This window comes from Taudactylus pleione, unplaced genomic scaffold, assembly GCF_031769625.1.
Source record: "Taudactylus pleione unplaced genomic scaffold, aTauple2 ptg000652l, whole genome shotgun sequence".
NCBI classification, from domain to species: Eukaryota; Metazoa; Chordata; class Amphibia; order Anura; family Myobatrachidae; genus Taudactylus; species Taudactylus pleione.
The window spans coordinates 809,881-1,053,673 of NW_028285054.1; the positions used below are offsets into that span (position 1 = coordinate 809,881).

Here is a 243,793-nt window from a genome sequence, read left to right on the forward strand (position 1 = left end):
TGAGATAGATAGATATGAGATAGATAGATATGAGAGATAGATAGATAGATAGATATGAGTAGGATAGTTATTAGATAGATAGATAGATAGATAGATATGAGAGATAGATAGATAGATATGAGATAGATAGATAGATAGATAGATATGAGATAGAGAGAAAGATAGATATGAGATAGAGAGAGAGATATGAGATAGATAGATATGAGATAGATAGATATGAGATAGATAGATAGATAGATAGATAGATATGAGATAGATAGATAGATAGATAGATAGATATGAGATAGATGGATGGATAGATAGATAGATAGATATGAGATAGATAGATATGAGATAGATAGATATGAGATAGAGAGAGAGATATGAGATAGATAGATATGAGAAAGATAGATAGATAGATATGAGATAGATAGATAGATATGAGATAGATAGATAGATAGATAGATATTGTAGATAGATGTGAGATAGATAGATAGATAGATAGATACTGTAGATAGATGTGAGATAGATAGATATGAGATAGATAGATAAATACATACTGTAGATAGATGTGAGATAGATATGAGATAGATAGATACATACGTTAGATAGATAGATAGATAGATAGATAGATAGATATGAGATAGATAGATAGATAGATAGATATGAGATAGATAGATAGATAGATATGAGATAGAGAGATAGATAGATATGAGATAGAGAGATAGATAGATAGATATGAGATAGATAGATAGATAGATATGAGATAGATAGATAGATAGATAGATAGATATGAGATAGATAGATAGATATAAGATAGATGGATGGATAGATAGATAGATAGATATGAGATAGATAGATAGATATGAGATAGATAGATAGATAGATAGATATGAGATAGAGAGATAGATAGATATGAGATAGAGAGATAGATAGATAGATAGATAGATATGAGATAGATAGATAGATAGATAGATATGAGATAGATAGATAGATATAAGATAGATGGATGGATAGATAGATATGAGATAGATAGATAGATAGATAGATATGAGATAGATAGATAGATAAATATGAGATAGATAGATATGAGATAGATAGATAGATAGATAGATATGAGATAGATAGATAAATACATACTGTAGATAGATGTGAGATAGATATGAGATAGATAGATAGATAGATATGAGATAGATAGATACATACGATAGATAAATATGAGATAGATAGATAGATATGAGATAGATAGATAGATATGAGATAGATAGATATGAGATAGAGATAGATAGATATGAGATAGAGAGAGAGATATGAGATAGATAGATAGATATGAGATAGATATGAGATAGATAGATATGAGAGATAGATAGATAGATAGATAGATATGAGTAGGATAGTTATTAGATAGATAGATATGAGATAGATATGAGAGATAGATAGATAGATAGATATGATATAGATAGATAGATATGAGATAGAGAGAAAGATAGATATGAGATAGAGAGATAGATATGAGATAGATAGATATGAGATAGATAGATAGATAGATATGAGATAGATAGATAGATAGATATGAGATAGATAGATGGATGGATAGATAGATAGATAGATAGATAGATATGAGATAGATAGATATGAGATAGATAGATATGAGAAAGATAGATAGATAGATAGATATGAGATAGATAGATATGAGATAGATAGATAGATATGAGATAGATAGATAGATAGATAGATAGATAGATATTGTAGATAGATGTGAGATAGATAGATAGATAGATAGATACTGTAGATAGATGTGAGATAGATAGATATGAGATAGATAGATAAATACATACTGTAGATAGATGTGAGATAGATATGAGATAGATAGATACATACGTTAGATAGATAGATAGATAGATAGATAGATAGATAGATAGATATGAGATAGATAGATAGATATGAGATAGATAGATAGATATGAGATAGAGAGATAGAGAGATATGAGATAGATAGATAGATATGAGATAGATAGATAGATAGATAGATATGAGATAGATAGATAGATAGATAGATAGATATGAGATAGATAGATAGATAGATATGAGATAGATAGATAGATATAAGATAGATGGATGGATAGATAGATAGATAGATAGATATGAGATAGATAGATAGATAGATATGAGATAGATAGATAGATATGAGATAGATAGATAGATAGATATGAGATAGATAGATAGATAGATAGATAGATATGAGATAGATAGATAGATAGATATGAGATAGATAGATAGATATAAGATAGATGGATGGATAGATAGATAGATAGATATGAGATAGATAGATAGATAGATATGAGATAGATAGATAGATAGATATGAGATAGATAGATAGATAGATAGATAGATAAATATGAGATAGATAGATATGAGATAGATAGATAGATAGATATGAGATAGATAGATAGATATGAGATAGAGAGATAGATAGATAGATATGAGATAGATAGATAGATAGATAGATGGATAGATAGATATGAGATAGATAGATGGATAGATAGATATGAGATAGATAGATAGATAGATATGAGATAGATAGATAGATAGATATAAGATAGATGGATGGATAGATAGATAGATAGATATGAGATAGATAGATATGAGATAGATAGATAGATAGATAGATAGATAGATAAATATGAGATAGATAGATATGAGATAGATAGATAGATAGATAGATATGAGATAGATAGATAGATAAATATGAGATAGATAGATATGAGATAGAGATAGATAGATATGAGATAGAGAGAGAGATATGAGATAGATAGATATGAGATAGATAGATATGAGAGATAGATAGATAGATAGATAGATAGATAGATAGATATGAGTAGGATAGTTATTAGATAGATAGATAGATAGATATGAGAGATAGATAGATAGATATGAGATAGATAGATAGATAGATATGAGATAGAGAGAAAGATAGATATGAGATAGAGAGAGAGATATGAGATAGATAGATATGAGATAGATAGATATGAGATAGATAGATAGATAGATAGATAGATATGAGATAGATAGATAGATAGATAGATATGAGATAGATAGATGGATGGATAGATAGATAGATAGATAGATATGAGATAGATAGATATGAGATAGAGAGAGAGATATGAGATAGAGAGAGAGATATGAGATAGATAGATATGAGAAAGATAGATAGATAGATATGAGATAGATAGATAGATATGAGATAGATAGATAGATAGATATTGTAGATAGATGTGAGATAGATAGATAGATAGATAGATACTGTAGATAGATGTGAGATAGATAGATATGAGATAGATAGATAAATACATACTGTAGATAGATGTGAGATAGATATGAGATAGATAGATACATACGTTAGATAGATAGATAGATAGATAGATAGATAGATAGATAGATAGATATGAGATAGATAGATAGATAGATATGAGATAGATAGATAGATATGAGATAGAGAGATAGATAGATATGAGATAGAGAGATAGATAGATAGATATGAGATAGATAGATAGATATGAGATAGATAGATAGATAGATAGATAGATAGATAGATATGAGATAGATAGATAGATAGATATAAGATAGATGGATGGATAGATAGATAGATAGATAGATAGATAGATATGAGATAGATAGATAGATAGATATGAGATAGATAGATAGATATGAGATAGATAGATAGATAGATAGATATGAGATAGATAGATAGATAGATAAATATGAGATAGATAGATATGAGATAGATAGATAGATATGAGATAGAGAGATAGATAGATAGATATGAGATAGATAGATAGATAGATATGAGATAGATAGATAGATAGATAGATATGAGATAGATAGATAGATAGATAGATATGAGATAGATAGATAGATAGATATAAGATAGATGGATGGATAGATATGAGATAGATAGATAGATAGATAGATAGATATGAGATAGATAGATAGATAAATATGAGATAGATAGATATGAGATAGATAGATAGATAGATATGAGATAGATAGATAGATAAATAAATATGAGATAGATAGATATGAGATAGATAGATAGATAGATAGATAGATAGATAGATAGATAGATAGATAGATATGAGATAGATAGATAGATAAATATGAGATAGATAGATAGATAGATATGAGATAGATAGATAGATAGATAGATAGATAGATAGATAGATAGATAGATAGATAGATAGATAGATACAGTCAGGTGCATAAATATTGGGACATTGACAGAATTTTCATATTTTGGCCTCTATTTACCACCACAATGGCTTTGAAATGAAACAAACAAGATGTGCTTTAACTGCAGACTTTCAGATTTAATTTGAGGGTAATTACATCCAAATCAGATGAACGGTGTAGGAATTACAACGGTTTCTATATGTGCCTCCCACTTTTTAGGGGCCAAAGTAATGGGACAAACTAAACAATCCTAAATCTAACTTTCACTTTTTAATACTTTGTTGCAAATTCTTTGCAGGCAATTACAGCCTGAAGTCTGGAACGCATAGACATCACCAGACGCTGGGTTTCATCCCTGGTGATGCTCTGCCAGGCCTCTACTGCAAATGTCTTCAGTTCCTGCTTGTTCTTGGGGCATTTTGCCTTCAGTTTTGTCTTCATCAAGTGAAATGCATGCTCAATCGGATTCAGGTCAGGGGATTGACTTGGCCATTGCATAACATTCCACTTTTTAGCCTTAAAAAACTCTTTGGTTGCTTTTGCAGTATGCTTCGGGTCATTGTTCATCTGCACTGTGAAGCGCCGTCCAATGAGTTCTGAAGCATTTGACTGAATATGAGCATATAATATTGCCCGAAATACTTCAGAATTCATTCTGCTGCTTTTGTCAGCAGTCACATCATCAATAAATACAAGGGAACCAGTTCCATTGGCAGCCATACATGCCCACGCCATGACACTACCACCACCATGCTTCACTGATGAGGTGGTATGTATTGGATCATGAGCAGTTCCTTTCCTTCTCCATACTCTTCTCTACCCATCACTCTGGTACAAGTTGATCTTTGTCTCATCTGTCCATAGAATGTTGTTCCAGGACTGTAATGGCTTTTTTAGATGTTGTTAGGCAAACTCTAATCTGGTCTTCCTGTTTTTGTGGCTCACCAATGGTTTGCATCTTCTGGTGAACCCTCTATATTCACTCTTGTGAAGTCTTCTCTTGATTGTTGACTTTGACACATATACATCTACCTCCTGGAGAGTGTTCTTGATTTGGCCAACTGTATGTGAAGGGGTTTTTCTTCACCAGGGAAATAATTCTTCTGTCATCCACCACAGTTGTTTTCCATGGTCTTCCGGGTCTTTTGGTGTTGCTGAGCTCTCCGATGCGTTCTTTCTTTTTAAGAATGTTCCAAACAGTTGATTTGGCCACACCTAATGTTTTTTCTATCTCTGATGGGTTTGTTTTGATTTTTCAGCCTAATGATGGCTTGCTTCACTGATCGTATTGCGTATAAGAAAATGAGGTTGTGGTTACTAGAATGTTCTCTGAGTTGTATATATGACACTATAGTTCCCTATGTATGACTGTAAGATTCTATGGGCAGGGACTGATGTGAATGACAAATATTCTATCTGTACAGAACTGCATAATTGGTGGTGCTATCGAAATAAATGGTAATAGGAATAAATTATATATGAATGATCATTGTATTGTATAGTGGACTCTGGAACTCTCTCTGTATTGTATAGAGATCACCAGAATGTTGCCTGTCACTATAATGCCCTCTGTATTGTATAAATATCACTAGACTACTTTCTGTAATATAAATCGGGCACAGAACTCTCTATGTATTGTAGGGAGACCACTGGAATAGACTGTGCACTGAATGCTGGTGAGATGGGACTGTGATGTGTCTGATTATAGCCCTTCAAAAATAATATATGATAATAAATGTAATTGGCATTTGTTGTTGCAGCACTCAGCTAGAAGATCCTTTGCCACTTATTTGTGTTTGCACCCCAGGCTAATGCAAGTTTGCCAACCTTCCTCTGACACACGTTTTGTAGGTGACACCAATTATCATACATAAGCCAACAAGAGCATTGTGTAAACTGGACATGGGGGGGTGGTCATGTCACAGAGGAGGGCATATTCGCATCACAGAGTGGGTGTGGCCATATCCCCATGAGTGTGCCTAGTGCTGAAAAGTACTAGGTTGCCCCTCCACCTCCTCTGTCCCTTGCAATCATCTCTATACTGATGCAGTGGCAGGAGCATGTGGCACCCATATACTACTGCCAGGGCCGTTGACAGCGCTGCCGGGCCCCGGTAAAGAGGGGGCGTGGCCTAACCGTGGGAGGCGTGGCCACGCCCCCTCGAATAAAAAAGTACAAAAAAGTATACATTTGCGGCGCTGCACGCCGGGGAGGGGGGCGCTGCGAGCCCCTCAGCCCGGCGCAAAGCCAGGGGGGGCGTGATCAGTGTGATCGCTCCCCCCCTCAGGCATAGGAGATTGCTCGCGGCTGCTAAGCAGCAGCCACAGCAATCTCCCACTGCATCTCAGCACACACTGTGTGCTGGGAGATAGTAAGTTACATATGCAGACACTGACGCATGCACATACTACAAAAGAATAGCTGTGCAATCAACATTACACATGCCCATGTATAAAAACATCACATTTATTAAAAATACACATGGACTGTCCAGGGACAGGGGTGTAGCGAGGGCAGGGCTGTCTTAACAGCAGTGTGGGCCCTGGGCAAAGCAATGCACTGGGGCCCCTACGCACCCATGATATGCTATGTCCACAGCAACCAATCACTGCCGGCATCGTCTCCCAAACCAATCGCTGCTGCGGACACAGAACCAGGGCTGCCATCAGAAATGGAGGGGCCCGGGACTGACAAAATAGGCAGGGCCCCTGGGCCTCCCTCTCCCTGCTACCACTAAGTCTCAGGAGTCATGACTTACCTTATCGCCTTGAAGAGTGCTCCTTTCTTCTGGCATCTTCTCCTCCAGGTCTGGCTGGCGCTGCTCCTCACGCGTCACGGCTCCTCTGACCTCTTCCTTCCAGCAGCTTTGTGTGACGTCATGAAGTCCCGCGTGCTGACTCCAAAGAGAAAAAAAAAGAATTATTGAACAGGGGCAAACACAGGATTTTCTGGGAGGAAAACACACATACACACATATATATTATATACAGTATATAACATGTATATAATATATATAACACACATATATACACATTACCCCATACACATATATACACGCTATATAACACATATACAGTATACACACACTATACACACTAACATACATACACAGGTTCGGTATGAATAGTCAGCGGCTGAATAGCCTCCGATTCAAATACCGACACCAGAAGCCCAATTGTCTACAATCCCGACAGGGACAGTAAGTACCCTAACCATCCCCCTCTCTCCCCTAGCCCTCCCCTCGTGGTGCCTAACCCTAACCCCCCCCCCTTCCCGCACCCTAAACCTAACCCGCCCCGGGGGGTGCCTAACCCTAATCTCCCCCCAGGGGTATCTAAACTAAACCCCCCATCCCAGGCTAAGTATCATACTTACCCGTATACTTACCTTCAGGATGGCGGGGTCGAGATGCCGACGTCAGTATCCTGATCTCTTCGGGATATCATCGTCGGCATTATGCCGGGCGTTGGGAATCCGACGTCGGTATATTAAAAGTATACCACATACACATATATACACACTAACATAATAAATATACATACATACACATATATACACACTAATACATACATACATACTACATACACACTAACACATACATACAGATATATACACATATATACACTAACACATACATACACATATATACACACTACATACACACTAACACATACATACACATATACACACTAACACATACAGATATATACACACATTAACACACACATACAGATATATACACACTACATACACATATATACACATTAACACATACATACACATATATACACAATCACATACATACAGATATATACACACTAACACATACGCACTAACACATACATACACATATATACACACTAACACATACATACAGATATATACACACTACATACACATATATACACATTAACACATACATACACATATATACACACTACATACACATATATACACACTACATAAACATATATACACAGACTTATGCTGGGCATACACTACCAGATAAAATGTCTGTCAGACCGACAGACATTTTATCTGGCCGGCTGCCAGCCGCAGAAGTCGCCGGCATACACTGTGAGATATCTCTCACAGTGTATTCGGCAGACATCTGCGCTCCGCCTCCGGGGGAGGAGACATTTCCCTGTTCCTTCCGTAGGAAGGAACACAGGAAATGTCTGTCTGTCGGCTGCGCCGGGCATACACTGCCCGATGCGGCCGACAGTTTACCGGGAAATATTGCATCGGATGGGCATGCTGGACAATCCAGCATGCCCAACCGAGCAATATTTAACCCTCGGTTGCCCCCCCACACGCTACAATTATTGCGGCGATCCACCGATATTGGGCAGATCGTCCCGATAATTATAGCGTGTATGGCCAGCATAACACATACATACAGATATATACACACTACATACACATATATACACATTAACACATACATACAGATATATACACACTACATACACATATATACACACTACATACACATATATACACATTAACACATACATACAGTTATATACAAACTGCATACACATATATACACATTAACACATACATACATACATACTCATATATACACACTAACACTAGACACACATACACACTAACACTAGACACATACATACACATGCTAAAACACATAAAATACATAATTATTACTTACACTTAACAACAGCAGGATCAGAATGCAACTCCCATGATTAGGCTCCGTCCCCTCCATAATGCCACAATTCGCCGGTGTATGGGGGCGGGGCTTGTCACATTGACTCTGCCCTCATTGTGGTCAGCATCAGCGACTGAAGAGGAAAACTGGCCAATCGGTTCCCAGGTTGGAGCAGGCACATTCCTCCTCCTGTTAGTGCGGGCCGGCAGGCAGCAGTGGCAGGAGCGGCCACCTCTGATTCTGCCTGTGTCAGGGTCCCCGCACAGAACACACACAGTGCGTCTTCAAGCCTTGAGGCTCAAGGACCCACTCTTTAAAAAAAGGCTGCAGGGGGTCGGGTTGGCGGGCCCCTAGAACCTTCGGGCCCTTGGGCAGCTGCCCAAAAAGCCCAATGGAAGAGACGGCCCTGAGCGAGGGTGGTTCCAGTAGAGCATGAGCTCCGGGCGCCAAAATGGACAGAGGACACCATCCAGGGTTCCGGAATTCATGGGCACTACTCAGTATGATGGCCACCTGTTAGTTTTATCTCGGTTTGTTTGTTCTATATCCTAAATAAAGTTATGGATCTGAGATCCGTTTGTACATTTCATGCTCCCTCAAGCTGCCCAGATTGTCTCCCCTCCGGCCCTCCCTACTCTGTGATCATCTTCTGTCACCTCCCCTTTCCTGTCAGAGTCATTACATTCACTTCTCACCTCTTTAATCCTCTCCCCTCTCTAACCCTGTGATCGTCTCTTTGCCCCTCCCCTCTCCTTTCTTATTGGCTTCTGTCACCTCTCCTCTCCTTTTCTTATTGGCTTCTGTCACTGCCCCACTCTGATTGGCTTTGCCCTTCCCCTCTCCTTTCTTATTGGCCTCTGTCACCTCCCCTCTCTGATCAGCAGTTTCCTCTCCCCTCTCCTCTTTGATCCCCTCCCTCCTTCTCTCCTTATTCATTTATTGTGCTTCAATGGACTTAGAAGTGACACATCTGAGGTAAAGTCCTAAACTTCAATTATAAGGTATGAGATTAAACAAAGTCACTGCTTTGCTATTTAAAGTAATGAGTTGTTCCCAGGCATGACAAAGTGTTATTTGAAAGGTCTTTTAAAAAATAATAGGAGACCTGAAATAATAATAATGGAGGTAGACAGAACATGGTTAGTAGTACTCACATTAATATAGGTGCAATGTATATATGCGATGTAGGAGCATAGCTGAGAAGGGAGCTTCCCATAGGTGTCCCCACTCCAGTGCTTGGGGCAGTAATTGCAGTAATAAGCTGTGCACCCTGTGGTATCTCACTCTAGCACATGTATTCTGTCAGTTTAAGTTAAATGATCAGAGTATATAATATAATCTCCTCTACTGACTAATAACAATGATTCAAAGGAGATAAAAGTCAGATCCTAGGTGCTATGCATAAATAAAGCAGTGCCAAAGGAGCTACCCAGATAGTGCATCACAGAAGCATTCTATACCCCCAATGGTACCTCAGTGCCCAGCGTGATACTGCAGAAGCATTCTATACCCCCAATGGTACCTCAGTGCCCAGCGTGATACTGCCACTGTTTGCTGTTTTTCTCTTCACTTCAGTATTCCCCCGCAGGCTGGCCATACCCCACTGGCACATTTCAGTACAGGGAGGTGGGCGTTATGACATGCACTTTCTCTGGGTGCCATGGTTCCACGCTACTCCTCTATATGGACATAAAAAGTTGAAGGAAATAAAAATAGTAAATTCTAAAATAAATGCGCAGAGTCGCAGGTGCGATTGAGACACATGGTGTTAGAAATGTATTGGGCATTCCTGGGCGGTGATGCAGATGAGGCTATGTGGATGCACTGAGGGCCTGATTCTGCAAGGATGGCAATTGCAAAGCTGCATGCAGGCATATACTGTAGTGTGCAGGACACGCAGGGATATACTGTAGTGTGTAGTGCACGCAGGCATATACTGTAGTGTGTAGTGCACGCAGGCATATACTGTAGTGTGCAGTGCACGCAGGCATGTACTGTAGTGTGCAGTGCACGCAGGCATGTACTGTAGTGTGCAGTGCACGCAGGCATGTACTGTAGCGTGCAGGGCACGCAGGCATGTACTGTAGCGTGCAGGGCACGCTGGCATGTACTGTAGCGTGCAGGGCACGCAGGCATGTACTGTAGCGTGCAGGGCACGCAGGCATGTACTGTAGTGTGCAGGGCACGCAGGCATGTACTGTAGTGTGCAGGGCACTCAGGCATGTACTGTAGTGTGCAGCGCACGCAGGCATGTACTGTAGTGTGCAGCGCACGCAGGCATGTACAGTAGTGTGCAGCGCACGCAGGCATGTACTGTAGTGTGCAGCGCACGCAGGCATGTACTGTATGGTGCAGCGCACGCAGGCATGTACTGTATGGTGCAGCGCACGCAGGCATGTACTGTATGGTGCAGCGCACGCAGGCATGTACTGTAGTGTGCAGCGCACCCAGGCATGTACTGTAGTGTGCAGCGCACCCAGGCATGTACTGTAGTGTGCAGCGCACTCAGGCATGTACTGTAGTGTGCAGCGCACTCAGGCATGTACTGTAGTGTGCAGCGCACTCAGGCATGTACTGCAGTGTGCAGCGCACGCAGGCATGTACTGTAGTGTGCAGCGCACTCAGGCATGTACTGTAGTGTGCAGCGCACTCAGGCATGTACTGTAGTGTGTAGCGCACTCAGGCATGTACTGTAGTGTGTAGCGCACTCAGGCATGTACTGTAGTGTGTAGCGCACTCAGGCATGTACTGTAGTGTGTAGGGCACGCAGGCATATACTGTAGTGGGTAGGGCACGCAGGCATATACTGTAGTGTGTATTGCACGCAGGCAGCTTTGCGATACGATCCTTGCAATAATGCAAATGCAGCAGGAGGAGTATGACACCCCCTGCTGCATTTGCGATCCCAGCACTGCGACGGAGGTCACAATGCTGGGATCACAATCGCGACCATCGGTGGTCGATGGTCACGATGTTGGATGGCGCCGGGCGGATGGCTAACTGAGTAAGCCTCAGCTTACTCAGGCTGGCCGGCTTGCGAGCCCAGCACACTGCGTACATCCACGCTATCTCTGGGCTGGCCACTCCCGGAAAACGGGGCGGACACGCACAATTTCCGGGAACACCGGCCGCCCCCGCACCACCTCTTAAATGCCTCTGCCTGTCAATCAAGCAGAAGCATTCAAGGGCTACCATGCGTGTTAGCAGGGCCCATTCTGCACACTCACAGAATGGGTCCTGCGCATGCTGATTGCTGAATTAGCCCCTGAGATGCTCCATCCTATGGACACTTTACCAAATTTGTGTGTTTTGCACTGTGATAAAAGCAGAAAGTATGAGCACCCTGAACACCACAGACAGTAATCTTAGGCAAAGACAAGAGACCAGGCACCAATATGACTGACCTGCCATGCAACATCGTGCACAATGTGCGAATTTACACTGCAACAATTACAACAAAAGTACAAATCCTACACACCCAGTGCACTACAAATATTGTTGTTTTCAGCTGCGGTGGGAAAAAGGTGCTATGTGGTGCCAGATTCAGCTAAAAAGTCTGAAAATTGCTACCCGTGGCGCAGAGTCTAAGTCGCACCATGCGTTTCGTGACTTATGATGAAAAAACAATGGATAAATAAGGACACACCACATCTGTAGGTCATACATCACTCTGCGAACACAGCACAGTCCTGTTGTGAAGGTCACCAGAGGAATGGATGACACCTATTGATAGAAGACAGTCTTGGCCAATACTTTGCTCAGTTGCCTGTGTCTGCGAGGCGTGGGGAGCACTTAGTTCAAGTCTTTTAATTCTCACTCTAATTTGCAGGCCATAAAAAGAGACAGTTTGTAATCCATGATGTTCCATTTGGTTTCATGTCATCCTAATCAGACCACCTTAACCCTCCCATCCTTGACCACAGGCGGTATAACAATTAATTGGCACCAGACATCAATAAATCATGGAGGATGAACCCACACATTATACTCTGTCTTTCACTGTTCCAGAAAATTAATTACATCTTAAGTCCAGCATGACCGCTCTCACTTCAAGAACGTTGGAGAACTTTTTTTTGATTATTCAGAATTTTCCATGTAAAGTAAACTTTTTATATTTATATAGCTAAGATACGTGCCCCTTTATGGTGCATATTATCACTTTCTCTGGTGATGCGAGTTGCTACAGATACTGGGCGCTTCATTCAGAGATCACCGCTAATGTGATCGCAGCGACAACTTCGAATGAAACGCAGCTGCGAAAATATGCTAAGAGTTCCAAAGCTTACCCGAGCCTAGGGACGCCCACTGCTGCCTTCTCATCTGCGTCTGATGTCGCGCACCTGCGTAAATATTGGTAACATCGATGCACATTGACCAGCCAGACAGTCCTTGCGGAAGGTCTGACCTGTCTCAAATACAGCGGCTCTCCTGACACGCAGAGGGCTCTCATGCTGCGTAGGAGATTGCAATGGTTAATTTATGCACGCCCCGTTTTTAAACGGTCAGACACGCCTACGTTTTTCTAACCAACCCCGTTTCCTCCCCCCAACACTGACTACCTGTCACTCACTTTGCAAATAAATCCTCTGTGCAGGCGTAATCGCAAAACAATCGCTGACATGCACATGCAATGGCTAACAATCGCTCGATCTGCGTACAAATTGGCATTGCGCACATCTCTGAATCAGCCCCACTGTTTGGTTGATGTAACTATAACAATGTTTACGAAGTTACAAGCGATTCTAAGTCAGCATCTCTGCTGCTTCTCCCATAGGGGCCCATTTATCATTGAATATTTGAGGTATAATCCCCGAAAACACCCGTTTTCGGGGGATTACGTCAAATATTACCTTTCCCCAGGATGTATTAAGGAGGAAATACCTGCTGTGAACCCTCCATTACCGATGGCAGCCGCATTCCCCATAGGTTTCTATGGGGGATGCAATGCTGTCAGATTTACCAACATCAGGAATGCGATGCATTCCAGATATTGTCCCCCGCAGTTAACGCCATCTGAAGATGGCGTTAGCCGCTGTAGCCTATGGGCATAACTAGCCGGCAAAGGGATCCTCCAGAACCCTCCCCGGCTATGGCGGCTGTGCATGTGTAATCAGCGTGACTGCGCCTGCACAGGAGACACGGCACAGGCCGGCAGCTCTCTGGGAACATCGCAGGGACGGGCTCCTTTCGGAGCCCATGTCCCTGCATGTCCCGGATGACACAATCGACCGCTATGATCGCATTTTGCAGTGCGATCATGGGCGATACTGACATGTCCTGATCATATAGCAAATGCAATCATTAATAAATGGGGACCCTTGGGATGAATGACAGGTACTGGGCAGCAGAGCCGGCCCTAGGCATAGGCATTGTAAGCAAATGCCTAGGGGCAACTCAGAATGCTAGGGGCATTCCAGGGCTCCGCCGGTCTGCCCCCCCACCCCCTCCACCGCTGCTCCCACCTCCCGCATGTCAGCCAAAACCCCAGAGCCGGCGCTGCTACCCACTCTCTCCCTCAGCGTGCTGCCGCAATCGGAGCTCTCCAATTGGGCAGCGCAGCGGACGGCCAGGCCGGTCATGTGACCGGGATCCGCATCCGCCCGGTCCTTAGTCAGAATGAGCTTCTGCATAGAAGCTCATTCTGTCTACAGGAGGAGCCAAGATGGCCTGCCGCTGCCACACCTCCAGGGCCAGACTGGCCATCTGGAGGTCCGCCTGGCAGCAGGGCCAGCCCATAGTGCCTGTGCGCGGTCGCCACTGTCTGGACTGGAACCATAGGTGGAGGGGGGCATCTATTGCAGCTGCACGGCTGTACCAGGATGTGGCTGCTTGTGTCAGCCATCCCTCGGCAGTGCAGGTACTACAATTGATTTGCGCTGTGCGCCCGCCAATGCATGCAATAAAGTTAATTAAAAAAAGACAAAAGACCCGACGCGCGTGACATCGCACCGCGGCGCTCGATCGAGGAGCCGCTTCGCGTGAGCAGCAACAAGGTAAGTGTGGGGACAGTAGCTGGGTACAATGAGTGGGGGCTGCTGGGTACATAGGAGTGGGGGGGGGGCTACTGGGTACACAGGATGAGGGCTGCTGGGTACATAGGAGGGGAGGGCTAATGTGCACACAGAGAGGGGCTGCTGGGTACAAAGGGGGAGACTGCTGGATACATAGGAGTGGAGGGATGCTGGGTAGATAGGAGGAGGGCTGCTGGGCACACAGATAGGGGGCTAATGGGCACACAGAGAGGGGATGCTGGATACATGGGTGCAGTTGGGTACATTGGAGGGGGGGCTGCTTGGTACATAGGAAGGCGGGTGCTGGGTACATAGGAGGGGGCTGCTGGGCACACAGAGCGGGCTGCTGGGTACACAGGAGAAAGGCTGCTGCTGGGCACACCGGGTCTGCTGGGTACATAGGGGGCTGCTGGGCACACAGAGAGGGGCTACTGGGTACATAGGAGGGGGTCAGCTGGGTACATAGGAAGGTGTCTCCTGGGCACACAGAGGGGCTGCTGGGTACATAGGAGAGGGGGGCTGCTGGGCACACCGGGGCTGCTGGGTACATAGGGGGGCTGATGGGTACATAGGAGAGGGGGGGCTGCTGGGCACATAGTAGGGGCTGCTGGGTACATAGGAGGGGGGCTGCTGGACACACAGAGGGGCTGCTGGGTACATAGGAGAGGGGCTGTTGGGCACAGAGGGGATGAATACATAGAAGAGGGACTACTGGGGCTGAGTACATAAAAAAGGGGGTCGGCTGAGGACACACGGGCTGGCTGGGCTGAGTACATAGAAGTAGGGCTGCTGGGGCTGAGCACATAGAAAAGGAGGGACACAGAAGGGCGGCTGGGGCTGAATACTTAGAAGGGGGGCTGCTAGGGCTGAGTACATAGAAAAGAGGGGCTGTTGGGGCTGAATCCATAGAAGTAGGGCTGCTGGGGCTGAGTACATAGAAAAGGGGGGACAGAGAGGGGCTGCTGGGGCTGAGTACATAGAAAAGGGGGGACTGAGAGGGGCTGCTGGGGCTGAGTACATAAAAAAGGGGGGACAGAGAGGGGCTGCTGGGGCTGAGTACATAGAAAAAAGGAGCTGCTGGGGCTGAGTACGTAGAAGGGGGGCTGCTGGGTACACAGATGAGCTGCTGGGGCTGGGTACATAGAAGGGGGGGTTGATGCTAGATCCAAGTTGGCAGAAGAACCTCTGTTGTCACAACCATGTTACCACTATTACAGGGCTGGTCAGCTACAAATTACTATACACGTGGGCATAGAGGGGAAATAAAAACCTGTGAATATTGAAGGAAGGTGGGGGTGTTGTGATATGATGAAGGGGGGAGAGTGCCATGAAGTTCTGTGAGAGGAGGCCATTGAAGGGAGGAAGGGGTGCTGTGCCTAGACCAGCCTACAGACACTCATCCTGTCACATCTGCCCCACAGACACTCATCCTGTCAACTACCAGACCACTCCACGCATACTCACCCTGTCGCCTACCATCATCCACCAGACCTGTACCCAAAGACTTTCTCGTCCTGCCAATCACCAGACCTGTGCTGCCCACAGCTTCTGCTACTGACAGGTTAGTCTTCTGTGAGGGGGCTGGAGCATATTATCTTTTTTCCTGTGGGGTGTAATATTATGTGATATATATATATATATATATATATATATATACATACATACAGTCAGGTGCATAAATATTGGGACATTGACAGAATTTTTATATTTTGGCCTCTATTTACCACCACAATGGCTTTGAAATGAAACAAACAAGATGTGCTTTATCTGCAGACTTTCAGATTTAATTTGAGGGTAATTACATCCAAATCAGCTGAACGGTGTAGGAATTACAACGGTTTCTATATGTGCCTCCCACTTTTTAAGGGGTCAAAAGTAATGGGACAAACTAAACAATCCTAAATCTAACTTTCACTTTTTAATACTTTGTTGCAAATCCATTGAAGGCAATTACAGCCTGAAGTCTGGAACGCATAGACATCACCAGACGCTGGGTTTCATCCCTGGTGATGCTCTGCCAGGCCTCTACTGCAAATGTCTTCAGTTCCTGCTTGTTCTTGGGGCATTTTCCCTTCAGTTTTGTCTTCATCAAGTGAAATGCATGCTCAATCGGATTCAGGTCAGGGGATTGACTTGGCCATTGCATAACATTTCACTTTTTAGCCTTAAAAAACTCTTTGGTTGCTTCTGCAGTATGCTTCGGGTCATTGTTCATCTGCACTGTGAAGCGCCGTCCAATGAGTTCTGAAGCATTTGACTGAATATGAGCATATAATATTGCCCGAAACACTTCAGAATTCATTCTGCTGCTTTTGTCAGCAGTCACATCATCAATAAATACAAGGGAACCAGTTCCATTGGCAGCCATACATGCCCACGCCATGACACTACACCACCATGCTTCACTGATGAGGTGGTATGTTTTGGATCATGAGCAGTTCCTTTCCTTCTCTTCTCTTCCCATCACTCTGGTACAAGTTGATCTTTATCTCATCTGTCCTTAGGATGTTGTTCCAGAACTGTAATGGCTTTTTTAGATGTTGTTTGGCAAACTCTAATCTGGTCTTCCTGTTTTTGTGGCTCACCAATGGTTTGCATCTTGTGGTGAACCCTCTATATTCACTCTTGTGAAGTCTTCTCTTGATTGTTGACTTTGACACATATACATCTACCTCCTGGAGAGTGTTCTTGATTTGGCCAACTGTTGTGAAGGGGTTTTTCTGATTCCAAATGCAAATGTCACACCTAGAATCAATTCCAGACCTTTTACCTGCTTAATTGATAATGAAATAACGAGGGAATAGCCCACACCTGTCCATGAAATAGCTTTTGAGTTGATAGTCCCATTACTTTTGGCCCCTTAAAAAGTGGGAGGCACATATAGAAACCGTTGTAATTCCTACACTGTTCACCTGATTTGGATGTAATTACCCTCAAATTAAATCTGAAAGTCTGCAGTTGAAGCATATCTTGTTTGTTTCATTTCAAAGCCATTGTGGTGGTGAATAGAGGCCAAAATCTGAAAATTCTGTCAATGTCCCAATATTTATGGACCTGACTGTATATATATATATATATATACTGTATATATATATATGTGTGTGTGTGCGTATCGGTGTCCCAAACGCTGAGATGCCGAAAATATCCCATACACACAATATGACTGTGAACAACATTGTTTACAGACATATTGCGTCAGCTGTGCAGCACAGCCGTCGCTGTGTGTACGGGCGTTCAGCCGATCGCCGTTACACTTGCTACAGTGGCTGGCAGGGAAGGGTTCGCTATGTGTTGCCTGGCTTGCGGGGCTGCAGATGATGGTTGTTAAGTGTGTATGAACAACCATAATCTGCAGATATATCCGTCAGCTGTGTACCCACTTTAAGATTCGTGGTGGATTATTTTATAGGGGGCACCAGCCAAAATCTTGCCTAGGGCACCAAATTGGCTAGGGCCGGCCCTGCTGGGCAGTAATGAGCTGTTTGCAGATAGAAGGAGTGACTGCTGATGGTAGCTATGACAGCTGCTCTCACAAGCGGAGGGCTGCGGGTAGGGGCAGCTCGACCCGATTCCAACAGATATACAGCACATCTCTGAAGCTTGAGGCAAGAAGCACGGTGGGTGGTGCTGCTGGCTGGATGCAGGTTGGTGCTTTCTGGGCTGCTAGGTGCAGGGAGCACGGTGGAGTTGCTAAAGGCAGGGAACATGGTGGGTGGTGCTGCTGGCCAGAGGCAGATTGGTGCTGGGCTGCTAGGCAGGGTGCACTGACCAGGCGGCACCATGCAGGGAACATGGCGCCCTCTTCTGGCTGGTGCCCTACTCGCCTTTGTAATCTGAGAAATGGTCAGGCCGGCCCTAGCTGTGGGCGGTGGCATAGATGCTTCTGCCTCAAAATACAGACAGATGTTTGCATGGGATTTCTGATAGCAGGAAGCGACCCCAATAAAACCCCTATTTACTATAATCCACATTTAAAATGCACTTGCAGTGTGATATTGTTTCCTAAATTCCCCTTCCCCCACAACCGACCACCGTCCCCCGTGACCCCCCCCCCCCCCCCCCCCCCCACACACACACACACACCTTGATTTTCATCCCTGTGATCCGGAACTCAGCGATTAGCTTGTGAGGGAAATATACCATCTTCAATTGGGCGTTAGCAGCTGCTAATTGCATAATGATTATTGTACCCTGCTGTACCTCAGAGAAATATCATCACATCATCATCATTATTACACACAATCAATTACTCCATCAATTTAGCTAAATAGACACTTTTATAGCAATGACTGCATTCTGCCTCCATATCAGGATTATATAGCATATCATTGTATGCAGCGCTGATGATAAATGAATTTCTACCTTATTTTATACCACACTCATCTACTTTCAGCATTTTTGCTCCAAATCCTAAATTACAAAGTTAACATAATACATTTAATTGTTATTTAATTGTGCAAATATTTGTAAAATAATATAAAAAAAAAAGAATGTACTATTTTCCATATATAAGTCTTACATTAAGCAAAATAAGAATGAAAGTTCTCATGATTTAATACAAGAGTTTAATTGAAGGGGCGCTGTAACATTAGTGTGATTTCTAGGTGTATTCAGTGTGACAATTTGCCCTGGACATTTATGACACAATGGCATTTGAGAATACAGGGGAGATTAAATATTACCCCACCCAAGTGTAATAGATAGGACTGTATGAAAAAAGTCCTTTGAATCCTATTTCTGATGATACCATCCATTCAGCCCCCTGTGACAGGGAGATTGCGATGCTGAGAAACGGATTTGCTGTAAGGTGACCTGAGGTCAGTAGTGTCTATTATGATAGAATTACAGGACATTATATGTGGCCCTTGGTCCTTAAAAGGGTTCTCAGTTTATATGGGTAGGAAACTGTCACATTATAAACACTAAATTGAATGGATTAATTAAATTAACTAGATCAAATTAATGAGATAATGATAGATAAGCCACTGCATTGACTGCAGATCTTGCTGATGTGATTGTGTACCTGGGTCCTGCTGCTGCTGCTTTGCACTAAGGCGGTCTTGCTGGTCTAGGCGGTAGGTGGAGCTGGAGCCACTGCAGCTGCTGTGACATGGTAAGACACCGCTAGACCACCATGGACTGTCTGTCGACAGTTCATAATGTCGAAATATCTCTGTAGAGATGATGAATGTCGACATGTTCACTGTCAACCAATCATACCTATAAAAAAAACAAAAGACAAAGAAAACAGAGTTTTAAGTCCTAGAAAGGAACGCTGTCTGCATTGCAGGTTAGAACAATCAGGTGGGATTAATAATGAACATTGAGAAGACTTCTATAGCTCTAAAGGGGCACATCCACTAGGCGACAATGAAAAGACTGAACGATAATGATATCAGTCAGTTGTTCATTGCACTGTGCAGTGCCTACATTGAACATTATATCGTTCAGTGTAGGCACCCTCCATCATCCCCAAACATGGCCAATCTGTCATTATCGGCAGATTGACCGGCATGTTTGGGCGATGATTGATGTTGGAAACGACCTGCCGGAGAGCGCATCGCTGGTCGTTTCCGACATTTTAGTGCACGATTAATGAGCGATTGAACGATAGGGATATCGTTATCGTTCAATCGCTCATTAATATCGCCAAGTGGATGTGCGCCTTTAGAAAAAGAATGATAAAGGAAATTGATGCTTGCAAAAACTTATGTAGCAGTCAAGGTCACAGACCCAATGGAGTGGGCGAGTTTAATGGCAATGGTGGGAAAGAAACCAAACAATATGTTGAGAATCTGCATACAGTAGAACCAGAAGACCTAGATCAGGTAATAACATAATATTCACATGCGATAACATCTCTTGAAAACAGACAGGAGCAAGCTTCTTGGGGATAGATTTACTAAAGCTTCTAAAACTAAAAAAGTGGTGGTGTTCCCATAGCAACTAAACACACTTTCGCTATTATTTCTCTATTGTATCCTAGAAAATGATATACAGCATCCGATTGGCTGCTGTGGAAAACACCTCCAGAAACTTTAGCAAATCTACCCCTTGATGTCTAGACTGGATACTGGACACACACTCAGACAGGGAATATTCTAAATATACATAAATGATAGGTTAGAAGTAGAGATGAGTGGTTCAGTTTAGCTGAAAACCGAGCACACCTGAACTTTGGGGTTCCGAGTAGAACAATGTCCCAGCTCGGGCCAAGTTCAGGATTTGGATCTAAAAACCAGGTCTTGCATATTTTGGATTGCATTTAAGTCCCTCCCTGTGTGAGGTGGTCAAAATTGATTGGAAATGATTGTTACTGATGTTAATAATACCATAGGACAGTGGTTCCCAAACTGTGCGCCGTAGCACCCTGGGGTGCCTCGGGAGTCGGGACACTTTCAGTGGTGCCTCGAGTTGGTGGTGCGTTTATTATCTTCCCTCCTCCCAGAGTCATCACTTTCCCTCTAATCTCTCTTTGGGCCTGATTCAGCAAGGATCGCAGTTGCCTATGCGCACGCAATCGGGTGATTGTTGAGTTCTGCGCATGCATCGCAGTGCACGAGCCAGTCACTGTGATCGGGACAGCGATTGCCGCGGCTACACAGACCCATCGCGGAATGATTGACTGGAAGTGCCATTTGTGGGTGGTGACGGGGGATGGTCGGGGAAACGCAGGCGTGCCGGTGCGTTTCAGCGTGTGTTCAGCGTGAGCTGAAGTTAGCAATTCCTAAATAAGGTCTGACCTGACCTTACTCGATTGTACCGATGTTTTCGCAGTCTTGCTATTCATTAGGGATGTGCATGTAGGTGAAGTGGGAGTCCTTATGTAGTGCAGGGCGACATTGTGATCGCTATGGATTAGCATACTGTCGCAGTTGAACTGCGTGCATACGCTATATTGCATACCGAAATGAATTAAGCCCTTTGACAGTCACACCACAATTACCTTAGTTTTCCAAATCCGCTGCTTTGGTGCTAAACTTGATCCCACTCCTGTCCCCTCCACCATTACAATAATATGACATTTTCTTACCAAATATGCTACTAATGCTCACCTCTACTCTCTCATCATCTCCCACCCTGACTACTGCAACCTCCTCCTATCTTTTAGTCTACTCATCAGTCGCTGTTCCACATATGCGGCACCATTTTGCAAATCCTTTCATTGGCTCCCAGAGTCCACCAGAATCCAATTAAAAAATAATCACCTACAGCCCGATTCTCCTTTCTACCAACTCTGATCTGATGATCGGTGATCGAAAACGCAGATCGGCAGACATCGATTATCAGTGATCCATTGGGGAATTTGGGACAATTCACCATGTTAAAAATCCCAGATGTGCTAGGATTCGCCTGTATACTATCCACACTAATGCGCCTTCACATCATACTGGCATACTCTCCCGGAAGGTCCCCCACACACCTGGAAGAGTGGTCGGATCTATCACATCCCGCCCACATCTTAATGAAGTGGGTAAGATGGGGAGGCCATACCCGTAATTGCCGGTCCGTAGTGGGGGGCGTGGTTAAAATGATGTGTATCGCGGAATTGTGCCGTACCAGGGTGGGGCCTAATGATTTGAGACTGGCCCCGCCCTCTAAAGTAGTATTCTGCATTCTCCTCTCCTGGCTTCTCCTAGAGAGGAAACTTTAAAAGCAGACATGTATGCTTCACATCTATCCTCTTCTCCATCCTGAGCCTCACTTGTCCCAGCTCTTCCCTCTTCCTATTAGCTCTTTTTTCAATACTTTATATGTATCCCCAGCTGCCTGTAATGCTGAACAGTATCTTAGCCTGACATAAGATGTCTGTCACTGATGAGGAAGCTTATCCTATAGAACACTCTGCCGCAGTGTAATCACCATGTAATGAGTGATTATATGGTAAACAGGTTTCTGAACCTATCTGAGACTTCATTGAACCCTTAAGTGTTCTTCAATTTCACAGTAAAATGCTACATTTCTGGAGTTTGTCATTCTTGGAAGGCCCTTATAAGAACTGTTAGCTCTTATGTGTGTTTATATATATATAGTGGCTGCTTCACCATGATATATAAGCTATATATTGAAGAGATATACAGCTATTAATCTGCATAGCCTTTTTAGTTTTCATTATTGTTATGTTATATGTGAATAGTCAGTGGCGTCATGCAGAGGGTGCGGGCCACACCTGGGTGTCACCTGCCGAGAGGTGACACCAAAGTGCCAACTCCTCAGTGACAGGAGCTGGGTGCAGCACTGTAACATTACGTGCAGCACTTGGCTCCTGACACAGTAAGGGAGCCGGCACTGCACATAGAGTGGCCTTCGGGGGCAGTCCGCACTGCTGGGATCCCCCCCCTGGAATGACTAAAACGGGGGTTGGGTCACAAGGCCATTCCCCCTACACGCGAGACCACGCCCCTGACACACGATGCCATGCCCCATTTTTGTCGGACACGCGCACCCCACTATCTTCTGCCAGGATTCTGCAATGGGTGTCAGCTAGGTGAGTGGCGCCACTGTGCTATGTTTTTAATCATATATGGTCCATTTTTATTTACATTTTGCCAGAACAAGGGTGGTGCGACATGGGCCTGGGCGAAAGACTGAGGGCGTGTCGTGCTGGCTCAGATGTCAGTGAGGAGCAACTCAGGTCCACCTGGCTTAGATCATCACTCCCAAGGTAGTCAGCGCTTGGGAGTATTAATGGGGGTGGTAAGAAAAACACAGGCGTGTCGGACCATTTAAACACTGTTTCTACTTCAGGGTCCATAGGGTATCCACAGGATACCTTGGGGTATAGGTGTGACGTCAGTCGCAGGGCACCAAAGAGTTAAGCTTTCAGCCTCCCAGGATGCACTAGGTCCCCCTCCTATACCCCGCCCCCGGGCCAAGGCACCTCAGTTTAGTTTGGTGCCCGGCCGGAGTCGGGTGCACCTGTTGGAGTGGGGGCTAGAAGAGCCCCTGAAGCTTATTCTTCATGCAGCTGTGGCTGCACATCTGGATGTACAGCATGGACAGTCAGTCCTGACGTCCATGCTGTCTTCCCTACACCCCGCCGGTACCAGAACGCCGGTACTGATCCGGGGATGCTGGTGGGCGTCTGGGGTCACAGCTAGCGGTGACCCCAGATGCTCCGGACCATGGCCGGATTCAAGGGGGACAGAGGTAAGCAGCGGGGTCCCGCGGTGGGTCCCCGCTGATCACATGGTCCTAAGTCCCCAGGCAGGGGGCTCCCTGGGGACTGGCTGCAGCGTGGAGCCAGGCGACCAACCTGCGCTTCCACTACCCCCTGGGACAGCGGACCGCAGCAGAGCGGTAGCGCTGCGGCGTCCCAGGGGTTAAATGCATGCCAGGGGAGCGCGCCTTCCCTGTCTCACAGCCGGCGCCTCCCCCGCTGCACACAGCCCTCTCTGCATGCTGCCGACTGGTCCTGTGGCAGCGCTCCTCCCCCAGGCCAGCCTCCTCTCTGCTCCTCGGCGGCCATCTTCTCCAGAACGCATGGTGAACGCTGCTGGAAGCGCTGGACGGAAGCATCGTGGTCTGGGTCCCCCCGCATACCTCTCCTCCGCTGTGGTCAGGTCTGTGTATGCAGCGCTGTGTCCTACCAGGCCCTGTGTCTGTGTAGTTGAGTGATCAGCGCTGTTAGTGCAGGAATTGTTATTTTTCTGCATTGTATGTGACTGTGCTAGCGCTGCTGCCTGTAATCTTTTCTTCTCTAAACTGTCAGCTTTATTACTGTCCCTGTTCTTTCTGCTAAAGCCCTTGCGGTGCGGTGCTGCAGGGTGGTCTCTCGCCTATTTAATACTTAATTGGTGAGAGAGGTCACATACGTGGTGCCATCATGTCTGAAAGTGATTTTCCCCTCCGGCTACAGTGTACCACGTGCAAAGTACCGTTAGCGGAGGGGGAGGGTAGCGCGGAGGGCCTTTGCCGGCAGTGTTTGTCCATGGCGCGGCCTATTACGGTTACAGCACCGGTACAGGAGCCGCCCTGGGCTTGTTTCGCTCAGGCGTTAACAGCTTTAGTGGGCCAGTTAGCTCCGCAGCCCGCGTTTACTCCGATGGGTTTGTCCCAGCAGTCTGTGGTGTCGTCACCCATGCAGGGGTTCCCACGACAATTGGTGGTACCCCACAGTCTCCCTATTTCCCCGCTCCCGGGTTCTCAGGAGCCAGCGTGGGTTAACTCCCTGACGAGTTCTGTACAGCACTTGTCGGATGTGTTGCAAGGGGAGTCTGTGATGCGGTCTCATAAAAGGCCGGTGGCGTCTCTGTCCGCTCCTTATGAGGATGACGAAGGGACGTCTGATGATGGGGAGATTCTAGATCCTTACGATCAGGAACCTCTCCATACTAAGGACGCTGATGCTAAGTCCAAAGTATATATTCCTGGACTTATTCGGGCGGTCCGCACAGCCTTGGTGATTGAGGACGAAGTTCCCCCAGCGGCTAAATCTAAGTATGCCTTTTTCAAAGATGTGAAGGGCGATGCCACAGTCTTTCCTCTTTCGGGTCAGTTGGTGGACCATTTAGAGGAGGCGTGGAAACAACCTGGCAAAAGATACCAGCCGCAGAGACGCCTGGCGGTGGCTTATCCGTTCGCGGATAATTATTTTGCGAAGTGGGAATCCCCTCCACAGGTGGATTCTCACGTGACCCGTCTTGTCCGTAGTGCCACATTGCCGATGCCATCCATGTCCTCCCTTAAGGATGCTACGGACCGCAAGGTAGAAATCTGCCTGAAGTCCGCTTATTCCCTTGCTGGGGGGGCAGCACGGCCGGCTATGGCCATTTGCTGGGTTGCCAGAGCGATGGAGCGCTGGGCGGATTCATTAGAGGCTTCTTTTGAATCCGACTGTCCGGCCGATCAGGCGGAGTTGATTGGCAATCTCCGTGATTCGGCCACCTACATCAACGAGGCGGCTCTAGACATTAGTACTCTGGTGTCTAGAATTTCTTCAGCAGCGGTAGCTGCTCGTCGCACCTTGTGGCTGCGATCCTGGAAGGCGGACGCAGATTCCAAGAAAGGTCTGGAAGCGTTGCCGTTTACCGGAGAAGTTCTCTTCGGTCCGGATCTGGATAAGATTGTGGCCACGCTGGCGGCAGCCAAATCTGCCTGTCTCCCGTCGGCCGCTGCTCCTTCTGGTTCGGGACCATCGTCCTTTCGGTCATCTAGGGCCCAGGGCAGGCCCAAACCACAGTCGTTTACTCGACAGGCTGGCCCTAAGAAATCGGTCAAGCCCCGGAAGCAGGCATGGAGTACCAGACGTCCGGCCCCCAAGCCAGATGGCAAGCCTGCGGCCTGACGGTCCGGGCCTCCCTTTGGGGGATCCCAGGGTGGGAGGCCGCCTGCTACAGTTCGCCCAGTGTTGGTCGACCACTACGACAGACACTTGGGTTCTGGAGGTGGTTTCCCACGGATACGCCCTCTCCTTCCGGCACAGACCCCCGGCTCGCTTCTTCACCACGGGTCTCCCATCAGACCGGAACAAGGCTACGGAGCTGCGGAAGGTATTGCACACTATGCTCCAGGCTGGAGTTATAGTGGCGGTTCCATTCTCCCAGAGGGGCCAGGGTTTCTATTCAAATCTATTTTTGGTACAGAAACCCAATGGGTCATATCGTCCGATTCTCAACCTCAAAGCACTCAACAAGTCTTTGCGGGTCCCGAAGTTTCGGATGGAGACCCTACGGTCCATCATTCTGGCGCTGGAACCTGGGGACTACTTGGTGTCATTGGACATACAGGACGCTTACCTGCATGTCCCTATTCTTTGGCGCCATCAACAGTTCCTCAGGTTTGCAATCAGCAGCGACCACTTCCAGTTTCGGGCGTTACCTTTTGGCCTGGCAACAGCACCACGTGTTTTCACCAAGGTGATGGCGGTCATGGCGGCTTCTCTGCGGCTGCAGGGAGTCCGCATGTTGCCGTATTTGGACGACCTGTTATTGGTGGCAGGATCTCCAGAGCTCCTGTTACGCCACTTGGACCTGACCATTGCACTGCTGCAACGGCACGGCTGGCTAATCAACTGGCAGAAGTCCACTCTAATCCCGTCTCGGAGGATTCTGCATCTTGGAGCCTTATTGGACTCGGGACAGCAAAGGATCTTCGTGACGGAGGACAAGATCTCTGCTTTACAGTCAAGGGTGCGCGGTTGTCTGCACAGCCGCCGGGTGTCCTTACACTCGGCGATGAGGTTACTGGGCTCCATGGTGTCGGTGTTCGACATGGTGGAATACGCCCAGTTTCACTCCAGACCTCTGCAGCACCTGATCCTGTCCAAGTGGAACGGGCTGACTCAGTCTCTGAAGTCCCAGACGATTGTGCTCACCCAGGAGGTTCGCCTGTCCCTTACGTGGTGGTTACAGACGACCCACCTCAACAAGGGACGTCCGTTCTGGGTTCCAAATTGGGTCCTGTTGACAACGGACGCCAGTCTTCGGGGCTGGGGAGCAGTTTCGGGTCCACACTTGTTCCAGGGCAGGTGGACGCCGACAGAAGCGGAGCTTCCAATAAATATCTTGGAACTCCGTGCGGTCTTCAATGCTCTCCAGCAGGCACAGCGGTTTCTCCAGGGTCGCCCGGTGCAGGTCCAGTCGGACAACGCTACCACCGTGGCCTACATAAACAGGCAAGGAGGAACTCGCAGTCGGGCGGCTCTCGTAGAGGTCTCTCGGATCCTGGTTTGGGCGGAGCGCAATCTTCCGGCCATATCAGCGGTCTTCATCCCGGGAGTGCTCAATTGGGAGGCGGACTTTCTAAGTCGCCAGGACGTTCATCCGGGGGAATGGTCCCTGCACCCGGACGTTTTTCAACTACTGGTGGACAGGTGGGGTCTTCCAGAAATCGACCTCATGGCGTCCCGGCACAACAACAAGTTGCCGGTGTACGGGTCTCGCACAAGAGACGAAGGGGCGTCTCTGGTGGATGCTCTGTCCGTCCGGTGGACGTTCCGGTTCGCATACCTGTTCCCTCCGGTCTCCCTTCTTCCACGGGTAATCCGGAAATTCAAACAGGAAGGAGGGACGCTCCTGTTGATAGCTCCCGCGTGGCCCAGACGGCACTGGTTCTCAGACCTTCAGGGTCTGTCCGTGGACATTCCTCTGCGGTTGCCGCTACGACCGGACCTTCTGTCTCAGGGTCCTTGCCTTCACCCGGACCTGACTCGGCTGTCTTTGACGGCGTGGCTGTTGAGACGGCCATGCTGAGGTCCCGGGGGTTTTCCAGCTCTGTGGTGCGTACCATGTTACGAGCTCGGAAACCGTCTTCCGCGAGGATATACCATCGCGTGTGGCATACGTTCTTCCAGTAGGTGTCGACCGAGAGGTTATGCACCGCGGGAGTTTCGTCTGTCTCGGATTCTCGCCTTCCTGCAAGCGGGACTAGATCATGGGCTTCGCCTTGCTTCTTTGAAGGTACAGGTTTCGGCCCTATCTGTCTGGTTTCACCGTAGGATTGCTACAATCCCGGATGTGCGCACCTTTATGCAGGGTGTTCTCCGCATTCAGCCGCCCTTTGTTCCACCTGTGGCGCCTTGGGATTTGGCTGTGGTCCTGAGGGCTCTCCAAGGACCGCCGTTTGAACCACTGGGCTCAGTGGATCTTAAATGGCTAACAGCTAAGACTGTTTTCCTTCTGGCCATTGCTTCGGCCAGACGTGTTTCTGAGTTAGGGGCTCTTTCTTGTAGACCCCCTTTCTTGGTTTTTTATGGGAACAGGGCAGTGCTCCGCACTCGGCCCGAGTTTCTTCCCAAAGTTATTTCCCAGTTTCATATTAACGAGGAAATAGTTGTTCCGGCCTTTAACTCACCGGGTCTTTCCGTGGGTGAGGCCTCTTTGGATGTTGTGCGGGCCTTAAGGACTTATGTTGACCGCACTTCTTCGTTTAGGAAGTCGGACGCTTTGTTTGTCCTCTTTGGCTTCCGTAAAAAGGGTTGGCCTGCTTCAAAGCAAACTTTGGCAGCCTGGATCCGTATGGCTATTTCTGAAGCTTATCTTCATGAAGGCCTACCGGTCCCTCCTTCTCTGAAGGCTCATTCCACTAGGTCTGTGGGTCCTTCGTGGGCAGCTCGACGTGGTGCCTCGGCAGTTCAGATCTGCAAGGCTGCTACGTGGTCTTCTGTCCATACCTTCGTGAGGTATTACAGGTTTGACACCTTCGCCTCTCAGGATGCTTCCTTCGGGCGGCGGATTCTCCTTTCTGCACAGGAGCGTCCCCACCCTTAAAGGATACTGCTTTGGGACATCCCCAAGGTATCCTGTGGATACCCTATGGACCCTGAAGTAGAAAATATGAGATATGGTAAGAACTTACCCTTGTTATCTCTATTTCTACGAAGTCCATAGGGTTCCACAGGACTCCCGCCCTGTCGCACCTGTGCTGCAGATGGGCTTTGCTCTGGTCACCGGTTTTCCGTCTCCCTCTGGTGAGAATGTGATTCTTGTATGTGTCCAGATCTTTGTTCTCTCTCTTCCTTCTCCTCCTCCGGCCTATGGCTTGGTAACTAACTGAGGTGCCTTGGCCCGGGGGCGGGGTATAGGAGGGGGACCTAGTGCATCCTGGGAGGCTGAAAGCTTAACTCTTTGGTGCCCTGCGACTGACGTCACACCTATACCCCAAGGTATCCTGTGGAACCCTATGGACTTCGTAGAAATAGAGATAACAAGGGTAAGTTCTTACCATATCTCATATTTTCTAGGCCGTTGTGTCCTTGCTGGCAGCAGGAGAGCCCTCTGTGTATCTGGAGACTGCAACAACTTAGACTTACTCAGAAGACTAGCACCTACTAGAAGACAATAGCTAGAATCTGATTGGTTGCTAAAGGCATCATCTACACTTCTTCAAAACTCTCACTTTAGTAAATATACCCAGTGGTGGTTCTAGGGGTGGGCTAACAGGGCCGTCACCCGGGACGCTGGCCCCTAGAGGGCGCCACTGAGTCCCCAGAAGGCAAAAAAAAAATTCCCATAATAAAAAAAACACACAGCGCCGGTCCCCCCCGCGTTGCCAGGCGCCCACTGATATTTGTTATCAGCTGGCACCCGGCTCCCTCCCTGCAGCGGCGGCTCCCGCATAGAGCACTATGGGAGGGACATCATGACTACTACTATAGGGGGCATTATTACCGGGGCACTACTAATGTGGGCACTACTATAGGGGGCACTACTACTGTGGGCATTGCATTAGGGGCACTACTAAGTACTGTGGACCTTGTGTATAAGAGGCACTAATTTGGGCATTGTGTAAAAGGGGCACCACTGTGTGTCATAACATGAATAAGGGACTAATGTGTGGCGCAATTTGAATTGGGGATACTGTATTATAAAGGGAATTACTGTGTGTGGCACAATGTATTATACAGGACATTACTGCATGTGGCATAATGTGTTATACAGGGCATTACTGCATGTGGCATAATGTGTTATACAGAACATTACTGCGTGTGGCATAATGTGTTTATAAAGGGCATTACTGCGTGTGGCATAATGTGTTTATAAAGGGCATTACTGCGTGTGGCATAATGTGTTTATAAAGGCCATTACTGCATGTGGCATAATGTATTTATAAAGGGCATTACTGTGTAAGGTGCATTACTGCACATGGCAATTATTCGCCTCGAGGGGAGAGCTTGGGGGAAGCCCAGCACCTTCATAAGTGCTGGGCACGCCCCACAGTGTGATGAATTGGGGGTGTTCTGCAAGGACACGCTCCCTTTATGGAAGCGCATGTGCTTTCAGCGTGCGCAGAAGAACATCATCTACAAAAAGTTGTTGTTGTTTGTTTTTTTTGGGGGGGGGACGCAACTGTGAACTTTCGCCCTGAGCTCCACAATGTCTAGATCCGGCCCTGAATATACCCACCAGACTTTGGGGTCTAACTATTATTATTCACTCATTGGCAGCGGTACTTAACACATACTGACCCACTTTTTGTTTCTTCTCTCTGGCAGAAGGAGATGTACAGTAGCTGGCCACTTTGGGGGCGGGTCCTGGCTCTTACATCGTTAGGCCCCGCCCCAACATGGCAAAATGATTTGAGAGCCAATTTGCATAATTTTAGCCTCACCCCATCTGTACAGGCCTACGATTCCCGGTATTATCTCCCCATCCTAGGAAGTGGGCGGGATGCAGAAGATCCACCCAGACTTCCGAGGATGTGGGGGACTACCAGAAAAATCGGGAGTGTCCCACACCTTCCGAGAGAGTATGTAAGTATGGCTTAACATCAGTGGTGTCACTGGGGTCGGTGACACCCAGTGCGACAAACAGCTCCCCTGTGACGCCACTGCTTAACATAATGCATTGCATCATAGCACAGTTATACTGTACAGCTGCAATGTATTATCACTCCCCTGAGTCACCTTGTGATGTGGTAGGAAATCCAGCCCACCTGCAGTCTACTGATAAGCCTTCGCTGGATGCGTAATGCTCCGGGGAAAGGCACTATCACTACATGCATGATAAATAGACCCCATATGTCCCTGTGGACAAGAAATTCAATTTATTGGGGGGCTCTATGAGGAGAATTTAAAGGGAAACTACACCCTCTAGTGTTCACTATTCTATAAATGTAATTTATACAGTACAACAATAATTATTATATATTTAGTAAATAGTGACATAGGGACTGATGCAGTGTAAGACACAGGTCAGGTAACAATTACATTCTCACTGCGTGCATGGAAATAAATGCAGATATTCGCCGGTTTGCCAAGTTGCACATATCAGTGTGGAAGTAGCCATTTCTATCTGCATACTTGTGCCAGCTTTATGCCTGGTGCAACATATGCCCCCATGTTGGAGAGGAGTGTCTCCTTCTCCTTTGTGCTGTGGCCTCAATGGGATGACGTCACAGTTCCTTGTTGAGTGACGGAAGTCATCCTGATGTCACTGCTGGAGCCGCCGTACCTGCTGGGTAGAGCTTATTTCCCCTTCATACTAGGGACCTGGTAGTGACGTGAGTGAGGGCGGAAGTGCAGTTCCTGCCCATGACAGCCAGCTACACAAGTACTTTGTCCCCACTTAAACAACTTTGTTGTCCCCTCGCGGGCTTGCTGCGCTCACCACATGGTTATATTCCCCCTCTATGCCCACTTGGCTGGTAGGGTATGACGCTGGATACTGGCTGATGACGTCAGGGTCCCCTCTGTGAAGGGGATTTAGACATTACCGTACCTGCTGTACCAGGTGAGTCACAGCTAGATTATCAGGGACATTTTGTCAACCTACTAATCATGTCAGCATTTCCTCAGTGTTGACTTGATGAATGTCAACAAAACATACCACACCTGTGTCTGCAGATCTGCATCATGTACAACCTCACTGTACTTAACCTACGTTAACATTACTATAATGTTGATCTTTACTGTTCATTTTATACATTTAATGGATGTGTTTCTATACCATACAAAATGTGCAAGGGAATGGGTCAATATTGCGCTTAGTATAAAAACACCGGTAAGGTGCTATGTTATAATTGTGGCAAAATTCACATTCAAGTCTGGTGCATCCACTGTGACAACTGTGAGTTTGATTTTGATGTGACACTTATCGCATTACAAGGTGTGTGCCATCTTGCATTGTATTCCATGGGCTATTGACTACACTTAGCATGCAACCTCATGCCTCACAGCACAGCTATTACATCCATAAGACAGAGTAAAAGACATATTCCTACTAGCAGGCTCCCTGATACAAATGTATGCAATAGAAACAGCAGGTTGCCTTGATGGAGATGGCAATATACAATGTGTATGTTCTTAAACATGGAGCAATATTGCTAAGTGCAATCATTTTTCCCTCTAATTAAACATGCCTGAAAAGTTCTATTGCCCCCAAAGCATGCTTAGAATTTAGTGACCAGTATTTTCTAAGGAAATAACTGCAAACCATTGCTGTGTGCGTTATTACTAAGGATTTGCCAATACTAAGCTCTTACAGAGCTCAACAGAGCCATCTAGTGTTCCATTAAAAAAATACACGATTATTTTTCCTGTCTCGTAATACAAGACCCATTGTATTTAATATTTACTTTTATTTATCATATTAATATTATTATAAATTTGACTTGCTTATTTGAAAATGATTATAGGTTTTGTCAGGAAAACCTAAATATAGCTAAATCATTCATATGTGTTTAATCAGATGTATTGTTTAGTAATTACGCAATAGTTTGCACTATATTAATGGACCATCAAAAATGGCATGGCCTGCCAAAAATATGGACCAAAAATTGGCATTAATGTGGGTGGTACTGGTTTTGTCCTAAATTTCCATTTGCAGTGTTGGTACCATACCTGCCAAAAGTGTAACAGGGCTGCACAACGCCTTGTGTCGACCCCACCCTCCATCACAGCGAAGTGCGTCCTCAGGATGCTCGGGGCATCCTGAGGACGCACAGACTGCAGGGTGTATGCCTGGAGCATCCAAAGGACACTCCAGGCGACACTGATGTAGTGATGTTACAGTTAATATGACAATTACACAAGGGCTATGTGCAGGGGCATATTTATAATGGGTGCAGGGTGTGCACGGGGAGTGAACAAGGGCCCCCTCCTCTTTTAATACGCCCCTGGCTATGTACACTGGTTGACCATTGCAAAAGTTATTATAACATTTACAAGTATAATGTTCGTACATTTTACCAACTAACAATAGACTATAATGCTTCCTAGATACATTAAAGCACCTAACTGTAAGCTAGTATAAGGTAATGATAACACTACTGTTTACAACCTTACTCTCTATCTAGTAGTTTAATTTCATACTATAATTATCTTCTATAAAATGTCTTGGACCTTAAATGATACTTCACTGTCTAAAGATTCTCAATATATTTTCTAATAACTTCAGTCCTGTTACTGGGAGCACCTGTTGAGATAAAGAAGTAGAAGAGCCTTCTAGGGGTCCCACTTTGAGTACACGGTAGATGTGCACCTCCCGAAATATAGGGCCGTAGGGTTAATTTATTGAGAATGTACCATCCAATGGTGAAAATTGTATATAACACATGTAGCTTTTACAAGGAAGATGTGACCCCCTAAGCTCTGGGCCCCATAGCATCTGAACCCCTTTACCCTATGGTAGTTACGACCATGGGTATAGCATATAAAGGATAATGGGACAGATGCAGGGGTAGAACTATGGGAGACAATGGAGGCGCCTGCCACAGGGGCACCTCCTCCATCGCCCACAATATATTCACCCCACTTAGGGCTGTAACTATGTACCCAGAGTGTACCATCACGGCCGCCCAATACATGGCACCTCTTCCCGGCACCTGAGAAGCCACCATACACTAGTGGAGAGCTCCATGTTAGACCATCAGCTGCTGTCTGTCTGCATGAGAATTGCTACAATATAGTATCAGCGGCTCTGGTTGGGGGAGGGCACCTAATTATAACTTGCCTCCTTGCGTCTAGGATGAACTTACACCAGTGGACAGATGTATTAACCATTGAAGCGGCATCAGCGCATGTTATGTGCGCCGATACTGCTTCTTCCCCATGTATGATTAGGGGGCTGGGCGCCCTGTCATTATCGACGCTGCTATCTCCAAGATAGCAGCGCCGATGTGCTGGGCTATGTATGAATGGTCAGTTCGCCTGATATCGACAGCTGCAGTTTGGTGATGCCCTATCCCTACAGTAGGGACAGCGGCCAATGAGATTATCATACATCTCATCTTTGGTGCTTCCTGCTTCGCGATGCAGGAAGCGTTATAGCGGCACGATAAGTGCCGCTATAATGCATCTCCCCCAATGTCATGTGCAGTGGTGCAGATACATATATATATAAACATGCTTTATCTCACTTAGTCTACTGGACGTTGCTGAGGCAGTGTCCCCTCAGATGTAGGCAGATCAGCATAGATATAAAGTCTCAAAGCTCTCCTGTCTCAGATACGTGCTATGCTCTCTATTGGCTGAGGGTGTCAGCAGAGTCACGATTTAACACCATACAGTTTTGACTCTGTGTTACCTCTGTTGCTCTCCTACTGCTGACTCCTCAAAACTGCTGGTTTTTTTTTGTTTGGTTTCTTTAAATGAACTTTATTCAAAATGGCACTGGCCGCTATGCCCTTTTCCAGAATGGCCTTATTTTAACGGCTACATACCTCCCAACATGACCCCCTCCAGGAGGGACACAATGCTCTGGTCCTGGACTTCCCTAGTAATTTATGATTGGTGGAGGCTCCAGAGGTGGGGCTGCAGCACAGTCCAAAATTCAAATAGGGGAGTCACACCAACTGCCAGTGAGTCCCAGCCAGTGATGTTTGGCAGAGTGTGAAATGACAGTTGGTGTGACTCCCCTATTTGAATTTTGAACTGTGCTGCAGCCCCACCTCTTACCAGGGAAGTCCAGGACCAGAGCATTGTGTCCCTCCTGGAGAGGGTCATGTTGGGAGGTATGTAGCTATCACATATTCTTTAAATAGATCATGACAGGGGGCTTCTATGTGTAGGATTAAGAAAAAAAACTTCCCTATAAACACTAATATATGTTACTGTAGCTGACTATCATTATATTTTGGAGCTAAATTGTTTTCCCTCCCAGCTTGTGTACCTGCAGGACAGATGGAAAATGGCAGTAGGTGGCAGCATTGGTTGGGTGTCTTTAGGGGAGGGGTACGTGACTGAGGGCAGCAAAGCGCATAGGTTATTCATGAAAGCTTGGAGAGAGATAACATTGAGAGATAAGGTACCAACCAATCTGCTCCTGTCATTTTACAAGTTGTGTTTGAAAAATTACAGTTACAGTAGGAGCTGATTGGTTGGGACTACGGGGTCTATTTACTAAGCAGTGTTAGGAGACAGAGTGAAAAGTGATAAGGTGCCAGCCAATCAGCTCCCAACTGCCATCTCACAGGCTGTGTTTGAAAAATGACAGTTGGGAGCTGATTGGCTGGCACCTTATCACTGACATCACTTTTCACTCTGTCTCCTAACACTGCTTAGTAACTAGTCCCCTATATCTCCGTTCACTTTATCTCTGTCCATGGCTAAGTAAATATATCTTTCACAATGTTATCTCTCCAAGCTTTCATGAATGCCTCCCTATGTCAGCACTGGGCACACCCTGGGGGGACATGCAGAGCCAACCCTGGGCATAGGCCGTGTAGACGAATGTCTAGAGTGCACTGTCCAAGGGGGATCCCAGCAGATCATGTGATCTGGGGTCACCAATTCGGTCAGGGAAGGCTCAGGAGACAGGACACGCCTAAAACATGACTACTTGTTCATGTGGCAATCTGGGACACCCAAGTGTTGGAAGGTGTGGTGTGTAGCCATTTGTTTTCCAATAGATGCTGTATCATTGGGTGCCTTATGTAACACAGAGTACAGTCGTTCAGTGCAGAGAGACAAGCTGCAGTCTATGAATGTTCTCAAAACAATCCCAACTCATCAAAACAAACACATCTCAAAACTATTCTATGTCTGGGACTTCTATGGGGTTGGGTATGAAATGCCGACAGCTGGAAAGCCGTCTGACTGAGGGGTCTATTTACTAAGCAGTGTTAGGAGACAGAGTGAAAAATTATAAGAAAGTGATAAGGTGCCAGCCAATCAGCTCCCAACTGTCATCTCACAGGCTGTGTTTGAAAAATGACAGTTGGGAGCTGATTGGCTGGCACCTTATCACAGACTTATCACTTTCACTCTGTCTCCTAACACTGCTTAGTAACTAGACCCCTAAATCCCAACGCCGCAAGCCCGAACGCTGAAGATCCCAACTGGGGCTGATAAGTACACTAACCCTCCCCCCCTAACCCTCAAATAGTGGTGCCTAACCCTAACCCCCACCCCACCCCGGTGGTGCCTAACCCTAACCTTCCCCCGGGGATGCCTAAACCTAACCCCCCCTCCCCGCACCCTAAACCTAATCCTCCCGAGGTGGTGCCTAAACCTAACCTCCCCCCCAGGGATGCCTAAACCTAACCCCCCCTCCCCGCACCCTAAACCTAACCCTCCTGGGGTGGTTCCTAACCCTAAGTTCACCCAGTAGTCCCTAAACCTAACCCTCCCCCGCAGCTAAGCACTAACACTGCCCGGCTTACCTTCGTTCGGGAAGCTGTCTGTCTAGATTCCGGCGTCGGGATATAGATGAGCGTTGGAATTTTGACGCCTGTCTTTAGTCCCGCGTTAGTATTTAGATGCCGGGATTTAGTCAGACGGCTTCCTGGCCATCGGCATTTTGGCTGGATCCCCTTCTATGTATATATGTGTGAATGTTATTAGTGGTCTCTTTGATAAGCTCAGATGTGCACTGTGATACTCACACCCCCTCCACCAACATTTCTGATTCGTGAATCGGAACGTAGCACGCCTACATCACGATACGTCGCATCGGTGGCGTGATCATAACTATAGGGGTTCGTCTGGCACTGAGAAGTGTTAGACTGCCCCATACTCCACTGCAAAACACTGTAGGTACCTTCGCAGAACAGCGGAGAACAGTACATACCACTTATGTTTCCCAACACAGGTCGTGGCTGTCCCGAGGCACAGGGCCTGGTTAAGAGGTGAACGCAATGCCGTTGTTGGCGCAGTTATCGATGTGTTTTGTACTGCACATGAGTCAGAGTCGCACTGCGCACGCGTTCCAATGATTACCACCGGGGGACGCAGTGAGAATTTGGATGCAGAGGAGTGGTGTTTGATAGGGCATTTCTGCTGGCTAAAAAGGGGGTGGCCATTCAGGCGCTTCACTTTTTTCGCCATTGCAGTGATTTCAGCGGCCATGTTCAGACAGACATTCTGAGCATCCAAATGGTTGCTGTAATGTCCGCTGGTGCCACCAATGCAGAGCCGTAACTAGGCTCTTTGGTGCCCTGTGCCAGAGAGAGCATTGGCGCCCCCCCTCCCCCATTTTTGAAATAGGGACATAATATAGTGTATCTGAAAAGGGCCATGGCCTCATTGGGAAGGGCCAGGGAAGAGATAGGGGAGGGCAGGAGATGCTGGGAATAAAAGAAGAGGAAGCTACAAGTGAGAATGATAGTAAACACGAATATTGACAGGCCCAAACAGCGCCCCCTGCCCTGCTGGGCCCTGTGCCATGGCACTGGTTGCACTACCCTAGTTATGGCCCTGCACCAATGTGTGTCTGATGGTGCGACTATTTTTATGCAAAGCGACAGATTAGAGACGCAGCCGGTGGCCGTCTCTGTACAGATTCCATCGGCTGCAAAAGTAGCATAAATTCACAGTTGTACTGCGTAAAAAGTAGCTGTCGCACCGGGATTAGCGTCTAAGAGGTCTATTTACTAAACAGTGTTAGGAGCAGTGGCGTAACTAGGATATGTGGAGCCCAAGGCATATTTGATAATGGAGCACACCCTCCCCTTGTGCGCGCGCCTTAGGCGCGTGCGGCAGGAAAATGGGCGTGGTCACTTAAAAATGGGGCGTGTCAACATGACACACCCCCCTTTATCGTCACTCAGAGCATTCCTATCCATATGCACCTTAACCCCAGTAGTGCCCCTTATACAGTACCCCCAGTATGCAATGTCCTCAGTAGTGGTCCCCCTTATACAGCCCCCCATTAGTTCCCCTTATTCAGTGCCCCCAGTAGCAGTCCCCACAATGCAGTGCCCCCAGTAGTGGTACCCCCCTTATGCAGTGCCCTTTATATAGTGCCCCCAGTAGTAGTCCCCCCATATGCAGTGTCCCCTGTAGTGGTTCCCCTTATGCAGGCCCCCATTAGTTATCCCCCCTATCCAGTGCCCCCTGGAGTGGTCCTCCCTATTTGGAGTCCCCCAGCAGTGGTCCCCCCAGTGCAGTGCCCCTAGCAGTAAGCCTCCCCCACATGCAGTGCCCCCAGTAGTGATCCCCCCTATCCAGTGCCCCCTGTAGTGGTGCTCCCTATTAAGTGTCCCCTTGTAGAGGTTCCCCCTATGAAGTGCCCCCAGTAGTGTTCCCCCTTATGTAGTGCCCCCTGTAGTGGTCCCCCTTATGCAAACCCCCAGTAGTGGTCCCCCTATCCAGTGCCCCTTATACAGTGCCCCCTGTAGTGGTCCTTCCTATTATTGCCCCCAGTAGAGGTCCCCCCAGTGCAGTGCCCCTAGTAGTAAGCACCTTATATAGTGCCCCCAGTAGTAGTCCCCAGTAGAAGTGCGCCCAGTAGTAGCCCCAACCAGTAGTAGACACCAGAAGTGCCCCACCCCCAGTAGAGGTCCCCCCCCAGTAATGGTGCTGCCAGTAGTAGTCACCCCCTCCCCCGTTGTGCCCCCAGTAGTGCAGACACGTTAAAAAAATATATATACTCACCTGAATCCACGCTCCGGACACCGCTCCCGGGGGTCCTCCCGGGCTGGCGCGCTCAGCATTATGGGAGAGACGTCATGACATCTCTCCCATTACCCACTGCATAAGCCGGAAGGCGGAGCTCTTGAGTGAGCTCCAACCCGGCTCTTGCAGTGGACGCTGCAGCCAATGAGAGTCTGTCGGACTCTCATTGGCTGCTGATTCACACACACATCGCTGCCGCTCGGGGTGATGATGTGTGTGTAGTAGCAGCAGCAGCCAATGAGAGTCGGCTGACTCTCATTGGCTGCTGATTAACACACAAATGTGTGTGTTATGCACAGCATGAGCCCGTCTGCCACCCTCCTCCTGGCGCTATTGGGCAAGCGCTCAGGGGGAGGGATGGGGCTTGGCTGTGCAGCACAGGACCAGCGCTGGGAAGCCTAGCGCCGGTCCTGTGTAAATGTGTAGCGCTGACCGCACACACTGCGGTCGGCGCTACACTGCCTAACTAGGGCGGGCCGGTATCGTGGGTGGCGGCGCCCCCCGTGCCACCAGTACTACTGCGCCCAGGGCACACGCCCTGCTCGACCCCCCTTAGTTATGCCACTGGTTAGGAGACAGAGTGAAAAGTGATAAGGTGCCAGGAATACAGCTCCTAACTGCCATCTCACAGTCCCGGGTGGCGGAGGGATTCTTTCATATCCCTTCGCCCTGTCTGGCTCCTTCCGCCAGACGCCAGGGCTTTGTGCTCCAGTGTGAGGCCCAGTTCATGCACTGGCACTGCCGAGATCTCTTTCACTGCTACGGAAGTAATGGTGAAGCAGATGCAGAGAAAGCAGATTATTGGGTCAGCTGTCTCTGCACCAGAGCAATGTTGAATTGCTCCATTGAATATGTATTCACCACTGCTACTCGCAGCGAGTTGGATACTTAATTATGGAGGGCCGATTGTCAGCCAATACACCTAGCAGTGCAATATCATTAAAGTCTTGTATGTTCTTCTGTCCCATATGAAACTTGCAGATCTATTAATTATATAATTGTAGGGCTATGCAAGAAGCGCCCATCTTCTCGTTGACACCTACATTTCTGAGAAGTTGTCATTTTTAGGACTAGGCCCTAATAAATTGCAGTTTCTTGATACAACCAGACAACACAATGGAAATGTCTGGTTTGATGGACAGGACCGCTCACTAATGTATCCAAAAATCATTACTTATATCTATAGCTACCTATTGTCCCTCATTTCTATAAACAATAAGAGTATGAACGTTTGCGTCCTTCGTTTTTTTTTTTTTGTCCCTAACAAGGTTACACAGTGCTGTTCAATACCCCCAAACCGTAGCACCACAACCTGGCAGGGGCAAGTGTGACATCATAACGACACACCACACTGCCAGTCCAATAGTGGCACAGAGGAGCAGCACCCAGCAGCTTCACAGGTGAGAAGTCACCGGCAGTTGACCCTTCATGACAAACGCTCAACGTGGGGAAGCTAAGGTGATTAATGTCACTCATTCAGTCTGGTACCACCTAACTGTCCAGGTAAGATACAGGCTGCTTCTCCTCCATGTCAGCGGCCGGCAGTCCATGTGAGGGTATTATTATGTCAATAGTTCAGTGTTGAAGGCACCACCTAGCCACAGACATCCAAGGCAAACGGTTGCTCTGACCCTGCCTACAATCCATCCCACAAGTTGATATGACATAGAACAAAAACCTTTAATTGCAAAGCACAGCATGCCAGTTATGCTTGGTGAGACATGGAGGGACCCCCAAGTGTATGAATTCAGCAGGTACAGACCATCGTGTACCTTGGACATCAAACACATTATACTATAAAACAGAACTTCATACTACCATTGTTTCTTTTGCATTATATAAAGTTGTTTTGATTTTGTTTTTTTACATCATAACAATTAGTATAAGGTAGAAAAGTTACTGCTTGGTCTTACCATGCCTTCAAGCTGGGTGTTTCTGTGGCAAATATTGCACTAAAACCCCCTGACAGCATGAAAAGTAAAGTAATCATGGTGCATGTGGTCCCCTCATTAGTGAAGTGATTCACTGCAGATCTGTGTTATTAAATGTTCAGTCTCTTTAGTGTCTCCTCCGTCCTATAAACACAGAATGGTATTTTCTTTATTACTCCTCAGAGTCCCATCCATCGGATCAGATTTGTACCTCAAAGAATACAATTTATTGAGTGCTGGAGTTTTCAGCATCACCGATGACAATTACGTGTCAGTGGCTGAAGATCGCGCCGCGGCTGAGGTGAGGAAAACACTTTATGTTTATGGTGTAAAAGAACGCAATAATATATGAGTGTGTCAGTAACCGTGACACGCACTGATGTATGCGCTGGCTGTATGTGTGAGAAATGACCGGACAAAGTTGTCCACTGGGGACGTCACAAATTATCAGTCGTCCAGATGAAATTTAATTTAACCCCTTTGACTACACTGATCAATAGCTTGATATACTGTATAATAATCTTGAAGCTTGCGCTTCTATCACTAAGTTACAAACAAACGTCTGTGAATTTGATAATAGTAAAATCTATTGTTCAAAATTTGGTGGTAACCATGTAAAGGCTGATCTATTTCAGACTGTATTCACAAATCTTCACATTAGGGGCTTATTTAAATGTATCGACAATATAAACCCGGGAATTATCATCCGTTATCACCACTAGTTGCAGCGATGATTTACAGGATTCATTTACCAAAATATTCCTGCCAGGGCAGCACTTACGAAAGGCGGCTGTTCCAACGAAGAGCTTATAGTATAGTGGGTTCTGTCCCGGCAACACCTGTTGCACATATGTGGTCATGTAGCCTAAAGGCAGAAAAATTATTGCAGGCCACCATCCCCCCATAGAAACTATGGGAACGTCCACTACTGAGCAGTAGTTTGGTTAAAGCAGGAGACACACTTCATAAAATATACTGGTAGGTTAATTGGCTCCCAACAAAAATTAACCCTAGTGTGTAAGTGTGTGAACATGTGATAGGGAATGTACAGTGCATCTGGAAAGTATTCACAACGCTTCAATTTTTCCACATTTTGTTATGTTACAGCCTTATTCCAAAATGGAATAAATTAATTTTTGTCCTCAAAATTCCCCATAATGACAACGTGTAAAAAGTTTTTTTGAGATTTTTGCAAATTTAATTAAAAAAAAACACTAAGAAATCACATATACATAAAAATTCACGGTCCTTGCCATGAAGCTCAAAATTGACCTCAGGTACATCCTGTTTCCACTGATCATCCTTGAGATGTTCCTACAGCTTAATTGGAGTCCACCTGTGGTAAATTCAGTTGATTGAACATGATTTTGAAAGGCATACACCTGTCTATATAAGGATATAAGGTCCCACACTTGACAGTGCATGTCAGAGCACAAACCAAGCATGAAGTCCAAGGAATTGTCTGTAGACCTCCGAGACAGGATTGTCTTGAGGCACAAATCTGGGGAAGGGTACAGAAAAATTTCTGCTGCTTTGAAGGTCCCAATGAGCACAGTGGCCTCCATCATCCATAAATGGAAGAAGTTCGGAACCACCAGGACTCTTCCTAGAGTTGGCCGGCCGTCTAAACTGAGCGATTGGGGGAGAAGGGCCCTAGTCAGGGAGGTGACCAAGAACCCGATGGTCACTCTGTCAGAGCTACAGCATTCTTCTGTGGAGAGAGGAGAACCTTCCAGAAGGACAACCATCTCTGCAGCAATCCACCAATCAGGCCTGTATATTAGAGTGGCCAGACAGAAGCCACTCCTTAGTAAAAAGCACATGGCAGCCCACCTGGAGTTTGCCAAAATGCACCTAAAGGACTCTCTGGTCTGATGAGACTGCAGAATGTTTGTGTGTGCACTATATTAATAACTGGTTATAATAAATAATAATAATGCTGGTAATAGCTTTAATGACTTCCAGCTATAAGATCACTTTGCTGCTTTGTCAATAAAATTATGTTAGACGTTTGTATATAAAAACTTATGTTAAATGGTTTATATTTATAGTAAGAAGTGACATAGCTTCCTATGGTTTCTGACCTTACCAATAGCCAGTAAAGACCGCAATGATCCTATCTGTTATGCACATCTGCCATCTTTATGACACAGTACCACCTTGGACCAAGGTGGTACATGTACCACCTTGGGACATGAGGTCTGTAGGAGGGTGTGAAGGAAGCCCCGGCATGGCGGCCAGCCTGGATCCCAGGGATTCAGTTCCTGCCAGCCAGCACTGCATGGCATAGGGATGGCCATCAACCATCGATGATTCATAATAATCGATTGTTTATTGCCAATGTCAAATGTTTTTCACATCGAAGGGGGAGAACATAGGGCCTGATTCAGACCCACTCGCGAGCGGCTGTCCGCTCGCAAGTGGGTCGATGTTATGGACTGAGCATGCGCACGACGGAGGGAGCTCCGTCGTGCGCATGCGCCAGACGCGACGAGCGAAGGAAAGTCCTTCGCTCGTTGTGTCCGATCAAAGGGGGCGTGCTGTCAATGTTGATTGACAGCACGCCCCCTTTGGTGGGCGTGCCGGGGGCGTGCCTCCCTGACGGGGGCGTTCCCACGGGAATGCCTCCCGTCAGAAGCCGGCCCACTGACATCACTAGTGATGTCAGTGGGAGTGATTTTGGCTCTGATAGAGCCAAAATCACTCCGGAGCTTGCGGTTGAAAACCTCAACCGCAGGCTCCGGCTCGCAATTTCGATGGTCGCGATGGTCACGACCATCGCGACCATCACAATGCACGCTCGTATAGCCTGTGGGTGGTGACCCACAGCTATACGAGCGTCCAGGAGGATGCTCCATGAAAATGGAGGCCGGCCCTCATTCAGAGCGTGCGCTCTGCTCAGAGCGTACGGCTCTGAATGAGGGCCATAGATGGCAAAGCATAACCGAATAGTTTTAGGTTTTTTTTACATGGTGCCGAGACATGGAGTATAACACCATCCCCCGACACCCTCAAAGCCACGCCCCCCGGTTCTGATTGGCCCATGGGCCAGTCAGACATAGAACAGGGATGACCATCGGTTGGTGAAACTATCGATGGTCATCCATTGCATAGTTGGTTACCATCAATGGCCACTTGCTATTTTTTCCAATCGATGGTTACCATACCAATGGCCATCCCTAGTCCGGCAGCGTCCATGAGTTCCCACCTCCTCTCCCCACGAACTCAATGGTGGGCCTGAACCAGCAGGCCCAACCAATCATAGCAGCACATTTTGGAAATGGCTCTGGGAGCGAGCCAATCCTGGCTCTCCATGGTGCAGATCCAAGATGCCCATGGCATGCCAAACGCTGATCTCTGCATCCATGTCCCGCCTCTGGAAACCCTGGTAAGAGCCTAAACAGGCCGACCAACCCACAAGGTGAAGATTGAATAGCAGATGCCCAACAGAAGAGGAGTCGGTGAAGACACCAGAAGACTTGGTGGAACAGTGGACTATGCAAAAGAGCTTAAGAAGGCCACTGCTGCCCAGGTAAAGACCAGCACCAAGGACGCTGTAAGCTCTGAAGCAGTGAGGGCTGGCCCATCTCGGTTGAACATGGCCGGAAACCCTGAGGCAGCTGGGATTGGCCCTTGTGAAAGATCCTGGCTGAACCAGGATTGGCTTGTGAACTTTGCAATAGTTATGGTTGCTGGGTGGATTTATAGTGGGACAATCATAGTGCACCCCACCACCACCTAAAAGCAGGGGCAAGGGTGCTGGAAGGCAGAGTGGCATTCATACCTCCGAACATTTAAAAGTGCAAAACAGGGACAAAATAAACTTTGCCTCCAATCCACTCCCACTTTCCGATTATGGGGTCCATGAATCAGGATTAACGGCAAGTGTAATTTATCTGAGGCAGGACTATAAGGAGGCAACAGAGCTGAGAAAGCTAGCTCAGATAGTAGATTGCAGTGGAATGGGGGGCAGCAGAAGTCTACATTTCTGGTTTCTATCTTGATGCTGGGGGTGTCTCTAGCTCTTCTGGAGCTGCCCCCATCCTCTCTCTACATTGTTTAGAGAGTGTTTAAAGCAGCAGTGAGCGTGACCTCCCATTCTTTCCCCTCCTGTGAGGCAATGCCACCCACGGGTAGGATGGCAGGACGTTGCCTGAAAAGCGGGACTGTACCACCAAAATTGGGATGTTGGAAGGTATGCAAATGATGATGTGTGTGAGGCAGCAGATGGGTGCCATTTTATTTGCAGCCCTGGCACTCAGAATAGGCCCCCCAGTGTGCCTGCAGCTCCCCCACCCCTAAACTGTCAGCAGTGCCAACTTCCGGGTAATATCTTCAGAAAGATGGCAACAAATAAATTGATATCAGTCAGTAACAGCGCTACTTAGCTTCTTTTTTTATAAAATAGATCCCGAACAGACTGTCATGATGCATGCAAGTTAGTGACACTGCAAATGTTACATATTATACTGCTAGCAGCGCGTTCACATAACGTTATTGGTTGGCGTAAATATAAACCCACATGGGTGATATATTTTTCAATAAGTGGTTCCTGCAGCTGGTGATTATGATTACACTGTGAAAAGTTACAATATAAAGTTCCGTTTGTGCCATCCCCCTGAGATGCTCACAGTAGTCTCTTCACGTCTTATGTATCAGTGTCACGTATTAGGCCCTGACCTTCATCAGGCCCTGCCCTGACCTTCATCTTAGCAGACACTTTTCTGTACAATAATATTTTGATTCTGTGAAGTGTTAACTCCTTCAACAGCGTACAGTGTGTTTACCCCATGCTTACACTACAAAGCAGGCAATAAGCCATATGTGACTATTGATGCTGGGGACCTGTAGTGGTACATGATTCCAACCAGGGAGATTCTGAAGGGAAGGTCCAAGGGGCTAGTGCTGGAGTAAGCACGATCTGCCCCCAATGGCTCCGCCTTCTGCTTCTCAAAGCCGCAATTCATGCCATCGTTCAGCAGGGGGCATGGCTATGATGATATAAGGGAAGATTTGTCAGACCTTTTAAAGATGACAAGTGTCCATAGCTAATCAATCAGCTTCTAGGAATCATTTTATAGAATGTGCTAGGTAATTAATAGCCAGAATCCACTTGTCCTCTTTAGAAAGTTTGACACATCCCATAATTTTATATGAATCATGTCTTCAGTCCTGTTATATTTATTAGTATGTCTCTAAACATCTACTAAAATCCATATTTGAAATTTGCTGATAGGAATAGTTAAGCTAAAATTAATTGATCAGTGATAACCTGACAGTCCATTAAACTCTGTTAAAAAGTACTAGCTCCCAACTCCACTACAGGACAAAAAGCTAATACTACAGTCATTTAAGCTGTTGTGACATCACTGATCAGTTCAGTGCAGTACATTTCTGCAGAGCAAGTCTGCAAATCTGCTTGCCTGCTCAGCAATACATATACAGCATATTATACACTAGCAGAAGTACACGGCGTTGCCCGGTTTTAAATCTTCAAGTTATTAAGTTTTATTATATGATGTCATCCAAATCCATCCAGTGGAAGGCCCAGAACAGGCTCCATGGGTCAAATTTCTGACTCCGCTTTGAGGTCCGACCGGGACCCCAACCACTCATTAAGCATCCCAGACCGATTACCACCCCACTGTGAAGTATTCATCCAAATCCAACCAGTGGAAGGCTCAGAACAGGCTCCCCGGTCAATGTTCTGCCCAGCCTATACCAACAGGAGGTCCGACCGGGACCCTAATCCCCCTAAAACCTGGTCAGGATCCAATTGGACCAGCTTGCGATGGTTTCATCCCAATTGTTGGAGGGGTGTCTGAATGCATAACTGGACAGACAGACAAATAAACAAACAGACCAATGAATTTTATATCTAAAATACATTTATGTCAAATGGTGGCTACTTAATCTTCAAATGTTATCAAAGGAGGATTTAAGTTTCAGGCCACCCCTAGGTACAATATTAATGGCTGACCCACCTCCAATTTAGCTAACTGTCATCTCACAGGCTGGGTTTGAAAAATGACAGTTGGGAGCTGATTGGCTGGTACCTTATCACTTTTCTCTCTGTCTCCTAACACTGCTTAGTAAATAGACCCCAAAATGCCTGTCAGACAGGCATTTTATCTGACAGCCTGATATCGTGGCCCATTGGTGAAACTACCATAGGTGCAAGGGGTGCAGCTGCTATGGGGCCCAGAGCTATGGGGGGCCCATCTTCTTTTTGTCAAAGTTACATGTGTTATGTATATTTTTCACCATTGGGTGGTACATTGGGGCCCTTACAAACTTTTGCTATGGAGCCTGTTTAAATATCTAGTTACGCCCCTGCCATGGCCATATACTGTAAGATATCTAACAGTGTATGAGCCACGATATCTACTCTCCTCCCCAGGGGAAGAGACATTTCCCCGTTCCTTCCCTGCCCTATGCGGCTGACTTTTACTTAGAAAATATTGCATTGAATGGGCGACCGATCTATATTTTCAGAGTGGTCGCTCGCATACACTGTACAATTATCTGACCGATCCGCCGATGTCTGACCAATCGGCCAGATAATTGTATAGTGTATGTCCAGTATTACTAATAATTTGTCCACTAGATGGGTCGATTTTGTCACGATCCATAGGTAAAATTAAGTGTTTGCCTGTACAGGCTTAGCAGATTATTGCAGCTACTGTACCTGATAAAATGAATAGAATGCAGATATACAAAAGAATTATGTTCTCTGTGGAAACTAATTTATGCCAAGAATTGTATGAAACATTTATAGAAAAAGCAGAATAACAAAATATCACTTATAAATAGGTATATTTTATGTTATAAATAGTGTATTATCAAAGTCCATTGGTCTACTGTACTAATTAGTACCTTTTTAACACACGCTACTATAACGCAAAGTGAAATACATTACTATTGTCACTGTTACTGAAGAGAAATATGCAAGCATGCAATCTAACTGACACTGAGTCTCATTCAGACCCGGTCACAAGCGCTGAGTGTTCGCAACCGGGTCGATGCTAAGGCCTTGGCCGCTGCGCGTGCGCAAGCCCCGGAGCGAGAGAGAAATTCTCTCGCTCTGGAGCTCACTGCAAAAGGGGCAGCTGTCAATGTTGATCGACAGCTCGCCCCGTTTTGTAGGCAGGGTGGGGGAGGTGGCTACACAAACGGAGGCGTTCTTGACGGAACGCCTGCCGTTTTGTGGGCGGCCGCACTGACATCAGCAGTGATGTCAGTGGGGAGTTTCCTGCTCGATCAGAACAGAAAGCTCCCTGGGGCTTGCAGTTGCCGAGACCTAACCTTAGGGTCTTGTCGCAAGCCCCGATGGTCGCGATGGTCTTGACCATCGCGACCATCACCCTGGTCGGTCGCTAAAGCTGTGGGTGGTAACCCACAGCTTAGCTAGCGACCAGGAGGCCGCATTTGAAAACTGAAGCGACCGCTCTCATTCAGATCAGGGGGAGAAAAATTCAGCTATTCATTCCAAAAGTTTTATACTAAAAAAAAAAAAGAAAGAAAGAAAATAAATAATGTAAGCAGAGTATTTAAATGAACGTTTATTTGCAAAATAAAAATGATAGGCGAACAAGTAATGCTGATTTGAGGTATGGTTAATGAAAAATAAAATAAAATACTTCATAGCTGCAGGTCAAGCTGCAAGATGGAATTATACACTGATATTATAGTATAAGTTGGCTGAGCTTTCCTGGAAATTGCTGACACTAGAGTCTAATATTGTATTTACATACATGTGGAGAATTTTTACCTCAAATCTCATCAAATATACTTCCTGTTTGACTACACATGCGCGGCAGCCATTGACGGAGAAGGTTCCTATGGAAACCTCTAGCGGCTAGCTATGCGATATGTAGCCCGTAGGATACAGCGGCTTACGCCATCTTCAGCTTCGCACTCCAGAACTGGCAGCATCAAATCCTTCATAGAAGCCTATGGGGCTTGCGGCTGCTGGCATAAATGGATGGACAGGTGCACATATTGGAGATATTTGCTGCAATCCCTCCCTTATACATTCAGGGGATACAAAATATTTGTGGGTATCCCCCAAAAACATGTGTTTTCGGGGAATAAGCCACAAATATTTAATAATAATTAGCCACATAATGCTAATATAGCAACGCTATTATGTTGGAAGCTTGGCAGTGTCTCACAAATTGAAGAATGGGCAAGCTCACCATCTGCTGACCACATGTGGTACTGCAGCAGCTGTGCATATAGCTTACCAGAATTGGTGGTGATAGCTCCACAACAAAGTTGTTTTGCAATATCTGTCAAAGAAAAGGAACAATAGGATGCCATTTATGGAAAGAGGGAATATCAGATCATAGGTGTCCTGATTTTCTGCTCCATAATCATAGGACAACATATTCAGCCACCACTAGCTGAATCTAGACTGTTTCTTAGGACACCTGGGTATAGTGGGTGCTTGAAGCAGAGGGGGAAGGTGATGCCCAAATGGTATTGACCTAGGGTTGCAGGAACTTCCGTAACAGTCCTGCCTACATTTATTACATCATAGAAATGAAAAGAATGCAAATATCTCATTGTAATTACCCATTTTTTTATTATTACAATTGTTTTGCAATGGAGTGTAATTTGATCTGGGAGTATCAACATTCATTTCAAAATGCTGTTTATTTTTAATTTACAGCATGACATTAGCTATAGAGTACCTTTTTTGTTTAACATTTAATATTCATGTACAAACTGGTGTGTGTCTATATATATATATATATATATATAGTAATGTATCACTAAAGGACAATCACTATTTTTAAGTCCACTCCATTCAGGGACTTAGAGCTCCACAAAAGATAGGGGGAGATGTAGTAAGCCTGGGAATGAGATAAAGTTGAGACAGATAAAGTACCAACCAATCAGCTCCTGTCAGTTTACAGGCTATGTTTGAAAAATGACAGTTAGCAGCTGATTGGTTAGTACTTTATCTCTCTCCAAGGCTTAGTACTGTACATCTCCCCCAGAGAGACATACGTTGCATAACTCTGATCTAAAGCATTTCATGATCTGAGCCCAGTTATACCATAAATAAAATTATATAAAACCTACAATTTGATGGCAGTAAAGAAGTATAGGGATGGCCATCGGTTTGGTAAACAACAATGGCGATTTAGCAAGGGCCATCGATGGATGACCATCAATGGTTTCACCAATCAATGCTCATCCCTGTTCTCTGACTGCCTGTCCCGTTATCAATCAGAACCTGGGGGCGGTGCTTCGCTACTGTCTGAGGCGGAGCTAAGCTCTGTGTCCCAGGTGCTTACAAAAAAAAAAATCTATTCGGTTATGCTTTACCATTGATGGAGGGAAACCATCTGGTTCTCCCCCATCAATGCTAAAAGCATTCAACATCGGCCATAAACCATCAATGTTTATGGATCATCGATGGTCGATGGCCATCCCTATAAAGAAGCTACATATAATTTGCTATTTATTTGTGTTTGTTTGTTTAATGTAATTTTTTTATTTGTTTTGTGATTTTGGGACCACTGTTCTCCTATTCTTCCATTATTTGACACCACTTCTGTGGTATAAATAGCGCTTTAAAAACAGTTGTTTAGATTAGTAGCGGAGGCAGCCATTTTGTTGGCCGAGCTAACACTCATGAGCAAATAGACTATCAATGCACCAGGAACCAGCAGCTCATGAACGTTAATCTGGCAGTGCCTCAGACTCAGAGATGTCACATTGCTAGCAAATTTGTAGGTTGCCTTTTGGCTCAGGTGACACAGGTTCACTTTAAATGAAAACATTTTTTAAAAAAGAATGTTACACAGAGAAAATATAGTTACTAAATGCCAACCCTTTGGCTGTCAGACTACATTCCTGAGTTCTGGCAAGAAACAGCTCGAAACTATTCACATTTGCAAAAACACCCATGTCCTTCAGACAAATAGAGAAGGGCTGCTCGTGCCCCACAGAGAGAAGCCATTATTCTTTCCCGGAAGAGGTGGTGGGACGCTCTCCCTAGTGTCCATGGACTGAAGAGATTGTCCTCCTGGCCAAGTGGTCCTAAACATTTCACAATTTCGATAGAGAACTGTTGAACTGTTAAGAACCACTGAGCCAGGTAGACGCTGAGGCAGGAGTGCAGCTTCCAGGAAATGCAGGGGAGGAGACCTTCTCCACCCTCTGTGTGTAATGCGGGCCAGCAGCATTCACATGGGTGACACACCTAGGACAGAATAGATCATGTCAGTAATAAACACTGATTTAATTACACCTTGGGAAACATGGAGATACAAGTCACATCAACCCTCTAATCAATCACTCTGGACTTAAGTCCCTAGTGAGGAAACATAATAAAACAAAGTGATTATTCACATGCAGCTGTATTGTATAGTTATGTATGAATATCAAACATTAAATGGATGCACGCCTTATTAATGTATGTACGCTCTTCAGACATACAGAGGCTACAAGGAAGTCTGCAGGTTTTAGGAAATCCCTGTGTGATACGCTAAAAGCGGAAGCACACGTAAACCCAGACAGGGCTACAGACGTTAGTTATTTGCCCCCACAGACATTGCCAGACCCTGTGTCGCTGGGAGGGGGCTTTTGTGTACAATCGCCATATATTTATTAAAATATATATATATATATATATATATAGCGCCAGTATATTCTGTAGCGTATTAAACTTGAGGATCAAACTCAGCAATAGAACAAGACTGGGTAATAAATAACAGACAGACAGACAGAAGGGGTTATAACTATAAGTAACTTAGTTCTACACATTCAAGTATTATTATTGTATTATTATATGTCCCAATGCAGGTAATTGGAATGAACAGTCAGAATTAAATCCAGAATATAAAGCCAGAAACCCAGTACTATCATTAATTAGTATTATAGTTATAGTTGGTCAATATGAGAAAAAAAAACAGAGGCAGAAAAAAACATCTAGGGATTAATGTTTAAACCAATGGATCTGTCACAGAAATGAGTTACAGGTGGATACAGGACAGATGGAGCGTCTCCCACCGGATAATGGGCCCGATTCTGATTTTCCTATTTAGTTTCTAGCTGCTACATCCCAGCCTCCGTTAATTAGCTAGTGACAAAGGCCTGCTTCAAAAAATATGCCATTGGCAGCTCTTATACGAATGCTAAGAGACGTCACATCTGCGCTACACACATAGAAATCTGTCAGCTGTCTTGTGCAATGCCGGATATATCAGCTGTATATAGGTAACAGTCTGCAGAATTGCCCACATTGTCATGCAGATATGTCCCTTATGCTGGAGCATCTCCTGCTATAAGATCCACCTGTTACATGATGCAAAGGCCAGGGCCCTTTCTGATATGAGAACAAGGGTGTATTAAGAGCTCTCAATTCCCATCACTAGTGTCAGTAAAACACCCCATGTCAGTAATGGTGTACCCCTCATCCTCTACTATCCAATACCACTTCCTCCATTAATTCCCTAAGAAGAAAGACCTGGATAGTAAAGGCCTAGTGTCTGCAGAAGTAGTAGAAGCCACCGTAGATCATTTCTCTGTGCCCTAGGCATGTGCCTAGATTGCCTACTTAGAATCCACAGCCCTGCATGTGCAGTAAGCTGAGGCATTGTCTGACAACCGCTGCCATTAGCTGTCAGCCAGAAAGTCTGGCATCAGACACAAATCCATAGCGGGCAAAATAATACATAACAGAAGGCGACATCGGAATCAAGGTGCAATGGTCACGGCAAATCCTTAGGAATTGAAGTAGAGGTTAATGGTCATACACATGTTACAGTTTGCGGTTTCTATCTGCCGAATGAGCAGGTGCCTGCCAAAGCCCCCTAGCTATTTTAACAGCTTCACTGGGACAATGTATTGCTCCAACCAGTAGGTGACATAGGCTGTTTCTATAACATGTCAAGGTCATAAGAAGACAATTCCTGGCCGCAGAGCCTCCCTACTCACCTGAGTGCACTCTTCTCGGCTGTACAATGAGATCTTCTGAGCTCCACAACAACAAGGGCACTCCTTATATATGCAACTATCTCCTACCCAGTCATACCTATACAATCACAGAGGAATGCAAACCTTGTCTGACACGACCAGTTTTTCCAGGCAACTTTTTTTTTTTTTGGGTGTTTAACAACCATCTGAAGACTGAGCCAAACGTCAGCAGGCACAGTCAAACCTGTTCCATGTACTTTCTTCCCTTTAGAAAAATAATTGCCTAGCAGGTTTTTTTTTTTTTTTTTTTAAAGAATCTGGAGGTGGCTTAAAATGGGAGTGAGAGACTCCACCCAGGTGTAACTCTCGCAGTAGCTATTAACGCCACACTAAAGGACCTGTGATTTTATTATGCAAGTTTGCTGGATGTGCCCGGGTGCTGTAGGCAGGGCTGGTTTATCAATGAATCACAGCATTAGAGACACCCTGGCAGAATTGCAGTAAACGCCTCATTAGGTATAGTGTGACTTCTTCATTCAGCCAGTGTGTTATCCTAGGAATGGGATTGCTATTGTGTTAGGTGATTGTGGGTTCAGACGTCTTTCTGCAGAATAAAGTATTCTTGTATCGCGGGGTATCTGAAACCTGGGTCGCAATTTATGACCTCCAATTTATTATTATTATTATTATTGTCATTATTATTATTATATTTTTTATTATCATTATTATTATAATAATTATTATCATTATTATTACTATTTTTATTATTATCATTATTATTATTTTTATTATATTTATTATTATTATAAATAATAATAATAATTTCACGGATATAGCACTTTTCTCCCAATAGAACTCAAAGCACGTTGCAGACCTTCCAACCATCTCAATTTTGGCGAGGCATTTCCACTTTTCGGGCACTGTCCTGCCGTTCCACTGTGGCCCACGGTGAGGGTAAGGTCGGGACTTCTCCCTCATTCACTTGCTGCTCTGCCCAGCAGAACAGCAGTAAATGGATGCTGTGCGCCCCCATACCCAGAGGCCACATCCCAATGTCCTGCTCCCCTCCTCCCTAATATTGGGAGGAACTCATTACATTTCAGAATAAAAACACAAGATAAAAAAATATATATATTACGGATTAACAGAAAGCAGAGAGCTAAGCTATGGGTATTATGGGCAGGATGTATCATGGACCGCATATTGCATGCAATATATCCCGCCACTTATCACATGCATGGTGGCGTTTGTAAATGCTGTATGCATGAATAAAATTGCCATTATAAATGCAAATAACAGCTTTTCTGATAAGAGCCCTCCTTTGCGTTGTGAGAACTTCCGGGACTCAGGAATCCTACTGTGCATGCAAATGTGTAAGAGGGATATCCTTCCAATCCCACTCAGGAGAATGCTGCAGAAAGAAGCCCACAGGCATCTATAGGCAACACCATCTATAGACGTTTTTGCATTCTGCAGCTTGATACATATGGGGAATGCAGCAATCCTCTGAAAACGGCAGTTTTCAAAGTTTTGATCGCATTTTCCCCTTAGTTCATACGGCCCTATGAATGGAGAGGGCAGACCCACATTAAGTGGCATTTTATGTTTATTATCACAGTGATACTAACGAATATGCCACTAGTAATCAACATTACTTTCCTCTCTGGCGAGGTCCAGCGACAATCCCCCTCCTCAGCGGCGTCCGCCGCTCTGTTGCTGGTGGCCTATCAGTGCCAGCAATAGGTTGCTGTGTCATGCACATTACTCTTTCACCCAGCGGGGACCCAGCAGTGCCTGGAAGGCTTGACTCATCTATAGATGGCGTAAGCCAGTGGTCGCCAACTTTAATTGGGATGTGAGCTACTCGAGAAAAATTAAACCTCCTGAAGAGCTACTAACATTTTTGAAAAAGAATAAATAAAATCTGGCTGATAACCGAAAAGTAAAAATCATTTAATGAAAATGGGTTGGAGACCACTGACGTAAGTGATGCAGTGACATACAGCTGTAATCTTATATTACCGCTGTTTGTTAAATACTGAAGGGTGGACATGACCTATTTAGCGAGTGCTAAAGCGGTTATGTCCCATTGATAAATGGGGCCCTTTGTCCCATGGGGCTCTGGGCAACATAATGACTTGTGCCCCTTCCAACCTCCGTTTGCACCCCTCAAGAAACTGGGTAAAAACAATCATATAAAATAAACAATAATACATATTATAATTCAGATGTTCCTCAAAAATTTTAGTAGCAATTGCTTACCATTTATAGAACAGACATTGGCCCTCATTCAGAGCCGTTCGCTATTTGCGGTCGTTCGTTTAAAAACAAGGGGTGGCTATTCAAATGATCCGTACGCACATTGTAGTCTGTTCACACCTCTAAGTCTGAACGAGCGAGCAAAACATACGCTCGTTTATTTGTTAAAAACGCCCCCTGGCCGCTCGCATCCTACGTCATGTCCGCTATTTATTAGATTAATCGAGTACATCGACCAGCGTATGAACTGCTCGCTATTCTTGTGGTTGGTGTTTGCTACCACAAATTTGCGAGCAGTTCTGGCTATAAAATAACCCAGTGACGTGAACAATGACGCTGCTGTTTTAAATATACACACCCATAAAACGCCCGTTTTGACCTTTAAGCACGCCTGCGTTCGGATCTCCACTCCCCATTTTCAAGCACCTTCCCCTGTTACCACCCACATACGCCTCATTCTGTCATTCAAAATAGCAGGCACTCGCTATATTGCGTACCAACGATTTTTGGCCGCACTGACTGGTTCGCGCATGCGTACTAAAAACCGTACGCATGCGCAGATGTGCAAACATCGCTCGGAACGAGCGTACTGCCGCTAACGAGCGGCTCTGAATGAGGGCCATTATTCCTACAAGACACCTTGACAAAGACGCCAGAACAGCGTTGAAACGCGTAGGTGATTCCCCTGCCAAGATTTCCTGATTGCTGCAGAGATCTACTAAAGGACACATTGCCATTTACAGCCACTTTTAAGCATGGATGCTTTCAGGCTATTACCCCTTGATTAAACCTACAGGTTTATTTCCACCTGTCGCTTCACTGAAAAGCCGGTTACACCATCTGCTGACTAGCCCACGTGACTTTTTCTCCTGCATTTGGACATTCTTACCAGCGTTTTATTACTCCTCTACTTCGGGATCTCTGCTGGGTGAATTCATCTTTAACCTCACAGAGACCCGTCATTCCTGCAGAAACTACACGGAGATCCAGGCTCCCGCAATAAGGTTGAGCCCTAGTAGTGACACCGTGAACCCCGCTGCTCCAACAGAGGACATTTACAAACTACGGCACATCTACGTATCCCCCCCTGCTATCAACGGGGGTGGCTACGAGGATTTCAGTGTCCCCAATCAGGACAAATTCTGCTGGTTCAGGAGATTCACGGAGATCCAGGCTCCCTTCAATTAGGTTTGAGCCTTCAGTGACATCGGGATTAATACTCATTTTGCTCCTAAGGATTCTGGCTGTCAGTGCTATCCAAATCCTTTTCCTAGAAGTATACTTCTTCAATTTTCCGATTGGCTGGCAAGTATATCTATATACCTTTTGAACTTGTTTTTAAATACACCAGAAACCACACAGACTCTAAGTGAGCCGCAAGACTGTATACTCTGCAACAATTTGTGTTTTTAATGTTTATTTTAAAACATGTACTAATAGAAGCATAATATATGTTTTGATACATTTTTGACAATAAATATTATATAAAACTAACGAACCTGTTACATTGTTTACACAACCTGATTTTTCCAGCTGCTTCTTCTATTTCATTATTCCTACAAGAGTCTTGTTTTATTTTTTAGAATAGTGTATTTTTTCTTTTCAAAAACATATGGACAAAAATAATTGCCACCCCTAAAAAAATATTTTAAATAAAAGCAAAAGAAATTTGCATATTAGTGCAATAACTGTTTTTATTGCTCTAAGGGCCTGATTTCGAGATTTACGCAATGCAAATATTTACACAGACCATGTTATTGTTTGCCATTGCATACGCACGAATGCCGCACTGCGCATGCTGAGTGATTGTACGCTTGTACACAGGATTCACTTGCAAAGTGAGTAACAGGAAGTTAATGTTTGGGGGAGGTAGTGGTAGGTGGCTATGCAAATGCAGGTATGTCGGGACCGTTTCATGGGCGTGCATAAATTAGCCATTGCGATCTGCTTTGCAGCATGAGAGCTCTCTGCGTGTCAGGAGAACCGCAGTGTATGAGGCAGTTCGGTCATGACTTAGAAGCTGCGTGGCTGCCCGATCTGCATCGACAGTACCGACGTTTACACTGTTGTCCGTCGTTGGACGGATATGATAAGGCAGCAGTGGGCATCCCTAAGCTCAGGTACGCTTTGTAAGGCTTTAGCATATTTTTAATTTATAAATAGACCTCTGCGCTTGATAATATATATAGAGAGAGGAGCTGCATGAAATGATTCATACACTTCACAAATTGGCTATAAACAATTTTAATAACTAATAAAATAAATTATAATTCATTGACCGGTCAAATAAAATCACAATAACAACTTATAATACATACACAAATATATAGAGAGAAAGCAACGTTGCAAATTTTATATTAATAAAAACATTTAGCTTAAATAACAGCATTATGTTTAACTAGGATTGGTTCAAGGAGGTAGATCATAAACCATCCAAAAAGATTTTTCAAAGTCCAAAAAATGTAAGAAATAAAAAAAGGGGGGATAGTTTCAAATCATCCACATCTGCAGTAGTTGTGATAATAAGCAATATCCAAAGTGTATCCAAGTTACAGCTCACAGTCACACTTTTAATTAATAAACATTGTAACAAGCTCCATAGAACTCCATACCGGCACTTGAATGTTACCGATTCCTTGTAGAGTCCCCCGCAAAGATTCCACGGTGGGTCTATGTAGCTGAGACGGAGTGGCGGGGGGGTGGGGGGGAGGCGGTAAGAGACACAACCTCCTTAGGAGAGATATAGTGTACGGTGGCTAACCTTGCATGGGTATAATTCCTTCCAGCTGTATCTCAATCCCAGTCTCAACTCCTGCGCTTCAAATGTCCAGAAAATGTCCGTCTAACATCTCTCAAGTCTTCCAAATACTGCAGGTAGGTGTTAGAAGTATCCCAAGTGGGTCCAATGTTGTCCTCTAACCGGTTTCGCTCCACACCATGGTGGCTGTAGCAAAAAAAATTTTTATCCTATTTTAGTAACTGCGATCCGTAAGAGATTGCAGTTGCAATTGCATTAGCATAAATTTCGGAATCAGGCCCCTAGTCTCCAGGATCTCTATTGCTGGCTATGACCATTTCCTGTTTCCTTGGGGTAGAAATATGAGGGTACAGGTACACAAATGTCAAACCCTTTATCATCCATCAACATGGCTAAAACCAAAGAGCTGGCAACTCTAATGAGACAGAAGCTTGTGGACTTGCACAGGAAATTGAACATTTTGGCCATGCACTGAATACAAAGAAAAGTACCTGGTACCCAATGATCCTTTTGGGCTGTTTTGCTGTTGGTGACCCAGGGGCTCTTGTGAAAATCAATGGCATAATGAGCTCCATACCATTCTAGGCAATCTGTCTCTGCTAGAGGGCTGAAACGGTATGTAGTCAGGAAGCCGGCGGTTAAAATTCCGACCGCCGGCTTCCCGACAGTGAAATTCCGGCAAGGGACTAATGATAGGCGTCTAAATACCGACGCCTATCATTAGCCCCACGCCGAAATCTCGACGCCCAGCACACCGATTGTAGGTAAGCCAGGCATCGGGAGCGGACAACCGCGTGGGGAAGGGTTAGGGTCTCCCGGGGGGACGACTTAGAGTTAGCCACCCCCCCGGGAGGGTTAGGGTTAGGCTACGGGAAGGGGGTTTAAGGTCAGGCACCCACGGGGGGAGGTTAGGGCTAGGCACCCCCCTGGGAGGTTTAAGTTTAGGGTGTGGGGAGGGGGGGTTAGGTTTAGGCACCCCTGGAGGGAGGTTAGGGTTAGGCACTATGGGGGAGGGAGTCTGGCGGTAATACATACCGATTCCGCTGAAACTTGGCCATTGGACCTTTCAGCAAGATAATGACAATGTATTTGGGCCGATCAGATAAGGTATCATTGTTTAATATAATGTACTGGCATTTTATAGTGTATGTGTGGTGTATTAATTAAAATCTCTGTAATACTACCCCATAGGTGGTACCAGTCATTTATTATGTGTGAAATTTGACTCAAAATGTGCTAATATTGAGCATCTAATATACAATAGAACTATGTTCTGATGGCATTAGTTGGACTACACAAGAATTTTCTCATGCTCAGTATTAGAAATGTACTGAAATAATTAATATTGATTACAATACAACTATTATTAATTGTAGGAGTTTATTAGAGGGGGGGTGGTGGTAAAGGTTGCATTAATACCTGACACCTGACTACATGTACCTTCCTAGGAGCTGTGAGTTTATAAGAAAAACAATGGGTGAGATTTACTATCACCAAAACGTGCTCAGACAGACAGATAGATCCTGACCATAGATCTGCTTCCACAGACTGGGCAGGATGATAAAACAGATTATGTGGGGGCTATCAGTTCAGTTGACCGATCCTGTGTATGTATATATATATATATATATGTATATAGCCATCATCTACTGGCCAATGGCAATGATTTGATTAGATGTTGACTGAAACTATTCTTTAGGATTCCCATTAGTTTGATCAGTATAGTTCTCTATAGTGTAGTGTTGAGTATAGTACTCTATAGTGTAATGCTGGGTACACACTGGCCGACATATCGGCTTTTCCACTGAATGGCCGATGTATATCGTGTGTGTTTCGGCCAGTGTGTACCAGTGATATGTCTGTGAATGATGTCGTTCACACATATCACGTTGGCTGTGCTGCACAGCTGATACCCAGTGTATCTGCAGATATATTGGGTCATCATGCTGTGTCTATGGGTGTCCAGCTGACCGCCCGTACACTTACAGCTCAACTGGGCAGGAGCATGTAAATACCCGCCCAGTTGTGACATCAGCCACGATGAATCGGGCAGTCTGTATGCATACTGTATGTTATGATATATCAGTGTGGTGTGTACCCACCTTTAGCTAGATAGCAAAATCATTCAGTTTATATTACATTTTGTTGAGTTTGTTGAGATATTCCAGTTTAGCCCAGTGGCAAATGCCCACAGGCTGCCCTGTAATAACAGTAATGGAGTAATCATCCATGGTCAGTTACCAGAATTTAGCCTCTGAGCTAAAATATGTCCATCCTCAGAATATAGCCACATTTCTGTTTACTTGGGAGTAGATATTAGGTTTTTTTTTAAATAAACATCCATTATAAGCATTCCAACCTTATCATTAGCACATTAACTACTCTTTACTAACAATATTCCCTCATATAACACATCTAATGCTGTAGTTGCTTGTTCAGAAGGCACTGATACGTGGATTAGATTAGTCATTTAGGACAATTTATGCTGTTCTGAGTTTTTGGAACCTATATTAGCACAGGTCACAAATCATCCTGGGAGATGCCTGAATGTAAAATGTTTATGTATATGAAACTCAGGATGCCTTAGTGGGTGTATTGCAAACACACCCTAGGTTAATGCTCACACGCCTAGGTTATATGATGAAACAGTCTAAGCATTCAGAAGCCTTAACCACGAGGATATGTGGTTATCTCTGCGTATCCCCACCCAGAGCGAAGCCTCATCTCAAACTGGAGAGAACTACATTTGAAATAGGCTTCTGTAAGTTTATCCGAATGGAGTTTTCTGGGTTTTAGTAGAAGATATTTGACACCTTTTTGACAACATTTGCCCCATGCGCGAAAATATTTTCCGTCACAATTGCATGAAAACTTTACATCAATGTGTTACACACTTTTACACAAGGACCTATTAATCATTTAACTAACAACCAGCACCCAACGTCGTAGACGAGCATTTATTCCTGGCACAGCCCCCTGCATCTCATACCACCTTACTCTATGTCACCACATTCCCCTGCATCACAACACAACCCCCTGCTTCTCACTCCTGCCCCCTGCATCTCACCAGTGTCACCACTACTACAGATGGCTGTGGCCAGGCCCGCCAAGAGCCGCGGCGGGCCCGGGTAACAGAGGGCATGGCCTAGTCGTGGGAGGCTGGGCCACGCCCCCTTCCCAGGAAAAAAAAAGTTGCGCTGGGGAGGGGGGGGCGCACTGAGCCCCCTCAGTCCGACTCAAAGCCAGGGGGGGGGCGCGATCAGTGTGATCGCTCCCCCCCACAGGCATCAGAGACTGCTGTGGCTGTTGCTCAGCAGCCACAAGCAGTCTCCCACTGCAGCTCAGCACACGCTGTGTGCTGGACTGCTGTGAGGGAGGGGGGCGGCGCCTGACCCAGGCCCCTACCAGGCCCCTCAGGAAGCCCAGGCCCGGGTAATCTGTACCTGCTCCCCTCCCCCTCTCGGCTCCCCTGGCTGTGGTACGGCTACTGGGATGTGCTGGGAAGGGCAGGAGAATCATGGATGAGAGATATGTATTGCAGCTACCGTAAGCATTATCAGCAGCATGTCATCGGGGCTGGGGCACCTGTGCATATTTCCGCCGCCTCCATGCACACACCTCCTCGGCTGCCAAACATTAAGCAATTTCCTCTTTGCACAATGTACCCTGTATTTCCTGGGCTTCCTGTTGAGCTTCCTCATCGTGGTGCCCCTGTCCGAAACAGCACTGATTTCCATGGGAGGTGCCTCCTGTTCAGCGAGGGCGTGTGGCTGATCGTGAACATAATGCTGGAGAGAGAGCACTTCACAGTGCAGGTTCAGCATACGGATGAACATCGGAATCCGGCGGTTACTAACCATCAATATTTTTGTTCCGATGCTAGCGGTCCGATGTTTGCCATCATTGAATAGAAATCATTTGATGGTGTTCCGATGGTTGGTTGTTTTGTTTTTAATTCCTGATAGCTATGCCTCCCCTGGCTCCTTCCTGGCTACGGTGTCTGCATCAGGGCATCTTCATGGGTTTGTTGGAGGCTGTCTCTCATTCTCTGTCTGCCTCAGACGTGACCCTGCTCAGTCCCTGACTCCGTCCCCCTTCTAGGCTGCTGCTAAGCAACAGGGCACATTGCTATCTCCGATTGATTGTTTCTTCTGGCGTCGGTATTTCATCCGGCGGCAGTATATACAGATTCCTGCAGACAGAGGGCCTGATTCACTACGGATCGCTATTCTGCTTATATGCACGCAATGCAGTTGCTAATATCAGCAGTGACATGTAAATGTGTGCATTTGCATTGCGATCGCAGCCTGACATAAGGGCGCCCACTTCCCCTTACTCACATCCGTATACTTGGCCAACATAGAGAAACAATCGGTAACATTGAGTAACATCGGACAGTTAATGAAGCCCAGACCTTAATCAGGAATTGCTTACTTCAGGGCATGCTATGAGGCCTCAGGCTGCGTCTGGTATGGCAGTGGATAATTTATGTACGCCATGTAATGGTGTTGAAAAGCACTGGCACACCCTCCGTCACCACCCACAAACGGCACTTCCTGCCAATCACTCTGCCATGGGTCTGCGTATCCTCTATGATTGCTGTCCCGATCGCAGTGGCTAGTTTGCGCACTGTAATGCATAGGAATGCAGAGTTCGCAACAATCAACTGAGTGCATGCATATAAGCATCTGCGTTCCTTGCTGAATCAGGCCCAGAGTCCACTCCACTGCCCAGTCCAGAAGGCAGCACTAGTCAGCAGCACACTCCAGGCAACAGGACAGCCTCTGCCCTCACTACAGTGACAGTCCTCCTCACCCAGCCTTGCAGCTTGCAGCCAGGGTTTATCACACCACACAGCAGGCAGCGCAGCACTGGTACCTGGCAATGGCACCAGCGACAGGGGCGTATCTACCGATTGGCCAGGATGGCACTCGCAAGGGGTGCTGACCAAAGGGGAGGCGCCGTCTGGCAGTGTCACCAGCAGCCAAGGGGTGGACTACCCCCGCTAGTCCCCCGGCCCCACAAGTGTAGGGCAGACCGCAGTGAGAGCGATCTGCTCTACATCGTTTACAAATGCACAGCCACCAGCACTGTATAGGGGGGACTATTACTGGGGGCACTGTATAGGGGGGACTACTACTGGGGACACTGTATAGGGGGGATTACTACTGGGCAGGGTTGCCTACCCTCCCGATGTGGACAGGAGCCTCCCGATAAACGGGTGCAGCTCCCGGCCCCCAGGAAAGGCAGACAAGCCTCCCGACTGCCGCCGATCCCCCTCGTGAATACCTGTTAAACCCCCGCAGCGTGGGGGGCTCTGATGCGATTCACACTGAATCGCCTCATTTTGGCCCTGCCCCTTGCTTCACAATGCCTGTTTTATTGGCATTGTGTAGCGGGAGCGGGGCCAAAATGACGCGATCATGTGGCCCCGCAAGAATCACACCCGCAAATGACATCTGCCCACCCAGCCTCGCCCCCTTTTGCCTGCCATGCCCCCTGCTCTGCCGGTCTGTCTGCTCCCTCCCGGAAGCAGCAGCCAGATAGTCGGCAAGTATGCTACTGGGGGCACTGCAGCATAGGGGGGATTACTACTGGGGGCACTGCATAGGGAGGGGGAGGGGGGCACCAGTCCATTATATTGCCTGGGGTGCTTGGATCCCTAGATACACCCCTGGCCGGCGACAGTCCACCCAGTCTTCCAGAGCCCAGACTCAGTGACAGTGTCACTCACCTCACCACCACTGGTTCACAGCAGGCACTGGCTGGCACACACATGGTCATGGCGCAGGCCTGGCACTCTCTCCGTCTCCTCTCCACTGTCAATCGCCACAAGCAGCGTCTCACAGTGAGTCAGTACTCACTGCCTAGTTGCTCACCTCACATCTGCGGGTGGGCAGACGAGGCTGTTGAGGGGGCGGGCTGGTGTGGGGCTGCGCAGCATTGGCCTTTGGCATCACGCCAGCTCAGCCACACAGCCTGTTTTCCGCACTGCCTGCCCGCCGGGCCGGGCAGCGCGCTCTGGCTCAGCACTGCCCGGCTAATCTCATCATGCACAGCCAATCCCAGGATTCAAATCCCAAAAGTTTTGGCCTCAAATCATGGGACCCCGTCGATCCCAATCCAGGGATTGGCCTCCCTAATAATTTCTTATTGCCATGAATAGCGGCAATAAGAGATTACAATTATTGGGTCTAAAACCCAATTATTTATACACATGCCCATTAGTACAGTTCCATTGAGCTACCTCCTGAGCATAATTGTATAAAATTTGTAGTTTATTAAAATTTTACCTGGTGGGCCTTTACAGTTAGTATATGGAATTGTTTTTATTATGAGGTTTTTCTTGTGATTTATTTTTTTTCTTCAAAATTTTTATATGCCTTTTTTGTTTTCATTATTATTTGCGATGTCTCTTGTATGTTTGTTTTGGTCATCCAAATGATAATTGTAAACTGGATCTGAGCTGCTACCAGTAGATTTAGTTTACATATACCCAGTTATGGAAATGAGCTGAAGATAAGCCTGTCCTGTCACTGTACTACCCTTTGAGCAACTTTTGCTGGGAAATCCTGGGAAACAAAGAAGCAGTATACATACATAGTATACACTTTAAACGTGATCTGTGTGCCAGGAACTGAATTTATGGTGTCTAGTAATTAACCATAATAAAACCCATTTGAAACTAAAACTAAATTGAATAACAACACAGACAACAACTACTTAGATTAAAGGTCTCAGCATTTATTAATTGATAACCAAATTAGAATCTATAAAGCGGAGGCCAAGAAGTCACTACAAAAATCAGCTCTAGCCAATAAACTTCAACACAAATGAGGGACGACTAACAGCGCCCCTCCTAAGACACAACCTGCGAGGTTAAGAACTTCCACTTCTCAGGCACAGACCAAACGTGTCCCCAAAGAAGCCGCATAGGTAGGACAACTCGCCTTCCTTCAAAGGGGTAAATGCCCCATAATAACCACTTGCATCACATGTGGCCGCTGATTTGTAGCGCCCTCACGCCACAGGTAGGTTTAACAAATCGCAGCCCGCCACCCCAACATGACCTAATCACAATTTAATCTAAAAAGAAAAACAGCCCCTTAAGAAAAAATTCCAAACCTTTATTATGCAAATGGTCCCCATCAGGCCTGTAAAACTGATGGGAGTCCAAATTATTCATGCCTAATCACAGTCCACCACAACCCAAAACAAAATGGAACATTGCAACATTTATCTTCCTACTGACCTTGTCCAGAGCTGAATTATCCCTATATCCTCTCCTAAGCACACAGGTCACTATCTCCGACCAAACCATAGGGCCTTTTCCGGTGCTGCTCAGAAGAACATATAACTCCAGCAAAGCCAATCAGCAGACCCCTAACGCCCATCCACTTAACCCTATGCCCTCCAAGCAACAGAACTGCCTTTTTGACCAGGGCATGCTTCTCCGCTCAATAAATATAGGAGTGGTCTACAATCCACACTATCCTGGAGGAAACATCTTGAGCTGCAAACAATAAAATAAGAGTTATGGTATAACATACCTTTGTTAACTTTTTCTTCGAGGTACATAGGGTCCACAGGAATTACTTTGGGGTATGTGGTTGGAGTGATCCAGGCACCAAACAGTTACAAGCTTTAGCTACCAGGATAGACTGGGCGCTCCTCGATATATACCCTGCCCCTGGCTACAGGCACTTAGGACCTGATTCAGACCTGCTCGTAAGCGGCCGCTCGCTCGTACGCAGAGCAAGCTAGAAATGTTAATGAATGCCTTTGCACTCCCAATATTCTACAATGCTCCTCCTATAGCTAGCGAGTGATACAAGCTAGCAACCGAGCCACTCGTTGTGGTTTTTGTTATTGGTGATGGTTGCGCTCGCAGGTTATTTTGGTGCTGCAAACATGTCATGTTTCGATTGTCTACCTGTTTAACACAGCATGTGTTAATCGCTTGATGTAAATTATTTAATTAACTTAAGTGTTGGGGAACTCTTGGCAAATAACAAGATAAGGCAGAACTACAAATTAATGAAAAAAACATTTGTTAATATAAAAAAAAATAATGGAAAACATGTCAGGATAAGGCAACCTCAATAGTAGAGCTACATGCAGTACTCATATGTACTTACCTAGGACAAAAGCCAACGAGATATTGTGCAAACACCAGCCAACAACCATCAATAAAGCACAACTAATGGGCCAAACACCTCAACCTTAAATAGGATGAAAACTCCTGCCCAAAATTAAAAAAAAAAAATGTGTGCGCACAGGCCACGGCGCACAAACAATGATGCGTACAAGCAATTATGTGTAAGCATCTATAAATAAAGCTTCAAACAACACTATTACTCATGCTTTCTACAGAATTCTGACCATGGGGAGCATGAAAGCCAGACACCTGCTGAATTAAGTAAGTTTCCATCTCAATGTTTGCACTTGACACAAAAACGAAAGACAGTATGATGTATGCATGCTTCACAAAGTAAACTACAAATGTACATTTTCTTTGTGTAGACCCTCAAGATGCACAAGGGACTGAGGAGGAGGCTGGCCCAAGCCAAGAAAGGTGGAGGCTGAGGCAGCCACCATTCACGAGGAAGGAGTTGGAGGTTTTGTCCATGCACCCAGAAATATGGGGGCTGCACAGAAAGAACGGATTTGGGACAAGATAGGCAGGGCTGTGAATATGGAGGGGAGTACCCACCGAACCACTGGGGATGTTAAAAGACGGTACGTTATTGATAATTTAAATGTTTGTTGCTATTTGAAGTGAAAAAATTGCCTTTTAAGAAAAATAACTACTTTTTCTAAATACATTGACAGATGGACGGACTTCAAGTATCGGCTGAAGAAGAAGCTCGCAAATAGGGCTCAGCATGCCATGGGGACAGGTGGTGGTTCCACCCCTGAGTCCCTCAATTTAACACCTTTGGAAGAGATGGCTCAGGGGTGTGCAGGAAGAGGAAGTAGTTGGTATGTCCAATATGGGCACAGACATGTCAGACTTTGCAGCTCTACATGGTCTAGAAGGTAATTGTTTAATTTTAACCCCCCATCCCAAAAAAAAAACAATACACAATCAGAATTTTTGTTATTTGATTCTTTACAGAACCAGAGAAAGAACAGCCTGTTCCTAAGATGAGGGCTGGGCCCAGCAGATATGGAGGCTCTGCAGGGGATGACCCAATCTCTCCATCTGGGGACCTTGTGGAGCCCACTCCTGGGGCACCACCCGGCCAGGCCTTGTCCCTCCTCACCGAGTTGGTCAACCAGACTCAGCAGAATACAAATGTTCTGCTGAGGATGGAGGCCACTCTGGTGAGGATGGCGGAGGCCATGGAGGCATCTGTTGTGGCCCAGAATCGGATGGCTGATGCCCAGGAGCAGGCAAACCGAATTGCCATGTTGGAGCGAGCCTCCCTTCCTGCAATTCCATCAAGGACCACCACCTCTGGCAGCCCATCAGCCAGCCCCAACCTATGGCAAGCCCTGTGCCTAGGCCAGAGCCATTACCATCCAGCTCTGGCCAGGCCAGTCGGCGTGTTACATACCAGTCAACTGTTGCAGAGCTTCAACTTCAGCCGAGGCGTAAAAACGCCGCAAATAGCACTGCCTATCTCATCCTTCATCCATTACTGTGCAGTCCGCATATTTCTTGTAACCCAAACCTCCATCTCCTTTCTCGTGAATTTTTTATGTTTTTTCATTTCAAGTTAGTTTTTTTATTTTTTTTCAAAAAAATGATTGAAGCCATGAATTAAAATGGCACATAAGTCTTTTAAAAACAATAAAAAAAACAAGGAAAAAAAAGTGTGCCTACATTTCATTGTTTACATTTGTATTATACTTCAAAAATATACAGGGTTAATAAACACAGGTAAAAGGTAATTGCTTACAAAAAACAGTAGGTTAAATAATTAACCAAAAAGTAGCTTAGGTACTTTTTAAAAAACACGTTTGGAAATCCAGCATTAGTAATTTGGTTAATTAAGCTATTTCGCATATGCAAACTCCCCTGAGCAATTGGTCAGCCAATTATTCCTGTTATTACCAACAACTTAGACGATTATTAGGTGCTTGCATTGTGTGGTTCGAAATAGCAACATCAATCGTAACATCAGTTACATTAGATAGTATCGAATCTACTATGGGGCTTGCGGGAGCCCATACCCTACCACAAGCTGGACGATCATCCCGACCTGAAACCTGCTCGCAAAGTGACGCATTGCTACTTCCGCTCTTCTATCTCTCTCACAGCAGGTAATGTATGTACACCCCCTAAAACGCTGTGCGAACACTTTGGCACGCCTGCATTGGTAGACCCCCCCCCCCCGTCAACACCCACAAACGGCCCTTCCTGTCAATCAACTAACGGGAGTCAAGTGAAGGAATATGTCATCACAAGGACTCGTCCGCACATGCGCACAATGCAGCGTACGCATGCGCGGACTGACAACATCGGCCGTGTACGAGCGAGCGGCCGCTTGCGAGCAGGTCTGAATCAGGTCCTTTGTTTGTTACCAAGCCCAAGGCAGGAGAAGGAAAGAGGAGAAGGAAGGACATTTGTACATCAGAAACACACTCTCTAAGAAGAGGGAATCATTGAAATACAAAAGAAAAATATTACCCAGTAAAACCAGGTGCGTTAGGGGGGGTGCCCTGTGGACCCTATGGACCTCGAAGAAAAAGAGTTAACAAAAGGTATGTTATACCATAACTCTTATTTTCTTCTTTGGGTTCCATAGGGCCCACATGAATTACCTTGGGGATGTCCCAAAGCAGTTCCCTTAAGGGTGGGGACACTCCTGTTTAGCAGAAAGGAGAATCTGACGCCCAAAGGTAGCATCCCGAGAGGCAAATGTATCAAATGCGCACAATTTGAAAAAAGTGTGGATGGTGAGCACGTGGCTACCTTGCACAATTGTTCAGCAGAGGCACCACGACGAAACGTCCACGATGGTCCCACAGATCGAGTAGAATGGGCTGTCACTGTGTTTGGAACAGATAGATCAGATTGTGTGTAAGCCTGAGAAATCGTCATACGAAGCTATCTAGCCAGAGTCTGTTTGTTAGCTGGCCAGCCTCGCTTATGACAGCCATACAACACAAAAAGAGAACCAATTTCCTAATAGAGTTGGTGCGATCCACATAGATACGTAGGGTGCGTACAACATCCAGAGAAGCTTAACCTACAGAGAGGTCTGAAGACTAAAAGGCTGGAACCACAATTTCTTCATTTCCATGAAAGCGGGATATTACCTTAGGAAATTTAACCCGCTCTATCCTGATGAAAAATCAAAAAGGGAGAGTGACAAGAAAGGGCTGCCAAATCAGAGACCCTGCGGGCAGAGGAGACAGCAAGAAGAAAAACTGTGCTGTCAACCACTTAAGGTCTACTGATTTCAGGGGTTCAAATGGGGGAGCCTGTAGAGCCCTGGCAACCAAAGACAAATCCCATGGAGCTGCCAGAGGGACAAAGGGAGGCAAAACCTTCAGAACACCCTGAAAAAATGTCCTAACATCAGGCAGCGGGGCAATCCTACGCTGAAACCAACCTGAGAGTGCAGATGCCTGAATCCTCAGGGTGGCCAGTCGGAGACCCCGGTCTAACCCAGCCTGTAGAAAAGCAAGCACTCGAAAAACCCTAAAAACTTCCGGATCATATTTTCTATGTTTACTCCATTGAAAATATGAGTGCCAAATCCTGCAATAGATGCGGGTAGAGGAAGGCTTCCGTGCCCTGAGCATCGTCTGAATTAAAGAAGTAGTAAAACCCTTGGCTCTTAAGATGGAAGATTCAAGAGCCATGCCGTCAAAGACAGACGGGGAGGGTCCCGATGTAGGCAGGGACCCTCTGTTAACAGGTCCGGCCTTAGAGAAAGAGGCCTTGGAGTGTCTGAACCAATGGCGTGTGGGCCAAGCAGGGGTTATCAGTGTTACTGTTCCGCCCTCCTGCTTGAATTTGCTGATGACCCTTGGAAGGAGGGATAACGAAGGAAAAAGGTACGCTAGCTTGAAGTCCTACTTCACTGCTAGAGCATCCACAAAATCAGCTGAGGGATCCCTGGTTCTGGAACCGTACCTGGGGACCTTGTGGTTGTGGCTTAGGAAGTCCGCTTCCCATTTGAGGACTCCTGGTATGAATACTGCCGAGATTGCTGGAAGATGACATTCTGCCCAGACCAGAATGTTTGTCACTTCTGCCATGGCTGCCCGACTTCGTGTACTACATTATTGGACTGTACCTGGACAGGCCTGCCCTTCAGTATACCCTGTGCCTGAACAACTGCTCAGAATACTGCCCACAGTTCCAGTATGTGTATAGATAGGAGACCCTCCTTGGTCGTCCATCCTCTCTGAAAGGTGTAACGACCCGTCACTGCACCCCATCCGCGGAGGCTGGCATCAGTAGTGAGGAGCACCCCATCTGGAATCCAGAAGGGGAGACCCCTGTTTCCATGAGCTGTCTGCAGCCACCATGAGAGGGAGAGCCGAACTTCTGGAAAGATGAGAATCGTTCGAGACCTTACCAGATGATACTGACCATCCCATCGCTGGATGGAGGGGCCTGGAATGGAACTGGGCATATGCTAGAATGTTTGAAGTTGGATACCATGGACCTCAGGACCTGCATTGCTGAGTCAAGTGACACTCCTCAATTGCAGAGCTATTTGCGCCCCCGCAGTTGTAATGCAGCAATCTTGTCCCCCAGTAGAAAGATCCTTTGTGCCAGGGAATCTAGCGCAAATGTACCATCTGTTGTGTTAGAGAAAGACTGACTATCCAGCCGTGTAGGCAGACAATGGTCAGCTGGAGATGAGGTTGTAAAATCTCCGGAGACTGCACCAATATCCAGAGGTCATCCAAGTATGGCAGTATCCCTGACTCCTACTGAGAAGAGCAGCCATGACTGCCACTATCTTGGTAAACACCCAAGGTGCTGTGGACAAACCAAAGGGTAATGGAAATGTTGCTGACTAACAGCAAAAGTCAGAAACCCCTGGTGGAATAGTGCAATAGGTACATGCAGATATGCATTCTATATGTCCAGGGAACCATGAAATCCCCAGTTTCCATTGCCAGCATAATTGACCGTAGGGTCTCCATACAGAACTTGGGCACATGGAGAAACCTGTTGAGAGATTTCCGATTCAGAATAGAACGATGAGACTCATCTAGCTTCTGAATCAAAAACAAATCTGAGTAACAACTCCTTCCTTGTTAACCAAAGGAACCAGGATTATCACCGCTGAATTTAGAAGCCTGAATGGTCTACTAGAGAGCATGGGGCCAAGATAGAATCCGATGGGGGAGTTGTGCAAACAGCCTTCTGGGAAGTAACCAGTGGCGGGCTGGGCCGGGGGCAGGGTGCCATGTGCCCCCCGGGCCTTGACACAGGCTGCACCGCGCGTGTAGCGCTGACCGGACGGAGTTCGGTCAGCGTTACACTGACTAACACACAGCTGCCGGCAGGAGCCGCTCCATCTTCTGGCTCCCGCAGTAGGTAATGGGAGAGGCGTCATGACGTCTCTCCCATAAAGCACAGCAGCCCAGCCTGGGAGGACAGACGGAGGAGCAGATGGTGGCGGCGGGAGCGGGGATTCAGGTAAGTGGTTTTTTTTTTATTGCATGTGTACTGCGGGGGGGGCTGGCACTACAAGGGGGAGACCACTACTGGGGGCACTACAAAGGGGGGGACTACTACTACTGGGGGCACTACAAGGGGGGCACACTACTACTGGGGACTACTACTACTGGGTGCACTATGAGGAGGGGACTACTGCAACTGGGGGCACTACAAGGGGGGGACTACTACTACTGGGGGCACTACAAGGGGGGGACACTACTACTACTGGAGACTACTACTACTGGGGGCACTACGAGGGGGGGACTACTGCAACTGGGGGCACTACAAGGGTGGACTACTACTACTGGGGGCACTACAAGGGGGGGGGCTACTACTGGGGGCACTACAAGGGGGGACTACTACTCGGGGCACTACAAGGGGAGGGGACTACTACTAGGGGCACTTCATAGGGGAGAGGGCACTGCATAGGGGGGAGGGGACTACCACTGGGGGCACTGCATCGAGGGACCACTGCTGGGGGCAGCCTCTATATAAAGGGCAATACTGGGGGTACTGCATAGGGGGAGACTACAACTGTGCCACTATTTAAGGGGCACTGCATAAGGGTTACCACTACTGAGGGCACTGCATGGGGGTTGGACTGCTACTGGGGGCACTATATAAGGGGCACTGCATAGGGGGTACTATATAAGGGGCTTACTACTGGGGGCACAAGGGGCACTGCATAGGGGGGATCACTACTGGGGGCACAGGGGGGCACTGCATATGGGCACTATGACAGGGGGCTGCCCCTAATCTTTATTTATACTTTACATTAATCCCATATGGACCCACCTCCTCCCTGGGAGGGGGCACCGTAGCACGCACGTTCTTCGGGCACCCTGGCTACATGCTACTCCTCTGCCAGGGCCGCCTGCATGCATTTGCCCCCAGGCTAAAAGTTGCCAGCCAGCCCCTGGAAGTAGCCCTTTAGGAAGGTGTGACATAAAAATCCCCAGTAGGGAGGGGGATTTCCCACCTAATGCATTCTCCCTGTGGGAGAGGGTAAAAAAACACTAGTCTTTTTGGAATCTGGAACAGTCTATCTGGAGTGTTCCAGCTTCCCACATAAACTCAGTGAGCTGTACAGATTGAGGTAATCCAGCCTAAATCCACTTCTGGTGTCTGAACACCAGATTTATTAGGTTTTTAGGAGCCGGTACTTCATCTGCTATAATGAGGATTGAATCAACCGCCCCTGCTAGAGAGGAACATCCACTGAGGAATGACGCTCCTCTCGGAGATAGACCCAGAGGGAGAAACTTGTGTATCCACCTCCTCTGATTATATATATATATCAGAATCTGAAAACAGGGTGGACTGAGAGGATGGTGCAGTCCATTTATATGCTTAAATGGCTGATTCCTTATTCGCCTGTAACATGTGCAGATAGGTACATGCTAAAAGCCAGTTTCTGAACTGAGTGGACAAAACCCTCAATCCAGGAGGGATGCATGAGAAGAGGAAACATAGCAGGCTGTAATCACTGTCGGAATCCCAAGTGGGCAGCATTGTGGGGGCTGATAAGCGTTCCACTAACTCAGGGGTGGGGAACCTTTTTTCTGCCGAGAGCCATTTTGATATATATAACATTCTGCATGGGCCCAGTGCAGGCCACGCCCCTCCATGTGACATCACATGGGGCAAGGGCCACAATCGCCAGTGATTACAGCAATGTCCGGAGCATCCTGAGGATGCACTGGAGAGCTGTAAGGACAGCGGTGTGACCATCTGAAGCATCCTAAGGATACTCCAGGCGGCACTGCTGCATAGATTCTGGCTGCAGCATGCCATTCTAGGCACCCTACTAGCCAGATGAGGCTAGCAGAAAAAGCTCCAAGGGCCAGAACAAATGATTCCGAGGGCCTTATACGGCCCCCGGGCCTGAGGTTCCCCATCCCTGCACTAACTGCATCACAACTTGAGACCAGGGGAGCATTCAAGGTGACCCCTGAACAGGTGCTGGCGAGGTGGACTGTTATGATGTATAACAATCAACACATAGTCCATCATGTATGAAAACCTGAGAGGCCTACTGCACAGGGTTTGCATGAAACCAGCCCAGGGACAACAGTATCCTAATTCCCTTGTCCTGAGACCTGGGAAATATTTTTGCAAGTAACCTACAATAATTGTAGGGTTAACAATGCCAAGTGACCCCCTTCACAAAAAAAAAAATATGTGAAGCACTCTAACCCCCTACACCGGCAGTTTGGGGGTTAGGAAGAGCAAAAAAGAAAAAAACATTTTCAACAGTAGCATAAGTCACATAAAATGCATATAATATATTTGCAAAATGGCATTAAAATCAACTACCTAAGCACATCAGTTTGGTAGGATCTACTTGCATATAAACATATTTGCAAATGGGCACTAAATCACAGTCATATTGATAGGATATAAGTGCAATACATACAAATATACAGTCAGGTCCATAAATATTGGGACATTGACAGAATTTTCAGATTTTGGCCTCTATTCACCACCACAATGGTTTTGAAATGAAACAAACAAGATGTGCTTTAACTGCAGACTTTCAGATTTAATTTGAGGGTAATTACATCCAAATCGGGTGAACGGTTTAGGAATTACAACAGTTTCAATATGTGCCTCCCACTTTTTAAGGGGCCAAAAATAATGGGACTATCAACTCAAAAGCTATTTCATGGACAGGTATGGGCTATTCCCTCAATATTTCATTATCAATTAAGCAGGTAAAAGGTCTGGAGTTGATTCTAGGTGTGACATTTGCATTTGGAATCAGTTGCTGTAGACTCTCAATATGAGATCCAAAGAGCTGTCACTATCAGTGAAGCAAGCCATCATTAGGCTGAAAAATCAAAACAAACCCATCAGAGAGATAGCAAAAACATTAGGTGTGGCCAAATCAACTGTTTGGAACATTCTTAAAAAGAAAGAACGCACCGGAGAACTCAGCAACACCAAAAGACCCGGAAGACCATGGAAAACAACTGTGGTGGATGACAGAAGAATTATTTCCCTGGTGAAGAAAAACCCCTTCACAACAGTTGGCCAAATCAACAACACTCTCCAGGAGGTAGATGTATATGTGTCAAAGTCAACAATCAAGAGACGACTTCACAAGAGTGAATATAGAGGGTTCACCACAAGATGCAAACCATTGGTGAGCCACAAAAACAGGAAGACCAGATTAGAGTTTGCCAAACAACATCTAAAAAAGCCATTACAGTTCTGGAACAACATCCTATTGACAGATGAGACAAAGATCAACTTGTACCAGAGTGATGGGAAGAGAAGGAAAGGAACTGCTCATGATCCAAAACATACCACCTCATCAGTAAATCATGGTGGTGGTAGTGTCATGGCGTGGGCATGTATGGCTGCCAATGGAACTGGTTCCCTTGTATTTATTGATGATGTGACTGCTGACAAAAGCAGCAGAATGAATTCTGAAGTGTTTCGGGCAATATTATATGCTCATATTCAGTCAAATGCTTCAGAACTCATTGGACAGCTCTTCACAGTGCAGATGGACAATGACCCGAAGCATACTGCAAAAGCAACCAAAGAGTTTTGTAAGGCTAAAAAGTGGAATGTTATGCAATGGCCAAGTCAATCCCCTGACCTGAATCCAATTGAGCATGCATTTCACTTGATGAAAACAAAACTGAAGGAAAAATGCCCCAAGATCAAGCAGGAACTGAAGACATTTGCAGTAGAGGCCTGGCAGAGGATCACCAGGGATGAAACCCAGCGTTTGGTGATGTCTATGCATTCCAGACTTCAGGCTGTAATTGCCTGCAAAGGATTTGCAACAAAGTATTAAAAAGTGAAAGTTAGATTTAGGATTGTTTAGTTTGTCCCATTACTTTTGGCCCCTTAAAAAGTGGGAGGCACATATAGAAACCGTTGTAATTCCTACACCGTTCACCTGATTTGGATGTAATTATCCTCAAATTAAATCTGAAAGTCTGCAGTTAAATCACATCTTGTTTGTTTCATTTCAAAGCCATTGTGGTGGTGAATAAAGGCCAAAATATGAAAATTCTGTCAATATCCCAATATTTATGGACCTGACTGTACCTTCCTAGGAAGAATGTATACTCAGAGAGAGCCCAAATCTCCCCTCAGCCAGCACTCAACTGCAGCTGAGCATCTCTAATTAATTAGCAGAGAGGGGGATGGGCAGCTCAGTCTTCACAGTTACACGTGAAGTACAATTTAACCCCTACACCTGGCAGCTGGGGGTTAGATGTAGCAATAGCAGCGATAGTTATAACGACAGTCATAAATAAAACTTGCACGAAAGCTTGCTTCCTTTAGTCATATAACGGTAACAATGTAATGTGACCACTTTCACAAATATCCAGTAAATGTGAAGTACAGTTATAACGGACATTTTTTTCACAAAAATAAAGGCAGTATAACACACAGCAAAACTCAATGCATTGAAGCAATATATTTGCAATAGGCTCTTAGTCAACTACGAACAGCACAAAGGCCTAGTAGGATATTGAGCTCTGTAAAACCTGGCCACCTAAGGAGAGGTATACAGGGAGACGGACCAAACCTCCTGAGATTCGCAGCTACTGAGAGCACCTGAAAGTGGTCTCTGGGCGTCTCATTTAACAGGGAAGCAGGAGAAGCAACCCAGACTTAGGAAACCTCGTCTCTGGACCAGCGTCTTGGCTGGGGGAGGGGCCGCCATGGAAAGCCTACCTCCCCTAGGCTGTATGGATCCACGGGGCACACTGACTTTACATGGCCGCCACCTTTTACTATTCCCGGCGCCAGAATTTTATGCCCCGGTGGTCTAGTGGGGAAGCAGTCGTCCCTGGTTCCTCACAACAGCAGCCTCTGGCAGGCCTCCACTGCCAGAGGTGTGGACTGCCACATGGTTCCCCACCAGAGTGGAACCACCTTACCTGCATCCTCGATGTCTCCGGCTGCAGTCTTGGGCCCAGCAATATTAACTCCGCTGACACCCACCGAAATCACCAGTTCCCTCACTGGTGTTGCTGCGCCAGTTGGGGTAGACGGAGCAGCAGCACGGGCGTCCATCCAGACACCTAGTGCTGCTCAGTCATAGGCAAAAAAAAACTTGCTTGGGATTGCCAAAGCAGTCCCCTATTCATAAGGTGCGCTCCACACAAAAAAACTGAGTGCCTATAGTCAGAGGCGGGGTATATATGGAGGAGGACCCAGTGCATCCTGGGAGCTAAAGCTTGTAACTGTTTGGTGCCTGGATCACTCTAACCACATACCCCAAGGTAATTCCTGTGGACCCTATGGAACCCAAAGATGAAAGAATACCTAAAGTCAGTATCTGCTCTCATAACGAAGTAACAAACAAGAGAAAGACCTAACAAAGCATACAGAATAAAAACACAAACTCATGTGAATGTGAAAACTTAAAAACCATCCTGTCATCAACAGGATGAAAGTCAGTTGTAATGAATTGGGGTCAAATGCAAAAATTAAGTAAACTTTTCAAACTAAGCACAGGAAACAGAGTATCCCGTGGACAAACATTTATCTACATAAAGTTGCCCATTCCATTTAAAACACATTGGTTCGGGGTGCAAAGACAGGAGTCAAAAAGTTGGTTTGATATCCAACTTTTCCATTAAAGCCCCCGCACCAAAACTATGAATCAACTCAAGGGCATCGTCAAGCGACTGATAATGAACACTAAAGAATTGATCTGGAATTGCATCATTAACCGAACCCCCATGTGGGGAAGAAAGATGTTGTATTAGCCTGTATTTAGTACCAGGTCCTTTCTTGGACACCACACCTAAGGGAGAAACGCACAACCCCGATATAGGAGCTGATGCAAAGGGACCACACAATAAATATTCTACAGACTATCTTAAATCCATTTCCTACCCCTAACTCTCCCCCTAATGCCTAATGCCCCCTCGCCCACAGCCTAAACCCCAACTTCCCCTCGCAGCCCAACCCTAACCCTCCAAACGGCGCCTAACCCTAACCGTCAGAATTCTGAGAATGTCAACATTTCACATGACGATATTTCTGGTATCGACATTGCGGACATGTCAACATTTTGAGGCTGTCGACATGTCGAACTATGTTGACAATTTAATGTTAATATTGTGGTGCCGACATTATGAATCTTGACATGGTTACCGTCAACCATGTGACCGGATACCCATATCTCCAATTCCCACAAAACAATGGGGGAACCTGCTTTTAGAAGCCTCCCCTCATGCACCCCTTCTAAGTGCTGACTCTGCACTTGCTTCACCCTTACAATACTTTGCTGGGCGTCCACCCCCACAGATCCTGCAAGAGTGTCGAAAATGACACCTCGTGCCTCTCAAACACCTTAAACGCAAAGCACTTACCATGACCCCACAAACGTAACGTACCCCTTAACTGAGGAGAAACAGAAGAAATAAAAGAAGGGGTTATAAACTACAGGAGCCAGTAGGGAAATGGAAAACCAGAAGGAAGGAAAAACACATGGGTATGAAGCAGGGGCAGAAAAAGTGGTGGAATGACTAACTTCATGATACCCACCAGAGAACCACCTGGGCTGCATGCTAGAAACCATTGTAGACATGACCATGGAGGGATAGGATGAAAAAAACGGCTGCACACTTTAAGTTTACTTCTAAATGCCCAGGTGCAGACGAGTAACCTGCAGAAATGACTGGCCCTGTGACAGCCTGAGTCACCAAGGTAGCAGGGGCAAAGTGGGAGAATCAGTGTTGACACCCGGGGGACTAAACTGTGCATTGGCAAGCGAGGGTTTTCCACTTCCATAGGTGCGGACACCTGAAGGATGCCTGCAGCAGCATCATCAGCCCCATCTAAAATGTCCGCCGGCTCCAAAATGGCAGCCAGGTTGGCTCAGCGGAGGGGGGGGGGGGGTTGTCACAGCAAAGTGGTTTGACTGGTGGGTGTGATGACTCGATTGCTTAATCGTGACCACACCCCACTGCACAATAATGCAATTATGAAGTGGGGCGGGCCACGATGACGCAAATTGGCAGAGTAGGCATGGGCCTATGGGCCAGCGCCTTTTAGGGGTCCCGCGACAAGGGATCAAAATAATATTGATTTGATCTTGAAAGAAAATTACCATCAAGCTTTCTTAAACTGTTTCCAAAAGATAGAAAAAATTAATCAACTCAAAGAAACAAAACTTTACATTACAGACTCTATAGAGAAAATACTGTATTAATGTAACAACTTAAAGTACATAAACCATAGACATCACATTCACATTACAGATTGTCTCTTAAAAGCTCATTTTCTGTCAGCTGTCAGTTTGTAAAAAATTTTTGCACGTACGGTTTATTAAAATTGTTGGTTGGTAAAATGAAAAACGTATTAGGAGATAATTTGCGAGGGGGCCTCCAAGATTTTGACTGCCTAGGGATTTCCACAGGATTTAATCCGGCACTGGCTGTGGGAGACTTGCCCACTCTTACAGGCATGCAGGAGCGCCACCCAATTTTTGGGAGTCTTCTGTCTGTACCGGTAGAGTAAGCAAATTTGAAACTCAGGCAGAAGGAGCACAGAAAATAACCAATAAAAGAAAGGAAGACAAAAAACTTATACCACAAACAATATAATTGCTGAGATCAGGGCCAGATTAGGAGCCACATAGGCCTGGGGCAGAAAATGATCCAGCGCCTATTGGGAGACATGTAGGAGGTGTTATCAATGTGGTGTGGGTGTGGCCAGTGTGGTGTGGGTGTGGCCACTGCCATGTGGGCTTGTACAACTCTTATACTATCAGTATCTTGCTAAATGGAATGCAGTTGAAATATCGGCATGCGCTCAGAATGCTGAAGCCGGAATCCTGACACCAGTCAGTAACCCGGCAGCACCATCTTGATGGTAAGTAGTGGGGTTAGGGAGAGGGTTAGGGGTTAGGCACTACCAGGAGGGTTAGAGCTAGGCACTAGAGGGGGAGGGTTAGGCACTTGGGGGAAGGGGTAGGTTTAGGCACTAGGGGCACGGTTAGGAATGGTGCTGGAAGGTAGGGGTAAGGGTGGGGGTAGAATAATTACCTGACGGTATCCTAAATCTGCCGGCTTTGGGATTCTGACCGCCAGGAAACCGAGCGCCGGCATCCCGTACCCAACCCCAGTAAATATGTAAAAGAGAAAAGTTATATAATTTTGTAAGGAAAATAGTAATGCAATTTTAATACCTTGATTTATGACTGACTGTGTGGTCAACTGGGGGAGTGGTTATCATTACTAGAGATGAGCGGTTCAGTTTTTCACTCACTTGTGTATGAGGGCAGAGACACTGATTTCAACTTCAAGCTTATTTGTCCAAAAATGACTACGCTGTGTCACCCCAAAGAAAGAAGACCTCTTTTCCTTTTATCAAAGAAATAGTAATTGCAAATATATATATATATATATATATGGGGTATGGTTCGGCACTCAATATTCTTCAAAAAGAGATATGTAACCTGGGTGCTCGCACAAAGAAGGGTATAAGTGTCCAGGGTGTGCTGTCATGTAACAAGACAGACCACAGCGCGTCACTCCAGGATTTAGAAGATGAAACTGTTTAATCAACGTTTCAAGGCTCTACCGGCCCCGTCGTCAGGAATACAAACACAGAAATATACAAACCAGACACTTACCTAAATACCCCACCCAATCAGGAAGAAAGAGTGACGAGCTTCTCCACAGTCGCGTTCACGTGTCCGGAGGGCGCGGGTCGCCCGGTGATGACATCACCCGACTCACCTCGGGCGGTTGTCAAGGCAACCTAAGACGCTACTGCGGCCGGGCGCTGACATAATGTACGGCAGTACCCGGAGCCGCGATCACGTGACCAGAGGGCACGGGTACTCCTGGGGATGACATATCCCAGCTCACCTCCGAAGGTTGAAGTGCCAACCTAAAACGTTCCAGCGGCTGTGGAGAGTCTATAGAGAAGAAAGATAGAGTGAAATAAAGAGACCCCAAGTCCCTGTATATAATAACATGAACCCACAAATCTATAGTCAAATGCAAAAACAAAAAGAGTAACTAAAACTGAAGAATGAAAACAATACAGTGATAAAAGTATCTAAACATGCAAATAATGCCTAATCATGAAATAGATGAAGAGCAAGTACAAAACGATTAGTCAAAAGGGAAAAGTGACTCAACAGTCACACTCTGAGCCAATATTGTATGATATCTAGAGTAAATTAGAGGTATTCTAATGGTAAATAAATATGCAAAATCAGAAACACATATGGAAAGAACATGAAATGAGGCATAGACAATGATACAGAATTAGATGAATGAATTCCAGGCAATCCGTTCGTTTAGTCCCCTGGGTTGTGTTGTGTTCATCCGTAGTATCCATCTCGCCTCCAATCTCGTAAGCGCACCCACACGATCACCACCCCTCGATAATGCAGGGACGTGGTCGATAATTTTGTAACGCAGAGTAGATAATTGATGTCCTGCAGTTTTAAAATGCTTTGCCACCGGCTGATCCACATCTCTTCCATTTAACGCCAGTCGTATGGCAGATCGATGTAAAGCCATCCGCTCTTTGAAGGTTCTGGAGGTCATACCGATGTAGCATAAGGCACACGGGCACGTAATCAAATATATTACAAACTTAGACGTGCACGTCAATATATGTCTGATTTTAAAAGTTTTGCCCGTGTGTGGGTGCTGGAAGGTGTTTCCAGTTTGTAAATAACTGCAAGTGACACAAGATGGACATTTGTAACATCCAGGTTTCTTATATGACGTGTTTTCAATGTCTGGATGATGCCCAGTAATATCCGTATGGACCAATAGGTCTCTAAGGTTTTTTCCCCGCCTGTAGCACATCATTGGATGTTTGTTGTGTAAACTTGTGAGATCTTGGTCACTGGCAACAATTGGCCATAATGCTCTTGCAGCCTTGGGAAGTACCCCATTGGCAGTAGAAAACGTGGTTACCCAGGGAAAACGATCTTGCTTTAATTTTTTAGGTTTGGTTGATAGAAGATCTACCCTATTAAGAGAAAGTACCCGTTGCTTCGCTGATAGCAACTGCTTTAAAGGATAACCCCGTGTACGAAATTTATGTATCACGTCATCCAAGCTGGCTGGTAGTTCATCCCAGTTACTGGTGATGCGTGCAGTTCTTAACATCTGGGAAAATGGTAATCCCCTCTTAAGGGATGGTGGATGATGGCTACCTGCAGTGAGGAGTGTATTCCTGTCTGTATCCTTATGAAAAACGGCAGTGGAGATGTAACCATTGGAGACATTGATTTTCACATCCAAAAAGTCAATTTCTGTGCCACTCAGCCTATACGTAAATTTAATGGGAGACGCCGAATCATTAATAGCACTCATTAGAGTATCAAATAGCTCTTTGCCGCCAGCCCACAGCATAAAGATGTCATCTATATAACGTGTGTACAGTTTGATGTGTTGGCTAAACATCACAGACTGAAGGAATAACTCCCGTTCTTGTTGGAACATGTAGATATTCGCATAAGATGGGGCCACATTGGACCCCATCGCACATCCAGACTGTTGTAAGTAGTACTCCCCATCAAATAGAAAATAGTTGCGGGATAAGGTTAAAGCCAACAGTTGTAGAAATAACTCTTTGTCCAGTCCCAATGGTGAATTCAGAGAGTCCAGAAACTGACGCATAGCCATCAGGCCTGCTGCATGGGGAATGGAAGTATATAGGCTCTGCACATCTAGTACACATAATAAAATGTCCTGATCAATTTTTTGGACATTGTTTAATAGGTTTAGAAACATAGTTGTATCTTTCAGACATGTAGGTTGTTGTATAACATGTGGCTGTATTAGGGAGTCCAGCAATGACGATACAGGTTGGTACATGGAACCACGGGCTGAAATGATTGGGCGCCCTGGTGGGTGCTGTGGATTTTTGTGGATCTTGGGAACAGTATAAATGATTGGAGTGATGGGATTGGTACTTTGGATAGCGTGAAAAGTCTTGGAATTTATCAACTTATCGTCCAATGCCTTTTGTAAGATATTTTGTAGTTCCTTGTGAAATTCGCTTGTAGGATCCTTAGGTAATTTAATATACGTAGTTTGATCTGCCAATTGATGGCTAAGCTCTTCCTTATATGGTTGTAGATCCTGTAATACAATGCCGCCGCCCTTGTCTGCCGGCCTTATGACGATAGAGCGATCTTGACTTAAGGCCCGTAGGGCCTGCATTTCAGTTTTCGTTAAATTAGTGTGACTGGATCTATTAGCTTGTATATATTTTTGAACCGAGTCATTCATAAGTTTGGAGAAGGTTTTGATCGAGGGGTTAACGGAAGGAGGATCAAATTTAGACCTGGAACATGCTGATAAAAAAGGTTCCAGAGGATCAGAATTGTTGACTGGTGCTTGATCTTTAAAAAATTCCTTAAGACGCAAGTTACGTCCCATACGATGTAAGTCAACCTGCCAATCAAATTCGTCATGAACGTGGGTAGGAATGAAGGATAATCCTTTGTTTAGTACCCGTTGTTCCACTTTGGACAGGGGTCTTGATGAGAGGTTAAAGATTAATTTTTCTTCTTCAATGTGTTTTTTGAAGATCCTCTCATTTTGACCACTTCTTCTGGTACTATTACGTTTTTTGATCCTTTTGCTCGTGTGTGAACCCCTAAAGGGGCCCTCTGTGATTGTGATATTTCATCGGAGTCTTCAATAGCGAAGTCACTATCGCTGCGTGAGGATAGCTGATCTCCTGTGGTGCGGTCATGTTTAGTTCGCCATGATTGGCGATACTGAGGACGTCTTGGTCTCAGTGGGGCACTGGGACCTGTTAACCAGCGGTAAACCCTCTTGTCCTCATAGTCCTGCTGTACAGTTTGCAGCTTGTTTTTTTTGAATTTCAATAACTCTTTTTTATACACATCACATTGGGCATTTAGCTTATTCCACCACGAACTGTGCGCTTGATCTGCTAGAGCAGTAGTGTGAGATGTTGTAAAACTTTCGATTTTGTTCCTTACATGAACCAACTCCTTCCCCGCCTCCTCAATCACAAGTAGCATGAGATCTAAGCTACATTTGTTCAGCACTGCCACCCATCTCCTACAAAATTCAGGGCTCATGCGGCCGATGGTAGGGGTATTGCGGACTCTGAAACCCCGGGGAATTAATTTTTGACGATAGTAGTCCGACAGTGTGGTCCCGTGCAGTAAGTAGTCTGTTTCACGCTTTTTTAGTTTTAACAATTGATGGTAAATGTCTTCAATCTGTATTACAGACTCGTCCTCTGTGAGGTCTGCCGAAAAAAGGATCCTGTCAGCTTCCACGTCCGTGAAACATAGTGTCTCTCCCACTGGCAAATTAAGATTAATGAAATCCATAGGGGCAGAGCATGGTTGTTGAGATGAATCCATATTGATCAAATAGATTAATGATTGATCAGCTCTCACTTCCGCTGATACCAGGTGGAGATGTGCCAGTAAATGTCAATAAACGGACGAATGGTGCCTTAACCCTATAGAGACCGGCAGGTCTCATGCAATATATGGGGTATGGTTCGGCACTCAATATTCTTCAAAAAGAGATATGTAACCTGGGTGCTCGCACAAAGAAGGGTATAAGTGTCCAGGGTGTGCTGTCATGTAACAAGACAGACCACAGCGCGTCACTCCAGGATTTAGAAGATGAAACTGTTTAATCAACGTTTCAAGGCTCTACCGGCCCCGTCGTCAGGAATACAAACACAGAAATATACAAACCAGACACTTACCTAAATACCCCACCCGATTAGGAAGAAAGAGTGACGAGCTTCTCCACAGTCGCGTTCACGTGTCCGGAGGGCGCGGGTCGCCCGGTGATGACATCACCCGTCTCACCTCGGGCGGTTGTCAAGGCAACCTAAGACGCTACTGCGGCCGGGCGCTGACATAATGTACGGCAGTGCCCGGAGCCGCGATCACGTGACCAGAGGGCACGGGTACTCCTGGGGATGACATATCCCAGCTCACCTCCGGAGGTTGAAGTGCCAACCTAAAACGTTCCAGCGGCTGTGGAGAGTCTATAGAGAAGAAAGATAGAGTGAAATAAAGAGACCCCAAGTCCCTGTATATAATAACTATAATTACATGAACCCACAAATCTATAGTCAAATGCAAAAACAAAAAGAGTAACTAAAACTGAAGAATGAAAACAATACAGTGATAAAAGTATCTAAACATGCAAATAATGCCTAATGATGAAATAGATGAAGAGCAAGTACAAAACGATTAGTCAAAAGGGAAAAGTGACTCAACAGTCACACTCTGAGCCAATATTGTATGATATCTAGAGTAAATTAGAGGTATTCTAATGGTAAATAAATATGCAAAATCAGAAACACATATGGAAAGAACATGAAATGAGGCATAGACAATGATACAGAATATGATGTGTTTGTATTCCTGACGACGGGGCCGGTAGAGCCTTGAAACGTTGATTAAACAGTTTAATCTTCTAAATCCTGGAGTGACGCGCTGTGGTCTGTCTTGTTACATGACAGCACACCCTGGACACTTATACCCTTCTTTGTGCGAGCACCCAGGTTACATATCTCTTTTTGAAGAATATTGAGTGCCGAACCATACCCCATATATTGCATGAGACCTGCCGGTCTCTATAGGGTTAAGGCACCATTCGTCCGTTTATTGACATTTACTGGCACATCTCCACCTGGTATCAGCGGAAGTGAGAGTTGATCAATCATTAATCTATTTGATCAATATGGATTCATCTCAACAACCATGCTCTGCCCCTATGGATTTCATTAATCTTAATTTGCCAGTGGGAGAGACACTATGTTTCACGGACGTGGAAGCTGACAGGATCCTTTTTTCGGCAGACCTCACAGAGGACGAGTCTGTAATACAGATTGAAGACATTTACCATCAATTGTTAAAACTAAAAAAGCGTGAAACAGACTACTTACTGCACGGGACCACACTGTCGGACTACTATCGTCAAAAATTAATTCCCCGGGGTTTCAGAGTCCGCAATACCCCTACCATCGGCCGCATGAGCCCTGAATTTTGTAGGAGATGGGTGGCAGTGCTGAACAAATGTAGCTTAGATCTCATGCTACTTGTGATTGAGGAGGCGGGGAAGGAGTTGGTTCATGTAAGGAACAAAATCGAAAGTTTTACAACATCTCACACTACTGCTCTAGCAGATCAAGCGCACAGTTCGTGGTGGAATAAGCTAAATGCCCAATGTGATGTGTATAAAAAAGAGTTATTGAAATTCAAAAAAAACAAGCTGCAAACTGTACAGCAGGACTATGAGGACAAGAGGGTTTACCGCTGGTTAACAGGTCCCAGTGCCCCACTGAGACCAAGACGTCCTCAGTATCGCCAATCATGGCGAACTAAACATGACCGCACCACAGGAGATCAGCTATCCTCACGCAGCGATAGTGACTTCGCTATTGAAGACTCCGATGAAATATCACAATCACAGAGGGCCCCTTTAGGGGTTCACACACGAGCAAAAGGATCAAAAAACGTAATAGTACCAGAAGAAGTGGTCAAAATGAGAGGATCTTCAAAAAACACATTGAAGAAGAAAAATTAATCTTTAACCTCTCATCAAGACCCCTGTCCAAAGTGGAACAACGGGTACTAAACAAAGGATTATCCTTCATTCCTACCCACGTTCATGACGAATTTGATTGGCAGGTTGACTTACATCGTATGGGACGTAACTTGCGTCTTAAGGAATTTTTTAAAGATCAAGCACCAGTCAACAATTCTGATCCTCTGGAACCTTTTTTATCAGCATGTTCCAGGTCTAAATTTGATCCTCCTTCCGTTAACCCCTCGATCAAAACCTTCTCCAAACTTATGAATGACTCGGTTCAAAAATATATACAAGCTAATAGATCCAGTCACACTAATTTAACGAAAACTGAAATGCAGGCCCTACGGGCCTTAAGTCAAGATCGCTCTATCGTCATAAGGCCGGCAGACAAGGGCGGCGGCATTGTATTACAGGATCTACAACCATATAAGGAAGAGCTTAGCCATCAATTGGCAGATCAAACTACGTATATTAAATTACCTAAGGATCCTACAAGCGAATTTCACAAGGAACTACAAAATATCTTACAAAAGGCATTGGACGATAAGTTGATAAATTCCAAGACTTTTCACGCTATCCAAAGTACCAATCCCATCACTCCAATCATTTATACTGTTCCCAAGATCCACAAAAATCCACAGCACCCACCAGGGCGCCCAATCATTTCAGCCCGTGGTTCCATGTACCAACCTGTATCGTCATTGCTGGACTCCCTAATACAGCCACATGTTATACAACAACCTACATGTCTGAAAGATACAACTATGTTTCTAAACCTATTAAACAATGTCCAAAAAATTGATCAGGACATTTTATTATGTGTACTAGATGTGCAGAGCCTATATACTTCCATTCCCCATGCAGCAGGCCTGATGGCTATGCGTCAGTTTCTGGACTCTCTGAATTCACCATTGGGACTGGACAAAGAGTTATTTCTACAACTGTTGGCTTTAACCTTATCCCGCAACTATTTTCTATTTGATGGGGAGTACTACTTACAACAGTCTGGATGTGCGATGGGGTCCAATGTGGCCCCATCTTATGCGAATATCTACATGTTCCAACAAGAACGGGAGTTATTCCTTCAGTCTGTGATGTTTAGCCAACACATCAAACTGTACACACGTTATATAGATGACATCTTTATGCTGTGGGCTGGCGGCAAAGAGCTATTTGATACTCTAATGAGTGCTATTAATGATTCGGCGTCTCCCATTAAATTTACGTATAGGCTGAGTGGCACAGAAATTGACTTTTTGGATGTGAAAATCAATGTCTCCAATGGTTACATCTCCACTGCCGTTTTTCATAAGGATACAGACAGGAATACACTCCTCACTGCAGGTAGCCATCATCCACCATCCCTTAAGAGGGGATTACCATTTTCCCAGATGTTAAGAACTGCACGCATCACCAGTAACTGGGATGAACTACCAGCCAGCTTGGATGACGTGATACATAAATTTCGTACACGGGGTTATCCTTTAAAGCAGTTGCTATCAGCGAAGCAACGGGTACTTTCTCTTAATAGGGTAGATCTTCTATCAACCAAACCTAAAAAATTAAAGCAAGATCGTTTTCCCTGGGTAACCACGTTTTCTACTGCCAGTGGGGTACTTCCCAAGGCTGCAAGAGCATTATGGCCAATTGTTGCCAGTGACCAAGATCTCACAAGTTTACACAACAAACATCCAATGATGTGCTACAGGCGGGAAAAAACCTTAGAGACCTATTGGTCCATACGGATATTACTGGGCATCATCCAGACATTGAAAACACGTCATATAAGAAACCTGGATGTTACAAATGCCCATCTTGTGTCACTTGCAGTTATTTACAAACTGGAAACACCTTCCAGCACCCACACACGGGCAAAACTTTTAAAATCAGACATATATTGACGTGCACGTCTAAGTTTGTAATATATTTGATTACGTGCCCGTGTGCCTTATGCTACATCGGTATGACCTCCAGAACCTTCAAAGAGCGGATGGCTTTACATCGATCTGCCATACGACTGGCGTTAAATGGAAGAGATGTGGATCAGCCGGTGGCAAAGCATTTTAAAACTGCAGGACATCAATTATCTACTCTGCGTTACAAAATTATCGACCACGTCCCTGCATTATCGAGGGGTGGTGATCGTGTGGGTGCGCTTACGAGATTGGAGGCGAGATGGATACTACGGATGAACACAACACAACCCAGGGGACTAAACGAACGGATTGCCTGGAATTCATTCATCTAATTCTGTATCATTGTCTATGCCTCATTTCATGTTCTTTCCATATGTGTTTCTGATTTTGCATATTTATTTACCATTAGAATACCTCTAATTTACTCTAGATATCATACAATATTGGCTCAGAGTGTGACTGTTGAGTCACTTTTCCCTTTTGACTAATCGTTTTGTACTTGCTCTTCATCTATTTCATCATTAGGCATTATTTGCATGTTTAGATACTTTTATCACTGTATTGTTTTCATTCTTCAGTTTTAGTTACTCTTTTTGTTTTTGCATTTGACTATAGATTTGTGGGTTCATGTAATTATAGTTATTATATACAGGGACTTGGGGTCTCTTTATTTCACTCTATCTTTCTTCTCTATAGACTCTCCACAGCCGCTGGAACATTTTAGGTTGGCACTTCAACCTCCGGAGGTGAGCTGGGATATGTCATCCCCAGGAGTACCCGTGCCCTCTGGTCACGTGATCGCGGCTCCGGGTACTGCCGTACATTATGTCAGCGCCCGGCCGCAGTAGCGTCTTAGGTTGCCTTGACAACCGCCCGAGGTGAGACGGGTGATGTCATCACCGGGCGACCCGCGCCCTCCGGACACGTGAACGCGACTGTGGAGAAGCTCGTCACTCTTTCTTCCTGATCGGGTGGGGTATTTAGGTAAGTGTCTGGTTTGTATATTTCTGTGTTTGTATTCCTGACGACGGGGCCGGTAGAGCCTTGAAACGTTGATTAAACAGTTTCATCTTCTAAATCCTGGAGTGACGCGCTGCGGTCTGTCTTGTTACATGACAGCACACCCTGGACACTTATATATATATATATATATAATTATATATACCTTTTTTTGTTTGTGTTTAATAAAAAAACAATTCAAGGCTTTTATAATAAGGGCAGCATATATTACTGTGCTTAGTGCTGGTGTTTAAAAAACATTTCAATACTGATTATATTTCATTTAAAATTGTATTTATTCAAAAGTGTGTGTTTCCTAAAGGCAGCATATATTACTGTGCATAGTTTGTGTAAGCTGCACCCCAATAAAATAAAAAAAAACACATTTTATTTTTATTTATTGGTGAGAACAGAAATCTCCAGTCTTCTAATATAACTGCATGGTAAATGTAACAGTCCCTCATTTCCCTATCTCATGGCATGTTCACTTGGAATGCTCCAGCATGGGGTTAAGATGATCATAGGGTACCATTTAAGCAGCCTTGCCAATCTAAGGAATGATTGCACCCAAACTAATGCTGAAAAATGCACCCCACAGTATTACAGAACCCCTAGCTGTTGGACACAAGCATTGACACCTCACCTGAAATCATCTACTTTTCGAGTACATAGTGAAGAATGACTCATCTGACCATACCACCTTCATCCACATTGCTTTTCCTCTTTGCACCACAGAACTCACAATATTGCCCTTTGCTGATGAATCTTCCTAAGAATTCTGAGCTGACATCACCTGCTGCACCATTCCTTGTAAAACATTAGTTGGTTGAGTTGTCTTGATGATTGAAGCTCCTGCCAAATAAGACTCAATTAAGTGTAATTTATGTTACAACCAGTGTATTATAATGGTGCTTTAAAAGGGAGGTAGATGAAACCCTAGCTGTCGGCGCCGGAATCTCGACACCAGTCAGAATACCAGCGCCGGTATCATGATGGTAATTAGTGGGGTTAGGGGGACAGTTAGGGTTTGGGGATAGGCACTAGGGGGATGGTTAGAGTTAGGCACTATGGGGGGAGGTTTAGGGACTATGGGGGAGGGTTAGGGTCTGGCACTGGGAAGAGGTTAAATTTAGGGTGCGGGGAGGGTTAGGGGTAGGGTTAGGATACTTACGACAGGTGTCAGTATTCTAACCCTATCGAGCTGCCGGCGTGACCCCTGATCACCAGCATCCCTTACCCAACCCCTTTCAAAATTAGTACAATTTCCATAATAATGTGTATAGGAAGGAACACTCAACCTGTTGCCTTGTGCCTTTTATATGTATATCTTCTGACATTGCCATTTTTGGAATCGGTGGGGGACTGGCTATCTCACGGTGAGGGCATAACAGTATGATGGGCCTAGCATCTCTAAAGAGCTGGTCCACTGCCAACTTCCTTCCTTCCCTCAAAAACAAACACACACTCCAGCGGCAGGAATTTGCAGAATACCACAGAGCAGCGGGGAGGAGGACATACCGTACCTCTCCGCATTACTAGCAGTTGAAACAAACGTTCTGGCCTTATTACATACTTACGTATTCTCCTTGAATATATGGAGAGTCCCACTCCTGAAAGACTCCTGAAAGAGTACAGTAGGCCTCTTACCTGCATCCCAGCCACTTCCTAGTGAAATGGTCAGGCAGGAGAGGGTGCGCAATTCTCAAAGAATTTCATCAACTTGCCCTCTCTTCACAGACCTGCAATTCGTGGCATTATTTAGTGAGTAGGTGGAGTCTAATGAGGAAAAGCACCGCCCTCTCAGTATTTAGCTGCGTTTCATCTGCAGGACTTCCCCGGGAGGGTAAATTGTAAAAATTGGCAATAATGCCTTATAATATATAGTAAGGGGTACATTATATTCTTTCTATTTTAACTATTCTGATTAGCTCTATATACTGTGTTAAATATTCAATCATTTTATGTTAATGTTGCAGTTATGATCAAGGGCAGGATGCATCAACATATAAAATGCGGTCAAACCTCCGAAAACAGCGTGTGTACCAAGCTCCCAATAGGCAATGCTCTATATAGATGACGTTTGCCTAATAGAAGCCTATAGGCTTTTTTTTCGGGCTTTCCCCAAAAGGGATCCAGTAGGATCAATCCCAGGGTCCCCCTGCTGCTCACGCATGCACTGGCCGACAGCCGCGCACAGCTCTTATCCTTTGCTTAAAAGGACATGCATTTGGCGTTACTATACGCCGCTATGAATACGATGATTGCCAGGATGCATCACATCCAGCATGCAATGGTTAATGCATCCCGCCCTTATACTTAAAGGGTAACGATTTCCTGGCAGATGAACATGGAGACATATAAATGGTTAAACAGAACGCGGTTTTAGTTGTAGACATGAAATCTTGCTTTGATTTGCTCTGTTTGCATCCAGCCTGGTTTACAGAGTTTCTAATCTTAATAGACTGTAAATGCACAAACATTACAAATCTCAAGTCCATTCATAAATCTAATTAACTCCATTGCTTAGCCAAGTTCCACAGCCTAGTTGTTTAAATGGCCATATGGAATTTGCTTTTTAATTATCTGCTATTCATTAACCATGGTGTAAAACAATTTCAGTTCTGCTGCTTAATCACCTTGTTAACACGGCTGGGTAAGGGAATGATTTACAGGTTCATCGTCTATAACAAACAGCATTATCACACAGAACCAGAGCAATAATGATGTCATTTGTTTGTACACTTTGCAAACAAGTTCCTTTGATTGCGACTGGGTCTATATATGACAGCAGTTTAAATCTTTTTATTAAAGGCTGCTGCTGCTAATGGCTATCACCAGCATCATCGATGGTAACTATCGCTGGGGCTTTCCCATACACGTGTCGCTGCTGTCCTCCGATAATTATTACTATCTCAAGGTGGTGATAGCCAGAGTAAGTAAAGAAAAATAAAGCTATTAAAAAATATTTATATATATATATTTTTTTTACTATTTTTTTATTATTATTTTCTTTCTTATTTATTTAATTTCCAGGAAAAGCTTCCAGCTCCACTGCACATGCACAGAAGACCCCAAGAACTGCCGGTGAGGAGACAAGAGTCCTCTTACCACTACCGGCCAGTATCATCGGGAAGTTGAACATGGCCCAGCTGCCCTGGCTAAACTGTGATAATTGATTACAGCGATATCAGCTTGTTCACTGATCTTGTGGGATAATGACTGTTATTAGCTAAAAACATGTAAATACCTTTCGTTGAGACCAGTTACACACTGGTATTAAAAACTGTGCTATTAATGCCATAAAACATATAAACTTTAAGGGGATGGAATTGGTTTAGTGACCTACACATTATACATATACATTTCTGCTGATGTTTGCAGTCAGGAGCAGACACAGGGTCTCAATTCAGACCAGCTCGCAAGCGCCGATGTGCTCGCAAGCGGGTCGATGTAGAGGCCCTGCGCACGTGCAGCGGCCGCACTGTGCATGCGCAAGCCCCGGAGCGAGAGAGAAATTATCTCGCTCCGGGGCTTACTACAAAAGGGGCGGCTGTCGATGGTGATGGACAGCTCGCACCGTTTTGTAGGCGGGGCGGGGGGTGGCTTGCCAAACGGAGGCGTTCCCGACGGAACGCCTGCCGTTTGGGGGTGGCCCCGCTGACATCACTCGTGATGTCAGTGGTGAGCTTACGGCTCTAGTAGAGCCGAAAGCTCACTGGGGCTTGCGCCAGACAAGACCGTACAGCAAGGGTCTCGTCGCAACCCCCGATGGTCGCGATGGTCTTGACCATCAACCTGGCTGCTCGCTAAAGCTGTGGGTGGTCACCCACAGCCTAGCAAGCGGCCAGGAGGCCGGCTCAGAAAATAGATGCGGCCGCCCTCATTCAGAGCGAGCGCTTGGATTTTGCGAGCGCCTCTGAATGAGGTCCGCAGTGTTATCTTTGGTCTATTTGACATGTTCACTGGGGAGTCCTCTATTGATCCCACCTCCACACTACAAATGCATCACATTTGATATGCTGTCCCACTTATGTGAAAAACATCCTGCGACTCATAAATAGATCATTAATAATGGGATACACAAAGTAAAACACAGTCACCAAAACATTAATTATCTGGGGTCAAGTTCTCGGGCAGTGTAAGTGGCATATCTATAATGGATGCAGATTGTGCAGTGCACACGGGCCTCTGGGTCCAGGGGGTCCTATACCACACACCCTGCACTGGGTTCTGCATCGGCCTGTACAAATCACCAGGAAAATGGCATAATTTTGCTGGAGATTTGTGAATGCACGGTAGACTCTGGGCCTAATTCATTACCGATCGCAACTGCGATTACACATGCAATCGGCCGATTGTTGCATTCTGCCCGTGAGTATGTTTCGCAGTGCGCGAACTGGCCATTGTGATCGGGATTGCGATCGCAGTGACTACGCAGATCCAACGCAGAGTGAGTGACAGAAAATGCCATTTGTGGGTGGTGACAGGGGGTGGTCAGAGAAACGCAGGTGTGCCAGTGCCTTTGAACGCCGTTGCATAGGCGTGCATAAATTATCCACTGCGATGCCATAGGCAGCCTGAGGACTCATAGCGTGCGATGAAGTTAGCAATTCCTGAGTAAGGTCAGAGCTTGAACAAAGAAGAAAAGAAAACCAGACGCTAATGTATACACCAGGGGCTCCCAAACTCCTCCATTACATTCTAGGTTTTAAGGAAATCCATGCTTGAGTCCAGATGCTTAAATTAAATTGACTGAGGTACTAATTAAGTCACCTGTGCTCAAGCATGGATATCCTTAAAACGTAGACTGTAATGGCGGAGTTTGGGAGCCTCTGGTATATACAATGTCACAGTTATATTACTTACACACATCTGCTGCTCACGTAAAGCCGGGTGCTGATCCCCAGAAACAGAAAGAAACCAATAAAGACAACTGGATAGCAATGCGCGTACACAAAAAGCACAAAAAAGTCCAGTAAATCATAAATAAGCGCCTTGTAGGCCGGTATTAGTATGTAAAAAGTTAGAACAACCAGTTCATTAAACAGGCAGCCAACTACAATGGGCAGATTCTTAGTTACTGGTTAGGTATATGTTATGGTATATGAAGATAAACACAAAGGGTTTGATTCGGTACTGAATGGCATTGCAGGGCTGCACCTAAGCAGCTTTGTATTTCCACCCTTGCAGATATGGCAATGATGCAGTGGGCATGATGCCTCCTGCACGCATTACTTATCCGAGCTACGTTGTACAATGCAGCATCAGATAATCTGCGGGAACATCAGCCGGCTAAGTGACCCATGGTGTCACGAAAGCTGGCCACCGCAGACGAGAGAAAGAGGCCAGGAAATCTCCATCAGCCGACGGAGATTCTGTCCTCTTCCTTCCCCCTAAACGGCAGTGGCATGCCTGCGTTTCAGGAAACGGAAGCCAGCGCCGCCCCCACCCACCCACAAACGGCAGCAGACTGTCAATCACTGACAGTCTGCCGGTGATCTGCGTGTGATCACGCACATGTGCAGTACGGGTCAGGTGCCAGCGTAGATTCCCGACGATCGGGAATCTGCATTCAGCAATGCACTAGCATGCACTGCTGAATAAGGGCCACAGTCTCAAAGAGCTTTATATGTTGGCCACAGCTAGTTAAACTCTACATGTGTCTGACTTCTAGAATGTTGGTAAATAAAGAATAGATACAGGTTGTCACAACCAGGGTTTCCCGGCATAGGGGATGACAGGTATTACCTGTGAGGGCGCTGTGGCATGGTCCTTCTGGTGGAGGAGCTGGTGTCTGGTGGCAGGCATTGGCTGTGCGAGGTGTTCCGCAGGCACTGTGTCATTCTGGCTGGGGTAAGCCTGGTGTTCCATTCTGTTCTGCTATGGGCGCCGCCATCTTGCTTCTGGTCATGTGACTTAGTTGCTCCAATCCTGGCATGTCACATGCTCTCTCCGACCATTCACGATCCTGCACTGAGTACTTAAAGGAGTTCAGAGCTCCCCATAGTTTCCAGTGCAACGTGTTTCACAGCGTATGCTGTGAGAGAGTTCCTGTGCTCCTGAGACCTGTCTGTTCCATGCTCACCTGTGCTCTTGCTGGATCCCAGCTTCCAAACAGCCTGCATTGCTCTGCCTGCTCCCAGTCTCCTGCTGGAACCACCCTGCACCTTCCATTAAACCTCTCCCTGCCTAAAGATCTGAGTGTGCAGTTAACCCTGTCCCTACACTGCCTCCAGTTACCTAGCTCTCTGCAGCTATCCTGTTCCTACACTGAGCCATCTCAGTGCTACTCATCAGTTATTCAACTACTCCATAACCTCTCTGGATTTCATCTCACCAGTTTCAATTTGTAACCTGATATCCTGTCTGCAGCCTCACAGTAACCATTTGGATTACAAATACTTTTTATTATTTCTGTCACTACCTGAACATTACCCACTCTTGCTTCTCTTCAGTTTCAAGTCATCACCTCCCCATCTATATTCAGAACCTTATATTATCCGTGTACATGTCTTCAAGTTCACCCATTAAAAAACCCACTTTTCAGTGTGTCTGTTCAGGTGTCTGCTCCTGTTACCGTGTTTCCCCGATAATAAGACCTACCCCGAAAATAAGCCCATACGTCAATTGTTCTTAATGTCACTTGTATCCGACACCAATAGCCAGTCATTAGTTCTGTATCAGCCAACAGGTGTGGGTGTTATTCCAATGATTCCAAATAAACCTCCAAAACTGCACCACGTTCCTCTTTTGCCACCATTCATTTATGAAATCCACATAAAATTATAAGAGAAGCTTCTCATAGTGTAAACATTTCAAAGCAATTTATTTATATAATAATAAAACAACACAGATGAAATATATCCTTGTACCGAAATTGACCTTTTAAGAAAGGCACATGTAGAAGCATAAGGGGTGACTGAAGGCCAGGTACCCTTCACCTTCTCCTGCCTGTCCAGTGCTCCCTCTCAAGATTCCTGCAGTAAACAGCCGTCTTTCCAAACCACCAAAGTGTTTCAACCATTACGTCTTCTTCAAGGTGTAAATCCTCCTGTGGGCCCGGGTGGAGGGTTATGAGCGCGCTGTTGGTAATAAGACACTGGAGATCCAAGTGGCATCTTAACCTAGCATCAACTTGCGCCAAGCCAAGTGACGCGTTTCTCTACCAACAGCAAATTGTAATTTCATCAGAGGAGGAAACTCACCCCCACACACAAATTCTGTGTTTGCCATGAGGTGATCAATTCATTATTAAGATGGCCCTGGTGCAAATGATAGCAAAGACTCTATTGCACGGCTCTTGCTATCTTCTGCACATTCAAAAGATGACGCTACGGCAAGGAAGGTGGGTCCAACTGCACACGGACCACTACAGGCATTAATACGACACTGCTTCTGAGAATTCTTATGTGCAGATTGTTTTTGGGTATATAAAGTGACAGGTTAGGAGCAGTCCAATCAAAGTTTTCTTGTATGTTCTTCCATTTCCGAAAGATGTTTCTGTATATCCAACCCAATTGTGAATTCTGATTTGCAAGCATTTAGATATTTATTCAAATCTTCCAACTGCTTTGTAAAAGTTAATTATCTTTATTTTTAAATCTTTAGCCATCTAGTTAAAACAGGTCATAATTGTTGAGAGTAGGACAACTTCCTAAGAGGTTAGAGGGGTCAAGGTATTTCTTTAATGATGAAAATACTATAATTACTAATTTCATAAGTGCTGCGGCATACGGATATTATATAAAGACCAACCTCTGCTGACTTTTTAAGAGGGGAGGGGGTTCAAACTAAGCAAAATAGACTCATACACTGGTCTTATATCTAATGGGTACCATTTGGACATGATTCTCCATCTTTTGGGGAAATTGCAATCCAGCTCACACCATGAGGCTGCAATGCGTTATATTTGTCAGTGATCACCCCTAGTAAGCTGACTAGAACTTCAGGCCACGAGGTCTTCCGCCAATAACAACCACCTGTTGTTCCCTTAGAGATAAGTAACTCACCGGTATTTAGGTGGCCGCCTGGACTTACTGCATGGAGTAGTAGCAGCTTACAGGAGTGTCAACTGGAATCCTGAGGTGAGAAGAAGGAGTTTATAAATAGGATAGATACGGCTTCGAAAGACGATGATGTGGTGAGTCGATAGTGCGGCAAGTGTGCCAATAAATCGGCAAAGGTGCCAATGGTGCAGCAACAGCTGTTAACAAACAGTCAAATGGTATGTTTTATAGCTTTGAGAGCTGATGGTGTGGCAAATGTGCTGATGATGCAGCAAATGTGCCGATGATGCGGCAAATGTGCCGATGGGGCCGCAAATGTGCCGATGGTGCAGTTTGTGTGCCAATGGTGCGGCAACAGCCATAAGTATATTGACAGGTAGTATGTTGTGGCTTTGAGAGCTGATGGTGCGGCAAATGTGCAGATGATGTAACAAATGTGCAGATGATGCGGCTTGTGTGCCGATGGTGTGGCAATAGCCGTTAGTAGATGAACAGGTGGTATATTGTGGCTTTGAGAGCCGATGGTGTGGCAAATGTGCCGATGGTGCGGATTGTGTGCCGATGATGCGGCAATAGCCGTTAGTAGACAGTCAGGTAGTTTGAAGTAGATGCTGCGGCTTGGAGAGCCAATGGCAGCAACGAGATATGGGAGCCGTAGAAGAAGCTGGTGAGCTGGTGACAGCATGGAAGCTGTTGATGCGGCAAATGTGCCGAAGGTGCGGCAAGAGCCAATGGTGGAGGGGTGAATAGTTGGTGCTGCAGCTTGGAGAGTCAACGGCAGCACAGCGGTGTAGGTGCAGCTTGGAAGCTGTAGAGGAAGCTGGAGAGCTGGTAACAGCACGAAGGCTGTTGGTGCGGCAAATGTGCCGAAGGTGCGGCAAGAGCCGGTGACAGCAAAGTTAGTAGTTGGTGCTGTGGCTTGGAGAGCCAATTGGCAGCACGGCGGTGGCGGTGCGGCTTGGAAGCCATGGAAGAAGCTGGAGAGCCGGAGGTAGCACGGAAGCCACTTCGGGAAAATCCAGTTCTGCACCACGAGGACAAGAATGCTGATAATGCAGCCAAGCCGATGGGACTCATAGATACACTATAGTCGGCGAAGCGGCAAAAGTCTGAGTACAAATAGGAGGCAGCACCAATCACGGAGAACTGTGGACGACACGTCATTTCCTGAGGCGTGCTGATCGCCTAGTGACAGGAGTAACCCCGTCCTGACCGGGTAATCTGCTTGAAGGATACAAGTCATGACCGTGACTTGTAACACAATGGTTTGTATTGAATACCATAAAGATCAATTCTGGGGCCAAGCGTAGACAGCCAATTCGGAGGATGCAGCCCATCAGTTTAGTGGGAGCCAGTGCTGTCATTGCTCTCTAGAAAAAAAATCGTCTGCATTCTCATGAATGGTTCTGTACATTAAATGCTGTATACAGTTGACCTTTAAGTTATTAGGGAGCCATTCAAAACAGAAACGGTAACATAACAAGTGTACGATCTTATGTTTGGCTGAGTAATGTTGGTAGGCTGTTACATTTTAGGAGATGATCACAATGAATGAACATACCATGTTTGTTTCAGCAATGACTAGGACTGAAAGACCGATCACAGCGCTAGTTATTAGGATTTAAACTTGAATTCAAATAACCCCTAAAACCCTATATTTATTTTACATTAGCCACGGGCTTTGGTCTTATTATTTGATAACATTTTCAAGACGGCTATACAGTATAAGGATATTTATGTAGTGACTCTGTATTGTTATATTCCAATATAAAATGTAACAAAACAAAATCTTAGATTTCATCAGTCATGTACACGTAGATCAACTGATGATGAAACTGCCATTTAGGAGGCGATCAGGCTTTTAATTTACTGCCACATAATAAAATAAATCAAGCTATCTTGATAGGAGGGATGACAGGGCTACAATTAATCAAATATATTACTGCGCTTTGTACAGAAGTGACAGAGCAAATTCAGCAGCAGAAAGTAACCACAGCCGTGTTCTGCTCAAATTATCTGCTATCATTTATGCAAATATATATTATTACACCTTACTTTGTTTATGGACCCACGGGTAGAGTGACAGGCAATATCCTGGGTTCAGGAGCATGCCAAGGCTGAGTGTATAGCCAGTGTAATAGAATGATACAGATAAAGGAAAGCCTGAACCACAAAACCACATTGTACACAGCGCTGTATAACATGAAAAACATCTTCAGATGCTGAATCTAGAGAACCAGTATTAGATGGAAAAGCTGTGTTGTAGTGATTTACCCTCATCTCAGATCCTTTGTCCGATATATCATGCTTAAGATTTATCATACTTTATCATACGGTTCTTTCTGCTTTCAATAGATATTTTATTATGCAATAAATCAACTTACTTTAAAAGTTTAATTGTATTCACTTGAAAGTTGAAGACAAAAGAAAATAGACAGGGAAGGATAACACAACAAAGCATATATACCACTTTTTTTTTTTAAAGTATACAATTAATAATGACAAATTTACAGTGCATCCAGAAAGTATTCACAGCGCTTCACTTTTTCCACATTTTGTTATGTTACAGCCTTATTCCAAAATTTAATAAATTCATTTTTGTCCTCAAAACACAATACCCCATAATGGCAACGTGTAAAAAGTTTGACATTTTTGCAAATTTAATACAAAAAAAACAAACTAAGAAATCACATGTACATAAGTATTCACAACCTTTGCCATGAAGCTCAAAATTGAGCTCAGGTGCATCCTGTTTCCACTGATCATCCTTGAGATGTTCCAACAGCTTCATTGGAGTCTACTTGTGGTAAATTCAGTTGTTTGGACATGATTTTGAAAGGCATACACCTGTCTATATAGGGTCCCACACTTGACAGTGCATGTCAGAGCACAAACCAAGCATACAGTCCAAGGAATTGTCTGTAGACCTCCGAGACAGGATTGTCTCGAGGCACAAATCTGGGGAAGGGTACAGAAAAATATCTGCTGCTTTGAAGGTCCCAATGAGCTCAGTGGCCTCCAACATCCATAAATGGAAGTTCGGAACCACCAGGACACTTCCTAGAGTTGGCCGGCCGTCTAAACTGAGCAATCGTGGGAAAAGGGCCCTAGTCAGGGAGGTGACCAAGAACCCGATGGTCACTCTGTCAGAGCTACAGCATTCCTCTGTGGAGAGAGGAGAACCTTCCAGAAGGACAACCATCTCTGCAGCAATCCACCAATCAGGCCTGTATGGTAGAGTGGCCAGACGGAAGCCACTCCTTAGTAAAAAGCACATGGCAGCCCTCCTGGAGTTTGCCAAAATGCACTTGATTGACTCTCAGACCATGAGAAACAAAATTCTCTGGTCTGATTAGACAAATATTGAACTCTTTGGCGTGAATGCCAGGCGTTCTGTTTGGAGGAAATCAGGCACCGCTCATCACCAGGCCATTACCATCCCTACAGTGAAGCATGGTGGTGGCAGCATCATGCTGTGGGGATGTTTTTCAGCGGCAGGAACTGGGAGACTAGTCAGGATAGAAGGAACGATGAATGCAGCAGTGTACAGAGACATCCTGGATGAAAACCTGTTTCAGAGCGCTCTTGACCTCAGACTGGGGTGACGGTTCATCTTTCAGCAGGACAACGACCCTAAGCACACAGCCAAGATATCAAAGGAGTGGCTTCAGGACAACTCTGTGAATGTCCTTGAGTGGCCCAGCCAGAGCCCAGACTTGAATCCAATTGAACATCTCTGGAGAGATCTGAAAATGGCTGTGCACCGACGCTTCCCATCCAACCTGATGGAGCTTGAAAGGTGCTGCAAAGAGGAATGGGCAAAACTGCCTAAAGATAGGTGTGCCAAGCTTGTGGCATCATATTCAAAAAGACTTGAGGCTGCAATTGCTGCCAAAGGTGTATCAACAACGTATTGAGCAAAGGCTGTGAATACTTATGTACTGTACATGTGATTTCTGAGGTTTTTTTTTAATTAGATTTGCAAAAATCTCAAAAAAAACTCTTTACACATTGTCATTATGGGGTATTGTGTGTAGAATTTTGAGGACAAAAATTAATTTATTCCATTTTGGAATAAGGCTGTAACATAACAAAATGTGGAAAAAGTGTAGCGCTGTGAATACTTAATTTAATTAATTGAGCTAAAAAATGTAGAGTTTAATGGGATCTTCCATGTTTTTAAGTAAAGGGGATTACTCAGGTACACTCAGTACAGACAACCAGTTTGTAGACTAGACTGATAATTATGTGAATTCCGCTTATTCCCAAAATGTAATTTTAGGGATTCAGGACACAGCCATGACCCCTACCCCAATCATATTGTGTGCTTGCTACTTCCCCGGGTGGGGGTACACATGGCACTGCTGAGGTGTAACCTCTCCCCATCTCCTAAATACACTCCAGCGGGAAGGGAGGGAGGTGCAGATTATCTGTGGGGCCTGGAAGTACAGGGGAGTCATAACCACGCCCCCTTACTTGCTGGTGGCCACGTCCCGACATTTGTGCGCAAAATCCACCAGTACACCGCTGGGTAGGACATACTTCGTAACATTTAGTCAGTCAGGATGAAAGTACAGAGTGGTGGGACTGTCTATTAGAAGTTGGACAGTTTGGAGGTATGCATTGGGCTCAGTGAGTAATTGATTAATTGTATTCTTATACATTTTGGTTCATCTCACAAAATGGCTGCTTCAACTGTCTATAGGCAGCAGGTACACTGTATCTATCATGGAAATACTTTATTTTTATTTTGTTTATTTTAATTTTGGGCACTGTTATATTGTATGCATGTAGATTTTGATGTAACTCATTTGAAAGAAATTGAGCATGTGGTACCCTGGGTGTTGTAGTGGGCACAGATAAGTTAGGTGTAGATGGTACCTTATAACTGAGATGGCAGCTCCAGTCAATCTTCCTTCTTCTCTGGCAGCGACTCCATGCATTTTATCTATCTTAGACTGTAGTAGGGAGGCTAGTCCCATACACACAGTAACAAGTCATAACATGACAGCCTTGATAAATAGAATAATCAAATAGATTTATTAAGAGGGTAAAAGGACGTGAATCCAGGGAGGGCCACCGTATGATGAAAATAATAATCTTCATACATATGACATTAAATTACCGCATAAAAGGGATATACTGTAGCAAATTTAACAGAGTAGTTTGCAATATGGTCAGAATTAGACAATAACTCACTTGGACAGTGAATTAGACTTATTTATTTTAATTGCTGCAGCACCTCTCTGGCTAGGACTAGGAAAAATGCAGTTTCTCAATGGTTTGACTATACTATAATCTAAAACACACTATACTATTTACAAAACACAGATATAAAGGTAATAGCAAAACAGATTATTACTCACCAGCATTAGCAAAAGCTTCAAAACTGATCAGTCATTTACATTAAACCAAGCAAAAAGTTCTGTCATTGGAATACTCTGTTGCTGGATGACCCCTGTCCTATAATATTGCATGTATTTGTAGTCCACAATAGGCAAAAGAAGAGGGATTAGCCCCTAATGCTGGTCTTTTCTGATTCCAGAGAAACAATAGCTTTGGTTTTCCAATGACAAGGCACAATAAACACAGCTCCACTTTCAATAGCATAATTATCTTCAGCACTTCACAGTATTAATAGCTCATTCCCAAAGTGCTCTTTAATCAGTTTAAGATGCTCTAACAAAATGGCTTCCTCTCTTTACACTGCTACACTCATTCACTGATTCAGTAGCAGCTCAAACAAGGTATATATCATACTTTCAGCACAGCTCAGTTTCTTGAATAAGTTAGAATTACACAGTACTTTCAATATGCTTAATATACTTTCAATATTTCCTAACATATTACCAATAGCTCTCAATAGTTTCCAATGGTTTTTAGTATATATAAATTGGGCTTAGTATCACTCAGTAGAACTTAATAGTTATCAGTATCTCAGTAAGGCCATCTTCCTTTCACAACTTTTACTCACACAAAGCCTTCACGGATCTTAGCTGCAGCTTCCAGTGTTGACACGCTGTCTCTGGATCTCAGCCTCACTATGCCGGCGGGTCAGCGGGTATTTAGTGGTACTAGTCACTTTATATCACTTTAGCGATGTTACTTGCCCAGTCTCTCTCTTCAGACCTGCGGCCCCTCACCTTGCTCTGCTACACTGCTCCTTGGCATCTCTCCAACTCTACTGTGCATCTGCAACCATTAACTCTCTGTTCTGTTGCTGGCTTGTCTTTTTTTAGAGTGTTGAGGCTCTACCTAGTGGTAGCCTCCTAAACTACAATGTCCATTGCTTTCTATGGAGTCAGGGGTATCACAAACACAATGTCCCTGACAAACAGCCAAATCTAGGATATTTATTTTATAACCTGCAAGTGTCAGCTGTTTGATTTCATATATAACCCAAATCACTTGAAATGGCCTCATATTGTCAAAGAAATCTTGCTACAACCACTTCTGCTGCTTTGAGCTTTGTACTTCAAACATGATCGAAACTGTGGTCATCATACAAGAGTACAGTAGCAAGAAGGAAAACGGGCAGGGAAGAGGTTGCAACAAAACATCGACTATGATGGGCGATGGGGTCTGTATTCAGCACAGCCCTTATTTCCTACTGGAAGTTTTTACATTTAAAATGCTTAATCTAACATGTAACTCTGGTATATGATGGGGAGTGAAAAATTGGGTGGGCCTCCTGACTGCCCGGAAAGGCGGGCAAGTTCCCAGAGGCTGGGGCCACCTGGGCAGGGTCGCCCACTTCCCAGGTGAAGAGGAGGGTGGTACAGGCCGCTGATTACGTAATTCGTGTTGAATTGCTTCATAGTGGCTCCACCACTCACTTTAGGATGCCGGTAATCTCTGCATTGCAAAGCAGGGTTTGGGGCTACGATGAAGCAATTGCATCGTCATGGCCACAGACCCACCCACCTTTGGTTGGTACTTTATTTCTCTCCACTTATCTCTCTCCAAGGCTTGATACATCTCCCCTGCTGTAACAGTCTCACCACTTGTTTGTGACTGGTAATTGGATCAGCACTGCAGCCTGATTGCCTTCTGCCACACCAAGTACAGAGACTGAATTTGTAGCAAAGTGCAGCTTGGGAGGGTTTGTCCTCTTCAACCTCAATTTGCAGTAGATGCTGCATCGGAAAGTAGCGTCATTTTCACGGTAGGATGAGGAACTTGAGCAACTTTGAAGCCCGACATGTAAATGTATTATGTGCAGGATTCTTTGTTACTCATGCATATGCACTAACAACTATATGCTTCTGGCTGCATGTGGCTTTTTTAAAATACGAGATGCTTTTTGCTATTCTAACATTGACTAACACTTACTGCTTCTCATATATGCGAGCAGATCTGCACCTATGAATTAACCATCTGTGACCATTTAAAGTGCCGTTTGAATGAGCATTTCATTATATACTGATTAATTTGATTCTGGATTGTATTAATATTTTTATTATTATACTCCTTTGCTTATATTTGTGTATTATATGTGATATATTTACATTATATATATTTTTAGAAGGGATATTAAATATTATACCTCTGTCCAGCGCTCTCCTTATATTTCTTTTTTTAAATGTATTATGCACTGCAGTTGTTAATTGCACCTGATGCAATGATGCCATTTGACATATTAATCCCAGTACGTGAGGCAGGGAGTGGTTGTGTCAGCATGAAACAGGACAGGAGGCTGCTCTAGTATTTCAGTACAGTTGGGGCCTGTAGTTAAAGGCTTGCCTTGATAATCCTGTCCCAACACATAGAGGACAGTGTAGTAGGCAATCATCAGACATCACCTTCTTTGTAGAGGAGTTCTTTAAATGACTACGTGACAGGACAGTATGTGACTTTGAGGTGGTTACTTTCCTAATCTGCCTCGTAGAGTCTCTACAGATGATGCAACCCCTTGGCCCTGGCACTTTCAGATACCGCAGCCTTGAGAGAAGGACCCAGAGTCATCCTGAAGCGTTGACTTCATAGGGAGCTACCATAGGAACGCTAGTTTGATAGTATTGCACTTGACACTGTTTTTGTGCATGCATTTGGAATCTATGAGCGGCTCAGACTTACCTTGTTGTATTATATAAGCAAGTTGTTTGCCCCTTCTTGCGCTACCTCCCCCTTCTCATCATCTTGCATCAGATCTACAGAGTTGCAATTATTAACAAGTGCAATGTGTCTATACCAGTATCACCCATAGCTAAAGAACGGCGTGTTTACCAAATGCTTAGTGTTTTGAGTGGAGATTGCGCCTTAGTCATTTAAGACCAATGATCCAAAAAGCAGATTGTTCCATGGAATGTGTTTAATTTCGGCACTGGCTAATCTCCTCATCATCATGGATAGATGGAGTCGTGCTGTGAAGGCTCAAAGTGTCAGTACAGCAGTTACCTCCTTTAGAGGTTGCTTGCTTCCATTATAGTCTAATAGCAAAGGGACCCAGGGCCAGTGGCGTCACAATGGGGGGTGTGGCCTTACCCGCTGAGGAGTGACACCAAGGTGCAGACTCCCCCTCAGTGACAGGAGCCGGGTGCTGCACTGTATAATTAAGTGGAGCACTTGGCTCCTAACACTGTGAGGGAGCCGGAGCTGCACACAGGGCAGTCGACACCTCCAGCAACCCCCCTCCCCCCCGTAATAACAGGACCACGGGGGTTCGGACATGTGGCCACGCCCCTGCATGCAAGGCCACGCCCTTTTACCGGCGGCCAGGGCCGAATTATAGGGGGGACGAAGGGGGGCGGTCGTCTCGGGGCCCCCACACACAGTACTCAGCCTCCGGCGACTAGTAATAACTAAAACAACGGAGCACAGCATTTAGCTGTCTCCGTCCTCGGCAGCTCAGCTGTTCACTTACAGCAGCCACCGAGGAGCTTCCCTGCAGTTACAGTCTCATGAGATTATGATGCCAAATCTCGCGAGACTGTGACTGGAGCCCAGGCTGCCTGCAGTGCGCATCTGATCGAAATGGTGTGAGGCAGAGCAGCTGGCTCGGATGCAGATTGTTAACTCAGCCTCAGCGTTTCACCGGGCTTGGAGTAGAGCGCAGTGAGTCTGTGTGCATGTATAGAAGTGTGTGTGTGTGTGTATATATATATATAATTATATATATATATATATATATATACACACACTGTATATATAAATATATGTACTGCATGTGTGTATATATATATACTGCATGTACTGTATGTGTGTGTATATATATATATATATATATATATATATATGCACATATACTGCATATATATATATATATATATATATATATATATATATATATACACATATGCATTTGAAACCAGTTTGTTACATACAGTGTGTGTATATATATATATATATATATATATATACACACACACACACATACTTCATGTGTGTCTGCGTGTATATATATATATATATATATGTATATATACATACATACACACACTTCCTTACTGTGTGTATATTACATCTGCATTTAAAACTCCAGTTTATTATATATATATATTTATATATTTATAGTATACACATATATACTTCATGTGTGTGTGTATAATATATATATATATATATTGTGATAGGATCACTGGTAAAGTGGTCTGTGGCAGGTACATTTGTCCCAGATTCCTGTCTTTTGTGTTTTAAACCCCCAGGAGAAAGTCTGCAGTGTAGCAGGCTTGAGTTTCGGCTTTTTGAAAAGCCGGTTTGGGACCTGGGGGTTGTGGGTGAGAGGAGAGGGAGGGCTCCACCCACGGCCACTCCAGGTTTTGGTTCTCGCAACCTGGTAACAGGATTGTTAGTTTTCCACCTGAGAGTGGCCAATATAAGCCTAGTTTGTTTAGGGCTGATTGTCTCACCTGGGAGAGCAGGCAGGGAGTTTGCTCAGAGACACTTGAAAAACCTATTTGTGAGTACTGTGCTGTGCTGTGCTTTGTTGCTGGTGAGGGCATTAGGCCCTGCCAGGTTCTGGTAGTGAGGGAACTACCTGTGAAGTTAGTGCCCCGACAGGGCTAGGATTTATATTTATGTTTTCTTTATATTTTCTGTCATTGTACAATAAAGACTGGCGCCGACCAGCTTGTACTTGCATCCAGACTGGTGTGCTGCTTCCCTGTTGCTGTGTGTGTGTGTAAGGAAGGAGTCCTCTACCCAGGAGAGGGACCCCCTAACCTAACTGTGTCACAATATGGTGGAGAATGCGGGCACCCACACACACTGAAGTTGCAGCAAGAGGAAAACTTTCTGTTTAAAAATTAAAGGGACAGACACCCAATTTGTGAGTGTGGAAATAACGCTGTGTCCTTGGAGTCCCATAGAGGAGGCGTCAGCCAATGCTCAGAGAGGCAAGGTTCAGCTTCCAACCTACACCCCAGGACAAAATGGAGGACGTTATTAAGGCCTTGCTCCAAGCTACAGCAGCTCAGCAGGAATCTACCAGAGCTCAGCAGGAGACGAACAAACTTCAGCAGGAATCTACCTGGGCTCAGCAGGAATCCACCAGGGTGCAACTGTTGGCCTTGGAGACAGCCCAGAGGCAACAACAGGTCGCCATCGAGGAAACTCGCCAGGCTTTAGCGGAAAACAGCCAGGCCATAAAAGAGGTGGTACAGCACCTGGTCGCCCGGCCCAGAGATGTTAATATGGGTCCTCCCACCACCACTCACTCCGTACGAGCCAGTCACTTCCTCCAAAAGATGACTTCGGGCGATGATGTGGAGGCCTATCTCACCGCATTTGAAAGAACGGCCGAAAGGGAGAGTTGGCCCAAGGAGCAGTGGGCAAGTCTGGTGGCACCTTTTTTGTCTGGGGAGCCACAAAAGGCCTATTTCGACTTATGCCTGGCTGATGCCAAGGACTATAAAAAACTAAAACAGGAGATCCTAACTCGCTTGGGAGTCACCACCTTTGTTCGTGCCCAACGGGTCCACCGCTGGGAGTTCCATAAGGACAAGCCTCCACGTTCACAGATGCATGACCTCGTCCATCTGTCCTCAAAATGGCTACAGCCCGAGACGCTGACGGGACCACAGATCGTGGAAAGGGTCGTGATGGACCGGTACCTGCGATCATTACCTGTGACTCTGCGCAAGTGGGTGAGCCATGCAGACCCTAAGTCCATGGACCAGTTGGTCGAGCTGGTGGAGAAGTACGTGGCGGCTGAGGAGCTGATGAGTATGCCCCACCGAGCCCTGATGGCGCACCGGCGAACTCCCAGAGACACTGGTAAGACTGTTCCAGGGGAGAAGGGTGCTGGGTGGTGGAATGTACCTAAGACTGAGGGTGTAGAACCTGGAGACAGGCCTGCCAGGCCGGGAAGGTTCTTGCCCCGTAAACGACTAGACATTAATATGACTCAGTGTTTCCGATGTGGTGGCTTCGGCCATATTGCCGCTAATTGTGCACTTACAACTGAACCTATGCAATGTGATACTGCTCATATCTACCGCAGGGGGTCTTTCTTTGCACAGATAGCCTGTACGGCTGACCGGCAGGCTGAGACTGATAAGCACATGTGTGTACTCACTGTAGATGGCAACCGAGTAGAGGCACTGTTAGACTCTGGTAGCTTGGTGACACTTATAAAAGCTGAGCTGGTGAACCCCTTGAGGCATACAGGGAAAACTGTTGGTGTGACCTGCATACATGGGGATACTCGATATTATGTTACGGCCGAGGTGAACATCGAGACACCATGTGGCTCTGCTATAGTTTCTGTGGGTTTGGTGCATGGTCTGGTGTACGATGCAATATTGGGGAGAGACTTTGCTCACTTCTGGAAGTTGTGGGAAAGCCGTTTTGTTCCAGAGGTAAACAACCCCGATCCATTTGAGAAGGTTGTCGATGTAGTGGAGGAGGGAGTTTCTTCTGAGTCAGAGTTATTCCCTTTTTCTACTATGGTTGGCGAACTAGAGAATGCGGAACGTGACAGTGGCCCGCCAACTGATGTGCCTCCCATTGAGGTGGGAAGTGTTGTTGGGCCAGGTGATCGTCTGCCTGATTTAGAGGTCAGAAGAGAGGTCTTTGCCGTGGAGCAGTTGAATGACCCTACTTTGGTAAAAGCCAGGGAGAATGTAAAAGTAGTTGATGGTAAACCCGTAGACCCTGATAGTCCTTTGTCCTATCCCCACATGGCAATGTGTCAGGATTTGTTATATCAGGTGACTAAGAAGGGGGAAGATGTTGTGGAACAACTAATAGTTCCCAAAGCCTACAGAAGAACAGTGTTGGATCTAGCCCATGGTCATATAACGGCAGGCCATCTAGGGGTAGATAAAACCACTGAGCGAATAATGCAGAGGTTTTTCTGGCCCGGGCTTCATAAAGAGGTATATGACTTTTGCGCATCCTGCCCTGAGTGTCAGTATCATGCTCCCAGGCCACATTTTAAGGGTCCACTAGTTCCATTGCCTATCATAGAGGTGCCGTTTGAAAGAATAGCGATGGATTTGGTTGGACCCTTAATGAAGTCTGCCAGGGGACACCAGTATATTCTGGTCATAATGGTTTACGCTACCAGGTACCCGGAAGCGATCCCGTTGCGCAATACGTCAACCAAGACCATTGCCAGAGAGCTAGTTCATGTCTTTAGCAGGCTGGGTATACCTAAGGAGATACCCACTGACCAGGGTACACCGTTTATGTCCAAAGTCATGAAAGAGTTATGCCGCCTTAATCGAACAGTTAAGAACTTCGGTTTATCACCCCCAAACCGATGGGCTGGTCGAGAAGTTTAACAAGACGTTAAAACACATGCTTAGGAAAGTGGTCGACAAGGATGGTAGGGATTGGGACTACTTATTGCCGTATTTATTGTTGGCCATAAGAGAAGTTCCCCAGTCCTCCACCGGGTTTTCACCCTTCGACTTGTTGTATGGGAGACACCCAAGGGGGTTACTAGACATTGCCAAAGAAACATGGGAGGGGCAGTCTAGTCCTTACAAAACGGTGATTGAGTATGTTTCTCAAATGCAGGAGAGAATTGATGCGGTAGTGCCGATAGTGAGAGAGTACCTGGAACAGGCTCAACAGGCACAGCAGAGGGTATACAACCGCAATGCTCGGTTACGCAGCTTTGCTCCTGGGGACAGAGTGTTAGTATTGGTTCCCACTGTGGAAAATAAACTTTTGGCTAAATGGCAAGGGCCCTTTGAAATCTTAGAAAGAGTGGGGCAGGTCAATTACAAAGTTTACCAGCCGGGGAAAAGAAAGCCGGAACAGATATACCATATAAATCTGTTAAAGCCCTGGAAAGATAGAACGGTACTGTCGGCCGTCCGAGACCCTCCAGTAAGTCCAGGGCCCTTAGTTCCCGAAGTGACAGTGGCAAAAACCCTGTCGGCAATTCAACAACAAGAGGTCAAGGAGTTTCTGATTAGAAATAGGGTGCTGTTCTCTGACGTACCTGGGAAAACCTCGGTCATTAAACATGACATCATCACTGACCCAGGGGTTAAAGTTAATCTAAAGCCCTATAGGTTACCAGAAGCACAAAGAGAATCGGTGTCGAAAGAAATTAAAAATATGCTAGAGTTAGGGGTTATTGAAGAATCACATAGTGAATGGTCAAGTCCCATTGTGTTGATTCCAAAGCCCGACGGGAGTGTGCGTTTCTGCAATGACTTCCGAAAGTAGAACAGCGTTTCAAAATTCGATGCCTACCCGATGCCAAGAGTGGATGAACTGATTGAGAGACTAGGGACGGCAAGGTATTTAACCACTCTTGACCTAACCAAAGGGTATTGGCAAGTACCGTTAACCGAAAAAGACAGCTTTTTCAGCGCCAGAGGGCTTGTTTCAGTACAAGATGTTGCCCTTTGGGCTACATGGGGCACCGGCTATCTTCCAAAGAATGATGGACAGGATTCTAAGGCCCCATAGACGGTATGCGGCTGCTTATCTGGATGACGTGGTCGTTCATAGTCCTGATTGGCAGTCTCACTTACCCAGGGTACAAGCAGTGTTGGACTCCATCTATAAGGCAGGTTTGACAGCCAACCCAAAAAAGTGTTGTCTAGGCATGGAGGAAGTAAAATATCTGGGATACACCATTGGCAGAGGCCTGATAAAGCCTCAGCTCAATAAAGTTGATGCCATACAAAACTGGCCATGGCCTCTGAATAAGAAGCAGGTGAGAGCCTTCTTGGGAATTACAGGGTACTACAGGAGGTTTATACCCAACTTTGCCACCATGGCAGTCCCACTGACTGACCTGACCAAAGGCAAACAAAAAGTCATGGTAGAATGGAGTCCTGAGGCAGAGAAAGCTTTTCAGGAGTTGAAAGTAGCGTTGTGTTCCCAACCAGTCCTGATGACTCCTAATTTTGAAAGGGAATTCATAGTACAAACCAATGCATCAGAAGTAGGTATAGGAGCGGTCCTGTCCCAGAACAAGGAGGGTGAGGAACACCCTATTTTCTATCTTAGCAGAAAGTTGAATGTACATGAGAGAAACTATGCCACAGTGAAGGAGGCGTTGGCCATAAAGTGGGCGTTAGAGGCTCTCAGGTACTACTTGGTCGGAAGAAAGTTCAAATTGATCACTGACCATGCCCCTCTGAAGTGGATGTCTGAAAATAAGGACAGTAATGCGAGAATTACAAGATGGTTCTTGGCGTTACAAATTTTTAAATTTTCAGTGGAACACAGGCCAGGAAGCCAGCTGGCCAATGCTGACGCATTGTCACGCGTTCATTGTTTGGGGGCTTCAGTTGTTCCGCCCCACAGGTCAAAACAAAGGGGGGGGGATATGTGATAGGATCACTGGTAAAGTGGTCTGTGGCAGGTACATTTGTCCCAGATTCCTGTCTTTTGTGTTTTAAACTCCCAGGAGAAAGTCTGCATTGTAGCAGGCTTGAGTTTCGGCTTTTTGAAAAGCCGGTTTGGGACCTTGGGGTTGTGGGTGAGAGGAGAGGGAGGGCTCCACCCACGGCCACTCCAGGTTTTGGTTCTCGCAGCCTGGTAACAGGATTGTTAGTTTTCCACCTGAGAGTGGCCAATATAAGCCTAGTTTGTTTAGGGCTGATTGTCTCACCTGGGAGAGCAGGCAGGGAGTTTTCTCAGAGACACTTGAAAAACCTATTTGTGAGTACTGTGCTGTGCTTTGTTGCTGGCGAGGGCATTAGGCCCTGCCAGGTTCTGGTAGTGAGGGAACTACCTGTGAAGTTAGTGCCCCGACAGGGCTAGGATTTATATTTATGTTTTCTTTATATTTTCTGTCATTGAACAATGAAGACTGGCGCCGACCAGCTTGTACTTGCATCCAGACTGGTGTGCTGCTTCCCTGCTGCTGTGTGTGTGTGTGTGTGTGTAAGGAAGGAGTCCTCTACCCAGGAGAGGGACCCCCTAACCTAACTGTGTCACAATATATATATATATTTGCACTTGAAACTCCAGTCTATTACATTTGCTTTAAAATGCAGTACTGTATACTGGGATTTTACATAATATATATATGGAAAAGTGGGGTGAAAAGGGCATGCACCAAATAGTGTAATACATTTTAAACAAATGTGCCCGTGCTCAAGTGAAAATGTGCGTACCAGAGGTATAGTCTTTAATGCTTATGTGAGAAAACTTGTCAGCGGGATGTGAATACTGCTGGACCCGGATTTCTGGTGCTACACAAGGGACCTTAATGAAGAAGGCTCATACCGGAGCCAGACAGGGGAGAGAGAATATAGTGTAGTATTTAGAGTACACAGTAATGTTACTATTTATCAGTGTGCGTACCAGATAAATTCTTGTATAAAGGTATAGAGGTATGTTCTCTTGTTGATCGTCCGCACTCCCTTTTCCTCTTGCCCCAGAGTTTTCCACATATTAGGATGGTGGTCTTTAGATCTCCGGTATGAGCCTTCTTCATTAAGGTCCCTTGTGTGGCACCAGAAATCCCGGGTCCAGCAGTATTCACATCTCGCTGACAAGTTTTCTCAGATAAGCATTAAAGACTATACCTCTGGTACGCACATTTTCACTTGAGCACGGGCACGTTTGGTTAAAATTTATTACACTATTTGGCGCATGCCCTTTTCACCCCACTTTTCCAGATCACATTTCATTTCATCTGACTGCCTCCTTTTATTAGAAGGATTAAAGTGTTTGAACGTCCACTCTACTATAAGACACCTGCACCGCAAGAAACTTTCAGGGTATTACACTGTGCGCCATCCAGGAACTACTACATATATATTATATATACATACATATACACATACACACACACACAAAGACATTATACTTTTTTTTATAACATTGCCAATATATTACTTTGATCATTTTATTGATAGGGGCCCCCACAGACCTTAATCCGGGCCTGCCGGCAGCACCTTGCAAACAGCAGCATCCCTCCCCACACTGGGTGACACCGTGGGGAGGGACGCCACTGCACACAAACCCAGGTCACCACAGTCCACCCCCTCCCTCACCATTCCTCCACCCATCCCCCACCCACCCAATATCTCTGTCTCTAATTGACCTGGCCCTATGACATTATCACTGGAGTATCTATTCTAGGGTGCAGGTTGTGCAGTGCACATGGGCCCCTGGGTCCAGGGGTGCCCCACACCGCACACCCTGTACCCATAGTATATTATACTTACCTTCCTGGAGTCTTCCCAAATATTTGCGCATGCGCAATAGAAAAGTTTCCGGGAACATAGGTTGGGCACCAAGTTCCTGGAGACCTGCTCATGGACAGTTGACTCAAAGCCCGCTCGGAGGATGCACACGGGCCGCCTCCTCTTTTAAACCGTTCCTAGATGTTATGCTCAAAGATCTCAGTAAGATCCTCTAATGCCTATTTAGGTTGCATTACCTTAAAAGATTCAAGAATATGAGGATTCTAATGCTATACAAATATAAGTGCTAGCACATTAGTAGCTAGATATTCTCCAAATCTTAATGCAAGGTTAAAAACGGAAGTAGCACCTAGGCCTGTTATTATAACTGATATGAGGCCTCATGTACTGTGCAGTGCTTTTTAAATTAACTTCACACTCAAAACTGCATTCAGTAATCTAATCCTATTGACCCGGGTTGCAGCTAGGGGTGGGGGCAGTGGCGTTACAAGGGGGGTGCAGTCCGCCCACCGAGGGGCGACACCAAGGTGCAGATGCCCCTTCCCTGACAGGAGCCGGGCTCTGCACTGAAGCATTAAGTGCAGCACTTGGCTCCTGACACTGAGGGGGCCGGCCAGCACTGCACACAGGGACCTCCTGCACCCCTCCCCCCCCCCAAGTAATAGGCACGGTGGTTTGGGCCACATGGCCACACCCCCTTTTCGGTGGCACGAGGCTGCCCCGTGTACACAGCATCCCTCCCCGCATCAGGTGACACCACAGGGACGGACGCCACTTTGGGAGTCAGGCAGGGCAAGTGTCTTGGGTTAGAGAAGGAGAGGGCCACCCGCTGGGGATCTGAAGTGCAGCTGCCCTTGCTGTGCTGCCAAAGAGCAGGGAGGGAAGTAACCCGACAGTTATCCCCTACCAGGGGCTGTGCTCTGCAGCAATAGGCTGCACTGCGCATCTCCCCTGCCTATCTAATCATGTGTGTAATATGTGGCAGTCACTGATTACCTCTGTAATATGTGGCAGTCACTAATTACCTCTGTAATATGTGGCAGTCACTAATTACCTCTGTAATATGTGGCAGTCACTGATGCGGTCAGTAATATACGACTGTTACTAATGCTATCTGTAGTATATGGCGGTCACTAATGGTGTCCTGTCTTATATGGTGGTTATATAGAGAGTGACTACTAACTAATGAGAAGGAAAGCCAGAGGCCACCTGCGCTAAAGTCCACAGGAAATTTGAGGGCCAGATGTGTCCACCGTGTCATGAGGGTTATTTGTAGGCCCGGTGGAAAACAGGGATTGTTCCATATGGGTGTAAGGGGAGATATAGGAGAGGTGATGGAGAACAGAACGGAGTACAGATTTCACTTCTCACATCAATGGCACATGGTGCTCCGCAGTTTCTACGTTGATTATTCGCAATGGTGCCATTTGTTCAGTCACCAAACACCTTCACCACAGCAGCACGTGAACAGTTCACAAACTGCGCTGTTTCAGAAATACTGCCATCCTCTGGCCAAAAGCCAATAATCATCCCTTTTTGCAACTCAGATAAAAATCGCCCCTTTTACCCATGACAGCAACGAGTGATATGTGTGCAGACGGCATATCGCACACCTTATATACCCACGAAGCGAGCACACGGCATGTGACGTACTTCATGGGCTACGTGCTGCCGACGTCAAATGCAGGGGGTGGTACTCGACTGTACACATATACATACACACACACAATGTATATATATATATATATATATACACACACACACACACACACACACACACACATACATACATACAGTTTAATCTGTTTAGAGCAGTGATTCCCAACCTCAGTCCTCAAGGCACACTAACAGTCCTGGTTTTAGTGATATCCATGCTTAAGCAGAGATAGTTAAATAAAAAAAACTGAGGTACTAATTAAGTCACCTGTGCTCAACTATGGCTATCCTTAAAACCTGGACTGTCAGTGTGGATTGAGGACCGTGGTTGGGAACCCCTGGTTTAGAGGAACCCTCTCCTGATGCAGGTGATTTCCCTGGTCAAGTTACCTTTTGGGTGCCAAATCAATAAATGTAAACATATGAATATAAGCTGATCAGTCATATAATTAAAATCACCTCTTTAATATTGTGTAGGTCCCCCCCACACCGCCAAAACAGCTTTGACCCATCGAAGCATGGCCTGCACTAGACCTCTGAAGGTGTCCTGTGGTATCTTTCACCAAGACATTAGCAGCAGATCCTTTATTACCTGTAAGTTACGAGGTGGTGACTCCATGGCTCAGACTTGTTTTCCCAGCACATCCAACAGACGCTCGATCGAGTTGAGATCTGGGGAATTTGGAGGACAAGTCAACACCTTGTACTCTTTGTCATGTTCCTCAAACCATTCCTGGTCAAGGTTTGCAGTGTGGCACGGGCACATTACCCTGCTGAAAGAGGCCACTGCCATCAGGGAATACCATTTGCCATGAAGGTTTGTACTTGGTCTGCAACAATGGTTAGGTAGGTGGTACGTGTCAGTGGTTTTAATGTTATGGCGGATCGGAGTATATATACACATAAACTAGTTATTCATCAGGAGACTTAATTTTTTATTTTTTTTTATTAAATCTATTCAGGATTTTCCAGCAGCAAAATTAGGACAGTTCTGGGAATATTGTAAACACAAGGGGCCAAATGTAATAGGGTGAGAGTTTAGAAAATATGAGAGTTTACCAGTAAACTCTCACACTTCTAAAACTCGCCCAATGTAATAGAGACCAAGAACAGGCAAACTCGCATTTTTTTAGACTAAAAAAACTCTAAAAATGTAAACTCTCATCCAGATGTTTTACCATTTTGAAGATAAAATTCGACCAATGTGAGAGTTTACTGCTAAACTCTCACCCTATTGCATTTGGCCCAATAAGTCCAAAAATGTAATTCACACTCACAAAAGATTGTAGAATTCAAAATAAAAAATAAACTTTTTAAAAAGTTAGACTGCATTCATCAACACTACTGCGCATCTAGGAAACATTGTGAAATGCAGAGTCATTATGATTAATGAGATTGATAACACTTTATTGCTAATATCTGTTGATACAATACAAATTGAATCCACATTTTTATAGAGTTTCATGAAATTCACAATTCTCTCAACTAAAAAAAATGTTTTTAATACTGTGCTTTTTAGATGTGCTGGGTTTTCAATGAGGTGCGCAAAAACAGTTCTGCAATTTACAGAAGTGTCCAATTTGTGCACCTCCGTGCCCTGAGACAAACCAATAAACATTTACTTCAACTGTGCAAAGGAATCTGAAACAGCCATTGTGTGCAGAATCCACAAATTAATAAAACACCATTTAATTTACATATTAAAATGTGAAGACAAAATAAAACAGGAGAACTCACCACTGTCAAGTGTATTGCTCACAATCAGAAAACACACATTAAAATATCATACATTGTTGTCCACATATTTTGTTTTTGCACTCACAAATGCTAGAGTTTAAAAAAAAATACATTCTCTTAAATTAGTCAGTTTTTGTACCTTAAACACTCAAAAACATCACAAATATAAAAAAAAAGTTAGAGCACATAGAAAAACACAAGATGTCTGGGAAGGAGACCACAGACAGTCTGGTCCTTGCAAGAAGACAACAGATGTTTATCACTAAAAGATACCACAAGTTATAAAGTTTGTGCTTGAGAACAATATGATCTAGCATCCTTATAGAGGACACATACAGGATTTATTCAACTACTTAAATAGCTGTCTTTGTCGCTCGAGTTCCCATTGAAGAAAACCTGAAACAAAAAAAAAAAAGGCAGTAAGTGACTAGATCAGTCTCTGAATTGTGGCAGAAATAAAGGTGGGTTCACAGGTAATAGAAACTATATAACCCTTGGTGCAGTTCATATAAATGTGAGGCTTGCAAATTCCCAATTTGGTTCTACATTTACTATCATAAGTGAACCCTGCTAATAACAGGATTTTGGTACTTACCGATAAATCCCTTTCTCCGATTCCACAGGGGACACTGGAGTTCAAGACAGTGGGGTATAGACGGTGGTAGAGCAGAGCCTGGCACTTTAAATAATTCTGAAGTGTGACTGGCTCCTCCCCCTCTATGCCCCATCAGCCCCAGTTTTAAGAACTGAGCCCGAGAGGAGACGGTAGACAACAGGAAAATGAGGAGAAGGAGAAGACCATAGAACGGAACAATACCGACTGAAGGAGAACAGAGGAACCCACTGCAGGGAACACATGCAGTCACACAACTAGATAAGGACCCAACAAAACGGCAGGAACGCAGTGCTGGGCGGGCGTCCAGTGTCCCCTGTGGAATCGGAGAAAGGGATTTATCGGTAAGTACCAAAATCCTGTTTTCTCCTTCATCCACTAGGGGACACTGGAGTTCAAGACAGTGGGGACGTCCCAAAGCCAACCTCCTGGGTGGGAAGCGCGGAGAACCTGCCGACCTTTCGGCCAACCAAAACAGGGACAGCCCAAGACTGGAGGCATGTCGTAGAGCCAGGAGACAATCAGAGCTCCTTGCTGAACAGTCACAGATATTCCACAACTTACAGCGTAAATTCAATGGAATACGGCTAGAGAATAGCCGCAGATGAGAAGCATCAGAACACCGTAAGCTCAGCCAAAAACAGACCAAGCAAGACCGCTGGGAGCAGAAAACCCCAACTAGAATCCATAGAATGGCAGTAACATGAGAACAAAACTCGAGAAAACCGTACCAGCGACAACTACAGGAAGCTGCAACAGTCTCAGACAGCAGAATCCCAGCACTGCGGGACATCAATCATATAGATAAAAGTATAATGATACCAATATACAGAGACGGAGCTGAACCCGTCCACAGACTCTTAACCAAGCAAACAAGGAGGCAAGAGTCACGACCTAACAGTCGCCCTGAACCATTCTCGAGGTCCAACTATAACTACTAAAGGGTTGGTAACCAGTGGAAGGTTTAGACCATAGAAGTTGTCAACGAGTGGCGATCCCACTGGGCATGAGACGGATACGAGAGGATTGAGACTACAATTCCTTCCAGTGGGTCAGACGGCAGTATCACCCCTCCTGTCAAACAGCAGACAACTTCCTACATGATGGTAGAGTGTAATCAGTACCAACTACTGGCCTGAACATAGTATGAAAACACCCAGGATACCCTTAGCAGAAAAAGAGCACGGATGCCACCTCCACCCAGGGAGAGTTACCAATATAGGGAAGTATCCCATCCGCAAGGCTAAAGCACTAGGACAACTATGAAGGTACCATTCAGGTACCTGTCAGTGTGCTGAATTTATCAACAGATACTGAACAGGAAACTAACCAGGCCCTCTGTATGGAACATAGAGACTGTCACACTTTATAGTAAAGATGTGCATTAGCCCATAGATGCGCTTCAGTCCATAAACCCAACAGATTCCAGTAGAATAGGGTCACAAATCTCAATGTTACAACTATGCACCTACACACCAGGAAAGCTCTAAAGTGTACAGCCAACTGATTTAAAAGAACTGAAGGCTGCTAGGACAGCAGCTAGGGTGCGCAAGAGAGAATAACAGCTATGTCAGGATGCATGAAAAGGAAGCATCTTCCGAGGCATTAGTGGGGTAAGCCCGCTTACCTGTGAGCGACCAGAAGCCCTCTGGACGCTATGTAGAATGTCACTGACCTTATTCATCTCACAGCAACCCACCACGACAGGTACAGAGAGTAGCCTCAGTGGGCAAAGATCAATGCTCTACAGCACTGACTTCAGTCTGGAGATGCTGCAGAAGAAAATACTGTAGAAACTAGCAAATTGTTAGTGGAGACAAGAAGGCCGTACAACAGGACGCTATACCTGAGCCTGTTCCATTAGGGATATGTATCCATATAGAGATTACACATACCCCAAAAACGGTCTGCTAGTGTATCCTTACATTAACACTTATAATGGTGAAGTGTGTATTACGCCCACGATCTGATACAACCCAGGCCAGACCCTGCCTATATCGGCGGGTGGCCCTAGGCCTCATGTAAATTAACTAAATAAGCCATGAGGATGGAATAGATCCAGGATTCTCTATGTACTGATAGGAAATGTACCCAAGGGACCATCAGATACCCATTTTATTGAGATATGCGACAAGACAATAATATAAAGTACCAGAATCGATGCTGGGAAAGGTACCTGTACATAGACATAGAATGCGTTAATTATCCCAAGTAAGAAGAGATATATATATATGTAGTGATAACGCCAGTCAGGGCCAAAAACAGATTTCTCCAATTATTAGGAAAATTCATACAAGGAACGGGAATATATCAGTATATATACACATACACACACATATAAACATAGCTGCATGAAAAGACAAACGCTTTGAAAGGAAGAGTTAGTACCGACATAGTAAGTCACTTGTCAAACTCCTGCACCAGGAGATCAGCACGCTACATACATATACATATATACACACACACACATATATCCCACAATAGGAGATCAGCATGCTATATCTATATATACACACACTGCATTCCTAGTGTCTTACAAGTTGGTTACTAAGTGCGCCCTAGAGTGTAGTTGTAATTAATAGGTCCCCCGAAGTGGACGCCGTAGATATAGACTGATGGAAACAGGACTATAACCCGAGGCGGGTGTAAGTACATATCCTTATATACATGTGTGGACATACAGGAAGGCCCCAGGACATGTATAGAGTCCATACTAGAAGCAATGCCGTAGGAGCCTCTGACTATCCTATGTAAGCTGCAGAACATGACTCTAGTCTATAGAGCCACCATATAATATGTATGTATATAACAGACAGCTTCTGGTAAACCCTGGCAGCTTTCCAGACGTGGAATAATATGTACCTTAATGATTGTGGAAGTATAGGCATACCTACACATATCCATAATTATATACATATACACACACACCACCCAATCCCTAGGGAGAGATGGTGTAAGCGGAGTTATAGAACAAACTACCGGATCAGGAGAGTCCAGCCTCTCATCGCAGCATCCTCTTTAAATATGCTAGGTATCAGACATAAAACTGAGAAGAACATATCCTACCCCTGCTTTAATGGTAAGGATAAGAAGCAATATATATATATATATATTATATACACATACATATATATATATATATAATATACATACACACATATACATACACATATACACACACAAATCCCCACATGCCTACGCGTACCTACATACAAGATTAGTAGGTGACGATATAATTTGAAAAATATAACAAGGGCAATAGTTAGAGCCATGGAAGCAACTGAGCCCCAGGTCTTAACGCCGGGTTTAGTATAAAATACAAGTATATACATACATGTGGCTTACCTCCACGCAGGGAGACTGCTCATGTGCCGCGTGTGGCCGTCATTCTGCACGGCGTTGGGGCAGGAAATGTTAGCAACGTACTATCCCAGACTGATTGCGATCCTGGGACCCTTCCGTTACCGGTGTACTCGCCTAATCAGGTGTGCCCCAGATGATGGAAATCAAAAGATGACCTCAGTGATGCGAGACAGCAATGCCAACCACCACAACGGCCATATGTTACTACTTCGTGTTGTGTGTGCTGCCGAAGGGAATAAATAAGATATAAATCCATATAGATGCATACCTTCTAAGGTAAGCACCGAAGGCTGTTGAGATTTAACATATGTGCAGCCACATATATGCATGAGAAGAGTACGGCTCATTCTTAAGGTGAGCCAATGTGAGGCATAAGCCTGGGGATGGGATGCACCCTTTTTGTAACCTTGAGTTAAAGATATTCAATAACCGTAATTTCTGGCAGCAGCCAGAACAGTGGCCCGACTATGCATACCATACACATTTAGGCAGAGTGATCTCTGGCAGCTATAGATGCAAGAAACACACTGCATTATTCTGTTACACATCAAGCATATTTGCCCCAGATGTTCAATGTAATAAGCCTGCCGCACCTGGTATACCCAGGCGGTCTCCCATCCAAGTACTACCGAGGCCTGGCGCTGCTTAGCGTCCAAGATCAGACGAGATCGGGCGTGTGGCCATAGGCGCTGATAGATATGTGGTGGGCAAAGTGGCATGGACACAACCTCTATATTAGGCTGTGGCATGTTCCTCCCTGTGCTTCATTTTTTATTTTTATTTTTTTTTAAATATAATATTAAACCAGTACACTGCCCAGTTCCGTAGGGGAACTACCGACGTGCAATACAACAGAGATGAGGCAGAGCCAGATCTATATAAAGACTGCAGGTTAAATTACAAACTCCACAGTTGTGTCGTTAAACCTAATAAGACCAGTGCTGTAGGTTTAAGTAAAGAAAAATAACGGGAGAGGCCATATGCAAGCACAGGGAGAACATACAAACTCCCAACAGCTAGGGCCGTTCTGGGAATAAAACCCACAACCCTTTTAAGGGTTGCACCCCCCACAGAACTCCAGAGTCAGGATGCAGGAGATGCTGGCAATAAGCCCCAGCTCCTTTTAAGGCAGGTGCATATGCTGTTTTAAAATACTCGCTGGAGGTAATGGCGGCATCTGTGCACGCCAGCATGGACTAGACTCCGCCCCTTATCAATAAGCGCGCGGGGCGCAAACAATGGCTGGTATAGCAGCGCGAGTGGGGGAGCGGGAACGTAATAGCCAGCGCCGGTGCATCTTCATACAAGCACCGGCGCAGCAAACAGCAGCCGAGAGCGCTGTGAATAACAGCATCGCTCTCCGGCGGCTGTGCTCCTCCCCCTGCAGAAGCCAGCGCCAGTGCTTCTTCAAGCGCCAGCGCGGCAGGGAACAGCCGCGCTGCTGCGCAATGTAGACTCCCTTATGGGAGTAGCGGGTCGCGGCAGGCTCCCTCCCCGTGGGGATAGAGAAGAGGGAGGATTCGGCTCTCGTGAGAGCTGACAAACAGAGCGCTGTCAGCTCTATTAAGTCAGACAGCGCTCAGTAGCAGGATATCAGGGCTCGCTGCTAGGCAGCAACATTACAGACTGTCTGAACAGTCTCCCTGTACATGAATCCGCGCTCTATGCGCGGTAGCTCTGCCCCTTGTAATAACGCTAGCGGCGTTTTAACAGGATTCCAGGAGGGGTTATACTACAGTGTAAACCACCTGAGCCTGGGAGGGGGCAGAGGGGCCGCAGATTAAACTCCGTTCCCCATAAGGGAAACAGAGCTATACTTACCAGCTGCTGGCATCAGGGCTGCGGCTAGGCATTCGGAAGCACGGACACAGCCTCTATATTAAGCTGTGGCGTGTCCTCCCTGAGCTACTGCCAGGGTGCCTTGGACTCCGACACACTCTTATTTAGTGGTGGCGGGTCTCCTGATGCCTCCATGTAGCAGGCTGACAGACGCAGCACTCTGTCAGCCTGTCCTCAATGCTTTGTGAAAGCTAGAAATTAAAATAAAGTTGAAATAAAAGAAAAAATACTAAGTGTGGGCTGGAGCTCAGCCCTATGTGACCGGCTCTCTCGGGCACATTCTAAAAACTGGGGCTGATGGGGCATAGAGGGGGAGGAGCCAGTCACACTTCAGAATTATTTAAAGTGCCAGGCTCTGCTCTACCACTGTCTATACCCCACTGTCTTGAACTCCAGTGTCCCCTAGTGGATGAAGGAGAAATTTAGGTTTTTTTTCTGGGTACCCAGGTAAGTGCAGCACACACTGAAGTTGTGCAGACTGACCACTCTTATGTTGTCCAATTGCAAAAACAGCCTTTTAATTTGTGGGCAGAATATTTAATAAAAATGCAGATTGGGCTTTCAGTTCCATTAAAATAATATATATACATATCACGTAGGTCGAATAGGCGGCACTCAGACTTCACAATTTAGGCAAAGAACCCCATGGCAGGGGAATTTATTTGCGTGGTCAACGTTTCGGGGATCGGATCCCCTTCCTCAGGACAAACACACCGTTCTGGAGTAAGATTCCATATTTGAGCACTGCCGTGCCGGGGTGTACATTAATATATATATACATATAATAATATAAATATAAAAATAATCTCCCATATCCCCTTCTGGACACATTTTGTCTGCAATGATCTCTGTATGAGAGAAACCTTGGAAGTGTTGTCGTTTTGGGTTAATCTGACCATTGAAAGTGCCACCTGGACATCAGATAAGCTTTTAATTGTTTAATTTTTGGTACGCACATTACCTATTTTGAGCACAAGTTTATTCTATCTTAAAATACTACACTATTAGGCGCACGTCTCATTATTTTTCAGCACCTTGTTCTCCGATTGCCACACAGATTATTGAGAAACTGCAGCCATCTGTTATTTCCAGGAAGTGTTCTTCACGACGTATCATCACTATTATATTTTATGACTCTATCTAGACAAGGAATCCGAAATTTGTGCGCTAGTATTCACTTTTTGTTTAATATTATATTATAATATATATATTTATAAAAAAAAAAAAAAAAATATATATATATATATATATATATATATATATATAGATTTATTAGCGGCACTCATCCCTCCATCAGGAAATAATATGATCAAGCTGTCATATTGAGCAATATGACAGCTTGATCATATTATTTCCTGATGGAGGGATGAGTGCCGCTATTCTCTATAGCTAAAGGATCCAGAGTTTTAGTCTTCTCTGGTAATTCAGCAGGCACCCCCAATTACTTACTTTGCCCCAAGTGGTGGAGAGTGTGAGTGTGTGCCGGTATTGTGACATATAATATATATATATATATATATATATATATATATATACACACACACGTTAGTAATGGCAGCACTCTGTGCACTTTGAAATAAACCAACGTTTCAGATGTTTACTACATCTTTTTTCAAGGTCCTTGAAAAATGATGTAGTAAACATCCGAAACGTTGGTGATACCAGGCAGAGTATTGTATTTATTTCAAAGTCCACGGAGTGCTGCCATTACTAATGTATGTATATATATATATATATATATATATATATATATATATATATAAATAAATAATGAGGGGCACTCACCAGCTTTCCGCACGTAGAAGTATCAAATTTTGATCCTCACAAATACCAATATCGTCTCAATGTTTCGGTCCTACATGGACCATCTTCAGGAGATATAGCAGTACAAGTGCATCAGTGATCAACCAATCCTTTAGAGATCCTATATTACTAATATGATACTTCTATGTGCAGAAAGCTGGTCAGTGCCCCTCATTTTTTCTATATTATGGACTTTCCATGTGTATGTCATCGGTGACACCTCAGTACATTGTACATTATATATACATATATTTGTTATTAAAATAATAAATACAACAGACAAAATGTTTTAATAAAATAATAAAGCGATATTTCCTTTAGTTATCACCTAGAAGAAATGTGTTGGGGAATTCCTATCTCTGGTGGTAATCCTTTGATAGATCGGGAGAATCCCTATCACCAGCGAAAACACTTTTTTGTTTTTTTGCGGGAGGTAAGGCCATTCTCCATCTGCTAAACAGAATGGCAATATACAAAAAGAAAAAGAATATATTAAAAGAAAAAAAGAAAAAACTCCTTGCAGCAGAGCTTTTTATGAGGGCAAACAAAACCAGTCACAAGGGTGGAGGCTGCTGATAAGCCCTCTGGAAAGAGAGCTCGATAGAAAATGAATTAAATCTTAATTAACAATAGGCGTATAAAAAAAAAAAAAGATAGTGTTGAACTCGTCTCTTGATGAGACATGCCCTGACAAAGCAGGGGGTGAGACAGTATGATGTACAGAACAGTTTCACCTCTCAGAAAGTACTACTCCAGAAGTCACAATGTATGAATATTTTGGGGCGTCAGTGGGCAAATGGGACCCAAGCGAGGACGGGAAAGTGTATTAGTCTAGTTAAAGCTTTTCTGCCAGATTTATTTTTGTATCCCCGGCATCATTAAAGCTCATCTCATTTTAGAACAGCGTAAAGACCATTTTGCATTTATCCTGACAAAAAAAAAACACAACACACAAGGCCGGCACGTATATACGTCATTTAAGATGCAGGTGATGAGTAACAGAGAAGTAAGACTTACTATAACTTTTCATGGCACATAAAAAACCAAAACAAAAGTGATATGAAGTAGGAAAGTGAAACTAGACAACGGCACTGAGGGGAAAGGTAATGGGCACTGAAATTATAGTCCCTTTAATTACACGATGCAAGTGGGAAGACATGGAAGACGATCACCTTAACTTGCACTAATTAGAGGGCTGCTAGGGTTACGGCTCATTTGTTGTGTCTACATCATCACGTTGTTAAAGCAGGAATCCCACTTTTGTTTTCCCGCTCTTTAAATAGCAACTTAAGTACCTTTTTTCAAGCATGAATGGGTACATGATTTATAGCAGTGGTTCTTACCCAGGAGTACCTGTACCCTCCTCTGGGTGTACAAAATCCTCAAACTGGGAGTATGAGACATCATGCACCACACCGTTTTATATACCGTTTTATTTACTTGTACAGTGCGTGTTCAATACGTATTCCGTTGCAACAGCAGCAAAAAGAGCCAGTAGCAATGTATCTGGGTGTAGTGAGATGAAGTTGGTTGAAGTGCATCTTTCTGCATTTTTGTGATATTGATAAAAGGATTAACTTATTATTGATATGCTATAATCCCTGCCATTAGGAATGTGGAGCAAGGTGGCCTAGTTTCCTAGATTCTGTAGGAGACTCATGGTCACAGATCAATGCAAAGTCACCCGCTGCCCCAAGATGGTAGATGGAAAATCGGGCAATCCATTGCCACATCACAAGTCTGGATATGACAGGGGGGGGGGATCGTGAGAATCAGGAGAAGAGGGGGAAGCAGAAGGGGAGAAGTCATGAGGAAGGTAAGAGTGTAAAACTGGAGGGCAGGGAGGGGTAGTAGCAAGAGGCAAGGGGAGAGTAGGAAATGATGGAAGATGGCAGCTTGGGGCAAAACAGGAGGAGAGGGTAGGCGGATGCAAGGGGTGATCCAGCCAGATATTAAGGAGGATGAACAGATCAGCCCCCTGCCCTGTCTGGCTGTGAACATTATGCCTATATATCCTGCCCTGGGCTGACAGAAAACGCCTTCAGCCATTTCAGGCAAGGAGCTAAACTCTGCTGACAGCAGCAAGTACATTTAATATCTGGCTAATTGATGGAGACAGACCAGCCACCACAAAACCCCAAATGCTGGAGACAGACCCAATAAGCTTGAGCCTGACAGACAATAGACCCTTGTCTCCCACTTCCCCGTGCCAGCTAACAAGTTACCCACAGTGCCCCAGCAGCTCATTGTACACCCGGGAACCTGTCAGGTGTTACACAACCAGCCAGGTGCATTGTATTTTAAACACACTTCATAAAGCATGTGTGTGTCATATACTGACTTTATAACGACTTCTTCGATAAGAATAAATAAATAGATAAGCCTCTTGGGTGGTGCATAGAACAACCCTTGGTGGCACTATGCATTCTTTGATCTACTGTAATCTTCCTGAAATAAGTTTTCAAAAGTAGGCAAGTAAGGAATGGGAATGGATAGGCGATTATTTTGTAAATTGTTCACGGAGGCTGGGATGGCAGCCTTTTAATATTCCCAATATTGCATTTTAGGATGGAAGGTGTAACTTCATATGAGGCTTACATCCTATGGACCTGTGTACTTAGTTTTGCTACAAGATCATACATCATAACTAGAGATGAGCGGTTCGGATTCTGTGGAATCCCAAACGCTCCGAACATAGGGGATCAGAGTCCACCCGAACCCTGTTCGGGTGTTCCCCGCCTGACTCAGATCCCCGTTCGGGGCCCGAAAGGCGGCCTCCTGATGTCGGATTCTCTTGAGAGATTCCAACGTCAGGGCTCCTCTAGTGTAGGGCAGAACGCTGTGATAGCGGTCTGCCCTACACAGATCAAACACACAGCCGCCAGCAGCAGCTGTGTGTTTGTAATAGCAGCCAATGAGAGTCAGGCAGACTCTCATTGGCTGCTGCACGGAGGGAGCCGGTTGGAGCTCACTCATGAGCTCCGTCTTCCGGCTCCCTCCGCACGTAATAGAGCAGCATAGCGGGATGGATGGCGGCAGAAGCGGGCATTCAGGCAAGTTTTTTTTTTTTTTTTCTTTATGTGTGTGTTTTTAAGGGGATACTTCTGGGGACATACTACTGGGTGCACTGCTACTGGGGGGCATGTTAATGGCGGCACTACTACTGGGGGGCATGCTAATTGGGGCATACTACTACTGGGGGCCTGCTAATGGGGGCACTACTACTGGGGGCCTGCTAATGGGGGCATACTACTACTGGGGGCACTGCATAGGGGGCCCTACTACTAAGGGGACTGCATAGGGGGCACCACTACTGGGGGCATTGTGTAAGGGACACCACTGCTGGTGGCATTGTATAAGTGGCACTACTATTGTGGGCATTGTATAAGGGGCATTACTACTGTGGGCTTTGTGTATAAGGGTCACTAATGTGGGCATTGTATAAAAGGGGCACTACTGTGGGCATTGTGTAAAAGGGTCACTACTGCGTGTCGTAGCATAAATAATAGACACTACTTTATGGTGTAATGTGAATCAGGCCCTATGTACGGTGTAATGTGAATAAGATTGTGCACTGTGACTCCTAGGGCCGTAGCCCACTTTGTAAACAAGTACTGTGATTCTGCTGGCCGTACCCCACTGGGTGGGTGCACTACTTTTCATTTCTGCCACTGCTGTGTGGCAATGGTTCATAGATGTGCTTTAAACTGTGGTGTCTGTGCCGCTGCTTTGTTGCTTAGTAACCAGTCAGCTCACTGCAACCTTTGGCCAATAATAGTGAAAACTATAATTTAAACTGTGAGGTGGTCTAAATTGACTGTAAATGCCTGGAAATTAAGGTTATTGAGGTTAATAATACTCTAGGAAGAAAAAAAGCCCAATTTATGTGATTTTAGCTTTTTTTTGTCAATTTTTGAAAAAAAATCCAAAGCCAGTCACCGCAGTTTGGCAAATCCAAATCCAAAGCCGGATGACGAATTACAACCAAATCCAAATCCGGCAAGAATAGGAATGGTCCGGCGCACATCCCTAATCATTATTGACAAGGACTAGGGGTAAAAAATGTTAAAAACCACGGATTTACAGGATAGTAAAGAAAAATCTCTTTTTCAAAATCTGTCTGTGGAGTGGAGACAAGTATGGCTGCTAATCACACACTCTAAACTGCAACACATTTGTGACTTTTCAGTGTTGTGTACTCATGAAAGCCTTTGAGGACAGGTGATGGCAGAGGAGGGAGAAGAATGGGGAGTGCACAAGCAGATTGAGCTCAGACGGGCACCCAAAAGCATCTCTGCTCACTACATCATGTGCCATGTGTTTGTGGTTGCGCTAGTAGTCACATGACACTGTCCAATAATCAGAAATAGCTTGAAGAAACTAACAAGGAAAAACATGTTTACTGCCAAGCTTGTTCACATAATCCCCCAAAGTGATATATGGTAAAAAGAGAAAAGGGAGGGGGGGGGGGTGAGAAAAGGAAAATACCTCAGTTTTTATTGCATTGAAAATCCTATTGAAACGCAGCAATCCTCAGGCTGAAAGGCTTCCGCATAGTAAGGACCCAACAAAAACACACACATAACGTAATGCATTCCATAGCAATACCGACCAACTCACCTGTGATCTTTTTTGATTAAAAAACTCCAAGACCTCCTCACTGCCAACAGCTTCCGCCTATGAGCAAATACATACATGAGAAAATCTCACCACAGACAAACAATCAGGACTAGAGATCAATAAGAACAGAGTAGTAAGCTATACATGTGAAGCCAAAGTACAAAGAACATAATATCCTTTATATCCTTTTAGCATTTGAAAATGTAATTTACCGCAAAGTCCTAACAAGACTTCTGCAAATCCTCCCTGGCTGGGTTATTATTGCTCAGTGTACAGCGGGCGCCGCGTTGAACACAGATCCATTTGCAGAGACTATAGTGCGTGTTTTTGCTTTGTGCATGCTGCAGAACTAACCAACTACGGGCAGGGCAGCGGCCATTGAAATGCGTACAACTAAAGGGGCACAACTAGGGCGTTCTCACATAAGCATTTTTCAGACAGGGCATGTAGACGGCATTTAGTTCTGTGCACACAAGGTTTGGGCAATTAGAGGTGACTTGCATCAACCCTGCATCGTCCCCAATACTATTGTAAAAGTAGCCATGCATGGAGGTGGGAAGTGGAACGTAAGCACATAGGGCACTAAACTAATAAATCAGGGATGGTTTTTTAACAATTCATCAAATATAAATATGACCTTTGTGCAGACGTTGCAAATAACTACTGTACAAGATATGGAGTCACTTACTACTTGGTAAGGAGTCTGCCCGTCATAACCAGCTTTGTCCATGTCAACTCCTGCCATTCCCCAGGCCGTCAGTCCATCCACATCTCCAGTGGCAGCCAAGCTGCAAGACAGAACATAGAAAAAGGTGCCACAAATGTCAGTTACTGGGATTTGGCTGGAGAAAGGGAATCTTATCAAATGTAAGTACAATGTTACCTCCCCCAGTCCCCCTATATCGCAAACCAAAGCCAATGAGTAAAGCTGGGTACACGCTGGGTCGATGGGTACGTTTATACACACTTACCAATCGTCTGACTGATGTGCCAGGCCTGACAGCAATTAAATTGCCCACCCAGTTGAGCTGTCAATCGCTGCTGGGTCCCTGCAGAATGTGTACGGGTGATCAGTGGGTCAGCCATACACACCAGGAGGTGACCGATATATCGGCCATCTGCTGTGCTGCACAACAGATCGGATATGTATGTGAACGATGTTGTTCACAGACATATCTGATGTACACACCTGGCGATGCACTATAGATCTATCCAGGGTTGGACTGGTCCACAGGAGTACAGGGAAAATCCCCGGTGGGCCCCATTCTGAGGGTCCCAGCCCCTAATCTAGGAGTCAGGTTCCAGCCTGTGCATAAAGTCAGGTGCATAAATATTGGGACATTGACAGAATTTTCATATTTTGGCCTCTATTTACCACCACAATGGCTTTGAAATGAAGCAAACAAGATGTGCTTTAACTGCAGACTTTCAGATTTAATTTGAGGGTAATTACATCCAAATCTGGTGAACGGTGTAATAATTAGAATGGTTTCTATATGTGCCTCCCACTTTCTAAGGGGCCAAAAGTAATGGGACAAACTAAACAATCCTAAATCTGTCACTTTTTAATACTTTGTTGCAAATCCTTTGCAAGCAATTACAGCCTGAAGTCTAGACATCACCAGATTCTGGGTTGCATCCCTGGTGATACTCTGCCAGGCCTCTGCTGCAAATGTCTTCAGTTCCTGCTTGTTCTTGGGGCATTTTCCCCTTCAGTTTTGTCTTCATCAAGTGAAATGCATGCTCAATCGGATTCAGGTCAGGGGATTGACTTGGCCATTGCATAACATTCCACTTTTTAGCCTTAAAAAACTCTTTGGTTGCTTTTGCAGTAGGCTTCGGGTCATTGTCCATCTGCACTGTGAAGCGCCGTCCAATGAGTTCTGAAGCATTTGACTGAATATGAGTATATAATATTGCCCAAAACACTTCAGAATTCATTCTGCTGCTTTTGTCAGCAGTCACATCATCAATAAATACAAGGGAACCAGTTCCATTGGCAGCCATACATGCCCACGCCATGACACTACCACCACCATGCTTCATTGATGAGGTGGTATGTTTTGGATCATGAGCAGTTCCTTTCCTTCTCCATACTCTTCTCTTCCCATCACTCTGGTACAAGGTGATCTTTGTCTCATCTGTCCATAGGATGTTGTTTCAGAACTGTAATGGCTTTTTTAGATGTTGTTTGGCAAACTGTAATCTGGTCTTCCTGTTTTTGTGGCTCACCAATGGTTTACATCTTGTGGTGAACCCTCTATATTCACACCTACCTCCTGGAGAGTGTTCTTGATTTGGCCAACTGTTGTGAAGGGGTTTTTCTTCACCAGGGAAATAATTCTTCTGTTATCCACCACAGTTGTTTTCCATGGTCTTCCGGGTCTTTTGGTGTTGCTGAGCTCTCCGATGCATTTTTTCTTTTTAAGAATGTTCCAAAGAGTTGATTTGGCCACACCTAATGTTTTTGCTATCTCTCTGATGGGTTTGTTTTGATTTTTCAGCCTAATGATGGCTTGCTTCACTGATAGTGACAGCTCTTTGGATCTCATATTTAGAGTCGACAGCAACTGATTCCAAATGCAAATGTCACACCTAGAATCACCTCCAGACCTTTTACCTGCTTAATTGATAATGAAATAACGAGGGAATAGCCCACACCTGACCATGAAATAGCTTTTGAGTTGATAGTCCCATTACTTTTGGTCCCTTAAAAAGTGGGAGGCACATATAGAAACCGTTGTAATTCCTACACCGTTCACCTGATTTGGATGTAATTACCCTCAAATTAAATCTGAAAGTCTGCAGCTAAATCACATCTTGTTTGTTTCATTTCAAAGCCATTGTGGTGGTGAATAGAGGCCAAAATATGAAAATTCTGTCAATGTCCCAATATTTATGCACCTGACTGTATGTTACATTATACTGCATTCCCAGGTGTATTCACTACAATGCATTGTTATTATCAATCTGGTACTTTATCACAAATTAGTATTTACTACTAGATACAGTATATATTTATAAAGGTACCCACACCATGCACTCTAATGGTTAGCCAAGCCCCTGTGGTGGCTGGCCACATCCCTTTAGCACTCCCCGGTGAGCCCTTTATGACCCAATCTGACACTGGATCTAATGCCCTTTCAATGAAACGGGTGATATAGCTATCAGTGGAATGCCAGCTGTCAGAACGCCTCCTGTCACAATACCGACAACAGCATCTCGATGGTTGGTATCCCAACAGGGGCCGGGTAAGTATACTTACCCTCCCCCCTTCTCCCCCTAACCCTCCCTTCTTGTAGCCTGACCTTAACCCTCCCCATTAGGTTTAGGAATTAAGTCTCCCCCCTATTTGTGCCTAACTGTAGCCCTGCCCCCTCAGTGTTTAAACCTAACCCTCCTCCCAGTGGTGCCTGAGCCTACCTCTCCCCTGGGGTGTCTAACCCTAACCTCCCTCCCCCCAAAACCTAACTGACCTAAACCTAACCCTCCCCCCACCATGACTAACACTACGGGCGCCCCGGCTTACCTTCTTTCGGGCACGAGTCCTCATGGATTCTGGCTTCGGGATTAAGATAGGCGTCAGTATTTCGACGCCTATCTTAGCTCCCTTGTCGGGATTCCAGCTTCGGTATAGAGATTAACTACATCCCTTATCAGTGTGTACTCAGCTTAACCTGCTGTTATTCAGAACTGTTCCTAAACTTGTGGCGCCTCTCTGTATGAGTGATCTGAACCACGCAAAGAATGTTCAAGTCAGGCATTCAGACTGATGATGTTTTAACCTTCTGATGTAAAATAGAGGAGCCAAACCACCATACAAAACACTAAGGGGTATATTTACTAAAGTGAGAGTTTTTAAAAGTGGAGATGTTGCCCATAGCAACCAAATCAGATTCTACTTAACCGTTAACTAGCACCTTCTAGAAGATAATAGCTAGAATCTGATTGGTTGCTATGGGCAACATCTCCACTTCTAAAAACTCTCACTTTAGTAAATTTACCCCTAAGAGGCCTATTCATCACATCCTGGATTTTTTATTTAAATCATCTACATTTGCAAAGCAAAAATGAATATTTTCGCTAGAATTTAGCATGTTTCTTGTGCCGGGACATGGACTCCGATAAGAGTCCCTCCCGGTGGAAAGCTGGAAGCGCTGTGATAGTTTATGCCATCACACTTCTTTTGGGTTCGGGTGCAGCCAGTCTAATGGGCATGTGCAGCTGTTCCACAAGTGCCATCATGACAGGACAGGCTTGCTAGGATCTGTAATCTGACTGTAAAGAACACTATTATTAACTATTATTTTAGTATTACCCATGCACAACAAAGCCCAGAGGACCCCATTTTTTTTTTTTTTTTGGGGGGGGGGGTTCCCCACTTTGAGGTATTTCATCCCTAGGATGACCAGTTTGAGACTGGTTACTGTGATGGCAAGGGGCCCACATACTGTTTGTCTCCCTGCCGTAGCATCAACCCCCTCTATAGTTCAACCTGGTTCTGGTTATTGGAAAATAAGGGGGACCCCATGCCAGTTATTCCACTCTTATTTTCCGGTACCAGCCCAGGCAGAGAGGTCCAGGGCCAAGTTTTCTTTTCCTTACACATCACTAAGCCTGCACAGATCCTACTGATTTGTGCAGTGCTTTCAGCCCGCCCACAAAGGCATAGTTGCTCTTCAGGTACGAATAAGGAAGCAGAATTAGCATATGATTGACAAGGAGGGATTGTATGCAGCTCAAAAACACATGAGATCAGACATTTCTGGGAACCCCCATGTTTGGGTGTGTTCGGTTATCAGGAAAACAAAACTGCTCTTCTCTAGTGTATTTTAACATTGGCTGGAGTTCAATTAGTTAAAAAGCTGAATTTTCTTATTAGTACTAGTCTTGAGCAAGGAATGGATACAGAGAACAGAGAAGAGGTTTTTTTTTTTGCTCAGAGGTTATTTCAAAATCTTTGACCATTTGCAAGTTGCAAAGCTCCTGCGGCTGAATCCCCAGAGTATAGAATGGCAGCACTGTGCTAAAAGCCCTAAAGTGCACAATGTCATTGCTAGAACTCAAGGACATAGGACGTATGGAAGAAATGGCAGCAGCTCCCCGTCTTACAACACTATTACTAGAAAGGCCAGCGCTACAGGGGGTTCTTGAAATGTTTTTCATTTTAGACTGAGTGGAGGGGGTGATATGGTTATATCCGGCATGAATGCTTACGCTATAAAAGCTATTTGTTAAAGGCACTACCAGATTCCTGCCCAATTAGGACTACAAACCCCACATAGTGGGCAGGAAAAATTGCAGGGTCCAAGGTACATCACATAAATCAAACAAACATGTGTTAGTGAATTTGCGCACGTTTTGTTTTTCTTGCTGCATTTTATTAAGCAGACCAGTCCCGGTAGCAGCTGCATGCTGGGTAATTCTGCCAGTACATATTATTGGTATCCGGATAGCAGGTCTATATTAAAGAAGGTAAACAGTCCATATTTCGACACCAGAACGTCGACAGTCAATAGGTCGACTCAGTTAAAAGGTCAACAGTTAATTGGTAGACAGGGTTAAAATGTTGACATTCAAATGGTCGGCACAAAAAAAAAGTTTGCCATGGTTTTTCATGATTTTTTAGGGGTAGGGTTAGGGGCGTATCTATAATGGGTGCAGGGTATGCGGGGCACACGGGTCCCTGCGTCCAGAGGGGCCCACACCACACACCCATATTTGTAATACTTACTCTCCCACGTCGGCACAATCAGTGATGGAAAAATCGCCTGGAAAATGGTTGCCGTGGCAAATTTCCCGGCGTTTTGCGCCTGCGCATTAGGGAAATCACAGACTACTGCCCAGAGTCTACTGCTGTGGCGCTGCGCTCAGTTCGCTGTTGGCTGCCGGAGAGAGGAGGGGGCCCTGGACGGAGACTGCACACAGGCCCCCTCCTCTCTTAATACTCCCCTGGGTAGGGTAAACTAAAAAAAAAAAAAAAACAATGCGTTGACCTTTTTATGTCGACCATTTGCATATTGACCTTTTAATCCTGTTGACCAATTACCTGTCTAAATATTATTTGCATGGAAATATAAGTTAACATAAAAAGCTCAGTCATCCTTCCATTGATTCATTATTTCCCAAGGATAGAATAGAAAGAGAAATGTTACCCATTACTGACTGACAGGGTGCCTAAACTTTTGTCACATTCACTGTAAAGCCCCACAAATACTGTAAGTGGTAATTGTGCACTACAATGCACAGAAATGGGTCAGGTTTCAGTTATCACCCTGCAAATGTTGTGGAAATATATTTTCACCTAGAGCTTCAGGGAAACGGGCAGTGTGACCAGGGGTTCCTAATTAGCTACATATTAGAGGCAGGTCATCTGTCTGACATGTATTCAATAGATACCGTAAAACAGGTATACTCTCCCACCCCACTGTAATTACTTGATTACGTGGAAGTTAGCAAGGTCCTTATTAAATGGATGAGTTGACAGGTTAATAGAGAAGTAGCCTTTACAACAATCCGCATGCCCGAGAAGGACAGAAGTGAAATTGATCAGAGCACTTTTGGGCATGCCTAATGCTGGGCATATGCTCTATAATTATCTGTCAGATATCTGTCCAATCTGGCTGGTTGGAATGAAAACCTGGTAATGTATGGGAGCAAATGACAATCGCCCATTTGCTGACAAACACTGGAAAACAGATAAAAATGGTCGTTCAGACAAATTGGATAAAACACACAAATTTAACCAATTTGAACAATTTTTTTTGTCCTTTTTCCAGTGTTTAAAACCATATGATCAACTGTCATTTGTTCCCATACATTACCAGGTTTTCATTCCAACCAGCCAGATTGGACAGATAATTGTATAGTGTATGCCCAGCATTAGAAACAGGTAACTGCTGACAGCCACACGTGTGCCCAGACAGAGCGCCAGGATTAGCCCGTGTGTGACCAGTATAAGGAAGAGAAGAAGAAAATGTACAGAGACCATCGTGCATAGAACTGCTGACCGGACTACACACACCTGCCTGCAACTCTTCCTTCTGAGATACATTCCTACATTGCTGGGATATCAGACTCTGAGTAAACCTGTTACACAGGTTGGGCTGATGTGAAGGCAGGCAGTGTGTGTGTATAGGAATGCCATCTGTGAGCCTCTCCCCGCATACTAACCAGGGAATGCAGCACAGACAAACGACATCGCAATGCACTGAGCACATGAAGAATATCACCACCAGTGACCTGGCCTGAGATGCACTGCGAGCTCCACTAATCCTCCTAATTGTCAGCCCGTCAGAGGATCAGCACGCTTGTGCAATGTAACCATTTAAAGGCTTGGAAAGCAGCTGTAAATTCTGCTTTATTAAGGTACAAGCTATCACCCATCAATGTATCCACAGTAATTTTCCAGAGGTTTGTAAATAAACTGCGAATACAGGGATGTACTGGCACTGAAGACCAAAGGTAGCAATACGATGCAGCTCTTACATTGCTGTCCCCATTACATGGGTACTATATAGGGTGCTATGAACTGTACTCGGCTTGTAGGCACAGTTATCTCTGAAACAAAAGCCATGATTACTGCACTATGCCAGGAGATAGGTCAGGCACAAGACAGAGGTGAAGAGATATTTCATCCATACAGGACTATCTAGATGGGTTGTAACCTCCGTCAAGTGCATCTCTCCTAAATACAATCCATTACTAGCTCACGTGCTGTAACACTAATTCTATTCTGCTGTGTCTCATGTTCTGCATTACTGTATAAGGCTCTGGGAATATTTGTACAGGTTATTATAACATTCTGATCTGCAGCAGGAGAACTTTGAATCATTGCACTGCTCAGAGCAGAGGTTCTAACCAAGGGGGTACCTGTACCCCCTGGTGGTACGAAACTTTAAAGCTGGTTATATGAGACATGCTGTCCCATGCAGTGTTGCGTTTACGGACTCATTTTTGGATACTGGTGAAAAAGGTTGAGGATCCGGTTGGATAAGTGATTTTATTTATTTTTATACTGTATGTGGAATTATTATTGTTTTTTTTTTGTAATTTGTTCATTGAGGTTGACATAGAAGCTTTGTAATTTTTCTAATATTTGGATTTTAGGACGGCAAGTATTACCATGTGGATCTACCAATTATAACCTACCATGTGGACCTATTTATTTAATTTCCTACTATTAAAAAAAATATATAACAACAACAACAACAACAACATCATCATCATTAAGACGGCAAGTATTACCATGTGGATCTATCAATTATACCCTACCATGTGGACCTATTTACTTAATTTCCTACTATTAAAAAAAATATATAAAATTAACAACAACAACAACAACAACAACAACTTCTTGACAATAGGTACAAGAAAAAAAAATATAAAAACGGAAGGGGCAGGAGCACTTAAAAAAGGGGTAAGAACCAATACCTTAGAGCATGTGGACCATTGATAGGCATGTAGACCTATAACAGTATGCATTGCATATTACAATAACTGTAAACCAAAAAGTATTTTCATTGCTCCTCTATGCCAAAGAAAGAAGACTGCAACCAATAATATCCTCTCCACCCCACCAAAACAAAACACCCCGGTGTGAAGAGATACAATCATTAGCACATATTTGGTCTCCACAATTAGTTATTTGTTCCCGCCCAACCTGCAGAGTTCCGTTCCGCTGTGTTCTAGCTCTTCCCAGGATAGATGTGCCCCTGTTTGGCGCAAGAGTTTGATCACTTCCAGATGCCTAAAGAAAAGGGAAAATAATACATACATTACTCTATGGCAATACAAGAGCTCTGCCTATGGATTAACTTAATCAAGCTTTATGAGCAAAGTTATTCACAAAACACTCAATTGGGCATATTCAATTAGGAGCAATATTTGTTTTGTTCCCTTCAGCCGCAATGTTTTTTCCTGCGAGAAATTCAGCTGTGGTAATTTCAATAGGAATTAACAAATCTTATTAATTTCTCGCTGCCATTATTGGTTTTACTTTTTTTTTTGTCCAATATATATTTATTATATATGGTACAAAATATAACCACAGAATAAGTAATCCGGTGAACAGCGTAGATACCCTCAGAAAGGGAGAACAGTACAGATCACCAGATACCATACAATAAAATAACCTCATATACATACAAAGATATATGAATGTAGCAGTATAATGAGAAATAACTGAATAGAATATAAAAATCAAAAGCGCAAAACATTAGACATCACAAAGGAAGGGAAGAATGGAGAGGAAAGAGCGGGGGGGGGGGCATATAGCAACAATTACCACATATAATAGAAATTCTGGCAACGTGCAGCTTAGCCAAAAGAAATAAAAAATCCAAAAGACTATCCGGATAGTAAAATATATTTAGAACAATATGGGTGAGGGTGTCCCATAATTACCATACTTATTTGTTCATCTTGGCAAAGGTCGCAGAGGACTTGAAGTCTAACCATGGACCCCAGATAGCATAAAACTCTTCATTTCTCTCCACCCCCAATAGAAGATCGTCCATGGCCAATATAGAGATCTAATCTATCAAACCATTCGTGAATGGTAGGTGGAGAAACAGATCTCCAGTGAACAGGGATCACCGCCTTGGCGGCACTATTAAGATGCTTAAGTACAGACTTTTTATAGGACGCTATAGAACCGGGAACTAGGTTCAATAACCAAAAGGAGGGATCAGTAGGCGTGTCTCTGCCCAAAAGTATATCACACAGGGGCCTATTCATCATACCTAAATATTCTCTGGAGGTAATTAGGTTTAGAACTCGCATGGAGTTCTACCTAATTACCGGAGGAATTCATCATTCCTCCTCCCCATAACTATCTATTCCGAAAAGCTGTAATTGTTGCGATGACAGCTTTTTCAGGAAATAGATAGTTTTCCCTCTCTACACTACCTTACCGCAGCTGGAATCAGTGCTACGCATACGCTGATACATCCGTAAAACCAGCACATGCGCAGCACTGCCTACAGCGGCGGTAAGTTTGTGTCCCCCCCCAGTCTCCGCATTTACCCGCCCGCTGCAGTGCCTCCGGCTCCGGTAGCTGTGCGGTCACGTGTTCTCCCAGCTGACCACAGTAGTTTAGATAAACAAAAAAAATTTTTTTTTTTTTCAAACTTTATTGCATTTAGCTGGGAGAACACGTCAGACCAGCCTCCGGAGCCAGAGGACAGACAAGAGCGCCGGAGGAAGACGCAGGGGTACCTGTCCACGCTGACACAGGTAAGTGTTACCTGCTATTCGGCACCTCACAGTGGCGGATAGTAACTCCATCACATTCCGAAAATACATAATTTGGGGAATTCGATGAATACCATAATTTCCATATCCCCATGCTAATGTATGGGGAGTGTGGAAATTAACGCAGGGGGACTTAACCAGAGATAGTGATATCTCCTGTGTTAAGATACTTCATGAATACTAAAATAACGGTATTTAAGGAAAATCGACTTAAAAATGTTATTTTAGTGTTGATGAATAGGCCCCACAGGGAGAAAACATTCCTCTAAAAGGGTCATATAACTGAGCAGTCCCGCCATATATGTAGTGGAGAACCTATCTCTTGCCTACATCTCCAACAACTGTTAGATATGTTGGGGAACATTTTTGCCAGGGTTAGGGGGCAGCGATACCATCGGGACAGGACCTTAAATTGGGTTTCTATTATGGAGTAACTTACGGAACAGTAGAAGGTAGTGAGAAAAACTTTCTGCCAGTCCTTCGGACTTAATTGGAGTTGCAATTCTGGTTCCCAATCCCCAGTAAATTTAGGCAGGGTTGAGAAAGAATTCTCAATCAGGAGTTTATAACCTCTGGAGAGAAAGTGCGTCGGGCGAGCAAACGCAAGACACAACCTCAAAAGCGGTCAAAGGTCTGCCACCAGCCACCTGTGGGTCTCTGCACTGGGCAAAATGTTTTAACTGTAGGTAATGCCAAACCTCAGAGTCTGGTAAGAACCAAGCTGCCTGTAAATCACAGAAGGGCAATACATCTGTACATCCAACCAGCTGGCCCACACGCGTCACACCCAACTGAAGAGACATTCTAAAAGTAGCGGTCAATGTACTTGGAGGGAAGTCAGGGTTGTCAAACAGTGGGGTCAGAGATGAGAACAAGGAGATGACCCAAGGCTGTCTCCATAACTTATTCCGTCGTGACAATGTAGGGCCAATAGTGGGATGAGGTATAATGGAAACTTTGGACAACCAAGGGTATACAGATATTAAAGTTGGAAGGGAATGATTTTCCAAAATAATCCACTGCTTGCCATCCTCTAATCTAAACCAGTCAAGGATCCGACCAAGCATGATGGCGTCGTAGTATGTAGGAAAGTGAGGGAGTTGGAAACCCCCGTAAATGTTTTTGTCGAATCAGATTGTCATGTTTAAAACGGGGCCTCCGTCCTCCCCACACAAAATCCCTCACCAGTCTATGGAGGCCAAGAAACCACTGTTTTGGTATATGAATGGGAAGAGCCTGCAACAGATCGAGCACCCTCGGGAGAATATTAATTTTCACTATACAGATTCTCCCAAACCATGAAAAATGTTTACGTTGTCATTCCCCAAGCTCTAGTCTAAAGTATCGAAGTAGAGGGGAAAGATTATCCGTAAAGAGACGGGATAGGTCAGTATTTAGAACAACCCCAAGTATTTTAAACTAGATGGGTGCCAGGAGAAATCAAAGGACTGTTTCAGCATGGAAACAGAGTGGGAAGGTGTTGACAAATTAACAGCCACAGATTTACAGTAATTCACTTTAAAATTTGATAGCAGGCTAAATCTATTGAATTCAGCCATGAGGTTGGGTATTGAAATAACTGGATTTGATCAGATCGCCAATAAATCATCGTCGAATAACGCCAATTTAGATTCATTGCTCCCAACTATGAAGCCTGAAATGTCAGAGTTGCATCGGATAGTGTGGGCGAGATCCTCCATACAAAGTATGAAAATAAGGGGGGAAAGATGGCATATCCCTGGCTTGTACCATTATTAGTTAATACTGGCTCCGACAGAGAACAGTTAATTTTAATGCGAGCAGTAGGGTAGCGATACAATGATACAATACCATTATCCTCTGAAAACAAGTAGGACCCAGGCCCAGGTGTGTCAGTAAGCCCTGCATAAAAAGCCAATTAATCCTATCGAAGGCTAGTGTTGGTGGAAAGTAGAACCATCGGGATAGTGCTGCTGGAAGCCAAGTTTATGAGGTCGATTATCTTGGTGGTGTTATCATGAGCCTCTCGGCCCGGGACAAACCCCACTTGATCAGAGTTAGTGAGAATGGGGAGCAACGTTTTAAGGGCCTGATTCAGAGCCGGACGCTATTTGCAGTCGTTCGTTCTGAAAAAAGGGGTGGCTATTCAAATGAACCGTTCGCGCTTTGCGGTCTGTTCGCGCCTCTATGTCTGAACGAGCTACCAAAACTTGCGGTAGTTTTTTTGGAAACTACGCCCCCTGGCCGCTCGCATCCTACGTCATGTCCGCTATTTATTAGATTAATCGAGTACATCGACCAGCGTATGAACTGCTCGCTATTCTTGTGGTTGGTTTTTCCTACCGCAATCTTGCGAGCAGTTCTGACTATAAAATAACCCAGTAACGTGGTCAATGACGCTGCTGTATTAATTATGCACACCCATAAAACGCCCGTTTTTACCTTTAAGCACGCCTGCGTTCTGATCTCCACTCCCCGTTTTCAAGCACCTTCCCCTGTTACCACCCACATACGCCTCCTCCTGTCACTGAAAATAGCAGGCATTCGCTATTTAGCTAACAAACGATTTTCGGCCGCACTGACTGGTTCGCACATGCGTATTACGATCCGTACGCATGCGCAGTTGGACAACTATCGCTCGGAACGAACTAGCGGCCGCTTACGAGCGGCTCTGAATCAGGCCCTAAATCTGTTAGCAATCAATTTGGAAAATAATTTCACATCTACATTGAGAAGTGAAATTGGGCGGTAACTGGGGAACTGAGCAGGGTCCTTACCCACTTTATGAATAACTGCAATATGTGCTTCTAAGGACTGGGCTGAAAAACATTTATCTGTGGATATCTCATAATGGGCTCCATTTACTACAATCCGCATATTGAATGCAGATTGTAGTGTGATATTAATGACTGAATTCGCATTGCGAATTCAGGCAATATCACAGGGATTTACTACAAATCCCTTGCAGGGACAGAGCTTGCGATGAAGCTCTGTCCCTGCGAATCCCATCCGCACACTAGTCACGGTATATTCAGAAAAAATACTGTGACAAAGTGCCCGCGAATGCGCCGACCGGCCGCCGCTGCTAGCCCCCCCGGCGCTAAGCCCCGCCCCCCGCGATCGCGGACCCCCTTTTAATTACACTTACTTGCATGATCCGGGCCTCCGGTGATGTCCTCCATGCCTCCGGTCAGGTGATATCCCATACTACACTGGGGCCCGATCACCTGATGACCGAGCCGCAGTGCAGCATGGAAGACCAGTTGACCGGAGGGAGGACATCACCTAGAGCCCCGACCACAGGTCCCTGGAGTCAGGTAAGTAAATTTTTTTTTGGACTTTTTTTTTTTTTTCTTTGCAGTGTATCAGTGTGTGGTCTGTTTAGACAACACAGCTGATTACTGGGACCGACTCCCGGCTCTGCTCTCACCGTTAGAGCAGAGTAGGAGTCCGGTAACCGGGGGAGACCCTGGATAATGCCACCTCCAGGTGGCGTTATCACAGGTCCTCCCTAGGTATTTTTTTCACAATTTATTTTTAGTAACTACCAGACAGATCACATTTCCCATTACAATTATGGGAAATGCGATCTGATTACTAAAGATAAGTGATACTTAGGGGTTGGAGTAGAATTCTACGAATTCTACTCCAATTGCCCTGTAATAACTATAGGTGATACTAAAATAATGTGAAAAGGGTGTGAAAACACCATTTTTCACTTTATTTTAATCAAAATAGTGTTAATAAATAGAGCCCTAAAGGCCTGGAGCATTTTGGGAAGCGGCAATTCACCAAAGGTTTTGCAATAGAAAATCATGAAGCCATCAGGTCCTGGGCCTTTGCCAGAGGGAGTAGACATAAGGGCCTCTTACAATTCCGTCAGGGAAAATGGGGTATCAAACCAAGTCTGGTCAGCTGGAGACAATTTGGGGAATTCGGACGCCTGGAGATACTGGGCTACTACATTTCGGAAGGAGGCAGACTCCTCAGGGGTTTGGGGATCAGAGAGGTTATATATTTTAGAGTAATAAGAGTGGAAAGCTGCCGCAATATCTTGGGTAAGGGTATGCTCTTTATCCGAGTCCTTGATCATCTGAATGTAAGAAGTGGATGAAGTCCAGTTCTCTGTGCACGAAGAGCCCTAGCTAAATATTTGCCGGGCTGAAAAAAGCGGTTCCTACATAGCCTGAAGTCATGTTTTATTCTATCAAAAAGCAGTTTGTTCAGAGCTGCTCTTGTCTCCTTTAAATCTAAAGAACTGTGTCAGAAAGGGATGATTTATGGGAGGTTTCCAAGTCCTTAAGTTTTTACAAAAGGAGAAGTTTCTGACCTTCTCTTTCCCTTTTTAACATGGAACCTAATTGGATAAGTTTACCCCTTAAAAACACATTTGTGAGCCTCCCACACAGTGACCCCCGAGACCTCTGGGGTCTCATTGAGGGAAAAGAAATCACGAATGGTCCTGGACACCTGTGATTTACAACGTGTATCAGTAAGTATAGTTTCATTTGGTCGCCACATACACTGCTTGACGTATGGATAGGAGGTAGACAACGTCAGAGAAACAGGAGCATGGTCAGACCATGTCATTGGGCCTATGGAAGTATGTCTAAGCAAATGAAGGAACGATAAGACAAGAAAAAATAGTCTAGTCTTGAGTAAATGTTATGGGGAGTAGAGCAGGGTTGCCTACCTTTAATATTCTCTTCCCGGGAGAAGCCCGGGTAAGAGAAGCAGCAGGGGGGCGACGGGGGCGGGGCTTGATGATTCGCGTCATTAAGCCCCGCCCCCTCGCGGTAAAATTGCCGCGATTGGGCACAATTTACATAGGGGGCGGGGCCAAATGCTGTGATTCATGCAGAATCACAGCTTAAGCCCCGCCCCCTTCACGGAGACCCGCGATTGCCGCGGGTATTCTCCTAATTCTGCCCACTTCACTAGGAAGTGGGCAGAATGCGGGAGAAATGCCTACCCTTCCGGGGGTGCGGGGGGTTACCCGAAAAATCGGGAGCCTCCCGCGAAAACCGGGAGGGTAGGCATGTATGGAGTAGAGTAAAAAGTGTAATCTAACATCTGGATTCTGGAGCCTCCACGTGTCGACCAGCTGGTGTTCATGCAGAGTGCGCCTTACCCTACAGGGAAATTTAGAGGAACATCTGGCAGAAGTACTAGAGACATTGAGCTCTGGCTATACAGTGCAATTCATATCTCCTCCCACCACAAGAATACCTTCAGCCAAAGAGTCCACCTCATCCAACACCCTGTCAATGAAGGCTGGTTGATTCTGGTTAGGGACAGAGAGATTAACAAACGTATATGATTGACCATATACTTTGCATTTGATTAAGAGAGTCCTACCCTAGACTAGACTAAATCTTTCCAAATCTTGGAACGGTAGCCACCTGGAAAACAAAATGGCAACCCCTAATGTTTTACCTTTACTATTGTTGCTAAAAAAAAGTCAGGGAAAGTTACGGTCCTTAAGTAGGGGAGCAGCACGCCATTATTGGTTAAAAAAAAAATATATGGCCTCAAATTACCCCAAAATAATATATATTTTTTTAAATCCAATAATTTTTATTGTGTTTTTTTTTTTTTAAATGCATAATAAAATTACATTGTACAAACATTGTAAATAATACAATAAAAAAAAAACTACTAAATACAAAAAAAGAAAAAGGGAAATGTGTGTGGTCTCACTTCACAGCATTTAAATAGCAAGTGAATTATATTCCTTCCTTCACATGACTTGCAAACAGCAGATATATAACTTGACATATACATATACGACAACGCCCCTTCGCACAACAACATTCACGTACTATGATAACGTAAGTCCCTGGAGTTAAGCACTGAACAAGTTAGACACAGTCATCCTTGAACAACTATGTGGAGAGTCAAGCCATCTTTCCCAGGTAGCATAATATTTCTGCACTGCATTTCTGGCAGTATAAACATACTTTTCATGTGCAGCAACCGCCCCAACCAAGGATAGCCATGTTCCCAGGTTTGGCCCTGAAGTCGCCATCCACTCCCTTGCTATACATACTTTGGCAAGCGTACATAGATTAGTAGTGTATCGTATGGCATGTTTATCGATTGTGTCTGCATCAATCACAGCCAAAATGCATGTTGTAGAAGTAAGAATATCTTGAGGTATACCCGTAGAAATTATAACACGGAGTACCCCCTGCCAAAAGGAATTCACCAGAGGACATGACCATATTAAGTGCCAAATGTTCCCCTCAGATGAGTTACATTTAGGACATTTTGAATCCGTCCTGCCCCCTATTCTCATTAATCCAAAATAATATTTAATGTATGCACAAATTACAGTATTTAAAACTAAATCTAATTCCTTTTTCATCTTTTTTTTTTTTAATTTTCTTTTTAAAAAAATATACGGTAGCTTCAAAATACCCTAAAACACATTTTCTTCTACTTTTTGGTTTGTATTTAATTTTTTTTAACAGTAAAAAAATTAACAACAAAATATATGTAAAGTCTGCCATTTTTAAAGTTTAAAAGATATGCTGCCAGGAATGGTCATTGCCACTCGTATTAGAACCTGTTTTAAAACACAGATTTGCTACTTAGTGGCACACATATACTGACAGCCCCAGTGGTCAGTGTATGCTTGCATTGTATTTTTGTTGCTTTAGTGGCATGAACAAGACGCACATTTTAAATATAAAAAATACTCTAGGCACAGCTAACTACCAAGGTACATGGTGCCGCCAAGCAGGGCTATTTGGCACAATTAGAACAAAGGTGTAGGAGGACATTTGTGCATTTCTTACCCATGACTAAAGATTATTTGTCAGAAGGCAGTTTGAATGCGGTACAGCTAATTAAGGTTATTTAAATTATCCTAGCGGAAGTAACAAATGACCAGTGTTGCTCATATAAACAGTAGAGTGCAAAATGCACCATCCACACCATACCCCGTGTCAGGGAACTCAGGCCCTGATTCAGAGCCGGCCACTCTGACAGAGCGCTCGCTCTGAATCAAGGCCGTCCTTCTCTTTTTTAGAGCGGCCTCCTGGCCGCTCGTATAGCTGTGGGTGACCACCCACAGCTATAGCGAGCAGCCAAAAAGATAGTCGCGATGGTCAAGACCATCAGGCTTGCGACAAGACCCTTGTGGTAGGGTCTCGTTGCCGCAAGCCCTGGAGTGCTTTCGGTTCTATTAGAGCCGAGAGCACTCCCACTGACATCAGTTGTGATGTCAGTGGGGACGGCCCCAGACGGTTGGCGTTCAAATGGGAACGCCTCCGTCTGGGCAGCCACGCCCCCAGTACACCCACCAAAGGGGGCGTGCTGTCACTCACCATCGACAGCACGCCCCCTTTGTAGTGAGACCAGGAGCGACGGCTTGGCCATCGCTATCCGGGTCTTGCAGATGCGCACGACGGAGCCGCCTCTGTGGTGCGCATGCGCACTGGGCCAACATCGACCCGCTTGCGAGCGCTCAGCGCTCGCGAGCGGGTCTGAATCAGGCCTCAGACCCTTCATTTCCAGATGAGATATTAGTATACGGTGACCGATGATAATTACTCGCTTGGCAGCATTGCCCCTATACCTCATCATGGGCTTGGTTGAGAGGTGGGCATAGTGCCGATATGTATGCAGTTGAGCGATTATTTGCTACTGCTTGGAAAGTCTTGAAGACCCCTACGGCACATGAGTCACGCTGCATATACGCCTCCGTACGCTATTGCGTACGGGAGTGCTGGCATTGGCGAGGCAAAACCATGGGCATTCCTGGGTGGTGACTGGGAGGTGGCCTGAAGTGAATGCAAAAAAAAGGCAGTCTCTGTGCCAGCACTCGCTAGTACACAAGGTGTAAGCTAAACCCAGCATTTGCATATTATCGCTGCTGCAACTCTGCAAAAAGTTGCGGTGCCTTAGTGCTCACCTCTGAATCAGGTCATGTGTGTCCCAATTCATTTAGGATGTTAAAACACAGATCCTATCCATGAATTATCCCAAATTTGGGTGTATTGAATCAGGGCTTGGGCCATCATACGGCTGGCCTAGTTGTCCTTTATGCGACGGTGGGCCGCCTATACGTGTTCTATATGATATAAGTCACTAACACAACAGCAGTCTGAATCCCTGTAGGGCAAATACTGTGATTATGACGTGATTAAAGCCACATCAGTTAGTAGTTAGTGCAGCTGTGTCAAACATTATCAAAATATTGGTAGTTTATGGCTCCAGACTACTGTGGGGCCTGATTATTAACAAATTCTGCCCTTTATATATGCAGAAACTGCTATTTCCGCATGTTTAATAGCAGAAATAAGGGCTCGATTCAGACCCGCTCGCACGCAACCATCAGCTGCCAAAGTATGCAAATCCTGCGATCGCACGGCAAGGCATTAGCACACCCACTATGTCTTGGCGTGCGATTGCAGTGTGTATTTAGATGCCCACCAGTCTGTCTTTGTTACGTTCTGGGTTATTTGTGGACCCGGGGTGGTAGCAGGAGCGATCACAGAAGCAGATTTGTAAATAAAACTAGGATTTTTAATAAGTGCTCGAGTGGACATATAATGTGGCAGTAAATAAAAGTCCAGGAAAATATAAATGTGCACAAGAGTTCTGTGGTGGGAGCAAAAGGGTTAAAGTCCAGGTAGAAACAATTAGAGCAGTCCAGGTGTGCAGGTAGTGAAACTGAAAATAAACAAGCCAGGTTTGCAGATAGTGAACTGAAGTGCAGGATGTCAGCAGGCTCAGGCACTCAGGTATGGGCAAGGGTGATGGAGGTAGCGGGGTAGTCCAGTGGGAACTAGGAGCTGACTGACAGACAGCGGATTCACAGGAACAGGAAAGCACAGAGAACTCCCTCTCAACTAGGCTGAGATACACGTTGCACTGGCAAAGAAGGAAGGCACTGACCCCTCCTAAATACCCCATGCCGTGCTGTTACTGGCCGGAGGGAACATGTGACTCACCAGGATTGGCCAGCTGCATCACATGGCCAGAAGGCAAGATGGCGGCGCCCATGCCAAATGGAACGGAGACGCCGCCAGGCCTTACCAGCGCAGAGTGACAACAGGCCCGCACAACAACGCGCGCAGCCAAAGCCCCCCGCCAGACACCAGCTCCGCCACCAGACAGCCCGCGCCACAATGACCTCACAGGTAACACTCGCCTAGCGCCATGCTGAAATACCCTGGCCGTGACAGTACCCCCCCTTTTGGGGTGGCCGCAGGACACTCACCAGGCTTCTCCGGATGGGCAGAATGGAATCTCCTGATGAGCGTGGGAGCGTGGACATCACGAGCATCGGTCCAGCAACGTTCCTCTGGACCGTAACCTTTCCAGTCCAGCAAATACTGTAGATGACCTCTGCGTAGACGAGAGTCCAAGATCTGGGCGACCTCAAACTCAACTCCTCTCTCCGTCTGGACTCGAGGAGAAGCAGGTAGAGCACTATGGAATTTATTCAGGACCAGGGGCTTCAATAAGGAAATATGGAAGGAATTAGGGATTTTTAGGTATGGGGGTAACTGTAGACGATAGGCCACTGGATTAATGACTTCCGTTATGGAGAAGGGACCGATGAAGCGTGGTGCAAATTTCATAGACGGAACCCTCAGACGAAGATTCCGGGTGGATAACCAGACCTGGCTTCCAACTTGCATGCGTGGAACTATTCTACGCTTCTTATCGGCCTGGGTCTTATAGCGAGAGGATGCCTTCAACAAATCAGACCGTACTTGAGTCCAGATAACAGCAAAATTCCGCACCGTGTCCTCCACGGCCGGAACATCGAAAACAGGCAGGCTTCGAAATTCGGGAACACGAGAATGAAGGCCATATACAACCTGAAATGGCGTTTGGTTAGTTGACGAGTGGTAGGAAGCATTATGTGCAAACTCAGCCCACGGCAGCAAGGCAGCCCAATTGTCCTGGGAAGATGACATAAAAATTCTCAAGAAAGTCTCTAGATCTTGATTAACTCTCTCGGTGGAGCCGTTGCTTTGCGGATGGTAGGCCGTGGAAAAGTTTAACTTCACTTGAAGAACAGAACACAAAGCCCTCCAGAATTTTGCAGTAAACTGCACACCACGGTCAGAGACAATTTCAGCAGGAAGGCCATGTAGACAAAATATGTGGTGGACAAACAACTGTGCCAGGTCAGGGGCAGAAGGTAACTTCTTCAACGGTATATAGTGGACCATCTTGGAAAATCGGTCTATTACAACCCAGATAGTGTTGAAACCTTGAGAGACTGGCAGGTCTGTGACGAAATCCATGGAGAGATGCGTCCATGGACGTGATGGAGTAGGTAATGGAAGCAATTCCCCAGCTGGAGCTTGTCGTGATGATTTATGCTGGGCACAGGAGGAGCAGGAAGAGATGAACTCCATTATATCTGCCTTCATAGAAGGCCACCAATAGTGTCTTTTCAGGAACTCCAAGGTCTTCCGAGTGCCTGAGTGCCCTGCGAAGCGAGAGGAATGTGCCCAAGTGAGAAGCTGCTTCCTTAATTCCGGGGCCACAAATGATTTTCCCGTAGGAGGCTGAACTTGTAATGAGGCAAAAACTCTTGATTCCAAGACAGGGGTATTGCTTTGATTTTCAGATTGATCATCACAGAGGAGAGATCTCGATAGGGCATCAGCCTTCTGATTAAGTGCTCCAGACCGGAAGGTCAGGGTGAACTGAAATCTGGCAAAGAATATTGCCCAGCGGGCCAAACGAGGACTCACACATTGGAGGTTTTTGAGAAATAGGAGATTTCTATGGTCCGTAAATACAGTAAATGGAAACTTGGCGCCTTCTAGCAAATATCTCCATTCCTTCAACGCCAACTTTACAGCTAGAAGTTCTTGCTCACCTATGGCGTAGTTCCTTTCGGCAGGTGAGAATTTTTTAGAAAAGAACCCACACGGATGGACTCGGTTGTCCTCATAACATTGAGACAAGACTGCTCCCACAGCTTCAGATGATGCGTCCACTTCCAACAAAAAAGGCCTGTCCAGATCTGGTTGTCGAAGAACTGGTGCTGAGATAAAGGCCTGTTTTAGAAGATGAAAGGCAGACTCTGCCTCAGGTGACCATTGGGCAGGATTAGCACCTTTGCGGGTCAAGGCTGTAATGGGAGCCAGCAGTGTAGAAAATCCCTTAATGAAGCGTCTATAATAATTGGCGAAGCCCAACAATCTCTGGATGGCCTTCAGTGTCTGAGGTCGGGTCCAATCCAGAATTGCTTGTACCTTCTTGGGGTCCATTTCTAAACTGGAGCCAGATATTACATAGCCGAGAAAAGGTACACTGGGCACTCCAAAGACGCACTTCTCCAGTTTGCAGTAAAGGTGGTTTTCTCTCAAACGGGTCAGGACCTCCTTAACATGTTCTTGATGTTTAGCCACAGAGGGTGAAAAAATCAGTATGTCATCCAGGTAGACAACAACCGAAACATATAACAGATCCCGGAAAATCTCATTAACGAAACTTTGAAAGACAGCAGGGGCGTTACATAATCCAAAAGGCATTACCAAATACTCGAAATGTCCATCTCTGGTATTAAAAGCGGTCTTCCATTCATCGCCAGCTCGGATACGAATGAGGTTGTAAGCCCCTCTTAGATCTAATTTAGAAAAAATGACAGAGCCCTTGACCCTATCAAACAACTCAGTAATCAGGGGAAGAGGGTATCGATTTTTTACAGTAATGTCATTAAGGCCTCGATAATCGATACATGGTCTTAGACCACCGTCCTTCTTTCCAACGAAGAAAAACCCAGCTCCGGCAGGTGAAGTCGAGGGGCGGATGAACCCCTTTGCCAGGTTGTCCCGGATGTACTCGGTCATGGCTTGAGTCTCAGGCAAGGACAGCGGATAGGTACGACCACGAGGTGGCATCTTATCAGGTATCAATTCAATTGGACAGTCCCATTCCCTATGAGGGGGTAAGATATTTGCTTGTTGTTCAGAAAAAACGTCGGCAAACATCTGATATTCCTTGGGAATGGCAGAAGAAACTAATGAAACGGTCTTCCTCACAGGTCGAATTTTTGGAAGACAGGATTTCAGACAGTCCATACCCCATGACAGAATCTGCATAGAACTCCAATCAATCCTGGGATTATGTTTACGTAACCAGGGTAGACCAAGAACAATTTCTTGAGAGGCCTCTGATATCACCAGGAATTTTAAGGACTCAGAATGAAGTGCCCCAATTCGGACCAATACAGGTTGAGACTCTTTGGTGACTATCCCGTTAGTCAGAGGGCGTCCGTCTATCGAGGTCAGAGAGATAGCATGGTTGAGAGTCAAACAAGGTATCTGAAATTTATCAATGAAACTAGACGTTATGAAATTTCCGGCTGCTCCTGAGTCGATTAGAGCAGTAGCAAAGACAGGTTTGGGTTTAAGATCCAAGGCTAGGGTAATCGTGAAATCTTTAATTTTTGGAGACGGGTTCATAACTCCTAACTTGATGTCTCCAGGGTCAGTTAGGATTTGGCATTTCCCGGTTTACGGGGACAGGAGATCAGCAGGTGACCAGACTCTCCGCAGTACAGACAGAGGTTATTTTGCATTCTTCTCTGACGTTCTTCTTTGGAGAGGTGTGTATGATTCACCTGCATAGGCTCCTCTTCAGTGGGAGAAGGAATGGGACGGGTAGAAATGGAGGGGGTAAATGACCTTTGCCGGTCAGTTCTGTTTTTTTCAGCCTGACATTCCCTGAAGCGTAGGTCAACTTTGATACACAATGAAATCATGTCGTTCAGATTAGTAGGAAGCTCTCGAGTGACTAGATCATCCTTTAGTCGGTCTGACAACCCATGCCAGAAGGCCGAGGTGAGGGCATCCTCATTCCATTTGAGCTCTGATGCTAAAATTTGAAATTGCACGGCATATTGACTGACAGGACGGACCCCTTGCCTCAGTGTCATGATGTTTGATGATGCTGATACAGTACGCCCAGGTTCATCGAAAATCCTCCTGAAGGATGACACAAAGCCTGCGTAATTATCCAGCAGTGGATCTGAGCGCTCCCAGAGTGGGGAAGCCCATTCCAAGGCCTGGCCGGATAACAGAGAGACTATATAAGCCACTTTAGTTCTTGCAGTTGGAAAGTTGTCAGGCTGCAGGGTAAAATGTATGTCACACTGATTTAGGAATCCTCGGCAGAGTTTAGGATTGCCGTCAAATTTATTTGGTAAAGGAAGACGTAAGCAGGGAGATGATCTGCCTCCTGCATTCCCAGACGCTGATGCGGATGTAATTGCTGGTACTTCAGGGGTAGAAAAGGAAGTTTGCAAACTATCCTGTCGCTTGGACATCTCTTGCAGAAATTTAGCCATCTGATGCTGCATGTTTTCCAGATTTTCTAATCGACCAGAAATGCACCTGAACAAATCCACTCCTGACTCCTGATCCGTGGCCGGCTCCATGGGGCCAGTGCAAACTGTTACGTTCTGGGTTATTTGTGGACCCGGGGTGGTAGCAGGAGCGATCACAGAAGCAGATTTGTAAATAAAACTAGGATTTTTAATAAGTGCTCGAGTGGACATATAATGTGGCAGTAAATAAAAGTCCAGGAAAATATAAATGTGCACAAGAGTTCTGTGGTGGGAGCAAAAGGGTTAAAGTCCAGGTAGAAACAGTTCGAGCAGTCCAGGTGTGCAGGTAGTGAAACTGAAAATAAACAAGCCAGGTTTGCAGATAGTGAACTGAAGTGCAGGATGTCAGCAGGCTCAGGCACTCAGGTATGGGCAAGGGTGATGGAGGTAGCGGGGTAGTCCAGTGGGAACTAGGAGCTGACAGGCAGACTGGCAGACAGCGGATTCACAGGAACAGGAAAGCACAGAGAACTCCCTCTCAACTAGGCTGAGATACACGTTGCACTGGCAAAGAAGGAAGGCACTGACCCCTCCTAAATACCCCATGCCGTGCTGTTACTGGCCGGAGGGAACATGTGGCTCACCAGGATTGGCCAGCTGCATCACATGGCCAGAAGGCAAGAAGGCGGTGCCCATGCCAAATGGAACGGAGACGCCGCCAGGCCTTACCAGCGCAGAGTGACAACAGGCCCGCACAACAACGCGCGCAGCCAAAGCCCCCCGCCAGACACCAGCTCCGCCACCAGACAGCCCGCGCCACAATGACCTCACAGGTAACACTCGCCTAGCGCCATGCTGAAATACCCTGGTCGTGACAGTCTTAAGACGCGCACTTTCCCTTAGTAAAACACATCATCTTCAGGAAGTGTATGCAACAATCGGTAACATCGAGTACCATCGGACCCGTACACAGCACTTGAGGCTGACCATACCCTACCACAAGCACTGCGAGTGCTTCAGTGTGTAATTCAACCATGTGGCGTGTACTATGATGCCACGTCTTAATTATGCACGCCTCTGAAACAGCGTTAAGACGCTCAGACGCGCCTGCGTTCGCACCACCATTCTCCTGTTTCCATCGACCAACCCGTCACCACCCACAAACGGCTCGTCCTGTCACTCATTCTAGCGAGGCGTCTGTGAACAAGGGGCGATCGCTTCGCATGGACTGGTTCGCGCATGTGCACTGAGTCTTATACGCACGCGCAGATTGCAAACATCAGCAGGCTACGTGCGAACGCATCCTAGCGAGCAGGTCTGAATCAGGCCCCAAGTGTCGCTGGTATGTACCAAAATCAGAGAGATCTCCTGCTTTCTGACCGCCAGCATGCGCATCAGCTGTGCCCATATTCTATGGGGACAGTATTTAACCAGAGCCGCAAAGTTAAGCTCTGCGGATCTTGCATGCGTCGGCTAACGCCATCTTCAGATGGCGTTATCCCATTAACTCCAGTAGGACAGCACTGCCGGAGAGGGGACATTGCGATTCCTCTCTGATGGGTTGCAGATCTCAAAACCCATTGCGTATTGTGACAAGCCGCGCGCATGCACAGTAGCCCGCCTAGGGGTCTAAGTGACAGTTAGGAGCTGAGTGGTTGGTACTTTATCTCTCTCCAAGGCTTAGTACATAGACCCACTTGTGTCCATAGGTGGAAGTAGTGATGGCATATGCGATCACTTTAACATCTTATGGATCAACGGGACAGGCGCTTATAAGAGCCTGTGTTCAGGTAATTCAAATTGATACATCTTAAGGGGCCTTTCTATTAGCAGATTTTTTCAAAAAATTAAAGACAAAAGATTTATCCCCTGAAAATTCCTGGGGCTGCGGTGACAGATATCGGTCATGTACATGACAGATTTTTGCAAACGACGAACGACAAACGATATTGCATGACATCATTCAGGGAGTGGATTTTTTTTATGATCCTATTCACTTTCATTGAAAATATCGTTCGTCGTTCACGGCGACAGATATTTCTAATATCTGTCAGCGATAATTGACCAACATGTTGGAGAGACGAGACAAAATTTGTCGGCCGCGGGAGTGCGCATTTTCATCGTTCAGAGCCTATCCATTAGCAGATGAATTGAACGACTGAACGATAAATCATTCATCGTTCAAATTTATCTGCTAATGGATAGGCCCCTTTAGCGGAAAAATAATCCTTATTGCTGCGATATGGATTCTTACTATTTGGGGGCTGACCGCATACTCGGCTTTCAATGGGGGCCTCCTTTTCAGGAGGCTCCTGATAGTAAAACCAAAAGGAGGAGAAGAGAAAGGAAAAAAAAAAACCTAGAGAAGAGACTAATCTAAAAGAAAAATAAATAATTATACAGGTAAGTGCATGTTCAGTATTTGAATATATTGATATATAAAAAAGGTTGTTACACACATAAGCTGTGTGAGATAAGAAAGCAGCTGTGTGGTACTTACATAACAAAGTGCTTTTACTATGTTAAATTAAAAAGTAAAGTGCATCTATTATTTTTTCTTATTGCTTCTGTTCCTGTAACACTATCTGATGACCGCGTTAAACAGAAAACGGAGTACCCCCCCCCCGCTTGACATATAGGCTGACGATAACCCTATTCTCTCTAGTAAAGTGGATTATCCACATAGATACATCAGAGCCTGTGTTCTATGCCTAAAACCATCTTTTAATGATAGGTCGCTGCTTATGTGCTTGCCCCGTAGATGACATTTCCAAGCCCTTGCAGAGATGGTATGTAGGGGCAGAGCTGGCACTAGGCACAGGCATTCTAAACCAATCATACTTGCCGACTTTCCGCTCCCTCCTTCCGGGAGGGTCTGTCAAGCTTCCTCGGCGGGGGGTGTGTCTCGTGGCAGAAAAGGGGCGCGATACGGCGATGAATCAGTATTGCGGGTGAAGCATGGGGCATGACCACGCAATTACGTCATCGTGACCATGATGACACGATTCTGGACGGGTCGGCGGCCTTCGGGAGGCTTGCCTGCCTTTCCAAGGGGGCAGGGAGCGGCACCCAATTTTTGGGAGGCTCCCAGCCATATCGGGAGGGTAGGCAAGTATGAAGCAAATGCCATGGTGCATTCCACGGCTCTGCAGAGTGCAGAATGAAGAATATAGTAGCAAGACTTAGCCAACCTGATGTTACATTTTGCAGTGAAACATTTGCAGGTTCCCACTTAGCCAGTTAAAAATGTTTCAGACTTGCAGAAGTGTCCAACTTTTTGGAAATGCCCAAGAGGGGGGTGCATATTGGTTGGGGGGGGGGGAGGTTGTCACACTAGTAAAATTATACACCAACATCCTACAGATAATGTATTCACCGTACAGCTTTGTTTTAATTAAATCTTTTTTTTTTTTTTTTTTTTTTTATAGTATATCCATTTTGAGATACAAAAATCAAAACTAAATGACATTATCTCGAAGCATATTGGCTACAGCACAAAGTATTTGGTTCAGCTACACAAGAGATTTGCAGCCAATGAAATAGACAATCACTGCTTGCACGGGCTACGGTTTATTACACCGAAAGATGGAACGCTGATCAAACAATGAGTTCTCAGCTCAATGGTCTGTGCTCTGAAACCAAATTAAGTACCAATTAAACTTATTAAAAAAGGCAATTATATTGCTCTACTGCTTTGTTATTAGAGAATACTGGGAACTTAATTGTGTTTTATAATTTGCGAATAAGTCAGGAGATGCCAATGTATTTTGTTTTCCCTTAGCAGTAAAAATGTTTTATTAGATTATTACTATATATATATATATATATATATATATATATATATATCACCAAATATCAATTGATACTGTAATGATTTTCCACATATGATCTATTAACCCCTTACAATTGAACTATTTTCATGAGTGTAGCACAACCTGACTTTCTGTATCTGTAGCCCACTCCACCCCCCCCCCCCCCCCCACACACTTCCATAGCGGTTACATTATAGGAATTTGGGGTACTCACAATCTCTGGCATTTTGAAAAAAGTTACAGTGCACACATTATATATAACACAACACCTACAAGTCTGTGCAAGCGAGCACAAAGCAACAATCCTGTGGCAACAATCATACATAAGGACAGCAGCCAGCTACGGTATCCTGTCTTAGAACAGGAGTGGCACTGATAACTTTCATGAAGAAATCTCTGAGAAGTACCTGAGGCGCTCGCTGGGCGAGGCCCAAAGAGGTTTATTTTCTCACAATAGCAGAAGATCAGCGCTTTAGTGAAAAACACGAGTACAAAACCTTGTCCTTTCTCCACACTTTAACAGTGTTACGAGGGTGTCTCAGAGTTTCCCTACAGCATAGTGTATAATGCACTTATTCCCATAGAACTAAAATATATTTTAATGATTGAGTGTTTTTATTTGTTTTGTAGAAAAAGCCTGTGTTCCTCAATTTACATAATTTTTCCACTCGCACATCGCGCCCCCATCTCCCCTCTGGGAACGGCGGTGATTTCAGATGTATCGAGCTTCAAAAAAAAAAAAAAAGGTTTGGTTTTTAGTTTTTTTATTACGGAACAAACGTCATCTTCAAATTCAGTTTTGTGGAGATTACATGAGGGAAGAGTGATCTCTTTTCAGGTCCCTCCGCTGAGTCGAGCAGCCCTTCACCCTCCTATATTTATTACATTTTTGGGCCACATATACGAGTAGGTGATCCAGTTTTTAAAACATCTACATGTCGTTCTTTAGGGTTTTTTGTATTCACATGTTTACTGTACTTTATTATGTCTAATTAATTTCATTTCTTAGTATTTTATAGAATTTACCAAATAAAATTATATGCCTGTTAATAAAATAATAATAATAATACATATGTCAGCAATGTCCAGAATACCAGACGACCAGCACACTGATAAATGTAATAGAAAAAGTTTTTTATTGTTTTTTGTCAATCCATCAAGTGCCCCAAAAGACAACGTCCGTTCACAGTTTAAAGTGCATTTAGTGCCAACAAAACATAATAGTGGTACTCATCGTATAAAGTCAATGAACCATCGTTGCGGCAACAGTGCTGGTGACCCGGCCCGACAGCTGTTTCGGTACCCGCCAATACCTTCTTCCAAGAACAGCAGCCTGCCCTTGGAAGAAGGTACCGGCGGGTACCAAAACAGCTGTGCTGGTTGTCTGGTGTTCTGGACATTTCTGCTAATTATTTGTTTATGACCAAGCACCTAAGGAAGAGATTTACATCAGTAAGAGTGTTCGGGATTTGTGATGCTATAATATAATATATATATATATATATATATATATATATATATATATATATATGCAGTCAGGTGCAAAAATATTGGGACATTGACAGAATTTTCATATTTTGGCCTCTATTCACCACCACAATAGCTTTGAAATAAAACAAACAAGATGTGCTTTAACTGCAGACTTTCAGATTTAATTTGAGGGTAATTAATACCCGAATCGGGTGAATGGTGTAGGAATTACAACGGTTTCAATATGTGCCTCCCACTTTTTAAGGGGCCAAAAGTAATGGGACTATCAACTCAAAAGCTATTTCATGGACAGGTGTGGGCTATTCCCTCGTTATTTCATTATCAATTAAGCAGGTAAAAGGTCTGGAGTTGATTCTAGATGTGACATTTGCATTTGGAATCAGTTGCTGTTGACTCTCAATATGAGATCCAAAGAGCTGTCACTATCAGTGAAGCAAGCCATCATTAGGCTGAAAAATCAAAGCAAACCCATCAGAGAGATAGCAAAAACATTAGGTGTGGCCAAATCAACTGTTTGGAACATTCTTAAAAAGAAAGAACGCATCGGAGAGCTCAGCAACACCAAAAGACCCGGAAGACCACGGAAAACAACTGTGGTGGATGACAGGAGAATTATTTCCCTGGTGAAGAAAAACCCCTTCACAACAGTTGGCCAAATCAAGAACACTCTCCAGGAGGTAGGTGTATATGTGTCAAAGTCAGCAATCAAGAGAAGACTTCACAAGAGTGAATATAGAGGGTTCACCACAAGATGTAAACCATTGGTGAGCCACAAAAACAGGAAGACCAGAATAGAGTTTGCCAAACAACATCTAAAAAAGCCATTACAGTTCTTGAACATCCTATGGACAGATGAGACAAAGATCAACTTGTACCAGAGTGATGGGAAGAGAAGAGTATAGAGAAGGAAAGGAACTGCTCATGATCCAAAACATACCACCTCGTCAGTGAAGTATGGTGGTGGTAGTGTCATGGCGTGGGCATGTATGGCTGCCAGTGGAACTGGTTCCCTTGTATTTATTGATGATGTGACTGCTGACAAAAGCAGCAGAATTAATTCTGAAGTGTTTCGGGCAATATTATATGCTCATATTCAGTGAAATGCTACAGAACTCATTGGACGGCGCTTCACAGTGCAGATGGACAATGACCCGAATCATACTACAAAAGCAACCAAAGAGTTTTTTAAGGCTAAAAAGTGGAATGTTATGCAATGGCCAAGTCAATCCCCTGACCTGAATCCGATTGAGCATGCACTTCACTTGATGAAGACAAAACTGAAGGGAAAATGCCCCAAGAACAAGCAGGAACTGAAGACATTTGCAGTAGAGGCCTGGCAGAGCATCACCAGGGATGAAATCCAGCATCTGGTGATGTCTATACGTTCCAGACTTCAGGCTGTAATTGCCTGCAAAGGATTTGCAACAAAGTATTAAAAAGTGAAAGTTAGATTTAGGATTGTTTAGTTTGTCCCATTACTTTTGGCCCCTTAAAAAGTTTAGGCACATATAGAAACCGTTGTAATTCCTACATCGTTCACCTGATTTGGATGTAATTACCCTCAAATTAAATCTGAAAGTCTGCAGTTAAAGCACATCTTGTTTGTTTCATTTCAAAGCCATATATATTTGTTTCATTTCAAAGCCATATATATTTATTCTTATTACAGGCACCATCTGCTAATCAGATGCCAAACAGGCAGTCCCAGGGAGAGCCCAGACTATGACCAGTAGAGAGGGTACTTCCAATAAAATGCCACTCCATGCCTTCCATTCAGCCCTACCCGGCTTCTAGGGGCAGCAGCTGATGCAGCCCCTAAAATCTGGTTTTGTGTGTGCAAATGTGTCAGTCGCTGCACTGGCCAGATCCATTGCGCAACGCACTTGGTAGATGCCACAAATGAACTGTCTGGACCGATGTCTGGACTGCAACACGGGCACAGCGTAGGAGCCCGCCTCTGGCTATACAGGCTATCACTGTACTCAGAGGGTATGGGAACCCGGGGGTTTGGGATGCCGCCGGTCAGAATATAGACAGCGGCATCCGGACAGTCAGAATCCCAACACTAGAAGGTAAGCTTCCTAACACTAACCCCTACCCCTCCCTCCCTGATGCCTAAACCAAACCTCCCCCTCCCCACACCCTAAACCTAACCCACCCCCTTAGTGCCTAACCCTAACCCCCCAATACTTACCTTCGGGATGCCGGCAGTCGGGATACTGGAGCTGGGATACCAACGCTGTCAGGATTCCGGCACCGGTATTTAGACAGTCAGCATTCCGCGTGCCGGGATCCTGGCTACATGCCACTCAGTGATAGTCACATCCCTGAGACATGAAGTCACTAGTTACCAATGGAACTGAAAGGTAACCTAGTTGTGAAAGACCACCTAACACTTTTACTATATAGATTGATTTATCTTTCCGATTTCCTTTCCAGTCCTTACCCGAGCAGGTAGAACTGATAATTATTGCACCCTTTATATATACAATACAGTGGAGCGCTCTCCCCCGCTATAGTCAGAACTGCAGCCACAAACTAGCTGTGCAACACATTATAAGCACAACGAAGACACAACTTTGCCCAATGGTGGAAACTCAGCATGGACAAGAAAGAGAATGCAAGGAGTATAGTAAGAGTCGCAAGAGGGCACGTACAAAGAAAGACGTAGTTTAGAACCCATCTGTGTTCTTCCCTGGCCATTTAAAATGTAGGTAGGTATAAAGTTGTGCTGGATATTATAGCACTTATAATGCAGAACACATTCAACCTCCCACAGAAGAGTTACCAAATGTTTGCTGTATTAAAATTGCTTACGGAAGACTTACTGCAAGGTACCTGCACTAATCAAGATAACCAGATTTGCAAAAAGTTGCTTTTAAAAATTAACAAACAAACCTCCACCAATCCTGGCGCCTTTCACGGTAGAGATTATTGGAGTCCAAAGAGATGGGACTTAAGCCACCACCAAAAGGATCTGTGCGCTACATTGTAATACATTGGGTTAACCCTAACCCATCTTCTCTGCACAAACACATACATCCCCTTCCTTCACTACAAACCCCATTGCATCAGAGATCGCGGTTTCGGGAGTTACACATAAAACAAGTTCAAAGTTTTCAAAATCTTACAAAACCATTACCTGAATTTGACAGCGTTCATTAACGGCGTATCCCCATAACGATCTTTGGCGTAGACGGTGGCTCCATTATTTAGTAGATACTGAACCACACCGTAATGCCCTTCACAGCAGGCAACATGTAACGGCGTTCTACCGTCATAGTCCTCACTGCTCATGTTACCTCCCTGATCAACACAAATAAAGGTTTAATTGAGATTACATTTATTTCTTCTGGAAAGAAAACATTGTGCACAAACATTTCACTGTTGAGTCATTGGAAAAAAAAAGTGCTACAGGTACAGCAGCAGTAGTGGTCCCACACACACTATCTAGCTGTATGATCACTAATTAGTGTCTGTAGTCTAATCTCCCCCACACTGGCTGCGATTTTCTTTGGCAGTCGTACAAGCAGACATGGCCGTCAAATGGTTCTTCTGGCACTGCGCAGCAAGATCTCCTGCTGCACTTGGGGTCATACGATGGACCCAGCACGTCCTGCAATGTGAATCATTCTATAGGTTTGTACTCTGCACCTGAGCAGACCTAACTAGATCAATTTTGATTGGATATGTTAAGCACCGAGGGGTCTATGCAAGAAGCCTAGGAGAGATGTAAAGTGGAGCGAGATAAAGTACCAGCCAATCAGCTCCTGTAATTTTTCAAACACAGCCTGTAAAGTGACAGTTAGGAGCTGATTGGTTGGGATAACTGGACTATAGACAGACCATAAAAAGGTTAACAATGTGTAGATAGACACCACATGTTCGACAGTCAATAGGTTGACCGGTACAAATGGTCGACACGAAAATGGTTGACACTTTATTTTTTATTTTTTCAGGGTTAGGCACTTACCAGGGGGTTAAAGACACTTACCCCAACAGTTAGGGTTAGGCACCAGGAGGGAGGGTTAGGGTGAAGATTAGGGCTAGAAAAAAAAAAGTTGACCAATTTAGCGTCGACCTTTTAAACCTGTCGACCATTTGTACCGGCCGACCTTCTTCCATGACGACCTTTAGTGTGTCGACCTTCTGTCCCTGTCGACCTATTGGCTGCCTAACATGTGGTGTCTATCTAGATATTGTCGACTTTTTTACTGTCTATCTTTCATACCATAACCATTGGCTGGCAAGATATCACTAAGGCACAAGATAAAGTTCCAAATATAAAAACATTTTAGTCTTGTAACACACATGAAATATAATAGCACATGAAAGTAATTAGCATTATTACAATTTCCCGAATTGCTTCCAGTGCATTAATGTCCCCCGTTTTAGCAGCAGCACATGCCAAGGCTGGTGTAAGCGCGTCCCTCACCGCCTCCAATTCCTGACAAAAGGGAAAAAAAAAGTGGGCTAAATAGTAGGCACACTCAATTTTAAATTTAAAAATATTTTCACAAAATCATTGAACGATCTGAATCAGACATATTAATAACATGTTGAATGGAATGAGATATTAATCATATAACCAAATACACTGGGCAATGAAACTTGGCAGATCCGATCGGACTCCCCCCATCACCCCCCTCGGCCCGAATCCTTCTACGCATGCACAGAAGGACACCAGAGTAATTTTTGGGGGTTAAACCCGGAAGTCACTCTGTCTGGGGCCATCGCAAAGGACAGTCCTTATCAGGTGAGCTGTCCTTGGCGATATTCTTGGTACATACCGCAGTAATGAACCGTGGTAAGTACCCGAAGTCGGGGGGGGGGGGTGTACGCATTACGAATGCTATGCTTAGTACATTCCATCCCCTATTTGTTAAAGACAGTTTATGCTAGACTCATTATTTGGGATCTTTCATGTGCTAAAGTGTAAGTGTGTGTGGAGATACAGATAAAATGGTTATAGAAGAAGCCATACAATAGGTGGATTCGGGCTGATTACGGGAAAGATTTGTCCCTCAGAGGCCTAGATAAAACTAGTTTGATCAGCGACAGTAGTAAATATGGTGTGAGCTAATGAAGTAGCACAAATAAATATGTCTGTTAGTGGCTTCTTATCAATGGGAAATACTCTATCCCACACACCCAACAAAGCAACACAAATGCAGGATAAGACTTAAAGTTTCCCATATAAGCTGTAATGTGCTGGCCAATGAGATAATCTTAGGCCTAAATGGTCACAAGTTGCTTGTATGGGCCCAAGGTGATTGGCACCCGTCAGATGACACATGGGACGGCTGGAGACTCCAGTCCATGACCACATTAGACTATTTGCTTGGCTAGGTTATCTGAGCGCAATGAGTTATATATTTGGACATACACACAGATGTACTTGTATGGATGGACAGAGCGGCCAGTGTACTTTGCTTATAGGAACTTTCAGGCAAAACCAAAACAAAAAGATAAATGTAAGTTACACACATAACTGGTATACGGATTGTAGCACAACCTAATAAATACGTCTGCAGTAGCGAACACTCTGCTAGGTCTTCAGACATCTAGTTGCAGATCAGCCCTCATACACTAGGGGTAGATGTACAAAGCTCTGGGAAGTGATAAAGTGGAAAGTGATAAACGACCAACCAATCAGCTCCCAACTGTCATTTTTCAAACACAGCCTGTGACATGACAGTTGGGAGCTGAGTGGTTGGTTGTTTATCACTCTTCACTTTATCACTTCCCAGAGCTTCATGCATCTGCCCCATCACAGCCATGGTCTCTGACAATATGGCGGAAGGAGTCTTACATAGCAGGAAATATAAACATGTAACAGGACAGTCTGATGAGACCGTACCTCCTTGCAGCTCACACCAACAGACTTGGCAACGACCTGAATGAACTTGCTGTCTCTCAGAGAGATCTTGGCCCCAGTGGCGCTTACAGTCATCTCTCCTCTGAGGTTCTCAAACAGCATCTGCAAATATACACAGCCTGTTAAATCACTATTCACAGCGGTGGATTAATATTTCCTTAGGCTCTGGACAATGTGGGAGTATCGGCTCAAACTCCATATATTTTTTTGCGCCTCTTATAATAATTCTTATACTAATATTTTTTAAGTTTATAAAACAGCAAAGGACATAGATCAACTTTGATGAGGAACATTAAACAAGAGCGCCGTGCAATAGAAGTTGGTGACAATTGTTCAGAACATACAGACCTCTAGACCAGGCATGTGCAATTGGTGGATATTGAAGTCAGCACTGTACATCTTATGCAGGAATGACTCCTGTATGATATAGAACTTTGTATAAATCTATATAGCTATCCGGTTTTGTTTTTAACAGGAAGTTCCAGTATGTCTTTGCTAAACAGGCTGCAAGCAGCCATTTTGTTCTATGTGCAACTGCTTTTCTTCTCTATGTGAGCATTGTGAAATGAACCTTAGGTTATAAAAACTTGCAGATTAGCCTTATTTGCATTGCTTGGAATTCAAAGAGGACTGTACAAAAAAAATCTTCAAAGAAAAGCACTTGAAGACATATAAAGATATATTTTATATATGTACTTTGTACATACTGTATGTGAAAACATAATGGCGGTTTAGACTTTCATATAGCATAGGTTCCATAGGGACAACATTGTTGCAGTTTTGCACTAAAAGGTGCATCGTCTGTGTATTACAAGTGGGGGAAGCTATTTCATGGGCTGAACCTATATTCATGACAAATTACTGGAGATACTAGTGGTAAAAACACACAAAATGGCTGCCTGTGTATTGAAAACCAGTAGAGAGTAGCAGGTCTAGGCAACATAATTATCCAGCCGTAAATACATGTGCACACACGCACACACAAACACACACACACACACACACATCAGGAGGTCTGTGCAAATTAGAGATCCCTTGCTTTACCTGTTTCTTCTGCTCCAGGGTGAGGTGAGTTTTACCTAGGACATAGGACAGTTTTGCCAGTGCAGCTTCTGGAGTCAGATCACACCCTGGTATGACTCCCACAACAGTAAGAGCCTGAATGGAACACAACAAAGGAAATTAGGGCCATATTTCACATCAAACTTTATATCACGGACCATGTATGAAAACTTATTTTTACTTTCTGCACACTGTACAGTTGGGTAATGCATTATACTCTATGCATTTAACAAAGAGATATTTCATAATGCTTGGCAGGTGGTGAAAACATATGTTTTCACACACTTTTCACATTATTTTAGTAGAACATAAATGTATTAAAAAGAGTATTTGGAGTAGTTTTCGTGAAAAACTACTCCAATCCTTCAATTCACATATTTTTAGTAAGCAGATCGCATTTCCCTTAATGGTAAAGGAAAATGCGATCGGTCTGAAATTTACTAAAAATAAATAAAAAAATAAAAAAACCAGGGAAGCACTGTGATAATAACGCCATCTTCAGATGGAGTTATTATGGTTTTACCCCAGTTCCCGGACTCCTGCTTAGACAGCTCTGCCCTGCTCAGGCAGGGCAGAGTTGGGAGCCGGCACCTGTGATCAGCTGCGTGGTCTAAATAGACCACAAGCTGATCACTTTAAAAAAAAAAAAGTTAAAAAAGCCCAAACACTTACCTGCATCCAGAGACCGGTGATCTGTGCTCTGATGAGGTCCTCTGGGGCTCTGGTCAGCTGGTCTCCAGTCTCGTGCGCTGTGACCCAGGTCAGCTGCTGCATAGAACGGTCACAGTGCAGGAGCCTGGAGACCAGCTGACCAGAGCCCCAGAGCCAGGACCTCATCGGAGCAATGATCACTGGGTAGGCAAGTGTAAGATGGGAGGGCGGGGTCGTGGGAGCCGTTGGTGAGCCGTCGGCATATGCACGGACACCTTCTCACTTTATCTATTGCAAAATACAGTGAAAAGTGTGTGAAGGGGATTCACAGGGACAGAGCTTTATCGCAAGCTTTGTCCCTGCATGGGGTTTTTGATACATCATTGTGAGAAATTCACCCAATATAGCAATGCGATATTTGAATACATCACAGCCAATTCGCATCTGAGATGTGGATTGTGATAAATCGCCCCTAGTAGATTCGTGCAGCAAATATAAAAAAAATAAATTTGTCCATGCAGAGGTTTCATGTAACCTTGTGGGAACAAGGAAAAACCTGGTATACATCTAGTACAAGCTCTCCTTTATTACAGTGATAATATATGGCTTGGCTACTGCACTTTCTTACTTTACGCCAGGTCTGATCATTCGTGGCTGTGCCCATGTTCCTTTACCAATCAAGTGCGTGCTTCAGATATTAGTTAAAAACTGTATGTATAAAGGGGATCCAGTCAAGATGCCGGCGGACGGGATGCAGGACATCAGGATACCGACGCCGGAATCCCGACGCTGGCATCCCGAAGGGACCAAGATACCAACATTGGCATCCCGAAGGTAAGAAGGTAGGTTAGGCTCTGACAAGGGGGAGGGGGGGTTAGGTACCGACCAGGGAGGGTTATGGTTAGGCTGCGGGGCTAGTGTGAGGCACCGCCCAGGGAGGGTTAGGTTTAGGGTGCGGGAAGGGAGGGTTATGGTTAGGCACCACCGGGGGGAGGTTAGGGTTAGGACCCACCGAGGGGAGGGTTAGGTTACTTACCGTCCCCGGTTGGGATGTTTACAATCGGGATGCCGATGTCGGTCTTCTGACCGCTGGCATCCTGTCCGCTGGTATATCATACAGATTCCGTATGAAGCATATAGTAAAAGAATGCTGCGTAGTGCTTATATCTTAATGGCATTGGAAAACATTGCACTTTGAGAACTGAAGTTAATCAGTGTAAATCTTAAGACTAAAAGAAGTCTCCAAATTCCTTGCAATCTCCCTGGGACTGACAACAATGCATTGGCCATTCCAACCCTTGTATCAATGAGTCTTCGAGAGATCCGTGTTTACACAGATTGCCAAAACCTGCTCCATTCATGATGTACTGTTTCCACTTTATGCTTTTCTCAGTGGAAGCCTTGAGGATAAACAGCCCCTAGGCGATTCAGACGGTGTACTGGGCTATCATCATATCCTCCTTCCTCTCTATTCACAGCTATGCTAAGTGTGCTCCTGTTTGCCACAAAAGTACAATCTTTTTTATATACTACTGCTGTGCTGACCGAAGTGATCCGTGTACATAGTCACAAGATATAACGCAACTCCTACAGCGCAATGGAATCTCCCTGGGGCGCTTCTGTGGGGTTGTCAAACATTCAGTGGGCAATCCGAACCCCACCTATTTCTCTGAAGAATAAATGGTCAAGTGTAATATACATATTCTAAATATGTATTTTGTGTATACTGATCAATTTTTATATACATTTTTTTTTCCTTTTCCTTTTTTATAATACTATGTGGGTATTTTTGTTTTGGAAAAAAAACTATTAATAAAATACTATCTTTGTACAAATGTGTTTGTCCCATTTCTATTGTCATTCTGTTAAATATGTAGCCATTGTTTGAATAAATAAAATACATTTTATAATGAACCTTTACACTCTACAATTGCATTTATTTGCCCCTGTTATGTACAGGAAAAGACATGGCTGGTGTTAAAGCCACTATTAGGAGGAAGTCAAACCCTGATGTATGCACCATTCATCGCTCAAACACATTCAGCCATCACTTGGCCCTTCGAGACCTCCCAAAATGCAATGCAGCAAATCAGAAATTTCTACAGCATGGGGAGCAACTTATCAATGTCCTGACAGTCCTCTGAGTAAAACATGAATTGGCATAATATCACCTAGACAGACGGGGACTGGCTGTTTTTCTCTCCAGGGCTCTATTTATTAACATTATTTTTACTAAAACAAAGTGAAAAAGGGTGTTTTCACACCTTTTTCACATTATTTTAGTATCACCTACAGGTACTAAAGGGCAATTGGAGTAGAATTCGTACAATTCTACTCCAACCCCTGAGTATCACTTATTTTTAGTAAGCAGATCACATTTCCAGTCATTGTAATGGGAAATGTGATCTGACCAAAGTTACTAAAAATAAAATGTGAAAAAATACTGGGGAAAGCCCTGTGATAATAACGCCACCTGGAAGTGGCGTTATCCAGGGTCTCCCCCGGGTACCAGACTCCTGCTCCGCTCTGACGGGGAGAGCAGAGCCCAGAGCCGGCCCCAGTGATCAGCTGTGTGGTCTAAACAGACCACACGCTGATTCACTGTAGAAATTAAGTAATAAAATAAAAGTTAAAAAAAAAAAAAAACTTACCTGCTCTAGTTCATTTTATGCCCCATAGTACTGCCCTAGTTCATTTATGCCCCACAAAGTGCCCTAGATCACATTATACCACAGTGCCTCCAGTTCATACGCATGCCACATTGTATTCCCCCAGTTTACAATATACTAAAAACTGTAGTGCTGACAGTACACATTATGCCACACATTGCTTCCAGTTCACATTATGCCACAAGAGCAGCTCCTAGCTGAGGGGATACTTCCTGATGCAGGAAATTCCACTATGAGTGGAGAAGGTGTAAATGTAGGTACCCTGTCAGATTCTGGGACAGTCCTAATCTCGGCGCTGAATTTCCGCCCCCCAGCTTCACAAAGGCTCTTAACAAGGAGAAGCCTGCTCTCCGACAGTGCTGGGCTTAGTGATTAGCTCAGCTGTGTCTGTGAGAGTGGAGACAGGAGGGTGGGATATGGACTATAAAAGTGTGGAACTTTACTGAGAGGCAGAGACAGAGATCGCCACTGACAAGTCCCCCTTTTCAGGCCCGAACCCAATTTCTTAACAGGCAATTTTGGGAACTTGGTAGACGGCTATATATGAGCTGGGTCTGGCCCCTGGGCCCCATAGCAATGGCACCCCTTGCACCCACTATAGCTACGACTATTATGTAAGACCTCCCTTTCCGACCCCGGGCCACAAAACATGAATTGAAATGAGCTACAGCCTGAAGCAGCAGATGAACGATGACCACAAACTCCCTTCTCTCATGGTTACCAGGATATACAATGGGGTAAACACAGGGTACAATTGTGGGCAAAGACACAAAAACAAAACAAAGGGGATGCTGGACAAGTATAAAACAAAGGGGATGCTGGACCTGTATAAGCAACTAGTATTTTACTTTCAGTGGTCTAATCTTGCAGTTTATCAAGTGCAAATTACTTTATCAAGCAAATGCAGTCATCAGCACAGTTCCTCAGCTGTAGAGAACAAAACAAGGTGGTCTCATCTTTCCTTCATTGCCTGGCATTACGGTGTGTCCTACTTATTTCATATGTGACCTTTATGTACCAGGTGAAAATAGGACAGTAAGAATTAATTCATAAGTAGAACACTAGTTCTGTGTAACACAATAACCCACACTATCATTTATAGGCAGCACGCTGGGCAGTAATGACAGGTTTTGTAATGTGCTGCAGAACAATTCAGGCTGACAGTGTTCTGCCTCATGTGCCCTCTTTACATAATTAGAGTGTGTTTAAGAAGGCGCTGGGCAGGGCGGCGATGGGTGATACAAATATCCAGTAATTAAAACTTAGTAAAATATTTAAATGACAGTTCGGTCACACAGCCAGGTAGGCAGTGGGAAGCTTGTGTCATGGAAATGATGAGAGGTGGGCAAGTCAGAAATTCAGCCAAAAACCTGCAGATTTGATGAGTTGCCAGTAAGTGAATCAGGTCACCAAGAATGAGCTAAATAAAGGACACCTGAGAATCAGGTCACTCCCCAGTGCATAGTGTCCCTCAGTCACTCATTCCTCTCACATTTAATATGGTGAAAAAGTCTGTGGATGCTCTGTGACCAACTGATTGGGAGCTATGCATTGTATAGCAGTTTGAGCTACTAACATTTAGGGGGAGATGTAGCAAACCTTGGAGAAAGATAAACTGGAGACGTTGCCCAAAGCAACCAATCAGCTTCTAACTGTCATTTATCTAGCACAGTCTATGCAACTTCACCACTTTATTTTCTCCAAGGGGGAGAAGTATCAAGCCTTGGGGGAGAGGCGTATCAAGCCTTCGAGGGGAGGCATATCAGGCTTTGGGGGGGAGGCGTATCAAGCCTGTGGGGGAGGCGTATCAAGCCTTGGGGGGGAGGCTTATCAAGCCTTGGGGGGGAGGCTTATCAAGCCTTGGGGGGGGGGATGTCTCAAGCCTTGGGGGGAGGAAATATCAAGCCATGGGGGGGAGATGTCTCAAGCCATGGGGGGAGAGGAGATGTATCAAACCATAGGGGGAGAGGAGATGTATCAAACCATAGGGGGGAGAGGAGATGTATCAAGCCATGGGGGGGAGAGGAGATGAATCAAGCCATGGGGGGGAGATGTCTCAAGCCATGGGTGGGGAGAGGAGATGTATTAAACCATAGGGGGAGAGGAGATGTATCAAGCCATGGGGGGAGAGGAGATGAATCAAGCCATGGGGGGAGAGGAGATGAATCAAGCCATGGGGGGAGAGGAGATGAATCAAGCCATGGGGGGGGGAGAGGAGATGAATCAAGCCATGGGGGGGGGAGAGGAGATGAATCAAGCCATGGGGGGGGGAGAGGAGATGAATCAAGCCATGGGGGGGGAGAGGAGATGAATCAAGCCATGGGGGGGAGAGGAGATGAATCAAGCCATGGGGGGGGGAGAGGAGATGTATCAAGCCATGGGGGGGGAGAGGAGATGTATCAAGCCATGGGGGGGAGAGGAGATGTATCAAGCCATGGGGGGGGAGAGGAGATGTGTCAAGCCACGGGGGGAGGAGATGTGTCAAGCCACGGGGGGAGGAGATGTGTCAAGCCACGGGGGGAGGAGATGTGTCAAGCCACGGGGGGAGGAGATGTGTCAAGCCACGGAGGGAGATGTGTCAAGCCACGGAGGGAGGAGATGTATCAAGCCACGGGGGGAGGAGGTGTATCAAGCCACGGGGGGAGGAGATGTATCAAGCCACGGGGGGAGGAGATGTATCAAGCCACGGGGGGAGGAGATGTATCGAGCCATGGGGGGGTGAAGATGTATCAAGCCATGGGGGGGGGGGGGAGATGTGTAAAGCCTTGGGGGGGGTGAAGATGTATCAAGTCCTTGGGGGGGGGTGAAGATGTATCAAGCCTCGGAGGGGGGGGGGGGGGGGAGAGAAGCATCAAGCCTTGGAGATACAAACTGGGGACGTTGCCCAAAACAATCAGTCAGCCTCTAATTGGAGTACTAAACGGCCTAAAAACTTGGTTAAAAAAAACTAATGCAGCATTAGCTCATAAGCAGTTCATTGGATAGAAAAATAATATTATACAGCTATTTATGGAATGTCTTAAAAATCAACCATGTATAACCGGCACATTGTCAAAACATGTACCCAAAAATAACCAGGACTCCTACCTTTCCAGTTGCGTAGGAGACGGTGACAGAGCCACGTAAACACTGTGTGCAGTTTATTATCGCCACGCCACGATCTGTAGCAGCCTGCAGTTCTTGCAGCAAGTCAATACGGCAATCTGGGGCATTACCAGATCCATAGGTTTCAAGTACAATTCCCTCCATCGGCGGCTGCAGGAAAGCCTTTACCTGTTCAAAAATGTTACAGCTTGTAAGAATGGAATTAAAAGAGCGTAAAGTGTTACCCCCCTTTCTGCAATGTTAAAAAGGTCACCTTTTGCTACAGGTGTACAATATATTGCAATGGATGCCGCATTAAAAAGGAAAACGTCAACTGTTTGGTTAAAACATGCTCAACTGCCTCAGGGGTTTATGTATCAAGCAGTGAAAAGCGTGGAAAAGTGGACCAGTGGAGAAGTTGCCCATAGCAACCAATCAGCTCCTACCTATTATTTTATTGACTACTTGATAAATGCTACTTCAAAGCTGATTGGTTGCTATGGGCAACTTCTCCACTGGTCCAATTCTCCACACTTTTCACTGCTCGATACATAAACCTCTTAAGCTGGGTACACACCATGCAATCCCTCGCACAATATACCGTTCCAACATGGATCGGAATTATATATCGTCCTGTGGATCACAGTGTGTACGCCCGAACGCACATGCCCGCGGGAACCCCTGCCTTAGAGTGCACTTACCCAACAAGGTGATGAAAATATATGCAAAAAAAAAGGTATAGGTTCTCTATCCCATCTCTCGATAGTTCTGTCATGTAATCTGGCTATTACGGGCAAGAAATAGAAAGGTTAAAATATAATCTCCTAAATCAGTGTTGGCTAACCTTGACACTCCAGCTGTTGTGGAACTATATATCCCAGCATGCCCTGACACAGTTTTAGCATGCCCTAATAGCAAAATTGTAGCAGTGCATGCTCGGTTATGTAGTTCCATAACAGCTGGAGTGTCAAGGTTAGCCAACACTGTCCTAAATGGTGCACCTGGTCTGATTTTTATGACACTCATGTCTCGATGATGAATTCAGCTAGTGTTCCTTATACTCAATTCCAGTAATATTTTGTGCTAATCAAAATATTTTTTACAAGGTGTGTGTACTTTTGTCCATTATTATTTTTATTTAATTTTTTTAATTCAATTTCATTTTAATTTTTGTCTTTGTGTTAGGTTATATAATGTATTACAAATTGTGAGACCGTATTGTTATTGCTATGAAAACTCTTGTTTATTCATGTGTATGATCTGCAATGTAAAAATGATCTCTCTTTAATAAAAAACTATTTGAGTTAAAAAAAAAATATATAATCTCCTACTTTTTCTAAATCACTGTCAATTAAGGGCATTTATGAAAACTAGTTACAATAGTAAAAAGGATAGCCCACTTTTCTGTGTACTTCAATTCACAATGGTCCTCACATAAAAACCAAAATCAATAGAGGTCATTGCGTGTAAGACTGTAGGGAAACTGGGCCAAGTTGCCACCTTGCAGATCAATCCATGTGGCACTAGCCAGAAACAATGCTGTAGATGCTTTCTGATCATTGGGCCTGATTCAGAGCCGCTCGTAAGCGGCCGCTCGTTCGTTCTGACCGATGTTCGCACATCTGCTCATGCGTACGGATTGTATTACGCATGCGCGAACCAGTCAGTGCGGCCGAAAATCGTTTGATCGCTATATAGCGAATGCCTGCTATTTTGAGTGACAGGAGGAGGCGTATGTGAGTGGTAACAGGGGAAGGTGCTTGAAAACGGGGAGTGGAGATCAGAACGCAGGCGTGCTTAAAGGTCAAAACGGGCGTTTTAAGGGAGTGCATAATTAATACAGCAGCGTCATTGACCACGTCACTTGTTTTTTTTTTACCCCGAACTGATCGCAAAATAGTGGTTGAAAAAAACAGCCACAAGAATAGCGAGCAGTTCATACGCTGTTCGATGTGCTCGATTAATCTAATAAATAGCGGACATGACGTAGGATGCGAGCGGCCAGGGGGCGTATTTTTCAAAATTACAACCGCAAGTTTTGCTCGCTCGTTCAGACTTAGAAGCGTGACCAGACCGCAATTAGCGAACGGTTCATTTGAATAGCCACCCATTGTTTTAGAACGAACGACCGCAAATAGCGAGCGGCTCTGAATCAGGCCCATTGTTCCTTCCTTGAATGAAACCAGACAGGAAAATATACCTTCTTTATAAATATACCTCGATCGGTATGCCGGGTGTGGGGCTCCCGGCGTAGGTCTAATGACAGGCGTCGGGATTGTGACGCCTGTCATTAGTACCTTGCCGGGATTTGACAGTCAGGAAGCTGGCGGTCAGCATTGCGACCGCCTGACTTCCTGACTACATCCCTTCCCATACACCTTGCACTATTGTCACCTCCAGATGCACTCCTCAAGGCATGATTGCTTTTGTCAGAGATAATTACAAGTTTAGTGAAGCTTTCACTTGTTCATACAGGTTCCGGAGAATGTCTAATCCATATTGCTTGTTCCAGATCATCCGGATAGCATCATAAAAGGACTCGCAAATGTGTGAGCCTATTTTACCCTTGAAGCACGAATTTTGCCTCTTAGGATATTTACCTTTTTAGAGGCATACAAAAAATATTACCTCACTATTAGAGCTGTATATATATATATATATATATATATATATATATATATATATATATATATATATATTAGGGATGTGCAGGCTCGGATAGGTTCGAGTTTGCACGTGGAGTTCGGATTTTTCCCTCCAAAAAAACGGAACTCAGAAAGAGGCAAAACGTCATCTTGCATGGACGATCATCATCATTCCTGGACAAAAGTCCAGGAATGATGATGTTCGTCCATGCAAGATGACATTTTGCCTCTTTCTGAGTTCCGTTTTTTTGGAGGGAAAAATCCGAACTCCACGTGCAAACTCGAACCTATCCGAGCCTGCACATCCCTAATATATATATATATATATGTCTGTTGGAAGAAAAGGTCCCTGGTGTTCCTTGTCAAATAAGAATCTACAAAACTTTTTTTCCCCTCAAAAATTTATAAAAGTGGCTTATTGAAGTTGACAAACTAATTGGTTCAAATAATGTTGAACTTGCCCTCTTTACCTGCAGACTGAAGGTGTCGGTCTTGTCTGCCGATATACAGTAGTCATATAGATTGCTTCCTCAAGTGACTGTCTTTGACAAAATAACCAATATCATCCTTGGCGCAGAAGACTGTCTAATGGATATGCACTAAGAAGTGTACTATACTGGAACCCAGATAAACACCACTAATTAACAGTGTCAACAGGGATGAATCAAGGAAGTGAAATAAGTGTCCTAAATATCTATGCTAGCTACGAGTTTTATTTCTCTCTCTTTTAGCTCAGTGGTTCTCAACCTCAACCGTCATTTTTTCTCAACACGTCATGTTTGGAAAATTTCTGTCTGCAGAAGAGGTGGGATAATTACGGACCCAGCAACATAAATTAACTCACCTGTGCATGATGAAATAAATCCACAAAACATGACCTGTTTGTGGTACTTGAGGGCTTGAGTTGAGAACCCCCAAAATAATTTACTATGGATGTGCCTGTCCTCATTCAGAACTTTTAGTACATAAAGAATATTCAAGTTTCTGAATGCTCTTACAAATCATTGAGTGTGAAAGATCATCATCATCATTTGGGATTGCTATTTCTTACATGATTTTCCAAATGTCCCAACCAGATCTTGAGAGCCATAGGCAATAGTACTGGTTTTGAGACTTGTCACACCACAGATTGACATATTTATTCATTATACTGGACTTAATGACTCATTATTACTCAACCACAGCTCTCAGTAACTATAGCTGGGTACACACTGACAGATATATTGGCCGATCGATTGATCGGCCAATCAATCTGGTGCCCGTTGGCCAGTGTGTACCAGCGATATATCTGTGAATGATGTTGTTCACAGACATATTGCGTCGGCTGTGCTGCACAGGCGATGGACAGATATATCTGTTCCTCGGCAAGTTTCTACGGGCGATCAGCCGAACGCCCATACACATGCAGCGGCAGCCGTGGGGAGGGGCCGGACCCGGGGGCCAACGGGACCCGCGGCAGCCTGGAAAATGATGGTCGTTCAGGGTATATGAACGACCATCATCTACAGCTATATCTGCAGATCACTTGATCTGCAGATATATCTGCTAAGTGTGTACCCACCCTATCTTTACAAACATTCAAATAAATATGCAGCGAGTACAATGCGACAGAACCTCTAGGATCAGCACACCGGGGTTATTACATGGTATAGCGGAATCAGACCCATGCTGACATGCATCTGACTGTAGCTGGTATAGTAAATGTAAAGATTAAATTTTCTTGGGATGCACTGATGAAGAAAGGGTAAAACAAACTGCATCTTGTTATCCATTGGCTAGTTTAATATAAGATAACCAGATCAAAAGGGCCGTGAGGATTATTTTGGGAAATGTTTAAAATAGGAATATTTGTTCCAAAAACCATACATTTTAGGTTATGGGCCAAGATTTTTTTTGTTTTTTTAACCACAAGTCATTGGGCTCGATTCAAATGGCCGCAATGTAAATAGCGCTGGGAGATAGCTCCCGGAGCTATTCAATTCTGCACGGTGTTTAGTCGGAGAATGCCCGTTCTCACGACTAAACACCCTGTTTAAGGCGCGAGAACGGGCATACCCCGACCTAACTACCCGACGCAATGCTATTTCCAGGCGCGAAGGGCAGAAAACACCCTCGTTCCTGGACTTTTGTCGGATTTCTGCTCGCATCCCCGGAGGGGTGCGAGAAGAAATCCTTAGTCGGGCTTAGCAGCGTGGTGTATTGAATAGCTCCTGGAGCGGATTCCCGGCGCTATTCAGTTCGCACAGAATAGGATCGAGCTCATTGAATACAGAACAGAAGGTTTAAAGCATAAATAACTCCTATTGCTTATTCCCTTCACCATGTACGAGAAACACTAAAGTTATTTGTTCCAGGTACCTGAACATTTGGTCCATAGTAGATTTCGGTTTCTTCACCAAATAGGGGTATTCAGCAATACCCCATTATCTTCTACCAGGATTTTTCTTTTCTGTTCTAATTAGATGGTCAACTTTATCCCCAAGTCTTCCCCTTGTTCTCGCTGGAAGCCTCAGAGAATCGGTCATTGAGTTGAAGTTAGGAAGGCCTTTAAATCTTTCGTCATTACTCACTTGTTCCGTGACCTTCTTTGTATGACCCAGGCATTTTTGCCACATACCCTATACTTCTTGCTGTTTTTTTTTCATATTTGAGCAGTATCTGTTAGGAATGGCCATTAGTGAGTCAACGATCAATGGTCACCATCGATGGTATAATCGGTGGTTAAACTCGATGGTATAAAACCATTGATGGCGGACGATTAATAGTTTCAACCTAGTGATAGTCATCCCAGCTCTATAAGTCAACAGCCAATAAAAGGTGGGGGCAGGCCTTCATGGGTCATGTCTGGGGGCAGAGATAAGCTCCAAGTTCCAGCGCCAGGCAAGGTAGTACTATTGGATCTTTGCCATCGATTGCAAAACCATCAGTCATCAGTGGTTAACCATCGATGGTTGATTGCCTTCCCTAGTATCTTTTTATCCCTAAAAACCCAATACTTCTGTCAGGCTAGGAGCACTCCCAGAGTGAGAGGAACAATCCATAACAAAATGTTCTGCCTGCTTAGGCCCGTAGTTAGGGTAGTGCGGCCGTTGCCATCGCACAGGGCACCGCAGTTCAGGGGGCGCTGTTTGGGCCTGTCAAATTTCTGTTTATTAACATTCTTGCTTGTAGCTTCCTCTTATTTCATCCCCAGCATCTCCTGGCCTCCCCTATCTCTTCCCTGGCCCTTCCCCATGAAGCCATTGCCCTTTTTTGGGTGCATTATGTTCCTTTGAAAAATGAGGGGGGCGCCAATGCTCTTTCTGGCACAGGGCACCAAAAAGTCTAGTTACGGCTCTGTGCCTGCTTATAAGTTATAACAGACCTCATGCCTGCAGCATGAGACCATCATTGTGTACACAATTTCCAGTAGACAGGAGACCTGGGAAAATGCAATGAGCTGTGAGGTGAACAGGATCTGGACTCCTCAGCCACCCTTACCTGGAGTCTATGGCCCTCATTCAGAGCCGGACGCTCTGAGCAGAGCGCTCGCTCTGAATGAGGGCCGTCCTCCATAAAAATGGAGCGTCCTCCTGGACGCTCGTATAGCTGTGGGTCACCACCCAGAGCACATACGAGCGTGCAGGATGATGGTCGCGATGGTCTTGACCATCGCCAGTGCGACCAGAAGCCTGTGGTCGGGTTTTTCGACCACAAGCCCTGGAGTGATTTTGGCTCTATCAGAGCCAAAATCACTCCCACTGACATCACTAGTGATGTCAGTGGGGCCGGCTTCTGACGGTAGGCGTTCCCTTGGGAACGCCTCCGTCTGGCAGGCATGCCCCTGGCACGCCCACCAAAGGGGGCGTGCTGTCAATCAACATCGACAGCACGCCCCCTTTGATCAGACACAACGAGCGAAGGAAAGTCCTTCGCTCATCGCGTCTGGCGCATGCGCACGACGGAGCTCCCTCCGTCGTGCGCATGCGCAGTGCACACCACCGACCCACTTGCGAGCAGACAGCCGCTTGCGAGTGGGTCTGAATGAGGCCCTATATCACCAAGAACATCGCAAAGAAAGCATTAGAAATGACAGTAGAAAGCGGTTGAAAAAGTAAAAAAATACATAGAGGGATCCCCCATCTGTACATGGAGGATCCCCCAAAAATACATACACCATCTTTTACCCTTCTCACTTGAAGTATTGGGCTCTTTATCCTTCATTTTTCCTGTCCCAAATAGGTGGTCTGGTATCTCTCTCATTAGTGATTTCATGGAGAAGTAGTGGAATTGTATATTTTTATGTATGTTGACCTTTAATTTGAACGCACCCCTCAAAGTTTTAAATACAAGTGAAAATCAAAGTGACTGTAGACCTACGGTTGCAGCGGTGATTCCAGGAAATATTCGGAGCAAACCCACATTTCTGTTCATGTCTGTATGCACGTGGAACTTCTTAGTGGTGTTGGCTCTCCAAACAGTCTCCCAATTAACTGGAAAAACAAGAACCCAACTTAGCAGTGAAATATCTCTGCAGCTTTTTATGACATTCTATACAAATAAAAAGAAAAGATACTCTTAGCATTACTTCTCGACACAAAACTGGCGCTATACATGTATGCACCGCAATCCTGCCCTATTTACATCTCTGACCTCATCTCCCGTCACACTCCTGCCCGCTTCGCCCCACAAATGATTGCCATCTCTCCTACCAACTGATTACTTCTTCCCACTCCCGCCTTCAAGATTTTGTCTGTGCTGCTCCCTACCACTGGAATTCTCTCCCTCTCCCTATTAGACTCTACACAAAACTTCAAACAGGCTCTCAAGCCCACTTCTTTATCAAAGCCTTCTAGCTCTCATATTAACCCACTGCTCCATGCTCCTGGTTTACAGTCTTCCCTCTATGTCTGCCCCTCCCCTTTAGATGGTAAGCACTTATAAATGAGAGAAAATGGCCCTGCACATACCATCATTTCCTCCCCACTGCCAAAAACAGCACCAAACCTTTGGGATCAGCCGCCCCGTTGCTTATTTGGTTATTATGACTGCTGCTGCAGAGGGGTTTATAAACCTTCTCCATGTTCTGTTATATTTTTGTACTGTAAGTCACTTTATTGTTTTATTCATACGTTTTATGTATTTCGTATGGCGCTACAGACCCCTTGTGGTGCCATATAAAAGAATAATAATAATAATAATAATAATAATAATAATAATAATAATAATAATGCAGACGTTACAAAAAAAATACAAAATTCAAACAGCTACTGCTATAAGTCAGATCTTAACAAACAACAAAAAAAGTTTAGAAGCAAAAACATCTGCAAAGAATAAAAATAAGTTTAAAATCAAATTACAGCACATTATAAAAAGGACCATAATGCTTGTTTATGCAAGTCCATTTGAAGGTGAACACATATTTCACGGCCTTTGGAAACTGTTTTGTAAATCAATCTACACCCAGTTTAGCGGGTTTGTGAATAAATCTGAAATAGTTTGCAACATACTGTAGTACAAAGCAGTAAATATAGGGATACTACTTCAGCCTTATAATATGTGAAATGTAATTAATAAAAATATAATGAGTGAAAAAAAAAAGGAAAAAGAACTACTACTTCAGGAGGAGCATATGAATGAAGGAGATGGTGTCTTCTGATCTCAGGCACCCAAAGTAAAAAGCTGTGGGGTATATTTACTAAACAAAGGCAATACTACAGAATTCAATACACGCCTGGGTTTTGCATTTAAACGTTCCTGCAGTTTTAAATTCAGATGACAATCTGCTGACTTTTCTGGAGAGGAAGACATCTTGGCCACAAATTTGCGCTCTCCCCAATTTGAGCGAGTGTAATATCGTAAAACTGGCCACATGACAGCAAAGTGCATCGGTACTGCAGCTTTTTCAGTTTGAGGACTTCTGGTTATTCGCAAACACACAGAGAACACTTTCCCAAATCTGCATTCGCAAACACCCCCCTCAGCTATCAGAATAGCAGCAGCAGCACTCTTCGTAAAACTCCTCCCTAAAGGAGTGGCGCATCCACTTGGAGTTATGAAATCAAACTGGACCGACCGCTTTTAAAATGACAGCTCTGCACCAGTCCTGCAAGCAGAACATACAGCACGGACGGACACCAACTGCCAATCAGTTTAAACCACCACAGTAACATGAAAGGAGCTTTGTGTCTCAAATTCAAGCTGCAAGGTGTAAGCTAAGTGCCAGAAGGGCATAAAATAACTGCACGGAATTTGCAGCATGTTTCTAGTTACTGTCCAAAGAAACAAACATAGACAGGATTCAGTCGTATTGTCAGCATTCATAATATCGACATTCAAATGTTGACATGGTTCAATATGCCGACATCCACCGTGTCGACATAAAAAATGTCATCATGTGAAATGTTGACAGTCTCAAAATGTGCACATCTTAATTCCCCTTCCCTATGGGAAGGAGTCCTGGGTCGCGAAGAGGGATCCTTTTGGATCCCTCCGCCCCTGTCCGGCTCCTTCCGCCGGATGTCAGGGTTCTTCACTGCTCCGAAAAGGAGCAGTGAAGCCGCTCGTGGGACAGACGATTTTCGGAATAGCTGTCACTGCACCGGAGCAATAATGAATCGCTCCTGAATCCGCGGCGAGTTAGAATGTTAATTATCAGGGTCTGTTCGGATAGGTCCCTGGGTTCCTTATTTTTCCAAAGCTGTGCACATATTAACAACGTTTATCCAAACTGATTAACTTGTGGGACTTTACACCGGATAATTATTGGAGTGTCTCCTATGGAGGATTGGGGATAAATTCTGGATTTAGATATTGTATTCTCAGTCTGAAATGCATGTTGTTATTAGGATGCTTATTTGTACTATTTAAAATCCGCTTAACTGTGTGTGTATTTTATATTTATTGGAGTCAATTCCATTACACCTTAATGTGCAGTTTCACAACCTGATCTGAAACTAGAACATCTAGAACAAAAAGCGCATTTACTTGAAATAAATATTACAAATCAAACGGCCTAAAACTCATTCTTCCTGCACTTCAGTGACAGGTGGAGTATGAGGATTTCCTACGTTACCAAGTTTTATTTATTTTATGGACCGTAAATTTAATGATGCTTAGCAACCGCGCCTACATGGCTATTTTTAACCTATAGACACAGTCTTAAGTGTCAGCTGAGCAGAAAGCGCACGCAAGGGAATTTGTCCTTAGTAACGGACCACCAGTGTGTTTACTATGTTATTTAACAAAGATGTGCAGCTGAAAGTTACAGAGAAAAGTATTACAAAAGTAGACCAGGTGAGAGGCCACAAAAGCATTGGGAGGTGACAAAAGGCGAATACATAACTATCGCAAAACACAATCTCCTCGTTAAAAAGTCAGGTTTTGTTTGTTCGGAGACCAGTTTCATGACTTCACCAAACTTCAGATCTGACAGTAGGAAGAGACTCCTACAGGTGGCAGAAATTATAGGGATTAAGTAGTTGGGCAGCTTACTTGTAATATCAACTGCAGCATTTGCAAGTGGAGGCAAGTTGGGAGATGTGAACGCTTTAAAACTTCCAGCATCCATCTTAGTCACCCGGTTTCCCCTGTAGAGCTTGTGATGAAAATACAGACACACCTGGGAAACAAGCAGAAAGATCAACCTTGTGTACCGAGTGTGTTACAACACGACAGACCAACCCTCAGATACACAATTACTAAACTGGGTAATAAAAGCGACACGCATGGGTTAAATAGCAGGAGACCAGTCTTGCAGGTACAGTCACCCCCTTTTGAGGTTAGAGGCAGTACTGGAAATTGGGTCAGAAAACAGCAGGTGAACTGGGCCTATCAGCCATCGTGTAACTGGAGAGTGAACATAACCAGATGTAAGATGTATTTGAAAGGACTTCTGGAGATTTTAATGCTAGAAACTATTTTTTTTTTTTTTATTGTTCTTGTCAATGCCCTTCTCCTGTATGAATGGGTAGGTCAGAGCAAAACAGAACTGCACCGAACCACTGGGCAGCTTCCTAAATTCTATTTACACTTCGGGGCATACAAAACGGTCACCACAGCAGTGATGCGCGGTCAGGGGAGGCAGAGCCTTTTATGTCACACTTGGGACTATAAAAATAAGACAAATTTAAAAGAAAATATTATAAATATCATCTTTGTATTATTCTAATCATTTTTATAGTCAAAACTCTGGAGAAAAAAAGGGTATGGCAGGTGAGGCACTGCCTCCCCTCTCTACCTTTTCCGCACATCCCTGATCAAAACTCACCAAATTTCCAGCACTATATACCGCTTCACCTTTGTATAATGCCCACATGAACCCTCGGGTTAATATATGTAACTGTAAATCTGGCTCTGATACTAGCCAGTGCCTCCCCAGCCATTTACCTCACCGCACATCACTGCAACACAGGTGTGCCCTAATAACTAGTGCACATTGCTCAAGTGTGTGTGTGTGTGTGTGTGTGTGTGTGTGTGTGTGTGTGTGTGTGTGTGTGTGTGTGTGTGTGTGTGTGTGTGTGTGGTGGGGGAAATGTATGTAAATTTTGAGCATGACAGTAATTGACGCCGGGTGTATGATGTCATCTGAGAAAGCAGCCTGAGCCGTGATCTGATAACTAGGACCACCGAGTAGCTGTAGCCATCAGTTTTATTGAAGTACAAATCAGTCTAGCTTAAGCTGGGCACACACTGACAGATATATTGGCTGATCAAGTTATGTCTGGTGCCCATCGGCCCGTGTGTACCAGCGATATATTGGTGAACAGCATTGTTCACCGACATATCGTGTCAGCTGTGCTGCACAGCCGATGGACAGATATATCTGCAGACATATCTGTCCATCGGCTAGTATGTACGGGCGATCAGGCGACCGCCCGTACACATGCAGCGGCAGCCGCGGGGAGGACAATTGAAGTTTTAGCTGTAGCTTCTTTAGAAAGAATAATTATTTTTTTCCTGTCATTTTTCCACCCATCACCTTAATTCTCTCTGCCTACTGCTTGCAATAAATTATATATATAAGATAAAGTGAATGTGCTGGTTTCTGGCCAGCACACAAACAGCACAATCAGTAGGAGCCGCGTGTTGTGGAGTGCGCTTGACGTTTACACATAGGACGAGAGAGGGAGTCTGTGGCGCTGTTCTCCATAACCGTGTGTACAGTAATTAGCATAGATTAGGTTACTAATCCGTTTAAACACTGTACACATAATAACAGGGAACATAAAAGAGCAACATTTAGCTGCCTGTTATTTCAGCAGAGACCAAACAATTTTCTATGTCAAGTTTTGCAGCAATATAGACCTAGTCCTATATGCTACATTTAGGGGTAGGTTTAGGCCATTAGATTTTATAAAAACGTTATAGAATGGTTTATATTTGACAGGTATAGTTCTCTAACTCAGACTTGTCATTTTAAAAGTTACTGGAAAACAATAGATGGAGGTGTTTTTAGGGACAGAGGGCCTGATTCAGAGCCGCTCATAAGTGGCCGCTCGCTTGCTCCGAGCGATGTTCACACATCTGCGCATGCGTATGGGTCGTAAAGCGCCTGCGCCAACCAGTCAGTGCGGTCGGAAAACGTGTGTTCGCAAAATTGCGAGTGCCTGCTAATTTGAGTGACAGAATGAGGCGTTTGTGGGTGGTAACAGGGGAAGGTGCTTGAAAACGGGGAGTGGTGATCCGAACGCAGGCGTGCCAAACGATCAAAACGGTCGTTTTAAGGGTGTGCATAATTAACAAAGCAGCGTCATCGACCACGTCACTTGGTTGTTTCTTAGCCTGAACTGTTTGCATGATTGCGGTAGGAAAATCCAACCGCAAGCACTGCGAGCAGTTCAGACGCCTTTCGATGTACTCGATTAACCTAATAAATAGCGGAGATGACATATGATGCGAGCGGCCAGGGGGAGTCTTTACAAAATAGCGAGCGCATGTTTCGTTCGCTCGCTCATAGAGGCGTCAACAGACCGCAAAGAGCGAGCGCTCAATTTAAATAGCCGGCCCCTTTTTCTGAACGAGCGAGCGCAAATAGCGTCCGGCTCTGAATCAGGCCCAGAGTGTTATAAAGGCCTGTCCAAGGTCATCATGAAATAGGAACTAGTCTGGAAAAGGAATCTTCCTGTGGCGCCTTCAGGGAGATGGGAGAATCTAGGACTATAAGGCTATAGAATCTAGCGTAACCTAAAAGGCTGGAAAGTCTACATCAGTACAGGCTCCATATTCTATTAGGAGAACCTTTGTGTCACAAGTAGAAATGTCAAAAGACTAAAAGCCAACCCTTCATGAGTTGAAGAGCTTTCTGTTACTAGGAGGAGTGCATCAATAATGGCGTTTGTAAGAGATTAGCATAGTTATATAGGGCATTATGTTTAATACAACACATGGAGAATAGGCCTATTTTATTCATGATGGTCATGACAAGTTTAACTTCTTCTGACTACGAGGGCTGATTGAAAAGTAATGAGACTGCCTCTGTTCTTCTGTGCCATAGGTAGACGTGGCAACGCTATGCTGGATATTATGAAGCTCATACATCAATGTGGCTGTACCTACGGTTGGACTGCCGTAGTCTTCTTTGTTTGGTCACAGCGAGTGGAAGATCTTCATACATTTCGTCATGGCGGATGAGGAAGACGTGTCTGTGAGATTACGTCAGAGATATGTGATATGAATTTTGTGTTAAACTTGGAAAAAGCGGAAATGAAACTCATGAAATGTTACGGCAGCATACGGTGGAGAAACAATTAGCCGTGCTGCAGTATTTCAGTGGTGGAAGCACTTCAAAGAGGGTAATATGTGAGTGACTGACTATATGCGTTCTGGGAGACCATCCATCGCGGTTACAGATGTCAGTATTGCCAAAGCTGCAGAGATGTTGCAAAAGGACAGAAGGGTAACTTTAAGTAAACTTTTGCACTTGGCATCTCATTCGAACGGGATTCAGCATATTGTGACAAAGGAACTTTAAATGCATTGCGTGTGTGCCAGGTGGGTACCCAGAAATCTCACAGAAGAGCAGATGTTATGACGAGTTGAATCGTGCAAGAACACCCTTCGAATATCGGGGAGGATACCCAATTATCCTGGCATCGATTGTGACGAATCGTGGATTCGTCATTATGATCCGGACTCCAAACAGTCCAGTGTATAGAAACGTGCAAAGTCGCCTCCACCCAAAATTCTGTGCAATTCCTTTGGCGTGTAAAGTCATACTTCTGCTGTTCTGTGATGCGCACGGTATGATCCTACAGCTCTGGGTTCCCCGTGGACAGACAATTAATGGTGAATACTATGCAAACATCCTCATGGCTCCATGCAAATTGGTTTTCAGGAAGAAAAGACCACATTTGCTGAAGAAACAGTGTTTTTTGCTCAAAGACCATTCCTGACCACATGTTGCTGCTGTTGCATTGGCAGCACTGATTTAAATTAATGGGACACCCTCCATATAGCCCGGACTTAGGACCTCATTCAGAGGCGGTCGCTCGGGAGCGATCGGTCGCACCCAAAGTGATCGAAAATATGCAAAACGAGCGCTCAAACGCAACGCACATCATAAGCGCGGAAACACCCACAACAATGAAAGCACACCTCCTATCTCTACGGCCTAATTCAGAGTCGGTCGCAGGCAGCAACCTACGTCAGCACGATTAACACCTGTTACATTGTTAATTGCCTACAGACATCGATTGAGGCAGAAACCATCGCCTGCACTCGCAATGCTTAAGGTAGACCCTGGGCTACCCTTAGCTCTGCGAGCAGTAGCGTCGTTATTGCAACGAGATGACGTGTGTGATGACTCGCTCAGTAATATATGCACACCCTTAAAACGCCCTTTTTAAGGTCAACCACGCCTGAGTTCGCGCCACCACACCCCCGTTCACAAGCACCTTCCCCTGTAACCACCCACAAACGGCACGAAATGTCAATCACAGCTACGACCTCATAGTGACTAGCGAGCAAGAGGACTGCGATCGGAAAGACAGGTTTGCGCACGCGCACTGCCATGTGTGCGCATGCGCAGTTGAAAAAAAACATCGCTCGCTACGTCCAATCGCTCCGTGCGACCGCCTCTGAATGAGGTCCTTAGTGCCCTGTGATTTCTGGGCATTCCCAACCCCGAAAAAACAACGGAGCAGAAAGTAGTTCTCAACAGATGATGAAGTGAAAAATGCTGCAGCTGCTACACTAAAAGTGATGTCACAAAACAGTCTACTGCACGTCTGCGAATCGTTGTTGAAACGCTGCAAAAAAATGTATTGAATGTGAAGGACGCTACTTTGAAAAAGAAAAATGTTCAGATCCTGTGGAGTCATCTGATTCTAAATAATAAAAAAAAAAAATCAGTCTCATTGCTTTTCAATCAGCCATCGTAGATTTAAATAAAGGTAGACAGTCTCTCTTTACAGAGCGTGTATATAGTTCCGGCATCTGTATCGCACTGTACTGTGTAGGTTAGGGTTTCGGGACAGCAGGTGCTGTTGGGAGAACCATGTTCTAAACCGAGCAGAAACAGGAAGTGATAAAACTCCTTTTAAAATCCAACTGTGGCACCCAGTTTCCAGTTGGTAAAACATATGTATCCTGTACCCTTTATTATGGTTACCACTAAGCACCAACACTGAAAACACAAATTCAATTTATTTTCTAGCTCATTACCAAAAACCAAAATCACAAAAAGTTTTGTGCAGCCGACAATGAATGTTCTAAAAGGTGTATCATTATTATCAGCACATGTTTTCAGGATGTCACAGGTGGCTATATTGAATAGTTGGCTCACTGATCATTTCACTTGAGCCTTCTGTGAAGAGATCCAGAAAAATGCCCTATTTGTGAGACAAGAACAGGATTGAGAGTTACCAATATAAAGGACGTGGAGGAATCAGAAGTACCAGAGGCCTGGCAGTGACCAGTGACAGAAATACACCTTCACTTCAAAACAGGTTTCGGAAAGAATAGGTGACACATTGTTATAGAAGAAAGGCAGCAATTTGCTGTATGAATCTACCTAGCTAGTACGGTGTTACATGCCCACATATTAGGTCTCGTGAATATGAACTGTAGGCATTTCTTGCTCATTCAGAAAACCTGGTAATGGCTCTGAGGCCAATACTCCAATAAGTGAATGGACCTGTACAGATGTGCCCTTACTAACTGTAGCTTCAGTCACGCCAAATAGTCCCTTAGTGCGCCAGGTCCATTTCACTGCCAACAGCAATCTGTATGGTTGAAAATGTGCTTCTTATTCACTGCACCCTTTATAGAAGTGACAAAACTACATTGTTAGCCAACAGTGATCAATTTGGCGTGCTACATTAAGTCTGTAAATGTGATCCGATGCGAGCGGCCGCGGATATTCCTCACGCCAAGGTTCGTTGTGCTTCATCTGCGGCTTTGTATGTGTGTAAAACCAATTCCTGTGCGGATAAAGTCGCAGCCCAGCGTTTCTAGTACACTGTGGGCCTAATTCAGACCCGCTCGTGAGCGCTGAGCGCTCGCAAGCGGGTCGATGTTGGCCCAGTGCGCATGAGGGAGCCGGCTCAGTCATGCGCAGGCGCGAGACCCGGATAGCAACGGCCAAGCCGTCGCTATGGGTCTCGCTACAAAGGGGGCGTGCTGTCGATGGTGAGTGACAGCACGATCTCTTTGGTGGGCGTGCCGGGGGCATCGCTGCCCAGACGGAGGCGTTCCCATGGGAACGCCTACCGTCTGGGGCCGGCCCCACTGACATCACAAGTGATGTCAGTGGGAGTGGTCTCGGCTCCGATAGAGCCGAAAGCACTCCAGGGCTTGTGGCAACGAGACCCTACCACAAGGGTCTCGTCGCAAGCCCGATGGTCGCGATGGTCTTGACCATCGCGACCATCTTTTTGGCCGCTCGCTATAGCTGTGGGTGGTCACCCACAGCTATGCGAGCGGCCAGGAGGCCGCTCTAAAATTAGGAAGGACGGCCCTGATTCAGAGCAAGCGCTCTGTCAGAGCGTCCGGCTCTGAATCAGGGCCTGTGAGTGGTGTTTTGCTCCATCTGCATTACAACCACGACGCGAGCTTTAAAAGGAAAGTACAGTACGCTACTCCTCTTGGAGCATCTCTGTTGCGCCAGGCGTCCCGTGCCGCATGGTGTACAGACCAACCAGTGAGCGAAGACACACAAATACACACAGGGGCAGAGATGGACTTGGGGTAGATAATAAATACCCTGGCTTGTATTGAGGGCTGGAGCAAGCCATGGAGGCCACCCATGTACCCCGAGCCAATTAGGTGGGTATCACACAATAACACACACAAAAAAAAGAAGCAGCTAGGTCAAAAAGCTCTAAAGCTTTACCCTAAAGTCAGCTTTTCTGGCAGCTCTGAAATGTCATCAGGGTTACACAATACCAGCAGTAGGTGGGTACACACTGCAAAGATATATATCGGCAGATGGAGTGATCTGCAGATATATGTATAGATGATGGTCGTTCATATACACTGAATGGCCAACATCTTCCAGGCAGCCGCAAGCCCCGCTGGCCGGGGGGGCATCTCCGCCCCCCTCCCCGTGGCTGCATGTGTACGGGCGGTCGGCTGATCGCCTCTACAGACTTGCCGATGGACAGATATGTCAGCTGACGCCATATGTCTGTGAACGACGTTGTTCGCAGACATAGCGCTGGTTCACACTGCCCAACGGGCACCAGATATATCGGCCGACCAATTGATCGCCCAATATATCTGTCAGTGTGTACCCAGCTTACGTTTCTACACCTCTCAAACACTGGGTTCCTCTCCCAAGAACATTTTGCAGATGCCCATCAGTGTTTTCTACACAGACAGTAGCAGCAAAGATTAAAACTAGAACCACAACACTGAAAAGTTGTGCAACCATTAGTTTAAAAGACAAACAAAAACAAAATAAAACAAACCCCCCCTCCCCCCCCCCAAAAAAAAAAAACACAAAAGATTTTCATAGTGCTAAAACTGACCTCTGGTATGACAAACTGCCCAGCAATCAGCAGCGCCCCCAGGAGGTTATCACGGCCGTCATTCCGCAACTCATATATAGGAACCTGCAAGAATGCAGAATGCAAGCATTTTATTTCCACAGTAAAACATTGAAATCATTCAAATGTCAGACAGTATATTAGACAACATAAGTTTGGCATTCTACAGCCATTTCAATCATTTGTCCTCAGGTTCACTGCAGAGTACAATAGGGCGGAGAATGGTAATTTAATGACTGTCAAATAAATTCTGAGCATAGGAAGGACAATTAGAATTGCCAGTAAGTGCAGTGGTAGGAGAAGTAAGTATTTCACTACAGAGTTAAATAAGCCCAACTATAAACACCATCGGGTATCAGATCTGAGGAGGGGGATCAAAGTGATGAAGGATAAAGAGTAAATATTATTAACAGCAAAACGCGTTTCATTGTAGACATTCATGCACAGAACAGAATACTAACACATCATCAAGCCTAACCATGACCAGCATTTACTGGTCTGCTTTATTTTATTCGACAGCACACAGACAAAATGACCAGCATACAGTGTTGTACTCAGTAGTGGGTAAAGCCATTACAGTCAGTGCTATTAAAACCAGGACTGGATGAATCCCAGGAACCAGGTAGCTCACCTATGGGAATGGATGCACACCTTCCCTGACTTCTTAAAAGATCCAGCTGGCTCCTAAATTTGGTAGACTGGTTCCTCATATCTACATTATTTTGTCTACCCCTGCCTTAAATCTATGCTCTCCTCTCAGTGTGGAGGTTTTTGGTAGATATGCTTCATAGGGAGGGAGCAGTCACTGGACATCATAGCTGCAATGTAGGGGACAGACTGAACTGAACAAGCAAAATATTATACTGGGGAAGTGTGTCCCCTACAAAATGGCTGATTCTGTTGTAAGGGAACCCAAACTAATTCCATAAAATAGAGGAGCATCAATAGGACCTTTAAGGTTAATAGCCATATGGTGTGTACCAATATTTAGGAGAATGCAGCCTACAAATCTGCCAGGAACCAGCAACATCACAGGTGGCATTTTAATGAATATTCAGCCCACCTTATGGCTGCCGCCATCTTGTGCTTGCAAGCGGGACACTCAGAGCCGGCCCTAGCCCATTTGGTGCCCTAGGCAAAATTCTGACTGGTGCCCCCTAACAACTTCCCATACCGAGCTGAACAGCCCCTCAGGGAAAAAAACAGGTGGCCCTCCTCAGTAGGTGCTGTCGACGTTTTAAGACCCATCTGTCTTTTCATCAGGACATGTCCTGATGAAAAAAACTATGGGTCTTGAAACATCAACAGAATCTATGTGATTTGTGACAAAATATCACTTTGTTACAACTACTGAGGAGAGCCGCATGTTTTTTTCCTGAGGGGCTGTTCAGTTTGGTATAGGAATTTGCTTATTATGCTAGGAGGGTACCCTCGAGATTACCAGCAAATGTATCCAGAGTGCGGGCTGTGTGTGTGTTTATGTATGTATGTATATATATATATATATATATATATATATATATTATATAATTTCCAAAGATGAGAGGGCACTCATCATATGTAGATAAAAGACAGCTATTTATTAATCACATACCACCAATTTATTAATCACATACCACCAGTGTAATAGGTTGAGTCCGACGTTTCGGTCCCCATGTGGGGCCTTTGTCAAGGTAAATACAATGTCATGCATTGCTCAAGCCATCAAATAAAGTGCAACCATATTAAACAAATAACAGAATTTAAATAGCACAGGATATACCTACCAGGTGCGAGCCATGTAATCAACATCTCGTAGTGCAGCACATGCTGACAGGCACGCCATTGTAGCCACACCCACAAACAAGGAAGAACTTCCAAGCCTCATATGCAACAACAAATAGGTCCCCCCCCCAGCAGTGCCCCTAGTAGTAGTCAGTGCCCTTCGTAGTAGTCCTCCCAACAGTGCCCCCAGTAGTAGCCCCCCAAGCAGTCCCCCTCAGCAGTGCCCCTAGTAGTAGTAATCCCTCCCTAGCAGTGTGCCTAGTAGTAGTCCCTCCCCAGCAGTGCCCCTAGTAGTAGTCCCCCCCAGCAGTGCCCCTAGTAGTAGTAGTCCCTCCCCAGCAGTGCCCCTAGTAGTAGTAGTCCCTCCCCAGCAGTGCGCCTAGTAGTAGTCTCTCCCCAGCAGTGCGCCTAGTAATAGTAGTCCCCCCCTCCAGCAGTGCGCCTAGTAATAGTAGTCCCCCCCTCCAGCAGTGCGCCTAGTAATAGTAGTCCCCCCCTCCAGCAGTGCGCCTAGTAATAGTAGTCCCCCCCTCCAGCAGTGCGCCTAGTAGTAGTCCCCCCTCCAGCGGTGCCCCTAGTAATAGTAGTCCCCCCCTCCAGCAGTGCCCCTAGTAGTAGTAGTCCCACCCCTTCCAGCAGTGCCCTCAGTCGTCTCCCCTTCCAGCAGTGCCCGACAGACACACACAAGGAAAAAAAAAATTCCACTTACCTTATTCCCCGCTCCGGAAGCCCGGCTCCGCCAGTGGGCGCAGCAGTCGATGAGAGTCTGTCTGACTCTCATTGGCTGCTAAAACAAACACACAGCTGTCGGCACCGGCGGCTATGTGTTTGTTCCTGGCAGTGTAGTGTGGACTGCACTTATGTGCAGTCCACAGTACCGCCATGCGCCTGGTCCGATGGAAGCAGCTTGGTGGCTAAAATGGAGGCGGAGGCGGAGCAGTGTCAGTCACGGCTCTGCTCCGCAAAGGCCCACGGGAGGAGTGGACACGGCTGGACAGAAGCTCATTCTGATCTGGGCGGCTCAACTGGCGGCTACACTGGTTATGCGCCGGGCCGAGGGGACTTAACTAAGGGGGTGTGGCCACATCTCCCTGCAATTAGACCACGCCCCCTTTTACCCGGGCTCGGCATGGCTCTTGGTGGGCCTGCATACCACGTCGATATTCCGGCGCTGGTTTTTAGACACGGTTTGGGATTCAGGCGTAGGGATTTCGACGGCCGGCGTCGCAAACGCCAGCAAATTAACTACATCCCGTTGGCACTTATATGTGAATGAAAAGGTTTATCCTGTATTAAAACCACTCTCCAGATAGCAACACACAAGATAGTAAGATAAGACAGAAATCCTGAAAACCTGCATGTTCACCTAATGAAGTTACCACAAAGATCAGTTGTACAATTACAGGTGTGGTTTTCAGAATGTCAACACCAGAATATAGACATGTCAAAAGTCGATACAGACATAATATTGACAGCCGGTATTTCATTAATGCGATTTTGCAGACATTTTTTATCTAATCCTAAATGTAAAATTGTATGTCGAAATTCAGACATAGCCTAACTGAAAACCCTTATTGCAGAACACTGAAGCTGATTCTTTTAAAGGTTAGTTCTAGTTTAATAGCAAGAATTAAAGCCATTTATAAAATACTGTTCTACAGGTTAACTGTGCTGTAGCCCATAGCAACCATTTATTAGTGCCTTACTTCCTAAACGCTACTAGATTAGGTAATGACTGATGCGTTGCTTAGACAGTTTTCACGAAATGTCCCCAATAATGCACGGAGAGGGGGGGGGGGGGGTGTAACTGTATAATATACTAAAACTATACCATGACGCAGAAGGTACACAGTTTTAGAAAACAAAATGTTTACATACCTGGGAACCAGTGAGTACAATGGTTTTGCCCAAATTCTCACACATAAATGACAACGCGGAAGCAGTGTAGGCCATAGTGTCTGTCCCATGAAGGATGACGAAGCCATCGTAATGCTCGTAATTTTTCTAGAAGGAACAGAGGACGGTCAGAGTGCACAAAACAAGAGAGACTTTGATTGCCATTCCCATACTACAAATAAAGGCCAGCACCACAAGCCCGTTTATTAGCCTAGACCCTAGACTCATTCATGTTATTTCAACCAAATATTTCGAAGATTTAAAAAAAAAAAAAAAAGTAACCTGACCATAAAATGCTAAAAAAAAAAAATTATTTTGGGAACAGAAATAGCATTGCGCAAATTACACATCAACAGGAAAAATTCAACAAGAACACAGGGTGCAGGCGAGCACAAGCTATTGTTCCCTTTTATCAGTCAACTTAGGGCTGACTGAAGCCTCCTACAGTACCCTACCTGGTCCTAAACCTGACAAAAATTCAGTTTTGAGGGGTCTTTGGGTGTACAGGGGTTTTGGCCATGCAGTGTAAGTTACTGATCATGACGTCCATACGTGCATGTTACACATTGCATCTGAAAAACGATGGAAATGAATATGGAATTACTGTGAAGGATGAAGATGAAAGTGTGATGGATATGCATTTTTATGAGTTGTTTAGAGCTGCTGTAGGCATCCCAATGCATTTATGTAATTAAGCAAAAAAATAAAATAAATAACCAAAATTAAAATAAAAAAAATCAGTATATATAACAAACGCAGTCAGTGATGGTTTCTAGTATCAGAAATGTATAAATGCATTAAAAAATGAATAAAAAAAACCCACGAGATTGGATTCACTATTCCCTATTATTTAATCCATACCAAAACACTTGTGTTATACACGTTTATTAGCTACAAGGTCCAACCAGACACTCAGCGGGATGTTAGTGTAGTAAAAATGTAAAATTATTAAGTTCTCACATACCTTAGAGGTGCGCGCACAAACTAACGTTTTACCTACTGTAATAGCGGGAAATATGTGCAACCAGTTCAAATCAACCCTAAACGGTTTTGCAGAGTTCCAACTTTGTTTCACACAACAACCACACACCCATCAATATTAGTTCTGGCTATTTGTAAACTACATTTTTTACAAGCTGCTCCAATACATGTTGACTGAATTCTCCAGCCCACAAGTAGATAGGGAGTCCTATTAATTAAGTTGCTCAATCTTGCTTTTGTTGTGTATTCAGTAATAAAAAAAAAAAAAAAAAAAGTCACACCCACTTGTACGGCTGAAAATAATGATCTCATAATAACTAGTTTAAACAGGAATTATAATTTTGCATTTTAATTAAGTGAAGTGATGGGAGCCCTAGCTTGAGTTCTGCCCATGTTTTTTCAGGTAAACAAGACGATTCAATTAGGTTTAAAGAACTAGGTACACACCTAAATGATTGTGCGACTCGGTGTCGCGATGTAACGATATATATCGCATTGCCGTACACCACACGATTTGTTGTACAACAACATGATACATCATTACATGCTTCATGTAACACCACATTGTCCATGGAATCGTCCCATTGGAGATGAAGAACAATGGACGACGGGTGAAAACACACTATACCATGATCATGCAGATTGGTCGAAAGTACCAATATTGCACAACATAGTGTAGCTGACATTCACAAACATAAATGTAAACCAAAAACAAAACAATTAAAAAAAACAAAAACAAAACACTGATAATTTGTGTAATAGTTTAGTACTTTAGAATAATAAAACACAGTGACCAAATAAATTACACAATGCAGGTCAACATTAAAAAATACAAAATGATAAAAAATAAAAAATTCTGATTGGAAAATGAGAAAAGATTTGTACTCTTGAAAATTATTTGTCTCAAGTGCGTGTGTATAAAGTTATACATCAAAAAAAAAAAAAAAAAGGAAGAAAATAATTAATTTAAAAACAAATTTGAAAAAAAATCCAATTTTTGCATCTCTAATTTCATCTTCATCATCATCTAAAATAAATCAATCAGGATATTGTTTAGTGATGCCGCAGATATAGTGGTATTTTACAGATATGGAGACGACTGTATATTAACGCCAGCAATGCATATCTATTGTGAAACCACAGCTCCCTCCAGTGTCCGAATACTGAAATTACATGTTACTGCAGCTTTCATGACGAAACAAAGAAAAGACCAGAGAGTGCTAGCTCTGGGGCCGATATATAGAGAGTACAACTCCAGTTTGCGTAGGAATTGCTCAGAAAAGTCATTACAGGTATGCCAATTTGGGTTTGCCTGAAGTTACTACTTGAGCCGGGATAGACAGGACGGGGGACGTTCAGTCAAGGACAAAGATACATATGCACCTAAGTAAGCCGTATTATTTGCGCAATTGCTCCCAACTCAACATCAGTCTCACTGTATCTGCTCCCGGTGTAGTCATGCCAATTGAACCATTTGACCAAAGCAGAAGAGGCCAAAGTAGAATAGGGGACATCGGCGGTCTCCATGTCAAAGAGAAAGTGAAAGTTTGCCATAATGGGGGGGCATTTCCCCAGTTGTGTGCTACTGTAATACCCCGCTACGCGAGGTATAATGTCTGACACTGTGCATCGCGCTACAGTGCAGGTCTGTCATTTCACAGGCAGACAATTCCCAGCAGTCACACACAAAAAAAAAAAAAATACACTGGCGCTGACCCTCTGGGATTCCTACATTCTTTATACCTACAGATCTTGGCACATTTCTCATATATGGGGCCCTATTCAATTAGTTTTGCACCCGCGATAAATTTTTGCATGCTGGGCTTTTCGTCTACATCGCGTAGTTTAGCCGCAGAAACTTATTGTGCGCGTCCCCGCTATTCGCCCTATTCAATTCCAAAAGACGCGAAAACGGCAACACGCGAAGTCAGAACAGGCGGAAAGTGGTGTCAGAATCGGGGAAATCAGCCTGAACCCCCAAAAACATGCAGAAATATTAGGGATCAATATAGTAGTACCAGAAAAGCCCTAATAAAACTGTTTGGGGGACTTAAGTTGGTGAAATAGCCTCTAATTAACGTCTTTGCACAAGTGGTGAAGAATGGCATAAAGCTGTATTTTTTTTTAGAGAGAAAATAAGTATTCCTGGCAAATTTGGGGTACCTGAAAATGGGTGCAGGCATTTTTTAATGTCTCTAAAGTGAACGTTCAAAAAAAAAAAAAGAGTGAAATTCCACCTTCATAAAAGCACCTGCAGCCCCAAAACACTTGACCCCTTCTTAGAGCACCCCCAGAACCTTATTTCGCTAGTTTGCAAACTTGTCCCCCCCCCCCACTTTATGCTTTTTTGCCGCCAAATTCAAAGTACTAGTTTGGGGTGTACTTAAGTTTTTCCCAGGATTTTTTTGATGCAGTTGTCCTTTGGGGGCTGTTCCAAGGGTTCTGAGTGGTTTCCCCATGTTTGCTCCCCATAACAAAAATGTAGCACTTAATTTCTCCTGCTATTCAGAGGCAAATCTTTTTCGCCTATTACATTGCATTGACTTTCCGCGTACGCAAAAAGCGGATGGAATTTAATACAGAGATAAGTTTCCGACAGGCGAAAAGTCGCAATCGGTGATACCTTTTTGAGGATCTCGGCTTTTCGCTTCTAATTGAATAGGGCCAAATGGAGTAAATATTATTAAACTGACAGTAGCCACCACACAAAAACGGGAATACTAGATAACTACTAGAAATGAGGCGCTGATCAGTTATAAGATTGATTTATTAAAAAAATATTAAATAAAACGAAACAAAATAGCACCTTTAAATGTATACACACCTATTTTTAAGCATTTTCTTTCTAGCAATTTATTTAGCATAAACGCTACAGCAAGCAGAATAAACATTTCAGCAGAAAAAAAATTCACAGTTGTAAATCCAGTTGTTATAATAATTATCTTATTGCAGTAAACAATAGCTTCCAATACATTGCATGCAGGAGTTTATAGCGAAGAGATTATATTAGTGTAGCACACACATTTTGTATCAGATGTTTATCTGGCACAATTTTGCATACAAGCACTAAGCAGTAGCTCAGATGTTAGTCCATTGATTTCAATAACGGTTCCATCTTTTTCAGCTTTTAATAACGATAATAGAATGCTATCATCATTTCAGCAAAATCAAACAGCTGGATTGTGCTGGACTAACATCTGAGCTACTGCTTAATGCAAAATCAATACCTGCGCCATCTTTTTCAGCTTTTAACAATTGGATGCTATCATTTCATAGGTAAACTAATTGTTGTGTGGCTGGATATAAAATATACAACTTTAGCAGCTGATATAAATGTGCCAGATTATCATCGGATACAAAGTTGCTCCTTGAAATGTGTGTGCTACACGGATACCGCTTTCATTCCTAAATTCCGGGTCTGACCAGGAGGTTGGACAGGGTTTCAAACCGGATCAGACCCGGAATTTAGCAGACGTCGACCCAGGATATTCCCGAGTCGGCGCCATTCACACCGGAGCCGGGTCTGCCAAGACCCGCCTCTTCCAGCGTGGAAGTGGATGCTTGGAGATGATGCCATCTCCAAGCGTCACTGAAGCCGGCCAATCGGCCGGCATGCTGCGTGCTACAGATCATCGTGACTCGGATCGCGCTGTTTACACTGGAGGGTTTCACGGGTCATTCCCCTGTTAAACCCTGCAAGTTATCTGGGTTGGGTTGCTGGGTCACTCCACCCGGGAATCCAACCTTGTCCACTTTTACACTAAGGAGCTACCCGGCTAACCCTGCAATAACCCGGGTTTTATCTCTGGTGTAAAAGGGTTATGACAAAATCTCTTCACTATAAACTCCTACATGCAAATTATTGGAAGAGTTTGCTGCAATTAGATAATTATTATAACAACTGGATTTACAACTGTGAATTTTTTTTTTCTGCTGAAATGTTTATTCTGCTTGTTGTTTATGCTTATTAAGTGCTTGAAAGAAAATACTTACAAATGTGTATTTATTTCGAAGGAGTTGTATACATTTAAAATATACTAATTTTGTGTATTTGTTTGGGTCTAGTTTTAGTCAATATATTTTTAATAAATCAATATTTTAACTGATCAGCGCCTCATTTCTAGTAGTTACATTCCCAGCAGTCTCTGCAGCTGCTCAAGATGTCAGGAGCAGGTGACATGACCAGTGTCAGGCAAGTGACAGTAAGAAGCGAGCAGCAATTGGTCAGTGCAGTCTGAGGTAACATTCGGAAAGCAGGACGCCGGCACTGGTAAAAGGCTCCTGACAGGAACCAGCAGCTGTGCGATTGGCGGCACAGCTAGTGAGCCAGCAACCGTGTGAAGGGGAGTCCTGAGGTGTCAGTGACACAGACCTACATAGTGAAGGCCACTGCCCAGAGACAGGCAACAGGAGAGACTCTCCAGCCAGTCTGAGGAGGAGTCGCTGTTTAGGACTCCTGAGGTACTAATAACCACACAAGGCCGGCTGGCCAGGAGACAGATTTGTCAGCTAACTTCCTGTCCCTGTGATAGATTTAGCCCTTTCAACAGGCTCCCTCCTTATATAACAATACAGCCTGAACACCCTCCTATTTGTGCAGAGGCACCATCAAAGATATGTTCCATTAGCAGTAATTCACTAAAGCCAGCATAGTGAGAAAAAAAAGACACCATCTGCTAAATAGTAGTCATAGGTTACATGCATTGACTATTCCCTGGTCAGGAATTTTATGTCAGAGGCACAAAAGGACAGGCACAGTCCTGACATTTTAAGGTGAAGGTGTAGACTAGAGCTGGCTTCTAACAAAAATAAAAAAATAAAATGGAACCACAGTAAACTTCAGAACACAGTAAACTTCACTAATATTATAGACTGGTACACTATGCCAAAGGACATCACAACAGGTTTATAGCACCCTAGAGGCAATTATATGCTGCTGATCTACAGGTGCCTGTGCTGATTTATGAGATTAAACTCATATTTTCTCTATAGAGGCACTGCGGAAGGTCAAGGGAGTTGCTCCAAAAGTCATTCAGGGGGTATGCGACCCCGTAATTCTAAGGGGCAGATGAACTAAGCTCTGAAAAGTGATAAATTGGAACGTGATAAACTACCCGCCACTCAGGGTCCATGGCCAGAAAACTCCCCAGACCTTAATCCCATTGAGAACTTGTGGTCAGTCCTCAAGAGGCGGATGGACAAACAAAAACCCACAAATTCTGACAAACTCCAAGCATTGATTAGGCAAGAATGGGCGGCCATCAGTCAGTATGTGGCCCAGAAGTTGAGTGACAGCATGCCAGAGTGAATTGCAGAGGTCTTCAAAAAGAAGGGTCAACACTGCAAATATTGACTCTGCATAAACTTACTGTAATTGTCAATAAAAGCCTGTGACACTTATGAAATGCTTGTAATGTTACTTCAGTATACCATAGTAACATCTGACAGAAAGGTCTAATAACACTGAAGCTGCAAACCTTGTGAAAACCAATACTTGTGTCATTCTCAAAACTTTTGGCCATGGCTGTAGTAGGAAAATACAAACTGAAATTTATCCATTTGTAGTTTGGGCACGGAATATGGAATTGTGCAGAAAAACAAACATAAGTTTGGATAATAGCAACATTTTATATTTACAAAGGCATCCCAAACCAGGAGACATCATGTAGAAGCCAGGAGTTTGCAAAATCAGTCATGTTTCGTATTAGAGGAGGAGGAGGATGTGAATCTTAAAGACAGCGGAATAGAGTAGGAATTTGAGAGGGACTCGGTCTTCTTCAAGATGTAGGTAAATGTAACATGCACTCTCCTTTGAGCTATAGTTTTATGGGGAGACCCTCACACTTAGTAGCATTTAGGTCCTAGAAAAAGGCCCAGTTACATTGGTCAAATATCTGATGGAAAATAAACAGTGAGGTAATTGGTCAGGAAACAAAAAGCAATACATTATCCGCACAAACATATTTTGTGATGTGTCTCTCAGATTCATACTCAGGAAATCCCCAGGGAAGCGCAACTTAGCTGTCAGGGGTCCTATCACCAATACGAACATTGTGTAGGAAAGTGGACATTCATGTCTGGTACTGTTCCTTAAAGGTAAGGTGTCATACAGGAAGTCATTACCAAACACCCTGGCAGAGGGCTGTTCATATTAAGCCAGAATCAAAGTGAGTATCTAACCCTGGAAGCCAAAACAGGCAAGACCCTCCATCATATACAGATCCTATATGTTTTAAATAAAAGAAATGCAATCAGTCAGTATAAAAGAACAAAAGGAGTAAGACAATGAGAGTTTGCAGGGACAGATGTTGCCTGAGGGTTTGATACAAGAGATCGACAATAAAAAGGACACTAATTTTGGTCGACACAAAAAAAGGTAGACATGGTGACAAAAGTTAGACAGTACAGAAGGTCGAGATACAAAAGGTCAAGGGATTAAAAAGGTCGGCAGGAAACTTTTTTTTTTTTCTATCCATAATCTTCACCCTAACCCTCCCCTTGGTGCCCAACTCGAACCATCCCTCCTAGTGCCTAAACCTAACCGTCCCTTCTAGTGCCTAACCCTTACAATAGGAAAAAAAAAAAAAAAACATGTCGGCCATTTCTGTGTCAACCAATTTCATGTTGACCATTTGAACCTGTCGACCTTCTGGTGTCAACCAAATCGTTGTCGACCTTTTGTATGGAACCCGTTGCCCGCAATATACCTGGATGTCCTTGGCAATTTTGGCCCAGTCATCAGTTGTCATATTACAGGAGTCGAGAAGAGGAGAATACTCCAGAACCGTATACACAATCCTTTTATTCGGTTTAGAGAGACTGTGAAAGAAAAGAAAAAGAAAAATGTATATTAGAGATCTATTATAGAAGAGAATGACTACTGGTCTATTCATCTCTCTTAGGTGATTGCTTCATTTTATATGCTTTGTCAAATATACTAAAAGATTCCCTCGAGCAATAGCCTACATTAGATTGCAAGCTCCCAAGAGCTGGGCCCTCCCTCCTTATGTCTACCATACCTCTTCTCCCTTCTTATACATGTGTCCTAGTTGTCTCGGGAACTTGTCCCATTTTTTTAGATGTTTTTTATTATTTTTAACAATTATAGTGACTAAAGGCAAAGCTAGCCAAATCACTCATGCACATATTTAAAGAGACTGGTGTGTGGCAAAGCAGCCAGTTAACCCTAACTACATCAAATTAATATTGCTGTGACCGATGGGTATCACGGAGCTGCCCCAGCAACACTGTATTTAGAGATTGCAGAAATAAGGTTTTGGGGTTGTTTTACTCCAAACCACCTTGCCCAGACATCACTTGATCATATCTGCTGTCCCAGATAGAGTCTGAATTAACTGTGCTGTAGCCGTATATATTTCTTTAGAAAGGTTGTCTAATTGAAGCAAATTTGTGAAAATTAATAAATAGGCCGCTGTCAAAGGTGGAGCTTACAATCCCAGAGCACCCAGAGCAAACTCATAGAGAACATACAAACTCCACACAGATAGTGCTTGGCCAAGGAATTTCACTCATGACTGAGACAGTGATGCTAACCACAGCTCCAACCATGCTACCCCAGTCTGAAAAAATATGTAAGCAGCTAATTATAAATTGAACGGAGCATTATAAATAAAGCTCTTATGATTTATAGATTTTCGAATAATAAAAGCAAAACACACTACGCAGTTGCCAAAGGATAAACACGTGCAGAACACTATACTCTAACCCAAAGTCAACAGAATGTATGGGAATGGAATTCCACTAATTGGCTATCCCCCCCAAGCATTACAGTTCTACAGAGAAACACATCAGTTCATAGCCAAGTGGACCTGAACAGATCTACAACCCCCAAGATTTGCTTGTAATTAATTGAGCTTCGCATCAGAACACATTTTCCGTGACTTTCAAGGACGAGAATCCTTATGTAACCTTAAAGGTCCGGTAAGTTTGGCAGAGCGGCCTCATTAGACAAACCCTAAAGACAGAGGATTTAGAGCAGCTTTTCCCACAATCCCTTAGTATACAAATGACATTATTTTATTGCATAAATAATGGAAAAATTAGTTTAGGTGTGAAATTAATTTAACTCTACACATGTATATTTTGAGGAGCATTCACAGGTTATGACTATTATAAAGAATAGCCGGAAATTGCAAATGTATTATTTTGTTATTCAGATCGAAAATCTAATATAAGTTTAGGTCTTCCCCTGATCTTAAAAGTTACTTAATAGTGAGTGTGCTTTTGTTTTCCTCAGTGGACAAGATGGGTGTAGTATAAAAGGATTGACAGTCGATACCATTTGGTCGACAGGCAATAGGTCGACATGGACAAAAGTTTGACTGAAAAAGTCGACAGTGCAAAATGGTCAAACCTTTTTTTATTTTGTATTTTAACCCTAATCCTGACCAAAACTTTCCCCCAGTGCCAAAACCTAACCATAGCCTAAAGGCTCCCATACACGGAACGATATACATGCTGATCTGACGGATCGGCACGATATTAGGTGCTATATCGTGCCGTGTATGGGCATGATATCGTACCGGATATTGTGCTGCGTGCTCCCACGGGATCGTATATCTCATCCCCAGATCTTCCTGTAGGTTCATCTGATCTGGGATGCGATGTACAATCCCATTCAGATGGAGGAGGGGGGAGCCGACATATCGTGCGGTCAGTGGGGACCGCACGATTGCCGGCAGTGACAGCATGATTGCCGACGGTGCATCGCACAGTGTATGGGCACCTTAACCATAACCCTCCCCCTAGTGCCTAAACCTAACCACCCCCCCAGCACCCTAACACTCCCCTAAGTGGCTAGCCCTAGTCCTAAAAATGTTGAACCCCCCCTCCCATAAAAAACACGTCGACCATTTAAACCTGTCGACCATCTGGTATCGTCGACCTTTCATTCAGATCCCGGACAAGATAACAGAAGAGAAGCAGTGAATCAATGAGCTAGAATTAAGGAGGAGGCTGTCTTAGTAAGCAGTTGATAGCAATAGTTTGGTCATACGGATGTATCCTCATACACCCATCAGTGGTTGACCTCGATGGTATGAAACCATTGGCTGGCAACCATTGATGATTTCATCCACCAGTTGTCATCCCTGCTTTAATACTTGCTGGGCAACGGGACAATTAGGAAGTGGGGGTGGGGCTTTGTGGGGGCAGGGCTATGCTCTTGTCCCAGAACACGAGAAAAAGGAAAAAAAAAAACATTGAATGGCTCTGTTCCATCATTGGCGGAGAACCATTGGATCTCCGCCATTGATGGCAAAACCATGAACCATCAATTGGCCATCCCTAACCTAGCATCTTTACGCTATATGATGCGTGACGCCTGGTGCGACTGAGATGCTCCGCCACAGGTAGCGTAGCGTACTTTTTAGCGTCTTAAGTCACATTGTAGCCGCATACAAAGCCACATAATGTACCAGAGGCACTAGGTTGCGGCTTGTGGAAGCAAGGGATTGGCACAACCTATGCACAAAGTCACAGACTCTGCATAACGGAACGTGGTGGGAGAAACAGCTGCAGACGCTCGTATCGGAACCTTTTTTTAAACAGGTTTGCGATTTAGTCGTGCACCGATGTACAAGTATTGCTAGCCCAAGTGGACAGCCTGCTCTAGCAATGTAGTGTTGTCGCTACTTTCAGTTTCAGGCAGTGTGAATAAGATGCAACTCTTGAAAAAAGGATGCTTGTCATTGCTAAGTCGACAACAGTGGCTATTTAGCGTACCTAGAGCAAAGGTGTATAAAGACACATCTGTAAAGAACATTTTTTCAAGTTACTGTCATGTAATGTTTTCTACCTTTAAAAGTAATAATCATAATAATAATAATCATAAATAGGCAAATTACTTACGGGAGAACCAAGGTGTTTTCTGGGGAGTCTAGGAATTCATAGAGCTTGGTTTGCTGGGCGTATAGCTCATCATGTAGAATAGGAAGTTTTTTCAAGGCCTTAGCAAATGCGTGTGCCTGAGGAGCTAAGACTGAAACAAAGAGCATAATCACAGCCAGGAAACTAATTTACTCACCAAAACACATTGACAATGCAACATTAAATACCCCTCCACAAGACTACAGACAGACAGTTTTCCCCGCAGTGACAATATAGACAAGCATAGTGATGTTAATGAGTGGATATAACTGGCAGCTTTCAGCCACATTATACTGAAGGAAGTCATTTCCCGAGGGCTCAGGTGAACACAAAAGAGGGTGTAACGGGATAATCACCCAACACCTGAAGTGCCCAAGTGCTTACTTTACATGGCAAGTAAACTTTTATATTATTCACAATTCCAATACAGGTACACTCAGAGTGACCCTATTCCCTCCACATAGTGGAGGCAGCTTGGATGGAAAGCTAATGGAGAGGAGAGTGCAGCCTAAAAGTACTTTGGGCCTGATTCAGACCCACTCGCAAGCGGCTGTCCGCTCGCAAGTGGGTCGATGTCGTGCACTGCACATGCGCACGACGGCGGGAGCTCCGTCGTGCGCATGCGCCAGACGCGACGAGCGAAGGACTTTCCTTCGCTCGTTGTGTCTGATCAAAGGGGCCGTGCTGTCGATGTTGACTGACAGCACGCTCCCTTTGGTGGGCGTGCCTCCCTGACGGGGGCGTTCCCAAGGGAACGCCTACCGTCAGAAGCCGGCCCACTGACATCACTAGTGATGTCAGTGGGAGTGATTTTGGCTCTGATAGAGCCAAAATCACTCCGGGCCTTGCCGTTGAAAAACTCAACCGCAGGCTCCGGCTCGCAGTGGCGATGGTCGCGATGGTCAAGACCATCGCGGCCATCAACCTGCACGCTCGTACAGGCTGTGGGTGGTGACCCACAGCTACACGAGCGTCCAGGAGGACGCTCCATAATTATGGAGGACGGCCCTCATTCAGAGCGTGCGCTCTGCTCAGAGCGTACGGCTCTGAATGAGGGCCTTTGATCCAGGCATAGAGATTTCCCAGTGTTACAGACTCCAGTTTCTTGCCTTGATCTGAAATGTGGCGATTATTTTGGTTAGATACAAATAAACTCAGTGGCCACATTATTAGGTACAGCTTCATAGCAGTGGGCACCAGTGCCGTTGTCGGGCACCTGTGCATCCTGGAACTGTACCCCTTATCCCAAAGAAACTTGACATTAATTTGTCAAAGCTACAGTTGGGCTCATATACAAACCAAATATTTATTGATAATTTTTATGCACTGCCCTATTTGTCAGGGCCAGCTACATTCATAATAAATTTTAAAACTTTTTATAATATATCAATTTTTTGATATTTATTTATACACTGACATATGCACTTTATAATATTTTGCACTTTAAACTCAACATACATATATTTATTTGTGGTTTTGCACGTATCATTACAATTTTGCACACTTATTAATGTATTTAATTAATGTTCTACGAAGCACTATATAATAGTAGAAATTAGCACATTGGTCGCTCTTTTCTCAGCTTCATTTTCCATATATATATTACAAACACATAGATATGGGCGGCACTCTCAGTGTGTAAGAAAAAAATAAGAGAGGATTCCCAGCCTCTTACTCGTTCAACGTTTCAAATTTACTTCAAATTTTTCATCAGGAACACAGGTGTGTTCATTATATCTATGTGTTTGTACTTTGGATATCCATTTGGGGAAGGCACCCAGGACTTTTCTATCATACACAGCGGGAGTGCCGAGCGTGTTTAGTACATCCCGTTCCAAGTCTGCAAAGCGGTCACTCAAACTCTGCCTGTTTAAAGGGAAGTGCTTCTTTTATTAAACACTGTAACCTGCTGCAGAGGAGCAAAAGAACACATGGTGGCTTCCCTGGCTCATTAATCTCATACTCTGTTCCCTACAACATACTGGGCCATACTTGCCGACAATGGAGTTTTCCTCCCCGGGAGAAGCCCGGGGAGGAGGAGCAGGTCGGAGGTGTTGGGGGCGGGGATGGACGGGTCACTTCATTAAGCCCCGCCGCTCACAAAAATTTGCAGCAAACTGCGCATATTTAAATAAGAGGTGGGGCCAAAATGGCACATTCTCAAAGAATCGCGTCATTAGGTCATTCCCCTACTCGCTGAAAATTCTCCTTATTCTGCCCACTTCACTAGGAATTGGGCAGAATGCGGGAGAAGTGCCTACCCTTCCAGTGGCGACTTCCGGGAGGGTAGGCATGTATGTACTGAGCCTGACTCAGGGATGCACACAGCGGCTTCCGCGATTGCCTATTTTGCTGCAGTCGTGTCTTTACACTAATGCCATCACAAAGCCCTGCCCCTGTGGAAGGAGCGAGATGCTTACTTTCAGCTTCTATGCATGGTGCACTGCTGACTGAAGCGTAATGCCGCAAACATCAGTCGCATCATCAAACCTTGCACCAATACTATGGCAGGGGCAGTTTCTCATTCTGAGTCTTGACTCATACAGTATAGGAGTTGGCAAGTGAGACCAAAAATGGGGCGTGGCCTAATTACCATAGGCCATGCCCCTTAAGTGATGTTATTTGTGGCATCCCCTCCTGTGTAACGTCAGGCTGGGGAAAGCCCAACACTCGTCACTAGCTGGGCTTCCCCCAGCCCTCTCCCGGCACTGAATGGATGCCAAGCGCATGCGCGCAGCATCCATTCAGCCTCCAGGGTCCAGCAGTGCCGCACCGCTTCAGCCCACGGGTAGAACAGCGGAACAGTGCTGTCCCGCTGAAATCGGAATGTTGGGGAGAGGTGCACCCTCTATGGGGTGGCGCTCTTGTTCGACCGCACTGGTCGAAGACCCCAAGAGCTGACCCTGCATACGACTTTAGGAGACTATGTACTAATAATCGTGGTACTGCCACGATTATTATGTATCTAACTCGCCGGGGATATTTCCATGGTTAATAAAAATACCCCGGCTATGAACTACAGGGAACTCACAGCGGTTGCGGTAACCACTGTCCCAGTGAGGTTATATTCCCGGCATTTAGGAGAAGTCTTTCACAGAAGTGAAAGACTTCTCCTGTGGAAGCTGACAATGCGCAAGCGCACAGTGTCAGCTACCGGGGCCGGCCAGGGGCTGCGGGGGAGAGATCGAAAGATCTCTCTCTTGCCCCTGGAGCCCCCCATAGACTTACAGTACTTTGCACCATTTGAAGATGGTGTAAACTACGTGGCTAAACTCCGAAAAGCTTTGCTTTTTGGAGTTTAGGTCAGATCGTAGCCCCCCGTTGATTATAATGAGGACTGCAATCTGCAGCGCTAATTAGTACTTTGCCGGAGATTTCTGTGAGATCCCCTGCATTGTGCCATTAGTACACAGGAACAATACATAAAATTATGCAGAAACTACAGTTTCTGCATAATTTTATGTAAAAGAATGGCCCATTAGAGTCCCACTTTTATTACAGCAGTAATGTGTTGTGTTCTGGCAGAGTGGTGTAATGTTATATACCCATGGCACACTAAGAATATATACAGCATACTGTGACAGTGACCACAGTAACTGCCTCACCGACAGAGAAGTAAACACCAACTGTACTGTACAGTGTTATCCAGCTTAACAACTGGCTGCGGAGAAGGAGAAGGACAGGTGCAGGTTGTATGAGGACGCTGAAAATGTATCAGAGAAGGCTGACATCAGGCAATGTGTGTACACACTGACTCTGCTATAAATCCTGTCTGATCACGAGAGACTGCGGCTTTTATCCAACTGGTGGGATATGCAAAAACAAATCTTCAATAAATAATACACTACCTGGAAATTAAAGGTATACAGCCTTATACTGTGTGAGCTGCACAGCACTATCACACGGAGGCCTCCACCTAGCGCCTCCGCCTGTCTACCAGCAACCATCACTGGCAGACAAACAACAAAGAAGACGGCCTTTATATACTGGCATGCGCAGCACTGTGTGTGCGTCTTCCTAACACTAACCCCCGGCAGCTGGGGAGCAGCTAGAGATAACCGCTGTGAAAACCGCCCCAACTCCAGAGAAAAAATATGCCAAATATTTAGCAATTTCCTTTAAACCTTTGCCCTCCCCTCCTCCAATTTACAGTGTGTATACATTTATTTTTTCATTCTCTGTTACACCTGCGTCACAAGAGATATTGGGCCTGATTCACTACCAATCGCAACTGCAATAGAGATTACGCACGCAGTTCAACTGAGATAGTATGCTAATCCATTGCGATCCCTATGCTGCCGCACTACATAAGTACGCCCACTTTACCTTACACACATCCGTAATGTTTAGCAAGACTGCGAAACCATCAGTACAATAGAGTACCATCGCAGCCTCACGTACACTGCATAAGCTCTGACCTTACTCAGGAATTGCTAACTTCATCGGATGCCATGAGGCCTCAGGCTGCGCAGGGCATCACAGTGGCTAATTAATGCACGCCCCTGCAACGGCGTTCAAACGCACTGGCACGCCTATGTTTTATTCCCCCCCCCCAGGGGATGCAGAGCACAGCTCTGCCCACTCATCCTCCAACGTACTGCTTAGTCACCACCTCTTCTGTGTTTGGCCTGCTGCTGGACTGGTCCTTAAACATCGCTGACCACTGATGGTAAAAACCATCTATATTTTCGTGTTGATTGTTTCTTGCCATCGATGAAAAGCACCAATAGCATCACCGATGTTTAACCATTTAATGGTCATCCCTAATCTCCAAGAGAGGAGAAGAAGTTGACCACTGATGTGGGGATGGCAGGCCCATAAAAATGCAATGCTCATAGAATAATGTCATATTGCGCCCCCCACTCTCAATGAACACCCAATTCGCCTAATTTTCAGCATCCTGCCCAGTTCACTGGATGCAAAAGGGCCATCCACTCCTGGGGTACTACACCAAAAAAACGGGAGTCTCCCGGAGGTTGCTGAAGACTAGGCAAGTATGCTCCATATCATATGAGAATTTCCAGATATAGAATAAAGGGTTGGTCCATAATTGGAAAATAACAGTTTGCAACAAATTTTCAGTCCTTAAGGATTAGGCCCCAATGGCTGTGTTATCCTTCTGTAGAAAATTAGAACACTCTCTTATGAACTTAAAAATGTCATTGTATTGTGACGCATGAATATATAATTTTTAGTACAAGACTACTGTCCATGCAAGGATACCCATTCTATCTTGGACCTTTCAAGCATTTACACATTGTTGTACCAGAACAAGGGGTTGTGCCGGCATAGGACTGTATATAGAAGCATGGGTATGTAATGCTGGTCATATACTTTGGGACTGGAAGTGGTGGGCATGGAGATATGCTATAGGTGTGGGGTCTATTTCAGGTTTTGCATAATAAGGGACAGTAATTAACTGCTTGAGTTCTACATCTAACCACCACTCAGCAACAGACTCAGTAAGACATCACACAGCAGGAGGCTGCTGGGAACATGGGGGTTTCAGCTGTCTTGAAAAATCCTGTGGTTTTTTTTTTCTGTGCTTTGAGGGGGAAATCAGGATTGTGCCCTGCCCCCCGAATAGCTGCCCCAGGCACCGAAAGACTCTAGCGAAACAGTCTAGTGATAAAGAAAAAAGACCTGACATTCATGAACATTTCCATTGTTAGATGTATTCCAAATGATTCTGCAATTGATTATGTGTTTACATGTCCCCAGACCTCACCAGGAAATCTTAAATGGATACATTTGTTACACTGCATTAATGCTGAATATTGATAGCTTGTAATGATATTAAGATGATCATAGCTAGCACCCAATATTGTGTGCCATTAAAGTGGGTATATTTTTAGGCGAAAAAAACCCCAAAAAACTACCACACATATACAAAAATGGTAGAAATTAAAAAATCCATAGAGCAAGCCTTTTTTAATTGTTTTCTTTTCTTTTTTTTAAAGGGGGGGGGGGTCATTCGCCTCTCTCACTGGTTTTGATCTGGTTTAAACTTTCTCTGTTTTAAACTTCCCCACTGAAAAATAAGTCATTTTAAAAAAGTTTTCACCACATCTGACAATTACTAGGGCAGAGGTTTCTTTGAACATCAATAAAATAAATAGCCATAATTAAGTAATAATAATTGATATTTCAAATTTTGACTAATCAGTCCAGAGCACATGCTGCCATTTTTCTGCACCCCAGTTCCTATATTTCATGCATAGTTGAGTCGCTTGGCCTTGTTTCCACATTGAAGATATGGCTTTTTGGCCGCAATTCTTCCATGAAGACCACTTCTGGCCAGAATTCTCCGAACAGTAGATGGGTGTAACTGGGTCCTACTGGTTTCTGCCAGTTCTGAGCTGATGGCACTGCTGGACATTTTCCGATTTTAAACAGAAGCATGACATGTCTTTCATCTGATGCACTAAGCTTCCTTGGTCCTCAACATTGCCCGTTTCTTTGTGCTTCTTCAAAAGAGCATGAACACAACATCTTGAAACCCCACTTTGCCTGGGAGAGACCTTGCTGGTGCAGTATAACTACCTTGTGTCTTGTTGCTGTGCCCAGTCTTGCCATGGTGTATGACCTGTGACATGAAGCGGTCTTCCACAACTTCACCTTTGTAGCAGAGTTTGGCTGTTCCTCACCCAGTTTTAAGCCTCCTACACAGCTGTTTCTGTTTCAGTTAATGACTACATATGAAAATGATGATAATTACCTGTTTGGTATGATCGGTTAATCATACACCTGACTATGGGCCTGATTCAGAGCCGTTCGCTATTTGTGGTCATTCGTTCAAAAACAAGGGGTGGCTATTCAAATGATCCGTTCGCAAATTGCAGTCTGTTCCCACCTCTAAGTCTGAACGAGCGAGCAAAACATACGCTCGTTTATTTGATAAAAACGCCCCCTGGCCGCACGCACCATACGTCATGTCCGCTATTTATTAGATTAATCGAGTACATCGTACAGCGTATGAACTGCTCGCTATTCTTGTGGTTGGTGTTTTCAACCGCTATTTTGCGAGCAGTTCTGAGTTAAAAAAAACCAAGTGACGTGGTCAATGACGCTGCTGTATTAATTATGCACTCCCTTAAAACGCCCGTTTTGACCTTTAAGCACGCCTGCGTTCGGATCTCCACTCCCCGTTTTCAAGCACCTTCCCCTGTTACCACCCACATACGCCTCATTCTGTCACTCAAAATAGCAGGCCCTCGCTATATTGCGTACCAACGATTTTCGGCCGCACTGACTGGTTCGGGCATGCGTACTAAAAACCGTACGCATGCGCAGATGTGCGAACATCGCTCGGAACGAGCGTACTGCCACTAGCGAGTGGCTCTGAATGAGGGCCTATAATCCTACAAATTTGTGCAAGTGTACCTAGAAGAATTTATGTTGTTTTGAAGGCAAAAAGGTGGTCACACCAAATAGTGATTTAGATCTAGATTTCTCTTCTGTCCATTCACTTTGCATTTTTATCAATTAATAAAAATGCAAACTATTAACACTTCTATTTTTAAAAGCATTCTTACTTTGCAGCATTTTTTCCACACCTGCCTAAAACTTGAATTTTTTTTAACAAAGTATAAAAAGAACAAGAATAAATGTAACTAATAAGTCAAGAATAAAAAAATAAAAAACAGAACACAAACATCTCAACAACAGTTTAAAACAGCAATTTATGCATCTAAAGTGCAAGAGAGATCTTCGTAATAAAGGTCAATGTGCACAGACATGGCCACCATAGATAAAATGGGTGTGGATTAACACATAGGGCCTGATTCAGACCCACTCGCGAGCGGCTGTCCGCTCGCAAGTGGGTCGATGTTCTGGACTGAGCATGCGCACGACGGAGGGAGCTCCGTCGTGCGCATGCGCCAGACGCGACGAGCGAAGGAAAGTCCTTCGCTCGTTGTGTCTGATCAAAGGGGGCGTGCTGTCGATGTTGATTGACAGCACGCCCCCTTTGGTAGGCGTGCCTCCCTGACGGGGGCGTTCCCACGGGAACGCCTCCCGTCAGAAGCCGGCCCGCTGACATCACTAGTGATGTCAGTGGGAGTGATAGAGCCAAAATCACTCCGGAGCTTGCGGTTGAAAACCTCAACCGCAGGCTCCGGCTCGCAGTTTCGATGGTCGCGATGGTCACGACCATCGCGGCCATCAAAATGCACGCTCGTATAGCCTGTGGGTGGTGACCCACAGCTATACGAGCGTCCAGGAGGACGCTCCATTTTCATGGAGGCCGGCCCTCATTCAGAGCGTGCGCTCTGCTCAGAGCGTACGGCTCTGAATGAGGGCCATAGACAGTAAAAAGGTCGACGGCGTCTAGATAGACACTAGCCAATAGGTCGACAGGGACAAAAGGTTGACATATGAGAAGGTCGAATTAACAAAATTGTTGACAGTCAAAAGGTCGACATGCAAATGGTCAACATTTTTTTTTTTTACATAATTTTCACCCTAATAAAAATCATGTGTTGACTATTTTCAGGTCGACCTTTTGACCATGTTGACCATTTGTATAAGTCAACCATTTGTCCCTGTGGACAATTTGACTGTCTAAAAAGGTCAACAATGTCTAGAAAGACACCAGATGTTACAGTCAATCTATAGTGCGGAACCCATATAAAATTATTGATTTGCTTATACAATATAAGGTACTGTAGATTGACAGCACCGATTCATGTCACCTGTTTCCCTACAGGATGATATCAGAAGAGTGAATTTTACCAACAACCAGGGGCAGAACTATGGGAGACAATGGAGGCGCCTGCCGCTGGGCTCCAGCTCTGAAGGGGCATCTCCTCCATTGTCCATAACATATTCACCCCACTTGGGGCTGTTACTATGTACCCGGAGTGTACCGTCACGGTAGTCCAATACATGGCACCTATTTCCGCCACCTGAGTAACCACCAAACACTAGTGGAGATCTACATGTCAGACCATCAGCTGCCACCTTAGGCTATCTATAGGCAGTCTGCATGCAAATTGCTACAATACAGTGTCAGCGGCTGTCACGAGGGGGGAAAGCACCAAATTATAACTTGCGTCTGGCATGAATTTACGCCACTGCCAACAACGACCTTATAAGTAGCTCTAGTGTCGGAACACCACACAGATTATAAAGCAATGTCTGCAGGACTGGCTGGACAGAGGCCCTGATTCAGAGCCGGACACTCTGAATCAGGGTCGTCCCTCTTACTTTTTGGAGCGGCCTCACGGCCGCTCGTATAGCTGTGGGTGACCACCCACAGCTATAGCGAGCGGCCAGGAAGATTGTCGCGATTGTCAAGACCATCGGAGTGCCAAAAGCACTCAAGACCATCGGAGAGCCAAAAGCACTCCCAAAAGAGCCAAAAGCACTCCCACTGACATCACTTGTGATGTCAGTGGGGCCGGCCCCAGACGGTAGGCGTTCCCATGGGAATGCCTCCGTCTGGGCAGCCACGCCCCCGGCACGCCCACCAAAGGGGGCGTGCTGTCACTCACCAACGACAGCATGCCCCCTTTGGTGCGAGACCCATAGCGACGGCTTGGCCGTCGTTATTCGGGTCTCGCGCATGCGCACGACGGAGCCGCCTCCGTCATGCGCATGCGCACTTGGCCAACATCGACCCGCTTGCGAGCGGGTCTGAATTAGGCCCAGAATCACTGGCCAACCACAAGGGTTTTGATGGGTATTCTAGGTGTACTTTTCTATGCTGAATCCAAATAAGCAATTAAATTGTTTCCTATAAGGCTTAGTTCCCTTTTGGAGCTATGTTTATTTTCCTTATTTAGAATAATCACAGGATTAAAAAATAAATCTATATTTCACGCACGGAAACACACAGATTCCGCGTAAACTGCCGAATCAATGGATTTTTTTCCCCCGCAGACTTTACCTGGCACCTCCATGAGCTGCAAGGTTCAGTCCAACTGCGGGGACTCATGCGCGGGGTAATCCCCACTAATTGAATAGCTCCGGCGCAGCTGGGTAAACCTAGTGACTAATTGAATACCCCCAAAATGAACCTTCTCCTTTGCACATCAAGCTTGGATTTATGAAAAATTGTGTTTATCCATCGCTTTAACAACAAGTGGATTCCTATACTTGGGAAATGTTTCCCTGGATCAGTGATACCAAGACTAAAGACGGTATTTTTGTATGCAGCACAATGCCTGTCAGGAATATCCGCAATGAAAAGCTACAATGTAAATATTGCCACAGTATTCACACTTTAGGGATTTCTCTTGCACAGTAATACCGGTCACATACTTGCTAGACATACCGGCCGACCAATTTCATGCATGTGTTAATGACGTCATTGACGGCGGTTACTGTGGAAGGCATAGGGCTCGGATATCCATGCAAACAGGCAGAAGTTCACAATATATCGCATCTGCCATGCTGCAAATCTGACACAATATATCTGAACTACGTCATTCACCGATATATCGGGTGTACACACTGGTCCAGTGGTTCCCAAATTTTTTCGAATCACGGCACCCTAGAGTATCAGCATTTTTCCCCGGCACCCCTGGGGCAAAAGTTTCTTATTGAGAAATTCAGCAAAAATTAAATGAAGTAGATTGTGCTTATAGGTCACCCTAAGGTTCACTTATGTGGTGGGTGACAGGGCTGCACTTCTTTTTGTCCACATATTGTTTTATTGGCAGCCATGAGCACTGGTTTTGCCTATCACACTGACTAAAATCGATTTTATTTGGTACTGGACCACCAACCCAAGGCACCCCGGCAAGTGCCCTGAGGCACCCCAGGGTGCTATGGCACACAGTTTGGGAATCACTGCACTGGTCGATGGCTGTATGAACGATATATCGAACTGGGTGTATTCAGCATACGAATGAATCATACATTGTAATTACTCCTGCTAAAGACAAAATTGTGCTGTGCTACCACATCCGTACCCTGTATTACTGTAAGCTGTTTAGCAGAAATATGGGCTTGGAAATATAAAGCAGAGCTGCTGTCAAAAATAATAGAGTTCAGCCAAGTATAAATGGGAATCACACTCAGCACAGTCCCTCACACCACAGCCTGAGGGCAGGCTAGTCTAGGGTGCAGCATATGGCAGGCTAGTCTAGGGTGCAGCATATGGCAGGCTAGTCTAGGGTGCAGCATATGGCAGGCTAGTCTAGGGTGCAGCATATGGCAGGCTAGTCTAGGGTGCAGCATATGGCAGGCTAGTCTAGGGTGCAGCATATGGCAGGCTAGTCTAGGGTGCAGCATATGGCAGATTAGTCTAGGGTGCAGCACACGGCAGGCTAGTCTAGGGTGCAGCATATGGCAGGCTAGTCTAGGGTGCAGCATATGGCAGATTAGTCTAGGGTGCAGCACACGGCAGGCTAGTCTAGGGTGCAGCATATGGCAGGCTAGTCTAGGGTGCAGCATATGGCAGATTAGTCTAGGGTGCAGCACACGGCAGGCTAGTCTAGGGTGCAGCATATGGCCACGCAGACCCGTCGGGAGTGCGAGTGCAGCAGAAGTAGGAGCCGAGGAGGTCCACCTGACAGCGGATACAGCAGCTGCCGCCCTGCCCCAGCACCTACTAGATCCACAAAGAGTTCTGGGATGTGACAGCTTATTTTAGAAAAACAGTGATTGAAAACAATAATAGGGGTATTTCTTGTGAGATGTGGGGAGGGTCATTGTGGTATTTGTTGTGGGATGGGAAGGTGAAAGTTGCATGTGGTGATCTGAGTGACTTGTGGAGGCATGTTCAGTGGTGGCACGTGAAGTGGCGTGTGGAGACATGGAAGCCGTTCTAAGGTGTATCATTCTCCTTTATCTCTTCTTGCCTATGTCAGCCTCTTAGCCCAACCTCTGTCTGCGTCAGCTTTTCTATCCATCTTCTGTCTGCAACAGCCTTTCTGCCCAACCATTGTTTGCACCAGTCTCTCTTCGCCACCCTCTCTCTCCAGTCACCCACAGCCTCTCCCTGTAACCTCCTGACTCTGTCACTCTCTGCCCATCAGCTCCTGACTCTTTGCTTCTCCTCATCACCCACTCCATCTCCGTTTCCCTCTAATCTCTCCCTAGTGTCACACACTGCATCTCCCTAGTGTCATCCACTGCCTGTCGCATTTGTAGGAGGGCGCAATATATAGTTTGCAGGGGGGCGCCGAACACCCTTGCACCGGACCCGGATGCATCACATTCCGTTGCTTAGTACACATGAAATACTGTAAAACCGGCATTTTACCAAAGTTTTCAGCTTAGTACATCCCACCCACTCTGCTAATAATAGCTAAACTATGTACAGGGTGCACACTAATCAGATAATTGCTCCAAGGATCAGAGCGTTTGTCGAATCTGCACAGTGTGCATCAGGCTTTATTCTAGTTGTTAACACACAAACATTTTAGAAATATTGAGAGCCAAATCATCCTTATCCCATTCTGCCATATTTTGGCAAGGGAGACCTATGGCATAGCAAAAATATATGCAGAAGGTCTCAGGGGCAGAAAAACAGTCCAAGGATGTTAGTTATCACTCTTTTAGTACCTACACTTATGGGCCCCATCCATCTGTGATGGTTTGCCGCGATCCCGCGATGCTGCAACCCGGCATCGCAGAAATCCAACATGTTGGATTTTGCAGATTTGACGATCGCTATCAAAAAATGATCGCGGTCGTCAAAATCGCCGACATTTAACATGGCAAATGTCTGCGATCAGGCGATGGATCGCAGAACATCGATGGTGGCCGATCGGAAGTTTCCCTGTGTCGTGACGATCCGTTGCAGATGTATGGCCACCTTTAGATACAGGCGTGCTTACTGCAGATGCAATTTACGGTCAGCTGTATAGCACAGTTTATTAAACACACCTGTCTGTGAGTATAGGCACTAATACACCTCTCAGTAACAGGTGCAATAATACAGGGCGATCAGTAAAACTGCACTCCTAATAGGAATTAGTGATATCTATATAACAGGATATTTACACAGGGGGAACAAAGGTTTCAGAACATAAAAAAAAAAAAAAAAACAAGATAGATGCCAAAACATGAAAAGACAGGAGCTGTATTTGTGTACAACACAATGTAAACACAATGAACCACGGGACAGGAAGTTGCCACTTCCAGAGTTGCATCAGCGTAAAGCGTTTCATGACTAATAAGTGTCTCATTCACATCGCTGTGACAAGAGAGATATACAACAGTACAACGTTAAATTTCAGCACCAAGCGGAAGGACTTCTTTTTCCCACTGGAACAGAACGCAGAATAGAAATGCAAAATGCATTTAGTTGCTCTAAACCAGGGGTCTTCAAACTTGGCCCTCCAGCTGCTGTTGAACTACACATTCCAGCATGCACTGCCACCTTTTTGATATAACAGCATGCTAAAACTATGTGCAGTGCATGCTGGGATGTGTAGTTCCACAGCATCTGGAGGGCCAAGTTTGAAGACCCCTGCTCTAAACCAATAGGTTGTAGGGCTCTTCTGAGCAGCAGGGCATGCTGGGATTTTTAGTTCAAAAACAGTTGGAAGGAGGAGAAGTCCAATATAGGTCTGATTCAGTGCTGAACGCTATTCCGTAGTTCACGCAGAGATTATCGGTGGTCTGCGCACGCACTGTGAATGAATAAGCGAACTACCACACTGTGAGGACACCCTCGCAATTGATTGACAGGAAGAGACCATTTTGTGGGTGGTTACGGGGACTTCCGGCCAAAATGCAGGCATGTCGGAGCGGTTTCCTGGGTGTGTACTAGCAAGTGTCTGCGATCGCACATGCACAGAGCGACCCTCCAGCATCTCTATTTCCACTGCTATTCTGAGTGACCATAGACTTATGGTGCCCACACACTGGACGATTTTATGCATGAAAACGATGCATCGGAACGACACATTGTTTAAAAACGTGCAGCTTCCATTGAACGTTAACGTTCCGATGCGTGGTCCCTTGGGCCGTTTGTCGTATCTTCAGATCTTGCCTACTGCAGGTAAGATCTGGCAATCTCCTTAACGATGCACTGGAAATCATTAAAGACGCACGATAGGTCGTTAGTCACATTGCACAGTTTAGCGAGATATCTTATGTCCAGGAGTGCCGATGCGTTGCCCGGGGAGTTCAAGGGAAATCGTTGACGACATTGCATCTTTTGTAAGTCGTCCAGTGTGTGGGCACCTTTACTTGAGCTGTCGATGTTTTGAAGATCTGCGTTTGTGTACGCAGTTGTGGACAGCTACAAGGGCTCCGGTGGGCGTCTCAATATAAAATTTGCCACCTGTTGCATTAGCATATTTTAGCTACTGTGATCGGTGAGAATATGCAGTTGCGTATGATTACTGTCCGTCTCTGAATCAGTCCCATAGTAATTACACATTTAAAACATATACAGGAGCGATAGGTATTGCGCATACCAAAAGATATATTGTAAAACACTTAACTGAAATCTGTGGTCCAGGTCCTGAGTCCTGGTAACCACCAAAACAGACTTCAAGTATGTTCAGAGGAGGTTTTCAGCATACAATTAGCTAGTCCAATTCACTCCAGTTCAGTCCTCATCACCAACGGGTTTCAACACAACCGTCCTCCTCATTACCCTGACGAAGATGGTTGTGTTGAAACGCGTTGGTGATTAGAACTAAACTGGAGTGAATTGGACTAGCTAATTGTATGCTGAAATCCTTGTCTGTTGTTTCATTATATATTCTTTATACCGGTGATAAGGAGGTAACATTTTATTATTTGGGTAATAGTAACCAATAATTACACCCCAACTGCACTGGTAGGAATAAGTGAGTGTAATATTTTCAGATTATATTATAGAATTTTAAGCACGATTTGCACGAAAACAATGCATTGGAACGATACATTGTTTAAAAACGTGGAAATCGTGCAGCTTCCAGGAAGGATAACGTTATAGTGGTTGTGGTTTTTTTTCCCCTAATAAATATTCCCTAATAAATATTAATTGATTATATACCTGTATTGACGTTTACATTTCTGCGTTCCAATACAGAAGCACCTACTATTCTGTATTTATGTATCATTGCATTGTTGGATAACACCATATAGCCGAGCTTCTCTGGTATCTTGCGCAGTGGAAGTTTTGTGGTCACCATTAGAAAAGTTTGCAAATCACCGACTATAGACATTAGGGCTCATTAACATCACACGTAAGCGCAAAATTTACAATAAGCCATAACAACTCAGACACTGACTGGTTGCCATGGATTTAGGCCCTGATTCAGACCCGCTCGCAGGTCTTTTTGTTACCGACCTTCTGGCCGCTCGCTAAGCTTTAGCAAGCGGCCAGGTGATGGTCGCGATGGTCCCGATTATTGCGGCTTGCTACGAGACCCTTGTGGTAGGGTCTCATCTGCCACAAGCCCCAGTGAGCTTCCGGCTCTAATAGAGCTGGAAGCTCACCACCGACATCGCGCGTGATGTCAGTGGGTCCGCCCCCAAACGGCAGGCGTTCGGGAACGCCTCCGTTTGGCAAGCCACCCCCCCCCCGACCCACCTACCAAACGTGCGAGCTGTCAATCAACATCGACAGCCGCCCCTTTTTGATGCAAGCACCGGAGCGAGTGATTTCTCGCTCACTTGTGCACTACCCGGCCATCGACCCGCTTGCGAGCGGGTCTGAATCAGGCCCTTAGTGCCACCAACTTTATTATTTTTAATTTTTTTTTGTGCCACTATAGATTACCCTATTTGCAGTGTCGGACTGAGGCATAAAGGGCCCACCAGGGGAATGCAGTGATAGGGGCCCATGCTTAAAGGGTGTGGTCATCCACCAGAGGGGGTGTGGCCAGCCACCACAGTTGCTTGGCTAAATATCAAGCAAATCTTGGTGTAGTTTCTATAGAAGCAAACCAATTACTGATGTTCATGCATGTTCCTGCTCCACAAGGTAACTGACCATCTAATATAGTAACAATGTAGAATTCAGTACACAGTGTGGAACATGACACCTAGAGGAGGGGGTGGGCCCCCAGGCAGTGGGGCCCACCAGGGATTTCCCCTGTACCCCTGTGGGCCAGTCCAACCCTGCCTATTTGTGTCTCTGTTCTAATCAGATAAATCATTTTTATTGCTAATAATACAAAAACTGTAGGCGTCTTCAATGTAAAGAGTGTTCAGAGGCTTTTTTTTTCCCCCGTTAAATATAGACTGAATCGCCACCCCCTCTTATCTCTCCGATAATGGCCGGGATGAATGACCAGTGATATCTGCAGACAAAATTTCACTACCATTAGTCTAATGCTGGGTACACACTGGCCAACATATCGTTCGTTCAATTGAACAGCCGATAGTTTGTGCGCCTATTGGCCAGTGTGTACAGACGAAATGTCTGTGAATGACGTCATTCACAGACATTGTGTTGGCTGTGCAGCACAGCCAATGGCAGATATATATGCAGACTGCCTGTATAATTGCCGCAGAGGTCGCCGAGGAGGGGGTCACAACACGACCCCTGGCCAGTGGGACCACAGAGGATGGTTGTTGAGTGTGTATGAACAACCATCATCTGCAGATAAGTCGATCTGCAGATATATCTATCAGGTGTGTACCCGCCTCCCACCTTTAAACACGCTACGGCTTCTGACCACTGCCACAAGTGTAAGGACACCAGTGGGGAACCCGCTTTATAGGATTTTAAAACAGAAGAGATTCTGCAGTTACTAGACAACTATATATTTATTTCCAACTTCTCACACAGTTTGTTTCCAAGCAAATTGGCTCATGATTGTATAATATGTGGCTATGCAAGTAGAAGGACCAATGTGGGACACACTTGCGGGCAGTGGGTTGCATGTGAGGGTAAAGCTGGTGGGCAGAGGGGCATCTGAAGGAAGAGCTGGGAGGCTACAGAGGGCATGTGAGAAAAATAATAAAATTAAAAAAAAAACAGGAAGGCAGCGAGGTGCAGGTGAGGGTCACCAAGGGGGGGAGGGGGGGGCATGTTAGAGAAGGTCTAGAAAGCAGCAAGTGGCATGTGAAAGTAAAGATAGTGGGCTTTTTGGGCATGCTAGAAGGCATCAGAGGTCATGCGAGGGAAAGGATAGTTGGCAGCATGTAAGGAAAAATGTTGGAGATATTTAGACTCATTAATTTTTATTCTCACATTTAAAAAAAACTTACAAAACCAGCCCTGGTCCCATCCCAGTTAAAATTGACCAAGATATAACATCCAACCGATTTATGTGCGGTTGCACAGAATTATACAGTGGTCCCATATGTGGGATATAAAGAAGTTTTCACATCTCATCAAATGACTAATTTATTGCCTTGTCTGAGCTCCCCGGCAACAGTTACTAAAATACATTATTTTAAAGCCAATCAAAAAATTCTGCCAGTTTTCATTACAACACGGTTCCTAAGGGCCTGTTGGCATTTATAGATATTCAATGACGTTTAGCCAAACAAATTAGATGCCAGTTTCTATGCTTTAAAGAAGATGCACACAAACGCATGAACTGACAATAGTACACGTAAACATCCTGTATATTTCGTTATCAGAGTATTGCAGCCATACAGTTTTCTTATTCTATATTCTTTTCCATTTCTGCAGGATGTCAGCCATATCAATGGCCATGTGTATAGGCAGGAGCAGACTAACTGCACGCCTGAGAAACATCCTATGACATCATCAAGCTGCCAGCTTGTAGTACATTGGCTCTGAATGATCACATGAGCTCAGTGTTACAAGGAAACCAGCCAACAGTAAATCAAAATAATGCCTAAAGCCATTTAGGACACAAAGAAGGAGGGATTTACTTTTTCTAAACAATAATGTGTGTCAATAGCTGGACAAAGTAGCTACGCTGTAAAACAGGCTGTACGATTATGGTTTGAATTATCAAAACTGTGTGACCGATACGCTTTAATAAATGTAGTGAAAAAGGGTTCTATCCTAATAACATAGTATCTTCCTTGAATTTTACAGAAGATAAACTTTACAAAAACATTACATAGTAAAGTTGACCAGTATAGCAGCTTAACTGAGCTAGATTAGACAAAGATGGTTCATCTTAAAGTATGGTGTGAAGTTAAATAATGAATATAGGAGTGTGAGGCACCCTTTGACTAAAGAAAGCTATAGGTTTAAGGGCAGGAACAGCAGTGGCAAACACAGGAATTCTAGATGGGGGTTTCCAAATGCTGGATTTTAGAGCGAGTGTGGCCAGTCCATGAAGAGGGCAGAATTAGTACTTATCCAGCTTTAATACAAAGTGTATTGTGTGTCATAATTCCAGCACATATATAGGACCAGTGATCACAGTAAGTCATTTGATGCGGCAGTAAGCGATCCTGAATGAGCTGAATGTATTTATTTTAGATGTGAGCACCATTCCAGAGCATTGGAGCAAGTCCGGGAGACTGGAGGAGCAGTAGAAGAACCTAGCACTTCCCTGCACATACTGTATATGTACATATTGGGCTCTATAGCAGTGCATCCATAACAGTGCATGTTTTCCAGATCTCCTAGTTGGTGCACAGGTTATTTATTACTGGCTGATACATGTTAAAAGATCCACAGGTGGTGCTAATTATTTCATTTGCGATACTGAGAAGAACATGTAGCACTAGTAACAATCTATAATATTACTATTTCTACTGTGGTCATGGTATGTGCTGGGGAGGGGGGTTTCCAGGCAGACAGAAACCCCCCCTGCATTTGCCTATGAACAGATTGAGTTCTGGGGATCACCCACACCATGATGTTATGTTACGTTTTAAGTGCCCACTACAACCTGGCGCCATAGGTAAACATATAGGTTTCAAGGTCAGTAAAACAAAACAAAAAATGGATACTTAGAAACTTTTGGTCGGCTTCTATTATTGCTACAGTAAGACAACATGGTTGAAAGGGACAAGTTGAGGAAGCTTCAAAACAAAGGCCGTAACCCACGCTTTAATAAGTTACCCAGTTATTAATGACTAATGGCTATAGACCAGTTGTGGGTCTCAGTAATCCTAAGAAGGTATGTCACTAATGTATATTGCTGCAGAATACAATATAAATAAACTCTATTAAATATTAACAGCTCCTGATCTGTAAAAGGCCCTTGAGGATCAGATGTGTCCTTGTTGGCTGACTAGTTAATGTAAATTGCTGCAGCAGAAATACAAAAAAGAAAAATGACCATTTAGGTAGAGGGGAGGTGTCACCAGATTAAGGATACAAGCAGTTTTACTTTACTGAAAAAAAGTCTATGTTAAGCCCTAAAGACACCCACAGACAACTGCTTAAGGAAATCTGCTCCCTGGAGACAAATAATTTGCATTCTCAATAGTCTAAAAGGAACAGAAGGCATTTTGGGGTTTTTCTTTCTTATGTAAACAAATGCTTAAACAGAATATGGACTGGGTGATAAACTCAGTTTATTGAAGTTCAGTCCTGTGCAAATACTGATGTAACTATGGGGGTTTATGTAAAGACTTTTTCCATTTAAGAAAACAAAAAAACACATTTAAAAGGAAAAAAACAAAATAAAACCTAATTTGTGTAGTATGCAGAATTAAGTAGTAGTAGTAGTGCTAGATTTACTCCAGGAGATTGTGGTTTGGGAATATTAGCAGTAACTGTACTTTAATGAAGTATCATATACAGAATCTATTTGTACAGGGTTATAATACTAAGTTGCATTTACCATATAAAATACAAATGAGTACAGATGCCAATTGAAAGTAACAATGAAGTCCAAATAAATACAAACATCCTTTGTCGCCCCTTTCAAAATCAAATGGAAATCTTTTCTGCTGCAAATATAAATTAACTGGTACAAAAAGAGTGATGCAGGCACACTAGTTTCTATACGCCCAGTGGTAGGGCTCCGGACACAATCAGACGTGGTTACCAATCTTTATCCCACAGGAAAGTGGTTCCCAAACTGGGTGCCGCAGGGGTGCCACGGTTTGGTGGTCCAGGACAAAATCAAATTATTTATGGTCAATGTGATAGGCAAAACTAGTGCTGGTGGCCGCCGTTCATAAAATATGTGGACAAACAGAAGCACAACCCCGTCCACTACCACATAACTGACCATAAGGATGACAGGTAGGTGCAATTTACTTAATCATTATTGCTGAATTTCTCAATAAGAAACTTTTGGCCTAGGGGTGCCGTAACAAAAATGCTGACACTCTAGAGCACCACGATTCAAAAAAGTTTGGGAACCACTGCCATAGGAGATACATCTTCGGGCAGGTGTGTATGCTTCAGTGTTCTCGTATGTCCAAGACGCACTTACAAGAACACTCCTGCAATCTACTTGGGCTATCATTGCATGTTCCTCCCTACCCCATTCCACCGCCATACACATGGAAGCATAGGACTATTTTGTGCACATACGCAGTGCGGAAATGTGTATTTTAAGGGGGAAAAAAAACAACCGACCAACACACATAAAATCACTCAGGCTATTTATGTACAAAACATTTACTAGATTAAGAATATGAAGTAGCAAGATTTGAAAAAGTTAATTCTTACTTTACTCATGTATTTATGTAGTGGTTGCATCACACAGAACAAGAGGGTCAGTGACAGAGAGTGTAATATTTCCAAAAAGCTATTAATGTAAAATTAGATATACAAGATAAATGACCCCTACCACCAGATATCAGAGTGTGAAGGTGTCAGGGGCACAGGACAGCCTCCCACCCCTAAATATAGTGTGTAAGGTCAGGGGCACAGGACAGCACCCTACCACCAGATATCATAGTGTGCAGGGGTCAGGGGCACAGGACAGCCCTCACCACCAGATATCATAGTGTGCAGGGGTCAGGGGCTCAGGACAGCCCTCACCACCAGATATCATAGTGTGCAGGGGTCAGGGGCACAGGACAGACTCCTACCACCAGATATCATAGTGTGCAGGGGCCAGGGGCACAGGACAACCCTCACCACCAGATATCAGTGTGCAGGGGTCAGGGGCACAGGACAACCCTCACCACCAGATATCATAGTGTGCAGGGGTCAGGGGCACAGGACAGCCCTCACCACCAGATATCATAGTGTGGAGCGGTCAGGGGCACAGGACATACCCCTACCACCAGATATCATAGTGTGCAGGGGTCAGGGGCACAGGACAACCCTCGCCACCAGATATCATAGTGTGCAGGGGTCAGGGGCACAGGACAACCCTCGCCACCAGATATCATAGTGTGCACGGGTCAGGGGCACAGGACAACCCTCACCACCAGATATCATAGTGTGCAGGGGTCAGGGGCACAGGACAGCCCTCACCACCAGATATCATAGTGTGCAGGGGTCAGGGGCACAGGACAGCCCTCACCACCAGATATCATAGTGTGCAGGGGTCAGGGGCACAGGACAGCCCTCACCACCAGATATCATAGTGTGCAGGGGTCAGGGGCACAGGACAGCCCTCACCACCAGATATCATAGTGTGCAAGGGTCAGGATCACAGGACAAACCCATACCACCAGATACCAGAGTGCGCAGGGGTCAGGGTCACAGGACAGCCTCCCACCCCTAAATATAGTGTGTAAGGTCAGGGGCACAGGACAGCACCCTACCACCAGATATCATAGTGTGCAGGGGTCAGGGGCACAGGACAGCCCTCACCACCAGATATCATAGTGTGCAGGGGTCAGGGGCTCAGGACAGCCCTCACCACCAGATATCATAGTGTGCAGGGGTCAGGGGCACAGGACAGACTCCTACCACCAGATATCATAGTGTGCAGGGGCCAGGGGCACAGGACAACCCTCACCACCAGATATCAGTGTGCAGGGGTCAGGGGCACAGGACAACCCTCACCACCAGATATCATAGTGTGCAGGGGTCAGGGGCACAGGACAGCCCTCACCACCAGATATCATAGTGTGGAGCGGTCAGGGGCACAGGACATACCCCTACCACCAGATATCATAGTGTGGAGCGGTCAGGGGCACAGGACATACCCCTACCACCAGATATCATAGTGTGCAGGGGTCAGGGGCACAGGACAACCCTCGCCACCAGATATCATAGTGTGCACGGGTCAGGGGCACAGGACAACCCTCACCACCAGATATCATAGTGTGCAGGGGTCAGGGGCACAGGACAGCCCTCACCACCAGATATCATAGTGTGCAGGGGTCAGGGGCACAGGACAGCCCTCACCACCAGATATCATAGTGTGCAAGGGTCAGGGTCACAGGACAAACCCATACCACCAGATATCATAGTGTGCAGGGGTCAGGGGCTCAGGACAGCCCTTACCACCAGATATCATAGTGTGCAAGGGTCAGGGTCACAGGACAAACCCATACCACCAGATACCAGAGTGCGCAGGGGTCAGGGTCACAGGACAGCTTCTCACCCCCAAATATCGCAGTGTGCAGGGGTCAGATGCACAGGACAGCCCCCACCAGCAGATATCAGAGTGTGTCGCGGTCAGGGGCACAGGACAGACCCCTACTCCCCTCCCCAAGCAGTCAGCGGGCAGTCACCTTCATTCTGGTACATCATCCCGATGGTGCCCCCGGTGTTGATGACCAGGACCCGGGCCTCGCTGGCGATGCCGCTCAGACTCTCCAGGGAGCCGGACAGGCTCTGGCTCTTGGACAGTTTCCTCTTGCGGCTGCTCGGTGGGGCGGACACGCGTGGGGTCGGCGCCGTGGGGTGGGTGCCGGGGGTAGCCATGGACTCGTGCGCCAGCAGGTCCAGGTGTGTGTGTGACAGCTCTTTGGAGAGCCGGGATATGGAGGTGGCCCTGGGGATGCTGTTACTGTCCTCCTCCGCCATGCTGCCTATAGCTATGAGGTGAGGAAGAGCCCACACGTCACACCCCCCACTCCCCCCCACGGGTGAAATAAACACCCTCTCCCGTGACGTGTCACACACCCCCCACCATCACAGCCAGACTGTGACACGGCCCACACCAGCAAGCCACTCACTGCACTGACACTGTGGGGAGGGGGTCACCTCTTATCTCATCAGTGTATACGGAGGAGTAACCTGGCATAGGTCATGTATTCCTGGTCTCTGCATACAGAGAGGTGTTGCTCGATTGGGTCTGCACTGAGGTACATGAGAATGCAGCTAACTAAGGGCATGGCAGGGAAACTATGTACAGTAAAAGCACTGTTAGTATGTGAGGCTGCAGGCAGGACCCACTTGACTACTTAACTCATTTAGGGGGAGATATATCAAAGCTTGGAGAGAGACAAAGTGGAAAAAGATAAAGGGGTCTATTTACTAAGCCTTGGATGGATATAAAGTGAACTGAGATAAAGTACCAGCCAATCAGCTGCTAACTGCCATTTCGCAGGCTGTGTTTTAAAAATGACAGTTAAGAGATGATTGGTTGGGAGTCTTTGGGGTCTATTCATAGAGCAGTGAAAAGTCCTGTTTAGCTGAAAACAGGGCTGTTCACTGCTTTCAGTGATCCATAGAGGGGGTTACCGTGGAGAAGGGTATTCCTTCTCCATCAGCACCCCCGCTTTGTGTATGACTATGAATCCTATCACCATACTTTTGCATGGTGAGTGCAAAACACCTATCCTTGTGTATCACCTATCCTTGTGTATCAATGCCTGTTTCCCTATAGATTGTAAGCTTGCAAGCAGGGCCCTCTTACCTCTATGTCTGTCTGTTATTACCCTGTTTTGTTCTATCAATGTTTCCAATTGTAAAGCGCAACGGAATATGCTGCGCTATATAAGAAACTGTTAATAAATAAATAAATAAATAAAATGAGAAAAAAAAAAAGAAAGCTCTGCTTTCCGTTCCTCTGCTGCGTACAGGTTCGTCATCTGAAGATGGTGTAGTCTGTACCGCAAGCCGAACAAAGCAGGGAAGCTGCATACTTCCCTGCTGTCTGCCCGACGCTGGCTCCTCCCCCTTTACCCAGCGGTCTGAACGCAGTGAGAAGCAGACATATTGGGCTCCCAATATGTCTGCCTTCTCACTGTTTTCCAGGATCGAGGAGGGTCCGGATACCACCTGAAGACGTCGGAGAGGTAAGTGTACATGAGTGGCTACTAAACACACGGCCGGCTCGAGGCATGTTCGACCAGTGCAGTCGAACAGGGGCGCCACCCCATAGAAGGAGCACCCCTCCCAAACATTCCTGATTTCAGCGGGACAGTCCCGTTTTTCGGCACTGCCCCGCTGTTCCCAAAGTGTCCTGGGGGAGGTTGGGCACCTCCACCGCCTCAGCTGTGCAGCGGGGCCGGCCCTGGAGAAGAGGAATGGATGCCGCGAGCAAATAAAGTCATTTAGGGGCGTGGTCTATGGTAATTAGGCACGCCTCCATTTCTGGTCACGCCTCGGTTTTGCCGCGTGCTGGTAAGGGGCGACTAATTACCGTCCTGCACAGACCGCGGTCCCCCCTGGAGCCGACCCTGACTAAATATCACTTTGTATATCGCACTGATGTGATGCAATATATAGTGATATTTTTCAGTAGCCACTTCATGTTCTACATCAGGGGTGGGGAGCCTTTTTTCTGCCAAGGGCCATTTTGATTTATATAATATTATTTGCGGACCCGCTGCAGGCCCCGCCCCACCGCTTGATGTCACATGGGGCGGGGCCACAATCGCCGGTGATTACAGTGATGCCCAGAGCATCCTGAGGATGCTTCGGGGAGCTGCAAGGGCAGCGGTGTGACTGTCTGAAGCATCCTAAGGACACTCTAGGCGGCACTGCTGCATAGATTCTAGCTGCAGGGTGCCAGATGAGGCTAGCAGTAAAAAGCTCTGAGGGCCAGAACAAATGATTCTGGGGCGTTATACGGCCCCCAGGCCTGAGGTTCCCCATCCCTGTTCTACATGAATAGACCCCTTTATCTCCATTCACTTTATCTCCACCCAAGGCTTAGTAAATAGACCCCTTAAGTATCATCAATCAGCTCTTAACTGTCAATTTTTAAACACAGCCTGTAAAATGACAATTAGAAGCTGACTGACTGGTAATTTTTGTCTCTCCAATGTTTGATACATATCCCCCTTAGAGGTGGACATGAGTTGTTGTTTTTTCTTCACACTGCTCATTCGCAAAAAAGTTGCGTACACATATATGTCAGCATTTAGGGCCCCATTTAACAACGAGACATAACCCTTTTAGCACTTGCTAAAGGAGTTATGTCCTCCTTTCTGTTTTAAACAAACAGCGGTAAGCTTAGCTGTTAATCACTGTACCCCTTACGCAGATGGCAAAAGCAATACGGTCCCTATTGCCAGCAATGTGGACCGGGCAACAGTCTTTCAGGCTTCAGCAGAGCCTCCCAGGCATTGCCGCGTCCCTGCCGGGTGACAGTGTCATTCACATGTGCAGACTGCCCATTGCGCATGACACAACAGCCCATCGCTGGCAGCCATAGTTTGCCAGCAACAGAGCGGAGGATGCCACTGAGGAGGGTACCTCGCTAGCCCTCAGGGCTACGTAATGTTAAATACCAATTGCATATTTGTTAGTGTTACTGTGATACCAAGCAAAATATGCAGCTGGTAATAAGGATCTTTATTAAATAGGGCCCCTAAATATTTGTGCCTCCTTATGCCTGGAGAGACATATTGGTGGAGCAAGCGTATGCAGTAAGGGCATGTTCATGTAATTGCCTCATAGTTAGAGGTGGGCACATCTGCAGCACAAAGCTTTGCAGTGTAAAATAAAAAAAAAGGAATTATAATATGTCTAATTCCCCAGATATAAACCAACTACCCGCACTCAGGGAGGTTGAAGAGCGAGCAAAAGCTGCAGACAGCACCAGGATATGATTGGCTGGGCTGGTCACAGTATAATAGGGGATCCTGCAGATTTTCTTTGGTGAATATTTCCAGGGGTGATAACCCACATTTTTTTCCCCTAGGGAATCATATCCTCCTGGGTTGGGGATGTAGTTTGGAAGCCGACGGTCTAAATGCCGACCGCCGGCTTCCAGACTTTTTAATCCCGGCGTGGTACTAATTACAGGCATCGAAAACTCGACGCCTGTCATTAACCAGACGCCGGAAGACCGACGCCCGGCATACCGAACGAAGGTAAGCCGGGCGCGGGCTGACATGGGGGGGAGGGTTAGGTTTAGGTCTCCCGGGGGGACATAGGGTTAGGCACCCCCCCAGGAGGGTTAGGGCTATGCTAGGGGAAGGGGGGGGTTAGGCACTTAGAGGGGGGATTAGGGTTAGGCACTTGGGGGTGAGGTTAGGGTTAAGCACCCCTAAGGGATGATTTTGGTGGCAGATTTTGCTGGGATCCTCATGCTGTTCATCTCTCTGTACTGCGTTGAACCAGGCTGTGAGCACTGTTACTTGGTTCACTGATTTTATTTCTTGATTTAGTTTTATATAAATATATATTAAAACACCAGCTGCCAGCTGGAAAAACAATCTAAACCTCTCCATCTAACACACTGATAAGGGCCTGCTTCATTACGGATGGCATCTGCGAATGCAATAGCGATTACGCACGCAGTTCATCTGCAATAGTATGCTAATACATTGCGAACACTATGCCATCGCATAGCTACATAAGGACGCCCAATTTACCTTACACACATCCGTAATGTTTAGCAAGACTGCGAAACCATCGGTAACATGGAGTACCATCGCAGCCTCACGCACACTTGCACAAGGTCTGACCTTATTCAGGAATTGCTAACTTCATCGCACACTATGAGTAGTCAGGCTGCTTATGGCATCGCAGTGTATAATTTATGCACGCCCCTGCAACGGCGTTCAAACGCACTGGCACGCCTGTGTTTCTTCGACCCCCCGTCAACACTCATAAACGGCACTTCCTGTCAATCACTCTGGGTCTGTGTAGTCTCTGCGATCGCAGTCCCAATCAGTGACTAGTTTGCGCACTGCGATGCATACGCACATGGCAATGATCGGCTGATTGCGTGCGTAATCGCAGTTGCGATCTTGCTGAATCAGGCCCTAAGTAAGTATGAAACACTTATCACATAGAACATATTACCAGCCTACTACACGAACACCCCCATAAATATAATAGTATTTGGCCTGGTTATTGCACTTAGATGCCCCAACCAATGGCAGAGCTAGTGAGTGGTGGGCTTAGGTGCAACAATATGCTTTTGGGACACTCCAAATGAAGGACTTTTTGTGCGTGCTGAAGGTGTACGCTCAGAAAGGGGGTGTGACCTCATGGGAAGGGACATGATTTTGAAGCACACAGGGTATCAGTATTATTCATGTAGAATGAAAATAGGAATAATGCAGCACCAGGGCCGGTGCAAGGTTTAAGGGCGCCCTAGGCAAAGGTTCAGAATGCCGCCTCTGCTTCCCCCAAACCCTCCACCCAGCTCGCAGACAAATACACTACACCTCCCTAATAGTACACAGTCACAAAACTAAATAATTGACGGTGCTGCGCTCTTGGGTGTCAGTTTACTTCTGACACAGGGATATAGACACGCAGCACACATCACTTACCAGCCTGTCTGACTGTCTCTCAGCATGCAGTAGCTGCTCCCAGCCATCACAGCTCCTCATCTTAGAGACTGTCTCATCTAGGGGGCTGAGCTACTGTGTGCCTGGCTGGGACCCGAGTCAGGGACGGGGAGAGGAAGAAACAGCAGGGGACGGGAGCTGTCCTGTCGGGCTGGCTGTGTGAAGAATGACAGCCTGGACTGCACAGCACATGTGGCTAGACCTGAGAGCTCGGGAAGGCAGTGACTGCACCTGCTAGCACCCGCAGTTACCGCCAGCATCATGTAGATGAATGATGTTTCCATCAGAGACATCCTTCATCATTCTGTAGTATGGTGAGTGTGATTCATTAAAGGATGGAAAACTCAGCTTTCCACTTCTCCTTGTGTTCAGATTCGCCAACTCAGGATAGCGTACTCTGAACACCGTCACAAAGTGGGCAAGGAAGTTGCTTACCTCCCTGTATTCTGCCCACAGTGCCTGGCCCCTGACGCCGCCCCCTTGATGTCCCAGCAGCCTCCCCTAACCTCAGCCGCCGACACAGGAAGGACCTGCCTTCGCCTCCTGGCTGCTTACCCTGGACCGCAGCCAAAGACAGGCCTTGCCTGGAGCCCTGGATACCGGATTGCATTACCAGAAAGGTAAGTATACATGAATTGGTACTTAACAAAGCTATATATAGCATCAAAGCAAAGCGATATATAGTGATAAGTAACAATTCACTGTTCAAATCTTTATGAATAGACCCCAGTGTTAAAACACACACCACCACCAACCCCTCCCCCAGAAACAAACAGATACACCTCTTTCTATTTGCATAAATATACTATCCTCCTATATAACATTAAAACATTTTTACAACTCCACTGGCATTTACTGTACACCTTCTGAAGGAGGATCTGTGTGGTCAATGTGGAGCTCCAGGGCACAGGAAACGAAAGAGTGGGGATGGCCATTATTCACCGATGGTCATTGGTTCTCCCCCATTGATGGCACAGAGCCCAGTGACGTTTTTTTTTTCCTCCCCAGCGTTTGGACACGGAGCATAGCTCCGTCCCTCAATACGACCCTTTGATTTGTGATAGTTCTGCTGCCCCTTGAGTAGGAGAGCAGGGGTAACCATCGGAGGGACAAAACCATGGATGGTTCCCCATTGATGGTTTCATACCATCGAGTTTCGCCACCAATGATACAATCAATGGTTAACCTACCGATGGCCATCCCTATGAAAGAGATAGGATTAAACTGGAGTGGAAGTGATGGGACTCAGGCTTAGGGTCAGGGATAAGAGGGTGACTTAAAAGAGTAAACAGATAAGAGGAGGGGATGGGATCTTGGGTGAATGAACAGGGTCTCAGAGCGATATAGAAGGGAATATGTAGAAGAATAGTGTTACTCTAGTCTAGAGTGACATGTAGAGGAGGGCCCCCTCTTTTCCTTCAGCCAGACCACCTCCCCCATCTTCTTTGCATAACAGGATTAGAGCGGGCTGTGCCAATCCCGAGCACATGATGGCATGACATCGCGCAGAGGGGGTGGGGCTGCCAGCACCAGGAAGTGCAACATTGCCCAGAGCATCCTGAGGACACTCTGAGTGGTTACACAGATGGCATGGAGCAGCCTGGAGTGTCTAGGCGGCACTGCCATGGCGATAGAAGCAAAGGCCATGAGGCAGCCCTGGTGCCAGTCAGTGGTTTGATGGCACCATTCACACACCCCTAGTTACGGCCCTGCCACTAGCCCTACCGGTAGTTCCGCCTGTGGCCCCAACACACAATTGACTATGTTTCAGCACAATTTTCAACAGGCTCTCTCCTCCTCTGCTTACATTGCTGCTTTGTATAGCAGGGCTGGAATCACCATGATGTAATCCAGGCACCACACCCCTGGTACCTCTTATTATTTGTTTGTATTCCCGTGGCCCCTTCCTCCTTTTTCTTTTTGGAGGTGTATGACACCCCCTGCTGCATTTGCGATCACAGCACTGCCAACAAGGCCACAGGCTGGGATAGCCATCACCTTAGCTTGCTCTTGCGAGACCAGTAAATTGCGTCCGTGGACTTGCCACTCCTGGAAAACAGGGTGGACACGCCCCACGTTTCCAGTAACGCCAGCCGTCCCTTGCCCCGCCCCTTAAGTGCCTCTGTCTGTCAATGAGGCAGAGGCATAGAAGGGGCTGCGTGCAATTACGCAGGACCCGTTGTACATATTTGCAGAACGGGTTCTGTGCACGCGCAATTCCTGATAATCGTGAATCTGCGTTTAGCATTGCACTTTCGTACAATGCTGAATTAGCCCCTAAGTATGAGGTCTCTAGTATGAGGCCACCTCATGCTCATGCTTAAAATGTAACCACAATCCCACAAAACTGTTTTCCAGAGAAGGTTCCTATAGTGGAATGTGAGTGTGAGGTAGCTAAGTAAACCCCTTTTTGAAGGATCTGATACAAGACAAAAAGTACAATACAAAGCATAGCATTTATAATTGCTGCAACATCACCGGCTCCGACCATGTATGTGTCCTGCAATCTGTATGGAACATTTTATGTTATCTGTTATCTTGAAGACCGTCTGTCTGCATTGTCACTGCGTGCTCCAGCAGTTACTGTTACTAGAGAAACAGCATTGTCCTGAAGTGTTAATACTTCAATAAGTGGACAGACGGTATTAGTAACAAATACTGCATTTATAATGAACAAATCATAAAATATATACAGAGACTTTGGCATCCTGGAGTCTAGTGCTCCTATAATGGACTCACATGTTATTAGATCAAATAGCATACAATGGAATCTTCACAGTATATTTATATCAACAATAGCAATTGAATGATAAAATAACAGACTTTAAACAATAGATTAAAACAAAAATAAAACAAGAATTTAAAATCAATAACATTTTCACTGTGTGGTGTCCAATGGCAACGCATTTTGCGTATCGCAGTCCACTCCCTCAGGCAGTAGCAGTTGATGAGTTCACCTAGGACAAAAATACAATATTTGCTTTTTTATTTTGGGGAGAGGGGGAGAGAGAGATACACAGAAACTTACTGATGTTGAAGCTACACCACACCATAGTTACCACCTATATCTCATCCTTCTAAGGAGCAGCCACTACAGCCACCCCTGAGGGATCCAGGTCTAAGCATTGCTGAATCTACTGCCCAATTCCAGGTCTGACAAGTACATTTTATGGTGTCCTAAACACAAATCATTAAGTAAATGAAATAGTGTATCCACTACCATGCGATCACAAACAGTGCTCTAAATCAAATTGCAAATGCAATAGAGCAAAGTAACAGTAACTAAGTTCACATGATTGCTACCTTGCATGAGTTACAGGTGCTCCACTCAAATGTTATATCTGTTGGCTCACAAATACAACACCAGATACTTATTCCATTTCCTGTTCAATCTACATCCCTCCTGTCACATTGCACGCACGCAGTGGTACAGGTATGCCGTCGGCATCCCGACTGTCTAATCCCAGCAAGGGTCTATTGACAGGCGTCGAGGTCCCGTTGCCCGGAATACCGATTGAAGGTAAGCTGGGTGGCAAGCGCGGACAGCCGCAGCAGGGGTGGGTTAGGTTAGGGGCTCTGGGGGGGGACGACTTAGGGTTAGGCACCCCCCCCGGGAGGGTTAGGCTAGGGGAAGGGGGGGTTAAGATTAGGCACCCCCGGGCAGGGCTGCCATCAGAAATTGTGGGGCCCGTTATTGAGAAAATAGGCAGGGCCCCCTCCCCGGTGTAAGGGACAGAGGTGGGCGGAATTGTGGATGTGGGTGGAGCTACTTCAGCGGTGAGGGACAGGGAGGGCTGGAGCTATTGGGAGCACAGGGATTAGACATGGTGGGGGGGCGGTGGCACAGGGGGCATGGAAGGCTGGACAAGGGGGGGTACTGGGCTGGGAAGGGTGGCACAGGGCAGGGAAGGCTGTGGGGGCAAAGGGCAGGGAAGGCAGGCTGGCTGGAAGAGGGGCGCAGGGAAGGCTGGTATATTATTGCTAATATTATTATATCATCAATTCATTTTTTTTTGTCATATTCGAGACTTAGACAATTGCGAAAAAAAATACCTTTAAGCACCTTATAAATTTTGGTAGACACAGGCAGCCTGGGAGAAAGAGCATCGGCTGCATTTCCGGAGATAGAGGGGACCCAGGTAGCAGAGCTGCAGACGCAGGATATGCGGTACCGCACATCATCACTGGTGGAATGCACCCGGCAGCCAGAGAAGAAACGAAGAGTGTCGGTGGCATTTAAACCATAGAGCTGGCCACGAGCCAATCACAGCTCGCGGAACGGCAGCCAGCCAATCAGCAGCGGCCGCTGCTGATTGGCTGCTGTTCCACAAGCTATGATTGGCTCGCAGAACTGCAGCCAATCAGCAGCGGCTGCTGCTGATTGGCTGGCTGCTGTTCCACAAGCTGTGATTGGCTCGCGGAACTGCAGCCAATAAGCAGCGCTCGTGGCCGGCAGACTGCTTTTTTCTCTAGCTTCCAATGCATTCCACCACACCTCTGCTACCAGGGCCCCCTCTCTCTCCGGGCCCGGGACTCGAGTCCCCGCAGTCCCCCCCTGATGGCGGCCCTGCCCCCGGGGGGAGGTTACGGTTAGGCAGTGCCCCGGGAGACTTAGGTTTAGGCTGCAGGGAAGGGGAGGGGTTAGGTTTAGGCACTTGGGAGGAGGTAAGGGTTAGGCACCCCCAAGGGAGGGTTAGGTTAGTGAATAATAAAATACTTACCTGTCGGGATCTTCACTGCTGGGTTCCAGTGTCGGGATCCCGTGGGACATCAGCCAGTGAGAGAGATGAGATGCTGCGTGTGCTGGGCTGCAGACGGTCCAGGGAAGCTGCCGCAGTCTCCTCTCTCCCTACATGATGTGACCACTCCCGATCCGCGCCGTGGCAGCCCAGTGCACTGTGTTTGTTTTTAAAAATTTGTTTTGGAGGGGGCGAGACCATACTCTTCCAATTTGGCCATGCCCCCAGTACCCGTGCCCGTTGCCGCTCTAGACGGCCCTGGGCACCACAGCCGCTTGTTCCATAATAACTGCACAAAGCAACTTTGTGTGGACAAAGGATGGAGGAGAAGCAGAAGCCTTACTACAGATATATCGCACTAATAATGTCTACCACCTAAAAAATTTTGGTATTATTGTCTTATTGGCTCATCCATCTCATATTGCAGAGGATGTAAATGTAGGGTTTTGTTTTGCTTTTACAGCAAAAAAAAATTTTTCTACTCAGTATCTTGTAGTATAATATTTAATATTGGCAAATAAAAAGCTGATGCATTATCATGTGATCTAAGGGGCTGATTCGGACGCACTGCTGCTGTCGGAATAAAAATGTATCGGGCGTTCCTGGGTGGTGACACGGATGAGGCTTTTCGGACGCTCGTCTTATGGGCGTGTTAGGGAGTGTAGCGGATACTGGATGCAAGCTTGGATGCTTCATTATTCACATTGGAGGCATTACTCTGACCAAGAATCTGCACCTAGTGTGGGGCTAGTGCAAGTTTCATTAGTGCGACAGATTGTGGCGGCTAAAAAAAATGCACCAAGCTGTAAAGCGGGCGTCTCATAAAGCAGGCTTCTCAGTCCTTGCACATTCATACGCACAGATATACACCAGCAAAGGGTTTGTAGTGGTATTCGCATAAAGATGCAGATGTGCAACTGGCAAACTACGCGCACATGGACGCCACTGCGTGTGACTCCGGATCAGGCGCTAGGTATCTGTATTTTATATTTGCTTACAATGTAAGGGCACATACACAAATGCAGCCTGCCACACAACGAGCCGACAGTAGCCGGTACAGAGATGAGGATATTCTACAAAAAGGGAGAAAAGATAAATGAGTAATATTAGATAAGTTTCATATTTCACATCTCTGTAAGAATGTTTTAGATAATAAAAAAACAGATACATGTATATTGTCTGTCTAACCGGCTTACCCTTCTATAGTCTGATACCAATCTATGGTACAAGGAGCCCTCTGCTTACTCGCTCTTAACTGCAGTAGTCAGTGGGTTATTCTGATGTAAAGCCAGATTATGTACTGGTCAGCAAAATAGAACAATATTGGCCCCCTTTGCAAGGGTGCAGGGAAGATCACCATCAGAGTTGTCAAGGCGTCTGACTCTTGTGTTCCAAAGGTACATTATGTCACACCTCTAGTTGCTACGTGGGCCTCATTATGTTTCTGCTGGACAGAAGCCTGCAGGTGCAACAGACAAATCATTACTCAGAAAAGACAAATTACATACGATTGTTGTAGGAAAGATCTGTGGGTCTGATTCAGAGCCGGACGCTATTTGCGGACGCTCGTTCAGAAAAAGGGGCTGGCTATTTAAATTGAGCGCTCGCTCTTTGCAGTCTGTTGACGCCTCTATGTCTGAGCGAGCGAACGAAACATGCGCTCGCTATTTTGTAAAGACACCCCTTGGCCGCTTGCATCATACGTCATCTCCGCTATTTATTAGATTAATCGAGTACATCGAAAGGCGTATGAACTGCTCGCTATTCTTGTGGTAGCATTTTCCTACCGCAATCATGCGAGCAGTTCAGGCTAAAAGACACCCAAGTGACGTGGTCGATGACGCTGCTTTGTTAATTATGCACACCCTTAAAATGCCCGTTTTGACCGTTTGGCACGCCTGCGTTCGGATCACCACTCCCCGTTTTCAAGCACCTTCCCCTGTTACCACCCACAAACGCCTCATCCTGTCACTCAAAATAGCAGGCATTCGCTATTTTGCGAGCACACGATTTCCGACCGCACTGACTGGTTGGCGCATGCGCAGATGTGCGAACATCGCTCGGAGCGAACGAGCGGCCGCTGACGAGCGGCTCTGAATCAGGCACTGTGTCCACACAAGCAATGTGGGCCAACCCTTTAAATGACATAACTCATACAATATTCCCTCTGGCACCTCCTCAAGTTGTACTTAATATTTAGAGCCAATAGCCTCTTCAAAGACCAGTGCTGCTGGGCAAGTAACAACGGCCTTGTGAGGCTACACCAGTCGCACCTCTCTTGGTAAAAGCCCTGACTTCTATTAGCTTAATATGTATAATATAAAATGTAATTATATCCTGCCTCCGTCATGTGGCGTGGGATCTGGAGCACTTTCCATAGACCAATGGCACGCACTGCTGCGGCAGATGAATGGATGGAGCAACATACAGAAGATGATGCCCTCTGCACCCCAGGACTAAGATTGCAGCAGCTGGGGAAAAAAAAAATGTAAGCAGTCCGCCGGCGGGGGGTGAGAGGTTGTGACCCTGTAAATATACTAGTTACTAGTACAGCTATACTTGGTAACAGGTGTGTTGATTCCGAGTTGTACAAAATAGCGCACACAGCAGCAACTATTGGCGGCCGCCTGTATAAGTTTATGCAAATGCTGCAACAAGCTCCTCCCCTAGCGTACATCCATTCGGCTGAAGGTGAAAGGACTCAGACTCTCGCTTTTAGCGCTCATGCATGCTGTAATACTGATTGGTGCATCCTTCTAAACCACAGTCCTATTGCAGTTGCAGTAACTCTGTCTGACCACGGCCTCCTATGGCTGCGTCTGTGCACGCAGGTGCTTGCATTTACACCCCCGTAACACTCCCATAATACCGACACTAATCGGCCCATTTTTGCGTGCACTACTAGCCACCTCCCAGTCACCATTCAGGAACGGCTATCACTTTTCCAAAGCATTTCTGACACGGCCTGTCCCAAATCGCAACAGCGCCTTTATCCTACAGTTGGTCCCTGTAGCCAATTGGATATGCCCCATTGTGGACTATACTGATTTGTTCCCCACAATACATTATTCCAGTGATGTAGTAATTTGAGACACAGTAATATGAATCATTTTCTGCCTGACAAACTAATGTTCTCCTTGTACTATACAGCACATGGGGCACGTTAGCTGGTGTGTGTGAGGTTACTAGTTTAGCTACTGGTCAGCATCATATGTCACTGATACAATTGTCGTCCATTCACTGGATAAATATTGTACTGTATGTTCTCCCATCTACATCTGTGTTTGTGCTACACTGATTCCATACTAACCGATCCCCTCTGTACACTATTGTATGTGCGGCACTGAGATAGCTCTGATAATGTTACAATGTTGTACTGTCTCCTGGTTACAATGTTACAATGTTAGGTACTGATTAGCCTGACTCTCTGATTTAAACTATTGATAACCAGTTATGTGGCTCTCTGATAAGATATACTAAGCATTCATTATCAGATCACATTGCATATCTATTATGTTAGGATTGTACAATACTATGTCCTGGAGCTGTATTGAGCTTTATATTCGTTATCTGGTTATTTGTATCATCAAATATATCTAGCAATCTGAATCGGTCACCTTCACTTTCTTTTTTTATTACCACTCTGTGTGTTATGACCATGTGATGACTCATTCAATGTACATCCGTATTTCATGTTCATACAAATTATGCTATGTATTATTATATATATTGTTTGGCTAAAATGTATGGTGTCTGCCTTGTGCTCTAGGGGGAATATAATTAGCACTATCCCTACTGAAACATATGGGATTTGCATACCCATGTACAATCATATGAATACTATATAAATGCCGTTTACATGTGATCTGATTATCCCCAGGCACTATTAGACTGACATTACTTATACCTGCATTTAGATCATCTGTTTATATGGCTATATGAATATGATATACATACTTTAGAAGGTAACATAACCAATTTCTTCATTAATCAAAGTATGCTGGTGCAATACTTTGTTTGGAATTTATGTCCATTGTTTAATCAAAGAGGACTTCTCATACTGTTAATCCTACATGATGCCCTCAACTATATACACCAGGACGCCCAATCTCCTGTTTATATAGTTCTACAACCATACCTTACTGAATATGCCCAATCTCGTCTGATCTTGGAAGCTATACAGTATTGGGCCTGATTAGTACTTGGATGGAAGACCACCAGAGAATATTGGGTGTTGTAGGTAATATTTAGGAGCAGAACGGGACTAAGTGTATAATAGCAAGGACATAAGTGATTACATTTGATTTGGTCTATGTTGATTGCAGGATCACCACGGGTACAAAACTTCTGTATGATGTGAATAAGTAATCTAAAATTTAGGAGCACGGTTACCCGGAATTATTTTGAATATTTATTTGGCTGTATCCATTTATTCTATTAAAATGAGGAGATCCGCAGATTTTTAACAATTACTAATAAAGGTTACATTTTATTAAATTTGATTTAAGAGTGCCCCTACAACTAGCCCTTCTTGGCTCTTTGTTTTTTGTACATGTTATAATTTGGGCTTTGGGAGCACCACCAACATGTTATGTTACAATCTCTAAATGCAAAATGAAATATTATATAAATTAATGCCGTAATAATATATGGTTCTGTATGGTGCCAAACCCCCCCCATTTTTTTTAAACTATTGATAACCAGTTACGTGGCTCTCTGATAAGATATACTAGGCAATGTGCTGATTAGCATACATTATCAGATAACATTGCATATCTATTATGTTAGGATTGTACAACACTATGTCCTGGAGCTGTATTGTTCTTTATATTCGTTTTCTGGTTATTTGTATCATCAAATATATCTAGCAATCTGAATCGGTCACCTTCCAATTGTACGGTCTGTTTAAACAGACTGGGGCTAATTCTAATGCTGGCTACACACTGGGCGACACATCGGCCATTCAATTGAACGGCCGATCTATTGTGTGTGTGTGTGTCGGCCAGTGTGTACCAACGATGTCAGTGAATGATTTCGAATTGGCTGTGCAGCTCATCGTGCTGCGTGTATGGGCGGTCAGGCGACCACCTGTATACTTACTGCAGAGACTGCGGGTGACAGACATCACAACTGGGCAGGCACATGTTAATGCCTGCCCAGTTGCGACGTCAGGCACAAAATGTTGGGCGCAACAATTGGTAAAGTGTGTATGCACTTACTAATCTTCAGACAGGATGTGGATCAGCCGGATGGTATATAGGTATAAGTAACTAAAAGATCACATCATTTGTCTGTAGTATGAGAACTAATTGAAAAGTAATGAAACAGACTATTTTTCTGTCCCATAGGCAGATGTGGCAATGCTATGCTGATTATTGGAAAAGCTCATACATTGATGTGTGTGGACCTGCAGTTGGACTGCTGTAATCTTCTTTGTATGGTCACAGTGGAAGATCTTCGTACATTTCGTCATGGCGGATGAGGAAGACGTGTCTGTGAGATTACGTCAGAGATGTGTGATTGAATTATGTGTTAAACATGGATAAAGCAGAAATGAAACTCATGAAATGTTACAGCATGCATACAGTGGAGAAGCAATTAGCCATGCTGCAGTATTTCGGTGGTGGAAGCACTTCAAAGAGGGCAATACACGAGTGACTAACGAAGAGCGTTCTGGGAGACCACCCACCGTGATTACAGATGTCAGTATTGCCAAAGCTGCGATGTTGCAAAATGAAAGGTTAACTTTACGCAAATTTTCAGCTTCACTTGGCATCTCATTCCAACGGGTTCAGCATATTGTGACCAAGGAACTGAAAATGCATCATGTGTGTGCCAGTTAAGTACCCAGAAATCTCACAGAACAACAGATGCGACGACGAGTTGAATCGTGCAAGAACACAGTTGGAATGTCGGAGAGGATACCAGATTTCCTTACATTGATTGTGACATGTGATGAATTTGGATTCTGGATCATATTGATGAATTCACAACAACAGTCCAGGGTATGGAAACATGCGACTTTGCCTCCGCCCAAAATATTCTGTGCGATTCCTGCAGCGTGTAAAGTCATACTTCTGCTGTTCTTTGATGCGCACGGTATGATCCTACAGCGCTGGATTCCCCTTGGACAGACAGTGGTGAATACTATGCAAACGTCCTGAAAACCCATTTGCATGGAGCCATGAGGAAAAAAAGACCACATTTGCTGAAGAAAGTGTTTTGTGCTCCTCCAAGACAATGTTCCTGCTGTTGCATTGGCAGCACTGACTAAAATTAATGGAACACCCTTGATATAGCCAAAACTTATCGCCCTATGATTTCTGGGCATTCCCAACCCTGAAAAAAACAACTGTGTGGAAAGAAGTTCTCAACAGATGAGGAAGTGAAAAATTCCACAGCTGCAACACTAAAATTGCTGTAAAAAAACAGTCCGCTGCACGTCTTTGAATCGTTGTTGAAACGCTGCAAAAATATGAGATACGGTAAGAACTTACCCTTGTTATCTCTATTTCTACGAAGTCCATAGGGTTCCACAGGATACCTTGGGGTATAGGTGATGACGTCAGTCTTCAGGCACCACAGAGTTAAAGTTTTCAGCCTCCCAGGATGCATCTGGGTCCCTCTCCTATACCCCGCCCCGGGCCAAGGCATCTCAGTTACGTCACAAGCCATAGGCTGGAGGAGGAGAAGAAAGAGAGAGAAGAAAAAATCTGGACACTCACAAGAATCACATTCTCACCATAGGGAGACGGAAAAACCGGTGACCAGAATAAAGCCCATCTGCAGTACAGGTGCGACAGGGCGGGAGTCCTGTGGAACCCTATGGACTTCGTAGAAATAGAGATAACAAGGGTAAGTTCTTACCATATCTCATATTTTCTACTTCAGGGTCCATAGGGTATCCACAGGATACCTTGGGGATGTCCCTAAGCAGTATCCTTTAAGGGTGGGGACACTCCTGTGCTGAGAGAAGAATCCGCCGCCCGAAGGAAGCATCCTGAGTGGCAAAGGTGTCAAAAGCGTAATAGCTCACAAAGGTATGGACAGAAGACTACGTAGCAGCCTTGCAGATCTGAACTGCAGAGGCACCACGTCTAGCTGTCCACGAAGGACCCACATACCTAGTGGAATGAGCCCTCACCAAGGAGGGAACTGGAAGACCTTCATGAAGATAAGCTTCTGAAATTGCCATACGAATCCAGCCTGCCAAAGTCTACTTTGAAGCAGGCCAACCCTTTTTACGGAAGCCATAGAGGACAAACAAGGCGTCCGGCTTCCTAAAAGAAGTGCGGTCAACATAAATTCTCAATGCCCGCACAACATCCCAAGTGGCGTCACCCACTGAAAGTCCAGGTGAATTGAAAGCCAGCACAACAATTTCTTCATTGATGTGAACACTGGATACCACTTTGGGAAGGAATCCCGCATGAGTGCGAAGCACCGCCCTATTCCTCTGAAAAATCAGCAAAGGGGGTCTACAAGAGAGAGCCCCTAAATCCGAAACCCTTCTGGCCGAGGCAATGGCCCGAAGGAATATGGTTTTAGCTGTAAGCCATTTGAAGTCCACTGAGCCCAGTGTTTCAAACGGCGGTCCCCGGAGAACTCGGAGGACCACATCCAAATCCTAAGACACCACCGGTGGAACAAAAGGTGGCTGAATGCGAAGAACACCTTGCATAAAAGGTGCGCACATCAGAGAGCGCAGCAATCCTATGATGAAACCAGACTGACAGGGCAGACACCTGCACTTTCAGAGAAGCCAGGCGAAGCCCATGATCCAGTCCAGCCTGTAGGAAAGCCAACACCCTAGACAGGCGGAACTCCCTAGTGGAATACCCTCTAGGTCTACACCACCGGAAGAAAGTATGCCACACACGATGGTAGATTCTTGCCAAGGAAGGTTTACGAGCTCTTAGCATGGTTTGCACCACAGAGCCAGAAAACCCTCTGGACTTTAGCATGACCGTTTGA

At 45.1% G+C, this 243,793-nt stretch overlaps 1 protein-coding gene, 1 long non-coding RNA gene and 1 pseudogene across 3 annotated transcripts; 2 read left to right on the plus strand and 1 right to left on the minus strand.

Moving 5' to 3' along the window:
- The first annotated feature begins 14,619 nt into the window (after positions 1–14,619).
- On the plus strand, positions 14,620–92,446 carry LOC148478451 (uncharacterized). Of its 2 annotated transcripts, XR_015872025.1 has the most exons (5): positions 14,620–14,873; positions 16,313–16,452; positions 41,280–41,397; positions 91,965–92,085; positions 92,187–92,446. It is a non-coding gene; the product is annotated as an uncharacterized LOC148478451 (long non-coding RNA). The 2 variants fall into 2 exon arrangements; XR_015872024.1 differs by lacking the exons at positions 16,313–16,452; positions 91,965–92,085 and having other exon boundaries at positions 14,620–14,737.
- A 23,902-nt stretch (positions 92,447–116,348) lies between these two features.
- ASPG (asparaginase) lies at positions 116,349–226,457 on the minus strand. The gene is made up of 16 exons (XM_088455270.1): positions 226,113–226,457; positions 203,667–203,796; positions 200,504–200,615; positions 192,798–192,923; positions 189,138–189,221; positions 181,663–181,789; positions 178,549–178,661; positions 171,548–171,733; positions 165,123–165,236; positions 164,061–164,180; positions 162,552–162,647; positions 161,343–161,506; positions 138,021–138,107; positions 130,047–130,146; positions 129,359–129,415; positions 116,349–117,516 (listed from the first exon to the last, which is right to left on the minus strand). The coding sequence occupies exons 1-16, from the start codon at positions 226,405–226,407 to the stop codon at positions 117,466–117,468; spliced, it is 1,962 nt and encodes a 653-aa protein (XP_088311396.1). The 5' UTR covers positions 226,408–226,457; the 3' UTR covers positions 116,349–117,465.
- Positions 226,458–239,943: 13,486 nt separating this feature from the next.
- LOC148478453 (5S ribosomal RNA) lies at positions 239,944–240,062 on the plus strand (annotated as a pseudogene).
- The last annotated feature ends 3,731 nt before the right edge of the window (positions 240,063–243,793 follow it).

Bases quoted from the DNA above. Each gene is read 5' to 3' on its own strand.
- ASPG (XM_088455270.1), bottom strand. From the start codon at position 226,407: ATGGCGGAGGAGGACAGTAACAGCATCCCCAGGGCCACCTCCATATCC. The intron at 161,507-162,551 runs GTAATAATGCTA...TGTGTTGATCAG, and splicing joins TGGAAGCAATTCGGGAAATT to GGAGGTAACATGAGCAGTGA. The intron at 129,416-130,046 runs GTAAGTGACTCC...ATTTGCTCATAG, and splicing joins GGCAGACTCCTTACCAAGTA to GCGGAAGCTGTTGGCAGTGA.